The sequence below is a fragment of the Anabrus simplex genome, chromosome 1 (assembly GCF_040414725.1).
Source record: "Anabrus simplex isolate iqAnaSimp1 chromosome 1, ASM4041472v1, whole genome shotgun sequence".
NCBI classification, from domain to species: domain Eukaryota; kingdom Metazoa; phylum Arthropoda; class Insecta; order Orthoptera; family Tettigoniidae; genus Anabrus; species Anabrus simplex.
Window position 1 is genome coordinate 689,136,266 of NC_090265.1, and position 255,618 is coordinate 689,391,883.

Genomic DNA, 255,618 nt, shown 5'->3' on the forward strand with positions numbered 1-255,618 from the left:
TTAATTCATGCTTTTTTGGAGTAATGCTCCTACGGTTCCATTGCAGTATGCGCATCATCCTGTACGAAAGCTGACTTACTTTGTTAAAGAGGATATTTAATAAATGAGTCCATTGAGGATGTTCACCCAGAACGTCTGCTAAGCTCTTGAAGTCTTGCAGTATTTCTGCTTGAACATTCTTTGTTAATCGCGGGAGTGTAGGGCGATCAGATGAAGTCTGAGGGCATTCTGAAGGGGAAGCTGTGCTAGTTGACTGTTCCACTTGCACCTTTGGCTATTGAGTCTGTGAAATAGATACCCGTGGAGCATGCTCCAAGATAGGATTGCGTAAGATCGCGTGATAGCCTGCTCTATCAAAGCTGTGATAGTACATATATCACACCCCCGAATTATATGTAGAAGTTTGAGATATTATTGTCAGTATTCGATTTATTATTATTATTATTATTATTATTATTATTATTATTAGTATTTCATTTGTATATTTTGTCATTTATATTGGTAAGCTGGAAAATATCCACATATCTAGGTATGAGTAATTTGTTATGCATGAGTGGGAAAACATTGCTTTAATAACTCTGGTAATTTGAATGAGTCATATGGCTGCCCCAGTGTCTATTGTGATGTACTTGTGTCAGGAAATTCCATTTGTCATGTATATATCCCAGCCTGATGAGATGAGCTTGTTGTTGTACCAGGGAAATTTGATGATTCATGTAAAACTCCCCAGAGTTTGTTATTGTCTTGGGAGGAAGAAGTAGTTCAGGGCTTGGTCTTGACTAGAGATCACTCATGATTGGTGGGCAAGCACCAATCCAGACGTATCATCTGAGAGGAGGGGGATGTTGATGTCTATAAAAGTTGATCATACGGCGGCAACCAGGAGATTGTAAAAAACATTGTGAGAGTGATTGTAAAGGAACGAGAAGGAACTACTACAACTACAAGAAGTAACACTGTATGAAGGAACGAGAAGGAAGACAACTACAACTACAACTGACGCACTGTACGGGAAGGAAGTGGTGCTGATACACGGTACTGGAGTGACACGGCAGCAATGGACTGGACTTCAAACGTTCGTGGAGCGTAGTCTAGTTATGTTTGTGGAAAGTGGCTGATTGTGGAGAGTGCTTGCACATTAAGTATTGTAGCACTTGTGGCGGCCTAGCATTATATGTTGGTGAAAGCTATCTCAGACTTTCCATAAATTTATATGTTGAGGATCGACAGACGTGTGTATATATCTTTACAACAAGTGTTAAAATATGTGAACACAGTGGTACAAGGTACAGTATCTGTGTGATGTGATAACTGCCGATTATGAGAATCGGTAAGTCGAATTGATACAGAGACAGTGAAGGGTATTTATCTTCATACATGTACATTGTTCATCGGACTATTTACAAATGGTAACATAGTTCTCGCTTTCGTTTTCCCACGATTTTCATTATTTTTGTTGTTGTTGTAAATATGGAGTCTTCCAGCAATATTTTATGTGTGTATTATATGTATAATGTTGTATGTTGATGAGGTGCTCATGCACGGAATTTGTTAAGAATATAGTTAGCTATTTAGAATCAGTGTTATTGATGAACCTAGGTGCAGTTCCTACCTAATTAGTCGTTTTCAGGAGGTTAGGTAAGGCCTGCAGCAGATGTACCAGTACGCAGCAATATGTACACGCCCTGGGATATAAAGTTTATCATGCTCTTATCTAAATTCGAGGGATCCATTCTGGTGAACTCTGGCGCCCATACTACGGACATTTCGGTTAATTATGCTTATTAATTTTATTAAGTTATTGAGTAATTTTATTAATTATATTTTATTCATGATTTTATTTATCAGTAGTCATCAACATATTACAAAGCCTGGCAGGGGAGCTGGTCAAATTGGTCTTTGAATCACTTCAGTGAATTTCTGTTTACGAGGAGTCTCATGTGGAGATATCGAATTGCTTGTACTAGGCTGTGGAAATAGATGTGGGAAGCTAAGGGGGGAAATCCTGTCGGATGGAGTTTTTCTTGTGCTTCCAGGAAGGAAATATTGTCCACACACATCATGCGTTTGATTGCGATTTGTTGCTGATGAACTTCACATCTATCGGATCCTACACTGTGATTCAGCCCACAATGTTGCCATTTACACATTAAATCAGAAATGTGTGAGTTTCATGAGATTTAGAGCAGTTTCCGGATCTCGGGTATTTTGTTCTGCAGTTTTTGGCTGTATGCGCATATCATTGACACTTCCCGCAGATAATAGGGCGAAAAATGAATGCCTGAACCACTAGTATTACGTGAAATATAGTAACAAATTCTGGTAAAGTTTGGCATTTGCAGGTTAATTTTATCGTTCCCGTAGGAACAAAGTTAGCTTGCCCATCAACTGACACACGTTTGTTGAGCCGTTGGGCTTTAACTATAGGAACGGTGGATTCAGTGTACTGGATAATGTCCTCCTCAGTTAATTTCTTATCGCCTCCCCGAATTAATCCAATGCGATACAAGCTGGATTCCGGAATGAGAGCTTTAAGTTTATGAGAAGTCAAAATGGGGTGTTTGAGAAAAATGTTGGCATTGTCAGCTGAGTCAAAGAGACTTTGAATGCGCTTTGCACCTTTCGGTTTGATAGATATATGATACCTACAATTTTACTATCGTAGAAGAGCCTACCAAGCGTCATGGGATGAATATATCCAGTGTTTTTCTCATCAGCTGACTCAACATAGATTACGTACGCACCGCGGTGTCCTGAATAGTAGTAAATCGGATTAGTTATAATAATCTTGTCAGATTGTATATTGGACGAAGAGTTTTCACCACCGAGAGCTGGTGTGATGTCACTATTATTGGTTGACCGCACTGTTTCTTCATGATCAATATTACTAGAAATGTCCATGTCCGGTGAACGGTTAGCACCCCCACCCTCACTAACGAAGAGAGCCATACATATACCGTAATGCTTGCACTATGGAATACTGCACATGTCGCACACGACACAATTAGGAAAGTAGAACCACACACTACCACTCTTCGAACCGAACTGAGAATGGGATAATTACAATGAGGATAGAAATGATTATCTTCATCTACTTCTTGACTATTTTGGGCTTTAGTTCAACACCTTACCCAAAACTACAACTTTTCTTCTTGATATTTGGTTAAGCTTGATATTTGACTAACACACAGTTCCAATACTTTTGAGAATGATACACTTCACAACACTCTTAACCACTATTTATGTAATTAATAAAAACTTTATCTCACAATTTCTATATATGGAAAATTTGTAAACCTCTTGGTTAGTACCGTATAGGGATCGCACATTAATATGTGGGATTCATGCAACTATTCAGAAAGTACTTTATCTAGCAGGAGTGAAAATCTATATAGTATGGATATGGATATAAGGGTGATTAGCACGTGGACACAAGGTGCTAGTCCTTTACGCCAAAGTTATCCATCTTGGCGTCTTGCTACAATTACGCAAATGACCGGATCTACAATTGTGAAGAACATAGAATATAAGTCAACTACTATAGGAGATAGTATTGAGGAGGGGAGAACACAAATCAGAGGGTTGAGATGTAGGTATTGCTCAAGGAATATGTGAAAAGTACCAGTAACGTGTGTTATTACGAACGACGTGATACCTTAATCCAAATACAGTAGAGACAATACGCGACACTGAGCGAGATATCGGGGGACAGTTATTGGAGCTGTCTCTAGCGAGTAGACCTGACAATTACTTATTCTGTCATAAGAGCACGTGTATTTGTGTGTGAAGTTTTTGGTGTTATTTATGCGTTTTCATTGAGTTGACATAATTAAATACTAGCGTGTGTCATTCCTTGATACCTAGTCTCAACATGAGGGGAAAGGTATGTGCTGTGTTTGGCTGCACTATCTATGAAGTAGAGAAGAATGCGCGATCATCCTTTCGCTTCGCTCGTGACAAGAAAATGTAATATTGTGTTTGTATATATATTCTTCCAGTGACAAAGAGATTTTTATAGTACTTCATAATTTTCTGACCCACTTGACCCATATTTTAACTGGCTTAAAATGTAATACGCATATTTTATTGTATAGTGCAGCAGTTAACCTCCAATACCGATGTGTTGTTGTAGGTGTGATCTGTGGGTTTTGAAATGTCACAGAAGTGATTTGGATAATGTGTACGTTACGCTTATATAAGAATTATAAGATCAGTTCAGATAATTTCCAGGCCAGCGACTTTAGAAATCCTCGACTATACAGCCAAGTGTATGTTACATTTTTGCTTTAATTGTACGTAAATATTCCTTAAAGCATCACATCGACAACATTTTCATACTTATCTCTCTTTTATCCCTCTTGTCAGATTAAAGCCGTGATTTTATAGATTTTCTTCCTGTTAGTAGGCTTCATGTTAAGAGGAAAATTGTCCAGCTATTAAATGTTAATTCATTGCATCATATGTGTAAGGAATGTGCCGATATTTTTATTGACAAGTGCCTTAATGTGATGATAACCATGTTTTTTAAATGAGAAAAAAGACTAATCTAACCGTAAAAGTTCAGGCAGGAATGCTAAAGCAAAAAAGAATGCATAAATGAAAGATCAAGCCATTTCACAGCAGTCCATTTCAGATCTTGTTTATATGTCTAATTTCAGTCTTTAAATAATAACCTTTTAAATAATTCTTAATTCATTTATGCAGAATTGCTTTAGCAACTTCGAAGTTAATATCTCAATAACACTTTCTTTCTAGACGTAATTTCTTTATCCATATTCGTCTATGCATTTCCATTGATATTTGAATTTAGCGCGATTTTTTTCAGGTCAAGTCACTAGGAGCGCCACCGTCGAATTTTCTCCCATTTTAGCAAGGCCAAATCCGTAAGTGTCGTGTATTCTCTAGTGTATTTGTTTAATCCTTACCTAAAGAATTTTGGTCAGGCTAAGGGAAGAACAACGCAGCAGTACATGTGTGATAGAAACGTCAAATGACAGTAGCAGTGCGAACAAGGGTCTCAGGAGCTGCTGTAGCTATATATCAAATACAAGAACCGAAACAACTCTCGAATAGGCAGAGAAGAGAAATGAGTAATATTTTGTTAATGACACAACTATTAATGAAAAAGTTAACCTGTTGCAATTATAGTATGATTTTCGTATCATTCAGAAATCTGTTTAATATGTATATTATCTCTGGGCTCGGGTTATAAACAATACAATAAACACTTGTTGGAAGAGGGAGTCGTAAACGTATTAGGCTTGTAAGTAACTGTGTTCGAGCCTGATTATATAACGGGCATTGTAAAATTAGATTATTTGAATCCGCCTCATTTGAACCACATTGACATATTGGCTGGTTGACAATATTGAAGCGATCCTTATACAGGGGTGTAAGAGCATGTTTGAAACGTAGCCTAATAATATTGATTATATGACGTTGTGTGTATGTTGTTCGTTGATACCAGTGTTTAGTAGGCAGAGAGGGTTGGATTCTATGATAGAATTTCCCTTTTATACTAGCGGTTTCATTCCAGAACTGTTGCCATAATGATATATAATGGCCATGAAAGACTGTTAGCTAAATTAGAGAGAGCAGGAGTTCGTGGCGTTGCTTTGAAGTGGTTTGATAATTATCTGTCTGATAGAAAACAGTATGTAGTGCTGAATAACTGTAGGAGCTCAGCAATTAGGGTAACCCATGGCGTTCCATAGGGGTCGGTATTAGGGCCGATACTCTTTCTAGTCTACATTAACGACATTGCAACTTGCCGTTTGAAGGGACGTATCACACTATATGCCAACGACACAAACCTGTTCTATACTGGTTGCAATATAGACTCCATTGTTAAAGATATGCAGGAAGACCTCAATACTCTGTGCTTTAGGTTTCAAGCAAATAAATTAACAATTAATGTGCAAAAGACTAATTATAAGATAATGACAAAACAAGGACAGAATGAAATACCACATAGTAAAATATACATGCAAAATACTGAAATAAAGTCCGACTCGTTGGCTGAACGGTCAGCGCACTGGCCTTCGGTTCAGAGGGTCCCGGGTTCGATTCCCGGCCGGGTCGGGGATTTTAACCTTATTTGGTTTATTCCAATGGCACGGGGGCTGGGTGTGTGTGTTGTCTTCATCATCATTTCATCCTCATCACGACGCGCAAGTCGCCTAAGGGAGTCATCTCGAAAGACCTGCACCTGGCGAGCCGGACGTGTCTTCCGACACTCCCGGCACTAAAAGCCATACGCCATTTCATTTTACTGAAATAAAACTAGTTAGTACTGTCAAATATCTTGGGTTGGTGATTGATAGGGACTTGAACTGGACAGAACATGTTGAATACATTACTAAAAAGTTCACACCTGTTGCAGGAATTTTAATGAAACTTTATTTTCTTATCCCTCAACGTCTTCTAAAACAGATCTACTACTCTTTAATCCATAGTCACCTACAATATTTGAATGTAATCTGGATGCGCTGTAGGAAGTCTGACTTGAATGAGCTAATGGTAGTACAAAATAGAGCTGTTATAAATATACTTAATCATACCTACTTAAGGCCAATAAAATATCTATACCTAAGTGCTAAAATACCACCTCCTAAGCATGAGTACAGAATTCAATACAGCTGTACTCATGTATAAAATAAAACATAAATTTTTACACCACAGCACTACATATTTACTCTGAATTCTGACAACCATCCATATAGTACTAGGCAGGAAAAAACTTTGCCTTATACAATGTTCACTCTTATAAATATGGTATAAACACCTCGAAGTTCTCTGCGAACCAAAACAGGAGGTAAAAACAGCACCAACTTTGGCAAAATTCAAACAAAGAGTCAAGCATTATTTCTGGGAAAGGTACAGTGAAGTCATTCTCCCAAAAAATCTTGCAAACTGTCCGGAATTATTCTTGTACCTCTGCAACTTTTATGTTATGTAAATGTCAGTCAGAAATAATTATCTGTAATCCGCATATTGATGATGTACATATTTTATATATTGTATGTGTTTATATGCTCAACCATTTACTAATAATCTTATACACACAAACTATATTTTGATGTGTAAATGCCCGCCTGTATGTAGTGTCCTGTACAATTCCTATGTATGAGCCTGCAGGCTCGTTGGAATTAATTGAAATAAATGAATGAATGAATGGATGAATGAATGAATGAATGAATGAATGAATGAATGAATCAATCAATCAATCAATCAATCAATCAATCAATCAATCAATCAATGTTTGATGTTTCTTTAGTATTGGAATTACATCAGTTACTGGAGTCATAAATGTCATTGGAGGGGTGTGAGCAGTGAAGCTTCTTTGGCAACTTTATCCGCTTTTTCGTTAGCTGGAATGTTTTATGCACCGGAATCCATAGATCGTAATCTGTATACCATAATTATGTAAGGCATATAGTAGCTGCTTAACATTATAAACTTACCAATATTAAGCGTGAATTTAGTGGACTGGATAGATTGTAACGCTGAAAGTGATTCTGTGAAAATATTGGCATTTGGAATCGATTCGTTCTATATATACAGTAGTGTTTGTCTTATGAGTTCTGCTATGAATATAGAGAAATATGGGTGAAGTTTATATAGTCCAATGTACTGATTTCGTTCATAATAAAAAGCAGCACCTACTCCACAGGCATTCCTAGAGCCATCAGTATAAAATTTATGACCAATATTGGAATATGATAATGGAAGTTTTTTAGAGGTTGGTGAAAACGTAGATATCCTAAAGTGTAGCAAAGCAAAACTAGCAAGGGTAGCTTTTATACTTGCTGGGTAGTATTGGATTACGAAATACGATTCTGTTTAATGGGGGAGGTTTGTACTCCTCATGAGATTTGTTTGTAGGGCCGATATTTGTTGAAATACACTTATTAGAGCAGGGGTTCTATTATCTCTCATATGATCAGAATTGTATCGTTCATACAGTAGTTGCAGTTTCGGGACAATAGGATTAGAAACTTTTAATAAATGTCGTAGTAGGTACTTGGAAGCAAGGTATTGTCTGCGAATATGGAGGGGTGTTTCTCCCGTTTCCACTTTCAAAGCATTCGTCGGTGTAGATTGTAATGCACCAAAGCAAGTACGTAATGCTTGGTGTTGTATAGTATTTAGCTAATTCAGTGTTGAGGGATTGGCAGTATCAATGATATGTGCTCAATAATATAATCGTGAACGCATTGTAGTGCAGTACACTGACTTGGCGGTTGTATGATCATCCCCCCCCCCATGATCGTCGCGTAATAGCTTTGACCAGTTTTATATAATTAGCAGCCGTATTTCTGCGATAATGGGCATGTCTAGAGAAATTTACTTTGTTATCTAGGATGATACCTAGATATTTATAATGTGTATTTATCGGTATCTCATATGAAGCCTTTTTTAGAGTTTCGGCGTTGTTGATCCGTTTATGCGTAAAAATGAGTGCTGCACACTTAGATGGAGATTGTGATAAACAATGGGCACACAGCCAGTTCTGTACTCCAAGCATTATTTTAGTAATAGAATTACGTGCACTATCAATATCGCTCTCTGATATGTAAATGACTATATCATCAGCATATAGTAGGATACGGGCGTACAAGTTGTTCTAGGTCGGAGAGATAAAATGCAAATAATATGTCACTAAAATATCACACTGTGAAATTTCATCCGTAGCCTAACGTGAAAGAGCTGGAGAATAAGGGTGTTTTATTATGAGTGTTCTATATGTAAGCAGGTTTCGTGGTAGTTTGAGATTTTTTTTTGCAAGTTGCTTTACGTCGCACTGACATAGACAGGTCTTATGGCGACGATGGGGCAGGAAGGGGCTAGGACTGGAAAGGAAGCGGCCGTGGCTTTAATTAAGGTACAGCCCCAGCATTTGCCTGGTATGAAAATGGGAAACCACGGAAAACCATCATCGGGGCTGACGACAGTGGGGTTCGAACCCACGTGGTAGTTCGAAAAAAGAAGAAGGAATGCCTTTGCATGATAAGGAGGCCCATAACATATGTAACGGGACTGAATCAAATGCCCCACGTATATCAAGGAAAATGGCAACGGTGTGGTATTTGCGTGTTTTAGCAATCAATATGCCAGTTATTAGGATAGTAATGCCATCATGTGAACTGCGACCTTTGAAATATGCATATTGGTGTTTGGAAACTAATGCATGGTATTCTAAGTACCATAAAAACGTTGTAGCATTATTTAAAAAAATGTTTTGTGTACACAAGATGCTAATACTATTCCTCTAATATTGTTGGGATCATTCAACGATAGATTGGTGTGGGAATAGGTACTAAGAAAAAATCATTAAAGTCGTTTGGAGGGGTGGAGATTTGTAGGACGTGGTTGTAGTATTTATCAAGTTCTTGTAATGCCTCAATTGGGAGGGCTTTTATCAGCTTGTAATTAATGTAATCTGGACCACGTGTGGATGTTGTACATTTTTGTAAAGTAGCTGTGAGTTCACGCAGGGTGATGGGCCGTACCAATACCGAAGATGATCGTGCAGAAGCGTTGCTTTCTGGTATAAACTGTGGAACAACCGTATTCGGAGTTATGAGTTAAGGAATTGTTCCAATATATCGAGCAGAATTAAAGGTCGAGGAATTTGTGTGGAGACACGCGTCAGAGCTCTGACCGCGTTCCACAAACTTGCTACTGATAGATGTTTATTAAAGGAATTGATGAATGTTTGCCATGCTTTGCGTCTTTTTTTGGTGTAATATGTGACGGAGTGTAGCATTATGATGTTTCAGCCGAATGTAATTCGCAAAGGTTAATGTTTTTCGATAGATTTTAAAAAGTCTTTTCTGTATAAGAATTAATTGGTGACATTCATCATCCCACCATCAATTAATCAATACTGATCTGCATTTAGGGCAGTCGCCCAGGTGGCAGATTCCCTATCTGTTGCTTTCCTAGCCTTTTCCGAAATGATTTCAAAGAAATTGGAAATTTATTGAACATCTCCCTTGGTAAGTTATTCCAATCCCTAACTCCCCTTCCTATAAATGAATATTTGCCCCAGTTTGTCCTCTTGAATTCCAACTTTATCTTCATATTGTGATCTTTCCTACTTTTATAGACGCCATTCAAACCTATTCGTCTACTAATGTCATTCCATGCCATCTCTCCGCAGACAGCTTGGAACATACCACTTAGTCGAGCAGCTCTTCTTCTTTCTCTCAATTCTTCCCAACCCAAACATTGTAACATTTTTGTAACGCTACTCTTTTGTCGGAAATCACCCAGAACAAATCGAGCTGCTTTTCTTTGCATTTTTTCCAGGTCTTGAATCAGATAATCCTGGTGAGGGTCCCATACACTGGAACCATACTCTAGTTGGGGTCTTACCAGAGACTTATATGCACTCTCATTTACATCCTTACTACAACCCCTAAACACCCTCATAACCATGTGCAGAGATCGGTACCCTTTATTTACAATCCCATTTATGTGATTACCCCAGTGAAGATCTTTCCTTATATTAACATCTAGACACTTACAATGATTAACAAAAGGAACTTTCACCCCATCAACGCAGTAATTAAAACTGAGAGGACTTTTCCTATTTGTGAAACTCACAACCTGACTTTTAGCCCCGTTTATCAACATACCATTGCCTGCTGTCCATCTCACAATATTTTCGAGGTCACGTTGCAGTTGCTCACAATCTTGTAACTTATTTATCACTCTATAGAGAATAACATCATCCGCAAAAAGCCTTACCTCCGATTCCACTCCGTTACTCATATCATTTATATATATAAGAAAACATAAAGGTCCGATAACACTGCCCTGAGGAACTCCCCTCTCAACTATTACAGGGTCAGACAAAGCTTCACCTACTCTAACTCTCTGAGATCTATTTTCTAGAAATATAGCAACCCATTCAGTCACTCTTTTGTCTAGTCCAATTGCACTCATTTTTGCCAGTAGTCTCCCATGATCCACCCTATCAAATGCTTTAGACATGTCAATATAGACAGGTCCATTTGACCTCCAGAATCAAAGATATCTGCTATATCTTGCTGGAATCCTACAAGTTGAACTTCAGTGGAATAACCTTTCCTAAAACCGAACTGCCTTCTATCGAACCAGTTATTAATTTCACAAACATGTCTAATATAATCAGAAAGAATGCCTTCCCAAAGCTTACATACAATGCATGTCAAACTTACTGGCCTGTAATTTTCAGCTTTATGTCTATCACCCTTTCCTTTATACACAGGGGCTACTATAGCAACTCTCCATTCACCTGGTATCTAGCTAAAGATGACAGCACGGTGCTCTCTTGATTAAAGATGGCGGATGACAGCTAACAGATCTTTTCAAATTGCCCGCTGCTACAGAGTGCAGCACGGTGCTCTGTGGATTAAAGATGGCGGATAACAGCTGACGAAATTGCCCGCATGATAGCAGCACAGTGCTCTATTGATTAAAGATGGCGGATGACAGCTGTCAGAAAAGCACGTGGCTTTGTTTCCAAACAAGAGCACATAGAATTTTTCAAATTGCCGCCACCACATTTCAAAGGTATCTAGCAAAACAGTGCAGCACTGAGATTTGTGATGCAAGATGGTGGATGACAGCTGTCAGAAAAAAGCGCGAGAGTTTGTAAAGCACGTGGAATTTGCCACCGCCACAAAGAGGGCAGCACGGTGCTCTCTTGATTAATGATGGCTGCTGTCACGTGGAATTGCCTGCCACCACAGGTATTTGGCTAAAGAGGGCAGCACGGTGCTCAAAGATGGCTGCTGTCAAAAAGCATTTTTCAAATTATCCGCCACCACATTTCAGCTAAAGAGAGCAGCACTGTGCTCTATAGATTAAAGATGGCGGATGGCAGCTGTCAAATAAGTATGTGGCATTGTTTCCAAACAAGAGCACGTGGAATTTTTCAAATTGCCACCACCACATTTCAACTAGAGATTGCAGCACGGTGCTCTCTTGATTAAACATGGCGGATGGTAGCTGTCAAATGAGCATGTAGCATTTTTCCAAACAAGAGCGTGTGAAATTTGCCGCCACCACATATAGTGCAGCCCTGTGCTCTCTTGATTAAAGATGGCTGATGTCACGTGGAATTGTCTGTCACCAGAGTGCAGCACGGTGCTCAAAGATGGCTGCTATCAAAAAGCTTTTTTCAAATTATCCGCCACCACATTTCAAAGGTAAGTAGCTAAAGAATGCAGCACTGTGCTCTGTTGATAAAAGATGGCGGATGTCAGCTGTCAAAAAGCACGTGGATTTGTTTATCTCGCGCTAGTTAGGTTAAGTTGGTACCACTAAGGTTTAGGTCCGTCAAGATGGCTGCACTGAGGTTTGCGATACGTTATTGTCTGTCAAAAAGCACGTGGTTGTCAAAAAGCACGTGGCTTTGTTTATCTCGCGCTAGTTAGGTTAAGTTGGTACTACTGAGGTTTAGGCCCGTCAAGATGGCAGTACTGAGGTTAGCGATGCGTTGTTGTCTGTCAAAAAACACGTGGCTTTGTTTACCTATTCAAATCTCGCGCTAGTTAGGTTAAGTTGGTACCACTGAGGTTTAGGCCCGTCAAGATGGCAGCATTGAGGTTAGCGATGCGTTGTTGTCGATGACAGCTGTCAAAAAGCACGTGGCTTTGTTTACCAATTCAAATTTACTGCGGGAGTCGGAGGTGGCCTCTGGTATGGCCCCTCGGTTGGCGGAGGCGGAGGAGGCCTCTTTGAGGGCCCCCCGTGTGGCGGAGGCGGAGGTGGCCTCTGGGAGGGCCTCCCGTGAGGCGGAGGCGGAGGGGCCCCTGGGAGCCCGGAGGAGGAGGCGGCGGTAGAACTGTCCTATTATACTACTTATGAATACCTGTAGATTGTGCGAGGCAAGAAATGTACTCTGCAAAAATTTGATAGCATGCATAGCAGATTGAAAGGTGATCTGAATTCTGTTTTTTCCTTTGGGTTGAATAGAGTGTACATGAAAATTACGTTCATGTAGAAGTCTGCCGAGGGCCATTTGATGTAAGTTGCCAATGTTATTCGTGTTTTTGGCTGACGCAAATACAATGTATGGACCTTGGTGATTAGTTGGGTAGCTATAGGAGTCACACTTATTGATATTGGTTTAGTAGGTGAATTATTAGCGTTATTAGGTGCAGGATTATTTGACACAGAGTTATTCTTAAGGGTATTTGATGAATTTTGATCTTAAATATAACGGATTTCTCCATCAGTGTTTGCACTTGTTGAGAGGTGGCTTCCAAGGTAAGGAAAATGGTTTATGTTCTGCAGAGATTGGTCATTGATTGAAATAGCCGGAGTTCCGTTATTGGGATTTGGTACCGGTTGGTAAATGATCTTAGTCTTATTAATATTAATTTCCAGTCCAATATTCTCATATGCTTGATTAAAAGCATTTAGGATTGATTGCAAATCTTATTCTGTGTTCGCTAAAATAACATTGTCGTCTGCGTATTGAAGCTCTATAACAGATACCGAGGGCACCTTGGTCTTAGCTCGCAGTCTGTTCATATTAATCTGTTTTCGGCCAGTTACATACACAAGTCCTACACCTGATGGAAGTTTGTGATCTACAAGGAGTAGTTTAGTTCCAAATATGCCGAGAACATTGTTGGAGCAATCACGCAACCTTGCTTGCTTCCAGTAGAAATATGGAAAGGGTCTCCTGGTCTTGTATTGGAATGAACAGTAGCAAACATGCCGTCGTGCAGTAGTCTATGTTTGGACATCTAGTCAGAGCTAGAATTCACCATAGAGATTCTCGAATATCAGAATCAAAGGCCTTGACAAGATCTATAAAAGCCATATACAAGGATTGGTTCTGCTCTCTAGACTTTTCCTGCATTTGTCTTGCACTGAAAATCATATCAAGTGTACTTCTGTTTGGTCTGGAACCACACTGTGTTTCTGGTAGACACATGTCAGTCAATGACAGTAGACGATTGGACAATAGCCTAGCAAGAAATTTTCCCGTAATAGAGGGTAATAATATTTCTCGATAATATTGTTATACAGAGTCTTGTCCCCTTTCTTGAAGTTAGTGATGATGGAAGCTTCTCGTAGATCAGGAGGGATTGTTCCAGTGTTTCATATTTTCACAATCAGCATGTGTGTATGCTGAATTCGTAAAGGACCATTCTCCTTGAAGAGCTCGACTGGAATTCCAACTTGTCCGGGTGCCTTTTTATAATTCAGTTGTTGAATGGCTTTCTCGATTCCTTGATTAGAAGGGACTTCATCTAAGTGATCTGGAATTGGCTCTTGTGGAATATCAGCAAACACATCTTCGACATGCGAGTTTGGCCGGCCGCAAAATGAGACGCAGGTCCGTGACGTGACGCAGAGTGACTCACGGTGAGTTTCTTCGAACCACAGAACTGACTGGACTCACGCATGTTACGGCGCAGGGTGACGTGACGCAGTTGCTGCGCGTGGTGATCCTGCGGACCGCAGTCTCTCTTCCTCAGTTTCCTGCAAGACTCACGGTGATTTTGGTTGTTCATAGTGTTGATAAACCATTTTACTGACTCAGGAATTCTTTTTGAAATATCGTATTAAATGTATTTTTGTCTAAACTACCATAAACTATATACTGTGTTTTGAAGAAGAATTAATGTACAATATAAAGCAACAGAATACCAATTTATTGCAGTTAAATGTTTTATCTATTGATGAATGCAAAAATAATTGTTTTGAAATGAGAAATTCAAAAAATAAACTCATGTGACAAATACAAATTATTTGTAATGGCTAAACTGGGATATACAAAATAAAAACAACTAATTTCCATACACAAAAAGTGTGTTTTAGTGAGAAAAACAAGTAACAAATAATGTAATGAAGTCATGACGAGGAGGTATGAGAGAAAGAAGTAATTATGAGAATTTTTTTTCTTTTTACAAATTGCCTTACGTCGCACCGACACAGATAGGTCATAAACTGCGTACTGAAATTTCGATCCATCTTGCGACGATTGTCGCCGTGACTCACTCTGCCGTGAAGAATTCGACGTGAGTCACCCTGCGTCACCTCACGGACCTGCGTCTCATTTTGCGGCCGGCCTTTATATTCAAGATGTCTTGAAAATTTTCTTTCCAATGGGAAGCTATAGAGTCAGGATCGTCATTACAGTCCTTGGATTTTAGACAATTAATACCGATGCTGGAGGGGCCATAAATAGCTTTGGTAGCCCTGAAAGAGGCACTAGTGTTGTTGGAGGAAGTTATTTTGTTAGTTGCTTTACGTCGCGCCGACACAGGTAGGTATTATGGCAACGGTGGGATAGGAAAGGCATAGGAGTTGGAAGGAAACGGCCGTGGCCTTAATCAATGGTAAGTAAGTAAGTAAGTAAGTAAGTAAGTAAGTAAGTAAGTAAGTAAGTAAGTAAGTAAGTCAGTCAGTCAGTCAGTCTTCATTTTTTCCCGATCTTACAGTTACACAAACTAATCGACCTTGCGGAGGAAAACGGCAATTCTCCATTGAAAAAACAACCATGCAAAACTAAGAAAGTAAGAAACTAAGCAAAAAGAAAAAACAATGAAACCTAGATTACATAGACAATGCAGTATAAAGATGCAATGATACCCCACGCTGGTGGGCATAATAACACTAAACACAAAAAAACAAGGGAAAAGTTAGTCCGCTGGCCTCTCGGTCAGCTGGCCTTAATCAATATCAATCAATACTGTGTAGTGTAGTAGATTTATTTCTCCAGATTGTACAGTTTTTCAACCAAATAAATCTTTACGGAGAAAATAAAAGAGAGAACAAACCCAAAAAGTAAACATTTAAAATACCGTCGTGACACTGGTATTTTCACGACGTGAAGTGTTGTTAATTCAGGTTGCTCCCCGAGGGGTTTGGGAGATTAACCTGGTAAGGTAAGGTAAGGGTTATTCTGCCCGAAGGCAGGTCCGAACCTCCGCAGAGGTGTTCCTGAGCCGGAGTTTACGTGCGGTAGGGTGGCCAGATCCTTTCCGCTCCTCCATTCCCTTACCCCCACCAACAGCACGTGGCAACCCATCCAACTCCTGACCACGCCCAATGTTGCTTAACTTCGGAGATCTCACGGGATCCGGTGTTTCAACACGGCTACGGCCGTTGGCGAGATTAACCTATGGCCTGGGAAATGCCGCTACTTGTGAATAGATTGAAACAAATACAGTAGAGACAATACGCGACACTTACGGATTTAGCCTTGTTAAAATGGGAGACAATTCGACGGTGGCGTTCCTAGTGACTTGACCTAAAAGTGGCGCTATTCAAATAACAATGGAAATGCATATACGAAAATGGATAAATAAATTACGTCTAGAAAGAAAGTATTATTGAGATATTAACTTCGAAGTTGCTAAAGCAATTATGGATAAATTAATGAAAAATTATTTAAAAGATTATTATTTAAAGACTGCAATTAGACATATAAACAAGATGTGAAATGGACTGCTGTGAAATCGGTTGATCTTTCTTATATGCATTATTTTCTTTGCTTTAAAAATTCCTGCCTGAACTTTTACGGTTAGATTTGTCATTTTTCTCATTTAAGAACATTGTATCATCACATTAAGACACTTGTCAATAAAAATATCGGCACGTTCCTTGCACACATGATGCAATGAATTAACAATTTCCCTCTTAACATGAAGCCTACTAACAGAAAGAAAATCTATAAAATCCCGGCTTTAATCTGAGAAGAGGAAAAAAAGTACCGTATGAAAATGTCGATAGTGATGCTTTGTGGAATATTTACGTACAGTTGGAGTAAAAATGTAACATACCATTGGCTGTATAGTGGAGGATTTTGAAAGTCGCTGGCCTGGAATGATCTGAACAGATCTTATAATTCTTATAATTTTTGTACACCTTATCCAGATCACTTCTGTGACATTTCAAAACCCACAGATCAAACCTACAACAACACATCGGCATTGCAGGTTAACTGCTGCACTATACAATAAAATATGCGTATTATATTTTAAGCCAGTTAAAATATGGGTCGAGAAAGTCAGAAGAATTAAGAAGTACTATAAAAATCTCTTTGTCACTGGAAGAATATATATGCAAACACAATATTGCTTACATTTTCTTCTCAGGAGGGTAGGAAAGGAAGGTCGTGCAATCTTCTCTACTTCATAGTTACTGCAGCCAAACACAGCACATACCTTTCTCCTCATGTTGAAAAGAGATATCAAGGAATGACACACGATACTATTTAATTATGTCAACTCACAGAAAACTCATAAATAACACCAAAAACTTCACACACAAATATATGTGCTTTTTTGGCAGAATCAGTAGTTCTCAGGTCTACCCGCTAGAGAGAGCTCGAACAGCTGTCCCTCGATATCTCGCTGAGTGTCGCGTATTGTGTCTACTGTATTATTTGATTGAAGACCACAGCTTCCCTTATACCACGTTTAATATCAGCGTTGATAATATATACTGTATTTACAAGTGCCTCCACAACCTCCAATGAGATGTTTATCGAAGAGTTGGCGTGGTCGACTCTCAGTAGTATATCATTCTGAGTCCAACCTCGAAGTGCTAGACATTATTATTATTATTATTATTATTATTATTATTATTATTATTATTATTATTATTATTATTATTATTATTATTATTATTATTATTATTATTATTATTACTATTATTATTATTTGAAAACCTCAAAGCGCTGACTTGGTTTTATATCTACTTCTCGTCACTCCCGTATTTCTGGAAAGAATCGAAGTTCTCCACCCTGTGGAAACTGAATTCAGCCAATCAGAACGAAAACTCCCATTTTCGTTCAACGTGTTTTCGTCTTTTCTAGAAGCAAATCTACGTACTTGGGAGGGTGCGGTTTCCTGCATTCGTGACTAACCACTGCTCGACCAAGCCATTTATTCTAGTTGCGCAACTATGATGCCTTTCTACACTCAGTATTCTTTCATGTTTGAAGACCCTTATGTTTCTTATTTTACATTCAATCTCTCCTCTAATATTATTCATATTATTTTGGCATCACTGCCATTACGCAGGTATAAATATATCCTCATATTCTCCCCTTTAACATCTGCTCATGTCTCAGTGACACCATCCTCCAACGTTCCCGATCACAGGTTCGATCCTCGGAAGAGTGGTTGTCCTGACCTCAAGACTGGGGCGGACACGACGATACAAACTACAATACAATCAAGACAAGATGTACATAATGGAAAACCCGATTGAATAATGTATTTCGGCAACATGGCAAACAAAGCAAAAACACACAAGAAATAGCTAAGTATAGCAGTCCACTAAAATGGGTGTGTGCCTGAGCGGGTGTACCCTTGGTCAGCCGTCCGAGTCTTCCAGTAGAGTCAGGAAGCTGAGCACTGACCTAGAACGCCGCTCGTGCACACCCGATATCTCCCCCACCCCCACTCTGCTAACCAGCAGCGTGAGGATCTTAATTTTCTGCTGCTTATCTTATCGCTCCGTGCTGACCTATCTCCTCTGCAACACAATCGCTACGACAGGAAGAACAATATATACATCTATCTCACTACAATCTACTAACTTCAGCTTCCTTTAATCTCTTTATGCAGCGTTTTTTGATAGCGTCTAAAAACTTGTTTAAGTTCCCAGGTTCTTTCCACTCTCTAGCTACCCAGTTAATAATCTTCCGGTCATTGTCCGACAATTTCATGGCTTCCAAGTGTCCTTCACTCATGAATTTCTCTCTCTCTTTGCACGAGTTCCGTTGCATGCTATCAACAAGTGGAACTCCCCTCTTGTTTCCACACACAGTAAACAAATCGAGTTGTCGCTCATTCTTGTCCATCCTTTATTTTTGTAAGCACCCAACATCCACCATATTATTGCTCTTCTCTCTAATCTACTCACCTTATCTATTCTTACATTTACTATTTGTTTGATTCTAATAAACAGGTTTATGGACGCCCTTTTACCGCACTCAGTCTCCAGTTCCTGTAAGTGAATATCTTTAATCCTTTTTAACGTGTTCCTCTAACAAACTGCGTTCCTTCTCTCCCAATCCCTTCCCCAATAAATTCCTAAACACAATCTCTCAATGATATTGTTCACCTTGTCAATCCAATAGTCTCCAAGAAAACTCTTCATTTGGTGCTGGTAGACCGTTTGCAAGAGTAGGCTGCCCCCTCCCGTTAACAATTTTTTCCAGTACCCCAAAACTCTCTTCATGATATCAACCTCTAAGCACATATTACACATGACTCTGACCGCTGCGTTAGCCGTACAATTTGGGAGGTCCATTACAATTTTGCCAAATCTACTAACAATCCGTTTTAATATAAAACAATCCTTTTCAACCCCCCATATTTCTGCTCCATATAACACCCTACTTGGAACCACTGCATTAAATACCATTTTCTGTATTCTGTAATCGACAACTGGGAATTTAATTTCCAGTATTCTTATAACTGAAAGTGCTGCTAGGCCCTTCCACTTGGTTTGATTAATTTGTTCGGACCATTTGCCATTCCTAATTATACAAACACTCAGATACTCTATCTTATTTGTCTCCTCTATTACCTCCCCATGTATCACCCAATGCTTCTTTGTCTTCCAATTTCTGCTTTTCCTACATACCATTACCTTTGTCTTCGTACTATTTACTCTCAACGACTACTTCCTGGCGTACTCCGAAAATGTATTAAAACTTCTCTGTATTCCTCCTCCTCACGTCAGCGTCATCAATAATACATCGTCTGCAAATATCAGACCAGGGATCTCTATATCACCTAACACAGGGCTCGCCCACTCCTTCCCACGCCCTTCCAATATATCATTGATAATATTTTAAAAAAATAGGATATAATTTACAGCCTCATATATGGCCTCAATAGCATGTCTCACCTTTTTGGAAATTCCCACCCTACACAGTCTCTCAAGCAGCGCCTGCCTACTCACTGTGTCGAAGGCCTTTTCAAAATCAACCGCTGCTATATACAACTTGCTTCTTTCCTTCCTCACATACTTATCAATTATTGTCTTCACTCTCATCACGTTATCCATTGTTCTACGTCCCTTCCTGAACCCACTCTGGTAGATCGATAAAATAGAAGACTCTTCCGCCCATTTTCTCAATTTATTCTCTAATACACCCGTGTACACCTTACTCAATGCATCTAATAGAGTTACGCCCCTGTAGTTACTGGGATTGTTCCTCGGTCCTTTCTTTTCATAGATAGTGCATATGATCCCTTTTGCCAAACTTTCGGGAAATTGGCACCTTCGAACACCTTATTAAATCACTATACACTCCCTCATCATAATATTCTTTATCGCTTCTTTCCAAAATATATTTGTCATTCCGTTCCCACCCCCAGCTGTCCTATTTTTGGATTTGCCTAGCATTTCCAATACCTCTTACCCTGATATTTCTTTATCCAACTCATAATTCCCTACTGCCAGTCCCCTCCCCATCGCCTCCATCCCTCTCTCCCTCATCCATCTATCCTTCCCTCCTAACAGTTTACAGAAATATTCCATCCATATTTCGTAATCAATTTTAGGTTTACTATCCCCCCTCTGACCCCTATTAATTTTGATATTTCTCTCCCATACCTTTTCACGTTCTTTACTTTTGCATTCCCTATTGATCGCCTCCACTTGTTCCTTTTTTCCATAAGTTTTCTTTTCAATTATCTTAGCTTGTATTCCCTCCTCAGTCTACAGAACCTTTCCCTTTCTTCTCCCCTCCGTGCTTCCTAAAGTGTTTCAGTGCCCTTAGAATTACTCTCCTCAATCCATAACACTCACTATCTAACCACCGCACTTGGTCTTCTACCCTTTTCCCCCTATGACGTATCATCCCTGCTGCCCTCTTAATGGGGTATTCTACTAGCTCTAACCACATTATTACATCTCAAGGCTACTTTGCACCATATATTAATAATTTGGAATTAATATTGTAAACACTCATCAAGTCTTGTTTTAGTCACCTCTGTCCATTTATATTTAATGAGACTCATGCCCTTTTCTCTATCACTCGTTCCTTTTCCCAACCTATCACCTTGTTCCCCTCTCCTCAGGTTTATAGATATCGGGGCATGATGTGATTCAGCTCAGTTAATCACTTCCAATTTATTTATGTTCGCCAACATTTCCTCCGAGCTGATTACCAAGTCAATAACACTCCCTCCTTGCTTTGTAATATATGTCAACTCCCCCTCGTTATCCCCAGTCCACCATCCATTCAGAATGTATAAATTACTTGTCGAACATAATTCAAGCAGTTTCTGCCGATACCCATTTATTCCACTAACTTTACTCCTTCTTTCATTCCTCCTGATTCCCTTCTCATCTTTATTATATAATGGGTTTATGTTCGCTATTCTCGCATTCCAGTCGCCCATCAATATCATCCCCGCTTCTTCGTATTTGTCCTTTATCCCACTAATTTTCACTATCAGCTCTTCAAAGAAACTATCAGTTGCATACACAGAACCACTGGGGTGGTTTGTATAAAAAGGCCAGGCATACCTCTTAAAGCTCGCCCCACCTAGGTTAACCTTCAACCAAATAACCCCTTCCATCTGATTTTCTAAAACTTCGATCATGTCGCAAATTTCTTCTCTTATTAGTAATGCTATTCCAACCTAGATTTCGTCCCCTCCTTCTATAGTCCCGGGCGTGTAAGGACGTACACTAAGGGTGCAACCTTACCCTTTCTCCCCTGTAATATTAAGGTATTGATTTATAGGTACTTTTCTTGCTGTTGGGTCTTTTTCAGTGTCGGTAACCATACAGTTTAGGGACCCTACTTGCCGATACGACGTCTTACTGTTACCGTTAATCTGGCACGTTGGCAACGTTCAGTCACTGTTCTAGCGTGAATTGCGTGTTGCCACCGCATTGTCTCTAAAGTCACTAGCGATACATTTGCGAGAATATTTAAAGCATATTTTCTTTTTCTGTGGGATTGTAAATCTATTTGGCTAATACCAGGTAAGTAGAATTGTGGCATGTTCGGATAATGCATTTAATAACATAGTTTGTGTGAAATGATGAGCACATCATTTTATTAATTACGTTCCTATTTCGTCCCATACCTATACGAACAGAATTCGATTGGGATGTCTAAGAAGGAAGAAAAATCTGCAAAAACTCCTCCGAAAAGGAAACCAAGGTTACGTCCTTTACAAGCTTCAGGTCAAGAAATGCTTGTACATTGCTACGAGCAATTGAAACAGGAAGACGACGAAGAAGGTATCAGTCGTAGTGATACGAAGCTAATGGCAAGAGTTGCATTATTAAATGGGGTAAGTGTTCGTTTTTATCTTGTTTCTATGATAAGTTTCTGGCATAATGACAATCAGTTGAAATGGAGCAGTATTTCATTCTGAACCTAACCTAACCTAACCTGATCATGTAGGCCTAGGCCTATACCATGTCTTGTGTCGACTTCGATACGGTTTGTAGACTTAACCTTTGTGTATTCATGTTGACTTACGGTATATGTATATGTAATATATTTCTGTGTGTGTATTCTTACAGTGTAGTTTCGGTTTAGTCCGAAAAGTAATAGGAAATTTCAAGAAGGGAGTTGAATTTTCTACACCAGGTAAACGCCGAAAGCGTGAACATCCAGTGACCGGCATAGACAGTTTTTCTAAGGAAGCGATAGCAAGGTTTATTTATGATAAATTACATAAAGGTAAGGTGATTTCATAAGGAATCTATTGCAACATTATTTATAGAAATTGGCACGCAGGTGAGATAAGCTCCCAGAAATGTTTTGTGCATGTATTGTCATACAGCTCTTTTGAGTCCCTTGTAACTCTCTTTTTTCTTCCCACAGGAGAAGTCGTAACTGTAAGAAAGTGCGGCCAGTATCCAGTATTCGGGAGATAGTAGGTTCGAACCCCACTGTAGGCAGCCCGGGGGCTGTACCTTAATTAAGGCCACGGCCGCTTCCTTCCCAGTCCTAGCCCTTTCCTGTCCCATCGTCGCCATAAGACCTATCTGTGTCGGTGCGACGTAAAGCCAATAGCAAATGAGCTGAGCTCGAGAGTCCATTATAGCATACGATTTTTTCAGTGTACCATGACTCTGTATGTATTGCTTCAGAGGAAGTTCGGCTCCCGCCAATGTCCAGTGTACCGATATTGAACCGTGTGTGTGTTGTGTCTCACTGATCCATGACTGCGTACGATTCTTTCAGTGTGCCATGATTCACTGTGGCTCGCTGCAGCGAAAGCTCGACTCCCCGCCAGTGTCCAGTGTGCCTATAAGGAGCCGTGTGTGTCGTGTGGCTCACTGAGCCGTGATTGTGCATGATTTGTGTGCCGTGAGCTTGCCGTTCCTGTGAATCGATTCACTCGGACACTTGAATGAATCGAAACACTGCTTCGAATCATGCACTCAGTAGCCTACACTAGTAGAGGTACATAGTACATTACCATTAAGATAGATAGCATTGCAAAGTAATTCGTCTTTACCATAATAATAATAATAATAATAATAATCGTACGGCCTCAGCTACCATGTGCAGACATTTCAAGTTGACGCCATCTGGCTGTCTGCTCGTCAGTTTTGACGTTCCGTTATACTCTAGGCCCACTAGATGGCAGACCGAGTAAACTGAAACTCTCTTGGGCGCCTGTGGCTGAGATTTAATGAATTTTGTCGGGTAAACACCAAATGTGTCACCAGAGATCTTTTACATGCCGACATCGTACGACATGAAGTGTCGAATGGACTTTTTTCTGCCCTTCAAAAATCCGACTACCTCTGCCGGGTTTGAACCCGTTATCTTGGGATTCGGAGGCCGTCACTCTACCACTGATCCACAGAGGCAGCTGTCTTTACCATGAAATACATCGTCGTCGTACATGACTGAATTACTATCAATATATTTTAGAGAAACTGTAATGTACATGAAACCGAATTTGAGTTTAATTTCCACGATACATTCTTCCTATATAAAGGAGACCATGTAGCTTATCCACCTTCATTTCAGCCACATAAATATTCAGCAAAAATTGCAAAATCACATTAAAGGACAAATACAATTTTTTAAGTAGAAATAGTCTGGAACATAGATTAGTGAGGTTGGACATCCTGCCCGTCATCATTCAGGAGTCGCTGTTGAATATACTGTACTTGTCAAAACTAGTAAGTTTCTATTTTACACAATAATAGTGAAATTTGATGAAGACGACATACACCCAGCCCCCGTGCCACAGAAATTAACCAACGGTGGTTCAAATTCCCCACCCTGTCGAGAATCAAACCCACACCCTGTGACCAAAGGCCAGCACGCTAACCATTTAGCCATGGGGCCAGACAATAATAGTGAAAAAGCATGTTCACTGCAGCTATTGTTGACAGGATATTTCTTTTCTTTAAAGAACAGTGAGTACCACGAATTAATATCCTGTTTTGTTGATTCCTGTAAACTTTGTATGTACGGTTTTGGTTCGCCAGTTCCTAGCGTATCTACTGAATGAAAACTTTGTAGACCAATGGATTCAGTTTTATGTTTATTGCCTTCAGTCGTCACGACAGTTTTTTCAATGACAACAGTCGCTCAATTACAAATCCTGTCGAACCTCACCTTACCCTGCGACAATCAGTGGTTTTCGATGGATCACTACCTAACCAGGCATTATCATTTGTATTCGGTGGATCACAACCAAACCTGTCCCTATCAGTGGTTTTCGGAAGAATACAGTGGTTTTGTCACAAGTCAATACAGACTCTTGAATCAATGTGTGAAAATGGGAAAGTGTAGAAAACCCTCTTCAGGAATGCCAATCTCTAAGTTCATAGTCTTTCTAGCATTGTCACACAGCTGAAATTCACTTTAGAAGTAATTGTAAAAAGTCGTATATAGGCTCTACAGATACATAGTACATTACCAATTCCATCTCGATTGCTATGATACGCACACTGCATAGCGGTTTTGCTCTATAGATAAATCATATTATAGTGAAACAAAAATTGTTAAAAAAAATATCTGTCTGGTATGAAGGTCCAGAAGGAAAATACTTTCATTGGAATTCTTATTTATGTGCTCACCACCCTAGTAGGTTTAAATAAACCTTATAAATACGTTGTAAGACCCATTCTCGAATATGGATCTCCATGTTGGTTTAATAAATTCCCTAGAGAAAGTTCAAAGAAGAGCGATGCGTTTCGTAACTGGGAATAGAAGGAATACCATTAATTGGGAAAGTCTTGAATCTAGAAGAACTAAAGTTCGCTTGTGTGGTCTTTATAAGAGCTATACGGGAAGGGCTGCTTGGAGTTGTATTAGGAATAGGTTATAACCTCCCTCATACTTATCGAGAAATTATCATAAGCATAAAATTAGGGCCAGAAACCAGCATACGGATGTGGGCAAGTTTTCCTTCGTCAACAGGACCATAAGAGATTGGAATAAATTACCTGCGGCAGTCTTTGATAGATTCCCTTCTGGTATCAAGTCATTTAAGAAGACCATTTGTGTAAAATGAAAAGTAAAAGTTGTAAATTACGGGCACTGAATTTGTGATTTTCTGCTTGGTTTCGATTTTGAAACTGGGAGGCTTTTTCTTGTGGTATTCTCTTTCCAGGGAAGTGCTTGCTGTACTCATGTTTTTGTAATTGTTGTTGTTCTTGGTTAATTAACAATGTTTTTAACTTTATTTTATCATCACTTGTAACGTTAAGCTAGTAAAAAGCTCAATCTGTAATTTTGTAAGCCACAGTGGCAAGTATTGGAAATAATTGTGTATGAAACTGTACATGATGCTGGATTTAGAATGACTAGTAGTATTTCTTGTAATATTTTTTTCCATGGAATTCCTTTTTGTACTTGAGTTGTTGTAGTTGTTGGGTAGTATGATTTAACTTTATTATCACTTGTAGTGTTAAGCTAGTAGTAAGTTCAATCTATAGTATTGTAATTTGTAGTGTTAAGTACTGGAAATACTTAAGTTGTGTGTGAATATGTATATAATGACACTGGATTTAGAAAGTTAAATTAGTAGTATTTCTTGCTTGTTGTAATGTTGTTGTTGTTGTAGGGTAATTACGGTTTAACTTCACTTTATTATCACTTATAATGTTAAGCTAGTAGTAAGGTCAACCTATAATATTGTAAGCCAAATTGTTAAGCACTGTAAATACTTAAGTTGTGTGTGAATTTGTATATGATGTTGCTCGATTTAGAATATTAAACTAGCAGTAATTCTTGTTATATTTTCCTTCCATATATCTGCTTCTTGTACTCTTGTTGTTTGTTTGTTTGTTTGTTGTAGTTGGGTAATTATGTTAACTTTATTATCACATTACTGTAAGTGACCGTTGCCACCGGGGTATTTCCCATTTGCAATTTATTATTATTATTATTAATAATAATAATAATAATAATAATAATAATAATAATAATAATGAGCGACAGAGGTTTAACGTAATTTGGAAGGAATGTTTTGCGTATGATAAATGAGTACCAGTTAACTATTGGGGGCAAAGGCGGTCATGCGTTGAGCTAACCACTCCACCCCACCCCACCAAGTGCTAACGTCATGGATAGTGGAAGCCTTCACCTTCCCCCCTTCCAATGGCTTTCATGGTTTGTACGGAGATGACTTTGCTTTTTGCTTTTTAATATTAGTATTCATGTTTATTATGTTTGTTTATTCATACCCCTGCTTTGTAATTCAGTGACCATGGAATGGCTCTAAATGTTGTAAATTATACTTATATTTACTTGTATTTATTTCCTTTTTCCTTATTGCACACGTTTGTTGTTGTTATTATTATTACTACTACATATCGCTTAACATGTAAATAAACTAATATTTAATGCAGTAAATAATGCTTATCTCTTCGGATTCATTTCTTCGTTGCATATTCGTTTTGCTATGACAACATGACTTCTTTATGATATAAATAAATATAAAATAAAAGTATTTCTTCCCAAACATATTTGTTATACGTGCACCAATCAGAGAACCAACTAGGGAAGTACCTCTTACTAAGGTGCATAATGTTTTTGCATACATGTATAATTGAAGAATTGAAGATCCATATACAGGTAAGTGGGTCGCCCATGTGGTAGGCCTATTACGCGTCATAGGAAACTGAGTGAACTGGCTGTGCAGTTTGATCACATTGCTGTGAGCTTGGTTTCAGGAGATGGTGATGTATTCGAACCCCACAGTTGGCAGGTCTGAAGTTTTCTTTGCCCGTCATTTTCATTTCAGGCTAGTGCTGTGTCTGTACGCTTATTTACATTTTAAATCCTAGCCCTCTTTCCTATCCAATTCTTGCATCACAACCTGTCTTCATGTGATTTAAGCCAATATATATGTAAAAATCTGGTAATGTTGTTTGACTCATAGTGCTCCTGTACATTGGTTTCCGTAATGTTGAAAGCTTGAGATACACCAACTTGTAAGCTGAAAATATGTTTAAAATGCCAAATGCCGAAAACCGTAAAAGTTCTTAGTGGGATGTAAAGCTGTTAGCATTATTATTAAAAGGAAGGACATATGTCTTATGTGGTAAGTCCTTGAACTTGCAGAAATCGCAATGAATTATTCAATCTATATTCCCTCCGCCCTTCCTTTAAGAATGCCGTTATAGTAATGCATACATCAGAATTAGAATAAAGGCAGGAAATGTTTAACATTATTTTAAGCGAGTGAAGGAGAGAATGTATGACTAGCTCAGGTTGGCGGATTCGAGTTCGGCGGTATTTGAAAGTGCTCAAATACTCCAGCCTCATGTCTAGATCTACTGGTACATAAAGAACTCTTGCGGGACGAAATACTGGCACCTCGGTGTATGTGAAAACGATAGAAGTAGATAGTAGAACTAATATTCAATTCTGCAGTGAGCTTGAAAGCTGACCTAATTTCCGTTCACGTAGCTTGGCACATTAGTATTCCTATATGTTTCCTGATAACCGTGAAGATATAACCAGCCTGCAGGCTGAAAATATGCCCAATCTCTCTCCTTAGGCTACTGGTTACCGGTATTGAAGAGAGAAGGAAATGTTCGCGCAAAAGAAAGGGAAGTCATTGGACTTTCGAAAATCACACTGCAAAGACTTATTAAACAAATTGCATCGTTTAACACGCCCCTATTTTCAAGAATATGGTTATAGTACGCCTACTGCATATCAAAATAAAGACAGATATATGTAACATTAATTTGAGTGAGAAAGGGTGTTTATTTCCTAAATTTCTCATTGAGCGTGGAAACCGACTTAATTATGAATATCTTGATTTATTTCATCTTAACTTTTATCATTTACTAGGGTAGGGAAACATTTATTATCGGTGTTTACATTGAGGTTAGTTTGTTATGGTTATGTCTGCTGATTTTAATATGTAACCAGGCAGGTTGGCAGCAGTGATCAGCCATTACAAAAAAGAGAAAAGGAGAGCATCGGGCGGCGATATTTACTTTCTGGGGTATTTCGTTACGTGGCGATTACTATAAGTTTTTCTTCGTCACGTTCCTTACCACATACCCTTTCCATTTCAAACTCCTTCCTTCCCTTAACCATGTCTCCAAAAGGGCAACAATTTCAAAGCTCTCCACTACTTTTATCACTCCCCCGTTTCCCAATTTACTTAATTCACTCTCAATATTTACAAATCCTATTTTCCAATAAAATTATTTATTCCCCTCTCCATATTTTTTCCCTTCCTCCCGTAAATTTACTTCCTTCTGTTGTGTTGATCATTCTACTCGTTAAACGAGCTCTTTCTCTTTCAGGTACGCTTTCCTTTTTCTTCATTTTGGCACTCTCCTTACTGGCCTTGTCATCCTGACCTTTTTTATTTTTCTTACTCCACAAGTCTTTTAAGCTTAGATTTCTTCCCCTACCCATACCTTCACGGCTTCTTATTTCTTCTCCTTCCCCAGTTCCACTTGCTTGTGACAGCACCAGACTCTCCTCACTCGGTGATCTGCCCGTTGCTCCTTCCTCCTCCGGGGACTGGACTTCTGTCACTTCGTCATAGTTAATCACTACTGCGTCAGCACACTCGGCACTTGCTTCGACTTTCCTTTCACCTTCACCCGGTACTTGTTCGCTAACCTGCTGATGTCTGTCATCCATTTCCTGAAGCTTATTCACTCCCCACACGCGTGACCACCAGCCGTTTCCAACTACCAACTGTCGATCTCTAATATATGCTCTCAAACCTTGTTTTCTCGCTACCCAAAGATGTTTCCTCAGAATTCTAAACTCTTTCATTGATTCAGTGCCAATATCACTCTTCAACCATACTTCCTCCCCTATTCAATTTCCTGAGTTCCTTAGCACAATTTCCGCCATCAGGGTGGATAATAGCGACACTTTAATGGGCCTATTGCCCTTCTTTCTACCCACGCTGTAAACATCATCAATGCCAACCACGCTGAAGTTGATCTTCATTTTGTTTTGCACCAAATCCACCTCCTTGTAAACTAAGTGCACTTTATTTTCCCTGGCACTTTCTTGAATTCCATATATAAAATATTTTCCTTCTTCTTTCCTGATCACCATTAAATCTTTCCATCTTCACATTTACCAGCTACTCCTCCAAGTTTTGACCATCTCCGCTGTATTTCTACCTCTTCTCCGTTGTCCTCCACCTTTCCCTTTAGATGTTTTATCTCCTCCTTGATATATTGCTTAATATCCTCAGCCTGCTTCGTTATCAGATCCCGTACTTGGACTGCCTGACATGCCTCCTTCACCAGCTCCTTTTTTGCCTCGATTCCTTCCCATCCCAGAACGCCCACATTGCCTGTACCTGGTCCTGGTTTTGTCTCCACTTCCCCTATCATTAGCAACACTGCCACCACCGCTGCTACAAGCATCGCTGCCATTATCCCCTCTTTCGTAAACTTTGTCTTCTTGTCCTTTAAATCATTACCCTTCCATCTGCTCTGTCAACTTCCTATCGCAGCTCTATATTGTTGCACGGTGTTCCGCATTCCGCAGCACTCACTCAGCACATCCGTTCCGTTCACTTGCTTATTCAAGACTGAAATAAATACTGATGTGCATTTAGGGCAGTCGCCCAGGTGGCACATTCCCTATATGTTGTTTCCTAGCATTTCCTTAAATGATTTCAAAGGAACTGGAAATTTATTGAACATCTCCTTGGTAAGTTATTCCAATTCCTAACTCCCCTTCCTCCAAATTAATATTTGCCCAAGTTTGTCTTCTTGAATTCCAAATTTATCTTCATATTGTGATCTTTCCTACTTTTATAAACGCCACTCAAACTTATTCGTCTACTAATATCATTCCACGCCACCTCTCCGCTGACAGCGTGGAATATACCACTTTGTCGAGCAACTCATCTTGTTTCTGCCAATTCTTCCCAGTCCAAAATTTGCTACATTTTTGTAACGCTACTGTTTTGTCGGAAATCACCCAGAACAAATTGGGCTGCTTTTCTTTGGATTCTTTTCCAGTTCTTGAATCAGGTAATCCTGGTGAGGGTCCCATACACTGGAACCATTCTCTAGTTTGGGTCTTGCGAGAGACGTATATGCCCTCTCCTTTACATCCTTACTACCACCCCTAAACGCCCTCATAACCATGTGCAGAGATCTATACCCTTTATTTACTCGTACAATCCCATTTATGTTTTTATCCTAATGAAGATCTTTCCTTATATTAACACCCCGATACTTACAATGATCCTCAAAAGGAACTTTCATCCCATCAACGCAGTAATTAAAAGTGGGAAGGCTTTTCCTATTTTTGAGACTCTCAACCTGTCTTTTAACCCCGTTTATCATCATACCATTGAGTCCTGTCCATCTCACACCATTATCGATGTCACGTTGCAGTTGTTCACAATCTTGTAACTTATTTATTACGGTATACAGAATAACATCATCCGCAAAAAGCATTACCTCTGATTCCACGTCTTTACTCATATAATTTATATAAGAAAACATACAGGTCCAATAATGCTGCTTTGAGGAATTCCCCTCTTAATTATTACAGGGTCAGATAAAGCTTCGCCTACTCTAATTCTCTGAGATCTATTTTTTAGAAATATAGCAACTCATACAGTCACTCATTGTTCTAGTCCAATTGCACTCATTTTTGCCAGTAGTCTCCCATGATCAACCCTATCAAATGCTTTAGACAGATCAATAGCGATACAGTTCATTTGACCTCCTGAATCCAAGTGATCTGCTATATCTTGTCGGAATGCTACAAGTTGAGCTTCAGTAGAATAACCTGTCCTAAAACCGAACTGCCTTCTATCGAACCAGTTATTAATTTCGCAAACATGTCTAATATAATCGGAAAGAATGCTTTCCCAAAGCTTACATATAATACACGTCAAACTTACTGGCCTGTAATTTTCAGCTTTATGTCTATCACCCTTTCCTTTATACACAGGGGCTACTATAGCAACTCTCCATTCATCTGGTATAGCCCCTTCGACCCAACAATAATCAAATAAGTACTTGAGTGAATTGAGTGAAGCATTCGTAGACGTAGACAAAAGAGCACCACTTGTCCTAGCATGAGACTTCAACTCTAGAGTTGATGAAGTAGACGACAAGTCAAAAGTCTTATTAAATAATATAGAAGAAGAAAGTCTCACCCTAATCAACAATACCACAAAATGGACATATATCTGCCACAATGGATACAGCGTTATAGATCTGGCCTTCACCAACATGCCAGTAGCCAGTCACAACGTACAGAAGTACATGCCATAAGAAAACACCTGCTAGTTGAAACAGTATTCTACACCAACAACCAGACTCCATGACCCAATCATCAACAGCCTAGAGTTTCCAAGAGATTGAACATTGAATATTTACGAGGAAAGACAGAAGAAAGAAAAGCTATTATCGCACACAAACACCAGTGTGTCCAGAGGAATTTCTAACGTAAATAGAGGCAGTCCTTCATGAAGCTGGAGAATCATTCAAGATCAACACGAAAAAAGCAAAATTGTGTTTTAATAAGACATGCTACGAAGCCAGAAGATGTGCACTAGCTGCCCTGCCCAGAAATTTACGTTTGAATACTGAAGACTCAAGGGAAGATTACCTAATAAAGTAAAAATATACAGAGAAACTCTGAAGTGTGTAAAGGAGACGTTTCGCGGGCAAAAGCGACCGATATGGTCGAACAAGCCAGAAAAGAACCATACAGAGCGCTCCAACAGAATAAACCCACGTTATTGAGGCACATATCGATGAATAGTGTGACCATGCACTTCAAATCCATACTCCAAAAAAAGAATACATGCTCTGTTATCGGAAGGATCAAAAGATGGAGCAATTACAGACCGCTTCACTGTTACAGAAGTAGTTAATGCAATCAATGAAATGAAGAATGGGAAAGCCTATGGGATTGAGGGCATCTTCTATGAGCATCTGGAACAGAGCAGCTCATTCCTTGCAGAGGCTTGGACGACATTCGTCAACCAATGCCTTATAAAACATCAGTGCCAGAAAAGTGGAGATACGCCATCGTAAAAGTACTATACAAGGGAAGAGGCCAGACAGAAGACCCAAACACCTACCGATGCTCAGCGCTAGAAAACACAGGTCTAAAGCTTCTTACGTCCTTACTGATGAAGAGGCCAATGGCCATAATAGATCCAGTGATTACCAGAAGAACAATTAGTCTTCCGGAAAGGACGGTCCACAGAGCATGCCATACAATGCCTAATGGAGACATTAAAGAAGCTCTTCGCCTTCAAAGATGCAAACTGCATGTAGTGTGCATAGACTACACCAAGGCATTCGACTCGATCGATCGAGCCACACTGATTGACAAGTTAGGATCCATCACAGGTCCAGAGCAATACTTATATAAAATGTCAACCAGCCTGCTGTCAAGAAATTACCTGCATTTAGACGATAACCTCTCAAGATCAGAAGCAATACAACAGACTGTAGGGGTCCTTCAAGGAGGCCCGTTAATGTTCAGTTTTGCATCGGCGGACGTAATTCCAGTGACAGCAACAGCAGAGACAACAGACTACATTGCGTTGGTGTCGAAATCACAACACAAATTGCAAGAAGCTTGCTATAAGCCCGTAAGCTGGACACACGCCAATAACATGACACTGAACCCAAGGAAGACGGTACACATGATATTCAGAAAAGGCGGAATAATTCCATCGTCAACCATGATCATGTCCAAGAACGAAGCACTAACCAGAGTAAACACATTCAAACACCTGGGGTTGACATTACAAACGCCTGGCACAAGCTTTGCATCTCACATCGATGACAGGACAACTGCGGCGATCGTGGCTATGAACGAGATTTAGGTCTTAAGGCCTGTCTCCACTGATTCACATTTTACACCGACATGTTAAATATAACATGTTACAATTGACATGTATAGAGTGATTGTGTCTTCGAATTGACTTTGCATATTAACTCGGAATGTTGAGGTTAACACTTTTAACATGTTGGCGTGTTTTCCGCTCCAAGTGAAAAACATGCAGAGTCAATTCGTTGTTCGTGATATGTCGGCACAGCTTCGGCAAATTCCGTGTTGTTTCCATTCCAACAGGTAACCTAAACGACGCTAACGACGTACTTCTCGTGAAGTAGGATTATAGTTACAACACTATAGAAAACTCATTTTTTTTATAAGCTACAAATACAGTACGCGCATCTATGTCGTTCTCTCTGCACTAAACCGGCACTAAAATTTATAGTCAGAAACGGAGTGGAGCAAGGAGATTACTCTGGACTTAATTAATGATTTAATAGAAATGCCTTGTTTGTGGGATGTCTCATCAAAGGAATGCAGAGATAAAGCGAAGAAAGCCGACTGTTTCCAAGAACTCTAAATTATCTATTATTGTTCCCGCTAGTGCACCGAAAAAAACCTTCGTCCCTCCGCTCCCAGCACAGTCGGGAATTGTAAAAAGTTCAGAAAAGTCGGAAGTCGGGGGGGGGGGGGTTACGGACGAAGTTTATACTTCAAAGTGGTTTGCTTTTGAAGCAATGAGCAAGATGAGGGGATGAAATATACCTAATAAAACTGCATTTGTAAATCATAACAAGAAGCAACACTGGCAATAACAAACGCCAAATCCTCTTCATTTTTTTTCTTTTTGCTAGTGGCTTTACGTCGCACGGACACACATAAGTCTTATGGCGACAATGGGGTAGGAAATTCCTAGGATTTGGAAGGAAACGACCGTGGCCTTAATTGAGGTACATCCCCAGCATTTGCCTGGTGTGAAAATGGGAAACCACTGAAAACCATCTTCAGGGCTGCCGACAGTGTGATTCGAACCTACTATTTCCCGGATGCAAGTTCACAGCCACGTATCCCTAACCGCACAGCCAACTCGCCCGGTAATCCTTTTCATCTGAGTCCATTGTCCTTGTTTCAACACACTAGACAGCACCTAAATATATTACCACAATTTGATATAATAAACTACCTGTATATAGAAAAAGGAAGTCAAGTTTAACATGTTTATTAAGTGTGGACACAATTTTAAATGAAACATTATTCAACATTTGACATGTTGATTGTGTCACAGTTAACATTTAAGACTTTTAACATTTAACATGTTGTCGTTAAATGTTAATCAGTGGAGACCGGCCTTTTGCGACAACTTTCCATAACGACAGCAATGTACTTACTTCATATCAAGAATACACCTATCATTGCATACCCAATACATGTCATATGGGAGCAGGGACGTCGCGTGGTATGTAGGCGCCCAAGGCAAGGCTTAACTCGTGGCCCCACCCCCGGTAAAACTCTTAATTTTGTTCGTTTCAGTTTTGGTTCGGGGGAATAATACCCTAGCTCTTTAGAGCCACTCCATGATCCACCACCTATGAACCCGTCGTGTTCCGGACTGGAGAAAATGGCAGCTGTTATAAATAACAGCATCACGGACCACCCACCCTCCACTACATATTTTACATTTGATTTGATTTATTTACATACAAAATACAGTATTTGATTTTTTCATTATTTGTTCTTTGGTGCTCTTCTTTGTCGTCTATATACAAACTTCAAACCTTGAAAGGCACTCACCTGTTGTCAGAATGTCTCTAAAGACTATGTTTCTTGCAGTGTCATATTCTATTGCTAGAATGGCGAGTGAGTTCTGCCTTTCCTGTGCCATTGTAGAGCGTAAATAAGTTTTAATAAGCTTAAGCTTGCTAAAGCATCGTTCGGTACTAGCAACTGTCACGGGTATTGTTAGTAACACTCTTAATGCGACCCACAAGTTTATAAACAAATCTTTGCTGTTTGTGTTTTTGATTATACACAAGACATATTTTGGTGTGACTTTGTTCTTTCCATGGTCCAAAATCGAACTTATATGTAAAAGTTCAAGATACAGGTCATTGCCGTTGATATCAGACACTTTGGTTGTTTTGCCAATGTCCAACCAACTTTGTTTTAGATCTTTTTTTCCTGGAAGTTGAACAACATTACCCAAAAACTCCCCACACTTATTGGTGTTCTTTCAATGCAGTTGACCTCTTCTTAAGTGAGTTCAAAACTTGATCTACTAATGGATAAAAATAGATAAAATAATTCTCTCATAAAGGTTTCTTCAGGTGACGATTGCACTTCCCTAGAAGACTAACACAAAAAACACGCTTTCCTTTTCTCGGGGAAAACAGGTTCGATATCAAGTTCAGCAGCTATTTCTTTGGCGGAGATTACTGCGTCCACATATCCATTTTATCTAAATCTGTTTAAAAACCCCAAACACTTATTGAACTTTTCAGAACAGTCGCTGATGTCTTTCTCTTTCCCTTGAATGCTTTTACTGATCATATTAACTTCAAAAAGAATGTCATTCCATAAGATCAAAGTTACTGATTAGTCAAAGATTGAGCTTCAGAAGCTGTTTGGGGGTCATCAATTTTTTCGTCTAACTCAACTGATGCTTCCCTAACTTCCGCGTATTGGCATCTAACAGCCTGAACAGCACTTATGCGTGATTCCCAACGCGTTTCACACACTTGCTTTAAAGTATGTGCTTTAGTACGGTCGCTTATTGCACCCCAGCGCTTCGTTGAACTAGAGAAGATGGTAAAGATGCGTTGTAAAATACCAAATGAAGATGTAGACTTAACTGATGATTTTGCTCCATCAGCAGTTACTAGGTTTAGGCTCTGTAATCTGTTCTTGTACCTCTGCAACTCTGTTTTATGTATATGTTCTGTAAATACTCTGTAATCAATTCTTGTACGTCTGCAACTTTTATGTTATGTAATTGTAAATAATCTGAAATCTATTCTTGTACTTCTGCAACTCTTGCTGTTGTTTGTCCAACCCTTGCCCCGTTTCCCTAAGGGGTCTTGTATGAGGTGAGATGAATCTGTCGTGGCGGGTTTTTATGACCGGATGCACTTCTGCAACTCTTATGTTATGTAAATGAATGTACTCTGTAATCTATTCTTGTACCTTTGCATCTTTCATGTTATGTAAATATAAATACAGTCAGAAATAATTCTCTGTAATCCTCATATTGATGATGTACATATTTTATATATTGTATGTGTTTATATGCTCAACCATTTACTAATTATCTTATATACACAAACTATATTTTGATGTGTAAGTGCCCGCCAGTATGTAATTTCCTGTACAATTCCCTGCAGGCTCGTTTGAATTAATTGAAATGAATGAATGAATGAATGAATGAATGAATGAATGAATGAATGAATGAATGAATACAGCCAAAGTGAAGTCGGCCAGTACACCGACAGTTTGTCATGTTCAAACCACACTCTTCAATTTCTTTGAACAGCAAGTCAGCAAGAGCTTCACCAGTGGTTTCTTTGCGAACTCAATAGGCTATAAAGCTTTCTTCCTCTTTGATCTTCCCATCATCATCTTCAGTGACGTAGCGGATCGTTAATGAAACTTGCTCCTTGCCGCTAAGTATGTCCTCAAACATTTTACTGTCACCCGGTCTCAGCTTATCCCCAAGCTACGACTTTTACATTCTTATTATTCTTCCAAATCTCCCCGTGGAAACCGTGTCCCTGCTTTATATACCGCATTTCGTTCTCTTATACCAAGAGAATTTGAGCTCCTCCGTTTACCCACATTGCCTTTATACTCTATCCCTTATGACAGTCAGTCCTTTTATCCTCAAGTAATTATATCTTCTTCTGAATCATTTTCTTGTCTAACACATTCTACTCCTCTTTCCCCTCTTGCAACTATACCGCATTTCGTTCTCTTATACCAAGAGAATTTGAGCTCCTCCGTTTACCCACATTGCCTTTATACTCTATCCCTTATGACAGTCAGTCCTTTTATCCTCAAGTAATTATATCTTCTTCTGAATCATTTTCTTGTCTAACACATTCTACTCCTCTTTCCCCTCTTGCAACTAAACGTATTCACTTGAGTCTAGGGAATGTCGAAGGAGCAGCCATCATCGGCTTTGCTCGTGACTGCTCGAGAAACCTCGGCGTTTAGCACCTCCTACCTATCATGGCGATTTCGCGCCACGTGTGGAGCAGGAGAAGAAGAAGAAGCTTTGTTTTGCTGTCAGGCATTGTCGAGCGCGTGGAGCCGCTCCCACGTTTTAAAGTATGAATTTCTTTCATTCTTGAGCAATAGTACAAATAAAATCTGTCCCTCCAGACGCCGTACATGTTTGTATAACTTTAAAGCCTAGAGTTTTAAGTACGGTACTTAACTATATTTTTAAAGCGTTTTCAAGTCCCTAAAAAATAATCAGGCGGCAAGATTGAACAAGGAACGTTACCGGTACGTGTTTAAAATTGATAAAGTAAATAATGATTTTTGCTTCTTTCTATTACAATAGTTGAATGTTAATACTGATAGTAATACTAATAAAACTCAATAAGGATTTCACTTTGTTCGAATCCTTGGCTGTGACCGTCATTTCAGAAGGTCCCGGATTTGTTTTCCATCCGGATCGAAGATTTTAATCACGCCTAATTACTTCTGGCTCATAGACTGGGTGTTAGTGTTTGTTCCACCACTTTTCTCTTAATATTCCGACAACACACTGAGCCTCCCTGTCACAGACGGCATCCCGTCGGCCTCTCACCGCTGGAAAACGTGGTTCAAATCCCGGTCACCCCATGAGGGATTTGTGCTGGACAAAGCAGAGGCAGGACAGGTTTTTCTCCGGGTACTTACGCTTTTTTCCTGTCATCTTTCATTCCAGCAACACTCTCCATTCTCATTTCATAGTATCTATAAGTCATTAATAAATCACCTTGGGAGTGGCGATCCCATCGTACTAATAGCCTAAATATGCTTAATTCATTTCATCCTTGATCCGGTCAAGGAAAACAGAAGGTAGCTTTTTAAATTCAGACAACACACACTGCACTCCCAACCACCACAGAAACTGCAATAGTGATTACTAGACTTCGGATATTTAGGTGTTAAAAGGTCATTTTAGCTACCTAAAAGACTGTCAAGTAGTTTCTAAAATACTTTTAGGCAGCTTCAATTGTACGTATTTTGATAGACATTAAGTTAATTAAAATGCCATACTTATTTTGCTAAATTGATAATCACTACTGATCTGCATTTAGAGCAGTCATCCAGGTGGCAGATTCCCTACCTGTTGATTTCCTAGCCTTTTCTTAAAGGATTGCAAAGAAATTGGAAATTTATTGAACATCTCCCTTGGTAAGTTATTCCAATCCCTAACTCCCCTTCCTATAAACAAATTTTTGCCCCAATTTGTCCTCTTGAATTCCAACTTTATCTTCATATTGTGATCTTCCCTACTTTTAAAGACAAGACACCACTCAAACGTATTCGTCTATTGACGTCCTCCCACGCCATCTCTCCCCTGACAGCTCGGGACATACCATTTAGTCGAGCAGCTCGTCCGTCTCCTTTCTCCCAAGTCTTCCCAGCTCAAATTTTGCAACATTCTTGCAACGCTACTCTTTTGTTGGAAATTGCCCAGAACAGATCGAGCTGTTTTTCTTTGGATTCTTGCCAGTTCTTGAATCAAGTAATCCTGTCGAGAGTCCCATACACTGGAACCATACTCTAGTTGCAGCCTTAACAGAGACTTCGTGGGCTGAATGGTCAGCGTAATGGCCTTCGGTTCAGAGGGCCCTGGGTTCGATTCCCGGCCGGGCTGGGGATTTTAACATTCACTGGTTAATTTCAATGGCCCAGGGACTGGGTGTTTGTGCTGTCCCCAACATCCCTGCAAATCACACATAACACTATCCTCCGCCATAACAACACGCAGTCACCTACACATGGCAGATGCCGCCCACGCACATCGGAGGGTCTGCCTTTCATGGGCTGCACTCGGCTAGAAATAGCAAACACGAAATTTAAAAAAACAGAGACTTATATGCCCTCTCCTTTTACATCCTTACAACAACCCCTAAATACCTTCATAACCAAGTGGAGAGATGGGTACCCTTTAGTTACAATCATATTTATGTGATTACCCTAATGAAGATCTTTCCTTAATTTAAGACCTAGGTATTTACAATGATCCCCAATGGGAACTTTCATCCCAACAACCCAGTAATTGAAAATGAGGACTTTTCCTATTTTTGAAAGTCACAACCTGGCTTTTAACCCCATTTATCATCATACCATTGCCTACTGTCCATCTCACAACATTATCGAGGTCATTTTGCAGTTGCCCACAATCTTGTAACTTATTTATTACTCTGTACAGAATAACATCACCTGCAAAAAGCCTCATCTTTGATTCCACTTCTTTACACATATCATATAAGAAACCGTAAAAGTCTAATAATACTGCCTTGAGGAATTCCCCTCTTAATTATTACAGAGACAGATAAAGCTCCGTCTACTGTAATTCTCTGAGTCCTATTTTCTAGAAACAGAGCCACCCATTCAGTCACTCTTTTCTCAAGTCCAATTGCACTCATTTTTGCCAGTAGTCTCCCATGATCCACCCTATCAAATGCCCACCATAGGTCAATCGTGATACAGTCCAACTGGCCTCCTGAATCCAGGATATCTGCTATATTTTGCTGGAATCCTACAAGCTGAGCTTCAGTGGAACAACCTTTCCTAAACCCAAACTGCCTTCTATCAAACCAGTTATTAATTTTTCAAACATGTCTTTTATAATTAGAAACATTGCTTTCCCAACGTTTACATGCAATGCATGTCAAACTGAATGGACTGTAATTTTTAGCTTTATGTCTATCACCCTTTCCTTTATACACAGGGGCTACTATAGCGACTCTCCATTCATTTGGTATAGCTCCTAAATGCAAACAATAATCAAATAAGTACTTCAGACATGGTACTATATCCAACCCATTGTCTTTAGCATATCCACTGAAACCTTATGAATTCTAGCTGCTTTTCTAGTTTTCAACTTTTGTATCTTACTGTAAATGTCATTCTTGTCCTAGGTAAATTTTAACACTTCTTTAGTATCACTTACCTCCTCTGTCTGCACATTATCCTTGGAACCAACAATCTTTACATACTGCTGACAGAATACTTCTGCCTTTTGAAGATCCTCGCATACACACTCTCCTTGTTCATTAATGATTCCTGGAACCTGTTTCTGCCTTAAAGTACCTATACATACTCTTCCATTCTTCACTAAAATTGTATGGCTGTCAATTATGCTGACTTCTTTGCTAGATTCAATTTCCTAATAAGTTCCTTCAATTTCTCCTTACTTCCAGAGCCATTTCTAACTCAATCTCTTTCCAACTTGCATCTCCTTCCTAGTCTCTTTACTTCTTTGTTATACCGTAATATAGTGGATCTTTACCATTCCTTACCACTTTTAAAGGTACAAACCTATTTTCACATTCCTCAACAATTGCTTTAAACCCATCCCAGAGTCTGTTTACATTTTTATTTACCGTTTCCCACCAATCATAGTTACTTATTAAAAACTCCCTCATGCCTGTTTTATCAGCCATATGGTACTGCTTAATAGTCCTAATTTTTATATCTTCCTTTCTTACACATTTATTTTTAACTAGCTGACCCGACAAATGTTGTTCTGTCAAAAATAAATTACAATGGAAGGAACTCGAATTCAGTCTGTACTGCACGCAAAAATCAGAATAATGCAAATGATTACGTTATCAACATCGAATGAGTTAATTTTCTACTGCTACCAAAAGTTAATAACAAACTACTGGAAAAATGTATTTTCATTACCTGCAATATGAATATCTTGATTGTGAATAAGGAAATGCTGAAATAGGTCACAGCATATCACTACCTAGAAATTACCCTGATAGACTAACATAGATGTGAACTGTTCAGCAGGTCTATATTTTTTGGATATTTGTAAGGAAATATATGGAATCTGTTCTTGTTCCTGAAACTAATGAGTACAATGGATCTGGTGGTGGAATCAATGGCACTAATTTCATTTTGCCATTTGCGCAACACAATCCAGCGGCTTCATTTTTGTATTTCATTGCCTTACAATATTGGCACACTGAGTTCATAGATACAATAGCAACGCACTGGTAGGCACTGTAGTCAATCGAAACATCGTAACTGAAAGCAGCTCGATTCAAAGTTGCAAGATTATTAGCTGAACGACGCGCTGCACAGGTTTGTAATATCCCAATCCTTTCAGTTTCATTTCACTCTTCACGTTGTTGTGCAGTTCGATTAAACTGAAAATTAGCTTGGCTTGTAGTATGTGGAGTTCTTCGACCAAAGTTGCTCCGCCCGCGTCTAATAGGCGGCATGAGTCTTGAAATGAGTATACTGTACATGGAAGCACACACAAAATAAACCACTCAACCGAAGAAATAGATGAACTTGTTTGTTGAGAATCAAATATTTAAAAACAATCAGGATAGACAAAGGTCTCCAACTATAACAAAACACAGCACTGCATGCGACTATCTGGAGAGCGTATGTTTGGGAGATCCGTACCAGCAGTCGAGCCAGCCAGCGGATAATATAGTGGATCTTTACCATTCCTTACTACCTTTAAAGGTACAAACCTATTTTTACATTCCTCAACAATTGTTTTATATATATTAAATTGGCACCGTTGGCGACGGGGGCCGGGCTCGCTACTGCGGGCACCGCTGACGTTGGCCCGGCTGGCGACGGGCTGCGCTAACGTTAGCCTTGCTCGCAGACGGATTTCAGTTGTACTATAAGGTAGGGGAAATTGGGCAGAGTTAAAAGGTCACTTCTAGAAAGCTTTCTTGCATAATTTAGAGAGTATTAATACCCCGCGTAGGTATATAAGGACATCAGACTCTCCTCAGCTTCATTATGTCTGCATTAACACCACCTTTGAGCTGGTTCGTTCAAAGTGCCGAGTTGGCGGAGCTGCCGATTGACTGATGTGAAAATGGGAAACTACGGAAAACCATCTTCACGGCTGCTGACAGTGGGGTTCAAACCCACTATCTCCCGGATGCGAGCTCACAGCTGCGCGCTCCTAACCGCATGGCCAACTCGCCCGTTAATAAGTTAATTAATATAGGCTACTACTATACTACTTATTTGTGTGATTTTTTAAATTCCTACAACACCCTAACAGGATGAAAATTGCTGGTTATTACTGCAAACAGAATAACGCACAAGAATTAAACAATTCTTAACTGCAGTTAATAACTCGTTACGGGGAAATAAACAACTTTATTCACCTCTTTGCTGCAAACGTCACAGGAGCAACTCCTGTAACCACTTTTTAATTAAAGACGAGTTGTAACCTGACACTTTCAGCATAATTCATACACTGAACAAACGGAAACACCAAAATATTCTCACAGAATGAAATGCAGTTCTTTTCCCCAGAAGTCAACGGATACTGTGTCATCTTCTGCCTTGTGACAAACTACGGGAGTGTTCACTGCAGGAGGTTCTTAAGGCATTTCGGAGAGAGTGGTTTATAGCTTCCCGATTTTAAAATTTTCGTAAAGACTGAACATAAGCCAGCAAATATTTTATTTTCTCGAAATATACTGAAAGGCATTTTTAACCGATTTAGGGATAAAAATAAGAATTATATAGGTTTTAACGTCAATTCAGACATTTTTAAGCACAATAGGAGTACAGTTTCTAACTTAATAAATACATGAAACGTGTATATACAACTTCATTTTTAGTCATTTCTTCAAGAACAAAATACGTCTTTCCCTAAAATCTGAGGGCTGGTGATTACATCCCTCCACAGAGTTGGCGCCATGAAGCGAGACATGTCACACCCCCGAATCCACATATATGGGAAAAGCAGTAAGAGGAGAAGAAGAAGAATATTTTTTGTTTTATATATTTTATTTTAAATTTTTCATCAAATAATATATAAACATAAATTTCTTCATTTTCACAAAAAACAGGAAATGTATAACTAATCAGTAGCTAACAAACAATTTAACCACCTAAAACAAAAAATCAAGGACAACTTACATAAAGGCAATACTACTGTACAGTAATTGTGGATAAAACTGAAGACAGCATTTTTTCAGAGATGATAAATTCAATATTGTCAAGAAAGACCGCACTAATACCATCCAAAAGAATCTCAAATAAATACTCAAAAATCCTCAGTTCTTGTTAAATGAACAGCAGACACTGCAATTGATTAACATGAACCCCAAAATACCAACTACAAGAGCACTCCTTAAAATACACAATATAAACAGGGCCAATGACTTTCGATGTGACGCCTCTTTAAACAACAAGCATCATCCTCATCATCAAAATAAACATACCGGACTTGTGTCTAGGAGCAGCCATAATCGGCTTTAATAGACTTCTGCAGTGTTTTGGGGGTCCACTTCATGAAATAGTGAATTAGTTATGTGAATTAACTGCTTTATTGCACATTGCAGTGAACTTTTTATGCTTGCACAATGGACAATCTCGTATGTAGTGAGTGTAATAAATTTTTCAATTATAGGAAAACTTTAAATCATCACGTAAGAACAAAGCACACTAACAAAAATCCTAAATTTTCGTGCGATTTGTGTAGTTTTACCTCTCACACAAAATGCAATTTAGAACGACATAAAAATTCACAACATAAGACTGCGAAGTGTGAACAACCTCAAGTAAAATGTCCGCTTTGTGTAGAAGAATGTGCTACAAAATCCGATATGGTGGCACATTTTATTAATTTTCATGAGATTCGTATCGCAAAGGAAAGTTTAAAATTTGCGAATGAAGAGGATTTCCTTAAGTGGAAACGTGAAAAAGAAAATTAGCAAGTGTGTGAATTTGTTGTATGTCGCTCCAAGTACGAATGTAAAGATGGTTCCTCTAAAATGAAATACAGGTGCCACAGGGATGGGACCTTTAACTCAAGGGGTAATCATGAGCGTCACCTGAAAGTACTTGGAAGCAACAAGATAAGTGGTCATTGTCCAGCAAATATTGATGTTACTTTTCAGTCTGGAGAAGTGCATGTTTCATTTTGTGCAACTCATGTAGGCCACCAAGAAGAGTTAGGTCGCATGGGATTATCGCTGTCGGAAAGAAATGACTTAGCGAGGAAGATTGCGATGAAAATTCCTTTCGATAGAATCCTTGATGAGGTTAGAGATTCTATTGGTGAAACTGACATTGAACGCATTCATTTTCTGACCAGAAAAGATCTATTTAACATTGAGCAAGAGTACAATTTAAAATCTGAAGCTGTGCGGCATGAGAATGATTGTACGAGTGTCGAAGCATGGATTCGTGAAATGGACGAACATGGAGGAATAGTACGCTTTTACAAGGGTCAAGACATGTCTTCTATGCTGTACCCTCAATTAAAACCAGAGGGCTTCGTTCTAATTATAATGCATGAGGCGCAGCAAGAAACGTTACTACGATACGGCGACAAGTTCACTTGTATTGACAGCACACATGGTTTAAATAAGTACGAATTTGAACTAACTACCCTCCTAGTCGTAGATGGCAAGTTCCAAGGATTTCCATGCGCGTTCATGCTATCAAATAGGACGGATGCATTTGTGATGGAAGTGTTTTACAGAGTTATTAAAGAGGCTCTGCAAGTGACACTACAGCCAAAAGTGTTCATGTCAGACATGGCAGAAACATTTTACAGTGCCTGGCTATGCGTAATGATGCCTGCCAAATTCCGCCTGTTCTGTTCGTGGCATGTTGACCGTGCTTGGAGGAAAAACCTTTCTAAAGTTAAAGGCCGAGAGAAACAGGTGGAGGTGTACAAGGAGCTCAGAGTATTGTTGGAGGAAAGAGACGAGGCTGCTTTTTCGAGAATGCTCTATCAAGAAATAAATAAATTAAAAAGTGACCCTGACACAAGAGATTTTGGTATTTATTTCGAGGCCAATTATGAACACTCTGCAAGTAGCTGGGCTTATTTTAAACGTCTCAATGCCGGCCTTAACACTAACATGCATCTAGAGCGCATGCATGGAGTAATTAAACACATATACATGGAGGGTAAGAAGCCTAAGAGACTGGACATCGCAATCCATATCCTCATGCGATTTGTGAGAGATAAACTTTATGACCGCCTTATTTACATGAATAAAGGCAAACACAAATAAACTCTCACAAATAAGACTAAGGCATGCCAATTCATTATCGTTACAACCAGGAGAAATTATTTGCAGTGAGGATGTATGGACTGTTCCATCCACGAAGAAAAGTGAACTGTACGAGGTCAGAAGAACGGGTGAAATGAATTGCGGCTGTGACCTGAAGTGTACAGAGTCCAATACCTGCATTCATTCGTACGTTTGTACATGCCACGACTCTTCCATTAAATTTAATATGTGCAAACATATACACCTAGCGGCTAAATATATTGGTGGTGCTAATGAACACTATTTAGAATCAGATACAAATTTAGTCATTCAGGAAGCACTTTCAAACGAAGAAAAGGACATTATTCTGAAGGAATTGCATAATCCCATGAAAAGAAGGCTAAGTGAGGACATAGAAGAGCACAAGGCCAAGCTTCGAGAAAAATTTGAAAGCATTCTCGCAACAATAGAATCACCAAAACATGTAGATATAATTGAGAAACAGCTCCAACCAATAATCCCAACTATACATGCCCATAGCACAAAAGCGATGATCAGCACACCACCTTCTACTTCAAGGGGGATAAAGTGTGAAACACAGTGACGATTATTTTCCACAAAAAAAGTCCCATAAGAAAACTTCTTCTTCCTTGTAAAGGCCTACTGGCCTACAGGCAATTGCTGCAAATTTGTTACTCCACTAAGAAAAATGTGTTATAGGCCCTACTTCAGTACAATTGTTGGCTGCACTTGAGCAGTACTGGTGGAGATGTTCCATTTTTTCTTCTTCTTCTACTTCTCTCTCCCTCTTGTGTGGACTCCCTCTTTTTCTTGATCCCAAAGCGCCCTTCATGCTGCTGCTGGGAAGATTCTGTGTTGGCACAGAATTGGGTTTTAGCCTAAAAAAAGTTTATTGAAACTAAGTTAATATTCATATTAATTATACACATTGCTTTTTGAATAAGCCCATGCTATAGTACTATGAAATGCAAAACTGTAGGCTATAATAATACAGCATATAAATTACAAGAATATGATGAACTGTTATGAAATACCAATCAATTTCATAGTAGTTGTGTAACAGCCCAAGATGTATTATTATTATATTATTATTTCTTGTGGTCCATGGTGTGGGTTACTGCAGTCACCGCCTAGTTCGAGAACCACAGGCAACGGCTGAGTTGCCTATAACATGGTCCTCAGACTCGAGATACCCTAACATATTCCAAGTCATGGCCTGCTTTGTGCTCAGGTGGCTAGGACCCGTCAGGGGAGAGGTCGTCACTAGGACTATAAGTAAGGTAGCATCCTGCTTCACAGAATCGACCTACCTTGGAACATTTCAAGTAAGCCTCGGACCTATGGAAGTAACGGAGTCCAGGATACAGGCATACAATAGAGAAAGAATGGGTGGCATACAGTGACGCAGCAGTAAAAGCAGGAAGGAAATGCCTAGGAACAACCCTCTCTAAAGGTAGTGAAAAGCAAAATATTGTCGGAATGACAGAGTGAAGGCAGTTTTCAGCGTTCAGTTACCACGGGCCAAGTCCTCAGTGTATCTGTGCTCCATGCGGTGGAGCTTGTCATAGGTATCGCACACTTATCTCTCCTCAGAGAAAATAATTGCTGACATGTCTCTGCTGCAACTAATATTTACTCCCCGTTGTTAGTAGTGAAATGTTGTTTGGTGCCTTTATTATATAATAATAATAATAATAATAATAATAATAATAATAATAATAATAATAATAATAATAATAATAATAATAATAATAATAAATTGCAAGATACTATGCTGTAATGTGCAAAATATTCATGTTCAAATTATGCTCATGTTTTTCTAGTGTAACTTAAAGGATTTATGAACTGTAATTTAATCTTATGACCATTGACTGCAATAAAATACTAAGTTATTATTATTATTATTTAACTCACAGAGGCTTGCAGACTGAACGCTGAAGGGCTTAACTGCCTGTAGCTATGTATGTATGTAATATTCATTTTCTCTATTTCAAGCAATAAAGGGAAGTTAAGTTTTATACACAAGAACTATTTAACTTAATAAAGCATAAAATTACAGGCCAGTCAGTTTGACATGCATTGCATGTACGCTTTGGGAAAGCATTCTTTCTGATTATATTAGACATGTTTGCAAAATTAATAACTGGTTTCATAGAGGGCAGTTTGAGTTTAGGAAATGTTATTCTACTGAAGCTCAACTTGTAGGATTCCAACAAGATATAGCAGATATCCTGGATTCAGGAGGTCAAATGGACTTTATTGCGATTGACCTATGTAAAGCATTTGATAGGGTAGATCATGGGAGACTACTGGAAAAAATGAGTGCAATTGGACTAGAAAAAAAAGAGTGACTGAATGGGTGGCTTTTGTTACAAGCCCAAGTCAAGGCTTGGAGTGGAGGCCTCGCCCACACATGCTAGAGAGGCATCCTTGGTTCCTCCACCTGGGTGATACGGTGGTTCAGGTGAAGTGGGGCTGGTGACTGAGGTGAAGGCTCACTGCGGGGCGCTGGAACCAACACATCACTTTGCTCTACGTAGCCTGGCCCGAACTCAGTCATGATAATGCCAAGTGGAGACCACGTGAGTAGGCCTACTGAAGGGGGAACAAACCTGGCTAGGTTCGGGCCAGGGGCGGACCGCTGGATGGACGACTGAGGGGCGTGGTCTCTGCTACGGAGAGCCTAAGTTGTGGGAGGACAATGTATGGCTGTATGGCTCACCACGGATGATAAGAACGACGCTCAGGACCCTAGAAGGGCCAAAAAACCTATGATTGATTGAAATATGTTTGCTTAAAAAGAGCCAATTTCAAAAATTTCGATATCAAGGGAAGCCATGGAAGCTCCAATAGAGCATATCCAGGAGCAAGCCCAAGATGAAGAAATGGAGACAGAAGTCCCAATTGGACAGGCTGTCGCTGACTCAAAACAAGAAATGGCAACAGAAGCTCCAGTAGAGCAGACTGCTACTACAAGCAAAGCAGAACGTCCATAGAAACAGAACTGAAGATTTCTGCCTCGAAAATCAACAGATTTCATATCGACAGACCACCTCGCAACAGTGCATATTACAAGGAAAGGAAGGGAGCGAGGAAGGAGGCCAAAATAGCGACTGGAACTTGGACGGAGAAGAAGCCAAGGAACAGGGATCGGCGAGAGGCTATCCCTCCGACAATGCCCAAAAGGCTGAGGCCAGGGGATAGTATGCCATCAAGTTCGGCTACAAAATCGCCCGCCAAAAACCAGAAAGAAGAGACGGTCATGTCCTTTTCGGAAAGACTAACTTCAATCAAGGTAGCAATAATACCTTAAACCTCTCCAGATGGGAAACTGAAGGAGGATGACGTGAAGGAACTTACATTTGCTCTGATAGCGCAAATGAAACCGCTGTCAGATGGATGCCTTTCAGGCTTCCTCGAATCTCCGAGGCTGGAAAGTGGAGCAGTGGTACTGATCTGTGTAAATCCAGAAACTAAAAGCTGGCTGGAACAGACAGTGGCCAATTGCTACCCTTGGAAAGGGGAGAATTTGGAGGTGGCAGAAGTCAAGAAGGTGCTGAATACTACAAAGGTCAATATAAATGGTCCGTTATTGGACATTATAAATTTTCCAGCTAACTCATTCTTGGTTGCCAGCGTTTCGCCCTCGTGTGCTAGGGTGGGCTCATCAGTTGGTACCTAGCACACCTACCAATACGCTGGCTAGTGCATACCATGGAGGCCACTGCGTAGGCTAACTAGAGCCACCGGCAGTGCCAATGCACTAAGAGACTTTGTCTCATTATCAAAAATTGATGCCTGCTTGGCCATCAGATGATATACTTGTTGATTCCCATACGGAATCTGAAATATTTGTCCTGAATGAGCAAATTTATAATACCAATATAAATGGTCCGTTAATGGACATTATAAATTTTCCAGCTAACTCATTCTTGGTTGCGAGCGTTTCGCCCTCGTGTGCTAGGGTGGGCTCATCAGTTGGTACCTAGCACACCTACCAATACGCTGGCTAGTGCATACCGTGGAGGCCACTGCGTAGGCTAACTAGAGCCACCGGCAGTGCCAATGCACTAAGAGACTTTGTCTCATTATCAAAAATTGATGCCTGCTTGGCCATCAGATGATATAGATGTTGATTCCCATACGGAATCTGAAATATTTGCCGGTGGGTCTAGTTAGCCTACGCAGTGGCCTCCACGGTATGCACTAGCCAGCGTATTGGTAGGTGTGCTAGGTACCAACTGATGAGCCCACCCTAGCACACGAGGGCGAAACGCTGGCAACCAAGAATGAGTTAGCTGGAAAATTTATAATGTCTAATAACGGACCATTTATATTGGTATTATAAATTTGCTCATTCAGGACAAATATTTCAGATTCCGTATGGGAATCAACATCTATATCATCTGATGGCCAAGCAGGCATCAATTTTTTATAATGAGACAAAGTCTCTTAGTGCATTGGCACTGCCGGTGGCTCTAGTTAGCCTACGCAGTGGCCTCCACGGTATGCACTAGCCAGCGTATTGGTAGGTGTGCTAGGTACCAACTGATGAGCCCACCCTAGCACACGAGGGCGAAACGCTAGCAACCAAGAATGAGTTAGCTGGAAAATTTATAATGTCCAATAACGGACCATTTATATTGGTATTATAAATTTGCTCATTCAGGACAAATATTTCAGATTCCGTATGGGAATCAACATCTATATCATCTGATGGCCAAGCAGGCATCAATTTTTGATAATGAGACAAAGTCTCTTAGTGCATTGGCACTGCCGGTGGCTCTAGTTAGCCTACGCAGTGACCTCCACGGTATGCACTAGCCAGCGTATTGGTAGGTGTGCTAGGTACCAACTGATGAGCCCACCCTAGCACACGAGGGCGAAACGCTAGCAACCAAGAATGAGTTAGCTGGAAAATTTATAATGTCCAATACCTGACCATTTATATTGGTATTATAAATTTGCTCATTCAGGACAAATATTTCAGATTCCGTATGGGAATCAACAAGTATATCATCTGATGGCCAAGCAGGCATCAATTTTTGATAATGAGACAAAGTCTCTTAGTGCATTGGCACTGCCGGTGGCTCTAGTTAGCCTACGCAGTGGCCTCCACGGTATGCACTAGCCAGCGTATTGGTAGGTGTGCTAGGTACCAACTGATGAGCCCACCCTAGCACACGAGGGTGGCAACCAAGAATGAGTTAGCTGAAAAATTTATAATGTCCAATAACGGACCATTTATATTGGTATTATAAATTTGCTCATTCAGGACAAATATTTCAGATTCCGTATGGGAATCAACATCTATATCATCTGATGGCCAAGCAGGTATCAATTTTTGATAATGAGACAAAGTCTCTTAGTGCATTGGCACTGCCGGTGGCTCTAGTTAGCCTACGCAGTGGCCTCCACGGTATGCACTATACTGCTATTAATAAGAGTTGGCGTGTGACATTTCTTAGAGGGAGGTCCGTTTACTGCCTGCCGAGGGGGGATAAAGGGAGTGGCTGTGTGGTTGCCGTGGAAACGAGGGTGGGGCGACTGCGGTTGCCATGGAGATAAAACTTCAGGGCAGCTCGTCTTGCTGGGAGTTGCCAAACCTGTCACTGTCACTGATAAGAACCTGATTGTTTGTATAAGAGTGATCGCAAATGGGACGACACCGGCTGGCCAGGTAGTCTACAGCAGATCACAGCGGTCAGAATGAAGGAAGGAACAAGTGAGCCGGATGCGAGGGGTAAGAGCATGTAGAAAAGAATGCTGGAATGTGGCAACATCGTGAAATGGCACGTGCAATGCTCCTCCCTCTAACCTTACCTGTCAGACGCCAACTTTAGTTAAGTCTAGTATAGCTAGCGTATTGGTAGGTGTGCTAGGTACCAACTGATGAGCCCACCCTAGCACACGAGGGCGAAACGCTGGCAACCAAGAATGAGTTAGCTGGAAAATTTATAATGTCCAATAACGGACCATTTATATTGGTATTATAAATTTGCTCATTCAGGACAAATATTTCAGATTCCGTATGGGAATCAACATCTATATCATACTACAAAGGTCATCGCCAAGTTTCCTCCTCCATATGACAAGATGAAGGTTGATGATGTGCCTTTCAGGATACATGAGCATGACACCAAATTTCCGACGAAAGAGTGGAGAGTGCTGAATGCAACAACTACTGGCCCTTAATGAAAGAGCTTTTGAAGAGCTCAAGAAGAGAGGCCTTAAGGCCAAGCTTGGACTTGGGCAGATCAACTTTCAAGTAATCAAGGGAAAAACAAAACCTAGCGTTGGCAAGGATGGTACTGAAAGTTCTACAGGCCAACCTACAACATAAAAAGTCAGCTGTTGCCAATTTCGTCAGGAAGTTCAAGTCCGAGGCTATCGATGTGGCTTTTATACACAAGCAACGGGTAGTTAAGGCAGAATAGCAGGACTCACGGAATCTGGAGGTAAGTTAATGTACGATACTACATCGAATATGCCTAGAACATGTTTACTTGTGAGCAGAAGACTACAATGCCTTCTGATGCAGGAACATTGTTCCAATGACTTATTGGCAGCCAAGATAAAAGATAAAACTTGGAAATTGGGAAGCTCCCAGAGATATAACCATAGGCTCTGCATACCTCCCATATGACTCAACTAATCTGTCCCCACCAGAAGAAGTTGAGAACCTAATTTGCAACGCAAAGAGGAAAGGCGAACACTAAGTCCTTCGAGCAGATGCAAATTCACATCACACGGCATGGGGCAGCAATGCAAGAGGTGAGTCCTTACTAGAGTTTATTATTGGAACTCTTGACGACACTAAAACCAAGAAACAAGCCTACGTTTATAAATAAAAATCGTCGGGAGGTAATAGACATTACACTCAGCACTACGCATATTGCAAGAAGGTACTGGAGAATCCATGATTGGCAGACCACCAGCACATCCAATTTGCAATAGATACGAGACTATGTGGGATTGACATGTACAGAGTAAAAAAAGAACTAACTGGGATAGATACAGAGAAGTTCTAGGGAAGGCTGTACAAGAAATTCAAACTAATGTGAGAGGACAGAAAGAATTGGATGGGCACTGAAAGTATTAGAAGAGGCCATAATAGACTCATTCCATGACAACTGTCCTCTCAAAGAAAAGAAACACACCAAAAAGTAAGGTGGTGGAACAACAAACTAGCCAAAATGAAAAAAGAGGTTAGGATGTTGTATAGAATATCATCTAGAAATGGTATGTGGGACGTATATCATAGGAAACTCACTGAGTATAACCTAGAGATATGGAAAGCAAAAAGAAAATCTTGGAGACCGTTCTGTGAGAAAGTGGAAGCACACAATGAAACAGCAAGGCTCCAGAAGATTCTGAAATCAACCCATATAAATCACATGTCTTGAAGAACATCTGAAAATGAACTATAGGAATAAGAACATTTTCATTTTAACGGACAGCCAAGCGGCCATTAAGGCACTAGAGGCAGTCCGGATAGTAGTATAATTGGACAGTTCGGCCGCCTCCTCCTCCTCCCGCCGCCTCCTCCGCCTCCTCCTCCGCCTCCTCCTCCGCCTCCTCCTCCGCCGCCTCCGCCGCCGCCCGCGGGAAATTTGAATTTTGGCGGGAGATTTGAATTTGTAAACAAAGCCACGTGCTTTTTGACAGCTGTCATCGACAACAACGCATCGCTAACCTCACTGCTGCCATCTTGACGGGCCTAAACCTCACTAGTGCCAACTTAACCTAACTAGCGAGAGGTAAACAAACCCACGTGTTTTTTGACAGCCACGTGCTTTTTGACAGACAACAACGCATCGCTAACCTCAGTACTGCCATCTTGACGGGCCTAAACCTCAGTAGTGCCAACTTAACCTAACTAGCGCGAGGTAAACAAAGCCACGTGCTTTTTGACAGCCACGTGCTTTTTGACAGATTTGTAAACAAAGCCACGTGATTTTTGACAGACAATAACGCATCGCAAACCTCAGTACTACCATCTTGACGGGCCTAAACCTTAGTGGTACCAACTTAACCTAACTAGCATGAGGTAAACAAAGCCACGTGCTTTTTGACAGCCACGTGCTTTTTGACAGATTTGTAAACAAAGCCACGTGCTTTTTGACAGACAACAACGCATCGCTAACCTCAGTACTGCCATCTTGACGGGCCTAAACCTTAGTGGTACCAACTTAACCTAACTAGCGCGTGGTAAACAAAGCCACGTGGTTTTTGACAGCCACGTGCTTTTTTGACAGCTGTCATCCGCTATCTTTAAACCACAAAGCACTGTGCTGCCCTCTATATCGCAGTAGCCGTAAAATTCGTCACCTGTCATCAGCAGTGCTGCCATCTTGACTGGTCTAAACCTTAGTGCTACCAACTTAACCTAACTAGCGCGAGGTAAACAAAGCCACGTGCAGATGTCATCTGCTATCTTTAATCCAGAGAGCATCGTGCAGTCCTCTTTAGCTACTTACCTTTGAAATGTGGTACGTCACAGCTGTCATCCGCCATCTTGCATCGCAAACCTCAGTGCTGCCCGGTGGCGGCAAATTCCACATGCTCTTGTTTGGAAACAAAGCTACGTGCAGCTGTCATCCGCCATCTTTAATCACCGTGCTGCCCTCTTTAGCTACTTACCTTTGAAATGTGGTACGTCACAGCTGTCATCCGCCATCTTGCATCGCAAACCTCAGTGCTGCACTCTATGTAGTGGCGGTAAATTCCACGTGCTCTTGTTTGGAAACAAAGCCACGTGCAGCTGTCATCCGCCATCTATAATCCAGAGAGCACCGTGCTGCCCTCTTTAGCTACTTACCTTTGAAATGTGGTACGTCACAGCTGTCATCCGCCATCTTGCATCGCAAACCTCAGTGCTGCCCGGTGGCGGCAAATTCCACGTGCTCTTGTTTGGAAACAAACCTATGCGCTTTTTTGTCAGCTATCATCCGCCATCTTTAATCTAGAGAGCACCGTGCTGCCCTCTATGTGGTGGTGGTAAATTCTACACGCTTTACAAACCTATGTGCTTTTCTGACAGCTGTCAACCGCCAGAGAGCACCGTGCTGCCCTCTTTATGCCGGTGGCAAATTCTACATGCTTTTTGACAGCTGTCACCCGCAAGAGAGCACCGTGCTGCCATCTTTAGCTAGATACCTGTGGTAGCGGTAAATTCCACGTGCTCTTGTTTAGTAAACAAAGCTACATGCTTTTTTGACAGCTGTCGTCCGCTATCTTTAATCAATAGAGCACTGTGCTGCGGGTAATTTCATCAGCTGTCATCCGCCATCTTTAATCTACACAACACCATGCTGCTCTCTGTAGTAGCGGGCAATTTGAAAAGTTCTGTTAGCTATCATCCGCCATCTTTAATCAAGAGAGCACCGTGCTGCCATCTATGTGGTGGCGGCAAATTCCACGTGCTCTTGTTTAGTAAACAAAGCCACGTGCAGCTGTCATCCGCCATCTTTGAGCACCGTGCTGCGGGCAATTTCGTCAGCTGTCATCCGCCATCTTTAATCTACAGAACACCGTGCTGCCCTCTGTAGTAGCGGGCAATTTGAAAAGTTCTGTTAGCTATCATCCGCCATCTTCGAGCACCGTGCTGCCCTCTATGTGGTGGCGGCAAATTCCACGTGCTTTACCAACTCACGTGCTTTTTTGACAGCTACCATCCGCCCTGCTCTCTGTAGTAGCGGGTAATTTGAAAAGTTCTGTTAGCTGTCATCCGCCATCTTTGAGCACCGTGCTGCCCGGTGGCGGTAAATTCCACGTGCTTTACAAACTCACGCGCAGCTGTCATCCGCCATCTTACATCGCAAACCTCAGTGGTACACTCTTTAGTTGAAAAATGGTGGCGGATCATTTAAAAAAGAAAAATTCTACAGCGGCCATCTCTCGACGCTAATTGCACAAGATGGTGGCTATACATGACTCCTTAAAGGTGCTTATGCGAGATGATCGCTATACATAGACGCCCTTGGGATGCTTGCGCAAGATGGCGGTTATACATGGCTCCTTATGAGGGATGCTTGCGCGAGATGGTGGTTGCTCTTATGAGGCGGCTTAAGGATCCTTGGCTAGAGCCTCCCTAAGGATGCTTGCGCAAGATGGCGCATGCAAGATGGTGGCTATACATAGCTCCTTATGAGACAGCCAGTACAACATGTGATCAGAACATTGATTGATGTGTTCAGAACACAAAATAAGTAGAATCGAACACTGTACTCGATACAACATGTGATTAAAACATTGTTTGGTGTGTTCAGAACACTAATCGAACGCTGTACAACATGTTAGGGGATACCTTTGTTTAGATTGAAACATAACAAGACTAGAATTGAACACTGCACATTGATTGATGTGTTCAGAACACAAAATAAGTAGAATCGAACACTGTACTCGATACAACATGTGATTAAAACATTGTTTGGTGTGTTCAGAACACTAATCGAACGCTGTACAACATGTTAGGGGATACCTTTGTTTAGATTGAAACATAACAAGACTAGAATTGAACACTGCACATTGATTGATGTGTTCAGAACACAAAATAAGTAGAATCGAACACTGTACTCGATACAACATGTGATTAAAACATTGTTTGGTGTGTTCAGAACACTAATCGAACGCTGTACAACATGTTAGGGGATACCTTTGTTTAGATTGAAACATAACAAGACTAGAATTGAACACTGCACATTGATTGATGTGTTCAGAACACAAAATAAGTAGAATCGAACACTGTACTCGATACAACATGTGATTAAAACATTGTTTGGTGTGTTCAGAACACTAATCGAACGCTGTACAACATGTTAGGGGATACCTTTGTTTAGATTGAAACATAACAAGACTAGAATTGAACACTGCACTCGATGACGTTACATGTGTTCAGAACAATGATTGATGTGTTCAGATCACTAAACAAGTAGAATCGAACGCTGTACAACATGTTAGGGGATACCTTTGTTTAGATTGAAACATAACAAGACTAGAATCGAACACTGCACTCGATGTCGTTAACCTTAACATGTGATCCGATACAACATGTTAGGGGATACCTTTGTCCTAAGAACCGAACACTGTACAACATGTTAGGGGATACCTTTGTTTAGATTGAAACTAACAAGACTAGAATCGAACACTGCACTCGATGTCGTTACACGTGATCCGATACAACATGTTAGGGGATACCTTTGTTCTAAGAAAATTAGATTGAAACATAGCAAGCCTAGAATCGAACATTGTTTGATGTTTTCAGTACAACTCAATGATTAACACACACACACTGTGCACATATCGCATAGCTATCTCGCCTAGTGTGAAAATCAAAAAACACACTGTGCACATATCGCATAGCTAACACTTCAAATGATTTGCTTAGTACGAAAAAAAATCTATACCGCGTAGCTAACTCGTTCATCACACTGCTCAGACGCTTAGTAATTGTGAATACACTCATACGAAAATCAAGAAAGCACACTGCGTAGCCAACTCGCTCGGCTCACTCGCTTAGTAATTACAACACTGATACACACACGGATAAGAATGTTCCGAGATACTACATACTTACATGTTTTTTAAGGGGGGTGAAAGATCATAAATTATATGTACACATGTTGTCTCCTCCAAGTTGTAAGATGAAATAGACGCAGTACTGCGAGTTTCCGCTCTAGCTGGCGAACGGAAGTAGCATGATATCTCAGCAAAAAATAAAAATACGCGTGAGCTTGCAAGTCAGACACAATGATGGATACCGCGATTCAAATCCTGGTAACTTATGCCGTCGGGAAGGGCATCTAGCTAGATCATGTAATGACGATCGCGCAGGCCCCTCGCCTAGCATTTACAGCTTCTAGTTCGAACCCGCTATCTTCCGAAGTAGTGTGAATGATTGAAGAGTGTTGAGGGTGATTCATTCGTCGGATGGAGGCGTTAAGCTGGCTTCTTCGGTAGGAGTAGGCTATGTCGGGACATCGATTTAAAATCTTAGTCAGGAAGGGCATCCAGCAGTAAAACAATAGTTCGTGATTTAAAACCTAAGAAGAGCATCTAGCTGTAAAACCCCCCGATTCTCGACAGATTCTTAATCCGAGTTCTTTGACGTCAGGAAGGGCAACCGGTTGGAAACAATTATCGGACACGCATCGCGAAGGCAAGAGTGTGCAGCGATATGCATGTTTAGACTTGCAGATTACGAAAGAAATATAAGAAGACTTGAGTCTTAAAACAAAATTCTTGCGATTTAAAATCTTAGTCAGGAAGGGCATCCGGTAGTAAAACAATAGTTCGTGATTTAAAATCTAGCAGTAAAACCCCCGATTCTCGACAGATTCTTAATCCGAGTTCTTTGACGTCAGGAAGGGCAACCGGTTGAAAACAATTATCGAACACTCATCGCGAAGGCAAGAGTGTGCAGCGATATGCTTGTTTAGACTTGCAGATTACGAAAGAAACATAACAAGACTTGAGTCTTAAAACGAATTCTTGCGATTTAAAATCTTAGTCAGGAAGGGCAACCGGCAGTAGTGATACAGCGATTTAAAATCTAAGAAGAGCATCTAGCTGTAAAACCCCCGATTCTCGACAGATTCTTAATCCGAGTTCTTTGACGTCAGGAAGGGTAACCGGTTGAAAACAATAGCGTATGATGTAAGAGCTTAGATACATCCAGTTTTGCGTCAGGAAGGATAACTAGTCTTAAAACAAAACAGATTCTTAATCCGAGTTGTCAGGAAGGGCAACCGGTTGAAAACTATAGTGTGAGAGGTTAGATACTGCTAGTTTTGCATCAGGAAGGACAACTCAACACATTCTTGCGATTTAAACACATTTTTATTCCCAAGAGAATCGAACCCGTGACTACCGGGTGAGAGGCATGCATACTGTAGGCTATGGGTTTGTTCTACAGTCCTTGAAGTTGTATCAGAGCGAGCCGCGGAATGCGTGTGTTAGCTGAAATTGTACACGTATCTTCCTGCTGTAGTAGTAACCTTGAACGAGGACACTGATAAGCGGCTTGTAACTCGCGAAGGTCTTCTTAGCTGAGTACCATTCAAGCTCTTAAAACACAGTACTAATTAAGGTTGTAAAATATTCTGAAATAGTCCTCCTCTGTGGTGTAGTAGTTAGCTGCTACCCTCGGAGGTCCGAGTTCGATTCCCGGCTCTGCTACGGGATGTGTAGCATTTAGCCTATGTAAGTTCCTAACGTAATCTATTATGATTGTACGGAGAGGTTAAAACACATCAACAGCCCTTACTTAATGCTGGCTTTCTTGCACACCCCGCCTCACACCATAGTTTTACGACCGGCTGCCCTTCCTGACTAGGATTTTAAATCGCAGTATACGCGATAAATTTGTTGTAGCGGGTTTTATAACTAGATATCCCGGTACCGACACATAGCCTACTCCCGCTGAAGAAGCCTGCACAAGGCTTATTGCCTCCATCCGACAAATGAATCACCGTCAAGTCTTGTACTCAAAAAATCATTTTCGAAGGAGTCAGCGCAAGGTTTAACGCCCCCATCAACAGCCCTTACTTAATGCTGGCTTTCTTGCACACCCCGCCTCACACCATAGTTTTATACGACCGGTTACCCCTCCTGACTAGGATTTTAAATCGATGTCCCGACATAGCCTACTCCTACCGAAGAAGCCAGCTTAACGCCTCCATCCGACGAATGAATCACCCTCAACACTCTTCAATCATTCACACTACTTCGGAAGATAGCGGGTTCGAACTAGAAGCTGTAAATGCTAGGCGAGGGGCCTGCGCGATCGTCATTACATGATCTAGCTAGATGCCCTTCCCGACGGCATAAGTTACCAGGATTTGAATCGCGGTATCCATCATTGTGTCTGACTTGCAAGCTCACGCGTATTTTTATTTTTTGCTGAGATATCATGCTACTTCCGTTCGCCAGCTAGAGCGGAAACTCGCAGTACTGCGTCTATTTCATCTTACAACTTGGAGGAGACAATATGTGTACATATAATTTATGATCTTTCACCCCCCTTAAAAAAACATGTAAGTATGTAGTATCTCGGAACATTCTTATCCGTGTGTGTATCAGTGTTGTAATTACTAAGCGAGTGAGCCGAGCGAGTTGGCTACGCAGTGTGCTTTCTTGATTTTCGTATGAGTGTATTCACAATTACTAAGCGTCTGAGCAGTGTGATGAACGAGTTAGCTACGCGGTATAGATTTTTTTTCGTACTAAGCAAATCATTTGAAGTGTTAGCTATGCGATATGTGCACAGTGTGTTTTTTGATTTTCACACTAGGCGAGATAGCTATGCGATATGTGCACAGTGTGTGTGTGTTAATCATTGAAGTTGTACTGAAAACATCAAACAATGTTCGATTCTAGGCTTGCTATGTTTCAATCTAATTTTCTTAGAACAAAGGTATCCCCTAACATGTTGTATCGGATCACATGTAACGACATCGAGTGCAGTGTTCGATTCTAGTCTTGTTAGTTTCAATCTAAACAAAGGTATCCCCTAACATGTTGTACAGTGTTCGGTTCTTAGGACAAAGGTATCCCCTAACATGTTGTATCGGATCACATGTTAAGGTTAACGACATCGAGTGCAGTGTTCGATTCTAGTCTTGTTATGTTTCAATCTAAACAAAGGTATCCCCTAACATGTTGTACAGCGTTCGATTCTACTTGTTTAGTGATCTGAACACATCAATCATTGTTCTGAACACATGTAACGTCATCGAGTGCAGTGTTCAATTCTAGTCTTGTTATGTTTCAATCTAAACAAAGGTATCCCCTAACATGTTGTACAGCGTTCGATTAGTGTTCTGAACACACCAAACAATGTTTTAATCACATGTTGTATCGAGTACAGTGTTCGATTCTACTTATTTTGTGTTCTGATCACATCAATCAATGTGCAGTGTTCAATTCTAGTCTTGTTATGTTTCAATCTAAACAAAGGTATCCCCTAACATGTTGTACAGCGTTCGATTAGTGTTCTGAACACACCAAACAATGTTTTAATCACATGTTGTATCGAGTACAGTGTTCGATTCTACTTATTTTGTGTTCTGAACACATCAATCAATGTGCAGTGTTCAATTCTAGTCTTGTTATGTTTCAATCTAAACAAAGGTATCCCCTAACATGTTGTACAGCGTTCGATTAGTGTTCTGAACACACCAAACAATGTTTTAATCACATGTTGTATCGAGTACAGTGTTCGATTCTACTTATTTTGTGTTCTGAACACATCAATCAATGTTCTGATCACATGTTGTACTGGCTGTCTCATAAGGAGCTATGTATAGCCACCATCTTGCATGCGCCATCTTGCGCAAGCATCCTTAGGGAGGCTCTAGCCAAGGATCCTTAAGCCGCCTCATAAGAGCAACCACCATCTCGCGCAAGCATCCCTCATAAGGAGCCATGTATAACCGCCATCTTGCGCAAGCATCCCAAGGGCGTCTATGTATAGCGATCATCTCGCATAAGCACCTTTAAGGAGTCATGTATAGCCACCATCTTGTGCAATTAGCGTCGAGAGATGGCCGCTGTAGAATTTTTCTTTTTTAAATGATCCGCCACCATTTTTCAACTAAAGAGTGTACCACTGAGGTTTGCGATGTAAGATGGCGGATGACAGCTGCGCGTGAGTTTGTAAAGCACGTGGAATTTACCGCCACCGGGCAGCACGGTGCTCAAAGATGGCGGATGACAGCTAACAGAACTTTTCAAATTACCCGCTACTACAGAGAGCAGGGCGGATGGTAGCTGTCAAAAAAGCACGTGAGTTGGTAAAGCACGTGGAATTTGCCGCCACCACATAGAGGGCAGCACGGTGCTCGAAGATGGCGGATGATAGCTAACAGAACTTTTCAAATTGCCCGCTACTACAGAGGGCAGCACGGTGTTCTGTAGATTAAAGATGGCGGATGACAGCTGACGAAATTGCCCGCAGCACGGTGCTCAAAGATGGCGGATGACAGCTGCACGTGGCTTTGTTTACTAAACAAGAGCACGTGGAATTTGCCGCCACCACATAGATGGCAGCACGGTGCTCTCTTGATTAAAGATGGCGGATGATAGCTAACAGAACTTTTCAAATTGCCCGCTACTACAGAGAGCAGCATGGTGTTGTGTAGATTAAAGATGGCGGATGACAGCTGATGAAATTACCCGCAGCACAGTGCTCTATTGATTAAAGATAGCGGACGACAGCTGTCAAAAAAGCATGTAGCTTTGTTTACTAAACAAGAGCACGTGGAATTTACCGCTACCACAGGTATCTAGCTAAAGATGGCAGCACGGTGCTCTCTTGCGGGTGACAGCTGTCAAAAAGCATGTAGAATTTGCCACCGGCATAAAGAGGGCAGCACGGTGCTCTCTGGCGGTTGACAGCTGTCAGAAAAGCACATAGGTTTGTAAAGCGTGTAGAATTTACCACCACCACATAGAGGGCAGCACGGTGCTCTCTAGATTAAAGATGGCGGATGATAGCTGACAAAAAAGCGCATAGGTTTGTTTCCAAACAAGAGCACGTGGAATTTGCCGCCACCGGGCAGCACTGAGGTTTGCGATGCAAGATGGCGGATGACAGCTGTGACGTACCACATTTCAAAGGTAAGTAGCTAAAGAGGGCAGCACGGTGCTCTCTGGATTATAGATGGCGGATGACAGCTGCACGTGGCTTTGTTTCCAAACAAGAGCACGTGGAATTTACCGCCACTACATAGAGTGCAGCACTGAGGTTTGCGATGCAAGATGGCGGATGACAGCTGTGACGTACCACATTTCAAAGGTAAGTAGCTAAAGAGGGCAGCACGGTGATTAAAGATGGCGGATGACAGCTGCACGTAGCTTTGTTTCCAAACAAGAGCATGTGGAATTTGCCGCCACCGGGCAGCACTGAGGTTTGCGATGCAAGATGGCGGATGACAGCTGTGACGTACCACATTTCAAAGGTAAGTAGCTAAAGAGGACTGCACGATGCTCTCTGGATTAAAGATAGCAGATGACATCTGCACGTGGCTTTGTTTACCTCGCGCTAGTTAGGTTAAGTTGGTAGCACTAAGGTTTAGACCAGTCAAGATGGCAGCACTGCTGATGACAGGTGACGAATTTTACGGCTACTGCGATATAGAGGGCAGCACAGTGCTTTGTGGTTTAAAGATAGCGGATGACAGCTGTCAAAAAAGCACGTGGCTGTCAAAAACCACGTGGCTTTGTTTACCACGCGCTAGTTAGGTTAAGTTGGTACCACTAAGGTTTAGGCCCGTCAAGATGGCAGTACTGAGGTTAGCGATGCGTTGTTGTCTGTCAAAAAGCACGTGGCTTTGTTTACAAATCTGTCAAAAAGCACGTGGCTGTCAAAAAGCACGTGGCTTTGTTTACCTCATGCTAGTTAGGTTAAGTTGGTACCACTAAGGTTTAGGCCCGTCAAGATGGTAGTACTGAGGTTTGCGATGCGTTGTTGTCTGTCAAAAATCACGTGGCTTTGTTTACAAATCTGTCAAAAAGCACGTGGCTGTCAAAAAGCACGTGGCTTTGTTTACCTCGCGCTAGTTAGGTTAAGTTGGCACTACTGAGGTTTAGGCCCGTCAAGATGGCAGTACTGAGGTTAGCGATGCGTTGTTGTCTGTCAAAAAGCACGTGGCTGTCAAAAAACACGTGGGTTTGTTTACCTCTCGCTAGTTAGGTTAAGTTGGCACTAGTGAGGTTTAGGCCCGTCAAGATGGCAGCAGTGAGGTTAGCGATGCGTTGTTGTCGATGACAGCTGTCAAAAAGCACGTGGCTTTGTTTACAAATTCAAATCTCCCGCCAAAATTCAAATTTCCCGCCAAAATTCAAATTTCCCGCGGGCGGCGGCGGAGGAGGCGGCGGAGGAGGAGGCGGCGGGAGGAGGAGGAGGCGGCCGAACTGTCCAATTATACTACTCCGGATAATATCCAGAATTGTCTGGTATTGCCACTCATTTCTTCTGAAGCTCTCAAAGTACAACATTGTCAAAATAACATGAGTACCAGGCATAAATGTATAGAAGGAAATGAAAAGGCAGATAAACTGGCCAGGAAAGTGGCAGAAACACATTTTGTAGGCCCGGAACCTGTATGCGGGATTTCCTATGGACAAGCCCGACACTACATAGGAAAATGGGTACAAAAGAGACAAATGGAGAACTGGAAAATTACTCCAGGATGCAGGCTTGCAAAGGAACTGAAAAAGGATTAAACAAGAAGCATACTAAAGAGTTGTTGAAACTCAACAGAGGAAATTTAAGATGGGTAGTAGACCTGTTGACAGGATACTGCCATCTGAAAAAAAAAACCTACATAGAATTGGAGTAATAAGAGACAACATATGTAGGAAATACAATGAAGCAGAGGAATCAGCCTAACACATACTTTTCGAATGTGAGGCGTTGGGTAGAATCAGACTCTCTACTCTAGGACTACCAGGTGAAGTGAGAGGACAAATCCAAGAAGACCCAATAAGAACAACCTGCTGCTTTGTGAAGGGAGCAGGTATATCTAGGTGGGAATGAAGGAAAAACATGGTAGCAAAAGATCTTATAGGTCGACACTAATTAGGAACTAATATTTAGAGGCCCCATGAAGAAAACAAGAATGGGTGGCTATATTTCTAGAAAATAGAACTCAGAGAATTAGAGTAGGCAAAGCTTTTTCTGACCCTGTAAAAATCAAGGGGGGAATTCCTCAGGGCAGTATTATTGGACCTTTATATTTTCTTATATATATAAATGATATGTGTAAAGAAGTGGAATCAAAGATAAGGCTGTTTGCTGATGATGTTATTCTGTACAGAGTAATCAATAAGTTACAAGATTGTGAGCAACTGCAAAATGACCTCGATAATGTTGTAAGATGGACAGTAGGCAATGGTACGATGATAAACGGGGTTAAAAGTCAGGCTGTCAGTTTCACAAATAGGAAAAGTCCTCTAAGCTTTAATTACTGCGTTGATAGGGTGAAAGATCCTTTTGGGGATCATTGTAAGTATCTAGGTGTTAATATAAGGAAAGATCTTCATTGAGATAAACACATAAATATGATTGTAACTAAAGGGTACAGATCTCTGCACATGGTTATGAGGGTATTTAGGGGTTGTAGTAAGGATGTAAAGGAGAGGGCATATAAGTCTCTGGTAAGACCTAAACTAGAGTATGGATCCAGCGTATGGGACCCTCACCAGGATAACTTGATTCTCCAGAACCGGAAAAAATCCAAAGAAAAGCAGCTCGATTTGTTCTGGGTGATTTCCAACAAAAGAGTAGCGTTACAAAAATAATGCAAAGTTTGGGCTGGGAAAATTTCGGAGAAAGGAGACGAGCTGCTCGACTAAGTGGTATGTTACAAGTGATAAAAATCATGTTGGGTCCATACTGAATCTCAGTTATGTTCCGAGCTGTCAGTGGAGAGATGGCATGGCATGACATTAGTAGACGAATAAGTTTGACTGGTGTCTTTAAAAGTAGGAAAGATCACAATATGAAGATAAAGCTGGAATTCAAGAGGACAAATTGGGACAAATATTCATTTATAGGAAGGGGAGTTAGTGATTGGAATAACTTACCAAGGGAGATGTTCAAGAAATTTCCAATTTCTTTGCAATCATTTAAGAAAAGGCTAGGAAAAAAAACAATAGGGAATGTTCCACCTGGCCGACTGCCCTAAATGCAGATTAAGAGACTGAGTGATTGATTCATGACTTACCCCTGACTAAAGTGCCGAGGATTCCTAAAATCTGTGGATTGGAAGTGATCTCAACATATCTTGTATGTATGTAGGTAGGTCCCTTCCATTGATCACACCTAAAACATAAAAAAAAGCCAAATTAAAGTCAAACCTATGAGTGCAATCTCTGCACCGCCACTAATATTTCACAATATTGGAATTTACTTACACTGGTTTGCCTTGAGGAAAGCAGAAGAAAGAGTTTATTCTACTGACGGAGGGCCTATAACACATTTTTCTTACTGGAGTAACAAATTTGCAGCAATTGCCTGCTGTTCACTCTCGGTAGGCCTTGACAAGAACGAAGAAGTTTTCTTATGGGGCTTTTTTGTGGAAAATAATCGTCGCTGTGTTTCAAACTTTATCCCCTTTGAAGTTGAAGGTGCTGTGCTGATCATTGCTTTTGTGCTATGGGCATGTATAGTTGGGATTATTGGTTGGAGCTGTTTCTCAATTATATCTACATGTTTTGGTGATTCTATTGTTGCGAGAATGCTTTCAAATTTTTCTCGAAGCTTGGCCTTGTGCTCTTCTATGTCCTCACTTAGCCTTCTTTTCATGGGATTATGCAATTCCTTCAGAATAATGTCCTTTTCTTCGTTTGAAAGTGCTTCCTGAATGACTAAATTTGTATCTGATTCTAAATAGTGTTCATTAGCACCACCAATATATTTAGCCGCTAGGTGTATATGTTTGCACATATTAAATTTAATTGAAGAGTCGTGGCATGTACAAACGTACGAATGAATGCAGGTATTGCACTCTGTACACTTCAGGTCACAGCCGCAATTCATTTCACCCGTTCTTCTGACCTCGTACAGTTCACTTTTCTTCGTGGATGGAACAGTCCATACATCCTCACCGCAAATAATTTCTCCTGGTTGTAACGATAATGAATTGGCATGCCTTAGTCTTATTTGTGAGAGTTTATTTGTAAGTTTGCCTTTATTCATGTAAATAAGGCGGTCATATTATCTCTCACAAATCGCATGAGGATATGGATTGCGATGTCCAGTCTCTTAGGCTTCTTACCCTCCATGTATATGTGTTTAATTACTCCATGCATGCGCTCTAGATGCATGTTAGTGTTAAGGCCGGCATTGAGACGTTTACAATAAGCCCAGCTACTTGCAGAGTGTTCATAATTGGCCTCGAAATAAATACCAAAATCTCTTGTGTCAGGGTCACTTTTTAATTTATTTATTTCTTGATAGAGCATTCTCGAAAAAGCAGCCTCGTCTCTTTCCTCCAACAATACTCTGAGCTCCTTGTACACCTCCACCTGTTTCTCTCGGCCTTTAACTTTAGAAAGGTTTTTCCTCCAAGCACGGTCAACATGCCACGAACAGAACAGGCGGAATTTGGCAGGCATCATTACGCATAGCCAGGCACTGTAAAATGTTTCTGCCATGTCTGACATGAACACTTTTGGCTGTAGTGTCACTTGCAGAGCCTCTTTAATAACTCTGTAAAACACTTCCATCACAAATGCATCCGTCATATTTGATAGCATGAACACACACGGAAATCCTTGGAACTTGTCATCTACGACTAGGAGGGTAGTTAGTTCAAATCCGTACTTATTTAAACCATGTGTGCTGTCAATACAAATGAACTTGTCGCCGTATCGTAGTAACATTCCTTGCTGCGCCTCATTCATTATAATTAGAACGAAGTCCTCTGGTTTTAATTGAGGGTACAGCATAGAAGACATGTCTTGACCCTTGTAAAAGCGTACTATTCCTCCACGTTCGTCCATTTCACGAATCCATGCTTCGACACTCGTACAATCATTCTCATGCCGCACAGCTTCAGATTTTAAATTGTACTCTTGCTCAATGTTAAATAGATCTTTTCTGGTCAGAAAATGAATGCGTTCAATGTCAGTTTCACCAATAGAATCTCTAACCTCATCAAGGATTCTATCGAAAGGAATTTTCATCGCAATCTTCCTCGCTAAGTCATTTCTTTCCGACAGCGATAACCTCATGCGACCTAACTCTTCTTGGTGGCCTACATGTGTTGCACAAAATGAAACATGCACTTCTCCAGACTGAAAAGTAACATCAATATTTGCTGGACAATGACCACTTATCTTGTTGCTTCCAAGTACTTTCTGGTGACGCTCATGATTACCCCTTGAGTTAAAGGTCCCATCCCTGTGACACCTGTATTTCATTTTAGAAGAACCATCTTTACATTCGTACTTGGAGCGACATACAACAAATTCACACACTTGCTGACTTTCTTTTTCACGTTTCCACTTAAGGAAATCCTCTTCATTCGCAAATTTTAAACTTTCCTTTGCGATACGAATCTCATGAAAATTAATAAAATGTGCCACCATATCGGATTTTGTAGCACATTCTTCTACACAAAGCGGACATTTTACTTGAGGTTGTTCACACTTCGCAGTCTTATGTTGTGAATTTTTATGTCGTTTTAAATTGTATTTTGTGTGAGAGGTAAAACTACACAAATCACACGAAAATTTAGGGTTTTTGTTAGTGTGCTTTGTTCTTACGTGATGATTTAAATTTTTCCTGTAATTGAAAAATTGATTACACTCACTACATACGAAATTGTCCATTGTGCAAGCACAAAAAGTTCACTACAATGCGCAATAAACCACTTAATGCACGTAACTAATTCACTGTTTCATGAAGTGGACCTCCAAATACTGCAGAAGTCTATTAACACAGTCTGAACACAGCAGCACGATTTAAAAGAACACAGCAGCACGATTTAAAAGCAATAGTGGCTTCGCGAAAAGCTGCAACCAACAACAAACAAAACAGAGCTTCTTCTTCTCCTTGCCCCACACGTGGCGCTATAGCTAGGTAGGCGGTACTAAACGCCGAGGTTTCTCGAGCAGTCACGAGCAAAGCCGATGATGGCTGCTCTTTCGACATTCCCTAGACTCAAGTAACGTATTCGACTTTCCCTCTACATAAGGGAAGTAAGCATTTTTACTGACGGATCAAAATCAGCACACGGCGTTGGAGCAGCCTTTTATATCCCCCAACCGTATACTCTCTCTGAGTTTTCCCTCCCTTCTGCCTTTTCTGTTTTTACCGCCGAATTATTTGCTATTAGACAAGCCCTCATTACCATCAGGTCACATGCTTATGATAAGGTTACGATTTTCACGGATGCACAAAATGTTCTGCATGCCTTATGCTCGCCTCTCTCTTCCCCTAATTGGTACTTATATAGCGTTAAGTATCTCTTACTCGTTCTGGTGTTTATATAACTCTAGTTTGGGTTCCCAGTCACTCTGGTATCATGGGGAATGAGACTGCTGATCAGGCAGCTAAACGAGCATCACAACAATCCCCCCCTCTTTTTCTTGCGATCCCCCCTTCTGATCTCATTCATGAAGTGCGGGATATAGCATATCGACATTGGCAGTCCGATTGGAATGAAACGTCACGAGAAAAGGGATGTTTTTATCATCAATTATAACCTGTTATTCCTCTTAAACCGTGGTTTTATTATGGTAAGTACTCTCGGCACCATATCACATCTATTATACGTCTACGTTTTAATCATGCCCTTACTCCCCAATATAAAAATCGTTTTCATCTTCCTCCCCCAACTTCCTGTGCTTGTGGCTTGTCTGATACTGACAGTAATCACCTTCTGTTACAATGTCCTGCTTTTGATGTTCCCCGCCAGCGCTTCCTATCCTCTTTGCTTAACATAGGCATCCCCTTCCCTACAAGTATTTCGTGTTTATTATCCTCTCTAACTCCTACTCTTGTGAACAGCATAAATCAGTTTCTTGATGATGCACATATTATATTATAATCCTCTGACAGTCTCTTTATGCTCACTCTTCCATTGCAAAATGTTTATCATAATTTTGGTAGGATATAAATCTCTTTACCCTCTGTCTATATGTTATCATCGTCTCTTGTGTGACTCCTATGGTATGTTTTTTCTATCAGTTACATTGTAAAGTACAATACGAGTGATACATGTGTCAGTGTTTAAGTAATTAATGTTTTTCGTGACTGGACGATAACACATGAGTCCAACCACACCTTTGAAGAAGAAGATGTCTGGAGTCCAATCAAGGATAACGGAAAAATGTCTGCCTTCCTTTGTTTTCGTCAAGATACTGATTGACCTAGTATAGTTATTAACTCATTCTTTACTGACGCACTTAATAAATGAAATTGTGTTTCTTTGTTAGTTATACGTATTAAGTGTTTCATGATTATACTATCAAATTTTCCTAAAAGTTGCTTAAGTCCAAGAAAGTTTCCATCATTTTTTGTGAAAACTTTGAAGATAACCCACGAAAAGCCATATTGTGCCCTACTAGATATAAAGTAATTTCCACTAACCGTCGCAATACTTCTTCTGAATGTTGACCCTCAGTTTCAATTTACTTCGTGATGTGCTGGTTGGTAGATGTGTCTCCTTTAATTCTTTTTTCTGATTCAAACCATGTATCCATATTTTTGATATGGCCTGGTGACAACTTATGGGATTTTAAACGGTCTGGCAAATTTTTCCAGTTGTTAAAACCCATTGCTTGACCTAAATGTGACTTTGATGAAAGATTAAACAATCTACAACCGAAACAGTAGACAGAATCTGATTTTTCTGAATAAATCAAATATCGCCTTGAAATTTTTTCTCCATTTTCCAAAACCCGACGCCGAAATTGCTTTGAAAAGTGCCTGTTTTCCTAAGTGTTAGGGTAATCATGATCTTCTTTAGAATATTCGGTCGGCCCTTTCAAAACAAACTAATCACTCTGAATGTGTATAATATGCGCTGGCCATGTTGCAGGATCTAAAGTAATCACCGGCACTTGCTCCGATTTGGAAATAAATTCAATTTCATTTTCAGTGTTTCAGTGTCTTTTGACAGTTCTATCACTCTTTTATTGCCATTATCACTATCACGATCACTGTGGTCACGAAAACTTGTAACGGTATCATTAGTAGGGGAAGGTACAGGTACTAACGTCTTTGGCCTCTTGACTGCTACTTTGTTTGGAAGAACTACAGGTAGGTGCTGATGTAGTCCTACTGGTCTCAGCCGCGGCAACATTTTGTGTTGTATTAGTTTTAAAGAAACCAGTTTCCTCTCTTTTCTTAATAAAGACTCATTCGATAACTCACTTTTCTTGTGTAACTTTCTCCTTTTTTCCCCTGATAACTTTTCGACATAATGCGTGAGTTTTCCACTAATCACTATCAACTATCACTATACACTTCACAACAAGATCGTTCAGTATTCATAAAGCTCCTAACACACGGAAGAATGAACTATTAGCAATTGGCGTAAACAGCGACGGCGTGTCTATGTCAATGTCACTATAGAACCAAGTCAGCAAGACAAGTGTAAACTGTGTTCCACGCGCAGTGCTCAGTATACACAGTTACTACAGTTCATTATGCATAGAGAAAATTTGTGTGCACTCAGCTATGCATCCATTGTATTAGGAATTGGTTATACAGGAAATGGAAGGAAAACCCAAGTGACAGTAGATGATGGAAGTACACACTGGCTAGGAACAAACTCAGATCATTAATCCGTGATGCCTACAGTGCATATATCCACAGCCTTAGTTCCAATAGTAAAGAGATATGGGCTTTCATCAGAAGCAAAAGCGGCAACAATGCTCCATCCGTCTTCAAGTACAACGGACTAACACTTTTATCTCCCCAAGAAAAAGCAGACACATTTAACAGTAAATTTAAAATTAACTTCACCACTGCTGAAAAGGATGGAGACATGTTCACCACAAGGACAATCCGTCCATTTCCGCCCCTAGCTAGCTTGTACTTCGCTGCTAACGAGGTCGCAACACGTCCTCGGAGAACTAGACCTCATGCTGCGAATTTCCAGATAACGTGCCGGCCGGAATTCTCCATCGCTGTGCGGAAGCATTAGCACTTTCTCTTTGTGCAATATTTAACATTTCAATAACAGTGGGACTGTGCCAGAAGAATGGAAGGAAACAAATGTCGTTCCCGTATTCAAAGACGGTGACAGGGAAAATGTGGACAACTATCGCCAGTCTCTATTACGTCTGGCTTATAAATGCATGGAACGCATAAAATATATGTTTTAACCCACGGCGGTGAACCCCACCTCCCACCACCGATCGCGCGCATAGCAAAGACTGCACTATCAAGATTAACATATGAGATCACGAGAGAACATTTTTATATCGAGGAGATAAGAGCAAAAATGTGCTTACCATCTACACGCCCCAAATCAGAGCGTACTCCGAGTACTAGGAGGGAAGAAGACAGATATCAGGGGAGACTTTTATCTAGCAGATGCAATGACGACATTCGAGTGGAAAAGCCAAGGTACGAACTGAGACACGCCATAACACGATTCGCAATCCATGGATTCCATTATAAACTATGCCATAAGAAATATTTCCATGATCCCGACCAAAGCTGCATATGTACACAGTGTGATCGTTAGCATGCGAAAGATTCCAAAAGAAGGAGAGTAACATTGACCGAACTCTGTACTTAATAACACGTAACTTTATCTGTGCACACTGTGCGAAATACATATCCATTATTAATTGACATTGCGTTGGCAAGATCACAAAATATTATCCGCGCAGTGTATCACTCCAAGCCTTCGTCCAGGAAAATCTTTCAATTGTGACATGAAGAGGTCGATCACATATTCGTAGAGTTAATATTACCGATTTTTAATGTTCCTGATGTCATTTACGAGCTTCGTTGAACACATTACTATACTGCATAGTGTATTTTAGGCTGTCGTGATAACAATGACTTAGATAAAAGATTAGATGTGTGGCTTTTCAGGCGTTTGCTCTATTAACCAGCGTTTCGTCTTAGGTCTGACACTAGACTCATCAGAGTGGGGTGTGTCAGACCCTACCCACTGACGCTAGGGTGTATGCAGGTGAACTTATGGGAACTTGGAATTTTTCATTAACAATGCCTTAAGAACTGTGTGCGTATGTACCTGACATCTAGCGGAGAATTTTTGTGGCGGCCCATTCGCGAAAAAGCCTAGCATAGAGGAGGCAGTGTAGGAAATGAGAAGATCGAGACGGCAGTGAGAGGATGTGGACTTGTTGAATCTTGTTCCTGGCGCAGGGCGCACTGTTTGTTTGTGTGTTTTCGGACTGGCTACTTGGGCTACTTGTGTTTGTCACTTTGAGTGTTTTATTGCTGTATCACTGCTTTCATTTTGTCGTCACAAGTGGATCACTGAATGTGAGTATATTTGTATCAAATGCTATGTGCATTTTATGGAAGATAGTCTCTATTTCTTTTGAAAGATGGGACGAAACAATCTTGCAGATACTTGTTATTTCTTTGTTGCTTAATGGTTCAAGTCCAAAAGGGTGGTCACAAGTATAGTACGCGAACCCTTTCTTGATCTCTGAGCTCCATAGTGCAGAATGGGATCTTTGGATCAAGAAAAGGTTCGCGTACTTATTAATATAGTCACAAGCACAAGGGGATGTTTCCTTGACCGTGCAACGGGCGCGTGGTGAGATTCTCTCTCGTCCATGAAATGAATTAAGAAAATCATCTTCGCTGATTTAGAGACTCTGAAAGGACTGTCGGGCTGTTTTCCGCAGTAAATTTCCATGTGTGATGTATACCGAGTTCTTGCATCTCACGAGTGTTAGAATCTTGATCCCATATTTGGCTGGTTCTCGGTAAACACTAAACTGCTCTGATCAGAGCTAATTTATCCAGTTCTCTACGTTGCGCACGATCATTTACGTCGTCAGACCTTAAGCAGACCCTACACGTTCAATAAAACTGTCAGTACCGAAAAATATTGACAATAATACTGATCGTGTGTTCACTGAAATGATGGAATGACTATCACTAAGTTCACAATCATTTCACTCACCATCATCTGACTCCTGAAAATTTGAATCGCCTCGTGATTCTTCAGTTTTTTCTTCAAGCATTCTCCTTATACGCTGTTGCTTCTTTTCGGAAGACATGGCAAGGTAAACAAAGCTTCCATACAGAACTGGCTGTATAATCTAAAAACTACTTTGCCAACAAATGTATTACAAAAGTTGTTAGGTGGGGTGTATACAGCACCCCAGTGTCGATAAAAGTTTATAGCATAGTGTTTATGGCTGACAATGAGCTGCTTTCAAGTGACAGTGTTTGGTATGGAGGTACTGAGCACGCCACCAGCATAGCCAACGTAGTAACTGTACAACATAGCAAATAGAAATGCTCGGGTGTTGTGAGCACCCCACATAACGACTGCAGGGTTAGCAGTGTCAGAAATAGTAATGTAACAAGGCGCAAGGTGAGGGAAAATCTCACTGAAGTGCAAGGATTATAACAATGCACCACATACGAAAACAATGAACCATCACCAACAAGCAACAGTTTCAGACTTACGCAGAAAACAATGAACTTGGAGTACCTAGAAGGAGAGACTTGTGTGCGCAACTCGATTGCACAATGGGATATGACGAAATCAAGGAGTGATATATTCCCTTAGCACATGCCTGTTGCTGGGTTAACTATGGCAAGTCATTGAAGCGAAGACAGTAGTCTATGAACATTCTTCATCACAACTCACAACTGGTCAGTAGCAACGCAGAAAATTGTAGCTTTTCGCAGATACACACAGTCTCGCTTTTAATTCTGTATAAGTAAGAAGACTTTTTGGGGGGCGGGCTCGTAAGTCCATATCAAGCATAAAGGAATGATCTCTCCTCTCTGCGACCTCGGGTATCGTTTAACTAAACTTTTCTAAGCTTTCTTTCCTTCTTCCCAAACTTGCGGGAAGGGTATGAAAGCGCCACCAGCCTTCGTTACATATTCGCTGCTTATGCTTTTCAGTAGCATATTCAATTCAAATAAGGTATTTGCTCTTATTTCTTCAGAACATGTTTGGAAAAGCTCAGCTTGTTTCTTTACTAGTACCAGTATTCTTTGTTTATTCAACTCTTAGCCAAATTAACTTAATCATTAGGGTTGTAACAAAGACTTGACTTTTGTGATCAGATCATGCTCCAGTAATTGGACAGTTGGCTATCTGAAGTAGTGCCGGGAGAATAATTTTCTGTAAGCAGATCTTTACAGTAGTGCGGGTAGTTAATTTGGTAATTGGCACAGTAATAGCATTGATGTCACGCACTGCCTCCAGTCCTTCACCCAGTCCTATGGCATGGAGCATTGGCAGGTCTGACAATGACTGCCAATACTACCTGCGCGGGTTATAAGCTGTCCTAATTGCACTCTAACCTAATCCTATCACTGACAGTGCTTTCATGTAAACCAGAACCTAACCAGTCCTTTTCAGTAATTTTTTCACAAACTCTTATCTAACGCTACTTACCAATAATTTGACAGTGTCTGTAATAAGAGTAAGGTTGCTGCATGACCTAACCAAACTCTAGCTTAACCTTGTTACTAACAGTGGTTTCCAGCAAACCAGAATCTAACCTGTCACTAATGTAACCATCGGGGTTTATTATGGGGTCTTATGACCCCCTGGGAGGCATTATGACTAATGACTGGATCTTTATGCACTAAGAACGATTAAAATATGCATGCAGTTATGCACTAAAAATGTAGAAAATATGCATAAAAATGGAAAAATTTTCATTTAAGAACAATTCTATTCACTGGAAGCTTTGGATTTACTTACATGCGTAAGAAGTAGTTTTAGTGTGTTGTTCTTTTTTTGCTCTTTTGCTGAAATATGTGCAATCGTTTTTGCATGTTCAAGTTGAAATTTCTTTTTACATTTCACTTCCTTTGAGCATACTTGATGATAGATGGTAACATCATCAGTTGAATAATCAATATTACCTGACACCTACTGATTTAATAAATACTTTTTGCTGCTCTTCTTAGGATTTTGGATTTTCAATAAAAGTTATGCAGATTAAGAATAAATTAACACATTAACTGAAGAAACTCCTCAAAACTAACCCCAGGCTGCTGGCTGCCCAGGTGGTGAAAGGAATGTCCCACCCCATCTCTTTCTTGAAATAGCCAGGCAACATGCTGTACTATTATCTCGTGACTGTTACTCAGAAAATTGCTTGCAAGAGATGTCAAACACTCAGGCTAAACCAGTTTTGTTAGAGATGTTTTAAATTATACTTAATTTCAAATGAACTAGCTGAAATATGCTGTTGTAGTTAGATTATGCAATAAATCCAACAAACCCGCAAAATATGCACTTGCATATGCATTTTTTAAAAATCCGGTCCCTTGTTATGACGAACAGTAATATATGTTCACTCTGTGGTTAGTGCATTATGATTTTTTATTTTGGTAACCATCAGAATGCTAGTCACAGAGTGAGTTGGCCGTGTGGTTAGGGGCACGCAGCTGTGAGCTTTCATTAAGATGGTAGTGGGTTCAAACTCCACTGCCGGCAGCCCTGAAGATGGTTTCCTGTGGTTTCAAGTTTTCACACCAGGCAAATGCTAGGGCTGTACCGTAATTAAGGCCACGGGCGCTTCCTTCCCACTCCTAGCACTTTTCTATCCTGTTGTTGCCATAAGACCTATTATTAAAAACAAACATGCTAGTCAGAGAGTAGTGGAAGTAGAAGAGTGAGAGGGAAGATGGTGTGTTGTCAATGTTGTTACAAGAAATGCCTTTTTTAACCTGCGAGGGGTCGCATGCCGAGTGTAACGTCAGGAGTTTAAATAATAAACGTCAAACGCTTACTTAATATGCTATTTGTTACAATAATGTAAGGAAATACTATTTATACACAGACACTTTTTAACATAATTATAATAATGAGATTGCCTTTTGCTGTTGAAATTGAGAAAAAAAAAGTTCTGTTTATGGAAAATACTTTTAAAATTATGTTTATTTTCATTTAACACACATCTAGACAAGGCTCCTTCTCCCTCTACTCAACAGTGAATGATAACGGTGCACTTTCCGCATGATAAATAAGTCTACGCGTTGAGTCGTGTGTGGTTGAATAGACTGGAGACAGGTAACTAATGTGAGGAGTTGCGTGTGAACGAAACGACCGGATAACCAGCTTGTCACTTACTGAAGTAGTGGAGAGGGATAACATTGGTGTGACAGAAGTGTGCACAAGTCCATTGAAAGATACTGAGGTGGAGGAAGTAATAAACAGTGTTCGCAGAAGGGTTGGTCAAAATAAACAGAAATGGTTGAAACGACCGGATGATATCCCTCACGGGTTAATTTAACATTCATTTGTCTCCATTTTTCCCTTTATTCCTCTTAAAATGCAAGGAGTTGCATATTTGTGTATATTTTTGTTACACATCTAGACAATACAGTTTTTTGTAATTTCCATGAGATCATTAAAACACTGTTGACATCTGTGGTGTAGATATAGGTGGTTTGTAGTATTGGAAACACAAATGTAGTTACTAATTTGCATGAGAAAATTGTGATGATGACTAGGTCTAGAGGGTATATTTTGGCATATTTGCATGTTTTGTTTCAAGATATAATATGCCCATAAGAAATAAAGGTGATTCATAACATTTGAAATCCAATGGCTAAGTTATATAGTGCATATAAACACATATATATGGATTACACACATGTTCTTGACATATGAGCATATAAATGCATAATTGCAGTTTTAATTATTATTTTGTATAAAACAACGCCTTTACAGACATGTAAACAATTCCATTCGTCGCCAGAAGCATTTATACAATGCATTGTTGACATTCACAATATTAACACATACCTACCAACTTTCCCGATTGAGGCGGGAGACTCCCGATTTTCAACCGTTTTTCCCGCCTCCCGATTATTCTATTATATCTCCCAATTTTAGCGTATTTTTTGGTGAACTTCAAAAATGTGTATTCAAATACCGCCATTTCAGCCGCTTTCAAATGCAATATCGACGTTTATTAATGCGTAAAATGTCCGCGAATGTGCTATGATTATTGAAACCTGTATCAGTCCCTGGGGTTTGTAACTCGCATAGAACTCGCCCATACGTGGAGGCCACTGCGTAGGCTACTTGCAGGCACCAGCAGTGCTAATGCACTATGAGAGACTTTGTCTCATTATCAAAAATAGATGCCTGCCTGGCCATCAGATGATATTAATGATGAATTAAACACACTGTGTACTTTTAACAAATAGTGGTTATAAGGTCCCTTGAAAGTTATCATCGTTTGCATAGAAGTTCAGGGAATTTATCCTCTCCTTACAATCGATCAAGTGGTACTGAGGGCAATACAAGCCGCAGAGTGTACAGGAACACTGGGTTGAAGCATGATGGTAACCTCGTTGGTGACAAATTCTGTGATGAAAGCCATGCGCTGCAGTCCGCGTGAAGACATGTCGGAGTTCAAAGTTGGACTCTTTCCATACATCTGTGTTCATTGCTGGAGTTTCATAGAAGTCTGGATCTATTGCTGCAAGCTTTTGCTGTCTTTGCTCGATGTGGGCTTCATATGCTGGGGTGGATTCTAGATTATTGCTTATCATTATCTCCCTTATGAAAAAGTCCGTGTCTACCAGTTTGTACACTAACCATGTCCGAACTGTTCTGTGTAGTCGTAGTGCTCTTTTCAAGTAGGTGGCTTTCACAGCTTCCAGTCTCCCCAGGTTGGCCATAGTGAGGTGCTTCCATATTTTGCTGATGGCATAGCAGGCTATTGGAGCTATCTTAATATTAAAGAGAATGAGGGCGGATCTTACTGATAGTTTCTCAATGCTTTTTATTTCAAATACGGATTTGATCGCTGCGGTGCAACGTTCCTCTATGTGTTTAGTAAACGTCTTCCCAGTTACTTGCAAAGTTAAGCCTAGATAACGGTACGAGTTTACCAGCTCTATTTTGTTATTGCCGCACTCAAAGACATCTTCTGTGGAGGTATTTCCTCCTCGCCTAAATTTCATAACTTTTGTTTTGCTGGTATTTGTCTCTAGATCATTTCTCAGTGACCATTCGTTTAGCTTATTGAGTCCTTGCTGCAGGGATTTTCTGTTTTTTGATAGCAATATCATGTCATCAGCGTACATGACCATTGCAATATCTTCCGAGGCCACCTCACTGATGACATCGTGAGTCAACAGATTAAAAAGCATTGGGCTGAGAGGGTCTCCCTGGAGTACACCATTAGTCTGGGCTATAAGTCCAGACCGGCCTACTTTATCACTAACCGTAAGCCAGTTAGAACTTAGTATATCTTCCAATAAGTGCAATAGTGGATTCCCTGGTCCTAAGATAAAAGATAGTTTCGTAAGTAGAATGGTTCTGTTAACTCCATCGAACGCTTTAGTGTAGTCCACAAAGATAGCGTAGACGAAGCCTCCAGTTATGCTTGTAGCATCCCATATGATGCTAAGTACCCTCTCAATTGCTTGGATTGTTGATCTAACGGCAGTAAATCCATACTGTTCTTCTGTTATGTACATCATGGCTTGTGGTAGGATGCGGTCTAATATTAACTTGGTAAATACTTTAAAAGGAGCACATTCGAGGGCTATCCCACGATAGGAATCCGGAGAGTCCTTTGGCCATTTTCCTTTATATAGCACCTGGATAGTAGATTCCCTTCACCCAGTCCTATGGCATGGAGCATTGGCAGGTCTGACAATGACTGCCAATACTACCTGCGTGGGTTATAAGCTGTCCTAATTGCACTCTAACCTAATCCTATCACTGACAGTGCTTTCATGTAAACCAGAACCTAACCAGTCCTTTTCAGTAATTTTTTCACAAACTCTTATCTAACGCTACTTACCAATAATTTGACAGTGTCTGTAATAAGAGTAAGGTTGCTGCATGACCTAACCAAACTCTAGCTTAACCTTGTTACTAACAGTGGTTTCCAGCAAACCAGAATCTAACCTGTCACTAATGTAACCATCGGGGTTTCTATACGGTTTTGATTCTGCTGCTGCTATTGTCTCCAGCTTTTGCTTTAAAATGAATGATGAATGATATAGATGTTGATTCCCATAGGGAAACCGAACGGTGGCAACCAGGGCCCTGTTTCATAAAACATAGACTACTGTCTTCGCTTCAATGACTTGCCATAGTTAACCCAGCAACAGGCATGTGCTAAGGGAATATATCACTCCTTGATTTCGTCATATCCCATTGTGCAATCGAGTTGCGCACACAAGTCTCTCCTTCTAGGTACTCCAAGTTCATTGTTTTCTGCGTAAGTCTGAAACTGTTGCTTGTTGGTGATGGTTCATTGTTTTCGTATGTGGTGCATTGTTATAATCCTTGCACTTCAGTGAGATTTTCCCTCACCTTGCGCCTTGTTACATTACTATTTCTGACACTGTTAACCCTGCAGTCGTTATGTGGGGTGCTCACAACACCCGAGCATTTCTATTTGCTATGTTGTACCTCCTAGGGATTTTCCTCTGTACGATGCATTCATTGAATATTGCTGTCCATATAACTACAGTTAGGGGAACTGATTCTTTTAGAAGCTCATTTGTGAGGTTGTCCGGACCTGGCGCTTTTCCTTATTTACATCTTTGAAATGCATTCCATACTTATTCCACTGTGATTGGCATGATTGGATCCTGCTGCGTGGTTCGAGTCTGTGTGATGGCCATTTGGGTCCTTTGATATATACTTGAAAAATGGTCCTCCCATATTTTCATCGGTATAGTGGGATTCACTTTCGTTCTGTGGGGTTCTAGTATTCTATACGGTTTTGATTCTGCTGCTGCTATTGTCTCCAGCTTTTGCTTTAAAATGAATGATGAATGATATAGATGTTGATTCCCATAGGGAAACCGAACGGTGGCAACCAGGGCCCTGTTTCATAAAACATCTTTCTCTAAAATTATTAGTAAGAAACCAATAATATTTACTAATAATAACTAATAATATTAGTATTATGTTTCATAGAGTTTTTAGCTAATAATATTAGTAATTAGTTTATCAGTCAAAATTATTAGTAGATATTCCTAATAATATTAGTAAATTGTTTCATAGACAGCATGACTTATAAAAGTTACTCATAATATTGGGATTAATTTCCATGAGTGTATTTTGATTCATAATCCATATTATTAGTGAAACCAAAGTGAGCGGTATTTTAATATTTTGGCATAAAGTCTTGAAAATCAGTGAAATGGTCGACTCTGATTTAAATCGTGATGAGGAACGAGTGTAGGTATTCACAGTTCAATAAATGTTAGGCCAAAAATAGCCTGTACTGGTATGTGGCAAACATATGAATAGAATGAGAGATTTAGGTTAGATTACAGAACTTTTGAGTATTTGCTTGATAGGATTGGTGATAGAATGTTCCACTGCAAGAAATGAAGCATAACCTCAAAACAGCAGCTTCACATTGCACTCCACGAGTTGATAGTGATACAGTATTGTGTTTCCCTAGTGCAGTTCTTCTCGGAGACTCCAGCTATCTTTTAAAATCTTGTCTTATACCACCAGGAAACCAAGATGGTGGTGGTGATGATGATTATTGTTTTAAGAGGAAGTACAACTAGGCAACCATCCTGTATATAACACTAATCAGTTAGAAAAATGGAAGGGATCAAACACTTTGAAAATTGAAGGTATTGGCCAGAGAAAGAGAAGGGCCATATAGGGCGTGAAAATGAAAGACCTCTCTAGGTCCCGCAACCTAATACCGTCGGGGTCGGAAAAGAACAAGAGTTGAACAAGGGAGGTTGGATAAGATAGATGAAAGCGAGGAGCCTGGCACAAGTAAGTGGAAACAATACCAGGACTCAGCTCAGGGCCCCATGGTCGTCAACCCACGCTCCCAAATTGTGAGTCCCTGGGGCCCCTTTTAGTTGCCTCTAACGTCAGGCAGGGGATACCGTGGGTGTTATTCTACCATCTCCACCCACAGTAGTAAACCAAGATTTTGCTAGTCCATCTCAAAAAAATTGAAGAGCACATAAAATAAAAAAGTTAAAAAAAGGACGGTTATAGTGTGCACAAGGCTGCGAATAGTTGACGCTTTATCTCAGTCACTTGTTGCGAAGTAACTTTCTTCTCTCACATTATTTTCACTTTTTTTTTTCCACTCTCATATGTATCAAAGTCACAACAACGAAAATATCAAGTGAGCCTATCGAACATACGGATTAATAACCAGTTGTATTCAAGTAATAGCCTACTGCTAGGAACAAACACAAACCAAGAACATATGCAACAGACCACAAAGATACGTTATTTATAAGGTTCAACCTTTTCACCTTTGAACCTTATGAATAACTTATCTCTGTGATCTCAGTTCAATACAGAAACAATAATGAAGCTTATGTCTTTGAATATTGAACAGACCAATTCTAACCTCCATTTGTATCAGCTGACTAATTAACTAATATTATTATGAATGAATATATTTTATTGGTCATGTGTAAATCTTTATGAAACTGAATTTGGCTAACTAATAATTATTTTAATGAGTTCTATATTATTAGTTAGTTTTATGAATCAGGGTCCAGGAATGAGTTAGCAGGAAAATTTATAATGTCCAATAATGGACCATTATATTGGTATTATAAATTTACTCATTCAGGACAAATATTTCAGGTTCCCTATGGGAATCAGCATCTGTATCACATGATGGCCAGGCAGGCATCAATTTTTGATAATGAGACAAAGTCTCTCATAGTGTATTGGCACTGCCAGTGGCTGCAAGTAGCCTACGCAGTGGCCTCCATGGTATGTGCTAGCCATGCATCTTGGTGGGTGTGCTATTTACCAACTGATGAGCCCAACTTAGCACACGGGGGCAAAACGTTGGCAACCAGGAATGAGTTAGTTGGAAAATTTATAATGTCCAATAACGGACCATTTATATTGGTATTATAGATTTACTCATTCGGGACAAATATTCTGGTTTCCCTATGGGAATCAACATCTATATCAACCATAGTACTTTTCGTTAAAAGTGAGAAAAAGTGCTGTTTTTCATTTTATAGAATATTTCATATGACAGCATTACTTTTAATCATGACATTCATAATGATGTCATTGTTATGACCTATAGTGACTTCAGTTGGGAAAACTATAAGGACATTCTTTCTGAGAATTCCATAGTGAAGCACGGGTACAACAGCTAGTTATATGATACAAATAGCACTGAGCTTCACATAATCGCGTGCAATATAGTAATCTATGCTTTTGCTAAGTAATGGTATCTAAGTACATGACTGATTCACACGTGTGGAACACGAGTTCATACTATTTTCGGAAGGCTTATCACAGACCGATCATCTCACACATGTACTTCCTGTGAGGTAATAGAGATGTGTAATTTTTAGCCTTGTACTCTCATACAGCAGCAGTCAGGCTTTGAGACAATCAGTGTTACAAATATATCATAGTACTGTATTGCACAAGACATGCAGAATATAGTGTTGACTACTGAATGCAAGATTCGAAGCAGTGTATCGATTCATTCAAGTGTCCGAGTGAATCGATTCACAGGAACGGCGAGCTCACGGCACACGATTCAGCTTACTCCCAGCGGACAGTGCTGAGTGGCGCACTCACTGGACTTCGACGGGGAGCCGAGCTTCGGCTGCAGGGAGACAGTGAATCATGGCACACCGAAAGAATCGTGAACGAGCGCGGCTCAGTGAGACACATGATACACACGGCTCCTTATCAGCTCACTGGACACGCGGAGAGCCGAGCTTCCGCTGCAGCGAGACAGTGAATCATGGCACATCGAAGGAATCGTGAACGAGCGCGGCTCAGTGAGACACATGATACACATGGCTCCTTATCGGCTCACTGGACACGCGGAGAGCCGAGCTTCCGCTGCAGCGAGACAGTGGCTCATAGCACACCGAAAGAATCGTGAACGAGCCGGCTCAGTGATACACAAGATACACACGGCTCCTTATTATGCTATAATGGACTCTCGAGCTCAGTTCATTTGAAAATAATACCCATTCGCATTCACTGTCCTCTTCGTACAGGGAGGTTTAAATAATAGATGGATTTATTTGCAGAGTTAAAAGGGTAGTCACAACATAATGCTGAAGTAGCTAGTAAGTAGGTAGCTAGACTATTAGGTTATACTATTTATTAGTTTAATGAATCTTAGTATTAAAACTTAGTTGACTTTTGACAATTAAACTCGAGTCTAGCCTGTCCTATGACTATGAGTCATGCTCATGACCACTCAAAAGTACCTGTTTTATATTGGGAAGAACGGCTCAGTATTCTCTCAGTTCATATGTCACATCATTGCACAAGACTTCAATCATATGTGGACAGACGCACTAACAGTATGTTGAATCAGAAAATCAGCGGGCTACTGTACATCTCGGGTAACCTATACAAAATATGACGATTTAAAAAAATCCTCAGCTGATAGAAAAATACATATTTTCAAAAATGAATGAGCGAGTTGTCGTGCGGTTAATATCGCATGGCTATGCGCTTGCATTCGGGGGATGGTGGGTTCGAATCCCACCGTCGGCAGCCGTTAAGATGGTTTTCCGTAGTTTCCCCATTTTCACACCAGGAAATGCTGGGACTGTACCTTAATTCAGGCCATGGCTGCTACCTTCCTAATCCTAACCTTTCCCACCCTGCGTCGCCGGAAATCTTCGATGTATTAGAGTAACTAGCATTTTTTCTAAGAAAGGAGTTCATAGTATGAAGACCAGATGGCAGCTACGAGCACTGAATGCTGTTGCTGCTGTCTTACCAGCACATACTACACAGATGCAGTAGGAGCGGTGACCAATGAGCCGTGAATCGGATCACTGTATCGATTCAGTAACGTGAACGGAATCAAATGAATCGATTCAGTAAAATGAATCGAATGTCCCATCACTAGCAGAATAAGCAGTTTTGACCAATTGTTTCTTCTGATTTTCCTGATTTTCATATCAAAAACTCCTGATTTTTAGTTTTGTAAAGTTGGCAGGTATGTTAACGAGAGCTTGACAGTAGGTAGTGTTTCTTTCTTTTTTTTTTTTTTTTGTGGTGGCGTTTCAGTATGCGGTTTGGATATTGTAATCATAGAAAAATAATGTGGAGAGGAGAGGTCCTTCCTCGATGCTTGCCAGGGACCAACCTGCCTGTCCCCACCAAAAAAGTATTCTTATATATATAAAAGAATTAAAACAGACAGAGCCTGAAACTAAATAATGCCACCATTTTCCTTGTTCCTGTGGTCTTACTGGGCGAGTTGGCTATGCGTTTAGGGGCGCACAGCTGTGAGCTTGCATCCAGGAGATAGTGGGTTCGAATCCCACTGTTGGTAGCCCTGAAGATGGTTTTCTGTGGTTTCCTGTTTTCACACAAGGCAAATGCTGGGGCTGTACCTTAATGTCACGGCTGCTTCCTTCCAGATCCTAGACTTTTCCCATCCCATGGATATCATAAGATCTATATTGTCGGTGCGACGTAGAGCAAATCGTAAAAGATGCTGTGGTCTTGTCAGTAGCAGGACCTAACCAATTCAGACCACTGGTCGTGTCCAGACCAATAATTTGTAGCTCCAACCTATCTTTCATCTTTGCTGTTCACTGTGGATAATGCACCGACGTTGGCAAGCCTGTTCATTGCATAGCAAGCTCGATGGAGCCACCGCTATGTTGCGTTTATAACCTATACTTTCATTTCTTCATTGTATGAAGACAAGCAACCACTAGAAATCATGTCAGAAGAAAAGCAGATACAAGTATTCTACTTTAGCAGTAGATATTTGGAGAACCAACTTTATACATGTTGGAAAAAACAAGTAATCTGCATAGTATGCAGTAGTGCATAAAGTTTTTTTTTAGTGCATAGATGCATGCATATTTTGCTGTTTTTAGTGTATAAGAATCTGCCGTATAGTGAGGACTTATTTTGAGGTGATAAAACAGCAGAATTGTATGTAGAAGTTTGGAATGTAATTTGAATCAAAAGATTAATCTAGTTACCCCATGTTGTTCATATCCAGAATCTCTGTTACTTCTTACGTGGGCTACACTTTGTACATATTTGATTGTTGACCTTTTGGTTAATAGTTTTGAGTCAGAATCGGCAGGATTTTATTTCAACAGTAGGACTTCAGCTGAATTTGGGAACTGAGGATATTGTTTTCAAGGGAAAAAATAAAATCACTAACATCTTATCCATCATAGTTATCTTCATTTTTCCTCTTCGAAATACAGTTAAGTTGGGGGCATATGTGGTTCTTCCAATTACTTATAAACCAATAATGCTACTAATTTTGATTGTCCTATGCTATTCTTAGACCATGTCATAGAGACTTCTCTTGTTTTGACATTTTTTCTTCTTATATTTGATACACTCCACCCTATTTTTCTTTACGTTATCACATTATGTTTTCTCCTTTTATTTATACAATTTTTCCTCCTTGTTTGTTTTAACATACTTATCAATTTCACCTTTTCTTTTTGCATTTTTTTGTATGGGAATATGACAATTCTGAAAAAAATTATTTGACCTGCTCTGAAGTTGTGTTCTGCAGATTTTCATACCAAAGATTAGGTTTCTAATACTTTTTTCTTCCCAATTCTCAGCCATCTCATTTCTTCTTGTTGTGTTTGGTGTATGTCCAACATGTAATATACCGTAATAGCTTGAATCATTTATTTGATCTAGTCTGAAGTCTTATTGTGCTAATTTTCATACCCATTCTTGAAATTTTGGCAAAACTATAGTAAAGGGGCCTCAAGGATTAGTAACACGAGTCACCACTAGGCACATGTGAGTTTGACAGTTGTACTAGTAGCGCGGGGAGGGAGCGCCCAGAGGAACAACAATGCTGCCAACTGTTGCTTGGGGACCCTTTCTATCCTACAGTATTTCTTGCATTTTACAACTACTAAATGGCCGTTTTTCTTGCTGTGCGGACAGTCTGCGCCGTTGCGATAGAAACAAGCACTTTGAAGGGAGTGTGGCCCCAAAGGGGCCACTGTTCTCATGACAGATTGGTCTGGATGTGCAAAAATACCTAAAAGCTAATAAAGACCTTTTATTCTTGCCGTGCGGACTGTATTCGCCGTGGCGATAGAAAAGAGCCTCTCGAAGGGAGTCCTGAAGGGGCCACTGTTCTCATGACAGAGATTGGCCTGGATGTGCAAAAATGCATAAATTATAATAAATGACCTTTATTCATAATTTTTTTCTTCTGCAATGGTTGGTAACAAAATCTCGATCTCATTCTAGGTGTCAGTGAAGTCATCCTCATCCATACGTGAACCAGTCACCGTTATAAGCAATGGAGTATGGCGTCTAAAACAGGATTTTTGTTATAAATTTGTTATAAAAGTAAATGTACTTCTAGGGGCGGATGGGTTGGAACACATCTCTCATCCACGATCATTTTAAGGTGAAAATAGCAGCATTTAAAGTAATATTATATGTAATAATCCTTGAGGCCCCTTTACTATATTTCTACCCTTCCTTTAACCAATCGAAAAATGGCATCTTGGTATCTCTCTGCATTTACTGTTTCAAAAAAAATTTGCCCAGTTATTTGTCTTGCACTAAAGCACACCAATGTGGATATTCACAGTGATCATTAGACCACTGATGACCTATGCAGCAATCATTTGGTGGATGTAAGAAAGTAAAGGAAAAGTCAGTAGGCCTAGCAAACTTATTAGACTTCAGAGAATGGCATGCATAGCCATAACTGTGGCAATGAAAATTACGCCGACAGAAGCCTTGAACACACTACTGTATCTCTCTCCATTAAGTAACTTTATAGAGGGACAGGCTAGAATGAGCTCTTAATGATTTGAGCAAAATGGATGCTGAAAGGCTCTAAGGTTCAATCTTGGTCACTGTAAAATTAACAGAGTAATAACAGGGGAAGTTTTACACATGCCAGTTGATTATATTATTCCAAAGTATATCTTTGAGGAACCATTTGAGACCCAAATAACTAAAAAGGAAGACTGGGACTAACAGATGGAAAGCTGATAGGGAAGATATGTGGTGAACAGATGACTCAAGGACTGAGAAGGCAAAACGAGGAGGGATCATCGGGGAAAGACCTGAGAGATCAATCCAAATGAGCCTGGGCAGACAATACAGTTTTACAAGCTGATGTGATAATCATTACATGCCTTGAGGAAAAGAGGAAAACCTGAAAACGAACTTCAGAGATAAGAGCATTTCATCGTGCAGATAGCCAAGCAGCCATTAAACCTTTCGCACTCAGCCTATATGCAGGGGTTTGCTCGAAGAAGCTGAAACTAATTTCTTTTTTTCTTCTTTTTTTTTCCCAACCAAATTACGAAAAATCAATACTTAAACAGTTTAACACATATTAAAATAAAATAAATCACACTAAAACCGGAAACGAAGGAGCATTTCAGAAATGAATATACCTTGGTTGTATTATTATTGGTAAAGGCAAGACAAATATTAAACTATAAAAAAAAAAATTTAAGAAAATAAATAATGGTTTTCAATGACAGAATGATCAGACATTTTTGCCTTTTTCTTCCTTACTCTCACATCTGAAAGAAAGAACATTTAATTCTGAATAATTTGATATCAGTATGATGTGTGTGCTGCAGTTCTCATGAAGCATGGTACAAAGTTATTCACTGTACGCGTAACTGTCTTCGATGTCAGGTCCTCACGGTCCGATGCACGGTAAGCAGCTGTGAATGTGTCACTTCCCACATAACAGGAATCTCTTTCGGCAAAAGGAGGTCATTATTACTGTCTAAATCATCTGAAAATTCGAGGATATTGGCCTTGAATATGGCCTAGCCATAATGATAAAAAGATGACTCGAGCACATGCAACAATGGAGCAATAAGAAGGTGTAAAATTATAGTTTGTGAAGTACAGCGAACATATGATATACCAAAGAAACTAAATAAACTCTAAACTAAACTGATAGCAAGATCAAATTGTTGTATTCATAAGCCAACCAAAACAGATCCACGCAATAACAACTTCAAATAACCACAACATAAACATCCATGGTCAACAGATTTCATTTGTCGAAAATAAAAATATTTTGTAGGGCTGGTGGATATATCTGTAGAGTAAAACGCAAATTCAATGCTTTAAGTTACTGTCACGATCAACTGTTACCATTTAACAGCCACGCAAATTACCTAAATCCCTAAATAGGACAGAGCTGATGTATAGGCGCTGTGAGCTTTCTCGCCATAACCTCTTGCGCCGATAGATTGGCGCGCTGAGTGCGAAAGGGTTAAGGCACTTGAAGCTGTCCAGGTTACATCCAAAATTGTTTGGTATTGTCATACACTTCTCCTGAAGCTCTCAGAGTACAATGTTGTTAAAATAATATGGGTACCTGTGCATGCAGGCATAGCAGGTAATGAAAAAGCAGATAAACTGGCAAGGAAAGGGTCAGAAACACCTTTTGTGGGCCCAGAACCAGTATGTGGGATCTCTTATAGTCAAGCCTGCTACTACAGACATAAATGGGTACAAAAGAAACAAATGGAAAACTGAAAAAAATCTCCAGGATTCAGGCTTACAAAAGAACTAATGAAGAGCCCAAACAAGAAACATACTAAGGAACTTCTGGAACTCGGCAGGAGCTGCAGTCGCTTAAGTGTGGTCAGTATCTGGTATTACACGTTATAATTATAATTCTCATATTTTGGTCCGTATTGAATTGTACATTAAAGTCAAATAAATATTGTTTATTTAATTCCACCTATTCAATACATAGTGATTTTAATTAAGAAATAAATCTTATGAAGTAAATTATAGGGACCCCACTGTCACCAGCCCTGAAGATGTTTTTCCGTGGTTTCCGATTTTCACACCAGGCTGCACCTTAATTAAGGCCATGGCCGCTTCCTTCTGACTCCTAGTCCTTTCCTGTCCCATCGTCGCCATAAGACCTATCTGTGTCGGTGCGACGTAAAACAATTTGTAAAAACCTCAGCAGAGAAAATATAAGATGGATAGCAGGACTGCTGACTGGACACTGCCATCTTAAAAAACACCTAGTGTACATAGAATTGGAGTAATAAGAGACAATGTATGTAGGAAATGCAACTATGCAGAAGGATCAGCTGAACACATACACTTTGAATGTGAGGTGCTGGGAAGAATTAGAATCTCCACACTGGAATAATCTGGTGAAGAGAAGAAACATCCAAGACCCAATTTGAGGACCTGCAACGTTTTGAAGCGATCGGGTATACCTAAGTGGGAATGAAAAACACATGGTAGCAAAAGATCTTGGAGGTTGATGCTGAAAGGAACTTTTAAAGAGACTCCATGAATAAAAGAAGAACAAGAAGTGAAAAGATCAAGGAGATCAAGACACTGGATGGTATTTCATACCAGGAAGTGCACCGTAAGTTTAATTCTTTGAATGTACCTGCCAAGCATCTAGACTTAAGGGTTAGTGCACAGAGTCTACCAGGTTCATAGTTTCTTCCAATAACACCTGTGAAGATTGTTGCGCACTAGGCAGCAGTTGCTCCTGTGAACAAAACCGCAAAGAGTAAAAGCTCGAAGGTGGGCACAACCCATCCTTCAACCATGCAGAAGCCTGTGTCAGCTAAGAAACCTAAACCGGCACAGCAAGGGAGACTTCCGGGAGCCCTTCCCAGGTGCTCACTCACCCTTCTGTAAAAGGCGAAACATGCCCTCCATCTGGAGGGTTTTAGTAAGCGCCAGCATATTTACCTCTTGTAAAACCTACACGCTTTCCTTGTAGAGGGACTGCTCATTGCCGAAAAGTGTGGAAGTAGCACTTGGCATCCATCACCTCGTCTGGTGAAGGACTTCGAGCATTTATCCCCATCCTCAGATGAAGGTTTTAGGTTAGGAAGAGTCTCACCGCTTACAACTTAGAACCTTTTTAAGTTCACACTGTCACACTATTATGTTGGAATTGTAACAGTTATGACAGGCATCTTACTTAGCTGCAGCCGCTAATCAGTCAGTTTGTGAGTATAGTCTGTATAAAAAAAATCTAAAGAACGGGATTATGCCAACCAGATGTCCGGTGGTGTTGGTACTTGCACATGTTCTGACACCTACAGTGAAACACTTCCACTAAGAACCTAGCTGGAGGCAGTAGCGGTACATGTTCTGTTGCCTATCATACAGTTTGTAATGATTATTTTAAACCAGGCCAGCCAGCCTCTGTATATCAGAGATATAAATGACTTTATAGATCAGCTCCCACCTCCTTTCCTCTTATTAGGTGATTTTAATGCCTATTATGGGGCTCTGAAATGCCTTGCCGTAGAGGAAAGGGGTTGGAGAAGTTGATACGAGAGGAGAATTTATGCATTTTGAATATTAGGGAAAGAAACTTGTTCCTCGACCAAGACATTTTATGTGTGCGTTAGTTGAGGAATTTCCAAAGTCACCCTAGTCTACAGTTCGTTTAAGAATGCATACATGGGTTGTGATAAGATCTGCTTACTTTTAGCATGTACTAATCATTGTACCACTGCGAGCTGTGCCACAAAACCTGGTGCGACCACAACTCTTCAAATTACACCATTTGGTTAAACCCACTGCCATAATCTTGCCCACGCTGTTGCCAAGAGGTGGGATCTTGTTTCATAATTGCTTTTTTGTTTGTTTACTTCAGTTCAGGTGTTGTTTATTGGCACAACCTTACTGATAGGAACAGACATCATAGTACAGGAACTATTTATGGAAGAATAAGTACAGTATTCAAGAAAAAAGAAGAAAACAAGAGCACTATATAAATGTTTAGGAAACAGATAGCAAGTTGCCTTTTAAGACAACGTTGACAGAATACATCTAATAGACACACTATTATTCATCAGGGGTGGGGACCAAGGCCATGATATTTTTGAGAATAGATAAGAAAATAAAATGAGAAAATGATCACTACACTGTCTGCACATGGTTATTTGTCCATTTTGTCCAACTCTCTTGTCATGATAAAACATAAATTTATCTAGCCAGGCTCTGCTTGCTTTGAGGAACAGATCTCTACCAAGCTTGTTGTCCATATCAGTGGCTTTTGCAATTATTAGTCTCGAAAGGTTACAACTACTGATGCTTTACAGTGCCCAACTGAGCTTTCTTCATAAGTTTCACAGTTTTGCGAGCTTGCACATTACTGTCTGTGGTTTAAATTTTCGAAACATGTCTTTCGGTTTCATTTGCTTCACGTCTGATATCATCAACCATCGTTCACTCCATACTGTAAATCAGTGGAATACTTGTAGCATTTTCACCTTTCCTTAAACGGACGTTCATTAATTTCTATTTTCTAGGATAATGTCGACACTACTTTCTGAGCCATTTTAGCAGCTTGGGTCAAATTGGTGACAGCATTGTTAAATAAGAAAAGGAAAAAAGCAGGAATGTGATGCAAACCATACGTATGTTGAGGAGGGAAGGAAGTGACATGGTTTTAGCAATGTGATGGTTAACGGAAACTGGCAGTTGAAAAGGCGGTGACACATCACAGAAATCCATAATTTTTGATTTGAACATTCATTGGGGGAGAGTAGAGAATAGTAGTGTCTATTCTTAAAGCCTCCATATGCTACAGAATATAGGAAAGGAACGGGGAAGAGAACGGAACAAAGTATAATTATTTGATCATGAGGCCTAGTGCGTCCTTGGACCTGAATATTAGCTTTTGTCCTATTTCAGATACACTAGGACAAGGTGGGGGAGAAGGATAGTCATAAATGTTGAAACTACCTCAAACGTTGATTGTCATATCTGAATGTAAGCCTGTATAAGGATTGGAAGAACACTCTTAAGGCGGAAACACACTACTGTCACTTCGTGTGAACCTGCACCGAGCTGAGTCGGTGTGGATGGGAGGTTTTGATGATGTCACTGCATGTGGCGTGAAGACAGTAAACGCACTCTCCTCATGTTCACAGATCACAGTATACTTCGTCCGATGGCAAGCTACGATAGTACATCCAGTTCTTCGGATTCTGATGATCTTTTAATTGCCTGTGATGTTTCTGTTGCCATGAGTACTATCTATTACAAATGACTGTTGGTACATGAAAGTAAATGCGGTGAATACCACAACTTAGTAAGGAAGATAAATGGGCATCCAGAAAAATTTCAGATTTACTTCAGGCTGAACAAAGATGTAAATAAACTACTTTCATAATCTCATCAAAGAAATTGTTGGCCGAAGTACATTCTGCATTTAAAACTAATTCGGAGGAATCCTACACAGGCTTTTCAGATATCAGAAAATTTCAAAAAATTACTTCATCTCGCTTGAAGGCTCTGTGCCATGGGTATTATCAACAGTTTGTCGTGAAGAATAAATTGAACAAAGAAGAAAAGAACTGTGCGGTAGTGAATGGATCATACAATAAATATCTATTCACTGATCTCTAATTGAACAGGGTAATTTTTATTTGTAAGTTGTGTAGTATTTAATTTATTATGTCCAGCTTTGTGGCTAAGTGGTAAGCGTGATGGCCTTTGGTCACAGGGGTCCCGGGTTTGATTCCCGTCAGGGTCAGGAATTTTAACCATCATTGGTTAATTTCGCTGGCACGGGGGCTGGGTGTATGTGTCGTCTTTATCATAATTTCATACTCATCACAGCGCGCTGGTCGCTTACGGGCCTCAAATAAAAAACCTGCACCTGGCGAGCCGAACTTGTCCTCGGACACTCCCGACACTAAAAAAGCCATACGCCATTTCAATTATTATTATTATTATCATTATATTGGGATAAAATAATCATAAGTACAACTGTGGACTGTTTTCAACAACTGAATGCGTATTAAAATTAGTACGTGTGATCTTTTAATTTCTTTCCTATTTTGTACCATGCCTTGTGCCATATTTACTGATTTCTATAGTTAATCGAACCTATGTCATACAGATTCTCATGCACATGCACCTATTCAATTAACGTTTCTTCCATATCGCTAAAAGAAACTGCTTCTATTCACACTTCACGTCGCCAGATATGTGCTAGAGCAGAAAAATGTGCTTCGCGCGAAGAGCGCTGTCACCAGATTCTACGTCACAATGACGTCAGCCGACGTCAACAGCCATGACATGAGTGCAGTGTGATCACTCTACATTTCATACAGTGTGGAAAAGGCATAGCACATCTTTCTTGACAGGTTCGATTGCATCACGATACGCGCAAACTCACGTGAAGTGACAGTAATGTGTTTCCGCCTTTAGGCATTTTTAAGGTACTACAATGACTGTCTACATTGATGTTTGATAATATTAGCTTTGGTGCCATTGGATAGGATATAGTATAATTTGGTGATATGGTGAGACAACAGATCTACCGTACTTATTGGAATAATGTTTTTTGAAGAGTTATCCTTCTGTTACAGTGCAGCCATGGACCGAAGTGACAGCGGTATGAGCCAGAATTCTCTCCTTTCTGAAGGAACATTGAGGGAAGTGGTAGATTATGTGGGGTGAGTTTCAAAATTCATGTTAAATTCTAATGGTTTAGGGTGTGTGATGATTGTTATTGATCTTAATCCTACCAGTTGGAATTTCCCTTATTGTTTTGTGAGCATCTCATGAAAAAAAATTATTTCTGAGGCTTTTGATTGGTTTTAAAATTACAGCAAACTCCCATTTATCCGTTTTGCATGTTATCTGTGCACCCATGAAGTTTATCGTATTATCATTTCCTTTATTTTTGTCATGGCATTTTGAATATGTGTGAACTGCGTGCTCATGCTGATGGCATGCTTTGTTTGAGAACTAAACATTAAACTATGTACTGTTTAGCAGTTCTTTGTTGGTGTTTTGTGATAGCAGTCATAGCTATGAAGTAAAAGAAAGTGCATTTAATTTAAAAAAAAAAGGGCTTGAATTAATTCAAAAGTCTGAGAAAGGAGAAACAGTAAAGATATTAGTGAATGATTACGGTATTGATGCACATGTGTGACATGTTTCAACATTGGAAAGTGAAAAGTGTTGAAACTCTCGTATGCTATGTTGAAGAGGGAGATTTTAATTGGCCTATAGTAATGTTGTTGCACTTTCGAACATTCGTACTATTATTCGAAAGAACATTACTGATCATTTTTTGCCAAACAACAAAAACTTATCTTGTATCATTTTTGTACAGTGAATTAAAATTCTTTCAAGGTTCACCTATTCAATACAATGACATTTTATTGTGATTGAATCACATGTCAAATGGTACTAGTTTCAGCATCTATGTGCCATCATCAGCCGTAAGTACAAATAAAACAATTGTATATGTATGCCTAAAACATCTAAAGCACATTTTAACACATTCTGTATATAAAAAAACAGCAGCACAAATTCACTTATCCCGGATGTACACAGACTGGACTATATAACGAATTGCCAGAATTTTATAGTACAGCAATCAACTGTAACATAATTTTAACTTATCTCATGTATCATTACAGAAATGTTTTTTAGATGTTTTAGGCATATGTATATAATTGTTTAATTTGTACTTACGGCTGATGAAGGCAAATAGATGCTGAAACTAGTACCATTTGACATGTTATTCAATCACAATAAAATGTCATTGTATTGAATAGGTGGACCTTGAAAGAATTTTAATTCACTGTAATCCCACTTCAATACGGAACCCAATGAAATTCATAACTATAAGTCATTTTTGTACCTATGAGTGTTTTGCCAACAATAGACACAAGTCAATTTTATTTTAGCCTACTTGATTGGTATACGTGGCTATTGAATGTATTCATTGTTTGAAATTATTGCATTTTCAAACAGTATTGTACGTTCTGTATTATTTAAAGTTTCGTTGTGAATTAAAATGCATAAAGTCGTATTATCTGTGTTTTAAGTTATCCGTGCAAATTTGTCCAGTGATTAGCCCGGATAATTGAATGTTTGCTGTAATTTAATTGCTTCCTAATTTACCTACAGTATATTGGTTGCCTTTATCACAGCGAATACTATGCAAGTTTAGCCTGTAGTATTATACTTAAATTTACCTAAAAAAAATTTAACATTCACATCAAGGTTGTTTCATAGTAATAATAATAATAATAATAATAATAATAATAATAATAATAATATCCCCAAATAATTATGTCATTTAGTGGTCGTGAAAGTCTAGGAATTAAGATAATAATAATAATCATCATCATCATGATTATTTCTTCGCTCCAGCAAGCCAGGTGTGGTTGTGTATGAGCCTCCTCCAGTTTGTTCTATCCATCCGCAGATGCTGCTCATATATGCGACACCAGTTCACATATCTAATTTCAAGGTCCTTCATTATCTGTTTTTCCCAAACATCACAAAGTCTTCCTCTTGGTCTCTTCCCAGGAACATTGTGGTCAAAGTATGTTCGAGGAGTCCTGTGAGGGTTCTTTCTTTTCATGTGACCATACCTTGCAATCTCTTCACTTCTAGAGTCTCCAGCAAGCTTCTTACCAATCCAAGTTGTCAGATATCCACATTCCTTTTTTTATCCATTTTTGTTTTTTTGTAGACAAGAATGGAGGAACTTCATTTCTGTTGCCTGAAGATGACTCTTTGTTGGTCCAGTAAGTGTTGCTGCTTCCAGGCCATACGTCAATATAGGTACTAGATATATTTTGTACAAGCTGATCTTGGAAACTAACGGAAATGTTTTGTCCCAAATTATTTGATGTACAGCGTGATAGAATTTGGAAGCTTTCTGTATTCTGTTATTAATCTCTTGATGTATGGTATTGTCTGATGACAGAACACTACGTAAATACTGGAAGTTGTCTACAATATCCATCTCCTCGTCTCACTAAGCCAACTGTCTTCGTTTTTCTGATTTTGAGACCTAAGGTTTAAAAGCTTCATGCCAGAGATCTAGTCTAGTTCGTACTTCTGCTTCTGTCTCACCCCATACCATTACATCATCAGCAAAAACCAGAGCATTAGTTGTTGGATCCTTTCTCTTAACTGCTTTTAAAACTTCATCCATTATGATTATGAAGAAAAGTGGTGAAAGACAACTTCCTTGCTGGACTCCACTCTTCGTTTCAAACCAACCTGACCTTCCGTCCTGGACCTGGACACATCATTTGGTTTCATCATATAATCGTTGTACTTGTGCTATGATGTCATTGGGCACTTTCTTATGTCTCAAACATTCCCATATGTGCCTGCGAGGTACGTGGTCATATGCTTTCTCGATGTCCAGAAAAACAGTTATAAGTGTTTTACCTTTCTCCCAATACTTCTCAAAGAGCATTCTGGTGGCTAAAATGAGGTCTATAGTTGATCTATGAGGTCTAAATCCATGTTGTTCCTCCTCAAGTGTAGGTTCAACATATTTTCTAATCCTGTTCTCAAGGATATAGCATATAGCCTCTGGAGTTGCCTGGTGCTGACTTTTTGTAGTTGACTTGCCTATAGGCGACCTGTACGTCTGTGAGGATTGGGACCTACCTGCGATGATTTCTAATGATTAAGGCGACACACACACACACCCAGTCCCCGTGCCAGACGAAGTAACCAATTAAGGATAAAAATCCCCGAACTGTTTGGGAATTTAACCCGGATCCCCCTGGACAAAAGAAACTTCTGGTAAAGAAAGTGTTACCGACATAGAAATAACTTGCGTATATTTTTGTTTATAACTAATAGTATTATCTTGCGATGATCCTATACTGTTAAGATAGAATCTCTTTTGCTATTAAATTGATTGTTTTAACAGATCTGCCATTGTAAAGTGAAATAGAATGTACTTTCATGGAATTTTCCGTTTGTTGTCAGCTTGCGAAGTTCCTAGACATGTGCATGGACACGGGGCATAATAAGGATGTCTTGTAAAGTATAGGTTGTTTGGGTGTCAAGAAAACCTCTTGTAAAGCTTCTGAAGAGGGCTAAGTTAGTTACGGGAGTGTTTAACAACAATTAGTCGTAATGTGTTCAGCATGTTGAAGGATTTAAGTTGCATGTTCCTAAAGTTCATGTATGTACAGTATTTAGTATTCACATATAATTAATATATATGTAGAGTTGTTACTGTACTGAATTTTAATGAATTAGTACATGTTCTGCCATCAGTGAAGTGTTGTAATATGCCGTGATTTGCTGCCAATTTTCTCCCGATTTTTTTCACTTTTGAAAGTTGGCATGTTTGAAATTATTATTATTATTATTATTATTATTATTATTATTATTATTATTACTGCATGGCATCGAATTTATAGTAACTGAGACCAGTACAGGTAAACAAAACAATATCTAAGATCCATAGTTAGATTTTCTCTGTATTCTTTATACACTGACTGACAGAGCAAATGCAACACCAAGAAGGAGTGGTCAGATCTTTATGCCAATTGCAGGGTAGACTGACGTCACTGAGGTATGCTCATGATGTGAAATGCGCCGCTGTGCTGCACACGTAGCGAACGATAAATGGGACACGGCGTTGGCGAATGGCCCACTTCGTACCGTGATTTCTCAGCCGACAGTCATTGTAGAACGTGTTGTCGTGTGCCACAGGACACTTGTATAGCTAAGAATGCCAGGCCGCCGTCAACAGAGGCATTTCCAGCAGACGACTTTACGAGGGGTATGGTGATCGGGCTGAGAAGGGCAGGTTGGTCGCTTCGTCAAATTGCAGCCGATACCCATAGGGATGTGTCCACGGTGCAGCGCCTGTGGCGAAGTTGGTTGGCGCAGGGACATGTGGCACGTGCGAGGGGTCCAGGCGCAGCCCAAGTGACGTCAGCACGCGAGGATCGGCGCATCCGCCGCCAAGCGGTGGCAGCCCCTCACGCCACGTCAACCGCCATTCTTCAGCATGTGCAAGACACCCTGGCTGTTCCAATATCGACCAGAACAATTTCCCGTCGATTGGTTGAAGGAGGCCTGCACTCCCGGCGTCCGCTCAGAAGAATACCATTGACTCCACAGCATAGACGTGCACGCCTGGCATGGTGCCGGGCTAGAGCGACTTGGATGAGGGAATGGCGGAACGTCGTGTTCTCCGATGAGTCACGCTTCTGTTCTGTCAGTGATAGTCACCGCAGACGAGTGTGGCATCGGCGTGGAGAAAGGTCAAATCCGGCAGTAACTGTGGAGCGCCCTACCGCTAGACAACGCGGCATCAGGGTTTGGGGCGCTATTGCGTATGATTCCACGTCACCTCTAGTGCGTATTCAAGGCACGTTAAATGCCCACTGCTACGTGCAGCATGTGCTGCGGCCGGTGGCACTCCCGTACCTTCAGGGGCTGCCCAATGCTCTGTTTCAGCAGGATAATGCCCGCCCACACACTGCTCGCATCTCCCAATAGGCTCTACGAGGTGTACAGATGCTTCCGTGGCCAGCGTACTCTCTGGATCTCTCACCAATCGAACACGTGTGGGATCTTATTGGACGCCGTTTGCAAACTCTGCCCCAGCCTCGTACGGACGACCAACTGTGGCAAATGGTTGACAGAGAATGGAGAACCATCCCTCAGGACACCATCCGCACTCTTATTGACTCTGTACCTCGACGTGTTTCTGCGTGCATCGCCGCTTGCGGTGGTCCTACATCCTACTGAGTCGATGCCGTGCGCATTGTGTAACCTGCATATCGGTTTGAAATAAACATCATTTATTCGTCCGTGCCGTCTCTGTTTTTTCCCCAACTTTCATCCCTTTTGAACCACTCCTTCTTGGTGTTTCATTTGCTCTGTCAGTCAGTGTAAATACCAATGACTTTGATTAGTTTTATATTTATTACTTTCCTTATTTAATTTTTTAGCTTTTTAATAAATTGCCATAATAAATACAATTCATGACCCAGATTCTCTGGAGATAAATGCTGGAGGTCTTGTTATATTAATGCAGACTACTGGAGCCGTCCTGCTCCGCAGCATTATTTTTGAATAGGTCAGGTAATGTGTCTTGATATGTAATTGGATCCATGTGCTGCTCAGGTACTTTTTGAATGTCTACTTTTAGGATTTGTTTTACCTGTTAGTTATGTGTCTAGTAATTTTTTGTATATTTCTTTATTTTGATGATTGATATTTTACAAACCCTTTTGTAGTTTGAGTTATTGTTGTGTGTTTAGTTAAAAGTTTTAGTTTGAGATTATTTTATTTTGCGTGGAGCTTTGTCCTTTTTGTAGCTCATATATTCTGGGAAGTAGCTGATCCCTTCAAATACAGTAGATAACAAAAATAAGTGAATACTGTCTGTATTTACGTACCACCCTTTTGATATGATGTACACCATTGGAACGGTCACCAATCAGCGTATCGAACACGAAAACTGTCTCGTCCCCAAAAATGTGGATTTGACACTAACATTGGTGGTTTTCAATTATTTTTAAGTTGCCCCGTCCTAACCTCCGCCGTAGGGGTGCTATTGGTGTATAAACCTCATAGCACTTTTCTCCAGATAGTAAGTTGTATGTGTTTGTATGTGTACCATGTTTGGATGACTGCTGTGCTGTAACATACATAATCTTGGTCATTTTGGACGATTTCATTTTCACCCCGTCTTCCCCCTTATGGCGACAATAGCTGAACATGGACGTAAATGTTGTCGGGATTGTCACTATTCATCTTGGTGATTCTGAAAACTATGGATTCGACACTAATACAGGTTGTTTTTGTTATCTTCACATGTTAATCTCTCCCTACTCCACCCTTAGGGGTGCTGAGCGTGTCTTACACCCACAGTATCTCTCTCCAGATAATGTTAGGTTATATGTGGACCAAGTTTGGTTGAAATTGCAGGTTTGCCAACAGTCACTGTTATTTATAATAGAGTGGCGAACTACTCTGCAACCTGACAGCTGATGGCTGATCTGTTCAGGATGCAACATGCCTTTGGCCTGAGGACTAAACAGATATATGTGGAATTTTTTAAAATTTTATAATATAGTTTCATAATTTATTATTTTTTGCTCTGAAATAATTTTAGTTTTTTTTTCTTTTTTCTCCTCAGGGACAACAACATTGAAGATGTATTGAAGGATGTGGATGTAAGTGAACATGCTTTAAACATATTTTCCTGAACTAAAAGTTGAAATGGATTTTAATAAACTGAGGACAGTCTGATATTCCATTTGTTGTTGCTGATTTTGTTTTATGTAATAGTTTTGAGACATTGTATTCAACAGCTGGATATACTGACAAACAGTTATGGAGTTATCAATGAGAATATCAACTAAACTTTCAGCTTAGAATGATAATGGTTCCAAGGCACTATATGCAAGTTATTAAGTTTCAAAACTGCCCATAACTCCCAATACAGTGATCAGAAGTGGGGCGCATCTATAATGTGTACAATCGACAAAGGAATGGAAGATTTACAATATCAGTTCACATCTCAGAACTCAAAAGTTACCTATTCGAGAATCTTCTGGATATTTATTACATGTAAAATCTTCTGGAAGCCGTTCACTGTCATGTACGAGATGTTCCTTACTATCGGAACCCCACATTTATATTGTTAGACAATTCAATTATTTACTATTTTAAGTCTGCTCAACAATAGACCATTTTAACGTGATTTTAACACAACTCCTGTACTACCACTAACAATGGAATTTCAGGAAAGTTTTTAGTGTGTCGCAGCATATAACAGAGCACTGTACAATATTAGATTTCATCACAGTGTTATCAGATACACAGCCACTCAAATGTTTTTAATGTGACTTGAACACAACTCACGTACCATTATTAGTCAAGTTGAATAAAAAATGTTTTTTAGTGTGTTTATATTATCATGTTTTGGTAAATTAGTAATCTCATGCATCACAAATTGTATTGAAAGGGCCATTCTAACATCTTTCAGTACATGAATAGTTAGTGTCAATACAGAACTTAACATGAAGTCTTTGGAAATCTTGCAGAAGGAAAAAAAAAAAAATTGCAGTCTATGGGTATGGGCCAGATTTTCTGCATGCAAGTATACATGGAAGATTAAATTATTTTTTTATGTGAATCACTTTGCCAGTTACAACTGTATGTTCTTTAACAAGAATGAAATGATTCTACACTACCTGTTCAAAAGTATGGAGACACCTATGTAATGCAGAATTTAACCCTAGATGTCATGAGATTTAGACCCGCCAGTTGTTAGTAGTGAAACAGTAACAGCAGAATGGGTCAGTCAGAAGAGCTGAATGACTTCGAATGTGGACTAGTCATTGGATGTCACCTTAGTAACAGATCCATCGGGGACATTTCAACCCTTCTATAGTTGTGAAATGGAAATGCAAAGGAACAACCACATCTAACCAAGGCCAAGCAGACAGCAGTCCAGCCAGCAAAATGACTGTGTGTTTGGAGTTAAAAAATAATGGGGTACAGTGGTAGAGCTGCTGCTCATAAGCCAATCATTTCTGTAGTCAATGCTAAGCGACTCTTGAGATGGTGTAAAGAATGATGCCACTGCACAGTGGATGACTGAAAATGAGCGATTTGGAGTGATGAATCACACTATACTCTGTGGCAAGGCTTTGGGATCGGCGAATGCCTGGAGAATGTTACCTGCAATCATGTGTAGTGCCAACAGTGAAGTGTGGAGGAGATGGTGTTATGGTATGGGGGTGTTCTTAGTAGTTAGGGTGTGGTCCCCTTATTGTGCTTAAGAACACTCTAAATGGGGAAGGATATGAACACATTTTAAACCATTGTGTACTGCGTACAGTAGAGGACCAGTTCAGAGACGATTGTTTGTATCAACATGACAATGCACCCTTTCATAAAGCTGCATTTGTCAGGTAATGTTTTGTGGACAATAACCTTCCTGAAATGGACTGGCCTGCCCAGAGTCCCGATCTGAACCCAATGGAACACCTTTGGCATAAGGTAGAATGTCGAATTTGCTCCAGAGCCAGCGTCCAACATCACTACCTTCTCTGTTTTCAGCTCAATGGGCTGCTATTCTTTCACACCTCATTGAAAGTGTCCCCAGCAGAGTTAAATCAGTCATAAAGGCGAAGGGTGACCCACCTATACTAATGTCCTATAATAGGGAACGTGACACGGGTAAAGTCTAAGTGCGGTTGCAGATAGTTGTCCAGATACTTTTGATCAGGTGTACCTATTATACATAATGCTAACTAAAATGGTATGCAGTTCCTTGTTGATGTAAAACTACTGTACATGTTGGCAGATATTCTCACCTCATTCCGAGTTGGAATTTTCTCGCCCAATGATGATACCAAATTTGCCAGAAGACAGCGCTGTATCAACACTACAAAGTCTGCCAGAGGTCAGCCGTGTACCTGGACCATCACCAACCTGCAAAGTGCCATGCTTGAATGAATATTCAGGGCCATATGATTTTCAGTTTGAAGTAAGGAACGAGTCATCGGACCGGACAAAATGGCAGGTAAGAAGTTACATAACCAGTGTGTCCTTGCTCTTACCCTTCTGCTGGGTGACCAAGTGGGCACACTATGAACTATGGGATTGTATTTCGTGATTTATTATTAGTCGTAGTGGTTTACTTTTACTTGTATTTCTTAACTCATTGATGACAGACTACGTGAATTTACATACATAGTTTGATAACGATGTGTTGATGGCTGGCTATGTAAATTTACAGTTTTTTAACTTCACTTAATTTTACTCAGTCTTCCTCCATTTTGGTGGTCGCTAATCTGGGGTGATGACCCAACGTACATAACTGTCCACAGAAAGCTGTCTCTCGTTGTAAACAGCGGCCTGTGACTACATTGGGAAGGGGTTTGAACTTCATTCAGTCCATCATTGATTCTCATTTAGGGCTGTCACTCAGGTGGCAGATTTCCTATAAGTTGTTTAGCTATTTAGATTGTCGCTTTCACGGCCCATAATTATAGCACAATAATATAGCTTTTGGGCTTTTGCCCTGTCCACAAAACAAAGTGGAATTCGTTACGTTTTGCCAAGAACTTTGATCCACGTCTTCAGAAGAATATCTTGTCTGTTCATGAGGAAGAATTCTCTAATAATGACTTTGAATTTAAGAATACTTTGCCATTGGTCTATTGTAAATGGAACTCTCGTTCATCACCAGTTGTCTAACTATGCTAGCCTTCTGGGAGGGTCTCCACTGACAGCTTGGAACATTACATAAAATCAGCTTCATGGTCCGTATCGCACTTCAATAGATTCACAATTAAGTATTTAATTTATTTTCCACCTAGTCGATACAATGATTGCTTAAGGCAATTTTTAATGGTCAAAAGTGGTACATGTTTCGTATATTATCAACATCTTCAGCCACATAACACTGTTTAGATGAAAAATATATAAAATTGACAAAGTAATGCTTTAGAGGAAGTGTCCTTAAAATTAACATAAGATTGACAAGATTAAAACAAACAAATAACTCAAGAGAAAATATATAAATTATTTCTACAATAGAAAGCAGTCGTCAAGGAAACACTTGTACAATATTCCATAGAGAAATTGTCCTAATAAATATTCTTTTCTTAATAATTCATGAAAAAAGATCAATTTATAAATTATAAATTATACAATTTATAAGTAATTATCGAAACGAAGAAATCCTGATATCACAGTGCGGCTCTTATTATTAATGTAGATGAAAATATAACTAATTCCTAGTTGTCAAATCTTATTAAGCCTGCTTTCCTTTGGAACAGTAACTCCTGTCATTCTTTCACAGTTTGCGCCGGGTGTAATATTGATGATGCAATCTTCCTTGCTCTTGCACCTGAGGAGGTGGAGGAGCGGGGGATATAGGTGTGTCAAGAACTTCCTTGCTGTCACCTATAGCTTCAACTGAGGAGGAACAAGTTGTAGGGCTATCTGTAGGTGGAGAAATTCCAATTCTTTTTTCGTGATCCTTCTCAAGCATTTTCAAATATACTAGAATTTGATAATATAATGGATTCTTATATTCTACAGCCTCATTAAGGTTATCATTTTTCTTTACAAGTTGGTCTAGATGAATGTACAGGTCTTCATATGTGTTCATTAAGCTGCCCTTTTTTAACTTTTTTATGATGGTCAGGTCTTGTTCTATGTTGGTAAATTTATGACCTGTGGCAGTCATGTGTGATCCCATTGCTGAGAATCTTCTATGTTTTTCAGCATTCACATGTTCCTCCTCAGTTGAAGCTATAGGTGACAGCAAGGAAGTTCTTGACACACCTATATCCCCCGCTCCTCCACCTCCTCAGGTGCAAGAGCAAGGAAGATTGCATCATCAATATTACACCCGGCGCAAACTGTGAAAGAATGACAGGAGTTACTGTTCCAAAGGAAAGCAGGCTTAATAAGATTTGACAACTAGGAATTAGTTATATTTTCATCTACATTAATAATAAGAGCCGCACTGTGATATCAGGATTTCTTCGTTTCGATAATTACTTATAAATTGTATAATTTATAATTTATAAATTGATCTTTTTTCATGAATTATTAAGAAAAGAATATTTATTAGGACAATTTCTCTATGGAATATTGTACAAGTGTTTCCTTGACGACTGCTTTCTATTGTAGAAATAATTTATATATTTTCTCTTGAGTTATTTGTTTGTTTTAATCTTGTCAATCTTATGTTAATTTTAAGGACACTTCCTCTAAAGCATTACTTTGTCAATTTTATATATTTTTCATCTAAACAGTGTTATGTGGCTGAAGATGTTGATAATATACGAAACATGTACCACTTTTGCCCATTAAAAATTGCCTTAAGCAATCATTGTATCGACTAGGTGGAAAATAAATTAAATACTTAATTGTGAAGCTTGGAACATATCGCTTACAATACCAATATAAATGGTCCATTGGTGGACATTATAAATTTTCCAGCTAACTCATTCCTGGTTGCCAGCGTTTTGCCCCCGTGTGCTAGGTTGGGCTCATCAGTTGGTACTTAGGACATCTACCAAGATGCATGGCTAGTGCACACCGTAGAGGGCACTGCGTAGGCTACATGAAGCCACCGGCAGTGTCAATGCACTATGAGAGACTGTCTCATTACCAAAAATTGGTGCCTGCTTGGCCATCAGATGATATAGATGTTGATTCCCATAGGGAATCTGAAATATTTGTCCCGAATGAATAAATTTATAATACCAATATAAATGGTCCGCTTAGTAGAGCAGCTAGTCTCCTTACTTCCAAGCCTTGGAGAATACCAAAGAGGATTTCATTCTTACAGAAGCTGCCCAGACCAAATTCCCAGCCTAAAACTAATAATGGAATTATACAAATTCAGAAATAAACAGCTCTTTATCTCATTCATAGATTTTAAAAAGCATATTTTACAACTTGGTTTTTACAGGGCTCCGACACACACAGGTCTTATGGCGACAATGGGGTAGGAAAGGCCGAGGAGTGGGAATCAAGCATCCGTGATGTTAATCAAAGTACAGCCGGGCTGAGACGGTTGAGGTGCTAGCCATCTGACCCCAACTTGGCAGGTTCGATCCTGGCTGAGTTTGGTGGTATTTGAAGCTGCTCAAATACTTCAGCCTCATGTTGCTAGATTACTGGCACGTAAAAGAACTCCTGCACGACTACATTTTGGCACCTCGGTGTCTCTGAAAACCGTAAAAGTAGTTAGTGGAACGTAAAGGCAATGACATTAAAGTACAGTCCCAGCATTTGCCTAGTGTGAAAATGGGAAACCACGAAAAACCATATTCAGGGCTGCTGACAGTGGGGTTTGAACCCACTATATCCCGGATGCAAGCTCATAGCTGCACGCCCCTAATCGCACGGCCAACTTACCCAGTAAAAGCATGTGTTATGAACCATAGACCCCACACTTTAGAAAATCCTCAGATCATATGGTCTTCACCCCAGATTAATAAAAATGATCAAACTAACTTTAACCAACACAATATATCAAGGAAAATTTCAAACGAGAAGTGTCGGAAGCTTTGCAATAAAAACCAGCCTCAGACAAGGTGGCAGATCATCCCTACCGCGTTTTAGTATGACTTACATAAAATCAGCTTCATGGTCCGTATCGCACTTCAATAGATTCACAATTAAGTATTTATTTATTTATCGACTAGGTGGAAAATAAATAAATACTTAATTGTGAATTTTAGTATGGCTCTCGATTACATCATGAAACTTTGGTAGAAGGGAAACCCACTTAAAATCAAGATTACGGTAAAACTCTCAATAAGAACAAACTGCGTGGGATTTCCGATCGATTTAGCCTTCTTTGCCCTTGACATGGAAGGAGTTCGTTCTCAGATCATCATTCTAGAAAATACAGTGAAACTCTGTTAAGAAGTTTTTCAAGGGACTACAAAATGAAAACTTCTTAAGCAGGAAATTTCTTGAAAGGGGTAATGCCCAAAAACTTATTCTGTACTTTGAAATACATGTGAAACACACAGCCAACAGATTTCCTTGTTTGTGAACAATACCGAAATAGGCCGATATATAAAAGCTCCTAACAGAAAGCCACAATATAAACATTTGATTGTCATGACAATATTTTTAGAGATAAACTAAAATAATTGAACATATCGTATTATAAATATATTTTACTTAATTTTACCCCGTGGCAAGATCTCCCTTCAAAACTAGACATATCCGGAATAAGCTGGTAAAAAAGTGTGAATTCATCGAGATTAAGAACGTTGCAAGGTTTGCTTATTTTAGCAGGCAGAACCATTTCCTTCCACGCTTCCCTTTCCTCCACACACACACTCTCTGCTTCGCCGCAAATTTTTTTGTAAACGATGCCGGCTCGATTTTTAAAGTGGTCCAGCCACCCGCTTGATGCGTTACAAGGTTACCCTTAATTTGTATGCAATTTTTCGGCTTTCTCCTTCACAGTAGTCCCAATGAAAGGTATGTTTAAACTTCGCGGCTGTTTAAACCATATTAGCAGAGCTTGTTCTATTTCATCGTACTTTTCAGATTTAACTTCCTTGCAATTTGCTAAAGTATTCCCTGCAGAAGCAAAGATCTCTTCTTTCTTCGCTACAATGCCGTTCAAAGTAGAGAGCGGCATCCCCAGCTCCTTTGCCAAAGCAACACGGGAAAGTGTAGATGACTCCACTTTCCTTATAATCTCCACCTTGTCTTTTATTGTTAGTACCTTTCGCTTGGTATCTTTCCTCGTGAGTTCCGCTCATTTTCACTTAAAACGTTTGTACGTTGATATTACAAGCGCAACTAACTTCGCGACTCCTATTCATACTAATTACGACGCTACACTATGCGTGGCAATCCGTAGCTTAGGCATACAACACGCAAAAACAAGACGTGTACTACAGTTTAACACGTGCTTTCTATCTTCCTCACGCCCCTGACACCTGCTTCAAGGATAACGGCAGCAAATGGGAAATCTGGCAACTTATTCTTAGAGATACTTAGAACCTAGGCCTAAATTGCTCCTGCATTCCTACTGGTTGTCACGACAACGGGCGTAGTTTCTGGCTGTTTCGCAAGTACCGCATGGCCAAGCCAGTATTGTGTTTATTTTCCCCGCTTCAATCCTCTTCATGCTATAGGTAATGAAGAAAAGAAACACAGGTTCGAAGTTGCAGAAATAAGTGCATGGAAAAGTATCTGGGGTATTACATGGGAGTGATAAAGGCGTAGTAGCAACGCTAGCACACCTGAACGTAAACAGTTTCTTTCCCCACGAGAATTTTATTTCATATCTTCTAATCCTTGAGCTACGTTCTAATAATGCGATGTAATAATTACGAGTGACACGATATTACACTGTTTAGCTCGTATAAAGGTAAAATTGAAAATAACTTTCAATTTTATGCCAACACGTGGTATTGCAATGCCTCCGTGTGCCTCCCACCAACACCCATTAGGCTGTCAACATTCGTTCAACTTCGTAGACGATCGGGATCCTTCGGCCGGATGTTTGGTGGCATGTGTATCGGCTGGCTGCTGGCGTTGGCTGTTTCCTGCATAGAGTCGCGAAGTTGTTTTTGTTCACCTCACTAATAATGAACACAGAAAATCTTATCAGTTTAGTTCAAAAATGTAATTTCCTCTACGACAAGATCCATGAGTGTTATTGCATCAACGTAAGAGAGAATGCCTGGAAGGAAATAAGCAAGGAAATGAAAAATCAAACAGGTTAGAATATTCAATTTTGTGGTAGATTAACAGTAATGTTGTGGACAAATACACTTTACGATTTTTAATTAATGTTTAGGCCACCTCAATTAACGACTTCACCCTGTCGCGGCCTGCAAATTACTGCATTAAAGTTTTATCAAACCATCCATTGCATGCTTTGTTTCCCACGTAGAATCCCGTTCGATTCTATTCCACTAGATGGAATGGTGGAGTGAAAATTTCGACTGATGGGTTCGATTTGATTCCACAAGGTGAGAGTGAGCATCTGGTGTCCGTGTTGTCATAGCATGACGTTGTATGGACCTTCTTTCACTGATTGAAGCAATTCCTGTTGGATTTAGAAGTGGTTTTGATTCACAAGCTGTGAAACTAGTCTCCGATGCCTGTGTCAGCATCTTCTGACCACAATGCTGACGTGGTGTTTTGTGGCGTCGTGTATTATACCACTGCTTGTAGACACGTTGAACAGTCCGCTGCAAAATACCAACAAATCTAGCGACTTTTCCCACCGAAAATAACATTGAGTTACAGAAGATTAGCTCCTCCTGTGGATCAGTGGTAGCGTCGGCCTCTGGATCCCAAGATAGTGGCTTCAAACATGGCAGAGGTAGTCTGCTTTTTGAAGGGCAGAAAAAATTGCATTTGACACTCCCTGGTGTACAAGGTCAGCTTGAAAAGGATCTCTAGTAATACTCTTGGTGTTTATCTGACAAAATTAATTAAAATTCCCCACCACATTGCGAAGAGAGATTTGGTTTACTCTGCCATCTAGTAGGCCTCGGGTAAAATGAAACTTCAAAATTGACAACCAAGCAGCCAGATGCCATCAAATTAAAATGCTTGCACATGGTATCCGAGACCATACAATTATTATTTATTACAGAAGATTTTTCAACATCACATTACATAAGAAAAAGACTTAACCAGGTTCAACTGTATATGCATATACACTATTCTACCTTCATGAAAACTATTACCAGGCGAGTTGGCCGTGCGGTTTGGGGCGCGCAGCTTTGAGTTTGCATCTGGGACATAGTGTGTTCAAACCCTACTGTCGGCGGCCCTGAAGATGGTTTCCTGTGATTTCCCATTTTCACCTCAGGGAAATGCTGGGGCTGTACCTTAATTAAGGCTTTGGCCACTTCCTTGCCACTCTTGGGCCTTTCCTATCCCATCGTCGCCATAAGACCTATCTGTGTCTGTATGACAAAACTATCCTAGTCATTAATGAACAGTATGTTTCATTCCAACAGTTCTCGACACTTCTGAATAAGCTGTTTGTAAATATGTTCACCAAGATATCAGTGAATTTCAAGTGGATTTGGCAAGAACCAGACCTTTTCATTCGTGCATTACCAGTGTACACAAATCAAGAGTATTTGGAGCATCCTGTGCTGAGATGTCCTCGTCATTCTTCACCTGTGGAATCTTCAAATAAAGGTATTTACTATCTTTCTAATGTTTTAACTTTATTCAAAAGATGGTTCTGATTGAACAGTGTTGGCCAATGAAACTGGAATTGTAATAGTATCATCTGAATGCATATTGCATTTCCAATTTTCTGTAGTACCTCACTGAATTCCTCTTCTTCCTTAAATTTGTTGTGAGAAAAAACTCCACCGTAGAAGGGATTTCCTCACAGAAGGTTACACTCCTCCCATCTCCTAGAGCTGTTGTGTCTGTCGGAAGTTTCCTACGATAGCATCTGGTGTTACATGTGATAAAATTCAGTTTTGGACCGTATTGAAAGTATTTGTATTAAATAACACTAGTATCATCAGCCATTTTTTTTACCTTAGGAATAGATCAGGTACCTGATTGGGAATGACTTATGAATACTGTTAAAAACTGTGTCTTGTAAAATGGATTGGAGATCGTTAAACAACTATTACAAAATAAAATGTGGTATACTCTTACTTAACAATATTGTGTTAATATTCGAGTCTAAACATGACAATTATTTGAAGATTACAACATAGGTGGTTGGTTCTTGATATTAAGATATTACAATAAAGATAAAAGTCAGAAAGACATTCCATTTGTCAAATGGTGTGTTGTTAAAAACTTGAGGAAAGTTGCGCATTGGTAACGGTCGTTGATTCTTGAAGTTAAAGTAAGTATTGATTTTCATTTATATGCTTATAAATTTTGAAGAATTTTCATATGGCCTGGTTCTTTTTAAGATAGTATTAGTTGGAATGCTGGTGCCGTAGGCTATATTGAAGTTTGTGTAGACGTCATTAGGCCATCTTTGATGTCGTATTTGTAGGAAGAGTAGTGATAGGTGTGGCTCTTTGTTGTAGAACGTATTGAGGTGAGCATACTAGTCGAAAGGGAGCGTTGTTGTCAATCGGTGGGTAGCCAAGTGTGTGATGAAATTCCACATTCCCTTTGACCGCTGAGATGTTAACTTATGTTGGGGACTTTAGATCAACTGGCAAGAACCAGACTTGTTCATTCGTGCATGGTTTTGACTTGCTACCACTGGCAGGGCGTCCCACAAACCATGCCATTTAGACTCTGACAAGCGATGAACCAACAGCGTGGGACACAAATCCAGCTGTGAGCTTTATAACCGCAACATCTGTAATGTACGCTATTGGAGCTGGAATGACCGCGGCTGCTGTTGCCAGACTTGCCCTCCAATGGATACTCGTTAAAGGATTTAAAGTGTACTCATTCCCATTACAGGGCCTTGCGTGAGTCCCGTATGGTTATTTTTAGTCACTACCTCTCCGTGCTGGGAGTGGGTAATTTGCACGCCTTCTGCCTTCCTTTGGATATGGTAGCCGTTTTTCAGGCTCCCTCTCCGGAATTGAACCCTGGGTACCCGTTACAACCCTGGTAAGCACAGTACCTATCATCGACGGTTGATAAGGCAGACATTTGAAAGATGCGTCGCCGGTGTGTGGATCGTGCGATCAGCCCAAAGTTATTCAGAGCCGCCAAGGCAAACGGACCAGACGAGCCAGTCGATTGATTTTGATCTAATAAAAGCGTCCCTTCCATTTCTGGTCGAGACTCTGCATGTATCAGCTCTAGAATTACCACAGTTAATAAGTAAAGTGGTATGATGTAGGGACCATACCTGATTTGATGTGCCATTCTCAGTTTCAGGTTAATTTGGCTTGCACTGAGGCATGCATAGCTTAATCTTTGAGACAAGCATAGGACTACTGGCAGGATCAAAACAAAGAGCTGGCTGGCTTGAGAGCCGAAACCAAACGTTGTATCCTGCCGTCTCCGAGTGCAGTCTGCGGGACACACACTTGCTTTGCTCCATTTTAGAATGTGCCTACTCTATGCATTACATAGCCATATCACCGAAGTCTGGCCTCATCCATCTTATCTACAAAGGGGGCAACTGCTATGATTTTTCGGACATCTATGTTGGTGACGTTATCTAGCTGGGTCAGGCCAGGCAAAGAATGTGCATTCCATGACATGAAGTGCTTATTCGTGCTTGACAGTTGCCGGCCAGGGGCCTATTCCACAAAAGTATGGTCTTGTACATTACAAGTTACTAGTGTGGATTCTTGTAATGTATGGAGTTGTACATTTCTCTTCCACAAAAGATTGAAAGTCTCTTGTATATTACCAGTGAATTGTTACAAGTTTTACAAGTGACGATATATCAATAAACATACTACATCATAGCATGAATCAGCTTTTTTTTATTTTCGTATTCCATTCGTTGAATTAGGTTATGCTTGCCTCATTTATCGTAATATTGTATTTTAAGGTAACTTATGCAGCAAATATTCAAAGAAATAATATTCCTGTGAATTTCTTAATGCTACGATGTTATTTTTCAGTTTATTTCTTTGATGATAAGAAATTACTTAGTAATTATCTCCCATTCTGTTCTTCCGCAAATGTTCCACGATAGTCTGACATACCTTTGTCTGTCATTAAGAATCAATTACCGCTATTAACGATATTCGGCTGCCAAACGTAATTGTTACGAAATTGCAAACTCTGCGTGAATTGTTAAAATGATGTCAAGAGAAACAAAGTTATTCATTTTGATGGAAATAGAAAGAAGGAAAGATCTTTGTTTCAGTGCATTCAGCGAGACTCAGAAAAAACAAGACAAAATAAATGGTTGGATGGAATTATTTGACTTGGGAAAAGCTCATGGAGCTTTTAAGGGGAAAAGTTGGACTTATGTAAGAGATATTCTGCTCATTAATGATTCTAGGAATGTCCTTCTTGGAACATGTTTGTTCAGTATTTTCAGGCCAAGGAACAATTTGAGGAAATTTTATATCACTTATTGCAGCTATCACAGAATGTATTGACCTACAGACCAGAGATTTTACCCTCCCATGCATATCTGCAATACCATGGTACTGACCCTCATTTCCTAGCCAATGTAGTGTTTTTAGTAACTGTTGTTTAGCAGAGAGAGAGTTATTTCTATTCGTTGGATGTTTTAACCTATGCCCAATATCTATCAAAAGTTCTTCCACTTGTATTGTGCTTAACCTAAAACATTCGTTGTTTTGAAATACAGTGTTAAATTGGAAGTTTATTCTTTCCTTGTACAGATGGTAGTTTTAATTTTCATCACTATCACTACAGCTAGACCACATATTTAACAAAATGTTTCTGAAATAAGCATATTTAAATAGCACTAGTACATTTACATATTATTGTCCTTTCACTGGTAGAGAATACTTCGCAATTCACTAGTGCCTTCGTGGAACACACCCATAAAAATTCACTGGTAATTTGTAAGTATGGAGTAGTAAAGTACAACTGTAGAAAATTCTTTTGTGGAACAGAAAATCTGTTATTTATACTAGTTACTAGAGAATTTACTTACAAGACCTTACTTTTGTGGAATAGGCCCCAGCAGTTAGAGCCATACAGAGAGACTGGGCAAACAGTCCTGTAAACCTTGGACTTGGTATCCGAGGATCATAGCGAACACCATTAGTTTGCCGCCACTGGAAACAGACCGTGGATATTCATTTTTCATTTCTTACATAGTATTCCCCACCCGACTACTCATTTCTGCAACCCGGCTGACAAAAATTTCTGGGGAGATCACTGCTCCATTTTCTTGGTATGTAGTCAAAGTTAATTTGCTGTTAGTCTTTCATTCCACTTCTGAACCTTCTCTTGAATTGGTGATGCTGCTCAGCAGCCTGTAGTACCTAGTCAGCGTACTGGAATGAATATGGGGGGTGATGACTGGATACCGAAGGTAATTGTGTCTATATACAATATGAAAAGAAGTGTTAAAAGGCCAATCCCTGGTGGACACCAACACAAATGGATTATAATAATAATAGTTATTATTATTATTATTAATGTGTGGACTATACGTATGATAATGTTCCTTACATTTATATGTTGGGCAGTAATAGAGCCCACCTGGTGGCCATGATCATTAAGGCATCAAGTCTATATTATCTGACACCATAGTTTCTCGGTTTGAGGTCCAATGGTCAAACAAAATTTCACCATCAGAAGGTTGGCTAGCAGGGTAGGAGAGGTGGTGGTACACAATTTATATCACTAGATTGTGTGCCAATGGCCGTGGATTCAATTCTAGATTTCTCTGCAGTGGTCACATGGAGTAAGGACATGTGCTGCCACTGTTGGGGGTGGTTCGTATGTTGGACGGAGATGTGAAGCCTTCAGCAGATGTCTTGGTGTTATTCAACAGGAGTAGGCTATGTGCCGGCATCTGGTTTCACTCTCTTCCAGATATCGTATATCATTCGTTTCATGTCATTAATTCCTTTGAGGAGGTTGACATCAGGATGGGCATCTAGTCGTAAAAATGTGCTACGAAGATTTATCTCACTTCATACCCGACCTCATAGAGAAAAGGGGCAACATATACATATTTTAGAAAGTAATGTACATAGGAAGAAATTACACTGCCATGAGCACTTGCACTACAAAGATTGTTAAGGCAACGGTGGTACAGAAATTCATGCTTGGTTGGATGAGGTGTATAGTCCAGACATGGTTCAGCGATGATGTCCGCAATTTTGTGACTAATATGAAAATGTAGCAGACTAGCAGTAGCCTAGTGTCGAACTTGTGGATGCCACGATTCGTGCCGATTAGCGGGTCACTGTGGGTGATGTTGCCTGGCATCGAAGATCAGGTCTGCTTGAGCACACCAGTTAGTGGTGACATCCTGGAATACTTTAAATTGGTAGCATGGTAGATGCTTAGTCATTCATGATGCCTCAGCGAATGGACATCAGTCTGTAGAGTCTACTTGTATGCATGTTGACGTGATCTGGTGAGGATTTCTAAAATTCTTTCAACGCCTTGATACCTCTTATGGCTTGTAGTTACAGTTTGAACAAAAGTGAAGAAATCAAGTTGGAATAAATCAGGCGATAACAGAAATGTAACAATAACATAAGGAATACCGAGCTCGATAGCTGCAGTCGCTTAAGTGCGGCCAGTATCCAGTAATCGGAAGATAGTGGGTTCGAGCCCCACTGTCGGCAGCCCTGAAGATGGTTTTCCGTGGTTTCCCATTTTCACACCAGGCAAATGCCAGGGCTGTACCTTAACCCCTCAGTGCCGCAGCCGTTTAAAGAGCTTCCTACCCCGCGGCCGGATGAGATTTCAACTACGCGCGACTGAAATACATTGATTCACTTAAAACGTTACTACTAGTATAAGAGTAGCCGATATTCACGAAATTTGGAATTCCTTATGGTAGAACTATGTACATGAAGATAATTACATAATTGTTTCACATTTCCTTTGTAATTTAGTTCCGTGTGATAGAGTTCGAAGCACTCTTCGAGACAGAGACCCAAGGCACACTCCTGGCAGCAGTACACCGATGTCTTCTTTTCACCGTGTTTTGAACACGCGATACAACGTCTCTGAGGTTTGGATTTCTCACTCTTGGGTGCTAATTTCCTGATAAAACGTATTTCCTGCAACCTTGGAACTGTATTATCTGATGCGCGCCGGCCTTGAATATTTCGTTTCCCGCCCGAGAAGTGTATTTTGTACTACGTAAACAAACCTTCCATCAGCTGAAACTGATAAGATAACTGCTCAATGTGTGTCCCTGTGACTTGTCTAAATGTTATTGGAGAATCTAGGAATCATAATTCACTGTTAAAAACTTCCCTTTGACCTCTATGCGTATCTATAGTCTCCTACACGAAATTTCCAAGTACTGGTTCCTCCTCATCGTCACTCTCATCATTTACCACTGCATCGGCCACAGCCACATCATCTATTTCATTATCACTACTGCTAATACTGCCACTACTACTTCCGACTAAACTTTCATTTGAATTATACAATATTTCAAGCACGTTACTCTCAGCAGGAGCTAGTCATTGAGCGCGGTGCGTCACACAAGCTGATGAAGCTGAAGCGGGACCGAAAGCGGCGGGACGAAACTGAATGAGGGGAATAACATTTATGACGAATCAAACCAACTCGATACATATTTCAGATTAAAAGTTCGATATATCGTCTTTCAAATGAGATATATACCATGCACAACTGCTTCTCGTGCCGTATGACAGAAAGCAGCACTAACGGATGCCTACACAGAGCACTCGTGGAGAGTTACGAAAAGACTACAAGCTGAGAAATAAAGACAAATATAATAAATAAACCGCACTCTTAATACAAAATTAGAGAAAAGAACATCACACGAAAAGACAAACTTCTCAGATCATCATATCTTTATTTTATTCTATGGGAAAGAATGAAGAAAACGGACTATTAAAAAAGCAGGGATTGGTGCTCAGACATAATTGACAAATACTTATCCTTGCAAAAGCAACTACACTTTAACGATTTTCAATTCTTATTTAGAACACTGATAAACCCAAAAATGTCTTCTTGGAAACAAAACAATTTGCATATCCATAACACCAAAACTCTTCGCGCTATAGCCGTAAATGCGAAACCCTGTATGGGTCTATACCACGTATAGAGGTCGGCGGCTACGGAAGGAAAGGGTGTCTATACCACGTATAGAGGTCAGCGCTGAGGGGTTAAGGCCACGGCCGCTTCCTTCCACTTCCTAGGCCTTTCCTCTCCCATCGCCACCATAAGATATATCTGTGTCGGTGCGACGTAAAACAAAATAGAAAAAACATAAGGAATGAGAGTGCATTGTTTGTAAGACCAAGTAATGGACGACAAAATACACTGAAATAAATGCCCTCTTTCTCACGTACTAATGGTCCCATTAACCTGGGATTTGTGCTAAATGAATATTTGAACTGTTATTTCCAGTTCTGCTAAAAGTTTCTGAGGCAGCAAACTAATTTTCACTGTATTCTGAAACCACCCGTGCAAATACAAGAACACCACTTTCATTTAATATAAAATATGGAAGTTCTCTTCTCCATTAGTAAACTTATAAGGTAAAAGATAAATATATATATATATATAAAGTTAATAAATGTGAAATACATTCTGTAGAGTCTCTACTGTAAATGCTTGAAAATAATTAGAGCTAAAATGTTGTAACAGTGAATTTTTAATTAGACTGCTGCAATTTCTTAGTGCTCTATCTTAATCACCCCAGTCCACAGGGTAAGGCGGCACTTAGATGGTTCCGAATCACTGAGGGATTAAGGCCAGACCATGACTGCTACTTTCCCAATCCTGGCCCTTTCCCATCTACGCTTTGCCAAAATCTTTTGATGTGTTACATTATGAAACCACTAGCAAGTATTATAATAATAATAATAATAATAATAATAATGCAGTGAAACCTCGTTAGTACGATCCTCATTAACATGTTTTCCCGCTTAGCACTTTAAAAATTCAAAGTCCCGATTCTCGTATTAAATCTATATAAAAATACCTCACTTATTGCGTCATGAATTTTCTCTATCACCACTTAGTACGATCACCTTTTTCCCAGCCCTGAAAAAGTTATTTCTCATCCCTTGTGAAACAAATGTGATCTCCATCTTGCGTAAGATCTGTTGCCACAGTTGCGTGATTATGGAAAATGGCCTTAAATTTCTGAACTTCAGGGTAAGTTGCATGTTTGGGGAGCAAGCAGTTAGCCTCAGGAATGTTCAATTTTGCTTGCCGATTAGCAGCAAGATTGCTGAATAACACAGAGTCTATTTGTCTTGTATTCTGTATTCCATTCAGAAGTTAGAAATTTATTTTGTGTTGAGTGGTAGGGTGAAGTGTAGTGAATATTTGCTGCGTGATATGGTAGCCTATATCTGGATTAGGAACATATAAACATGCATATCACATCACAAATTTTTGCTATTACAGCTTACTACGAGTACGATCACATTTTTCCTAGCTCAGAAAATGTTATTTGTCATCCCTTGTGAAAGAAATGTGCAGCACTTCCAAGTGGCATGGCGCTGAAGTACAGCCTGTTATAGTTTTGTCGTATATCACGTTCACCCCCGGGGTCAAAGTCATTCGTCCTGGTTCCTCCCGGTCACACATGGTTGAGTGTAACCTCAGTTCATTGTCTAAGAGTGTGACCAGAAAATAATCTTTAATAAACACACTGTTCCAAAATAAAAAGCTTCTACTAACATTTGTTTTAGAAAGAGTGTGGTCTGCAATGGATATTTTCATTGGCCACTGTGCATATGTTCATATTTGTTTGGTGTTCTTCACACATCTCATTACACTTATTTTATAAGTCCCAATAGAAAAGGAAAAGGTTTTCATATTTGTTCTTTTGTATTTTTTTACACCTTTTAGTACTTAACTCTCATCTTTAGAAATGGTAGATTTCACTGTACCCGCGGATACACCACTTCAAATGCCCTCATGTCGGAAAAAGTCTTATCTAGTGTTTCCATATCCCTGTTGGATAGTTTTTATTCGTATATATCAGTATTACATTTTCTCGCTTAACACGTTCATTTTTGTTATCTCCTGCAGAAACGTCTTAACGATGTTTTACTGAAATGATACTGATGACATCAAACCAAAATGTTGCATATGTAAGTGGGGTCATATTCTTTTTGCTTGCAGGATTCCAGCACTTGCTCCATATCATCCGATCAGATCATGAACTCACACAGTATCATGAAGATCCAGAGAGCCATCGGCTAAGTATAGTAGTGCCAGTTGGTGGTCCATCTCCTGGTACTGACTATGCAAGAGTGGATTTCACATTCACATGCAAGAACAGTTGTCCTGTTGGTATGAATCGTCGCTCCACTGCCATAATTTTCACATTGGAAAGAAGCAAGTAAGTATAAGTAACTTCTGTCTTTATTTCAAAAACTATATATGAATCTGATAGGTAGGAATTTGAAATAGAAGGTGAACAGCCAACAAAAGAACAAATTAAGACATGACATCTCTCTCAGAGAGAGAGGGGAGGTTGGTGGTGGTGGTGGTGGTGATAAGAAAGGAAACATATAATAGGATTAATCGAATGCGTGGTCAGTGTGGGAAGAGGGAGTAACAGAAATAAGAGATGAGGACAAACATGGAAGCACAAAAGGACCTGCTATTTTTTAGTGATCCTACTTACCAGTCATTGCCTGCTGCTGCGTTAAACCTGCTACTCGCCGCTTTGTTACATGTTTTGCACATCCAAACTTGCGTGAAGTGAACAACTAATGCACCACTTAGGAACCTTGCCTTCCACTTATGGCACTGAAAAATGTTCTGCATTCTTGAGCTCCTTGTGTGCATGTGTTGCCTCATTTCCACTCCGCTGCAACGATTGTATATTGAGTTATGCTCCTTCAAAAGTTTGAGTTTCAGTCCCTTTGGTGTGTTGCGGTCGAGGTGGGGGACTCAGTTTTACATTGAGCTGGTCTTCCCACTATCACTTCTGCATGTATTTTAGGATAAGAGGACAGAAAGAACCTTTAAAATCTCCACGACGAATCGCTTGGTGAACTACATCCGAATACATGACTTTCACTTAACGTTGACCTAATACGTTTCAAAGAGAAATCATTATGCAGTGCAGTAAGGAAGAAGTAGTATGCCTATTTTTGTTTTCGTTTTCTAAAACTCATTTTTATTCCAAAAAAACTGACCATCCCACTTCTTGTCCAGAAAGAAAAAGAAAAAAAAAAAGAAAACTGGATATAAAATCTTACTGTGAATGCATTTCAAAACTTAAACCTTACAGTGAAACAATTTTTCCGTTGCAACCTTTCCAGGGTTTTAAATTATCCTTGGGTAAACATCAATTTGCCCCACCACTGTGCAGTTAGGAATTTAAAGTATTTTGTGCACATTTCTCAATCAAATGGGAAGTACATTTCTCCCCCTTTCAGTAATTATGAAGAACTTTAACACGTTGAGTGCCAGACCGAAATTCATAGGATTGCCATGTAGTGCCTGAGCTAATAAGATCAAGTTACTCCCTGGTGCCAAAACGTTCACAGGCTTAACCAAGCAAATGATCGCTGAAATGAGGATATATTTGTGATATATTAAGTCAACTTATTATGTATATTAGGTAAAATATTACAGGGGGTCGTATTGGTCATTATGAATTGTACACGTACACGCGCCCCAATATGGGGTCGCACTTTTACACGAGTTACTGTCCCTACGCTCGGTCGTACTTACCTTTCCCTTTGCAGGGACGCGTTATATGCAGTTGATTATGAGAGATGTGTTAGCTTGTTCATACTGGAGCCGTAAAAATGTACGATCTACGGTTTTAGGTCAGGAAATGTTTGTAAATTACGATCTTCTGTTTTGAAGTTACGAAATCTTCGTATAAAATGTTGTTATATAAAGTGGTGAAAATCATGTGAATTTGGTAAATTAGGATGTAAGAGAATAATATTATAAGAAGAATTAGTTGTTATGGAATATTGAGTAAGTATATAATTTTGTTTGTATAACTTTTTGTTTCGGTAAGAGAACGTAGCAGCGATGGTTGTGCAACATGGGAACCAGTGACTGCAGTATATCGTTGAAGATGATCATAATTGTTGCAGCAGCTGGCTTGGAAACCCGGAGTACAGTGGGTTGTATGCTGAAGATTGTAATTCATCAGTGTGGATGAATGTGCGAGATTGCCATTTGCTCTGTACTGGGTTCAAAATCACTGTAATTATGTACTTTGTCTATATCACCATTGTCTGACTTGTTCTGTATATCGTCCCGACTATCTGCACTAAGTCTTTTACTGCTCGATTTACTCATAGCGACTTAAAAAATACAAGGAAACTCACAGCACTGCGCACTCACGTAAACAATCCGTGCGCGAGATAGACAATGATTTTGTCACCCTACAAAGCACTCTTGACGTACCCATATGGGGTTGCGCCAAAACAGGAATTGACGAATGAAAGGTGGACTATGCACGTGCTTAAATAGACAACCAACAGATGGCAGGAAGAGACTTTATACAGTTTCGAAGCACATAGTTACTATGCAACGAAATGGGTTTGCACAGTTCCCGATTTAGAACGTACGATCCCATATGGGGACGTGAAGCTCAAAAACTTGACTTCTCTCACGTACCCAAATGGGGTTGCTTGGCACTTGACGTATTAATATTGTAATCCACTGTGAAATAATTTAGTGCTAATTCTTTTTTTTAGCTTTTGATAGAGTATCTCCAAGTGTTCTTGTATCTAGTTTTCACTGATGGGATTCCTTTAATATTTTCTCTTTACCCTATCTCTTAGATTTTGGTTGTAGGAATGATCCCTGTTTTACTGGATGCACATACCGTATTTACTCGTGTAATACGTGGTTTTTCGCAATGAAGAAAATGGTAATCAATGTAATAATAATAAAATAAATTCACGACTATATCCTAGAACATGAATAAATCCCAGAATATAATCTCGCATACAGGACCCCCAACGTAATTCGTCAGAGAGGAACAATTCTGTGGGTACAGGGCTTACTGCAGCTCTGATAACATCACAGAAATTTGTGAATAGTTTCGTCCTTATGACCCGCGCAATGAAAACGCTTTGGAAGTCTTGCTGTACATCTGTGTTTCGTAATTAAGAAATGTCCGCCTACGTAGCGTAGGCCTACTGCAGCTCTGATGACGTTCCACAAATAGGTGAATAATTTCATGTCCGACCTGCGCATTGCAAGCATGCATCTGTTATATATATGTCTGTGTTTTGTAGTTAAGAATGTTCACCGGCGTAATAGTTAGCACAATTAGCTGCAGTTCTTGTGAGCCTGAGTTCGATTCCCGGTTCCGTATTGCCAGAGATTTACAAGTGGCAGGAAGACTGATATGCGATAAAAATGGTAAATGCAACTCCTTTCCACTGGGGGATGTCTAAAAAGTGCTGCACCACCTCGGGATGACGAAACGCGTTTACTTTAAGAAATATTCACGGTTGTTTCTATTAATATAGCAGGCAAGATCATTAACTCTTTATGCTCGTGTGTCGAAACAGGTCGAGAGACGCAGTTCAGCGCCAACGCTCGTGTGTTGACCAGAGCTCGACACACGGTTTTGCTTCGCATAACTACAGTAGAAGTCCGCTATAACGAGTAACGCATATCACAAGACCCCCGTTATAACACCAATTTGTTTCTGTCCCTTCAAAATTTATATATTAAACAGTGTATTATCCTTCGGTTACAGCGAGTCCTATCACGGACTCATCCGTTATTACGAGCGCTTAAGCACGCGCGATTTTTCCCGTTACCAATAATTATACACCCCAGCGATTATGTTGCATGCAATCGATTGATTACCTTCAGTATCGTTTCCTCGCTATTTCCACTAGCGTGTTCTCTCGTCGACATTTGAAGGCAATGTCGGGGTCGATTAGTAACACTCGTCGACTGCTGTTCCGTAAAGCAAATTTGAAATGAAAGAGGACATTTTCGTAATAAATGCGTAAATAACGTGTCCGATAACTTGTTAACTCATTAAAAATAAAGGCTGACTAAACGATAGCTTAATTTTAATGCTAAATACTGCAATTTTAAGTGAGAATGGAATAACCTCGAGATATGGCAGAGTGCATAATTGGTTTCAGAGGTTACTTTATATTTTCTCGCATCTGTTCAAATTACGGAAAGGCTGTTATGTATATTTATAGCGAGAAGGTTGTAATTTTTCTACTGGCGCTTGAAGCGTGTTTTCATCATACGTATTGTACGGTTAGGTTAGGATAGGTGACGCTGTTTGAATCAGAAAACTCAAACCTTTGCCACAAAATGTGATCAGTCATCTTTGGTACGGTACAGTTTTCTCATTATGTGCATTTGCGAGCTCACTTGTCGAAATTCGAAGGAGATGTTGGAGTCTATTAGTAATACCCGTCGACTGTTGTAATCTAAAGAAAATTCGAAATGAAAGGGGATAACGCGTTTTCGTAATGAATGCGTAAATATCGTGGCCGATAGCAGTTGTTGACTCGTTAAAAATAAAGGCTGTAGTTAAGTAAGAATGTGATACACCTCAAGATATGACAGAGTACATAACTGATTTCAGAGGATAGTTCATATTTTCTCGCGTCTAGTTACATTTCGGAAAGGCTATTCACATGTAATATTTTTAGCGAGGAGGTTATCATTTCTCTACATGCATTACAAATATGTTTTCATGATACATGTACGGTTAGGTTAGGCAACGCAGTTTGAAAAAGAAATCTGAAATGTTTGCCACAGAAGCCTATGAGTGATACCGTATTTCTCCGAATCCAAGACGATGTTTTCTTTTCTCAGAATTTCATGCGAAAAAATCAAGGGTTGTCATGCATTCCCGGACTAACAGTAACGAATACCACTGGCAACTGCTGTGGTAACCACGCTGCTTCTTTTCACTCCCGCGCGTGCATGTATATTCCGGTATACCACTGATCTCTATATCTCTGTATAGAGATCAGTGATATATACACAACACTCGTTGACAATAAACTTCATTATCAGATACCACGAGCACACTAACGCAATAAAATACAACAGGTTTTCAGCCATCGGCCAACACATGCAAGATTATAACCATAATTTCACCAATATTGAACAAGACATGGATATCCTCGTATTAGCAAACAAGGGCCCTTTACTCAACATAATGGAAAATTACTACATACACCTAGACCAATACTTTAATGCCAGTCACAATCTCAATGAAATCTCAGAGAAACCCAACATACTCTTCGATCTATTTATCACTTTCCTCAGAAACAATAATGCAGCCAACCTAAACTCAATCCTAAATTTAATCAAAGGTACTTTTCCAAGACAATTACACTTTCTCCCGCACCCTTCAGCCCCACCTTAAGCCCTCTTCCTAAGCCATATTTCATTTCAATACAAGAGCTTATTGATTTCCATGATTATAATTTTTACAACACCCCATTTATACTTTATTCTTTGTTAAAAACCTCTTAGTATGTATATTCCTTGTATTATTAACTATTACCATAATAACATCTCATTTCACTTGTTATTCTTTAAAATAACATTTTCTTAGGATTTCGCCAAAAATGATCTTTGCTCCAATACGGCTGATGATGACCCCTAGATGGGTCGAAACTAGCACCGTGTAATTTATAATTTTGTGAATATATTTTAGTATTGAAAAGGTGGAAACGTTTACGTTGTTATTATTATTACTTATATATTATTCTTTATTATACACCGCTAGCCGCATCAACCGGTTGTACAGTGCTTGTGTGTAACGTCGCTGGTTCTTGGGAAATAGTGAAGAGAGAACGATGTTCTATTAGCCTCTACAAAAACGTTTCTCAGATCTGCAGAATGGCATCAAAACATGTGAGCTTTCGAATTAGAAACGCTACGGCTTATCAGTGGCAGAGTTATAACGCGTCTACTGTACCTGGCGCTTAGTAAAATTAAGTTGTATAGACAGCAGGAACATTTTCGTGATGGATAGTCGTTTTGTAAAGATACGCGGAAGAGGTATTGCCGGCAAATTGACAACGGGTTCTCATCGGTATTATGATGCCAATTTTAAGTTAATGGTTATTAAACATTCGGAAATGTAGAATAATTGTCCATAGGCCTAACTAAAGCCAATATTTGACGTTTGCATGAAGACAAAGATAGCTTCAAAAATGCGTACTGTACAAAAAGTGCGACAAGGGCGCTTTAAAGAAGTCGAAGATGAAATTGTGAGGTATGTGCACAAAAAAATCAAGGGCAGAATTGTCATACCGTGGCGCATTAAAATCTTTCCTTGACCTTCAATTTAGTCCTATACGTCGCTAGCCGCTGAAGTTGCCGAACCCGGCAAGCGAGACGTGCGTGTAGGGTTGCCGGTTATATCTGACGCCGAGTAAAGTAACAGTTTTATAGGCAGCAAGAATATTTTCCTGATGTATCGTCGTATTGTAGAGACGCATGGAATAGTTATTGCCGGCAAATTTTCAACGGGTTCTCTTCGGTATTATGATGCCAATTTTAAGTTAAAGGTCAATAAACCCGCATAAATAAAGAATAATTGTGCAGCCGCAAAAAAATACGGCATAACGAAAGCATACCTGCCAACTTTCCCGATTTAGGCGGGAGACTCCCGATTTTCGAGAGTTTCTCCCGCCTCCCGATTATTCTATTATTTCTCCCGATTTTAGCTTATTTTTTGGTGAACTTCAAACATTTGTTTTCACATCCTGCCATTTCAGCTTATTTACGCCAGTGACCGGAAGTCCTTCACTCATTGGCTGCTTTCAAATGAAATATCGACGTTTATTAATGCGCGAATGTGCGATGTTTATTGAAACCTGTATATCGATTGTCAATCTCTCGTTTTCGCGTACTATGTTCGTGTTCGTTCGCAACGCATCAGTCTAGTCGATTCCATTCTCTTTGGTCAATTCCAGAGACTATATAGTCGCTAGATATTGAGTCTTACCAAATACAGTCTTGCTTAGTAATTTAGTGACAGAATTTCAATGATGGAACGACTACTGAGTTTCTTAGAGATTTTAGGAGCCATTTGAAGACAATTTTGACTAATTTTAATTTATCTCAATATAAATAAAATAAGAGTTTTGTCTGTACATTGCTCAGAATTTTAAAATATTTCCGTACCGGTCGCGACCATAGTAACAAGGGGAAATGCACGTTTTAATTTTCCGTAATTTCTGTCTGCCTGTATATTATATGTACGTACGTACGCACGCTCATCACGAGAAAACGGCTGAAGAGAATTTAATGAAACTCGGTATATAACGTCGCGGAATAAGTCGCTACAATCTAGGCCATAAAGAATTTTATTCACACAGTGAAATGGTAGTTTAGGGAAAGGCCTAAAATTTATTTCTCAAATATGTATGTTGTTATTGGCCATATCGATAATGCTGCATAATTAAAGTTATATATTATTAAATTTCCTATCAATTATGTCTTATACATTTTTACCGTACTGGCTATGGAGAGATATTCATGAATTTGGATTTTTTTTTTGCTAAGTCCATATCAGCGCCGAGGTACGAGAAAATGTGTAAACAGAATTTTATGAAAAGTCGGGGAATATGGAACTACAGTCTATACTATAAATAATTTTATTCACTCTATTTGAAATGGTAGTTTAGGGGAAGGTGCCAAAAATTTAATTTTTAATTACCTGTCTTACTGGTCATATTGAAAAGTAGGTACTACATAACAAAAGTTATAGAGAATACAATTTCCGATTATTTATGTCTTATTCAGGTTTGCAAGAGACAGTTGTCATGATTGATCTGTATTGAAACTGACTTAAGCAGATTATCACAAAAATAATTTATTCCGTTATCACCACCTATTCAGTACAAGCCACGTGCTTCATGGATGAAATTCCATAATACTGTATACACTTCTCAGGGATATGTTTCGCCCCTTGTTAAGGGCATCGGCCGGTAGGTAACCTTAAGGTCAAATGTCTGAAACATATATTCATACATGGATTACAATGAAAAATATGTTACATATTAATGAGAAAAAAGTCGTGAAGGAACGATCGCTTAAATAATAACACAAGAGGGAGTCATGAAAGACGACTCACTTTACATTCGATCCTCTAAAATCACAAATTCGGAAGAAAACTAAATGTAAAGGCCTCCAATATAGAAGGCTCATAAAATTGATCAACAAGAACATTACATTGACCATTGTTTGTTGTGATGTGTTTATTCTGCTGCCATTTATCTCCGATAGATGGGATTACTGCTGTGTATCGAGTATAACAGCCTGCCTGAATATTGGCAGGAAGTAGCTGGGGAGTGGGGAGTTAGATCTCTCTCTTCTTTAGCATGCCATTCCTCCAGTTCATAAATTTTCTGATACTGCTGGTACGTAAAACACTGGATCATCATAGTATTCCAGCTATTTGATCCCTACTGTGCGGCAGTGATTAGAATGAGCAGTGTGCACACTTAAATGAAATAATTACACAGGAGTGTTCGCGACTGTCTGCAGCCTGGTCATTCAAGCTTTAAAACTTTGAACTGTTAGATCGACACCGTAGTACTTTACATGTAATAAATATCATTTTTGGTCCGTATTGATGATATTTGATTGAAATAATAACATTAAGTGGTCAAATAAATAACTTAATGTTATTATTTCAACCGTAGTACTTTTCGCTAAAAGTGAGAAAATGTGCTGTTTTCATTTGATCGAATATTTCATATGACAGCATTGCTTTTAATCGTGACATTCATACTGGTGGCATTGTAATGATCTATGTTGACTTCAGTTGAAGGGCAGTCTTTCTGAGAATTCCATGGCAAAACATAGGGTACATCAGCTAGATATTTGATACAAACAGCATTGCGCTTCGCATAATCGCACGGGTGCTTGATGCAATATATTAATCTATGCATTTGCTAAGTGATGGCATGTAAGTGCATGAGTTCATACTGTTTTTGGTAGGCTTATCAGAGACCAATCATCTCACTCACATACTTCCTGTGAGGGAATAGAGATGTGTAATTTGTAGCCTTGTATAGCAACAGTCGGGCTTTGAGACAATATTATAAATATATCTTAGTACTGTATTGCGCAAGACATGTAGAATCAGCAGTTTTGACCAATTGTATCTCCTGATTTTTCCTGATTTTCATATCAAAATCTCCTGATTTTTGGTTTTGTAAAGTTGGCAGGTATGCGAAAGCCAGTGTTCGGCGTCTAAAATGCGTACTATAAAACAAAGGCATGCATATGATTTTACAAAGCACTTTTTGAGCCTTATTTACATTTTTGAAGGAAAAAGTGGGGTTCGTCTTGGATTCGGAGAAATACGGTATTATAATTCTTTTCAGAATGAAATTAAACTCACACTTTCACGAAAAAAACAAGTAAGCTGTAGTGTGAATACCATCCACGGAAACGCAAGTTGTGAACAAACTGATTGCCTTTTCATACCGATTTTAATATGCTTGGGGTTTCTTCTGACTTTTATACAAAAATCGGGTGTAATGACAATCAGCTATAGCGAGTAAATTTTTCACTGTTATGAATTCTCGCTATAACAGACTTCTACTGTACTCTTGTGGAGTACATTACGATTTCTATTTATTATTAAATGAGTGCTGCTATCATATCATCTGGGCACTCCTGAAAACAAATATCAGACAACTTCTTTTAGAATGCAAAGGCAATATTACTCTGTTTCCTTGGTTATGTGTATGGTCAATGGAAAGCGATTGCGGGGAAAATGGTGGTGCCTGGCTTGATGGAGGATTAAATATTGTTGACAATTTCGACTGAATTTATGGGTAATGACCATGAAAGTGATGGACTTTTCGAGACAAGTGATGAAAATGTTTCAGAAAGTGATCTGAGTGATAATAATGACATCGATGCGTTTAATGTTGTGGGAGGTGATAATTTGTTGCCGTGACCCAAACCCATTGCATGTACAAAATTCTAATACTGCTTGGAGATCGTGGACTACAGGTGATGTAGGCCTGCCTAATTTCCCTTTTAGGCCAGTAAGTGGATTTGTAAGCCATGGCAATAGGCCTGTTACAGAATTACTGTACCGGTACTGACAATTATTTTTTACGGACCGGCTACTAACCTCCATTACGATTGAGACTAACAAATACGTGAAACTAAACATTCAGAGAAACACTCCGCTTCAGAAGCGGTCTATATGGTGTTCATGGAAGGAAGTCACAGTAGGACTGCAAGGCTTCAGTAGGAAAGTTGAGCTGGGGAGGTGAGAAACGGTTTACTTCTGCAAAAGCCTGTGAGAAGCAACTAGGACTTCACCTAGAACTGTGCTTCGAAAAGTTTCAAACCCTCCAGTAATTCCAATGAGAATGTCGGGAAAAAACAGATCTCTGTCTTTCTTATGTCTTTGTGTACAATATTTTTGCATTTTGAACCTGTACAATTGTAAATATACAAGTGTTTCATAATAAATCTCCCAGTATGACAAAAACTACCTGAAATAATTACAAGTTGGGAGATATTATGGTTAGGAAAATATTCATGGGCAAAGGGTTAACAAAGTGAGTTTAATATCTCGTAACTCAGGTCAATATAGGTTTTTTTTGGGAGAGGAGTAGGTTTAGAATGTGATAAAAACAATCCGATCATAACAATGGTTTTACTCGCCAATGTACCTCACGAAGAATAATAATAATATTTTACGTTTTTGTAGACGCCAAACAAAACTTACTGTGTGTTAATAAAAAAATTGAGACAACCATCATACGAAATTAACCATTGTTGTGGTAAAATGCAATACCGCCACACCTGTAGATATCTACAAATGCAGCAAACTTTCCTGTAATTTATTTTTAATCCTGCCGTTGTGGGACTTCTGACCGTATGCAGGCTCTTGATACCATGCCTAAACTAAACAATGTGGTCTCTCTTATGTCATTTACAGCTGTTTGGGTGAATCGTGGTGTGATAAATGTAGGGAACAGAATGTACAGAAGTTCGACAGCAAAACTTACTTTCTCACACTCACAATGCACTTACAGATCTCAGGTTCACAATCATCACTTTGGTCTTATTGTTGATTTCTAGGTCATATTCTCTGCTTTGCTCGTTTAACCCCTGCATGATGGTTTCTAGTTCATGATCATCTGTTGCAAGTATCACAGCGTCATCCGCATATCTGAGTTTGTTAATTTTCCTGGCACCAACTGTGATGCCGTCACCCCAATCTTTAAGATTCTCCCTCGTAATGTACTCATTGTGTACAATAAATAGGAGGTGGGGGAGAGAATGTAACCTTGTCGCACTCTAGCAGTAGTAGAAAAGGTGTCTGAGAATCTGCTATTAGCTCTCACTGTTGCAGTGCTCGAAGGGTACAGTTGTTGAATCAGGTACACTAAATGTCTCGGCATCCCCATCTCAGTGTCCACAGCCCAGAGCTAGGACCATTTCACCTTGTTGAAGGCTTTCTTGTCGTCCGCGAAGCACAGGAACATCTTGATATTGTACTCCCTTGTCTTCTCTACGAGCTGCTGGATGTTTAGGATCTGCTCACAAGTTTGTTTCCTGGGAAAAAGCTGGTTTGTTCCTCTGATATTTGTGGAAGTAAGGTCTTCAGCCTCTCCGTCAGCACTGTGAGCATGATTTTACTGGCATGGGAGATGAGGGCTATCATTCGATAGTCTGCTCTGAACAGTGGTACAAAGATGGAGTGGCACCACTGGTCCGGCTAATTACCAGATGTTCATATCTTCTGACATATCTTGTGGAGGATGTCGACATCGTGGTCACCCATGCTCTTTAGGATTTCAGCAGTGTTTCCATCTTGGTCTGGTGCTTTCCGGTTCCTGAGCATTTTTATTGCACGTTCCGCTTCTTCTGTAAGGATGGTTATTTCCGTGTCTGTTGGGATTTGATGACCTTGTATTGGTTGTGGGTCATCAGGCAACAGCTTGATGCAGTATTCTCTCCATACTTGGTGATGCCCACTGCCATCACCCTCTAGTATACATCAGCCTCCCCACTTTAAGAATACATGCGAACATCAAGAAGTCCTCACTTTCTCCACCGGAGCGCTGCAAGCGTGGCCAGTCAAAACGAGCAGCACGCAGTTCCCCACAGCTGTTAGGCCTACATTCTGATGATTTTCCTGTTGATCGGCTTACTGTTTAAGTATTTCACCCTCTCAAAATGTCCAATCACTTCATCTCCAATGTTTTTTAAGATACTCGGGATAAGAGTTTTGCAGATTACCTGACCTAATTTCTCAGCATGATTAGAACTGTCATTTGAGTCGCACTTTCAAACCTCCGAACTCTTCAAAACAGGCAGAACTACGGTAGTTAAAGTCCTACAAGCTCCTGTATTAACAAATTTTGCAGCTTCACGCACAAAATCATGAACAATGTTTATAATCCACACCAACCGTTCTGATGGATAGAAGACGACATTACACCGATCTTGCTTAAAAATTATGTCTATTAGTGGAGAACTGCATTTTTCTTGTTGAGTTAGGCAACGGCATGATTCACAAGTTACTTCTTTTCTTATTTCCTTCACAACGAAACCACTGAGGAAAGCAAGCGATGCAAGTTTAATAGACACTACCTCCAGACTTGTAAAAGAAATAAGGGTATTGAGTATACTGCATAATAACAGTATGGTTATCATATAGAATACTATTATCTAATAACCAACAGTAAATAAATTTTGTAAAAGTGAGTATACGTACAATGCGGCTTGTGAAGATTTTGCAGGATTTTGGTCACTGTTCCTGGAATGTTAGGGATCACTTCCGATGGGACTGATTGAGATGACTTGACACAGCTAATGACATTCATCTCACGAATATGTTAATTTTGCCGTTTCAAAGGAATTCCAATATTCAAAATTTTGTTGAGGGCAAGTACTACAGCCCTTAAATCCAGCATGTCATTGTTGCCTGAAGTTCTCCTCAAAATGCTAAAGAACATTTCTAGGGAATCACTGTTAAATACTCTAGTTAGCACAAAATGAAAGCCAGATGACAATAAGTATCGGATACAGAGAACTGTAGAACACGTAGTTATTACATGTTATAAACCTCATTTTAGGTCCGTATTGAAAATTTTTTAACAGTTCAACAATAATAAAGGTGTTTTAATTTATTCCACCTATTCAATACTTATATTTTCACTTATAGTTGTTACATAATTAAATTCTTGGTTACATGGGACATGTTTCGCCCTCAATTAAGGGCATCTTCAGCCTAAATACAATAATCAAAAATACAACTAAATTAAAAGTGGAAGTTAAAATACAATCATCAAAAATACAACTAAAATAAAAAGTGGAAGTTAAAAGTTTAGTCTGTTATTAAAATTCGGAACAATAAAAATGTGAAAAATGATAAAATAAAAAGATGCTAATGGAAAACTGTCTTATGATTAAACTATAATCTTGTCGGAGACTAAAACTTATATTAAAATTCTAATTAAAACAGTTCATATAAAATATTGGAAAATCAAAGTGGTAGTAATAAAATGCCAACGACATGAGGGCGTGTACACAAGCATAAACTTGATTGTCATGAATACAATCTTTTCAAGGCCGCTGAAGCCTGTCATCATATGTGTTGAAAAAATGGACCTTGTCAGGGCAAAACTTAGCGTTGTTGTGACTGCTAACATCATGGACATTGAACCATTTCTGAATCATTTCCATGAAGAATATAGTCGCTGTGCAGTCTTGGAACAAGTGGGCTTTTGGATGTCCAGAATTTTTTTTGGAGATATTCCAGAGCTGTTATTACTGGTGTAAAAAATATGTCCTTCACATTCATTTTGGGCTTACATGTTTTCGAGTCAGAAAGCGAACAGGTTTTACCACTTGACTTGCTTGCAATTCATATAAATTCTTCACGTGAGAGCCACTTATTGTGTCTTCTCCGTCAAACATGGTCTTCTCTAAAAATGTGTTTTTTACGTTCTTTAAAATGTGACATTGGTCAAATGGAAGAAATAAGGGTTGGTTCGTGTCATTTGGGTGAGTAATTTGTGGCTTAACAATCTTGCTATTGGAAAGTCGTCTCATCATATTAACATTGATCTTATGATTATCGGAAACTAGTCATATTACAAGAAATCCAAAAGCCTCAAGCTCTCTGATAACAGATGGTGTCAAATTATAAAGTTCCTTGCCTGAGATTCGTTTGGTAAAGAAGTACGCAGCTGGAAGTCTGTACTTAGTGCATAACCCCGCTATCATAAAACAAAGTAAATTATTGGCGAGAATTTCAGATTCTCTCACATTCTTGACGTTCTTAATTTCGAATATAGTAGTATCTGGAATAGATGTGGTTTTGTGACCAAAGAAAGTATGTAGCTTTTTGTCATATTGCAGTTGTTTTATTGCCATTTCATTCACTATTAAGGAACATACTCTTCTTTCAGCCTCATTCAAACGTTCAGATTCTAAGGTTAATCTCTCTTTCACAAGGTTCGTAACTCCTGTGTCGCATGAAGTATCACCCAAATACCTGGACAATGTGCTCTTAGAAGGCAACTTTAGTATATTTTTTCTAGCATACCTATAACCTTTGGGCGATATGCATTCCCAAGCTATACTGTTTTACCGTGGATTCTGTCCATCTCGGAGAGCATTTCTCAAAATTCGCTATTTGCTCAAGAAGGAATGAAGACTTGGCATTTGAGGGATCATGCTTGGCTGTTTTAATTATTCGTGACAAGGCTTTATGATAATTATTCTTACAAATCTCCAACTCCTGATTAGTTTTATTCAGTTCGTTTTCAAGACGTGAAAGTTTAGCCCGCGCTCTCCACAGTTTTAGTCGCAATTTATTTGTTTATATTTTGAGTAGCTTCTTGTCTAAAATGTCGCACTGGACATCAACGGAACGATGAAAGTCATGATTTGTGGGACACTCGTGCAGGGAAGCACCTGAAGTATTACTTTCGTCACAGCTTGGCTCAGTTGATTCATATTTCCGTTTCTTACCTTTGGCAATGACTGAATGTTTTATAATAGGTCTACGTTCTGCTTTGATCTGTTGGACTTCGTAAGATGGATAAGAAGGGAAACAGAGGGAACAGCAGCATCCTGCAGTTTCTTAATTTTCAATCCAGGTCGATAGACTCACGAAAATGAAGGCTACATACCACAGGAGATCTAAAATTTAAATTGGGCCTGAAGTCTGCTCTTGATATAGCTTTAAGCCATTGTTCTCTGAGGTCAATTCGGTTGGGAAATTCGTGAAATGATACTCCTTCCACTTTACTACTCCAGCTTGTGCAGCAAGGCACGCAGCAATACACTATTGCTATTTATAGATAGAAACCTGCAATAGGACATTAATATGCCAAGTTAATGTAGCCTATGGCAAGATCGTAAATAATAACTAATTAAAGCAAATATGTTACGATAGCCTTCAGTGAAGTAAGAGATTAGATTAAAGGGTTATGAGAAACTCGAACGGTGCACGAGATTTAAGCATGCCTTGTAATTACTTCTTTTAATACATTACTACTATTACATACCTTCTTCTGATGAAATAAATAGTCTGTACTTCCACTAATATCAAAACTCGACACATTGTTTACTCCCTTTTTCTTACTGTTCCTAACGTGCCTTCAGCGCGGGTCTCGTCCACGCTTCTAGCGCCACAGCGGCCAAAGTAGTCCCTACGTGATGATCGCAAAGAAGCACGCAAACCGAGCGAAGTGGGAAGGGTAAGAGGTATACTAGAGGGCTATGTCACTGCATTTGTGATGATATTCCCTTGGTCTTCTTTAATAATCTGAGCCTTAGGCACCTTGTCGTATAGTTCTGCTCTGTGATTTTTGGTCGCATGTGCCTCTAGTTCTTCACACAGTTTCTTAATATGTTCATTCTCATTTCTTCTACAGTTGTTTGATATCATTGTTCATTTTTTCCATTAGTCGTCCTTGTTGTTCTGGATCTGTAACTGTGAGCCGGGTGTTAAGTCACATTTCAACCAGTGCCTGAGTTTCGTCCGTCATCAATGTTGTCGCTTCACTATGGTGTTCATCTTTGGGACCTTGCTCGCTTCATCTGTGATCCATTCTTCAATTCTCTTCCAAGCCGTGTCACAATTTCCTTTTGGGTCAGGTGGTCCAGTGCTTTGAAGTGTTTCTTGGAAAGTAATTGGCTCAGGAGCCGTTACCTTTTTTGACATTATTTTGACCTTTGGCTTGCTCAGTTTGATTCTAAGGTAGTCTCAGAGTAGACGATGATCCAATCCGCATTCGGCACTAGGGTTTGTTTTCACATTACGGAAGGAGGTTCTCCATCTTTTATCGACAGGGATGTAATCAATTTGGATCTTAAAATGCTCATTCGAGGAGGTCCACGTACGATGTGTGTGGTGTTTAAACATGGTATTCATAATGGAAAGACCGTTTCAGTTGCAAACTGTATCAACCGATTGCCTCGCTCATTACGTGCACCCAGGCCGCACTGTCCTACAGTTTCTCGCAAGTGGTTGTCCATCAAGGTGGTTCCTACTTTTGCATTGAAGCCTCCCAATATGATGGTAATACCTCTTGGTTTAAGTGATACTATAGTATCTTCCATGTTTGCATAGAAGTCTTTGATTTCTTGGTCGTCTGCAGCAACGGTGGGTAGGTATACCTGGATCAGATGTAGTTTGTATGGTTTCGTGTTGAGGGTGAGGGGTCAGTATTCTTTCATTGATAGGTCTGTATTCCTCAACATACAGTAACATCTCATTTACATGTTTCTGCAGTGGACAAGGAAAAATAACGTGTTAAGCGAGAAAACGTACTACTGAATACACAAAAAACTCTCAACCAGAGGTATGGAAACACTAGATACGATTTTTCCAGCATAATGGGATTTTACGTTGCATATTGGCATGTTCGCGAGTACAGTGAAAACTCTATGAGAAGAGTATTAAAAGGTGTGAAAAACACAATAAAACAAATATGAAAACTTATTCCACTGAGGCTTTTAGAATAATAGTCCATTGAAAAGTGTTAAAAATACCAAACAACAGATTTGAACACATTTGAACAGGTCTCATTAAAACATTGAAGTATTATTGTAGATCACACTCTTTCGAAACAAATGTTAGTGGAAGACTTTTGTTTCAGACCAGTGGGTTATGAAACATTATTTTTCTGGTCGCACACTTAGACAATGAATTGGAGTTGGAGGTTATACACGACCATGTGTGACTGCAACAGAATGGCTTCGGTCGCCATTTTGACCGTCCAAGACTAATTTGAGTGATCGGGTCGAAACTGGAAGGTACGAGTTTCAACATTCACACCAATTTTGCCCGCTTAAAGATGTGTGCCACTGGACTTGCTGACAGACTTTAATTTTGTCTTCAGTAGTAAGGAATTGCACGACTTTTTCCTTATCCATAATTAGGCTATCACAAGACAAATATGCACCATGCTGTTCAACTTTACACGATTATGATCCAGATGTAGTCTATCACGGGACAAATATTCGCTGTACAACTAAACACGAAATACATTTCTAACTTCTGAATGGAATGCGAAATACAAGCACAAACAGGCTCATTGTGTTATTCTGCAGTTTCACTGCTAATCGGCAAGCAAAACTGAGCATTTCTGAGGCTATTGGCAGTTTATCCTGTGAAATTCAAGAATTCAAGGCCTTTTCCCATTATCTCGAAACTGGGGTGAGGGCTCTTACCTGTGGAAATCACGTTCCTTCCAAGAGGGGTGACAAATAGCATTTTCAGGGCCAGGAAAAACATGATCGTACTAAGCGGTAGTAGTGAAAATTCGTGATGTGATAAGTGAGATAGATTTAATACAAGGAGAATTGAGACTTCGAATTTACGACATGCTACGCGGGATAACATGTTAATGGGAAACGCACTAACAAGGTTTCACTGAATTGTCATATCCACTTATAAACATGAAATGTGACTCCATTCTGACCGGCATCATTTGCCCTTGCAAGTAATCAGCTTCATTTTCCGTATCAAACAACGGAACACACACACCATTATTATACAAGATGCAAAACAGCTTCAAACGTAGCTCCCCCCCAGGGTCATGGTAGAATTGGAGATTAACAACAGTAAGGTATAGAACCATTTTATACATTAAGTTATCATGTAAAGACCATTTTTCATTATAAAAACAAATCCCTATTTTCCTCATTTCATTTCAGAAATTGAGACGAAGCTCCCTTCTCAAAATGTGAACGGCAATCAGCTTCATAGTTCCGCATTAGACTCAATTTAGGGCACAATTAGCAAGCTCAAAATAAATAACAGCCAACCTGGAAGAAGTGAAAGAAATTAACAATCAAGAATAATTATAAGTGTCGAGAAGTCAGTCATTAAAAAAAAAAAAAAAAAGAACCTTTTAACTGGAAGACAGATATTTTTAGTGCAACAGAGTTGAAACTTTTAACATCTATTCCAATGAATAGATATAGTTTTTTAAGTAGGCTATCTATGTATTCATCCTGTCTCATTTTATCAACCCATTAACCCCCACATTGTTTTAACATCGTTTTAATTTGATTTGTATTCAAATAGTTTAAGAGAAACAATGTACCTGAAAATAATATACTCAGAAACTTAGAGATTCACCCAAGCTTAACAACTGCTGAAGATGTTCTCAAGTGAGAACGAAACATGTACTGTTTATAATTAATTAATTTACTAAAAAAGCAAATAAAAAGTATCAAAAAGGCGGAAGATTTTCAATTACTGTAAGTCTGTGATCATTTGCCCTGGCGATGTACATTACATGGTCATCTGTTTCAAAATGCCCACATCCTTTCCAGTGAGTTTCTGACAGTCCACAAATGTCGATTTGATGTTTCTTTAGTTCTTTTTCTACAATGTGAAGTTTTCCCGTCTGAAGTAACCCTCTCACATTTCATGTAGCTATTGTTTTACCTTTGCGAAGTTGGTCCGCATTTTGTCGATCAGTATCAGATTTACCGTGCGAGGCCTTATTACTCACCTCTGCATGTCCGGTCACACATTTCACATAAGTTCGGTCCGGACCCTAAAAGGGCACCTATCGCTATTCGGATCTCGCATTATACGAATATTCATTTTTTAATTCTGTATGATGATCTCATAGGATGATAATCAGGTGGTAAAGTCTTCGTTTCACTCTTTAATTTATTCTCCCCTTTCTCTCTGATTGTATCTTCTTACTCGTCTTTCGATTTGTAGTAAACTATAAAACTTCGGGACCTATTGCTTCCAGCCCACCTATTTTCAGGTTGGGTTTTGACGTAGCCTACATAGATTAAAAAAAAAAAAAAACTTATAACTTCCTGCTATGTCCGCTTCTGCTATTTGTGCAACTGTCTCTGTTGAGTTCATTTCCCTATTTGCACGTTTAAGAGAAAATGAACCTTAAAACACATTATACTGTAGGAGTGGGTAAATATGTTGTGCAAACATACATTCCTACAGTATGGTACAGCAAGGTTCATTTTCCTCTACAGACGTTTGATGAACTCAACAAAAATTGTTCTGATGGACTGCATATCAATACATGGCTGGGAGGCATATTAATAGTTAGGAGGAGCACTGTCACTTTCGCAGTTTTGGCACAGCAGCGATGATATGTTTGCTCCTTTGCTTACCGTATTTACCCAAGTAATCCCCGCACCCTAATTTTAGGAAGGCTCATTTTGGAAAAAATTTAAATAAACTAAAATTCCTTCCATCAAAAGAGTAACGTAGGCATAAACAAACATTTCATATCACTCTGTGAGGTCCACGTGGTCTTCACGCAAAAATGAACATGTAAATTTACGGATATAGGTACTATGTCTGAGATGAAAAAAACACCTTATCACTGATCTGAAATATATTTGCCATGAAAATTAGCTAGTAGGTTTACTTACGTGACAGATATTTAATTAATCTGAACTTGCAATAGGCTCAATTCCCTGTAGATTGGAAGATTCGTTGTCTCTTGCATCACTAGAATCTTCTCCTAAATGACTTACAATTTTGTCAGATTCGATGTCCAAAACACTTCTCACACGTTGTCTCTTTTACTTGGATAGTAACACGACTGGTAGTGGATAATTATTTTCGTGCAATGTAAACACTTGAAACAGACGCCCACCGGCGAATTCGGATGTTAGTTTTGCGATAAAATAAAATCTCCTTAACTCAAAGTCTTACGAACGCAGAAATCAGGTTTTGAATTGCGTGATTTCGAATTAACCGCCAACTTGTAATTCAGAAATGCCAACCCTTGCTACGTCACAAAATATTCTAATACCCATTACTGCATGCAATTAACATTGATTCACAGTTTAAAACTTTCAAATGCCATGAAAAAGACAATTTCCAACATGTATCCAACAAGGTGCATATACAGTATTCATATAATGTATGTATATTCAGTCCGTCAGCGATGCCGCTGGTGGGATCCTGAATTTTACTTCATGAAGTGTTGATATTTCTACATACACCCTTTTGACTGTGAATAATGTCTTATATTTCTTATGAATGTTTAGAATTGTTTGATTTAGTCCTTTTGCCCTGTTCTCTTAATCGGCTGATGATGACACTCTAAATGTATCGAAACCGGTTCCAAAGTTAAGATGTTGTAAGTTAATGTTGGTACAACTTAATAACATTGTATTGAAAAGGTGGAACCTCTATACTTTCTTTTTAGTACTGTGATTCTCAGTTCAATACGGAACAATTATGAAGTTGGTTAACTATGAATCTTTGAAGCTAAGCAACGACAGCTCATATTTCGGGGTGTTTCTTTTGAATGTTTTGTGGAAATTTCTGGTATTGCTCTTCTTGAAGTCTTGTTCGATGGATTCAAGGGTATCAATCAATCAATACTGATCTGCATTTAGGGCAATCGCCCAGGTGGCAGATTCCCTATTTGTTGTTTTCCTAGCCTTTTCCTAAATGATTTCAAAGAAATTAGAAATTTATTGAACATCTCTCTTGGTAAGTTATTCCAATCCCTAACTCCCCTTCCTATAAATGAATATTTGCCCCAGTTTGTCCTCTTGAATTCCAACTTTATCTTCATATTGTGATCTTTCCTACTTTTATAAACGCCATTCAAACTCATTCGTCTACTAATGTCATTCCACGCCATCTCTCCGCTGACCGCCCGGAACATACTACTTATTATTACATGTAATAAATATCATTTTGGTCCGTATTGATGATATTTGATTGAAATAATAACATGAAGTGTTGATATTTCTACATACATAACATAAATAACTTAATGTTATTATTTCAAACATACTACTTAGTCGAGCAGCTCTTCTTCTTTCTCTCAATTCTTCCCAACCCAAACATTGCAACATTTTTGTAACGCTACTCTTTTGTCGGAAATCGCCCAGAACAAATCAAACTGCTTTTCTTTGGATTTTTTCCAGTTCTTGAATCAGGTAATCCTGGTGAGGGTCCCATACACTGGAACCATACTCTAGTTGGGGTCTTACCAGAGACTTATATGCCCTCTCCTTTACATCCTTACTACAACCCCTAAACACCCTCATAACCATGTGCAGAGATCTGTACCCTTTATTTACAATCCCATTTATGTGATTACCCCAATGAAGATCTTTCCTTATATTAACACCTAGATACTTACAATGATCCCCAAAAGGAACTTTCACCCCATCAACGCAGTAATTAAAACTGAGAGGACTTTTCCTACTTGTAAAACTCACAACCTGACTTTTAACCCCGTTTATCAACATACCATTGCCTGCTGTCCATCTCACAACATTTTCGAGGTCACGTTGCAGTTGCTCACAATCTTGTAACTTATTTATCACTCTATAGAGAATAACATCATCCGCAAAAAGCCTTACCTCCGATTCCACTCCTTTACTCATATCATTTATATATATAAGAAAACATAAAGGTCCGATAATACTGCCTTGAGGAATTCCCCTCTTAATTATTACAGGGTCGGATAAAGCTTCACCTACTCTAATTCTCTGAGAACTATTTTCTAGAAATATAGCAACCCATTCAGTCACTCTTTTGTCTAGTCCAATTGCACTCATTTTTGCCAGTAGTCTCCCATGATCCACCCTATCAAATGCTTTAGACAGGTCAATCATGATACAGTCCATTTGACCTCCTGAATCCAAGATATCTGCTATATCTTGCTGGAATCCTACAAGTTGAGCTTCAGTGGAATAACCTTTCCTAAAACCGAATTGCCTTCTATTTTTATCAAAGGTCCTTTTCGTCTTTTGGATGACTTTTATAATTTGCTTTCTTATTTCAAGGAAGTAGAGTCGACTTTTAGTTTTGTTCCACCTTTCCCACGCTTCTTATCTCCCTTTTATGGCGTCCTTGTGTTCTGGGTTCCACCACGGATGTTTATATTTCTTCTTAAGAGGGATTGTTTCCTATGTGGTTGAGATTACTGCTTCTTTCAGCAGTTCCCAGGTTTCAGGAGGTGAATTTCTGATGCATTGGCTAAGTGTTTTTTGAAAGTTGTGTGGTCTTTGACTTTTACTATATAATATTTTGGGATGCGTTTCTGTGCTTTCCTCTGGTTAATTTTATGACTTCTGGGGATAAAGTTTAGTTTCACTTTGGAGATCAGAGTCCACTATGACATTCCTGAGTACCTTTACATTCCAAATCTCTCTTGAGATATGTATGAAATGGCTACGTGACTAATTCGGTATTCTTCTAAACGTGAACCTTGCGGCTTCCACGTCTTCTGTTTCCTTGGAAGGTGTTTGAACCATATGGACTTCATTGTCAGAAAACATTCTGCAAGTATCTGACTCTTACCATTGAGTTTAATTTTCTTATAGGCCGGGTACTGGCCAACTTATCAGAATACTTCTTTTGTCTACCTATTTGTGTGTTGAAATCACCAATTAAAATGAGAGTATGGTATAAGGGAATTCTATGAATTGTTCCAGAGATTCAGGATTTCTGCAATTATCTCGATTTACTTTAGCATGGGGATTGATGATAGTGCAGATGTGACTGGTCGCCCAATTTGAGCAGGAGACTCCAGATTTTTCATCGTTCCTCCCGATCACCGGGACCAATCTGCCGATTTTCAGAGCAGTATCAGTTATTTTCTTATTTTAAACTCCCACGGATTTCTTCGTTCTGTCGATATATGGCTGAGTATGGCTGGTTGATAGTAGTTCTGATAATGATACCAGATGGCAGTATAGGGCACGGTGGCCAGTCGTGCTCCTCTTTGGTCTATAATACAGTCATTCTCTTTGCAAGCGAGTCAAGCGTGTAACTTAACCTCAGAAATAGCACGCCATGGCTGTATCTTAATTAAGGCCACGGCCCTACCTTCACATTCATCACACCAAAAACCTCTGATGAGTTAGTGTGATGTTAAAAAGAGTCAGGAGGGGGGGATGTGTGAGATATATGAGACAAACTCGACAACCGTAATTAAACGACTTTCATATGTACTTTCGATATTGATTATCCTGCAATGTACTCGAAGGGTGAAGCACTGGTTGTAACCATTCTTTAAATTAAAAGAAGAGGAAAACATTACAAAAATAATAGTCCAGTACATTACTACTGTTAGTTACTTACAGTGTTGGCAGAGAACGTGCGTCATGTTGTGTTGCCTGTAGCATGCCAAGGGAAGTCACTTGCATTAACTGCTGTGACATTGTTTCTGGCTTGGCCCGGCCCGGCGTAGACCCAGTTACACGATATCCGTTCATAAACAGTCTGCCAGCACATTGCAGAACACAAAGGTCTCGTACACACCCACTATTCGCACTTACACTTCAGTTGTGTGCGTTAAGATTGTTACTAAGGACTGACAGTTGCTCTAGCGTCATCAGATGCAGGCGTGGTTGCTCATTTGCTGTCTTAGTGGTGTATGGTTGTACAAAAACACTAGTGAATTGTACTATATCTTGGTTCGTTTATTTTTCTTATTGCCTCTTTGCTTTATAATCAGAAAAGACTCAACGTGTGTAAACTTCAACCTGGATATCCACGGTTCCTTTTATCAGAATCAGTTATCAAAATTTCTGCAAGATTTTAAAAGGAGTTATTGTTTAGTGCTTGGTTTGTAGAATGTAACGCCTTATGAAATTATTTTCTTTACAGTGGTGAAGTCATTGGTCGTCAGGTGATGCAGCTTCGCATTTGTAGCTGCCCAAAGCGAGACAAGGAGAAAGAAGAGGCAGATTTCCGTAGCAGAGTAGAAAAGCATCTACCAAGTAATAGAGAGTTCGAAATAAATGAAACTCCGTCAGAAAGATCAGTAACTGACAGACCGGGCAACCCTCGAATTTGGGAAAATCCAGATGGTGAAACCTATTCGGTAAGTGTCAGTTGCTTTTTAGTTCCCTTGTTTGTTCCTATATGATCATTTTCATTGCTTGTAAGGAATGGAAAGTATCAACATTGGTCCCTTCTGCGCGAAGCACATAGGGCAACAAGTTCTACCAACGAGTCTTGTTCGAAGCTGTGTACCCGATATTGTCCCACCTGATGTCAAATATTTGTGGTCTTCTCTGAATATTTGGTGCCACATTTTGCATGATCTCCCTGGTTTCTGCTTGTCTTCTAGTGGCTCCCATTGCATAGCATTCTCATACCTGTCAACCTTCTTTTTGAAATCCATGCCAGAAAATGCTTCTGCAGGCAGCCAGTACGTGCTGTCTGACCAGCAGAGGTGCCAACTATTACGGATTGTCCGTAATGATTACGGATTTCACTTCGCAATTACGGCATTACGGTCGAAGGGGAAATTATTACGGAAAAGCAACCTTGTCACAATAAAAATTAATTTCTGCGGGAAAAAGGAAAGAAGTAAAAAATGTTCAATCTCTTAGAGCATTACTGGTCAACCCGCCTCGTTTCAATGCTTGTACGTTGGCTACCAAACATATTTGGCAGTTATTTGGTCGTCACTTCCATTTGTTTCCTGCGAGCGTTGTGAAATCACGGCCAGCTACATAGATATACGCTGCTCTCTTAGCTAGAATGACGCGGGAATGACGTATCAAATCGGCCGTGAGGTAGGCCCTACTCCTTGCTACTCGCTACTCCTTGCCTTGCTGTTCTCCAGTGCGCACATTCGGCTCTCTGTTGTGTTCGTAGAAAGAATGTTACAGTAGAAGTCCGATATAGCGAGTACGCCATATAACGAGAACTCCGTTACAGCGACGACTTTTTTCTGTCCCTTCAAAATTCCTATATTAAACTGTGTATCGTCCTTCGGTTACAGCGAGCACACTGTCACTGGCGTATCCGTTATTACGAGCGATTAAGCGCGCGCGATTTTTCCGTTGCCGATATTTATGCACCCCAGCGATGATACTGCATGCGATCGATTACCTTCGGCATCGTTTCCTCGCTATGTGCACCAGCGATTTCTCTCGTCGACATTCGAAGGCGATGTCGGAGTCGATTAGTAATATCCGTCGACAACTGTTCTGTAAAGAAAATTCGAAAACATATTTTCGTAATAAATCCGTAAATAACGTGTCTGATAACGGTTATTAACTCGTTAAAAATTAAGGCTGACTAAATGACCGCTTAATTTTGAGGCGACATACGCAAATTAAGTAAGAATGGGATACACGTCGAGATATGGCAGAGTGCTTAATTGATTTCAGAGGTTAGTTTATATTTTGTCGCGCCTGGTTAAATTACGGAAAGGCTGTTATGAACATTTATAGCGAGAAGGGTATAATTTTTCTACTGGCGCTTGAAGTGTGTTTTCATCGTACGTATGGTACGGTTAAGTTAGGATACGTAACGCTGTTTGAATAAGAAAACTGAAACGTTTACAACAAAATGCGATCGATCATCTTCCGTACGGTATAGTTTTCTCACTTTGAGCATTTGCGAGCTCTCTCGTTGACATCCGAGACGATGTTGGAGTTGATTAGTAATACCCAACGACTGCTGTTCTCTAAAGAAAATTCGAAATGAAAGAGGATAACACGTTTTCGTAATAAATGCGCAAATAACGTGGCCGATAGCAGTTGTTAACTCGTTAAAAATAAAGACTGAAGTAAACGATATGTTAATTTTAATGTTATATGCGGAAATTAAGTAAGAATGTGATACACCTCAAGATATGGCAGAGTACATCATTGATTTCAGAGGATATTTAATGTCTTCTCGCGTCTAGTTATGGCTGTTTACTTGCGTTTCAATTATGTTTTCATGATAGGCTACATATACGGTTAGGTTAGGTGACGCTGTTTGAAGAAGAAAGCTGAGGTGTTTGCCACAGAAATCTCTGGAGTGATGCCGTATTTCTCCGAATCCAAGACTTTTTTTTCTCAGAATCTCATGCGAAAACTCAAGGGTTGTTGCATTCGCGGCCTAACATGGATCCCACTGGCAACTACCGTGGTAACCACGCTGCTTCTTTTCACACGTGCACAGAACTCGTTGACAATAAACAACCGCCTCGTTACTACACATCGCTAGCCGCGACAACCGTTGTACAGTGCCTGTGTGTTTCTCAAATCTGTAGAATGGTATCAAGACATGCGACCCTTCGAATTCTTAGAAAAGCCATGGCTACTCAGTGGCAGAGTCATAACGCGTCTATTGTACTTTACGCTTAGTAAAATTAAGGTTTATAGACAGCAGGAATATTTTCGTGATGGATAGTCGTATTGTAAATATACGTGAAAAGATATTGCCGGCAAATTTTCAACGGGTTCTAGTCGATATTATGATGCTAATTTTAAGTTAATGTTTATTAAACACTCGGAAATGTAGAATAATTGTGCAGCCGCAAGAAAATACGGCATAGGCCTAACTAAAGCCAATATTTGGCGTTAGCGTGAAGACAAATAGCTAAAACAATGCGTACTATACAAAAAAAATCCATTCAGTGGTCCGCAACAAGGACGCTTTTAAAGAAGTCGAAGATGAAATTGTGAGGTATGTGCACGAAAGACGCAAGGGCTGAATGCCCATAATGTGGCGCAATAAACTCGTTCGTTGACTTTCAGCGTACCCGATTAGGCCTATACATCGCTAGCCGCTGAATTTGGCCGAACCCGACAAGCGAAACGTGCGTGTAGCGGTAGCCGGTTTTATCTGACGCTGCGTAAAAGTAACAGTTTTATAGACAGCAAGAATAATTTCCTGATGGATCGTTGTATTATAGAGGCGGATGGAATAGATATTGCCGGAAAATTTTCAACGAGTTCTCTTCGGTATTATGATGCCAATGTTAAGTTAATGGTCCTGAAACCCGCGGAAATAACGAATAATTGTGCAGCCGCAAAAAAGAAATACGACATGACGAAAGTCAATGCTCGGCGTCTAAAAACAGTCGAAAATGCGTTAGGCCTATTGTACAACAATGCATTCATATGATTTTACAAACTTCTTTTTGAGCCTGATTTAAATTTTTTGAAGGAAAAAGTGGGGTTCATCTTGGATTCGGAGAAATACGGTATTATATTTTTTTCAGATGAAATTAAACATACACTTTCACGTAGTATCGAATTACGAAAAATAACAAACAAGTAAGCCGTAGTGTGGATATCATCTGCGGAAACACAAGTTTTGAACAAACTGATTGCCGTTTCATACCGATTTCAAAGTGCATGAAGGGTTTTCCGACTTTTATACAAAAATCGGATATAACGACAATCCGCTATAGCGAGTAAATTTTTTGCTGTTATGAATTCTCGCTGTAACGGACTTCTACTGTATATATTTAGCGCATTTCAATTCTAATTATCCTAGACGTTGATTCCAAAAGTAGTGATTGGTTTTGTGAAATGAAGCGGAGCAATTGTCAAATTGTATCTTCTTCTAAGAAGACAGCAGTGTTACAGAAACATCGAGACGGTTACACAAAGGAATGGCCATGCTTGCTTGCCTCACGTGTTAGTGAAAACCACGTGTTCTGTAGTGTGTGTTCGTGTGATTTCTCTGTGGCTCACGGTGGACGATATGATTGCAGAAGACACATAGAATCCAAAAAACATCACACATACGGTGAATCAAAATTACGAAACCAGTCTGTTCCATCGTTCTTCGTAAAAAGTAATGAAACTGCGGTGACAAATGCCGAATTATTGTTCACATAATTTCTTTTGGAGCATAATATTCCGTTATCAGTTTCAGACCACGCTGGAAATTTGTTTAGATCAATGTTCCCTGACTCAAAAATATCTCAGAAATATGGTTGTGCAAGAACTAAAACCTCTGTTTATTTCAATACACGGCATCTGAGGCAAAACAGGAATTAAGTGAACTTTTGCAAATAACGCCTTTTTCCTTGACTACTGATGGTAGTACGGATTCAAATGCAGTTGAACTTTATCCTATAGTTGTCTCTTTCTTTAATGCTCAGAGAGGTCAAATATCAACTCTTCTATTGTCATTGTTAGAGAGTCCTCACAATACTGGTGAGGGAATTTTCTCTGTAATAAATAGTGAATTGTCTTCTTTAGCCATTCCATGGGAAAATTGCATATCTTTTTCATCGGACAATGCATACACAATGATAGGGGCAAATAAAGGTGTTGCCAAATTTGTGAAGGACAGGCATTCTTCTGTTTATGTCCCGGGTTGTTCATGTCATCTCATACACATCTGTGCACAAAAAGCAGCAGCCCAATTGCCAGTCAATGTAGAGAACTTTTTGGTTCAATTATATTACTATCTTGACAAGAGTTCTAAAAGACAAAACACATTGAAAGTTTATCAGGCTATTTGTGGCACAGAGGGTCACAAAATTTTGAAATATGTTAGTACCCGTTGGCTCTCGCTTCTTCAATCTATTGATAGAGTTCTTGAGCAGTGGGAAGCTTTGACACTCATGTTTTGTAGTGAGACCCACCATAAAAGTGAGACCACCAAGGAGTTTGAAACTGTGAAATCTTTCATACAAGACCCACACACAACTGTTTTGCTACTTTCTTCAGAGTACACTTCCTGTTTTTAACTCTGTGAATATATTTCTGCAACAAGATGCTCCAGCCATACATCTTCTTAGGAGCAAACTTACTGGTCTTTTAACTGACCTATTGGTCAGATTTGTTCAGCCATGTTCTCTTCAGTCAGAATCTACCTCCCTTTTGAGTGTTGAATTCAAGAGGAGGAAATACCAGAAAGCCAATGAGGACTTGGTAATTGGAGCAAAAGCTAGGGCATACTTGAAAGATAATGACTGTGATGAAGAGATGTTTTATAATTCTGTAAGAGAGTTTTATATGGCAGCTTGCAGTTACATTACCAGGAAATTTCCCCTTGATGATGAATTTCTTCATCATGCCGAAGTTGTAGACATCTCTCTCAGAACGAAGATTTCCTATTCATCTCTTGAATACTTTGTTCGAAGATTCCCAACTTTGGTCAAAGAAAGTGAACATGACAAACTTGAAGAGGAATTTGCAGTTTACCAGTGTGATACTTTCCCGGAGTATATTATACATGGACCTAACATTGATGTGAATTGGGGCAAGATTGCAGAGCTTAAAAATGAAAGTGGACAAATTAAGTATAAAACCTTAAGTAATGTTGTATTTGCAGTACTAAGTGTACCTCATAGTAACTCTCCCATAGAAAGAGTTTTCAGTGTTGTTAGGAAAAATCAGACAGAATTCAGGCCTACACTAAGTACATCTACACTGGAATCGCTTATGGTTCTGAAGACGAAAATGTCATCTCAGGGGGAAGTATGTTACAAGAAAACCTACACCGAAAAGCAGCTGCTGGGTGTGAAAAAAGCTACAAAGAAGGAGTGGTTCGAAAGGGATGAAAGTTGGGGAAAAAACAGAGACGGCACGGACGAATAATTGATGTTTATTTCAAACCGATATGCAGGTTACACAATGAGCACGGCATCGACTCAGTAGTATGTAGGTCCACCGCGAGCGGCGATGCCCCCAGAAACACGTCGAGGTACAGAGTCAATAAGAGTGCGGATGGTGTCCTGAGGGATGGTTCTCCATTCTCTGTCAACCATTTGCCACAGTTGGTCGTCCGTACGAGGCTGGGGCAGAGTTTGCAAACGGCGTCCAATGAGATCCCACACGTGTTCGATTGGTGAGAGATCCGGAGAGTACGCTGGCCACGGAAGCATCTGTACACCTCGTAGAGCCTGTTGGGAGATGCGAGCAGTGTGTGGGCGGGCATTATCCTGCTGAAACAGAGCATTGGGCAGCCCCTGAAGGTACGGGAGTGCCACCGGCCGCAGCACATGCTGCACGTAGCGGTGGGCATTTAACGTGCCTTGAATACGCACTAGAGGTGACGTGGAATCATACGCAATAGCGCCCCAAACCATGATGCCGCGTTGTCTAGCGGTAGGGCGCTCCACAGTTACTGCCGGATTTGACCTTTCTCCACGCCGACGCCACACTCGTCTGCGGTGACTATCACTGACAGAACAGAAGCGTGACTCATCGGAGAACACGACGTTCCGCCATTCCCTCACCCAAGTCGCTCTAGCCCGGCACTATGCCAGGCGTGCACGTCTATGCTGTGGAGTCAATGGTAGTCTTCTGAGCGGACGCCGGGAGTGCAGGCCTCCTTCAACCAATCGACGGGAAATTGTTCTGGTCTATATTGGAATACGAGTTGCGTCCTGAATCCTAGTTGTGATACGAATTTGTTTGTGTTGAAAGAGACCTTACTCTTGGATAACTGTTCGCTTGTTCTTTAATGCAGTGATTTGTTCAATAACTGTTATTGTCCTGTATAGGAAATAGTTCTTTTGTTCTTTACCACGAATTACAAAGCATAGGTCATGTTGTAGTAAATATAACATAAAAACTGGCAACACAGCATTCCACACGCTCTTCCCGTTCTTCCCCTTCTCTTTCTGCAATCTGTGTGCTATGCCCAATACTTTCCATTTGCCTCTCTGTGACCACAGTCCTGAAATCGTGTTTGGTGACAACAGACGTAGCATCGGCAGTCTAGATAAGTACAGAAGTTATTTCATTATGTTAATACTTGTAAACTCATTATTTTTCATATTATCACTAAACTCTCTATCATTGACGAGTTTACACTACGTAAGCAATACTGTACATATATACACATGGTTTAAGTGATTTGATAGAATGTGAGAACGAAACATGTCTTAAGTTGTGTTGACAGACTGGAAAGTTTTTATGTTTTATGTTACTTTTAACTAGGTCAACACTGGAAAGTATGACTCATTCTTAACAAATCATGTTATAGTTATGGAATAACATGTGAATTGTTTGTCGCTTACTTTGCTTCATATTTATTGTAACGTGAATTGTGTTCGTTGCGTATTTTGTCGTATGTTCGTGTTGTTTTTCCTTATTTTTTTGCATTGGTTGAACCTGCCATCTAATTAACTTGGCTGTTCAAAAAGTTGCTGCAGCTTTACCACTTTGAATTGATATGATTCTTCTTGATATTTCCTATTTGTTGGAGAAGAGTGCCAAAAGAAAATTGTCTTCAGAAATTTCAAGGTATGCATGGGAAAGAAACAAATATGTTCCATGTGTGCACAAGATGGTTATCCCTAGCCAGGTGTCTAGACAGATTATTAGATCAGTGGGATCCACTTCTTTCAATTTTTAATAATCGTGAGGTAGTGTATGCTCCAGATATTTCTGCCAGTTTTTTTTTTACTGTTCCCAAAGCAGGACACTGTAGATCTGATAAAAAATGAAGAGCATTTGTGGTTATTTTTCCTCCTCCTCGTCATATTCTGTCAAAAGGATGGTGTGTTCTTCCAAACTTGATTCACCTGTTTTCAGAAATGGGAATCCCACTACATCTTGTGGAGAAAAACTGTTTCCCTCGTCTGACCTAAAGAAGGCATTTTGTGCAATGTGATTATCCCATCAGTTGATATATCCATGTACTTTCTGTATTAATAATGCATCTACTGAAACAGATGATCACTAAGTTTGTCAAGCCAAGTGTAGGCAAACGGTCTTCATTTCTTGATGTCCAGTATCACCCAATCCAGAATCAGAAGGATGATGATGAATTGGTTATTGGCATTCAGACATCAAACTTGGTTAAAGATGCTACAAGATAAAGACAAATCTGTTTTTCTCATCAGTCAGAAATTATTTCTGTGGGGCCTGTGACTAGATGGTTATCAAGTTCCCTTTCAAGAATAATGTGCTAAAACGTGCACAGGTTGCTAAAATTGATACCATTGAAGGAGTCTTCCATTAATTTCTGTTTGTGAAGTTTCATGTTACTTTGTGTAAAAGGGAAAAGGAAACAAAACGATGTTGAGTATGAAGTCCAAAGCCAGTTTGCGGCTCTTCACATAGAAGACTTACCTAGTGCTGTAAGTAACCAAGCTACAATGATTCAAAATTGGAAGTTGCTGAATATCCGTGGAGCTGAGGAACATAATAAATATGGTGGGATCTCCAGATTCATGCTGTCTGTTCTTCCATTTTGAAGACCAGAAATTCTGAAGCGTGTTATACAAACACTTACTCTATTGACTTTGTGAAGAAAGCAGAGCAAGCTACAACTTTATCTGTTAAATCAGTGTGAAAGATGTGGGTGTGATGGTGTAAATAATGTAAATAATTTGTTTATATAATTATGTGTAACAACATACTCTGTACTTCAAAGTTTTAAGTAGTCATGCGCATGAAGTACCGTATTTACTTGCGTATTAGACCAATTTTTTTCCCACTTTTACAGCCAAAAATAGTAAAGCGATAACCTCAAAATTTTGCACAGCGAACATGACTTCTAGGCTATAAAGAGCTATAAATTGTACGTGTAAACATTCTGTTCTATTATTTAACAAACTTAGAATGTATTTAAGTTAAACTGGCTATTTTCGTCGGAAGGCAGTATTTCTAAACATAAAAAGACAATAAATGGTGAACATGACTTTTAGGCCTACGGTACATATAACAGTCTGTTTTAGTTACTCATATCAGGTCATTCGTTGCATCTCATTAATTCCTCTGGTGAGGTTGATGTCACGAACGGCATACGGCCGTAAAAACTTCCTACAAAGATTCGTCTCACTTCATACTCGACCCTGTAGAGAACAGGGATAAGGGTATCATTTTATCATATAATTAAATACTGATAGAAAAGAAATGGCCAGTCATTTGTCGCTGTCAGTTCAGCAGTAGGCCTACCACACAGTAAACCCGATCATTGGTTTCATTTGATTTATCGCCTTGCGCCGCCAACTTCCCTGCTCTGTTACTGGCGTGTTGGCATACCAAGTGATGTCATCTTCACTGCCATCTTGTCAGTCATGTCATTCTCTTTGAGCCATGCACTGCAATTTAGAGCATACGAGGTCCCGTCTGAACCTTTTAACACTTTCTACACTATGCCCGTACGGGATACGGGCGCGCTGCTTTCCTGCTTCTGGACGGCGCCTGTATGTGATACGGGCGTGATTTTCTCGTGTGTTTATATCCAGCTGCACGTATCACGTACGGTTCCCGTCCCTTGGTTGGAGGTAATAGTTCATCTAGTAACCAATAGAATGCAGCAGTTATCGGGAATTTCGAACTGAAATGATAAACAGGGTATTTTCTCCTTGCCGTGACCTCTACCGAAGCTCTCTGTGTGCCGTGTGCTGCGCGTGCCAAATGTGTCACGCTGTCAGCTGTGTTACTGTGTAAACATGTCTTCACGCCGGCTCAATGATAGTGATATTTTGGATATTTTATCGGGAGAAGCGGGTTCAGAGATGAATGAAAGTGACAACAGCCCTGCTTACGAACCGGATAACGTATCAAGTGATAGTTCAGGTGAGATTTTTATTTATTACGTCGCTTTGGAACGTAAGTGTTTAGCTGTATTATTTTACTCCGAATACAAACGATAGAAATACTTCACCTACAGAAATCTAGGTTTATTTTTTTTTCGTTTAGACGAAGAGACGCAGGCTGCTGATTCACCTGTGCCGGGAACATCTGCTAGATCATCTAAACCTGATGATGAATGGTCAGAAACAGATGACCAACCACAGGTACCTGTCTTCCAGTCGGCATCTGGTTCTACTCAGTTTTGCGCGGGGAGTGACGAAATGGATTGTTTCAGTAATTTGTTTAGTGACGATGTGATCAAAAATATAAAAGCAGAAACTAACAGATATGCAGGTACGACAATTGCTGCAATGAAACGTCAGGGCAAACTGAAGGAAAATTCCATGTGGCACCGGTGGTCTGCAGTAAAACTTCACGAAATTTATTGTTTTTTGCAACAATTTTGCATATGTGTGTGGTGAAGCTACCCAAACTTAGTGATTATTGGTCTACTGAAAGTGGTAAGCGCGTCAGAAAAGAGAGTAGATGGTGGTGCAAGGAGTGCAAAGTAGGACTGTGTATAGTCCAATGTTTTCAGGACTACCATACAAAAACAAACTATTCCTAAATAGGTAAATATTTTATTCCACTACATTTGTGTTTATTTGTGGCCTAAGTAGTCGCATTAAATGATTATTTTTTATTGTTTGAGCAAACTTATTGGTATAACCTCAATGTAAAAAAAATTCTGTAGTATTTTTTTCCATGTTTTTAATAAGACTAGTATAATTAAATTACTTCAGATATTCACTTGTTGATTAACATCTTCATTTTGGATGGTTGACACCTTCGTACGGTACAAAAATCAGGCATCTAATATGTTCCGCTGCTCCATAATAACGTGTTAAAAATTAGCAGAAAGACCCAGTTCACAGCCAGGATCCATGTTAAAATATGATAGTGTTGAAAGTGTTAAAAATAGTTTTTTTCCCGACTATAGAGTCCAAACATTGTGAATCTATTCCCAAATGGTTTCTGGAGATTGTCTCTGATATTACCAGTTGGTGTATATGTAGCAGAAGCCACTCCTTACGAATAAAGCCGAGCTGTAGAAGGCATACCAAACCATCAGCTGATAACTAGCGTATGTTATGAGTTGTACTTCTGAATGTAATACATTGTAACTGGAAACATTCTTTTGATAACTGCGGCTGGAAGGGCCGTAAAAAGAAAATTTGACGCCCAACGTGGACGCGGCTGTTGAAACACAGACCCTTATTTTTTACATTTCATGCTTGTTCAATGTTCAAACTCTGGATATAATTCAGACTCTCTGATAATTCTTCTCTGATTGGGAACCAACAAAATCAGAGAAGAATTATCAGAGAAATTAAGTAGGAAGTCTGAACAAATTGTTTTGAATATTTACAGTAGCCTACGGGATGAGAATCCGCTGTGGACTATTGAAGAAGTGGTGAAAAAAAACACACAGCTGACCAGCGTTTCTATGTACAGTGTTTATAAGGCTCGGGTGTAATTTAAAGGAATTTGTATGTTTTCTTGTAGTACTGTTTCGTATATGCTGTCCTGTGGTTGTTTATATATGTCGTGAGTGTTTCTGATGACACGTGTACCTAAAGTCGCCGAAAATTTAGTTTTAAGAAAGTGTCTGAATTATGGAAACAAGCAATCAAGGCGATAAGGAACGTGAAACAAAACGTAACTCAACTAAGCTGCATGCCAGATTTATGTGGCAGAAAACGTTTGTTCGTTCGGCTGTTCGTCAGTAGGCCTATGTGTCAGCTCAGTTCGAACTATACACTCGCCGTAAGTAAAACAGGAAGGGTCGTACAAGATATGGGTATAGAATCCTTAGCGTACTCGAAATAAATAAATAAATAAATAATAGTAATAAAAATAAATAATTTGTACTTAACTTTATATTCGTAACTGTTCTCTACCTGTAAAAAATGTCGTGGGGTTCATTAGTTTGTTTTTACCTTCCGAATGACGAGGCTAAAATATTTACAACATTCCTAGGAACACTGCATTTTGCAATCCCACTCAAGATTGGTTTTTAGCTTGATGAACTGTGAGAAACTGGCAGTGACAGTCGTGGCACGGGAGCGGAATCGTATACTTATGTCGCCATACTTTTCGTTGTAAGTCTCCATGTACCTCACACAAATTGCATTATGAAATGAAAATAAACATTGCTTCTCTTGCTTCGGTATTCTTCGGTAATCTGTAGGTTTTACACGATAATGAATGAATAAATAGGCACTGTAGGTAATCAAAGTACAACGATGTGAAAAGAAATAATTTCTTTCGATGCTACGCTATTTGAAAATGGAGTATTTGTCAGATGCTCAAATTTAATAATAAGCTGGTTGTGGCAGAGAAGGAGAATCAAGACAGGAAGGGGAAACGGGACATGCTCACACGCGGAAGGATACTTTTCCTCAGCTCTTGAGTTGACTTTCAGTATAGTGGCAGAATTCGAGAGAGCAAGACTTGTAGTGCAGGCACTGACGGAGACAAAATGGAAAGGGCAAGGGGTGGATACAATGGTGAACGATCGTGTACTCATTTATAGTGGAGTTAGCAATAGACTAAGGGCCAAATCAGGTGTAGCACTACTGGTCCACAAGAACTTAAGAAACAAGATTCAAGAATGGAAATCCCACGCGAATAGTATTCTTATGGTCAGCATATGATTAGATCCTCAGATAGAGCTAATGTTGTTTATTGTGGTTTATGGAGTGAACGACGATGTAAGAAAGGAGGAGAAGGATAGGTTCCATGAAGAGCTCTAGAATGTGGTGGACGATACTCGAACACACATGGTGAACACGTGGTTAACGACAATGGTGAGAGGATTGTTGATTTCTGCGTTGCCAATAATCTCGTCACAGTGAACACCATGTTCCCACATAAGATGATACATATGTACACCCAGCCAAGATGAGAACTCCATCATAGATTGTGTTAGTGAAGAGAGATTACCTCTAGAAGGTGACAGATTGTTGAGCTTACCGTGGCTACGAAATATGAAGTGACCATTTTCTCTTGACAACAACAGTGGAATCTACAGCAAAGGTTAACAGGAAACAACCTAAGAACAAGCAAGAAAAGATTAAGGTGTACAGAGACATGCCAACTTTTAAAGGTAAAAAAAAAAAATCAGGAGAAATTTGGCAGCAAATCGCAATGTATTACGACACATTGGCAGAACATGTACTAATTCATTATAATTCAATACATTAACAATTCTATTTGGCCTACATACAGTAGAACCTCGATAATTCGAAATCGGTTAATTCAAAATCCCGCCTAATTCGAAGAAGCTCTCGTTCCCGGAAACATGAGATACAGTTTTGCATGTTATTTCAATTGTTTAATTCGAAATGCGGATAATTCATAATTCGAAGTATAATGTCGGCCCCATTACCGAAATTCAGACTTTTAATTTGAAAATGCCTTTACATTTTAAAACAATAGTATGTTACAGAGTAATTTCAACTCGAAATTTATCTGCTCCGCGTCTTAGAACGCGCGTTCCGGAACTCACTTCGATGGGTCTACAACCAAAGAAAACTGGAATTGGAAAATTTTACATATTAAAAGATTTTATGAAACCAAAAGGAAAAGGGAACTGCCTCTAAACAAAAATGATATGACTAGCCGCAAGTTCTAAGTCATGTGAAATTAAATTTGGCGACTGAGAGAAAAACGGGTAAGCTCCGGAGTGAAAGAAAATTAAATTGAACACTACAATTGGAAATTACTACTTGAAATAAGAAATAGACAGTGCTTACCTTATAGGGGGGGCCAACAGACCCATCACCTGGAGGAGGCAACCTCTCCCGTCGCTGGTTAAACAAGTAATGCGGCCGGAATGAGCTTGGCTCTGGCCAAGAGCTCCGCGGCCGCAAATGGTGAAATTGCGAAACAACCAATGAGCGCAACGCATTTCTCGCATTCGCCATAGCAAATAGTTTTATTATGGCCAATGAGGGCCCAGAGAAAAAAAATCTGCTGACAAAATACCGCGCTTAGCTTGGAGAAATTTCGAAACTGATGTAGCCGGAAATTCCTCGAAGCATCCTACCAGAACTGGCATGTGCACCACACCGTGCCCCACAAATTTGTTATCTTACCTTCAGATGTTCATAAGACCTAATATAATTTTTCACAGTAATAACCCTAGATAACTTTACATATGGAAAACATTTTTAAAAAAATGTTCCCTATTAAATATTACACACCCAGTCACTTTCTTTTTTAGAGTCCAACAAGTAAACATATGAACATACAAGATCACACTATCATTCTACATCCAATTTTCCAAGGTCAGATAAATATTTTACAATCACTACAATAATCATTTTTAAAAAACTGGTAAAATATGCACAATCTGCATGAGAAATCAATGGTTATGTTAATGTAATATTTATATGTACACATCAGCTTCTGTTACTGTTAACATTCTTAGCTGTTCTTAGGACAATCTATTAAAATAAGATTTATTGATCTCTGGTTGGACTATCTCGAGATATCGTTGGAATATCCCACTATAAGCATCCGGAAAAGCGATAAGTTTCTTATTTGCTAGCAAAAGTTTGCTTGTGATCAATTAAAGCTACTATATACTGTAATCCAAATTCATGTCTTATATTAACATCCCTTTACAACACACAATAATCGTAGAGTATAACACGGTTTTCAGATCCTTAAGTGTGCTTAAATATCAATGTGACCTCGCGCAAATCAAATCAGATATCTAGGGAACATCAATTTCAAAGGCATTGTGCAATATCAATTCTGTTACACCTCTACACAAAGTAGCAATAACCATCCATATCAATCTTAAGTATGCCATAATTGACCTTTCCACTGCAGAGTTTTGACGACCAGGCGAGCCCTCTGGGCCGGGCTTTTTTAAATTTTTTAAAATTATTATTATAAGAAAGAAGCACTTTCACAGATACATGTTTACTGATAGAATTAATGGAATGCACATCATCTTTTTAGCGCCGAAGTCTAATACGGGGTCGGGGATGAAGTGAGATTATATTTTACATCATATTTTTACGGCCAGAAGCCCTTCCCGATGCAAATCACGGTTGAGAAGATAATGAATATGAAATGAATGAAGGTGAATGAAACTGGGTAAGGAAAGATGAAAGAATCGGCTGTGGTTTATGAATAGGAACTGTCCTGACATTTGCTTGGGAGTGCAGAAGGGAAACCACGAAAAAATCTTTCTCAGGACAGCTGACGTTGGGGTCTGAACCCACTCGCCTGCCGAGTGCAGAGCTTAGCCGTAGCATGTCAATACGTGCGGCTACTCCGCTTGGTGATACTATCACTGAAATATAATATAAAATTGTTGATCCAGAAACTGGTATTATCAAAATCATTTACATTTGGGGGAAAAAAATTATTTTAGGAAGGGGTGACAATTCCGCATGTGATTCATCATTTCTACTTTGTCTCCCACTTTCTTGTAGTTCAGTATTGCCACTTAGATATTCTCCATCTTCATTATTAAAATATAGCACTCCAGAATCACTATTTATGAGGAAACATTCAATTTCTTCATCAACAAGAGATGAATGTATACTTCAAGACGCCATGATGGCTACACGTAAGTGGGAAAGATGTTCCACTCCAACGAAGTGCAAATAACACCAGATCGCTTTCAAAACACACGAAATGGAGTGGTATATCTGCCGTACAGAACTTCCTTTAGCATTACCATGGAATCTCAAAGCAAAGCATGACAGTATATCGCGTATATTTGTAAGATCGATGAAGTACACATTGCACCAAAACGTATATATACGGGTTTGGCGGACGAGGCACGGCGTCCAATAACGTATATATACGGGTTTGGCAGTGAATGGGTTAAAGAGAATGCGATTTTCAGTGGAAATTCTAAGTTAAAAACTGTCCAAGTGAATGAATACTCAATCTTACAGGATTTTTTAAAATGATTTTATCCTATCATAATATTCAATGAAAATCAAAACACATCATCGTTATCATTATATATGGATTTTCGACAAAGTATAATGTGATTAAATCGTGAACATCTGTGATCTTAATTTGAGTCAATCACCCCATCTCTCTCTTCATATAATCCCTTTCCATCTATTATTTCATCGTAGCAACACATTCTTTCAGTTCATCTTTTATTTCTTTCATATAACTTTACATCTTCTTCATTACTCATTTCAAATCATATCCCTTCTTCTTATTCCACATATTTCACGTATTTACCTTTCTTTACACACAAATAACCTTTTCTTGATATATATTCATATCATTGGATCACTATCTTCTTAAATAATGTCAACATTTCTTCAGTCTTCTGTCTTTTCCATATCTAGTGCGATTCTAACTCATTATGGTAACATATCACCTATATACACATTAACATATTACTTGGTATACTATTAAAATCTTAACATATTCTCCTCATAAGAATTTAAAATATGACATGGCATAATATGTTTGGATTCTTTGCTTTCACTGAAATACTATTATCGCATTAATATATCGCACTTCCTGACTTGGGTTAATTATGTTTCTTTAGAAGACTACCTAATCCCTTCCATTCCTGTTATATCTATATAATGCTTGCGAGAATCTAACCCAGGTTATTTTGGAGACAGTAATGGTAAAACATATCAAGTTTTGACTATAACTCGTCAATTCATGTTAATATGTACCAATCTATATACATTTTATTTAAGAAACTTCTCTCATTTTCCTTCACTTCTGGAATGAAATTATTGTTCGTTCATCCTCCGCAATCATGGGCGACGTTCATCTTGCGTTTCTGGTCATCTAGGTGTCATCCGAGGTGTTGGTCCAGCTCAGGTTTATCCAGGTAGTCTGTCTCATTTCTTCTTAGAGAACCATATGGATCTTGAATTGAAGACATGCCCGGAAAAACAGGTTAACCCTCAAAATTAAAATATTTGAGTTATGCGCTGCCATCTATTGTTGGATACGAGAGCTATCATTTGTGATATAGGGCTATCCTCCAGGGATCATATTAGATTAAGTACAAAAGGCGAATGTTCTTGCGTTTCTCGATTTTCTCTATCTGTAATGTCAAGAACGGGGTAACCCACTGCTACAACTGACATCTTCGGTATATGCAGTGGGCGAATGTCTCGAGTAATTAAACAGAAAAACATAGGTTTTCCTCAGGTAAGCTTGCATGTTTTATTATGTACCACTAGGTAAAGCAGTAAACTCACAGTAATGGAAATTTTGCAGTGTTTTACAATACAACCCAATTTTTAAAATTAAATACCACATTTTACTTATTAAAGGTGGACAAAAGAGGATGTCGCAGCAATCGCCCAAGTAAATACAGCGATGAAAACCTGGAATTTGTTCAAGCTCTCACCAACAGTTTTCTTGCTCAGTCCAGTCATTATTTGGTACCCGGACATACATTTTTACCATCTGATATTTTTAGAATTTGTTTTACGTCACACAGACACAGATAGGTCTTATGGGAACAATGGGATAGGAAAGGGCTAGGAGTGGCAAGGAAGCGGCCGTGGCCTTAATTAAGGTACAGCCCCAGAATTTGTTTGGTGTAAAAATGGGAAACCCCAGGGAACCATCTTCAGGGCTGCCGACAGTGCGGTTCGTACCCACTATCTCCCGGGTGCAAGCTCACAGCTGCGCGTCCCTAACCGCACAGCCAACTTGCCCGGTTTTACCATGTGACCAGGACTTCGGTCTTATTGAGAAAAAAGAGGCAAGTGTCTTATAATTATGTTCCTGATCAATGGTTTGAGCTAGATAAGAAAACTTGAGTTAAAAATATTTTCAGTGTTGTCTTCTCGATAAAGTCCAGTTAAAAATAGTGTCAGAATCTGGTCAAATGGTACTGCTGAGCAAGATTACTTGTTTGAAAGTAACTAAAAACCAGCCTTTTAAGCTCTTTTTTTAAGTATAGTTATGGTGAAATTGAGAGTTATTATTGTGTGGACATTAGAAAAAAACATAACCTGGTGGACCTTCACTTAGTTGCGAGACATTTCACCACAAATATCGTGGTCCAAGAGCTATAAATCCTGAAAAACTTAAAGATTCAAAGGAACTGATGGAATATATTCCACCAGTTTATAATGAATACTACCAAAACCTTAAATCTGTTCCAGAATTTGAGACTATTCCTGATGAACCATTTTTTGACCATAGTACTGATCTCTGTTAAATAACACCTTTAACCATAAATTTCCGGGATAAGATACTGTTATACTATTTTGTAAATGCAATAAACGAAGTGTAACATGTTAAAAAGAGGGTTAATGAAAGATGTAATGATTACTTTCGAGATATTAAAAAAATATATCTATTTTCATTACCATCTGTGATAGGTGTGTAAAGGATGGAAGAAGTTTAATGTAAAGTTCCTCTTTGTTTATTGATAATGTCTTATGTTGGGTGGTAAAATATTACAAATTAAACTGTCTGCTTGGACCTTATGTTTACAAAAATGAATGAAGATAATGTCTTATATTTTTTTCAGCCTCATTCACAAACCTCAAATTTTCTCCATTTCAAATAAGTGAGGGTTAACCCGTTTTTCCGGGCATGTCTTCAGTTGCTCAATTACAAAGATAAAATACATTGATGAAATCAGCTGTAGCATATGAATGATATCAAAGCCTTCTAAGATACTGTAACAATTAGATTTTGTTTACCGGGCGAGTTGGCCATGCGGTTAGGGGCACGCGGCTGTGAGCTTGCATCCGGGAGATAGTAGGTTCGAATCCTGCTGTCGGCAGCACAGAAGATGGTTTTCCGTGGTTTCCCATTTCACACCAGGCAAATGCTGGGGCTGTACCTTAATTAAGGCCACGGCCGCTTCCTTCCAACTCCTAAGTCTTTCCTATCCCATCGTTGCCATAAGACCTATCTGTGTCGGTGCGACGTAAAGCCACTAGCAAAAAGAAAAAAAAGTTTAAGATTGCTTTGCATAATTCTAATTTCTATCAGACCTCCAAGATGTCTGCAATTATCTCAATTTATGTGTCGTTTAGAATTACTACATGAATGCCACAATGATATTGCATTGTATGAACTGCTTGTTTCTCTGGTCAAAGCCTTTTTCTTTCCTTCTATAGTAGTATCTTCAGGTTTATCGCATACTTACTTAATTTCAGTGTACAACATTAAAATTAAGTGATCGTTTAATTAGCCTTTATTTCTAATGAGTTCACAACTGCTATCGACCACATTATTGACGTATTTATTATGAAAACATGTTTTCTTTCATTTCTAATTTTCTTCATGGAACAGCAGTTCAAGGGTATTACTCATCGTCTCCAACATCGCCTTCAAATGTCGACGAGAGAGCTCTTAAGTGCACATAGTGAGAATGCGATACCGAAGGTCCCATATTAAGGCAAAAGCTTCAGTTTTTTAATTCAAAGTGTCACGTAACCTAATTCAACCTTATATGTACCATGAAAATGTGTATCAAGCGCCAGTGGAAAAGTGATAACCTTCTCGCTATAAATTTACATGGGAATAGCCTTTGTGAAATTTAACCAGTCCCGAGAAAATATAATCAAACCTCCTAAATCAGCAATGCGCTTCTCCGGATCTTAAGGTGTATCGCATACTTGCTCAATTTCAGTGTATAGTATTAAAAATAAGCGATACTGAGTCTTTATATCTAACGAGTTGACAAATGCTCTCGACCATTTAATTTACGCATTTATTACGGAAATGTTTTCCTCTTTCATTTTGATTTTGCTTTACGGAACAGCAGTCGACTTGTATTACTAATTATAGTGCACATAGCAAGAAAATGATACTGTACCGAAGATGATCGAATTTTGTGGCAAATGTTTCAATTTTCTTATTCAAACTGTGTCAGCTAACCTAAATTAACCGTACTATATGTATGATGAAAACATACTTCAAGCGCCAGTAGAGAAATTATAACCTTCTCACTATAAATTTACATGATAATAGCCTTTCTGAAATCTAACCAGTCGCAAGAAAATATAAACTAACCTCTGAAGTCAATGATGCACTCTGCCATATCTTGACGTGTATCCCATTCTTAATTGCAGTAATTTAGCATTAAAATTAAGCGATCGTTTATTCAGTCTTTATTTTTAATGAGTGAACAACTGCCATTGGAGAAGTTATTTATGCATGTATTATGAAAACATGTTCTCCTCTTTCATTTTGAATTTTCTGTACGCAACGGCAGTTGATGAGTATTACTGATTGACTCCAACATCGCCTTCAAATGTCGACGAAAGAGCTTGCTAATGGACATACAGAAGAAACCATACCGAAGATTATCGATCACATGCAACATAATCGCTGGAGTGCACAAATATCGGTAAAAATCGCGCACAGTTAATCGCTCGTAATAACGGATGCGTCAGTGATGGGGCTTTTGCTGTAACCGAAGGATAATACACAGTTTAATATAGGAATTTTGAAAGGACAGACAAAAACTGTAGTTATAACGGGGTTCTCATATGCCATTCTTGCTGTAGCGGACCTGTACTGTACTTGTTCTTCCGTATTATACCAAATAACTGATAGGGACCAAACAAGTGTACACTTATTCAGTGAAGCTGGGAAGTTATAGTGTGTGTTGCAGACACCCACATACGGATTTGGAACAATACTGATTTGCAGTAAAACTTAAGTTTCAAGGAATATTGTAGTTTCAAGTGGTAATAATAAGATTATAAGCCCCACAATTTTAATTGGTGTAAAATCTTTTTTGATAAGTCTCCTATGTTTTTCATATACTTCCCTTACTTACATGGAAAGGTATGTGTAAATTATTGCACAAAACAGGTCTCTATCTTTTGGACCTCATTTAGATAGTTTTACACTGATTTGCTTAGGAAAGTCCTTGGTCTGTAATTGTAAGTATTAGTTACATAGAGTTTTAACATAAATGGTTTTACACTTCTTAATAATATTAATTCATAAGTTATATATGATTTGACAGAATCTAATAATCTTTCAAGAATGAAAAGTTGCATTCTGTTTTAATAATCTTGTTTCTTTTTCTGATATAATTTGTTATTACTGTATTTCTCCGAATCCAAGATGACTTTTCCTTCAAAAGTGCTTTGTGAAATCATATCAGTAAAAAATTTCAAATTTAATTTGAGAAATACACACAAAAGTATTGTGTAAATCCTACCTGCTTTCCCTAATCATTTTCATTACAGGTACTGCCTTTGAAAGTTCAGGGAATTCCTCTTTGTGAGCCCGCATTTATATTGCATTTCCTTATGTCCATTCCGACCTTGTGTTTTTCGCGCACATACCTCACAATTTCTTGTTAGACTTCTTCAAAGCGTCCTTGTTTCGGGCCACTGAATGCCTTTCTTGTACGTTACGCATTTTTCACTACCTCTGTCTTCATGCCAACGCCAAACATTGTCTTTAGTTATGCCGTATTTTCTTGCAGCTGCACAATTATTCTTCATTTCTCCATGTTTAATAGCCATTAACTTAAAATTGGCATAATATTGAAGCCATTGAAAATTTCCTGGCAATACCCGTCCCATGTGTGTTTACGAGACAATCCATTGCTAAAATTCTGTCGTCTATAAAATGGTTACTTTTACTAAACATCGGGTACAGCAGACGCGTTAGAATTCTATCTCTGAGTAACCGAGGGCATTCTAAGGATTTGAAGGGTTGTATCCTTGCTATTCCAATTCGAACGACATTTCCTGCGCAGCTAGGCCTCGGAAGTGCATTACAGTCGAGTTTGCAATTAGCTCAAGGGAGTAGGCCTAATGTTTTGATGCCATTCTTCATATTTCAGAAACATTTTACTAGAGGCTAATAGAATGTCATTTTATCTTCACTATTTTCCGAAAATCGGTGACATTACGCAGAGGCACTATAAAATCGACTGCCGTGACTAGCGATGAATAGTAAAGACACGGACGTTGTAGGTTGAGTTTTGAGTGCGGAGGGAGGGAAGCAGCATGGTTACTGTTGTAGCTCCCAGTGGTGTTCAGTACTGTTATGTTATGAATGCAAGATGACCCTTAGCTTTTCAGGTGAAATTCTCAGAAAAAAACGTCAACTTGGATTCAGGAAATACGGTAATGTTTTCTTTTTTCACGTATTTTCTAAACTTGATTTTAGTTTTGACAGCCTGAAGAACCTAAGTTATAAATTTCCATTTAGTAATGCGACTGGTTTCCCGGGGGCCTTGGAGGGCTTGTTACTGATAAGGGAAGCTATAGTGGAACCTCAATTCTCCAGGTAAACGGTAAATTCGAGAATGAATGAAAACCATCAAGTTTGGCTTAACATCACAAAAATGAAATATCTATAATTATAATCTTATAAACACTCGTAAACCAAACCAAACTACAGTTCCAATGTCCTTTGCCTGCCAAGCGACCACTCCTCAGCCCGAAGGCCTGCAGATTACTAGGTGATGCATGGTCAGTGTGACTAATCCTCTTAGCCGTTATTCCTGGCTCTCTAAACCGGGGTCACCATCTCATCATTAAATAACTCCTCAATTAAAGATAATCACTTCGGTTGAGTGGACCTTTGAACTAGCCCTTATGTTAAGGGAAAAATGCCAGACCCTGGCCGGGAATTGAAACGGGGCCCTCCGGGTGAGAGGCAGGCAAGTTAGACCATGGCACTGACTTCAAACATTAATTACTGGTATGAGGGTTGAAAATCTCGATACTTTATATTCATTTTACCTGGGAAACTTTGTTACTTTTCCGTGAAAACTTCTTTCAGTTCTGCAACTTTCATCAGCCAAACACTTCGAATAACGCCAAGCCAAACAATTGACCACAAGTAGTTTTTCTAATCTAATAAAATAAAGCACATTAGATACAAAAGCGCCCAACATAATGGCAAAATCCCTCCCCCCCCCCCCCCTTAATCCACCATTCTAATTTGGTTACCGGTGTACTGTTCATAGTCAGCTTCTGGAAATCTTGTACCGCACAAATTAGGCCTCATCAACATTGACAAGTTATGTTGAAATCAAGAATATGGTTTTGAATATAAATATCTATTCCCAAAAGTTTGTGAATGCATTATATTCAATTCTGCCAGTCACTAATCACTAATTGGAAAGAGGGAAAAATATCATCAAAATTACAGAAATTACGGATGTTCGTGACCTTGAGCTTGGCTGGAAAGAGCACTCGCTGCGAAGTCAGTACAAGTGGGAAATGATACAAACTTTTTAAATGTAACGTGCTCAAAATAAAATGACTTCGGTTTTTATGATATTTTAACACAAAAACGTAACATTTCCAGTAAAATCTTTCTTGATAAGTCTCCTATTTTCTCTTTCATTTTGAATTTTCTTTATCTAACAGCAGCCAACGAGTATTACTAATCGATTCCAACATCGCCTTCAATGTCTAGGAAATGGCTTGCTAGTGGACATACAGAGGTAACTATACCGAAGATGATCGATTGCATGCAACATAATCGCTGGAGTGCATAAATATCGGTAAAAATCGTACACGGTTAATTGCTCGTAATAATGGGTGTAGAATAAAATAAAATGTAAAATTCTGAGCCATTTGCATTGGCTATTGTCATGTCGACATGTTAGTTCAATTTATTCCAAACGAAGTTGTAGTCTTATTGTATTACTGTAATGGCATCTTGCCACTCCACTTTGTATGAGTTAAATAGTACCATGTGTGTATGAGAGATGGCGGACATCTCGGAGTTGGTCGCCGAAGGTCAAACTTCCTGCCACCTGGGAATCTATTATCTCCTTGACTTTGTTGGTTGTTATTTTTGGGGACAGTAAGAAAAATGGCTTCCCTGCATATTGGAGTAGCATTTCCGATTTATCAGGATGTTTTTAAATGCTTTAAGTGAATCTGCACTACCTTTCATTTTTCTGTTTGAGTCTTTGATAGCTCCAGGTATTAATTACTCCTTGAAAGCTCTTGTGTTAGTAGGTTATCTTATATTTAAATTTGGCTTTTTCTTATTTTCGATATGCAATGTTTACTCCGTTGTATGAACGGAATGTGTGCTTGTGATCTTGGTACTTGATTGATATGCTTTTTGCTTATGAGATGGTCCAGCATATACGGTATAATTGTCAGCTTTATCGCTTGCCATGAACCATCAGATTGTGATTGCCTTTCGTGTCATCGCGAGAACACTCTTGCCTTGTACGAATTGCGGTCGTGATGGGAATACTTTGGTGCGTTGGATTAAACTGTCTTGCTGCCGTATTCTTCGTGCACGCTCCTTACACATGTTCCTCTGCCCATCTGAGTGACCCTTGGGTGACCTTGAGGTCACGATATTTGTGATGTTATATTACTGTTGGATCTGTGTATCGTCTTGTGTTTGCTTATCAGTGCCGAAATGTATGGTGGTGTGGGTGAGTGCATGGGTGTTTTGGAGTACATGTATCATATCGATTACCCATTTGGATTTTTCATTTGCATTTTATCTTTAATGCTGATTCATGGCTTGTAATTTTGTACCAGTGTTGGCTTCTCACTATGTTATTTCTTTTTATTGCCAACTCGTTTAATTTAGTTGTTCCCATCATTTTTCGCACTGTTTTGACCTCATTTATTTTGCTTGGTCTTTTGATTAACAAGCTCGTTTACCCTTTTTTTTTAACTTCCTGGAGCTCTCGGAACATATATTACCTTTGCTTATTCCTTGATGGGGGCGGGGGCAGAAAAGGAAGGTGATAGATTGTTGAAAAAAAGATAAGATGTCTGCGGGTGGAGGGAATTGTTGAAAAAAAAAAAAATCTGCGGGTGGAGGGAATTGCATGTTTTCGAGGAATAGCATATGCCCAGGAAAGTGTGACCTTCGTGGCCCTGTTTTACAATTACTAGAAATTGTCTTTGAACATTCAAAAGAAAAAAAAAAGGTTTTACCCCTCAGTGCGATTGCGTTGAATATTTTCAAATTACGATGTGGAAACATGTTGGAATTTTAGTTTGTGAATGACCAGGATACTACCCCCACACCGGCGATTGTTCTACGTATGTATTTGTTTCAATCACTATTCTTGTTCATAATTTAATTCACCTTCTTTTAATTTGATTCACCTTGATTGAATAAACCTTGTTATTTGTTCATTCTCAACTCATTCAAGTAGCATTTGGACTCTTTATAACACTTAGATAAGAGCCCGATTTACAGCTCGGGGCCTTGGTTTGTCTGCTTTTCCCAGTCACGGTCCATGGTTTGTACTCGCGCTTTGTATTCCGCCGATATTGTTTTTATTATTTATCGGGGAGTTTCGTGCAGGTTGGGTGTGGTTCAATTCCCAGTAAAATATTCTTTGTAAGTCTCCTATGTTCTCTTTCATTTTGAATTTTCTTTATGCAACAGCATACTTCTTTAAAGCGTACTTATTGCAGGCCACTGAATTCAGTGTAATAGACAAGAAAAATGTTCCACCGATCAATACTATTTATTGTGAGTGAATTATTGCACTAGTACCGGTTTTGGCCTTTCTTGGCCATCATCAGCTAGCACACAATATTTACAGTCATTAGACAAAATTACAAAGATGTTACGTTAGAGCATCCGGATGTCTAATGAAAAATGGAAGTAAAATATATTGCAATATGTTGCATTAAAATATCTCTCATTAAAAGTGGTGATGGTTATAATAAACTAAAACCTATTGAGTGAGCACCCCTCCACCAACATCCCTCCACACAGCTAACATGAGCCCCAGACTTACTCGTAGCAGAACACAACTAATCTCCAAACATATCGGTACACAACATCCAGGCATTCCTTCATACGCACGCTATACTCATATTAGCTTTTCTTTACAGATAACAACCATATAACGTGCATAGACGAGAGAGGTGTCGCCACCAACTGCTCTAAAATCAAACCCTGTCTCGCTGTATATATAAATCTTACTGGACTACATCAACAGTTGAATTGCACAGTACTCAATTTTCAAATTTTAATGACAAGAGTTCTTATAACATACCAATAAAAAGTATATCAGCCATAGAACATTCTCGTTGATCACCTAATACAACTTAATCAACACAAGAACTACAAGAGGATTGAAGAATGAATGCTACGCAACATGAACTCAAATTTTAATAGACGTTTTTAAAATATACCATGTTTTAATGTATTTAATGTGCTATATTTTTAGTGTCTTATGATGTGGCATATAATGTGTTTATGTACTCATGTCCATGCTCACTCAATAGGTATTAGTTTATTATAACTGTACCGGGTGGTACACCTCCACGCCGCTAATTCAAATATTGCGCCAATTGAAACTTCTCTACTGGAGAAACTTGGAACTTTAACTACTGAACTAATTCCACGGTTATTCAGAAGATGTCATTGAGTGTTTTTTTTATTTGCCTTTGTTTTTCAACGATTAAGGAGTGTGGACAATCTCTAACAGATGTCTCTACCCAAAACTATGGTAACACACTCTGGTACAATGGAATGAACTTTCTTGAAGAACTATTGTATTCCTAAGTTTTGTTTTTACTAAATTTTGTTCTGTGGTTTGTGGGTTGGCAATATAAATCCTTTCTTTCCGCCTGTTTTGAATGTAACCAATCAGGAATTTATGTAATTAATTTTCCACCAATAAGGTGTTTCTTCCTCGTCTTGTGTATTAGTTTTTGCTGTTATCCAATAAAAGTTTGTGGGTGGGTTGTTATCATTCATGAAAGGCCTTGAACTTTCCACGAGGGTATAAAAACTGCTGATTTTCTTGTCTTAGGGCCACTTCAGTAACATCTTTCTTAGTGTGTGGATATGTAGCAGGGGGCGGGACGCACCTCTTTCTTCGTGCAACAGATCTCCAACAAGGTAATGGCCTGTTAACATCTTTATTTCTTGCTAGCTCAGCAGTTTAACTCTCGGAGAAGGTTCAAATCCTTTAATATGTAACCCATCTTTTAAAATGTAAATTCCTTTTCTGCCTATGTAAAATCTACAAATATCTTTTACTGTAAAGCGGGATAGAGTGTGCTTCACCCTCTCAAACTCCCCTTCATTTTGAAAAGGAGGTGACTACGTTTTCATAACCGTTCTTCTCTTCTTTAATGTAGTAAAGTTTTCTCACACGGGTCACCTCCCTACCTTGGGATTAGCCCCAGTGTTTCGGCATGTAGCCACTTAGGTTTTAAAAGTGTATTTAGGAGTGCAAGTTTACGCCTCCAATCCCTTCTCTACTTTGGGCCAGTAACTTAACCTGATATTTTGTTTTCTTCATGCGAAGGCCCGGTCGGTTGGGTATTAAATACCCCTGTTTTGTATGCCTTGATGGCAGTTTGGATAAGAGTCTGTTATTGACTTGATAGGCTTGAAAGATCGAGAGTGGGTCAGCTCTTTATGGTGTTGTGGTAAAAGTGCCTTAGAGAGGCTTGAGGTTAATAGCTGGGAGCAAGTGCTCCTTGTACTTAGGGGTTTTCTGCCCTTTAGCAATTGTGGTTGTGAGCTGAGAGCTCAGAAATTAAACTTAGGGCTCGAAGCCCAAATATTGTAATGAACTGTAATTTGTTAATTTGTTGATCTGCTACTTAGTACCTGTTATACTTTGTTATTTGTTGATTTTGAAAAGAAAATATAACCTTGTTAAAGTTTTAAATTAGCTTTAATTTTGTAGTTGAGACCTATTCCAGCCCGCACCTTCTTTCACCTCTACCACGGATATCTCCGTAACAATAACCGTCACCACTTTGCAACCACTCCGGGTTAAACATTCTTTGCCCGATACCTCCATTTTCTAACTCGTCGTTGGGCAGCCTAGTTTGACAAAATGGAGTCGCTCAGCGGATACCTCAGGGTTTACTTATGGCAAGTAAGACATGTAATCCTACTGTAGAATTCGCTTTACGTGAGTCCAAGAGAATTCCAACTCACGGGTGATACCTATCGTTACTCACGACATAATGATTATCATCGCCGACAACCTTATCAGAGTTTGACCTCGAGAGAACTTGCCATGGTTAAATGAACACTTAAATTACTCGGTACCTTCCTTCGCTATTAATTAAGTTACAATCTAGACAGTAATTAAAGAACTCATGACACCAGCAATTATAGAAAAATAACAAGATATTTATTAATAAAATATTAAATTACTAATTTCCAAATTATGTACGCATAATTCAAAATTGACTGGAAATTCGTATGGAGAAATGAGTCAGCGTTGGCTCGTATAATAAATAAAATAATATTCAGTATTTAAATTGTTAAAATGATCAGTTCCTTTGTGAAGTTGGAGTTCAATATTTGCTCATTTACAATAGATCACTGGACACATCTGTGGTCCACCTCGCACTTGAAGTGTAAGTATAACATCGACACAATTAACTCGTTCCGATAGTTCACTTTCTTTAGTCTTATTTAAACAGTCTCACTTGGATATAATATCCAGCCGAAATGCATCTCAAATATACTAATAAGTTAAAAGTGAATAAATTGGAGTACTTTTAAGCAGTTCTGAATGAATTATAGGAAATCGAAAATAAATCTGAATATTTTAAGTTATGTTTTAGTAAAATCCGAAGTCATGATTTTGTTGCAACGATCTCGTTGTGCATTGAAACTCCTTACGAACTAAGGCATTCTTTCCTAATGCCAGTTAAATACGGCTCCCACTCTAGCCTTTCCCTAGTTGAAGTTCGTTAAAGAAATGTACGTTCAAAAACGGAGAATATTAACCAATCTAGCTATCTATCTAACTTCAGCGTAATCTTTGGCTGTCTCACACATGCCCTTATAGGTTCAATGTCCCTTTTAATAGTTACGTTTCAATAACATTCAACCACAATGCAAGCTACTTTACTCTATTGGAATTAACATGGAAGCGCTAAGCTCCGAGGTTTGGAAAACATAATCTCATTTATATCGGTGTCGTAATGCTTCTGGTTAAGTACAGCTATTCAAAGTCGTAGTATTCTAATGATCATAATAAGTCATCTACACGGACATACAATTACGTCACGAGCATACATCTATACTAATAAATCCAGTTCGTACCTTGGCTTGTGTAGCTCCAGCGGTGTGGGCACTCTTACGCAAATAAATCATAAAATTAACTTGTAGTGTGGCACAACTTAACTTGCAGGTACACGATGGTCCTGCATCGCGTAAAACCTTCTCAAATCACTATTCATAACTCGAAACTTTCATCCAATTACCATATTCATAATCTCATTACAACATCAATCTAATATAAACTCCGTAGTCTCATAATAATATATCGCGTTTCCCAACTTGACGACTACGTTAAAATACCACACTGATTCTTAATAATATTTACAAGTCGCAGATTCTCATAACCTACAGACGAAGTTCAATGCCCTTTCTATGAACCAACAAATGCGTAATTCCATGTTTCTTTCTACACCGCGCACAACCATCCGTGACGTCAACTTTATGCATTACTTCAATGAAATCTCTATAATCTCCCAGTATGTCATTTCAATCAGCTGTTTCACATTTCTCTTCAAACCTCACGCTTCCTACAAGTATTCTGGTCGATATAGCATAAACTATTGCCATATTACTTAATCGTAACTTCGAACTTAATTATCTCACACTTCGTTGGTAATCATCACTTGCATTGCTATATTATTGGTCTACAATTAGCCATCAGCACATACCTAAGGTATATGTGTAAGCAAACCAAAAATTATGCAATAAAATGTTATGAATGACTTAGCTCGTTCATGGTTGTTCCTGGTCCAGCTGTTCCGTTCCCATTGGATGTAGATGGGTCTTCGGTTCGGTCACGGGTTAGACATCTGGAACGTCATCCGCTCCTTCGTTCTGGTAGTACTATCTGGTTACCCGTCGCCTTCCTTCGTCATGGCTCGGTCAGATGGTTACCCGTCGCCTTCCTCGTCATTTCCTGGTCGTATGGTAAGATGAATTGTTCCCAGGTCGGTCCATCATGTGAATTTAGCACATCATCTTGATCATCTTCTTGACAGTCTCAATGTTGAAGATAATATTGCAATATACTGCCATTTTACTATTCTTCTCTGACGTCGTTTATCCTTAATTTAATTTATTTTTCTTTTTCTTCGTAGCCCTTCGACGTATCCGCAATTTCTTACGTAACGACTTCAGTACGTTTATTTTCGTCTCAACTGATTTTGAATACTGGCGAAGACTTATACTTTATTCTTATTCAATCGTTGTATTCTTTCTTTTCTTATACGCGATCCTTTGCTCCTCCAAATGGAATATTCCGATGACGGTAATTGCGTCCGCTCTCGATGTCGTGAAAATTCAAGATGAAGAATATTTAATAATAATGTTTTTTCTATTTTTTTGAAAACAATACTGTAGACCGTCCACTGTCCGTTTTACTCGAATACATGACCATTCCATGAAGTATATGGCCCTCTGAGACATCATAGCAGGTGACTATTCCTTGCTTGGTTTAGATTTCAAGGCCCATACCTTCGGTCGGCGCCATTTTGTAATCTGTCGTGGACGTGCGAACGGGCACAACTTTTAATCAGAGATATTTTAACGCAACATATTGCAATATATTTTACTTCCATTTTTCATTAGACATCCGGATGCTCTAACATAACATCTTTGTAATTTTGTCTAATGACTGTAAATATTGTGTGCTAGCTGATGATGGCCAAGAAAGGCCGAAACCGGTACTAGTGCAATAATTCACTCACAATAAATATTATTGATCGGTGGAACATTTTTCTTGTGTATTACATTGAATTCAATCAATACGGAATATGAAACTTATAAATAATAATAAGGCCACTGAATTCTTCGGGAAAACTGTAAATTCAGGAATGAATGAAAACCAACAACCATCTGGCTTAACGTCACAAATATGAAATATGTATGGTTTTAATCTTAACAAACACTCGTAAACCATGTACTTTCCTTATTTACATTGAAAGGTAAGTAAAAGTGGAATGTAAAAATATAAATATGTAACCTGGACATAATGCGGACATTCTACAAGTACTAACATTTGACGAAACTCGTTCAGTCTTCAAGTAGAGCTGTCAAAATGTGCTCTGTCTCCTTCCAATTGTTGTGGCCACACTCTGCTTTATGATTTTTGATGATTCTCAAAACAGTACCACCCGAATGGTATGCTAAGATGGTCCCTCATGCAAGTTCACTGCTGATTGTTTAACCAGTACAGTACTTGCTCTAATTTTCGCAATGACGTGGCATTAACGCCAAGATCTGTAGGTATGCCATAGAAGTCCTTTCTGTTTCTGTCTACACAGGTACATTCCTTCCTCTTCAGCTTTACACCATTTTATGCCTCTTCCTTGCAGATCCTGTTTTATTTGAGATATCCATCTTGTACTTGGCCTGCCACTAGGTCACTTGCCATATTAATAACTAGCTGATGTATCACTGCTTCGCCACGGAATTCTGCATTGTATACATAATTCCAGATTAGGTAGTGTACACGTGAGCAAGATTGTATTAAATTGCATGGCTCTTTACGTTACCCTAGAAATGCGACGGGGAAGTCACCAAACGCATTTTCTCATAAAAAGTCTGGGTTAGGGAATTTTCATTGTAATGGTAGGCCCGTATGCCTACCATCAGCCACAGTCAGGTTGGTGAGTTTTCATTATAGTGGCAGACACTCTTTCCATCTGGCTATTTGCATCCTCAGAAAGACTGTCTTAGTAGTTTTCCCAACTGAAATGAACATAGGTCATTATAGTGATCTGTAGGAATGGCACAATGAAAAGCAATGCTTTCATGTGAAATACTCTTTCGAATGAAAAACCACACAAACAAACAAACAGTACTGTGCTGCCGATCTAACAATCCAAAGATCCAGAGCTGGAATAACCAAGCCGCAGACAGCCGTGGCACTCTGTTTTTTTTCGGCGGGGGGCTGGGGGGTCGAATAGTGGAGAGTCCCAGGGCAAAAACTATGCCCTTTTGCTAATCGGTTTCCTAGGAGTACCCGATGAGTCAGAAAATCTCAATTCACTACACTGGCAGCGGGGAAAAACTATCTGACTTGGAGACAAATTTTTCCTCCAAGGCAGAGGTGAAACCCCCTCTTCACTGCTCATTTAGAATAAAATGAACACAGAATTTAATAAAAGTGAAGAGGAAGAAGCTTTTCTTAAAAAAAAAGCTCTTTTCTGGGTTTAATTTTGAGTTATTTAGTGAATTGGGGTGCTATAATTCGGAATAGGCCTAAATTGTAATTCTAGACCAGTTCATACTACTACTGAGTGAGCTTCTGCATTAAATGTGCACACTGCTCATTCAAAACAGCATGTCAGAGTAGGGATCGAATAGCTGGAATACTATGCTAAAGAAGAAAGTTTTTAACTCCCCAGTTATTTCTCGTCAGTATTCAGCCAAGCTATTATACTCAGTACGCAGCAGTAATCCCATCTATTGGAGTTGAGTGGCAGCATCAGAGACAAATAAAATGGCAACAAACATTGGTCATTGTAATGTTATTTTTGCTCAATGTCGTGCGCTTTGGATATTGTAGACCTTCACAGTTTGTTTTCCTTTGATTCTGAAATACCACTCTTATCATAGACGGTACAGTAAAACTGAATAAAACATTAATGTTGGCACTAATGCTTTCATGGCCCGTATTTATAGACATGATACTGTATAGGCTTTTGGGGTTATGCCGTGTCAAGAAAATAAGGTGAAATTCGTAACGTTTCGCAGAAAACTGTGCTCTGCGTTCTCAGAAGAAATCTCGACTGACCACGAGAAAGGCTTCTTAAACAATGACACTTTGAAATTTGGACATTATAATAAAAGTGGAAGTGGTAATATGTGTGTGGTTAAGTGTAAGAAAGGGCCAAGAGCCCTAACTTCGCCACAGAAAATAAAGGCTTTATCTATCTATCTATCTATCTATCTACGTTCATTCGCCACCAGATGGCCCCCAGGTCGTGGCACAATGCTAGCTTTTGAAGCGGAAGCTGTTCTAACCATCACAATCAGACGAAGTTGTTCACATAAAGTGTTTGCGTAACATATGACTTAGACAGGTGTATGATATAGACACAAGCCTGGAATGAAACATCTGACGGCGAACGTTCGAATCTAGAAAACACCGAGACGAAATAACAATACCTACATAAATTCTTATTGGCTGGCAACCAGGTATTACTTAATTGATAGCTGGTGTCCCTGTTGAAATTGTTAGGATTTCTACGTATTTCCACACCTTCCCATATAATCCTGGATCTACCGAGCTCGATAGCTGCAGTCGCTTAAGTGCGGCCAGTATCCAGTATTCGGGAGGTAGTAGGTTCGAACCCCACTGTCGGCAGCCCTGAAAATGGTTTTCCGTGGTTTCCCATTTTCACACCAGGCAAATGCTGGGGCTGTACCTTAATTAGGGCCACGGCCGCTTCCTTCCCACTCCTAGCCCTTTCGTGTCCTATCGTCGCCGCAAGACCTATCTGTGTCGGTGCGACGTAAAACAACTAGCAAAAAAAAAAAAAAAAAAATCCTGGATCTGTAGTGTCTAGTGTGGGTAAGAGCTCGAGCATCTTGGAACATGACATTATGACCCGATGATTGAGCGTGCTCACCTATTGCCGATTTGTCTGGTTGGTTGAGACGAATATTACGTTCACGTTCTTTGATAGGGTACCAATGGACGGGCATGTTTGGCCGATGTATACCTTACCGCACGTACAGGGAATTTCGTATGATGTAAAGGGGCGGACAATTTGTCCTTGGTTTTACTCATGCTGTGAGCAATTTTAGTGGTGGTGCCAAACACGATTTTTCATGTTGTGTTTGCGGAGGACCTTGGCAATTCGATCTGTGGTGGTGTGGATGTAAGGCAAGTAGGCAGTTCTCTTCACTTCTTCCTTCTGTGAGATTTGCTTGGTCGTTTCTCTGGGATGTAGGACTCTATGAATCTGCAAATCGCTGTAACCATTATCAAATCATCAGAGAAATGAACTTGAAAAATTCTACTGTTACACATTAACTCAGTATCCTTTCGTGGAATAACTCTGGCCCATTTTAAAAATGTATTTCTATCCTTCGATGGTGAAAAGAACCGCATATCATCAACTACTCTACCGTAGCCTGACTTACTGCCAGGCACAAAACAGTACGGCATATTGAACTATTAATCAAGCCACATAAGATGCGTGCTTTAAGTACACAACACACAATGAACTGAGTTTAGGAACTGAAATCAAAGAAAATTCAACTTACTGACTGAAATATCTCGCACAGTAACGTCTCCCGCAATTTTCTATACCCGGCTTGCCGGAACTACTGGAGCACGTGTTGGACAGAACTGCTTGCAGTGGCGGGACCACAAACTACCATGCTATAATGGCTGAGTCATCACACTTGGTTCTTATATTTGTCATGGTAGTACTCTTACATAGAACCAGTAACATAGGTATTTAAAAATTACATAGGTGCCTTCCCCTAAACTACAATTTCATCCAGGATGAATAATGTTGTTTATAGCTTAGACTGTAGTTTCTTATTACCTGACACTATATACAGATTTTCATTACATTCTGTTAACCCATTTTCTTGTGGTTCGGCGTTGATATGGGACTCAGCAACAAAAAATGCAAATTCATGAATGTCTGTGTTATCATAACCAGAACGGTAAAAATGTATAAGGCATAAATAATTGAAAATTAATTCTATATAAATTTATTTATGTAGTATTTATAAGGACCACTAATAATACAAATATTTGAGAATTAAATTTCAGGCCTTCCCCTAAACTACCATTTCACTCAGCGTTGAATAAATGATTTATAGCCTAGATTGTAGTGGCTCATCCCCGGACTACATACCAATTTTTATTAAATTCTCTTCACAGATGTTTTCTCATCATGCGTGTACATACATATAGACAGACAGAAATTACGGAAAACTAAAAAGTGCATTTCCTTATTATTGTGGACATTACCGAAATGGAAATGCCATTCTTTTCAAATTATGAGCAGTGTACAGATAAAACTCTTTTTATATATATATATATAGATGTGAAATGTGTGTTGTGAAGAAAATGATTCACATTTGCTGGTTGTTATTAGTTTCTTCTGCTTTTACAGCCTCATTGGACCACTTCAGTCGATCATTTTCTGGTCATCTTCTTCGATATGTTTTCTTTCTGAATTGCCCAGTAGCTTTTCATTCGTTCTTTCTGATCTTTCCTGTCGTTACACCACTGTATTTTCATTGTATGCATTCATCTATTTTTGGTTTAAATCTTATTTTTATGTTTTTTAGTTTCTTTACATTCTCTGCTTTGTTTTGCGTATTGTTGATCAAATAGATGTTTATTCGAATGATGACTACTGTTTTATTTCTAGAATTAGACCAATCCAAAGTAGTTTGAATCTGTTATGTTTTTATTTGAGTATTTACTTTGTACTCATCTTTCACTGGTTGTGTAAATAGTTTATGGGTTGTCATTATTCATCATACGCCAAATAAATAAAATAAAATTTGAATATTTATATATTCATTGTGTGTCATAGCTGAAAAAACTGGCCTGAATATTTAATGTATCCTCTTTATCAGCTACTTTGGCAGTTGTTCTCTAACAGCTCGCCTTTTGTTGCAGATGGTATGGTCAAAGGACAGGGCTGCTGATTTAGCGAAATATGCTTATTTCCTGACTCTCCAGAAAGCTGGAGAAGAAAAGAGAAGTCTTTCCAAAAGTGAGAAAGACTCATTGGAATTTTATAAGAAAGTAATGTAAGTTTATTATTTAGTTAAGTGATGTTGGTTAAAGAAATTTGTTAGTGTTGTGAGTTGGCGAGCATGTTTAAGGTATTTGAAAATACTTAAAATGGATCCTCTTATTACCGTATTAGCTGGAATATGGCTGCATATTTTTGTTAAAATACACTTGTAAAAATTGTTAGTCTTATATGTGCAACCTAACATTTGAAGGGAATCTTTTTCTCTCTTGCCAACACTATTTCACAGTGCGTCTGCACATGTGTGCACCTGTGGTGATTTACACTCTGAAGCGTTTGGATGCTGCTGATCTACACACTATGGTTGTATTGGAAGTAATGCCAGACCTGTACATCAGATAATTTACAATAGAATAGATATGGCCTTGGCCTCTATAGCTCAATTGGTGGAGCATTCAACATAAAATTGGAAAGTTGTAAGTCCGTTTGCATTATTTGTTCAATGCTTAACCTTTTCAGTGTTCAATTTTTGGACAGGTTGGTGCGACCCCAGTGCTGGATTATTTCGGCCAACAACCTCAACATAGATTATCACCAGATTGAACATAAAATACAAGCACTAACTACAGAATAATATTTTAACCCTCGAAGCGGTAGCTGATGATACATCGGCAGGTGTGTGCCTATCTCAACCGCTGCTGACGATAGATCGTCAGGTCTACTTTACCAGTAGATACAGCTATAAGAAGTTATGAATATTTCTGTTAGCAACATTCATGAGCCATGTCTTTTCCTTGGAATGTGGAATGTTTTGGTGTTAAATACATCCGTTTACATGTGATATCTTTGAAACAAATGAAGGTAGGAATTCGTACAGCTTTGAAACACACGTTGATTTTGTTGTGACCTTTTTTATTGTTTACTGTGTGTCATGCACACACGATGGCTGCATTTTTGGATTTAAATGATGAAGATATTGTCATCATCATCATCATTTCCCTTTATCCAGCTGTAGCCGGGTAGGGGCAAATATGGTTTCTTTCCACCACTCCTCCTCCATCACTGTGTCCCAGTCCAGGTTTCTTTCTATAATGCTGCGTTGGATGGTATCCTTCCATCTCAATCGTGGTCGTTCACAGCCTCTCCTTTCTTGGATTTGAATTTCCATCACTTTTTTTTGGCATTCTTTCGTCGCTCATTCGCTTTATGTGCCCAAACCATCTTAGTCGGTTCTTCTCTATTCTATCATTCATTTTTTCCACTCCAATTTCTTCCCGGATTTTCTCATTCCTTATTTTGTCTCTTCTACTCTTCTGTATCATACTCCTCAAGAACTTCATTTCGGCTGCCTGTATTCGACTCTCATCCTTCTTTGTCATTGTCCAAGTTTCTGCTCTGTAAGTTGTTATGGGTACGTAATACATCTTGTACATAGTATCCTTTGCTTCCGTTGGCACATCTTTGTCCCATAACATGTTTCTTCCACTATGATAGAAACAACTTCCAGCTTGAATACTTTTACTAATCTCAGTATCCAGTCGAGCATTCTCCATTAATTCACTCCCCAGGTATTTAAACGTTTCTACTACTTCCAGGGGCTTGTCTGCAAGTCTAATCTGACCTTTCCCTTCTTTCTCCCCTCTAGTCATAACAAGAGTTTTGATCTTTTCTACACTTATTTTCAATCCACATTCTTCAATCTTCCCATTCACCACATTCAACTGTTCTTGAATCTTCCTGTCGTCTTCTCCCCAAATCACAATATCATCTGCAAATAACATCATGTTCATTTCTCTTCCTCCATATGCTGCTTTTGCTGTTCTTATGATGTCATCCATTACTATTGTAAACAGGATTGGTGATAGAACACTTCCCTGTCTCAGCCCACTAGTTATTTTGAATCAACTTGTGTTTGCACGCAACTACAACATTCCTTATACAATGCCATGATCATTTTTATTAATCCCTGTCTAATTCCTTTTTACACCAGACTGTCCCGAACTTTCGTCCTGGGGACACTGCCATATGCCTTTTCAATATCAATGAATGTCATTACCATATCATTCCCGTACTCCCAATGCTTTTCCGTTAGTTGTCTCATAATGAAAATGGGCTCTATTGTTGACCTTCCACTTCTGAAACCAAGCTGATTTTCCTGTATCTGATTCTCAACCGTCAACCTTATTCTACTTTCCAGTATCCTTTCCATTATCTTAGCAACATGGGATGTAGAGTAATTCCCCTGTAGTTTTTCAAAACTTTATCACCTTTCTTGAAAATTGGGATGATTATTCCTTTTTGCCAATCCTCAGGGACCTCCTTATTCTCCCAGACATTCCTGAGAACCCGATATGTCCACTGCAGGCCTACAGCTCCAGCTGCCTTTATCATCTCCACTGAAATTTCATCTATTCCAGCAGTTTTTCCATTCTTCATCTTTCTTACTGCCATTTCAATTTAATTCATTGTAATTTCTTTATCCATTTCTCCATCAACTAATTGCCTTTCCTGGTTGTCCATTGAATGACTGTCATCCGTTCTTATGTTCAGCAGCTTCTGAAAATACTCTCTCCATCTATTTCTTATTTCTTCTGGCTTTGTTAAAATTATGCCACCTTCATCCTTCACAAATCTGGTGTTTACTTGATCTCTCTTTTTGTTTCTTAAGATACCATACAGTAATTTCTTGCTGCCCTGCACATCATCTCTCAATTTCTGTGTGAATAAGGCCCAGCTTTTCCTCTTTTCTTCCTCCACTACTTTCTTGGCCAAATTTTTTGCCTCCGCATATTTTCTACAGTCTTAGATGTTTTCCATGTTTTCCATGCCATTTACTTTTCCTTCACTTTAATCTTTACCCTATCATTCCACCAGTGTGTTTCTTTGTCTTTCACATTTCCTGATGTTCTACCGCACACCTTTTCTGCAGATCCAACCAGTGCTTCCTTAAATCTTTTCCATTCCTCTTCAACATTCCCCACCTCTGTCCTGGATACCAAGGGTATTATTTCCCTTTGAAATTCTTCTTCTATGCTTTTCTCCTTCAACTTCCATACTTTAATTTTCTCTCTTCTTAATTGGGGTTTTTCAATCTTTCCAACTTTCAATTTTTCTATCACAACTCTATGATCTCCACTAAAGGCTTCTTCAGGCATGGCTGTTACATCTACAAGGTTCTTCCGGTGTTCTTTCTCTACGATTATATAATCAATCATGGTCTTTGTTCGTCTGTCTCCCCAACCATACCTTGTAATCTTCTGACTATTCTTCTTCCTAAACCAGGTGTTTCCAACAATCATTTGATTCCTCATGCAAAAATCCACCAACAACTTGCCTTCATCATCATCATCCTAAACCATCTCCAGTTTCCCGGGTGTGGTATTTGAGCCTCCTCCATCTCATCCTGTCCTTGTACCATTCTTCCTCCAGCAACTTGGTCCCAATCATGACCTCTCAGCAGTACATCGCTCTTAACTAAATCTATCCATTTCCTTCGTGGCCTTCCCGTGGGTCGTCTTCCTTCTACCTTTCTGTCAAATTCCTTCCTTGCAGTTCTGTTTACTGGCATCCTCTTCATGTGACCAAACCACTTCAATCTTGATATCTGAATCTTATTGAGGAGAGAATCATCTATTCCTACTTCTCTAATTTTCTCATTCCTAATCTTGTCTTTCCTGGTTTTCTGGATCATAGTGCGTAGGAATTTCATTTCAGCTGCCTGAAGTTTGGAATTATCTCTATTGGTCAGTGTTGTGGTTTCGAGACTGTATGTAAGGATTGGTGTATAATAGGACTTGTACAATGTCATTTTTGTTTTCATGGGTATTTGCTCATCCCACAGCAGGTGTCTTACCTGGTGGTAAAATTGTGCTGCCTTATTGATTCGATTGTTCACCTCATGTTTTGCTAGGTTGTCATTTGATATAACGCTACCCAAGTATTTGAAAACTGGAACGCTGTCCAGTTGAGCTTCATTTAACATGACTATTGGTTCTGCTCCTTCCCCATACACTTTTATCACCACCGTCTTGGTCTTGCTGATGTTTAAACCATATTTCTCATTCCAGCTTTGTATTCTCTCTTCCAATTCCTCTTCTGAGTCACTCCAGATCGCAACATCATCTGCAAATGAGAAGGCTTTGATATCTCCATGTTCTTTCCTTTTAATAGATTTCATTACTACATCCATTACAATAATAAATAGAAGTGGTGACAATGAGCTGCCCTGCTCCACTCCTCTCTTTGTTTCAAACCAGTCCGACAAACCACATCCTACTTGAATACAGCTTCTGTTCCCACTATACAATATTTTCACTTTGTCTATGAGGCTGTCTCGCACTAGAAGTTCTTTCATGGATTGCCAAATTCTTTCCCTTGGTACACTATCGTATGCTTTCTCAATGTCCAAAAATATTAGAAATAAAGGCCTGTTCTTCTCCCAGTATTTTTCCATTAGCATCCTAATTGCAAATATAAGGTCTGTAGTTGACCTTCCTGGTCTGAAACCATACTGCTCTTCTTCCAAAATTGGTTCAACAATATCTCTGATTCTGGTCTCTATTATTTTTTCCAATATTTTCAGGACATGAGACTAGTGTGATACCACGGTAATTCGTACATTTTCGTCGGCTTCCTTTCTTGAACAGAGGTACAATGGTGCCCATCTTCCAGTCCTCAGGAATAGTATTTTCCTCCCATATCTTGTTGAGCAGTCTATAGAGCCATTGGATTCCTGGAACTCCCGCTGCTTTCAGCATATCTGCACTTAGTTCATCTATGCCCACTGCCTTTCCTTTCTTCATGCTCTTGAGCGCATTTTCAACCTCAAGCCATGTAATTGGTGGTTCAGTTGTGGTTCCTCAACTTGGCTCTCCTCTATCCGTTGTTATGTTTTCTGTATCTCCATTCAGCAGCCTTTCGAAATAGATCTTGAGTTCTTGTTTAATTTCTCCCTCTTCTTGTGCCAGAGTTCAATCATCACGTTCTATTGCTTTTATGGTCTCTTGATCCCTTCGCTTGTTTTTCACTACTCTGTATAGCAATTTCATATTTCCTCTACTGTCGTCTTCCAGTTTGTCTGCAAACTCATTCCATTTCTTCTCTTTTTCTTCCCTTACAATGTTCTTTACAGCAAGTTTCTTGTTCCTGTATACTCCTTGAAGTCTTTGTATTTCTTGTTCATTTCGTTCTTGTCCCTGTTTTTGTTTTTCCTTGTCCAGTGCCTTATTTATTTGGTTTCTTTCTTTCACCGCTGTCTTCACTCTATCATTCCACCATGGTGTCTCCTTCTTTCTTTTGATAGAACTTGTAACTCCACATAGGTTTTTGGCTTCTCCCACAAAGGTGTCTTTGAAGGCCTTCCATTCTTCATTAACGCTGGTTACTTGCCTTCTGGCTTTACATTTCCATATCCAAAGGGCCCTACAACATCTTCCTTTCCTTGTCTTTCCATTCCAACTTGTGCATTTAGATCTCCCATCAATAGTACTTATCTTCTATCTGTCTCTCCACTTCCTCTAAGAAGTCCTCTAGATGTTCATTTATGCAACCAGTTTGTGGGGCATACAACTCAAATAGATCTTTCACGCCATTTTCAAACTCGAGTATCATCATCATCCTATCGCTGACGTACTTTATATATTCCACATATTCTTGGATTTCTTTTCTAAGTATGATGGCCACTCCATTTTTTGCTTCAGGTCCTCTGCTGTAATACAGCCTGTATCCTTCTCTCAGAGAAATCTCCCCTGTATCTCTCTTCTTGGTCTCACACAGTCCAAGTATGGCTATATCTTTTTCTATCACCGGGCGAGTTGGCCGTGCGCGTAGAGGGGCGCGGCTGTGAGCTTGCATCCGGGAGATAGTAGGATCGAATCCCACTATCGGCAGCCCTGAAGATGGTTTTCCGTGGTTTCCCATTTTCACACCAGGCAAATGCTGGGGCTGTACCTTAATTAAGGCCACGGCCGCTTCCTTCCAACTCCTAGGCCTTTCCTGTCCCATCATCGCCATAAGACCTATCTGTGTCGGTGCGACGTAAAGCCCCTAGCAAAAAAAATCTTTTTCTATCCTGAAGTCAACCAGTTCTTCTGTCTTTCCCGTCAATGTCAGTACATTTACTGTTGCAATTTTGATGTAGTTTGGTGCTGGTTGCCCATTTTTCACAGTTCCCCCAGCACCTGAAGAGCTGCGCGTTGCTTTTAGCAGGGGACGCCCTAACCTTTTCCGAGGCACCATATCTGCTTTGTCCATATAGGCTATTGTTACGCTGGGCTCGCCACACCCAAAGATATTTTAATAGAATTAAATGCATCTGTAAATTCAAGGCCCACTGCAGCAGAAAGGATGTGTTGTGCCACCTGAGGTAGGTTATGAACACCCATCGGTTAGAACTCCAATCAACTACTGTACTTTTTATTGAATAATTCCTAAAGTATTAACACTTATTCACCTAGAATTTGCATGCTTATCATCAGAATGAATTTCTGCAAAAGTTTCAGAAAAGGTGATTGGTCATTTATATTTCATGTGTAAGTAAAAAAGTATTGATTTTTTAAGGGGGCATTTAAAAGAGTGGAAAATTAAAAAAATATTACATTGACGGTAAATATAAACCACTTTTCAAATAGTAGAGTTCATGCTGAATGTTTTGGTGAACTATATGTGCATATTCTGTGAATAATACATCTGTCATAGTGACATACATCAGGTACTGCAAATGTGTGGTGGACACCCACCAGTTATAGAGCTATTTCAACTACTGGTTCGAGGGGTAAATCACCAGTGTGTTCACACCATATTGAAGACTGTTCATGTTTGTGATCCAGGGTCAGTGTTCACCCCAGAAATTTTCATCAGCCGGGTGGAGAGTAGGGCGTAAAAAAATTGTGATAAAATGTCAGTTTATTCCCTGCGGGGCATTCATGGTATTGGACAGGTAAATATTAACTGAACTATTTTAGTGTTATCACAAACAAGATATTACAGAGTATTGTGAAGTTCTAGTGTTCTACTGTTCGTTCACAATCATGTAAACGGGGGCTTACCATTTCGTTGAGGTGGAGTGCCGTACAGGTTTTTAACACGCTAATCCAGGCACCGCTCGCGCACGACACTATCTGGTAGTCGAGCTAATAATTTAAACTCCGATGTAATCAATGCAATTATTCTGACAATATTGTAGAGTTGCGGTGGACACCCAACCACCCGATAGAAGCAGTTTTAATTTAAATTTTAGAGCGCATAAGGACTCGAATATATGTAAATATTATGAAACTAGCACCTATCTAGGTTATGTTAGCCAGGCGGTCTATATAAAGGGAAAGGCGATCCGCCCATTAACACGTTCGCGGCCGATGACGACACGTGTCATGACTCCACTTTCACTCAGTGCCGACGACGACACGCGCGTCACATTCTGCGCTAAATATTAAAGCTCGTATTTCTGCCAATATGTATGTAAACAAACAGACCTCTTATCTGTGCATTGTTAAGGTGTTATTGAACATATGCTCCATCCGGGCATCAGAACAATTGTTAGTTACAATCTCTGTAGATATTACAAGTCGGCGTACATTTCCGCGATGTCAAGAGGGAACAGTGACGTTTCAGAACCTTCTCATCGGAAGAAACCCCTTCTTAGTGGGATAAACAGGCGATTTGCAATTAATGATGATAGTCTGGAAGCTCACGTGAACGCTAGTGACGGCATTAATAGCGACGACAGTGATGACAGTGTGAAAAGCGACTGTAGCCACCTGAGTGGGAATTTTAATCACGGATGTGTGTCTAGCGTCTACTCCCAATTCTCACATTACAGAAGATGAGGAAGACATAAAATACCTCATCTCAAAATCTTCCGCCAAATAACATAGGTAATATTTCAGGGGTCATTTCATGGAGTTCCGATTTGTCCTCAATGAAACAAACTTTATCGGTCGGCCGGGAGTGAAGGTTCCGCTGCCAAGTGACTCAAAGCCTATTGATTATTTTTGTTTGCTTGCAGAGGACAACTTGCTGAATAAAATTGTAACTGAATGTAGCGCATTTGCAGAAGAGTTATTTTTGCGAGGAAATGTCACTGTAAAGTAGCACACTGTATTGACTAGTTACATTGTACAGCTTATGGACTAATGTATTGTTCACACAGCAATAATGAGATTCTACTACACAGTATTTTTGTGTGAAATGTTCAAAAACTTATTTTTCTGTTGTAAAGAAGTTCTACAATAGAACAAAACATTTTTCTCGTTCCACTTCATTACCAGTCATGACGCACATGCAGCGTGTGCGTCATGGCTCGTATGTACATAAATAATATTGAAATAATTAAAATAAGAATCTAAAACGCATAAGGGCACAGAAATGAACTCCTTTAAACAAAAAAAGTATTACTGTACCACGGTAATGGTTGTCGATATCCGAGCGGCCGCCAACGTGTTAAGGAGGTTCTAAGGAGAAAACTGAGGGTTCATTTCCACATGAGGTGGTGAAAATTTAGTCCATTAGAAAGATGCTAAGAAATTTTAGTTTGCTGTTATGTGCAATACCAGTCACATAAACATGATTAAAAACAGGACATTCTTAAATCCACAATATTGATAAAAGTAGACTGGAATGCCTCATTCCAAAAAAATATATATTTCAACTAAATATAATATACTCTAATAATTTGCACTAATTTTTTACAAAAACAAAGATTAGCCCAGGTAAGTAGTACTTTTCAAAATAAGTACAGCACAAGGAGTAATACCCAAGGATGGATGCATCTTTGCATCTTTGGTTCAAACTAGTCATCCGACCACTTATGCAGTTCTATGTCAGTGTCATTTCTTCTTTTGTCTGGCAGCAAATCATCACCATTATCACTTCACCATTATCAAAATCCCCACCGGACTCTATCTCCTCTAAAAGTGCAAGATTTTCCTCTAGATGCACCTTACCTTTGTACACGGCAGCCATAATTCAAACTAATACACTAAGTGGTTTCAAGTGTGGCTAACAGATGGCAGAAGTGTGTAACAGAGTTATAAGACAGATCGAATATACTCGATTGCAGCACTGACTGTGCAATGTTCTGCTTGAATATACTCAAGCCATATATGCCATTTCAGGCAGCTCAAGTATACTCAATCACAGCAGTGAAGTGGTTAACATTATTCTGGCATGTACTACACCTGTACTAAACACAACCTAATTAACTCAAAGTTCATATTGTTGTGTTTGCATCCTTATTTCAAGTATTCTTTTCCATTGCATATGGTATTTTTGAAATGAAAAGTTGCATCCCTGTTGATTCAACTCCACATACAACTTGAGACTCTTGGTGATAAATCACAAGCTTGCTTTTTAAGTCCTCTTTGCATTATTGTAGCAAAATGGAACATACTAGGATGTCATTTTGTTACCTTGGCTGCCAGGTGGGAAGTGTCGATAGGAAGTTTTACCTAAGATAGCTGTAGGGAAGCAGGCCTTCAAAATGAAACAAGTCTTTCTGACATCTAAATCATTATCATTGGCTACAAGCAAACTAATTTCTCGGGGGAGCCTGTTAACCCCTAGAGGTGCGTCCCGGGTAGCGGATAGGAGGACCCTACAATTCAGTAGGGCTCTGGTTGAAATACTCAATACAACCCGTAAAATAACAGGCAGCCTAGTCTGTTCCTGTGAGTAATGGATCTTGTCGTCATCGATAGTAATCTTACCGCTGTGGGGTACATTGAGCAGATATTGCTACAGCATGTGTTGGTTGCTGCATACGGTTTTGGCCCTGAATTCGTACTCATGCACGACAATGCCAGACCTCATGTAGCGTGCATCACCAGAGCTGTCTTGTGAGAACTGGACACTCAAGAGATGGAATGGCCAGCAGTGAGTTCCAACCTTAATCCCATTGAGCATGTGTGAGATAGGCTTGACAGAAGTGTGGGCATCCTGTTCCACCACAGACTCTTCATGACCTCATACAGGCTCTCATTGAAGAATGGGACCTGATACCGCAATGTGTTCTCTGTAGACTTATACGGAGCATGCCACATAGGTGCCAAGCTGTGATAAAGGCTCATGGAGGACATACACCATACTGAAGCTATCCAACTGTCATAAAAATCCATCCTGGAGGACTGTTATCACTTTGTTTTTGTCCGTAATTGGAATTTCTGTTTGTGTTCTGAAAATGAATGCGAATCCATCGATGTTCTTCTGTATACTTCAACAGTAAGGAATAAAGGTTTAGTTGGTAATATACCTGGGTGTGAGGTAATGTTTTGTGGAGCACGGCATACGTTCAAAAACATGTTCCCCTATTTTTTTGAACTGTGTATTATTGTTTACTATGTTTTATTCTATTGACTCTGTTTTAGTTTGTGTTTGTATATTTTAGTGTGTTTATAAAAATATTAATTTGCCTGATATATTATTGCAGTTTAAGGCAATCTACCACCTATCATTTTACCAAAAATAAGGCATTACGAATTAGATCCACTGATTATTTTAAACCCACAATCATTGTACATCATCATTTGATACATTTAAAAATTTTAATTATCATACCATGTCGTCCACCTCATACCATTAGGCGCCGATGACCTAGATGTTGGGCCCCTTTAAACAACAAGCATCATCATCGTCTCCTTTCTTGAACACTTACTTCTTTATTTATTCTTTCCTGTACTCGCTTAGGCACTCTGTTTGCCTACTTTGCTCTCAAAAGCACAGTTTCATTTATCATTTTTGTTTCTATTCCAAAGTTCTTCATACAGTTGAGAGCAAACATTCCCTCCTAATTAGTCATCACTGACAAATCTGGCTATCGTTATTATGTACCCGACTTACAGATGTGCAGCCGAGGTTGTGATTCACAACATTCTGATGGTTCGGTCAGCTTCCGCTTCGAACGCTAGCGTTGTGCCACGTCCTGGGAGCCATCTGGTTGCGAATGAATGTACCATTTCCACTTCTATTACAACGTATAAATTTAAAGAGTCATTGTTTAAGAAGCCTGTCTCGTGGACAGTCGAGATTTCTTCTTAAGACGCAGAGCACAGTTCTCTGCAAAACGTAAAGAATTTCACCTTATTTTCTTCATATGGCATAAGCCTGTACGGTATCAAATCTCATAATTGTTCCACATTGACTTTACAGTAAAGGAAATATGAAATTTCGATAGTCCACCTTGTTCACTACAAAAATATTAACACGTAGAATGCCAGACCAGAATTCATAGGATTGTCGTCTAGTGCCGTGAGCTAATGACATCGAGTTACTCCGTGGTGCCAAAACTTTCACAAGCTTAACCAAGCAAGTGATCGCTGAAATGAGGATATATTTATGATATATTAGGATAACGTTATACGCATATTATGTGAAATATGGGGTCGCATTGGTCATTACTAGGGCTCGGATGTTTAAGACCTAAAGGTAGCCCAAATAAGCAAGCAAACATGACGTAAAAAAGTGACGAAATATGACGTAAAAATTACAAAATATGACCTGAAAAAAATTAATCTAAATGTGGCCATTTTAAAATAAGTTATAATTCGAAATGGCAATTCCTTTGATACATATACAGTATTTGTTAACAAAATTCTCTATTCTTACTTTCATATCAATTTTGTGAATATATATGTTTAGCAGTTATTCAGTCTATCGTCATCGATTCACTTATCAAACATTTGTGAATACATACCTATAAAGTATTTAGTAAGTTCGCTAAGATTATCTGATTACACAGCATTTTAAAAGGCAAAACATGTTTGCACCCTTCATTAGAGGTTTGAAATACGAGAAAACTAGAAATCAGTATATTTTAATTTTAAAATTATTTTGGAACGTTTAAGCTCAGATCAAATGAATACTACTCAAATGCGTTGTGCCCGTTCGCACGTCCACGACAGATTACAAAATGGCGCCGACCGAAGGTATGGGCCTTGTAATCTAAACCAAGCAAGGAATAGTCACCTGCTATGATGTCTCAGAGGGCCATATACTTCATGGAATGGTCATGTATTCGAGTAAAACGGACAGTGGACGGTCTAAGGATTGTTTTCAAAAAAATAGAAAAACATTATTATTAAATAATCTTCATCTTGAATTTTCACGACATCGAGAGCGGACGCAATTACCGTCATCGGAATATTTCTTTTGGTGAAGCAAAGGATCGTGTATAAGGAAAGAAAGAATACAACGATTGAATAAGAATAAAGTATAAGTATTCGCCAGAATGCAAAATCAGTTGAGACGAAAATAAACGTACTGAAGTCGTTACGTAAGAAATTGCGGATACGTCGAAGAGCTACGAAGAAAAATAAAAATAAATTAAATTAAGGATAAACGACGTCGGAGAAGAATATTAAAATGGCAGTATATTGCAATATTATCTTCAACATTGAGACTGTCAAGATGAACAAGATGATGTGCTAAATTCACATGATGGACTGACCTGGGAACAATTCATCTTACCATACGACCAGGAAATGACGAGGAAGGCGACGGGCAACCAACCGGCCGAGCCATGACGAAGGAAGGCGATGGGTAACCAGATAGTACTACCAGAACGAAGGAGCGGATGACGTTCCAGATGTCTAACCCGTGATCGAACCGAAGACCCATCTACATCCAATGGGAATGGAACAGCTGGACCAGGGACAACCATGAGCGAGCTAAGTCATTCATAACATTTTATTGCATAATTTTTGGTTTGCTTACACATATACCTTAGGTATGTGCTGATGGCTAATTGTAGACCGATAATATGGCAATGCAAGTGATGATTACCAACGAAGTGTGAGATAATTAAGTTCGAAGTTACGATTTAGTAATATGGCAATAGTATGTGCTATATCGACCAGAATACTTGTAGGAAGCGTGAGGTTTGAGGAGAAATGTGAAACAGCTGACTGAAATGACATACTGGGAGATTATAGAGATTTCATTGAAGTTATGCATGAAGTTGACGTCACGAATGGTTGTGCGCGGTGTAGAAAGAAACATGGAATTACGCATTTGTTTGGTTCATAGAAAGGGCATTGAACTTCGTCTGTAGGTTATGAGAATCTGCGACTTGTAAATATTATTAAGAATCAGTGTGGTATTTTATCGTAGTCGTCAAGTTGGGAAACGCGATATATTTTTATGGAGGCTACGGTGTTTATATAAGATTGATGTTGTAATGAGAATATGAATATGGTAATTGGATGAAAGTTTCGAGTTATGTATTGTGATTTGAGAAGGTTTTACGCGATGCAGGACCATCGTGTACCTGCAAGTTAAGTTGTGCCACACTACAAGTTTACTTTATGATTTATTTGCGTAAGAGTGCCCACACCGCGGGAGCTACATAAGCCAAGGTACGAACTGGATTTCTTAATATAGATGTATGCTCGTGACGTAATTGTATTTCAGTGTAGATGACTTATTATGAACATTAGAATACTACGACTTTGAATAGCTGTAGGTAACCAGAAGCATTACGACTCCGATATATATGAGATTATGTTTTCCAAACCTCGCAGCTTAGCGCTTCCATGTTAATTGCAAGAGAGTAAAGTAGCTTGCATTGTGGTTGAATGTTATTGAAAGATAACTATTAAAAGGGACATTGAACCTATAAGGGCATGTGTGAGACAGCCAAAGATTACGCTGAAGTTAGATAGATAGCTAGATTGGTTAATATTCTCCGTTTGAACGTACATTTCTTTAACGAACTTCAGCTAGGGAAAGGCTAGAGTAGGAGCCGTATTTAACTGGCATTAGGAAAGAATGCCTTAGTTCGTAAGGAGTTTCAATGCACAACGAGATCGTTGCAACAAAATCATGACTTCGGATTTTATTAAAACCTAACTTAATATACTCAGTTCTATTTTCGATTTCCTATAATTCACTCAGAATTACTTAAACGTATTCCAATTAATTCACACTTAATTTATTAGTGCATTTGAGATGCATTGCGGCTGGATATTGTATCCAAGTGAGACTGTTTAAATAAGACTAAAGAAAGTGAACTATCGGAACGAGTTAATTGTGTCGATGTTATACTTACATTTCAAATGCGAGGTGAACCTCAGATGTGTCCAGTGATCTGTTGTAAATGAGCAAATATTGAACTTCAACTTCACAAAGGAACTGATCATTTTGAATAATTTAAATACTGAATATTATTTCATTTTATTATACGAGCCAGCGCTGACTCATTCTTCATACAAATTTTTCCAGTCAATTTGAATTATGCGTACATAATTTGGAAATTAGTAATTTAATATTTTATTAATAAATATCTTGTTTTTCTATAATTGCTGGTGTCATGAGTTCTTTGATTAGTGTCTAGATTGTAAGTTAATTAATAGCTAAGAAAGGTTCCGTGAAATTAAGTGTTCATTTAACCATGGCAAGTTCTCTCGAGGTCAAACTCAGATAAGGTTGTCGGCGATGATTATCATTATGTCGTAAGTAACGATAGGTATCACCCGTGAGTTGGAATTCTCTTGGACTCACGTAAAGCGAATTCAACAGTAGGATTACATGTCTTACTTGCCATAAATAAACCCTGAGGTATCCGCTGAGCGACTCCATTTCGTCAAACTAGGCTGCCCAACGACGAGTTAGAAAATGGGGGTATCGGGCAAAGAATGTTTAACCCGGAGAGGTTTCAGCGTTAAAGTTTAAATTGAGCACCACGAAACGAATTAAGTAGATCACTTTCCATGCATTATGGTAGGGCGGCAGGGCAAATTGTGCAAACTCGCATAACTTTTTCATTCTTCTCCGCGGGTGGTATTGAAGTGTATGACAAGATTCATCTTCAAAGCGTCAGGCCCCGAAGATCTCGGATTATCACTTAACACATTCTTGAAAGAAAAGAATCTCCTTTCTACGTCACAGGACGTTATAGGTGCATATTTAAATATTAAATCACTGCTGTCGAATATGCACTCATCTTGAAATGCACTAGTACGTTCTCCTCTAAGAACTTCATTATTCTTGCACACACAGCAAAAACCGCCATTTCGGTTAAGCACGTTTTGAAGTTTTCACTGACACCAACTATTCCATGTGATCGTTGTACTGAAAGTTCAACACTTCTCACAATTTCAATATTTGCATGAATTTCTAAGCAAGCAGCTTCTAAACGAGCAATTGCACTCAATATAATTCAAAAGTTTGACTTAATATATGACAAACTGTTTGAAAACCATTCCTGCGCAATCTTGATAGAAGAGACAAGAGTATTCCACTTGTATTAAGTACAGATGTGATACAGAAAAGCAGTTTTGTGAATACTAGTTCTCATTCGGAAAGTTGACGGTGATTTTGCACAGCTACAGCTGTCGCCAAACCACCGAAATACAACGTTTCTACGAAAATAGTTCAAAATATGACCTTATGACAAAAAATAGACAAAATATGCATTTATATGATAAATAAAAATTACTTAATTGTAACATTAATCGTCTGAATTACACCAAAATACAATCAGTCATGAAAATAGAGACAAAGAAAAAATATGACTTTTCCTGAACATTCGAGCCCTAGACATTACGAATTGTACCCGTGCACACGCCCCCCTATGGGGTCCCACTTACACAATAGTTACTGTCCCGACGCTCAGCCATACTTACCTTTTCCTTTGCAGGGAAACGTTATATGCCATTGATTATGAGAGACATGTTAGCTTGTTCACACTGGAGCTGTACAAAAGTATGATCCCTGATTTTACATCAGGAAATGTTTGTAAATTACGATCTTCCAATTTTAGGTTAGGAAATTTTCTTATAAAATGTTATATAAAGTAGTGAATATCATGTGAGTTTGGTAAATTAGGATGTAATAGAGTAATATTATAAGAAGAATTTGTAGTTAGGGAATATTGATTATGTATATAATTTTTGTATAAAAGTCGGAAAACCCCCATACACATTAAAATTGGTACGAAACGGCAATCAGTTTGAACAAAAGTTGCGTTTCCGCGGATGATATCCACACTACAGCTTACTTGTTTTTTATTTTTCGAACTCCGATACTACGTGAAAGTGTGTATAATTTCATCCTGAAAAAATTTCAGTACCATACTTCTCCGAATCCAAGACAAACCCAACTTTTCCCTTCCAAAAATTTGTACAGTACGCATTTTTAGACACCGAATATTTTTTTGCGACTGCACAATTATTGTACAGCGTGCATTTTTAGACACCGAATATTTTTTTGCGGCTACACAATTATTGATTATTTCCACTGGTTTAATGACCATTATCTTAAAATTGGCGTCGTAATACCTAAGAGAAGTTACGTGTAATTAATCTCATAATAGAACCGTATTGAGGACAATATATTAAAATTATAAAATCCTTTTATTAACAACCACCTACTCAATACAATACATTACTCATTGAATTATAAAATAATCATGAGGTGTCTTATATAATGGAACATGTTTCGTTTGACATAGCGAACATCATCAGCCGTTAATTTACAAAGATTAGGTCAGGGCCCTGAGCTGAAATGATAAAAAAATGTTAAAAGAGTGAAAATGCCGTAATAGAAAGTAAAATGATAATATTAGACTTGAAATTGTAACAATATGTACAGATTAACAGCAAGTATTTGTAGTGGAATACATTGAATGATGGTAGCCTGTAAAGGTTGTTAAAGTAAAAAAAATAGGTATAGTGGACCTTAAAAATATATGTCAATGCGTGAAGCGTGGTTTAATTATTGACGATGGAGTTCTTTAAATTGAGCAAAAACAAAAGTTGAAATAGAGTTTATTGAATAGTACGAGTCAAACTGAACCAGTTAAAAGGCGCATGGCGACGAAACTAAGGTTGATATGACGTGAACTCCAGTAGTTAGGAATTCTGTAGGAGAGCCAAACACAATGCCAGAAGGAAACATTGTCACTCTTTTAACATTTTTTATCATTTCAGCTCAGGGCCCTGACCTAATCTTTGTAAATTAACGGCTGATGATGTTCGCTATGTCGAACGAAACATGTTCCATTATTTAAGACACCTCATGATTTTTTTTATAATTCAAATGAGTAATGTATTGTATTGAGTAGGTGGTTGTTTATAAAAGGATTTTATAATTTTAATATACCTAAGAGAACCCGTCGAAAATTTGCTGGCAATACCTACTCCATGCGTCTCTACAATACGGCGATCCATCAGGAAAATATTCTTGCTGTCTTCAAAAGTATTACGATACTTTTATTCAGTGTCAGATATAACTGACTACCGCTACACGCACATCTCGTTTGCCGGGTTCAGCCAACTTCGTCGACTAGAGATGTTTTGGCCTAATCGCGGACGTTGAAGGTCAACGAACGAGTTTATTGCACCACGGTATGGCCATTCCGCCCTTGCATTTTTCGTGCACATACCTCACAATTTCATTTTTGACTTCTTTAAAGCATCCTTGGTGCGGACCACTGAATGTTTTTTTTTGTAAAGTACACATTTTTTTGAGCTATCTTTGTCTTCACGCTGACACCAAATATTGGCTTTAGTTAGGCCTATACCATATTTTCATGCAGCTGCACAATTATTCTGCATTTCCGAGTGTTTAATAACCATTAACTTAAAATTGGTATCATATCAGAACCCATTGAAAATTTCCTGGTAATACCTGTTCCACGTATCTTTACGACTATCCGTCACGAAAATATTCCTGCTGTCTATAAAACTTAACTTTACTAAGAGTCAGGTACAGTAGACGTGTTATAACTCTGCCACCGAGTAACCATGGCTTTTCTAAGAATTCGAAGGCTCGCATGTTTTAATGTCATTCTCTCTCCACTATTTTCCAAAATCCAGTGACATTACACATAGGCACCGTATAACCTGTTGTCCCGGCTAGCGATGTATAATAGAGGCAGTCGTTTATTGTCAACGAATTTTGTGTGTGTGAGCATGCGAGAGTGAAAAGCAGCAGTGTAGTTACCGCGGTAGTTGCCAGTGGTATTCATTAGTTAGGCTGTGAATGCAAGACAACCCTTGATTTTTCGCATGAGATTCTGAGGGAAAAAATGTCTTGGGTTCTGAGAAATACGGTATCACTCTTGAGTTTCCTTTTTCAAATGGTGTCACCTAACCTAATCGTATATGTGTCATTACATATTCAAAACGCATGTAGAGAAATGAGTTATCCTCGCTAAAAATTTACATGTGTATAGACTTTCTGAAATTTAACTACACGCAAGATAATATGAACTATACTCTGAAATCAGTGATGTACTCTGCCATATCTTGAGGTATATGCCATTAAAATTAAGAATAATTTACTTCAGCCATTATTTTTAACTAGTTAACTGCTATCAGCCTTGTTATTTACGCATTTATTACGAAAATTTGTTATCCTCTTTCATTTCAATTTTTTTTTTTTTTTTTTTTTTTTTTTTTTTTTTAACAGCAGTCCTTAGGTATTACTAATCGACTCCAACATCGCCTTCGAATGTCGACGAAAGAGCTCGCAAATACACATGAGAAAACTATACCTTACCAAAGATGATTGATCGCATCATGTGGCGAATGTTTGTTTCCTTATTCAAACAGCATCGCCTATCCTAACTTAACCTTATTACACACATGATAAAAACATACTTCAAGTGCCAGTAGAGAAATTATAACCTTCTCGCTATAAATTTACATGATGATAACCTTTCTGTAATTTAACTAAATGCGAGAAAATATAAACTAACCTCTGAAATCAATTATGCAGTCTGCCATATCTCGAGGTGTATAACATTTTTACTTAATTGCAGTATTTAGCATTAAAATTAAGCGATCGTTTCGTCAGCCTGTATTTTTAATGAGTTAAGAACTGTTATCAGACACATTATTTACGCATTTACTACGAAAACATGTTCTCTTAAAATTAAAATATTCTTTACGGAACAGCAATAGACAGGTACTACTAATCAACTCCGACATCGCGTTCGAATGTCGATGAGAGAAAGCTCGCTAATGGGCATAGCGAGGAAATGATACTGAAGATAATCGATTGCATGCAACATAATAGCTGGGGTGCATAAATGTCGGTAATGGAAAAATTCGCGTGCGCTTAATCGCTCGTAATAACGGATGCGTCAGTGACAGGGCTGTCACTGTAACCTAAGGATAATACACAGTTTAATATAGGAATTTTGAAGAGACAGCAAAACATTGTCAGTATAACGGGATTCTCGTTATATGCCGTACTCACTATAGCAGACTTCTACTGTACATCATCATTGTCCGATTTGTTCAGTATATCGTCCAGACTATCTGCACTAAATCTTTTATTACTCAATTTACTCATAGTGACTTGAAGGAAAAGGAAATTTTCAACACTGCACACTCACACAAACAATCCGTGCATGAGATAGACAATAATTTTGTCATCCTACAAAGCACCAAAGTTCAATACTTGACTACTCTGACATACCCACATAGGGTCGCTTGGCACTCAATGTGTTAAAAACACAATTATACATGTTTTGGCCTACTTCACTCTTGAAAAAGAATATTAAGTTTGTAGAATTGTTCTAGAAAAAAACTCTACTAAGAAGAAATTGATCTTCAAGGCTTTCAACTTGTCATAACGTAAAATACACAAACATAACGAAAAATCATACAGAATATATAAATATCACTTGTTCTGTAAGTCTTCTCGATAGGTATCACTCACATCAGAAATAAGGTTTATGGAATTCCCTTCAACTTAGTGTAGGAAATGGCATCTCTTTTTTTAACCCTTTGCCCTCGAATATTTTCTTAGACATAATGTCTCCCAACTTGCAATTATTTCAGTCAGTTTTTGCCATACTGGGAGATGTATTATTAAACGCTTATTTACATATATACAATAACTTTGTACAGGTTCAAAATGCAAAAATATGGTACACAAAGGTATAAGAAAGGCACAGATAGGCTTTTTCCCTATATTTTCATCTGAATTTCTGGTGGGTGAGATAATTTTCTAACTGGTAGGTAAAAAATAATGGCCTGTACTGTAATTCTGTAATAGGCCTAATAGCATGGCTTACAAATCCACTTATTGGCCCAAAAGGGAATTTAGGCAGGTGTACATTATCTGTAGTCCACAATCTCCAACCAGTATTGGAATTTTGTACATACCGGTGACGTCCGGGTCGTGGCAACACATTATCACCTCTCCCAACATTAAATGCATCGCTGTCATTATCATCACTCAGATCACTTTCTGAAACATCACTTTCATCGCTTGCCTTGAAAAGTTCATCACTTTCATGGTCATTATCCAGTTGATAGGAGTGGAATCGTGGTTGAAAGAAGGGGTGGGTAATAGAGAAGTATTTCCAGAAGGGTACACAGTCTATCGTAGAGACTGAGGAGATAAAAAGGGAGGGGGGTGTTTATTCTGGTGAAGGAAACTTACTGTTTACATGAATGGTTTACCGATGAAAGGGATGAAATATTAGGGATAAAATTAGTTTGTGATAATATGAAGGAGGTGGGAATTACAGGAACATACAGGCCTGGAAGAGAGGAAAGAGACATGGAAATCTTTGAAAAAATAATAGATTATACTCGTAAAAACAATAATAATGATATGGTAATAATTGGGGGAGATCTAAATTTGCCTGAAGTTGAATGGAAAGGAGCTGCAAGTGAAGCCCATGAACAGAAACTGCCAAATAAGTTAATTTGGGAGGGAGGATTTAGAAAAGTAGTACAAGAACCGACTCGTCTCAATAACTTACTAGATGTATTCTTGGTTAAACCATGGGAAATTGTTGATAAAACTGAGGTAATTGAAGGAATAGGAGACCATAAGGCTGTAATAATGGATGTAGGACTCGTACCAAAAAGGCTTAATAAGAGGGTTACACAAGACAAGAAATTGTACAGAAAAACTTAAAGTTGATGAATTTGGGACCTACCTTAAATCACAATTCAGTTGTTGGATAAGTGAAGGGAGTAACGTGGATACACTCTGGGCTAAATTTAAAGGAATTATTTGGGAAGGAGAGAAGAGATTTGTACCTGTTAAGAACGGTAAAATGACCTCAGACCCTGTTTATTATACAAGGGAAATAAGAAAATTAAAAAGAAAATGTAGAATAGTAAACAGGAAAATCAAAGAGGGTAGGGAGAGTAGAGAAACTAGAAAACAACTAATGAGGGAACTGAATAGAGTGAAAAAGGAAGCAAAAGAGAATTATATGAATGGCATACTTCAAGAGGGTAATGACCACAAAGGGAGATGGAAAAAGCTGTATTCATATATCAGGAATCAAAAAGGAAAAGGAATCCAAATTCCTACAATGGTGGGAGAAGGGGGTGAACACTATTTATTTATTTATTTATTTATTTATTTATTTATTTATTTATTATTTATTTATTTATTTATTTATTTATTATTTATTTATTTATTTATTTATTTATTTATTTATTTATTTATTTATTTATTTATTTATTTATTTATTTATTTATTTATTTATTTATTTATTCACGAAGCACAAGATACAGCTACACTGAGCAAATTTCACTTGCACTGTCAACAGACTATTTAACAAACGTAAAATTTCATAATAAAACATAAGAAACATAACAAAATATAACAAGATCAGGTACACAACCTACTAATAACTGTCCAAATCGAAAACCGTGAGAATGTCCATGTTCATAGCCAACTCGCCGTGGGTCAAGATGGCGGTATAATCCCTTCCATCAACTTATCTTTAAGATATTATTTATACACCTCTTGAATACACTTTTATTTGATGCTAGATCAAGCTCTTGTCTCTTATTAATATTGTTAAAGAGTGTTGGGAGGCGGAATAGGAAAGATCGTTGAAGTATTGAGTGCTGAGTGTGGGGAATGTGGAGAAGGTCTTTGGTTCTGGTGGAGCGGGAAGGAACACGGAGAGAGAAGAGTGAGACAAGATGTTCCGAGCGGTAATGTCCATTTAAGATCCCGTGAAGGAATCTCAGGTCAGCTACCTGTCGCCTGATGTGCAGCGGTGACATATTAATCGCCATTAATACCTGCTGCGTAGACAGATTTCTGAGCTTGGGGTTTCTGTTCCTTACAATTGCAGCAAAGAAGGACACTGCTCTGTCTAACTGCTTGGTATTGGAGGGGGAGGCTGTTGTCCAAATCGGAGAGCAGTGGTTTAAGAGAGGTTGAATGATCAGGAGGAAGAAGTGACGAAGAGCAATGGGGTCAGAAATTTCTGTGAAGCGATAGAGAATGCCTAGTAATTTCATAGCCTTGGTTGTATATGTTTCTATATGGGTCTTAAATTGTAATTTTGTATCGAATATTACACCTAGGTCACGCTGTTGCGTAACCACGGTGATGGGCTTGTCGAGTAGGTAATATGATGTCGGTAGAGGAGATTTACGTAGTGTTATGGTCATGTGGCTGCATTTTTGTGGATTGGGGATAAGTTTCCAAGTACGGCACCAGTTCGAGAGGGCGTTAAGTGAGGACTGTAGCAGAGCTGCATCTGCTGGATTCCTGATCTCCCTAAATATCTTGCAGTCGTCAGCAAAGAGTAGGGTATTCGCTGTTTCGTTAAGTTCGGACGGCAGATCGTCCATAAACAAAGAAAACAGCAAGGGGCCAAGAATACTGCCTTGTGGAACACCGGAGGTGACTGGTAACCATGAGGATGAAGTGCCTGATATTACCACACTCTGCCAACGGTTATGTAGGAAGCCAGCAAGAAGGGTCAGAAGACTGCCATGTATATTAAATCGTTCGGAGATTTTATGGAGCAACAGAGTATGGTCTACAGAATCGAAAGCCTTCGAAATGTCTACGTAGCAGATATCCAGCTGTGATTTAGCTGCAATGGCGTGTGAAGCAAAGCTATGCAGAGTGGCCAGGTTTGTTAGACAAGAGCCACCTGGTAGAAAACCATGCTGCTTGGTTGAGATATACGGCAAAGTGAATGCGAGGAGACGCTGGTGTATAATTTTTTCAAAGATAAAGGATAGTGTGGGGAGAATAGAAATTGGTCGGCAAGATGAAACATTAAATTTGTTGCCTGATTTGAGAAGTGGGACAATATTTGCCTGTTTCCAGGTAATAGGAAAATAGCCCGCGGCGAAACATCTGCTAAATAATTTAGAGAGAGGGACGCAAAGAGTGCTGGCAGTATTTTTTAGGAAAAGAGGACCTATAGTGTCGGCACCGGTAGCTTTGTTGGTGCGAAGAGTTTGAAGAATACTGAGAAAGCAAATCAAATTACTGGGGAGGTATTAAAGACAATGGGGTGGTACATAGTGCCTTATTTAAAATTTCTCTTTGACTATGTCATAAATAATAGTGTAATACCAAAGGAATGGAAGGAATCTATAATAATACCAATTTATAAAGGAAAGGGTGATAAAAGGAAACCAGAGAACTACAGACCAATCAGCCTGACCAGTATAGTTTGTAAAATTCTGGAGAGTTTAATATCGAAGTACATCAGAGGGATATGTGATGATAAAAATTGGTTCATGAGGAGCCAGTATGGATTTAGAAAGAAATTTTCTTGTGAGGCACAACTGGTGGGATTTCAGCAGGACATATCAGATCAGTTGGATTCAGGAGGTCAGTTAGATTGCATAGCCATAGATCTTTCCAAAGCCTTTGATAGAGTGGAACATGGAATATTATTAAAGAAATTGGAGGGAATAGGATTGGACATAAGGGTTACACGTTGGATAAAAGCATTTCTAAATTCAAGGGTCCAGAAAGTCAAAGTAGGAAATAATGTATCTCAGGAAGAGAAAGTTTGGAAGGGAATTGCACAGGGTAGTATAATCGGTCCGTTACTTTTCTTAATATACGCAAATACTTTTCACTCAGATGCCATACGAGTAACACGCGTGAGTTTAAGCTCGTGGAATTTAAGTGTTTTGGCAGGTGTAAACAATTGCGACAGTGCTGTAATTTGCCACAGTGCATCTATTTGTATCGTGGAATCAAGTACTATCAACAATTAGTTCGTTCTTTATTCGAGTGCCGTGCAATTAGTGTAATAGTGAAATGGCGCCAGGAACGAAGAAGAATCAACAGCAGGCCGAGTGCAGGAGTGCCAACCCAACAGAAGACACCGTGAGGAAAATAATAGAAGAGACACTTCAGTCTAAGGTATTCGTGGAATTAATTGTGAGTACCATAGTGGACAAAATTACGGAGTGTGTGTTAAAGAGACTAGAGGAATCTGTTCAGTTCAATATAAATGCATGTGAGGACCTAAAGAATCAGATTGCCAAGAGAGACAAGGAACTCGCAGAACTTAAAGCGGAAGTGAAGTCAAATTATGATAATTTGGAACAATATCAGCGTAGAAATAACCTCCGCATATTTGGCATTCCGGAAGAGTCGAATGAGGACACGGACAATTTAGTATTAAATGTTGCACGTGACATTGGTGCCGACATAAAATTGACTGATATCGACAGGAGCCACAGAGTCGGGCTTAAAATCGGTAATAAACCCCGGCCTATTATCGTGAAGATGACAAGTTATCGCAGCAGGAAGGAGATATTCGCAAAGAAAAGGCATTTAAAAGGATCTCGTGTCACGATCCGGGAGGACCTTACGTCTGCCAGACTGACGGTTCTGAAGGCGGCTATCTCCAAGTTCGGCGTCAGAAATGTCTGGACCAGTGATGGAGTTACCCTGTTTAAGACCGCTGATGGCAGCATGCACCGCGCTACGCAGATGAGTGACATTCCATGAGCTTACTCATATCTAACCTGTGTTTAGTTTACTAACCCGTAAGTTGGTAACCCTTTGTATTAAGTTTTGTTTCCTCTTCTAGGACACATCTTCCTCTCGCTATCTCTCTCTCTCTCTCTCTCTCTCTCTCTCTCTCTCCCCTTCACTGCTCTTGCATTCCACCCTGCTTGGCTGAACGGCTATAGTCTACCTGCTTGACCTTCACTAGCTCGTTAATTACGGTTCTCCACTGGACACTGACCTTGTCCCAACCCTCTGTACAAACTCCGTACTTACAGTAACTTCCTTCTTAGTAATAACTAACAGCTGACTTTAACCTTTTCCTGTAAATAGTCAGAATAGATCTAGAAGATGATTATGTAACATACCAACCTCTTTCAGAGACGAGAAGGGGCATCAAAGATTGCACGAGTAGATTGCAGAAGCATACGGAAGGGAAAAGTACATTACAAATTTTTCATACTAATATTAGAAGCATAAGGAAAAATAAGAACATTTTAGACGTTGTTTTGAAAGCATATGATCATAGGTTTGATGTCGTAATTTTAACAGAAAGTTGGTCACTGAGTAATGTAAATATAAGCAACCATGCCTTGTATAAATCTTATTACAATGAGGGTTCAGTTAACAAATGTGATGGTGTTGTATTAATGGTAAAAAATGGTTTGGAGCACGAAATGGAAATTATTGAGTACGATGACTTTAAATTTCTCAGAGTAGTAATTAACTATTACAACAAGAAAGTAGCTATTACAGGAGTATATCGGTCACATGAATATCACAAACAGCGGTTTCTCAGTGCGTTAGATCATTATATCCAAGATAGATGCCATGTTGAAACCGAACTGATAATAGGGGACACAAATATAGACCTTTTAAATGAACACGACTGTGACGAATATCTCAACATGGTACAAGAAAGAAATTTTCAGTCCTTAATAAACAATCCTACTAGAGTATCTGGTACAAGTAAATCCTGTATTGATCATGCTTTGATTAAAAGTAGGTTGAGAAATGACGACATTCTGTCTATCATCTCTCAAAGTAAAATTTCAGATCATTATCCTATAATAGTAAGTCTCAACATTCAAAATGCCTCGGTCCCTAGTAATATACCAAATTTTCGACGTAACTGTTTTAAAATAGATCATTTTGAGCTTAAAAATCATTTAAGTAAAATAAATTGGGGAGACATCTTAAACAGCAGTGATTTAGATATCAAACTTGATAAATTCGTGAATACAATTAAAAGCTGCATGAGCCTGTCCACTGTTAAATTGAAATCAAAGGAAGTCAAAAGAACAGAATGGATTTCTTACGGTTTGGTAAAATCTATTCACACAAGAGACCGACTTTATCAACAATATTTAAAAAATAAGGATAACTTGGAAATTAAAGAACAGTACAGGAAATATAGGAACAAACTAAATGATCTAATTATGAAAACGAAAACTGAGTACTATAGGAATCTGATCAATCGCAATTCAAATAACCGGGGTAAGGTCTGGGGCATAGTCAATGAAATAACACAAAGGTCAGTTAGAAAAGAAGAGATCAAGGAAATCAGATATAAAGGTGAAATCTGGAAAGATGACATAAATATTTCTAATAAATTTAACAATTATTTCATAAACGAAACCACTGAGAAAGCAAAGCATCACAGACAGATTTCCGACTCCACATTAAATATCGCTCGCAACCCTCATACTTGCTTCCTTGCACCGGTAACAGAATACGATCTGAAGAGATGTTTGAGTGAAGTACATGAAAACAAAGCTGTAGGAATAGACAATATTTCGGCTCGAATTATTAAAGAAAATATAGAGTCATTAAAGGAACCGTTGCTGAATATTATCAATGATTCCTTCACCTTAGGTTACTTTCCAAAACAGCTTAAAACAACAATAGTAAAACCTCTTCACAAGTCTGGAAATATTTGTGACATTAGAAATTACAGACCCATTTCGATAACTACAACAATATCAAAAATATTCGAGAAATGCTTAAAGAACAATATTTACCAATTTTTAGAAAAACACCAAATACTTTCGCCCAGACAGTTTGGATTCATTAAAAATCTCGGAACGACTGATGCTATATCCGCCTTAACAAAGAGAATATACGAAAATCTTAATTCTTCTCTGCTCTCCACAGGGATATTTCTCGACCTTGAAAAGGCATTCGATAGTGTGTCACACCGCTTGCTCCTCCAGAAATTGGAAAAATACGGCTTTAGGGGTAATGTGCTGGATTTGCTTGAGAGTTACTTGACAGATCGAGTACAGTATGTCAAAATTAATCAACATCTAAGCACACCAATGAGGATAATAAAGGGTGTCCCACAAGGCACAGTATTAGGTCCTTTATTGTTTATTATATTTATTAATGATCTAGAGAAAACAATAGCAAATGCCGAACATACGCACGTCGTAACATATGCAGATGATACAGTCATTTATGTTGAGGGTGATAGCTGGAATCTCGTCAGACAGAGAGCAACTCGAGCACTGCTTAAAGTTCAAGCATGGTTAGATAATAATGAATTATTTCTAAACATTAAAAAGACAAAATTTATGAATTTTTCTGTAACAGATACACGAAACGATTTTAATGAATTAATTGTACACAACATCAACTGTAAATTTAATTGTAACTGCTACAAAATTTATAAAGTAAATAATGTTAAGTATTTGGGATTATTAATTGATTCGAACATGAAATGGAAAAGTCACATTACCGATTTAAGAAAGAAAATCAGAAGAACTGTTTATATATTTCATAACTTAAAATACATATCCAGTATAAAATTGTTAAGAGAGGTTTATTACGCTTTAGTTCAGTCTATTCTTAGCTACGGAATTTTGGCATGGGGAGGAGCCTACAAAAATGTAATCAATAAAATACAGGTTGTTCAAAACCTTATATTACGAATAATGTACCAGAAAGGAAGATTGTACCCAAGTAGTCAATTATATGCTGAGGCAAATATATTTAATGTAAAACAGCTCTATGCCCTTGAAATATACAAATATATTAACAAAAACAAAAATATAATTGAGAACATTAAACATGAATATTCAACACGCAGTAAGATGAACCACCGTTGTATGTTATACAAACCCAAACTTAGCATAACAAAGCGCAATTTCTTGTACTTCATTCCAAAATTCTTTAATGTCCTTCCCGGTTCCTTACAAACTACTTTATTAGGTCAGAAAATGAGTCTGAAGTGTCTTAAATCCTTTGTCAGGGATAATAAAACTGTTATGGAAGAAATAACTAAATGAGAATATCACGTCACCATATCCAATTTCTATTCAATGCTCCACCATGTGCTGTTGATCATATCCGTCATTCACTCATACCCATACTCGTATTTCAGGCATCATTTAAAATATATTTCTCACTATGTAATTAATATTCTAAATTACCACACACAAGGTTTCACCTTACGTGGTATTTTACTGATATCTACTCGACTCTGTTGAGGTTGGTGTGATTTTGTATAATAATAATAATAATAATAATAATAATAATAATAATAATAATAATAATAATAATAATAATATATTTAATGTGTGCAAGAGATAGTTAGAAGTTCAATTTATTTTAAGTATTAATATGTTGATAATAATACTACTACTTCTGTAATATATGTGGTTTAGTTATAAGATTAATATTTCTCAGTAATAATGTTATTAGAAGAGTTATGTATATATAAAACAGAGTCCTGTAAATATGTAAACGACTTGATGAATGAATAAATACTACTACTACTACTAAAATGATTTAGGGAACAATATAACATCAAAAATAAGATTGTATGCAGATGACATAATTGTTTATAGAGAAATCAACATTGAGGATTGTTCAGAATTACAAAGGGACCTTGAAAGTATCCAACAATGGGTTGAAGAAAATAATATGAAGGTTAATGGAGGCAAATCAACTGTTACAACTTTTACAAACAGGAGCTTGAAAACTGAATTTGAATATACTTTGGATGAGGTAGTTATCCCAAAAGATGGCAAGTGCAAATACTTAGGTGTGAGATTTGAAAGTAATTTGCACTGGAAGGGTCATATTGATGACATTGTTGGGAAAACATACAGATCATTACATGTCATAATGAGGCTACTTAAAGGATGCAACAAAGAATTAAAAGAAAAAAGTTACTTGAGTATGGTTCGTCCATTATTGGAATATGCAAACAGTGTTTGGGATCCTCACCAAGAATACCTAATAAAAGAAATAGATAGTGTGCAGAGGAAAGCAGCAAGATTTGTAACAGGGGATTTCAGGAGAAACAGTAGTGTATCAGAAATGTTACAGGAACTTGGGTGGGAAACTTTAAGTAAGAGAAGGGAGAAAACTAGACTTATAGGATTATATAGAGCCTATACAGGAGAAGCAGCATGGGGAGATATCTGTGAGAGGCTTCAGTTGGAAAATAATTATATCAGCAGGACTGACCACAAATATAAAATTAGAAGGAATTTTAGCAGAAGCGATTGGGGTAAATTTTCATTCATTGGGAAGGGTGTGAAGGAGTGGAACAGTTTACCAGGGGTAGTGTTTGATCCTTTTCCAAAATCTGTACAGATATTCAAGAAGAGAATAAACAGCAACAGAGAAAATAAATGAAGTGTTAGAGGGCATTCGACCAGTGCAGGTTATTGTAAATAAAAAAATGTGTGTGAATAAATTAATTCCAACCCCTGGTCTAAGGAGTTTGGACAGCCAAAGTAGGGGACTGCCTGTAGGGGTGAAGTACAGTGGGGACTTCGAGGGCCCTGGGACTGCTACGGTAGCTGTGAAGGCCCTTCAGGAACTCTGAAAAGTGGTGGCAAAAGGGGCTCTGGTTAAGACGCAGCAGGTCGTTATGCTACTTAGGATCCAGAACGGGTAAAAAAAAAAAAGTAAATAAATAAATGCAATGTAAATATTAATGTTATACCAGTTGTATAGTATCATTTGAAGTAATTCCACATACTGTATATCAGTTGACTATATTTGTAAGTAGTACAGGAGATATTATAAGTAGAATTTTGTAAACAATATAAATTTATTAAGGATGAGCTGTGTGTTTAATAGAAAACATTGTTAGCGTAAATTGTATAATATTGTATTATAGGAAAAATTTTCTTCTCTTGTTAATTTAATATTTAGTGCTTGACAATAATGTATTTTAGTGCACCATTTGCCACCGAGGTAGACACCTCATTTGCAAATAAAGAGATTTTGATTTGATTTGAAATTTTCACCAGTATTTCATCCTCCAGCAAGCCGGCGCCGCCATTTTCCTGTGATCGCTTTCCATTGAGCATGTACATCACCAAGGAAACAGAGTAATATTGTCTTCGCATTCTAAAAGAAGTTCCCTGAAATTCATGCTCACAGCGCCCAGAAGATAGCAGCACTCATCGAATAATAAGTAGAAAGTGCAATATTCTCTACAGAGTAGTTAAGGGACACAAAACCTTGTATTGACCAGAGCTCGACACACGAGTGTTAGCACTGAACGGCAGCTGTCGACCGTTTGTCGACACGCAAGCAGAAAGAGTTAGTGGTCTTGCCGAGATTACCTAACCAGTTCGTGTGAATGTCAGAATGAACGAGGTTAGGATTTTCAATTATTTAATTCTCATATTTTCTGATGTTTATATGCAACATTATGAAAAAGTACTGGGCAGACCACAAGAACCAAACAGTACAACCTTCAAAGAAGAAATGAACATGGAGCAACTCAAGTGGTCTGATCCAGTATAGGCAATAAAGTTAATAATATTATGTGGCGTATGTTTCCCATAGGTCATATTGTAAGAAAAGTTGTACATTCTTTCTTTTAAAGGACTTCATTTGTGTGTGTGTGTGTGTGTGTGTGTGTGTGTGTCTGTCTGTCTGTCTGTCTGTCTGTCTGTCTGTCTGCTCTGCATCCCATTTATTTCATACTGAGTATAATGGAGGATGCATGCATGCATTCATGCTTTATTTTGCATGTACAGGTGTGTTATGCTATGACCCTGTTTATTTATTTAAAATTAGTTTTGATTTCCTTTTTTTACAATGTGAAGAATAATATATTAATGCACTTTTTATTTCCCTTTCCAGAAACGTGTATGGGAAGGCAGGAGAAGGAGCGAAGTAACCGTAGGTTTTTCCTTCTCACTTTTGACTTTGTTATCCGTAACAGAGGTTTTACAGTCTATCAAATGTTTGTGATTAAATTTTTTTTTTCAGGTAGTTTCTAATTTTATTATTTCCCTCTGTGGATCACTGGTAGTGTCGGCCTCCAGATTCCAGCACAGGTAGTCGGATTTTTGAAGGGGGTTGCAACAAGTCCATTTGGTGTTCACCTGACAAAATTCATTAAAAATTCTGCCATAGATGTCCACCCCATCGTCGGCCGCTACTCCTTTTCAAGAATGTTTTTCTCCTGCAATTCTTCTGTTGCGTCACTGATGACTGATCGGCACTGAAGCCGCACAGGTCACATCTAAATGTGGGTGTAGGATACGCTTGGATCTGATGTAGTTTCCGCTTTTCATGGGTTTCAATTTCTTGCCTGCGACGTACCTGCTCAAACAGTGAGAAGACACCTTTTGCAGTAGCTTTGTGCCAAAGAATACTGTTTTGTGCAGTTGTTGCCCAGGTGTTAACATTGATGTTGCTGTTATTCATAGTCTTCTTAAACAGGTCTTTATAACGTTTCAAAGGAGCACCTTGGGGTCTTTTCCCATGACCAGTCATCACCGTAGAGAAGTTGTTTAGGCAGTCTGCTATCATGCTATGAAGGTTTCTATGCTGTTCATATGCGCCTTGTCAAGAACTGCCACATTGTTTATGTAGTCATCCCATTTGGTGTTCATGATGGATCTAAGTTTCTGCCAATGGAAGGATTCCAGTTTCTTTATGTCACAACTGTAAAGTGTTCATGTTTCACATCCATATAGTAATGTTATGACTACTCGGTACACCATTAGTTTGGTATACATTTTAATCCTTGTTCAAGAAATCTTGGTGCGAGAGGCGGCCTTAATTTGCGTGGGTAGAGCGTATTTTATTTTCCACATCCTTTTCAGAGTTGCAGCGTGTGGTTAGAATACTGCCAAGGTAGGTGAATTGGTCTACCTGTTCAAGAGGTGTTCCTGCTATGGTGATATTTAGTTCAGGGACGGTACCACCTGGTGCCAGCTGTGCAGGTACTTTAATCTTACGAGTGTTGGTCAGACCATATCATTCATAAGCTTCATTAAAACAGCTGATAGATGCTTGAAGCTCCTCAGGTAAATGGACAGGTGTTGCATTGTCGTCAGCATACTGAAGCTTCATTATGCGAGTATTATGAGTCAATCTCTGAGAACGGAGCCTCGTTTGGTTGAACATTCCACCATCATACCTAAACTTAATTTCCACATCAGCATGGCCTAAAGTAAAACAGAATGTCAAAATTGATTAGGAGACAGGCAGATGGCATCAAATTAAAAATTCCTGCCTGCGGTAGTTGAGGCCATACGATTATTCATTTTATTTACCCTACGAAGCGAGTTGCCTGTGCGGTTAGGGGCGCGCTGCTGTGAGCTTGCGTTCGGGAGATAGTGGGTTTGAAACCACTGTCAGCAGCCCTGAAGATGGTTTTCCAATGTTTCCCCCATTTTCACACCAGGCAAATGCTGGGATTGTACCTTATTTTAAGACCATGGCTGCTTGCTTCCAATTCCAGGCCCTTTCCAATCACATCGTCCCTATAAGACCTATCTGTGCCGGTGCAACGTAAAGCCAATTGTAAAATAAATAAAACAAAAATATGACCCTGAATTAGATTTTATAGACTGCAAAACCTTGGTTGTAGAGGACTGTACAATTTTCATAGTCCAGCTGTTCAGTAATCTGACGGGCATACTATCTTGGTTGTGATATTTTATCCTATGGCATTATTTTGTTGAGCTTTTGGATTTGTGCACTAATGGTTATGGCAAGTGTATCAGTCTATTGTGTTAAGTTTTATAATCAACTATTTCATATTTATATTTTATTTTTACTATTAATATTGTATTGGACCTTTAGAAGAATTAGTATATTCTCTTTTTATTTATTTTTTATAAGTAGTTTAATCCCAACTTTGTTCTTGATTTTAGGTTGGGGGTATCAACCCGAGCGATTACAGAGAGATCACAAGAAAAAGCCTTCAAAAACATCCTTTCTTAATTGAACATTTTCAACATTTCCCCTAATATAATTTATAATGTTATTTTTGTTCTTGTAGTTTGTAAGTGGTCTTAATTGAAGTGTTTGAGTTACCATATAATCCCGAGTACCACCCGCCACCGAATAAGAACTGCACCCTAAATTTGAGACAGCAAAATATGGGAAAAGTAAAAAATCAAATAACTGCATACCTATTTAATTTTCTTCAAATATAAATTCAACCAGCTTACAATTAATAAAATCACCACAAAGATTGTAAATAAAATCGGTCCAATACTCGGATCATTCACAAATCACAGTCATCATCTGAATTTTCACCATACAGTTCCCGTTTCTACCATCAAGGTAATTTGCCCCAGAAGTCAGCCGATCCCAGGCGTGCTCAGTCCAACTATGATAAAATAATGCCCTAAAGTACATACACCCTGGATTTTGATGGGGAACATATAATTAAATGCGGACATGGTGCGGACAATAAAAACTACAAATAAAGCAAGGTGAAGCATGACTTCAGTTTTGGAGGAAAATCTGTTTTATTAAAAATAAACAAGATAAATATTTTTTAAAAAATAGCAAAAGTATCTAATGATCCTGATTTTTCATGACTCAGATTTTTTTTTTTCCTCTCAGCTTGATAAAGTCCATCTTCAGAATCAGGATATATTACAAATTTACAGTGTATGCTGACACACATACTTAACCTTCTTGGAGCCAAGAGCCGATCTAATCCGCCGCTCCCCATCAGCTGGAAGAGGCCAGAGCTCCGCCTCCACTCTACTACTGTAAAGTGCCAGGCCGTTTTCAGTGGAAATACATGTATTTTAAAATTCGCGTATATCTACCGGTGTATAGCAAATACCGGCATGAAATTTTCTACATATCGACTACGCAGAATAAGAAACTGGTTTGGAGTGATATAAAGAGTCAAGAAAGTTTTATTGTTGATTTATAGTTGTCGAAAACGTTTATTTTTAGGAAGAGAAAAATATTTTCGCACTTTCTCTCTCAATATCTACTTTGAAAAAATAATTTACGATACAAAAGAATTTACCGGTACGTAATTATGTATAATGTATTTCTAAATACAATTCTATAGAATAGCTAATTTGAACGAGAAAAATAAAAACGTAAAAAATAAAAATTCAAACATATGTCACTAATAAAAACAAGACAATTTTACTCACCGATAAAATTCGCGTGTATGTATCGATGTTTGGCAAATACTGACAACAAATTTTCTACATGTGGACAACACAGTATTAAAATAATTCTGAATTATTAAATAAGTAAAAAATAGAAGTTGATGTTATAGTTTTTGTTTTCAGAAAAAGTAGTTTCTCGTTTTCGGTTGTAGTATATATTAGAAAAATAATTTTACAATACAACAGAATTTACGAAATTAAGAAATGTATGGCACTAAAGCCGTGATTTGCTTTGAACTACTAAGCGACCGCTGCTCAGTTCGGTACCTGCACTTTACAAGGTGAATCATGGTCAGTGAGACAGATCCTCTCAGTAATTATTCTTGGTTTTCCAAACTGGGGTCCCCTACCCTCAGATATCTCCTCAGTTGCAATCACCTAGGGTCACTTATATTGAGTGAACCTCGAACCAACCCTCAGGACCAGGCAAAAATTCTTGACCTGGGCGGGAATCGAACCCATGATCTCCGGGTGAGAGGCAGGCACGCTACACTTCGCCCGCGGAGTACGGCATTTAGGTAATGATTGAGGACTATATGTGACTATAAGGTTTAGCAGAGAGTAAGTGAAATGTAAATAGAAGTGTGATACGGGCGGAGAATCAGACGGTAGGGCATGTTTAGGTCCAAGAACTTTCTTGAAGGAGACAGGAGGTTGAGGAATGTTGTCGGGTTCATTGGGACAAATTTCCACAAAATGTTCTCCAGAGACATCATCATCATCATATTCGTTATCACTAGTTTCATCTACCACCATATTCAGAGCAGCTTTAGTGCTGTTAGACATAATTAAACGTCTCTCCTTTAGCTGCGGTGATTCCGCGGACGTGTCCGATATAATTTCGTCGCTACTCTCTGAACTAAATTCCCTATCGCTATCCGATAAATCATCAGCGTTAACTTCGCACTGTTATAAATACTGCATTAATTTATTGTCATCAATACCTGCTGAAAAATTATCACATGAATAACATGCCATTTTCCTGTCACAAAACCACTCACTGCAAGGAGCAATCTCTTACTGACCGGTTAGCGGTATTTGTAAACACAGGAAACGACTCTTGTGAAAGGTATAACACCCTCTTAGAACTGCCAAAGCAAGGCCAGGCACACAATGACGTGTAGCCCCTTTACTACAGGTTGTAACAAAAGTATGCACTTCACTATAGGTTGCCTCAAAATTACGTATATCACAGAATTTTAAGCCGGCCGATGTAATCGGTTCTGGCAACTTCCGACTGGATTCTTAACGGCCGACCAGATCGGCTCTGGCAATTTTAAGGGTGGATGCTCGCACTACCGCCTGGCACCAAGAGAGTTAACATATCAGATTAAATTTTGAAGTTTCATTAATTTTAACACATAGGCTTGCATGCCCGCACCACGCTCCTGGCTTTACTTTTTGTTAACACTTTTAACAGTAGATGAGTACGTTCCCCATTTATGGACACTTGACATTGCAGTGGGGTCCCTAATCTGAAGAAAAGACGCGATTTTATGCGCAAAAAGGGGGGACAAATAACTGTACAATATACGTGGTAAAATATCCTACGCACAAAATATATACATCTCGAGTCATGAGCAATCTCATGAGCGCAACAAACAATGTGGATTGGAACCACACAAAAATCAAAATCACATAAATGGCAAAAATATACATTCAAAGAAAAAAAAAACATGTCATGTTTTCCAGGGCTCACTAAGAAAAGCATGCAGGATTCACGCAACTCGCATCCACTAAAAGCCTCAATGGAAATATAAGGAAACATAATTACACTTTAAGCAGCACTTCCTATTCAACGCAAGTTCCTGAAAAACAATTACATGACACAAAATCAATCAACTGGTTGACTATACAATATCACACACTAATCAAGGTGGATTCCTGAAATGAAATTGCGTGACACATTCATAAAATATGACAGAGTAGGTTTTTACCTTTCATCACCTAATTAAACGTATCCTGAAAAAAATTACGACACAAAATATTCCTCCGCACGATTATATCATAAAAGGAGGTCCGAAACAAACGTCGCGATATAACTCTCTCATCAACTGCAACAACCGTAGAGTCATGAACAGAAACAATAAAAACACGAAGTATGGGCCACTCCAATAAAACTCTCCTTGGTAGAACACATATCACCCTCGCCAAAACACGGCGGAATGATTCAAAGTGGAGATTCACATCTCCCAAAATAAAGCAGCAAATATCAAAACCACAGGGTCCAGCCCTTTACATGCTGCTCAACAGTCTACCCGAGGCAAGTCACACAATCAAGAAAATGCAGGCCTTTCAGACGAAGAACTTGTCCTCTAACTCAAAATCACACTAAATAGCCCAAGTCCTAAAGTTGCATAAACCCGGAGAAATATGAAGGACGTCGTCTAACGAAAAGAAACAAGACCGCGCTGGTCTCACATCAAAGCACTCGCACTCTAAGTAAACATGAATAATAAAGTGGCCAACTCTGTAATAAATATGATAAACTGAAACTAAGAAAATGGCCACATTGACAATCGATCATGTCTGAAAATCGGAAAGTTACTGAAGTGTCTAATTCCCACATCGTGAGAACTCGTATTGATAATAATAAATTTTACAGAAATTTTATTCTAATATTCGGAACTCGAAATAGTAAACAGCGTTCGCAGAACTCGTGAATCAATTACTAATTTACAACCTAGATATACAAAATAGCCGTGAAGATGACGCTATAAAATTCATGGATCTACACTGCACCGTCTTACACACTCTCATTCACACATCATGCAATAAATCCCAGGAAATGTGACAGCATGTTTCCGTACACTTTGAGCTCCCATTAATAATACTTTTATCTAGTCCTTCCTGACTTTAATTTGAATTCTTATTTACAATTAGGCCGCAAAACGTACACTGCGTCTCAAATCTCAAAGCAAGAAGAAATCAAAATACACTGAAGAAAATGGAAATTGCAACACTCAGAAGGAGTGGTGCTACATAGCTGCAATTGAACATGCAGGACGAGTGTTTGGTTGTGATTCAATGATTATACTTTCAGGTCCCTCTCGCCGCAAGTTCGGACAACAATCAATACAGGATGTGCCCAACACGAGCTGCAATACATCGATGAATTCGTCATGGCATGGAGTCAATAAGGCCCTGGATCACTTCCTGAGGAATTGTGGCCCATGCTTGCTGCACTGCATGGGTCAGTTGTTCCAGAGTTGTGGGTGGCTGAGGACGGTTGGCCAGTTGTCGACCCATCATGTCCCACACATGCTTAATAGGACTGAGGTCCGGGATCTGGCGGGCCATTCTAAGGTTGTGATGTCGTGGAGAGCTTCTCTGGAGATGCATGCAGTCTGAACCCGGGCATTGTCCTGCTGAAATATCTCATTAGCAATGTTCGCCATCATAGAGCCAACCACTGGATTGAGTACCCTATCAACGTACTGTCAAGCAGTCATAGTGCTCTCAACAAGCACTAATTGTGATTTCACATTAAAGCCAATAGTTCCCCAGACTAGAATGCTTGGTGTTGGCCCTGTGTGCCTCTCGACAATAAGATCTGGGCGGCCCCTCTCCTCGGTACGTCGGCGCTCATGATTCCGGCGCTCACTGCGGGCAAGACAGAAGCGCGATTCATCATTAAAGACGACCCTATGCCATTCGTCGACCTACGTCGATCCTTCTCGACACCAGGCCAGCCTTACAAGTCGCTGTTGTAGGGTCAGGGACACGGGCTCGTAAGCCAGCTGCACGCAGGCGATTACCAACTGTTTGTTGTCTAACGTGGGGTGCCACAGTTGCTCGAATTTGCGTTGCTGTTGCATGGGGTTCCATCGGGGCCATCCTCTCTCACAGTTGCTGTCGCGCTGGGCCTGTGCCAGGTCTACGAGTGTGGGTACCTTCATTTGACCACTGCTGCCATACACGTTGTACCGTAGATGCCTGTCGGCCAACACGTGCAGAGACAGTCCTTAGCGATAATCCAGCCTCTCACAGCCCAATTATCCGAGCCCTCTCAAACGGCAACAGTTGTTGATAGCGTGCTCTTCTCTGTCGTCGAGGCATGTTTGATGGGGAACACTTCCCTGCACAGACTGAAAGTCAACTACGCTACACCAGAGTCCGTATACTGGAGTCGATTCCTCCTCGACCAATCACGTGGGGAGACCTGTGGCAACAATCCAATGGGTCTGAAACTTTGATCGTTTACATACCTACATGGCATCGTTCCATGTCTTGAAAATCAACACAAACGACCAGTGCCTTCATGGTGTTGCAATTTCCATTTTCTTAAGTGCATATATGAGGCTAAAATAGGAAATTGACTCGTAAAAGAAATGACGCTAACCACTCAGCTAAATAAATCAGAATAAAATGTGAGTAAGCAAGCTGCGACCTCATGCAAATGGTCCACATTTACACTACAATTATATTTATATTAACAAGCTTCCTATCATTTACTTTAAATAGGACGTAGTCCTTCCAAACGAAGCTACATCTACTGAAATTAAATATCAAACTAACCTGTCCCCTTTTGCAACATTAAGCACGTTCACACTCACATAATTACATTAAAAACTCAGTACTCATCTGTTTCGTTGACTTATCGCCGCCCGTCTTCGGGAAACAACCGACCCCATCTTGTTTTTAGCCAGCCATATCGATGATGTTGCCTTCAGAAAAGACTTGGATCAGTCCTTCTGTCTCCATCGAGGGGTAGAAAGGTGATGCATTTTCCGTTGCTGCTTCTGCTTCCGGATGTCGTCTAAAACATCCCCTCGTTCATAATGTAGAAAGTAGGTCAAGACCAACCTGCCGGTTACTAGAATACTATAGATGGGGGTAATTTCCACTTACCATGAAACGAGGTCCCATTCAGTCGCGGAACTGCTTCTCTTATCTACACCGGTAACTAGGTCAAATATTTCCCCTTTTATAAAAAGCTGGACTGGAAATTGTAAAGTTTATGCCCTCAGAAACTATTTACACAGGCAGGCTACTATGCATTTCGAAATGATTAAATGGAACTGTTCTCTCCCTTTGGTAATCGTAAGTTAAATGCCATTCTCCCAATATTAGAAAACTTGAATAGATTAAATGCAGACTGAGTGTTTTTCAGCAAAATTTTTCAAGTCCCCACACGATCGCTCGCATAAATAAAAACCTCTTCTTACGATGTTTCCTGCACAGAATCTCGCCAAATAATAGGGTAACTGATGTGGTCTTCGTTTTTATTAACTCGTCCTCAAAGACGCCGCCGTATCCTCAATTGGGGCCATCTCTCCCCTAGACCAATGCCTAGCCATATAAACGGTGGCTCTATTGTTTCATAGGCTGAACACATCGCTCAACACGTTTACTTCAAACATCTCTCGTAGGTGACGCTAGCCTCTCGCTGGGCATCCAAAATATTGTCCTTTGGAGTTCTGTTGTTTTCCTGTTCTGTTTTGTGTACGTCATGTCGAAATTCCACCTTCCAAACTTAGCTGGCGAGCAAACAAACCCGAGCTCCAAACTCCCTGCAGAAATTGCGACATGTGCTGCTGAATATAATGTTTCCTGACAGTTACTAGTACTTAAAAAAATGAAATATTCTCTGTATACTTGAATAAATTACTGATTAATTAAATAAGAGCTCAATACGAACTTTCGTCACTGGCATCTTTCCACAAATAGTCATCCTCACTACCGTCCACTGAATTTGAAATCACACATTTCTTAACCCTCTACTGCATGAATTATTTTTCGTTGTCGTTTGGTGAAGGAAATTTCAAGCTTCTATGTTCAACATACGTTCAGTGTTTTAGATGTACCAGCAATTCTTAACTGGGGCTAATAGCTTAACACTCGTATGTGATGTGGATTGCCATAGTGATATATATATATATATATACTATTTTTCACGATTTTACTCTAAGCTTTTAACATTCAAAGATCGAACAGTACTACCTACTGGCCATGGGTACGTACTGCGGTACAACTTGCACGACCATAGGTCGGTAATGTCTTTGAGGTTGAGCCAGAGGTACGGTTTTTGGTATGCGTGGATGATGACGGGGTGGAAGAAGTACCTTTGGTTGTAGAGCATTTTTGTCTTATGTTGTGGGAGAAAAAAAAAAAAAAAAAAAAAGCTTCACTGGGATATGTGTTTAATTGACTGTACAGTTGAAGGTGTGCCGTAAAACTACCTCTGTCTACTGTATTTATCCATTTATACATGTGAAATGTTATTTGTTGCCAAATGGCAACAGTATGTGGTAGAGGGTTAAAGCTTTTGGATACTGGATTGTTGGGAATGCGCATCCATGCGGTCTTGATCAAGTTGCATATTCGTCCCACTTCAGGCCTCTTCACTCATCCGGTTGGTATTTATTGCGCGATCACCATCAGACATCCATTCGGTATACAACTGTTTCATTGCAGTTTTGGTAGGCCGGTTCACACACACATCCAACGGCTATAGAATAGAAGCGAGCCCTGCGGGAGTTATCGCAAGATCGGTTTTTCCTTTCCTCATCATATCTTTTACGGCGTCAGTTGTATGTCCTTAGTAACTGTCCAACACAAGCATGTTTCATTTTTGTAACAAAGCTCCTGGGCGACATTGGCAAGTTCCTATCGGAAGGGTTTTCCTTTACAGAATCACATATGGAGAGAGTTTGGTTCCATCCGCTAATATGCACAACATTACCATGCATCATTGCTTTTTGTTACCACCTGTTCTGATGGTTGCACTTTTATAACCCTTCGTATCCACTATATTTTCCAACGACATTTCAAAATAGACAGGTATCTGGTCAGCATTCCCAATTTGCGACAGAAGAGTTTTGCTTCCTCAACTCAATGTGATGCCGAAAGCTGTTAATTTATAATCAAAACAGACTTTCAACCTATTAGGTCGTGTTAAGTACATTTAGTACGTGTTCAAGAGATGTTAAATACAGAACAAAAATGGCCAACCAGACACCAGTGAGATCTTTGTTCTGTTGGAAAGGATCTAAGCTACAGGTCTGGTACTACTACAATCACACTGTAGAGTGCGTTTAAGTTGCAACTTAAGAGCAACCGACGTGAAATCGGGAGGTTATGGGTTCGGATCCGACTGGTGTCTGGTTGTCCATTTTTGTTCTGTACTTAACATCTCTTCAACATGTACTAAATGTACGTAACACGACCTAATATGTTGAAAGTCGGTTTCGATTACAATGCGGTCGCGAAAATTCAATATTCACTGTTACTTTATCTTCATACGCCTCGGGGAGCGGTTATGAAATAGGTGTACGTCTCCGAATGCACAATCCCTTTCTCCGTTAAAAGTTTTGGATCCATCTGCGGCTTGCAGTAAAACCCTGTGTTTTGAGATCTCTAATGCTTTCAATTGACATATTTCACTGGAAACACCATATCCTAACTCACGTTTTTTTATCACAAATTTGTGGAGTCTTTCTTCAATTTCCGGAAACACTGCATTCCATCCATGGAACGCTTTGCGAACACCGTTACTTTCTAGAAGTTCTTCCTTCATCTTCCGTCAATCACGAATACATGATTCATCAATATCGTACTTTCTTTACATCAAAGAAAGGACAATAAGTTCCACCTTTTCAATACTATATATTGTGTGAAAGTTTTACATATCTGTTAAAACATCACCGGTTTCGACAGATTCTCTGTCATCAGCAGCCAAGAACAATTATACAAAGACAAGTTACATTGATCATGACTCTTATGTTAAGATTACAATAGTAGTTATATACATGATATAGTTAAAATAGTATTTACATATATAGACTGGAGGTCAGTAAGATAAAAAAGTCGTATTTCTATAGGTGTACACCTTAATATTTCTAATTAAAAGGATTAACTTGTTGATAGAAATTCTGTTCTTGTAATATAAAATTGTAGTAGAGTGTGATTATTGGCTTAAGTCTATAATATTTTAACTGATGACCGGCCGGTTCATTTTTGAAGGGATGTAGCCATGTTTGACACATTGAAAAAGTGAACACACATTTAGTCATGTGTTGTTCCACATAAAATATGCACAATAAAATTATATACAAATTTGAATGGGGCTTCAACTTGGACTTGAGAAAGAAGATTTATATTAAAATGTTCAATGCAAACAAAAACAGATGCATTAATTTGTCACTGCATGTTGATGTTGACAGTCAAATTGTCCATTGCAAGTTCTATATATCGGCTTGTACTTGGTGTGTTTGTTTATGTTATATTGAGAGATGGACTGAGCATAGTAACTTAGGTTCTTGTTAAAGTGGTACTTGAAGGTCTTATGATGCAAGTTGTAGATACATAAATTGATTTAGAAAAATCCTGAACCAAGCCGGAACCTATAAGAGACGAAACGCAATTTAGAATTATATGAAAATCGATAAATCAATAAATGAAAATCAATATTTTAATAAACGTATCAAACAAAATCGTAGGTTTTTCAGAGAGGTCATTGAGATTAAAATTTGGATTATGGTACTGATCGAGTGAAATGTAAAATTGTTCAGTTAAATCCAGTATAGGGCCTTTGTTTATTACTTCAATGATGTCTATATCATGGTCTATGCCATAAAATTTGTGTTTATAGTCGTGCATATGTTGACCTACTGCGGAGAATTTTCTGTATTTAATTGCATTTACATGTTCTGTGTATCTAATTTTGACTGATCTACTGGTCTGTCCAAGGTAAGTACTGAGACAGTAGTTACAATGAAATCTATAGACACCTGACTTTTCAAAAGGGTTGGAAGTGTTAATTGAGTTAGAGTTGTGTAAAATGTCTAGGTTTCTATTATTGGTTCTCAAGGAAATGTTAATGTTCTGCTTCTTAAATATGTTTGTAATTTTAACCATATCATGTATATAACTACTATTGTAATCTTAACATAAGAGTCATGATCAATGTAACTTGTCTTTGTATAATTGTTCTTGGCTGATGATGACAGAGAATCTGTCGAAACCGGTACCAAATATACAAAAATTGTGATGTTTTAACAGAAATGTAAAACTTTCACACAATATATAGTATTGAAAAGGTGGAACTTATCGTCCTTTCTTTGATGTAAATCTTGATTCAATGTGGAACCTAAATATGAAATTCTTAACGTTAAATGATATAGCCAACCGAGCAAAAACTAAAGCTCATTATTATGAGCCTAAGAATTAAAATAGGAAAATTAATCGAAGACATAGACTTTATTAAGAACTGCATTGCTCATAATCTGACTCCTAATTTTCTAAAGAACAACAATAAGAGACATGTCTTACCACATCAATATAAAGTCAGCCAAAAAATTAACAAATTATGGCTCAAAAATGAACTAAAATTTCTACATAAGAAAAAAATACTCTTAAACAACCGATTATATGAAACTCACCTCGAAGTTGCTACGTTGTTATCAGACTCACAATGGAATATTTTCCAAGAGAAAGTATACAGCAAACTATCCACTTTACTTGTCCAAAAACAATCCACCTTGAATAACAAGTTTCAAACCCTTCTAACAAATTTTCCACAACCAACAAACTATCGAATAACTCGACCAGTTCAACAATAATAAAGGTGTTTTAATTTATTCCACCTATTTAATACTTATATTTTCACTTATAGTTGTTACATAATTAAATTCTTAGTTACATGGGACATGTTTCGCCCTCAATTAAGGGCATCTTCAGCCTAAATACAATAATCAAAAATACAACTAAATTAAAAGTGGAATTTAAATACAATCATCAAAAATACAACTAAAATAAAAAGTGGAAGTTAAAAGTTTAGTCTGTTATTAAAATTCGGAACAATAAGAATGTGAAAAATGATAAAATAAAAAGATGCTAATGGAAAACTGTCTTATGATTAAACTATAATCTTGTCGGAGACTAAAACTTCTATTAAAATTCTAATTAAAACAGTTCATATAAAATATTGGAAAATCAAAGTGGTAGTAATAAAAAGCCAACGACATGAGGGCGTGTACACAAGCATAAACTTGATTGTCATGAATACAATCTTTTCAAGGCCGCTGATGAACTACCGCCTCTGCAGCACAGACTCAGACTCAGACCAGACTCAGAGCCAACAGACGGGCAGCAACCAACTCAACAGTAGTTAACAAATAACAACTTCCACTTACATAAAACTTATTTCTGCATCTGTTGACATTTTCTGGCAAGGATTCAGCCATTTTATTACCTACCGGTGCTAACGGCCTCTTACAATTTTCCAATAGACGCTTCTGCCTTACTTGCTACGAATTTCATCAGCGGCCTTGAAAAGATTGTATTCATGACAATCAAGTTTATGCTTGTGTACACGCCCTCATGTCGTTGGCTTTTTATTACTACCACTTTGATTTTCCAATATTTTATATGAACTGTTTTAATTAGAATTTTAATAGAAGTTTTAGTCTCCGACAAGATTATAGTTTAATCATAAGACAGTTTTCCATTAGCATCTTTTTATTTTATCATTTTTCACATTTTTATTGTTCCGAATTTTAATAACAGACTAAACTTTTAACTTCCACTTTTTATTTTAGTTGTATTTTTGATGATTGTATTTAACTTCCACTTTTAATTTAGTTGTATTTTTGATTATTGTATTTAGGCTGAAGATGCCCTTAATTGAGGGCAAAACATGTCCCATGTAACTAAGAATTTAATTATGTAACAACTATAAGTGAAAATATAAGTATTGAATAGGTGGAATAAATTAAAACACCTTTATTATTGTTGAACTGTTAAAAATTTTTCAATACGGACCTAAAATGAGGTTTATAACATGTAATAACTCGACCAGCTCGAACACTGTTAGTCACCCCTTAACCGAATTTCATCCTCCATTCATCAACTTATCTAACGCAACATTCGATGACGAAGAGATTGCTATTTTGTGTAAGGGCCCCAAACATAATTGGCCTAATTATAACCCATTAAATGTTGCTAAAAAATTAATAATAGAAACAGAAGCAGCGATCAAAAAGATGCCTAACGATATATAGGATGAATTTTCTACTGTTTCTACTGATGAAGTTTCTACTGCAGACAAAGGAAACACTACAGTCATTATGGATAAAGAGGAATATATAACAAAAACAAAAACCTGCTTTCAAGATGAAACTTTTCAAATTAAGACTAAAGATCCTACTAACAATATCCAAAAGAACTTAATAACTCTCCTAAAAAACATCAATTTTCTCTTGAACGAACAGGAAACTACAAAATTAATCACTATGAATCCAGGGATACCTACAGCTAAAGCTTACCCTAAAATCCATAAAGACAACATTCCCATGAGACCCATAATAAACTACAGGCCAAGCCCCATCTATAAATTTTCCAAATGCATACAAAAATTCCTCAAAAAACATATCTTTCAAGCAAATAAAACCATAAAAAACTCAATAGAATTTTGCAGCATTACTAAGAATATAAGAATAGAACATTTCTACAAGCTAGCAACATATGATATAACAAACATGTATCCTAATATACCCACACAAACTATTACTATCATAGAATCCAATCTTTATAACCATAGTAAGCTAAGCAAATTGGAAATAGATGAATTTATAAAACTATTACAATTTGCTATCAATAACAATTATTTCAAGTTCCATGACACTATCTATCAACAGAAAGGATTACCCATGGGATCACCAATATCAGGCATAATAGCTGATATATATATATGGACTATTTAGAACACCAAGAAATCAAAAAAATAGGAAATATCATCTATTGGTGCAGGTTTGTCGATGATGCATTCATAATCATGGACAATAGACATACTAATGAAAACATAATCTTAGAACAACTAAATAAAATAGATCCCCATATAAAATTTACCATGGACACTGAAAATAACAACACCATAAACTACTTGGATATATCCATAACCAGACATAACAACCACCTAACATATAACATATATAGAAAACGTACCCATACATCAAATACAATAAAGATAGACTCCACCCACCCACATACTTGCAAGAAAGCTGCATACTATAGTATGATTCACAGAGCATATAACATTCCACTTTGAAAGGAAAATCTAAATAAAGAATTAAACACAATCCATGAAATAGCAAAACAAAACGGATATAAAAGAGAAATGATAAACCGGATCATCAACAAAGTCAAAAACCAACCGAAAACCAAGGTAACCAGAATCACCAAAGATAAAAAAGAATATGCACTGTTTACTTACAACAATAACCATATACATCCCATAACCAATATCTTCAAAAAACAAGGTCTAAAAATAGCATACAAAACTACACGCAATAACACCAACATACTATACAATTCCAAATCAGTTAACAACATAAATACAACCACTCAGGAGTCTATCGCCTCAAATGCAACGACTGCCGAGCCAGCTATGTAGGGCTTACTGGTAGGAGTTTTTTAATACGATATAATGAACATGTAAATGCCGTCAAACACAGACACTTCTCAGCTATGGGTCAGCACATTGACGATCAGAAACACCATTTCACGGACATTAATAGTGACATGCAAATTCTCAATATGAATCCAAAAAGTCCCTTGCTCAGTATAGTAGAAGAATTTTACATAAATTTAGACAAATACGTCAATCCGAACTCCAACTTAAATGAAAACATAGACAGAAACAATATTCTTTTTCATGCAATAATTCCCTTACTAAAAGAATTAATAAACAAAAATCCATACGCTCAAATCAAGCACTCCAAGACCTCCTCCCCTCCAACCCCACTCTCGTTACTAACACTCCACCCATCCCCCCAAACCTCCCCTCTACCGTCACCAACTACAATCTCAGAGCAACACGCATTAGATCTCAACAGTCAGCTACACAGAGTGCACGGTTCCAACACCTAACGTAAGTGAAACGACATACGATTTACTATTACACTTTCATACCACACCATTTTCACACTCATTATTTCTACTTCTAGATACTTTGTTTTCACAACATATATGCTGCTACGATAAAATCAACGTGCACCCTACCAGGACGCATAACATTCAACGCGTTCTTACAAATGTCACCAACTCAACATATTACGGCACACGAAAAGAAGAACATGCTCTATCAATAATATTCAAGACTCTTAATAGCTCTAACAACAGTAGCTGCCCAAAATATCGCCAGACATTACAACCAAATATTACCTAAATTGCAAGCAGATTATACAAATACTTATCTAACCGCAATTATGTATATAGTTATATATTTTTACATTATATCGGAACATCATAACTAATCAAATACTGTTGTGAAAACTTCGTTAACCCTATTTTACTCCAAAGAATGTATATATAGCACCACATATTAATAATGTTAATGCAATGTATGTTTAACAAGGTATATATATACCACTGTTTTAGTTATGTGTCCAATTTAACAAGATTATCCAATGCCTATGCTCAACAAAACAAATAGTTCTCTAAAAGTTCAACCCTATTCCAAGACATAAAATAAGAATAATAGGCTTTATAAACTGATACTTTAGTATTTAAGATATATGCCAACAAGGTATTGCATACTAATATTTTAATCACAAGTGTCCAAACCAATAATTCTACATTTTCATATGACTGATCAATAATCAATTAATGTAATTTAAGAACCAATTTTTAATGTATATTACTGAACTTACTACTATTAATTTACACAAATGTATGTATATCTCATTCCACATTGTACAACCCAAATTAGATAGTGATAACATGAAAAATAGTATGTAATTTTATGGATGATGTATATTAGTTAACTACTTACCTTGACACTGTATGCTGGGAAACTTAGGACCGACACATACAATAGCTCAAATGTACCAAGACATACATACCAACATTTGGACTTAATTTAAGTTTGCATCCGGGAGATAGTAGGTTCGTATCCTACTATCGGCAGCCCTGAAGATGGTTTTCCGTGGTTTCCCATTTTCACACCAGGCAAATGCTGGGGCTGTACCTTAATTAAGGCCACGGCCGCTTCCTTCCAACTCCTAGGCCTTTCCCATCCCATTGTCGCCATAAGACCTATCTGTGTCGGTGCGACGTAAAGCCCCTAGCAAAAAAAAAAAGTTTTAATTATTATATGTGATGTTTTTGTAAAATATATCTTTTATGCATGTCAACTGAAGATGACCCCCTAGGGGTCGAAACCGGTCTTAACCATATTTACTAGCTGAATGTGAATAAATTTTGTATTGATAAGGTGGTGACTTATATTTATATTGTTTTTGTAAAGAAATATAGGATGAACTCGGACACGAAGCTAATAAACAATTAAAGTAGACCTTTATATCACCTATCCTGAATATAACTAAATCACAACTTGAAGATAGAAATAAAATCATTCAACTCAAAACTAAAATAAAAAATACTCAAACCATCGTTACGAAGGCAGATAAAGGAAATATCACTGTAATAATGAATCAAACAGAATACATATCCAAACCAAAAAAATTTTCACAGAGAGTACTTTTACAACAATTAACAGAGATCCAACCCAAGCTATCCAACGACAGCTCAAACAGACACTTAAAAATACATCCTTTCTCCTAACCGACAGTGAAAAAAATAAATTTATTAACATGAACCCAGGACTTCCCACTGTCAAAGCACAACCTAAAATACATAAGACTGTCCCAATACGCCCTATTGTAAACTATATACCTAGTCCTTTGTATAAAGCAGCACAATTCACTCAACAATTCCTTAAAAAACACTACACCTTTCAGTCTAAGAAACCTATAAAGAATACACTACAACTTATTAAACAACTAGATGACTTTACACTTCAACCATATCACTCTCTACACTCGTTTGACATCACTAATATGTACACTAGTATCAAACCAGAAAAACTCCTTCATATTATCCCTCAAAACCTACACAATCATTAGTCAACTTGAGATATCTGATTTTATGTCTATCTTGAAGCTTTTAATCAATAACAACTACTTCACATTTGATAAAATTATATACAAGCAGGACGGCCTAGCCATGGATTCACCAGCCTCCGGCATCTTAGCAGGAATATACATAGATTTTTTAGAACACACAAAAATAGACAATAATGCAACATTTAACAACATACATCTCTGGTCCAGGTACTACATCGACGATGTATTTATTATTATGGACCAACGTACTATAGATGCAGCTACCACTCTAACATATCTTAACACTATCGACACAGATATTAAATTCACACTAGAATCCGAAGTCAATAATACCATCAATTTTCTAGACCTCATTATCACCAGGCTTCCATCTTCCTTCAAATATAAAATTTATAGAAAACTGCCACAACAATAAAACAGGACTCCACTCATCCCCTTAACCATAAACGGGCCACCTACAATAGCCTAGTACACCGAGCATTCAATATTCCTATGTGGAAATCAGACCTTAATAAAGAATTAAACACTATACGCAATATTGCAGTTCATAATGGCTACAATAAGAATTTTATAGAAAATATAATTAGTAAATTCAGACATCGCCCAAAATCGAACCTAATTAAAGAAACTACTAAATCAAAAACTTTTTCAACTTTTACCTTTGACCGCAATATTCATAAAATTACAAACATATTTAAGAAGCAGAACATCAACATTTCCTTTAGAACCAATAATAGAAACCTAGACATTTTACACAACTCTAACTCAGTTAACACTTCCAACCCTTTTGAAAAGTCGGGCGTCTATAGATTTCATTGTAACGACTGTCTCAGTACTTACCTTGGACAGACTGGTAGATCAGTCAAAATCAGATACACAGAACACGTAAATGCAGTTAAATACAGAAAATTCTCCGCAGTAGGTCAACGTATGCACGACTATAAACACAAATTTTATAGCATAGACCACGATATAGACGTCATTGAAGTAATAAACAAAGGCCCTATACTTGATTTAACTGAACAGTTTTACATTTCACTCGATCAGTACCATAATCGAAATTTTAATCTCAATGACCTCTCTGAAAAACCTACGATTTTGTTTGATACGTTTATTAAAATATTGAATAATCTTAACATACCCAAAAATCGATCAATCTTCAAAACAATTCATAACACGCTTACATATTACCCCTACCGCCGTCCGCGCCCACCCGATCATAGTGCTGCCTCCACCGCTCTTCCCCCTCCCCCTACTTAGTAACTCCACCCCACCTTACTCCCTCCGAATGTCCGCCTCTCCACATTCAGTCTGTTAGTACTTCTCCGATATATCTACCACCAACTTGGCACCTGAGGTGAGTCTTTCATTTCGCTAATATTACCCCCTTTTGATGTAATAGACAAGAAAAATGTTCCACCGATCAATACATTTATTGTGAATGAATTAGTGCACTAGTACCGGTTTCGGCCCATCTTGGCCATCATCAGCTAGCACACAAATTTACAGTCATTAGACAAAATTACAAAGATGTTACGTTAGAGCATCCGGATGTCTAATGAAAAATGGAAGTAAAATCTATTGCAGTATGTTGCGTTAAAATATCTCTGATTAAAGGTGGTGATGGTTATAATAAACTAAAACCTATTGATTAAGCATGGACATGAGTACATAAACACATAAAAATATATATGCCACATCATAAGACACTAAAAAATATAGCACATTAAACATATTAAAACATGGTATATTTTAAAAACGTCTATTAAAATTTGAATTCATGTTGCGTTGCATTCATTCTTCAATCCTCTTGTAGTTCTTGTGTTGATTAAGTTGTATTAGGTGATCATCGAGAACGTTCTATGGCTGATATACTTTGTATTGGTATGTTATAAGAACTCTTGTCATTAAAATTTGAAAATTGAGTACTGTGCAATTCAACTGTTGATGTAGTCCAGTAAGATTTATATATACAGCGAGATAGGGTTTAATTTTAGAGCAGTTGGTGGTGACACCTCTCTCGTCTATGCACGTTATATGGTTGTTATCTGTAAAGAAAAGCTAATATGAGTATAGCGTATGTATGAAGGAATGCCTGGATGTATGTGTGAAATGAAAAGAGTACTCACTGTTGCTGCTGTGGAGGTTGTGTACCAATATGTTTGGTGATTTGTTGTGTTCTGCTACGAGTACGTCTGGGGCTCATGTTCGCTTTGTTGAGGGATGTTGGTGGAGGGGATGGAGGAGTGGCTATTGTGAAGGTAGGGGCGGGGTTAGGTTTGTGATTCGTCGGTTTGTTATGCGTGTGTTTACTGATTTGAGATAGTCATTTTTTATTGCAGGAATGACTTTGTCAAAGATGATACTGGTTTTCTCTGTAATGTCGTTAATGTTATGATTGGGGTTAGCGTATTGATCCAAAGAAATATAGAAATCTTCGGTTATGTTGAGCAGGGGGCCCTTAGAGTTTATGTTTAATATCATCATGTCATTATTGATGTCTGTGAAGTTGTGCTTAGATTCTTCTACAGGTTGGCCTATTGATGAGAAATGGTTGTGCTTTACTGCATTTATATGTTCATTATAATGGACGGTGAAGTTTCTGCCTGTACGTCCAATGTAGCTTGTGTCACAGTTGTTACATTTGATGCGGTAGACACCTGATTGGTTGTATTTATTATTATTATTGTATAGTGTTGGTGCTGTTGTGTGTGGTTTTGAATGCTATTTTCAGGTTGTGCTTCTTAACCCTTTGTTGCCCAAGGTTACAAATATTCAATATTTTATATTAATTCCTGTAAAATTCTCATCAAGGGAGCTCAAAAGAAGTAAGCTGATGTTTCGAAAATTTTACCTCAACAAATTGTGGAAAAATTTTGGATGGTACTTATAAGTACCGTCAAGCAATGAGGTAACTGAAGGTAATGGTGACCACAAACAAAATTTAAAATTTACAATATCTGGTATACACAAAGTATATTTGTATTATTAATTCGTATTTACACTGTGAGCTGTATAATAAAATAATAACCAAAATAACATAATAACAAATAATAAAATAATAAAAATTAATAATAAAAAATAAATACCAGATGGTAAAACTCAAAATTGTATCAGACCTGTAGTGTCATAAGAGCTATATTTTCTGATCAGAATCAGCACTCAATTATTTGGCATTCTCATTAACAATTACCAAATTATAAATCTACACAATTATATTCAGCAAAAGAGTTCTTCTCATTGCAGCAGAGAAAGATGCCACAAAAAGGACACTGAGAATTGATTGAATTTGTTTACTGGAACACACTTCGCATCTGCCTCATGTACTTCAATATTTGACCAAATGTGCTCCATGATTTGCAAGACAAATGCTTTGGCCACAGTAAAACTTGCTTTACGACGACGTTTGTTGTGAATAGGCTGCTGTTGTGGACTTGCCCTCTTCGGTATGTTTGACAGTCTCTTGGATGGTAGTATTTTCTTCATTTCCATTATTCCGCAAGCTACCGATCTCCTAAACTGTAACAATGTTATTTTCTCAAACAGTCCATTATAAATGATGTATGCATTGACAAACTGCACATCAAGCATGTTCCAAAATTACCGAAATACTCGACCAAATGCATTCACGCCAGGTCCAAATTCTTCACCATCGCTTTCAGTGTCTGTGTCTGTATCATTATCCAATGGAATATCCAGTAATTCTTTTATCTCTCTCTCATCTACATAAATATGCCTGTGAGCAGACATCGCAAGCTCTGAAAAATAACTTGTACACTTATAGCACGACCTAACAAATCAGATACTAAGTTATGATTGGACTATAGGCAAGTATACCTAGTTGCCCGTCGGTACTTATAAGTCCAAGATACAATTACGGTAATGTTACTAAATGTATATGTCTATCCACTCAAATTGCTACAGTAATCACAAAACACTTTCATAAAGCACATTTTAGGACCAATAATTAACCTTATTTGTTGTTTATAACAATCCAATGAGCACTACTATTGTCACACTTGAATGACTCAATCTGGAACACTGCATCGATAATAAACAGGTGAAATATGAAACACGCAAACAGTTTGATCAATAAGTGTTCCATGATCCTTAAACATGGAACTTAAACGTACCGTCGGTCAACTACGTATTTTGAAGTGAACTATATATTTTACATGCAATAATATAACTTGGTACTTAAAAGTACCGTCTGTCAACAAAGGGTTAAAGATATTAGTTATAGTATATATATTGGTGTTGTTGAAGGTAAATAGGACATAATCTTTTTTCGGTTTGGTTGTTTTGATTAATTTAGTTTTAGGTTGGGATTTTATTTTGTGAATGATTTTGTTGACCATTTCGTTGCTGTATCCATTGTATTTGGCTATATCGTGGATTAATTTTAATTCATTATTTCGATCTTCTATTGTCATTGGGATATTGAAAGCTCTATGCATCATAATATAATAGGCTGCTCTTTTATGTGTGTTAGGATGAACGGAGTCATTTTTTATGGTATTTAAAGTGTGTGTGGGTTTCCTATAGATCTTGTAAGATAAGTGAGTGTCGTGCCTGGTTATTGTTAAGTCCAAGTAATAAAGGTACGGTTATTTTCTGTTTCTTTAGTGAATTTAATTTGGGGGTCTAAATTGTTAAGTTTGTCTAGTATAGTATCTGCATCAGTGAATCTATTATCTATAATTACGAAGATATCGTCGACAAATCTACACCAAAAATATATATTTTCTATTTTATTAATTGACGTGTGTTCTAGGTAGTCGATATATATTTCTGCTAATATTCCGGAAGCAGGAGATCCCATAGGTAATCCTTGTTGCTGATATATGGTATCATGAAATCTGAAGTAGTTATTGTTTAAGGCGAATTGAAGCAGAATCACGAATTCTTCTGTTTCTAAGGTGCTCAAGTTACTATGGTTTTTTAGGTTAGATTCAATTATTTTGACTGTTTGTTTAATAGGGATGTTAGGGTACATGTTTGTTATATCAAATGAAGTAAGGGTATGATGTTTTTCGATCTTTAGTTCTTTGGTTCTGTTGTTGCAAAAATCTATTGAGTTTTGTATTGTTTTGTTTGCTAAAAATGAATAATGCTTTTTCAAAAATTTCTGAATGAATTGTGATAACTTATAGGTTGGACTGGCTTTATAGTCTATAATCGGTCTCATGGGTACATTTTCTTTGTGTATTTTAGGGTAGGCCCTTGCGGATGGTAATTGGGGGTTCATAGTTATAAGTTTAGCAGATTCTGTTTCGGTAAGAATAAAGTGTGTGTTCTTGATTAGATTTTTTAAATTCCTTTGTATATTATTGGTTGGATCTCGGCGTTTAATTGAAAAAGTGTTGTCCTGGAAACATTCTTTAGTCTCTGTTATGTATTCATTCTTATCCAAAATGACCGTTGTGTTGCCTTTGTCGGCTTTTGTTATTAGTAGATTGTTCTGTTTTATTTTGTTTTTGAGTTTGTTTAGGTTCGATTTATTGGTGGTATTCATGTTTAGGTTATTATTATGAACATTATTGATATATTGCAACAACAGTAAGTACTCTTTTCATTTCACACATACATCCTTCATACATACGCTATACTCATATTAGCTTTTCTTTACAGATAACAACCATATAACGTGCATAGACGGGAGAGGTGTCACCACCAACTGCTCTAAAATTTAACCCTATCTCGCTGTATATATAAATCTTACTGGACTACATCAACAGTTGAATTGCACAGTACTCAATTTTCAAATTTTAATGACAAGAGTTCTTATAACATACCAATACAAAGTATATCAGCCATAGAACATTCTCGATGATCACCTAATACAACTTAATCAACACAAGAACTACAAGAGGATTGAAGAATGAATGCAACGCAACATGAACTCAAATTTTAATAGACGTTTTTAAAATATACCATGTTTTAATATGTTAAATGTGCTATATTTTTTAGTGTCTTATGATGTGGCATATATATTTTAATGTGTTTATGTACTCATGTCCATGCTCAGTCAATAGGTTTTAGTTCATTATAACCATCACCACTTTTAATCAGAGATATTTTAACGCAACATACTGCAATATATTTTACTTCCATTTTTCATTAGACATCCGGGTGCTCTAAACATAACATCTTTGTAATTTTGTCTAATGACTGTAAATTTGTGTGCTAGCTGATGATGGCCAAGATGGGCCGAAACCGGTACTAGTGCAATAGTTCATTCACAATAAATGTATTGATCGGTGGAACATTTTTCTTGTCTATTACATTGAATCCAATCAATACGGAATATGAAACTTATAAATAATAAATTACCCCCTTTTATCGATTTTCATATAATTCTAAATTGCGTTTCATCTCTTATAGGTTCTGGCTTGGTTCAGGATCTTTCTTAATCAATTTATGTATCTACAACTTGCATCATAAGATCTTCAAGTACCACTTTAACAAGAACCTAAGTTACTATGTTCAGTCCATCTCTCAATATAACATAAACAAACACACCAAGTACAAGCCGATATATAGAACTTTCAATGGACAATTTGACTATCAACATCAACATGCAGTGACAAATTAATGCATCTATTTTTGTTTGCATAGAACATTTTAATATACAGTAAATCTTCTTTCTCAAGTCCAAGTTGAAGCCCCATTCAAATTTGTATATAATTTTATTGCGCATATTTTATGCGGAACAACACATGACTAAATGTTTGTTCACTTTTTCAATGTGTCAAACATGGCTACATCCCTTCAAAAATGAACCGGCCGATCATCAGTTAAAATATTATAGACCTAAGCCAATAATCACACTCTACTACAATTTTATATTACAAGAACAGAATTTCTATCAACAAGTTAATCCTTTTAATTAGAAATATTAAGGTGTACACCTATAGAAATACGACTTTTTTATCTTACTGACCTCCAGTCTATATATGTAAATACTATTTTAACCATATCATATATATAACTACTATTGTAATCTTAATATAAGAGTCATGATCAATGTAACTTGTCTTTGTATAATTGTTCTTGGCTGATGATGACAGAGAATCTGTCGAAACCGGTGATGTTTTAACAGAAATGTAAAACTTTCACACAATATATAGTATTGAAAAGGTGGAACTTATCGTCCTTTCTTTGATGTAAATCTTGATTCAATACAGAACCTAAATATGAAATTCTTAACATTAAATCATACTTTCTGCCAACAGTACGATTTCCTTATATTTCAGCTTCGCTTACAACTTTTAAGTTTCTCACGCACAGTAAATGACCGCAGACCCCTTTTTGAATCCATCGCTTACTATCGAGACAGCACTTTCACAGGACAGATACGGAACTCAAATGTGAGCGAGGTAGACTTCCGTAACAAACAGTCTCGACTCTCGCAAAGTACGATATCCCGTGAGATCAGGTATTTCTCGCACCCATCATACCAGCACACTTGTGAAACAAATGACGATCGAGCATCCGCAGCAGCGGCTTTCATATTTACCCATATTCTTTGATTTACTGTATTTCATTACCTTACATTTCGTGTTTCCATGCCACTGTAACCGTATTGAGAAGAATCAATCTTGTTTTCTAGAATGCAACTTAAACACAGTAAGTCCTAAATGCCCATTTACTTGTATATTGAGTACGGTATCAGTATTCATCTATTTCAATACTACATGTAAACGTAGTAAATATTTGCGAGAATGAGCAGCTCAAATACGACCCACACGCAAGATTTAGAACCAATATTTTTTGGGGGGAAAGTGCGAGTGGTATTTGGGATTATACGGTATTATACGGTATTACAAAAAAAAAATACTAGTATGTAGAGCTGCTAAAAATTCAAAAAAAAGAATTCTGTTTTTGCAGATAAATTTTGTACTGTGGCTTACTCGTAAGTTGTGTTTCTAATTCCGATACTATGTGAATGTGCATATTCAATTTCATTCTTTAAAAAATTGTAATATTGTAGTATTGCTTCATAAGTTTCTGTTGCAAAAGTTCCATTTTCCTTGTTGAAATAGCCACCTAACCCAACTTAACCATTTATGTATCCTTTCAAATGAACATTCAAATTCAAAACAAAATCAGAAAATGTTTTCATAATAAATACGTAAATATTGTGGCAGAAAGCAGTTTTTACTCAATAGAAATAAAGGCTGAAGTGAATGATAGCTTAATTTTAATACAGTCATTGGTACTGAAATTAAGTAAGGCCCCTGGGTTCGATTCGCTGTCGGGTCAGAAATTTTAACTTTAAATCCTCAACATTCCTGCAACTCTCACACAACACTATCCTCCACTACAATAACACGGCAGATGACACCTATCCTCGTCGGGGGGTCTGCCTTACAAGGGCTGTACCAGGCTAGAAATAGCCACACAAAATTATTACCTATTATTATTATTATTATTATTATTGTACCGGTTGGTACACCTATACGCCGCACATTTGAATTTTCTGCCTTAAAGTACTCCTCTACAGCTGAAACTCTGAACCTTGTAACTGAGTTAATTCAACCTTTTATCAGATGATGTCACTGTGTTAATTTCGAATTGTTTTTGTTTACTAATTATCAAGAAGTGTGGACATTCTCTCACAGATGTCTCTACCAAAAACTATGATCATGCACCCTGGTGCGAAGTGATGGAACTTTTCTTGAAGATATTTTATACTCATAAGTTTTCCTATAACTCAGTTTCGTTCTTTCATTTGTGGGTTGGCAATATAAATCTTTTCTTTCCGCCAGTTTTGAAGTTAGCCAATCAAATATTTCTGTCAATTTTCAGCCAATTGTGTCCTTCTTCCCCAATTTTTGATGTGTAAATTTTAGTTAGCCAATAAACGACTGTGGGTGTGTCTTAATAATTCATGAAAGGTCTCGGATCTTCCCCGAGAGTATAAAAACTGCTGATTTTCTTGTCTCTCGGCCACTCGTACAACATCTAGCTTAGTGTATGGAAGTATAGCAGGAGGTGGGAAGCGCCTCTTTCATCCGCCAGCAGCTCTTCTACAAGGTAATGGCCTTTTAACATCTTTATTTCGTGCTAGCTCAGCAGTTTAGCCCTTGGGGAAGGTCGGAAACTTTTTCAATGTAACCTACCTTTCTAAAAATGTAACTTAGTGCCGGCTTATGTAAAAGTTTCTTATTATTTAACTGTAAATCGGGGATAGAGAGTGCTTTACCCTCTTGAACTCCCCTTCATTTTGGGTTGAGGTGACTACGTTTTCATAACCGATTTTCTACTCTTAATGTATTAAAATTTTCTTATACGAGTCACCTCCCTAGTTTGGGAATAGTCCCTGTGTCATCGGCCTAGTGCCCCTTAGGTTTTATAAGGTTTCATGTAGGAGCGCAAGCAACGCCTCCATTCATATTGGTATTTTGGGCCATTTAATTATCCTATTATTTTTTCTTTTAAGGCCCTGTAGGCTGGGTACGAGTCTTGTAAGTTGCGCCTCAATGGCAAGTGATTGTAAAGCATTGTATTGCCTTTAATAGGCTTGAAAGTTTGAGTGTGGGTCAGCCCTTTCTTGTGTTTGAAAAGTGCCTCTGGGAGGCTTGAGGTTAAAAGTTGGGAGCAAGTGCTCCATGTAATGAGGGGTTTTCTGCCCTTTGGTAATTTGTGGTTGTGAGCTGAGGGCTCAGGGATTATAAACTTGGGGCTCAAAGCCCAGAATTTGTAAAGATCCCTTAACTTGTGCTTTCGTGTGTAAAGTTATAATTGTACCTGATTTTTCATTGTTATTTCACCTAGTGAAAATTTGTTAAATCTTGTCTATTGAAAATATAACCTTTATTGAAATTTTAATTCATCTTTCGGACTTGTAGTTAGACCCATTCCAGCCCGCACCTTCTTTCACCTCTGCATTCCACGGATAACTCCGTAACAATTATTATTATTATTCACATTTTGATATCTGGAAGGATATTTTTTCAAGTCTGAAAATTATCGCTCTCTATCACATGTTGGCCAAATGGTATTGAACGAATGTGCGAGTATCTTTGGTCCTGGTGTAAGCTATCCCATTTATGTTTAAGTGCCGTAAAATTCCCTGCAAATGCCTTTTTCGATTGCACTGTTTCTAAGTTTATTTAAAAGTTTCAACCCGTGGCTCGTGCCCTTGAAAAAATATGCTGTAACTGGTTTCACAACATTTTACAGAGTCGCATAATGACGTTATTCGGCCAGTGATTTGCTGCCTCTATGAATGCTGCTCTTTCTCAACCATCGCACCAAAATCTCACTTGCGCCGAATACTACGAGGGAAGCATTTGGTTTGGATTGGACAGATTTCGATGAAACTTCCATGAATTGTCAATCTACCTGTCTTAAATTTATTGCTGATATTCACTTTGTCCTAAAATCAACGACATTGTTATAATTAATTGCTAAAGAACAGCTGGGTGGTTTGCAGCTGTATTGACCTCGCGTATGCACTGTAGAAATGCACTGATAGTTCTATTTTAAAGTTACATTAAACAGTGCGCTATAGAGTGAAAATTAGATTTTGACAACATGAACAGAATGTCTTGCTCGTCAAACCCATTTTACTAAGATGCACAGGATATGAATATTTCAAAATATTAGGCTTTTAATACTTCTTTGTCGTTTACAATTGAAGCTAAAATATGTAATATGAAATCCTCGTCATCTATATATATAAAATAAGAGTTTTGTCTGTACATTGCTCAGAATTTGAAAATAATGGTATTTCTGTATCGGTCATGTCCACAGTAACAAGAAAAAGCACTTTTTACTTTTCCGTAATTTATTTCTGTCTGTCTGTATGTATGTACACGCATCACGAGAAAACGGTTGAAGAGAAGTTAATGAAAATCGGTATGTGAAGTCGGGGGATGAGCCTCTACCATCTAGGCTATAAATCATTTTGCTCACGCTGAGTGAAATGGTAGTTTAGGGGAAGGCCTAAAATTGAATTCTCAACTATTTATGTTATTAGTGGTCTAATGAAAATCGGTATGTGAAGTCGGGGGACGAGCCTCTACAATCTAGGCTATAAATCATTTTACTCACGCTGAGTGAAATGGTAGTTTAGGGGAAGGCCTAAAATTGAATTCTCAACTATTTATGTTATTAGTGGTCGTATTTTAAAGAAAATGGGTATGCAAAGTTGGGGAATAAGTTGCTACAATCTAAGCTATCAATAATTGTATTCACGCTGAGAAAAATGGTAGTTTAGGGGAAGGCCTAAAATTTAATTTGCAAGTATTGTTGTTATTAGTTGTCCTATCTTGATGAAAATCGGTATGCAAAGTCAGGAAATAAGTTGCTATAGTCTAGGCTGTAAATTATTTTATTCATGCTGAGTGAAATGGTAGTTTAGGGGAAGGCCTAAAATGTAATTCTCAAATATTTATTAGAGTTGTAATCGATGAATGCTACATAACTAAGGTTATATAGTATTAAATTTCCTATTATTCATGTCTTATACATTGTTACCGTAATGGCTATGATCACAAAGATATTCATGAATTTGGATTTTTGTTACTAAGTCCATATCAGCGCCGAGTAACGAGAAAATGGGTAAACAGTATTTAATGAAAACCGGTATGTAAAGTCGGAGAATAAGAAACTACAATTTATGGTATAAAATAATTTACAAATCACAGAGTCGAAAGAAAACTAAATGTGAAGGCCTACAATGTAGAAAGCTCATAACATTGATCAACAATAACATTACATTGACCATTGTTTGTAGTGATGTGCTTTGTGTCTTCTCTTGCCCCTCATCTCCGGTGGATAGGATTACTGCTGCGTACAGAGTATTTTTTTAAATTTGATTTACGTTGCACCGACATAGATAGGTTTTATGGCGACGATGGGATAGGAAAGGGCTAGGAGTGCCTTAGGCCTTAATTAAGATACAGGCCCAGCATTTGACTGATGTGAAAGTGGGAAACCACGGAATACCATCTTCAGCGCTGCCGACAATGGGGTTCGAATCCACTATCTCTCGGATGCAAGCTCACAGCTGCGCACCGCTAACCACATGGTCAACTCGCCCAGTCGTACAGAGTGTAACAGCCTGTCTGAATATTGATGGGTAGTAGCTGGGGAGTTAGATAACTTTCTTCTTTAGCATGCCATTCCCCTGGTTTATAAATTTTCTGATACTACTGGTACGTAACACACTGGATCATCATAGCATTCGGGCTATTCAATCCCTACTCTGAGGCACTGATTGGAATGAACAGTGTGCATATTTAGCGGAATAATGGCAGATGAGTGTTCATGGCAATCTGTGGCCTGGTCATCCCAACTCTGGAACTTTGGACTATTAGATTGGCACCGCAATCTAACCGCAGCACTGTTCGTTAAAAGTGATAAAACGTGCGGCTTTCCATTTGATAGAGTATTTTATATGATAGCATTGCTTTTAATCGCTACATTCATACTTACGTTTTTGTAATGACCTATGTTGATTTTAGGTTAGGAAAACCACAAAGTCAGTCTTTCTGAGAGTCCCATAGCGAAGCACGGGTACATCCGCTAGTTTGTATATAAATTTGCATGCTATAAATAGCCTTAAACTTTCGGATTCTTGTTGAGAGTGATTCATTTTGTCACACTGCGGGTAACCTATATAACGTAAATCATGCAGCGATGTTCTGATGTCTTAATTGATCATCCTACCATGTTTCATTGAAATCGCTGCCATCTACACACCACGTTCCATGTACAACTGGAGCAAAAATTTACTGTCAATAAATACCGGTACGAAAATGTTATTTTACGGCAGAACGGTTATCACCATTGAGTTCCGGATGTCTTAGCTCAGCATGTTACTAAGTTTCATTGCAATTCGTCTGGTCGAAATCAAACAACTCCCTTGTTAGTTATATTCGTTAATGAATATGGATAGCATTTTGTATTATTTCTATGTTTTGATAGTTTGAAATTTAGACAGTTTATGCAACAGTATATAGGTATTGGTTGTATATTATATACCAGGCGAGTTGGCCGTGTGGTTAGGGGCGCGCGGCTGTGGACTTACATCCGGGAGGTAGTGGGTTCAAGCCCCACTGTGGGGAACCCTGAACATCGTTTTCCGTGGTTTTCCATTTTCACACCAGGCAAATGCTGGGACTGTACCTTAAGGCCACGGTCGCTTCCATCCCACTCCTAAACCTGTCCCATCGTCGCCATAAGACCTATCTATGTCAGTGCGACGTAAAACAAATTGTAGAAGAAGTACATTATATGCAGAAACACCCCTAGCTATGCACAGGTATGATCAATAAACTCCCCATATTCGTGAAGAATGAAGTACAAAGCGTGTTTAAAAAGTGTTTGAATGACTTTCAATGACCGCAGAAAATTATGCATTTATATGTGGATCCTAAATGTGATGATAAATACAATGTAACTTCTTACACAATATCTTGAAGGAAACGTACAAGAAAAGAAACCTTAAATCAGTCGTTCCCAAGCTGGGGTTCAATTATACTAAGTGTACGAGCCACTACGTTTATGTAAGCCTAGAAAGAAGTGAAATAAGAACTAGTGATTACTGAATATTAATAGGTAGAATAGGCTCCCAAGTGAAACATAACTGATGAAGAAGAAAAGTCTGTCAAGAACTATTCTAAATGAAAAAAATATCGGCGGGTGTTCCATTTCGGTTGTACTTGTTTGTTCTGCTCTTTTCTCCCTTTCATGTAAAATGTTTTCAATTTGCCGTTGCAAAATCTGTTTTTGCACTGAAATGAGTTCTTCTGTTTTTTCGAGAACACACTGTCGCTTTTCAATCTTTTTCGCTTTTAAATCTAACACTTTCATCTGTTCCAACAAAACCACTCTTCGTAGCTCTCTGATTAATTCACTCGTCAGCTGACAGATACCAGAACCAGTGTGCGAGACTTGTCTCAAGCGGAAGGAGACAAGTCTCGTTAGCGAGAAACAAACTTTATTCATATACATGACGAGTTCTGTCTCGCAAGTGACTTCCGTCTCAATTCTCCTCTGAGACTTGTTTCCGAGTTACATCTCATTTTTATTCATATCACCCATTCTCACGTCTGGTTAAATTTATAGCGAAAGATTATTACTTTCCTGGGGCATTCTAATAGACTTTAGCTATGCCGTCGAGTGTTGATAGTAGATTTCGCTAGTGCATGCAGTGAAAAATCTATACTGAAGATGATAGATTGCATTCAATATAATCACTTTAGTGCATAAATTTTGACAGTGGAAAAAATTATACGTCTTAAATCGCTCGTAATAAGGGATCAATCAGTAAAGGGGTTCTCGTAACTAGGGCAACCAGATATTCAGACACAAAAAGCAGGACCTGATCGTAAATGTTGTCTAGTCACGAACTTGATCGCAGATTTTTCTCGTTCCTTTTAACACATTGGAGACGCCGCTCGTAGAAACTACAGGCGCGCAATATCATTGTTGCTGACAGAGTTCGCAGAATCTACGGGCACGTTTTCACTGTCGCTAGAAAATAGTAGCTGCCGTTTCAGTGAGCTGTGACTTCACTAGGATAAAGTTGAATGCTTCTATAGGCATAAAACGTACTAGCTCTGAACATAAGTTGGAAGCTCTTCTTTCAAGGCATTGATAACACAGCCATGTTCCTACATAACCTGGGACTACGTAGTCGTTGACTCTCAGCTGTGAAATGAGCGGGAAAGTACTTATGGTACATACGGACAGGAAGTGTGTGTTCGAGATTCAGGCTTGTTTGTGTAATTCTTGTGAATATTTAGCATGCCTAATTCAAGTGTATGAAATTTTGACAACAAATCCATAATGAATGTTCTTATGGAAGACACGAGTTCTGAAAATGAAGATAACAATTACACACTAAGTAAACATGATGACATTGACGCTTGAGGCAAGTAAATGTAGATAATGAGCTAATTTCAAATTGGCACGAACGTAGTTTTATACCGCTTACTGAAGTGGGTTCTGCAATACTGTTTTATACCGCTTGCTAAGAATGTGGGTGTTTCCCGTATACAGATGATACCCTGCAGCAACTCGATGCAACCCCGTTGTCAAATAACGAACAGTGGGAACGCAAAATACTGGTTGTAAACAAGGATACCGGTGCCGGTACCATCCAAATTTTAAAGCCATTATTTCAGGAGAGATAGTGACAGTTCTCACTGAACCTTCACAACACTTCTAATGCTGCTCAGTTAATTGGTACAATGACTGACTGGGCATACTTTCTCAACTTCATTATGAGACAGTGAACTCTGAACTGTGTGTCGGCGGTACTTTATTGCAGAAGATTGCTAGTTTAGATTCTTTTTTTTTTTTTTTTTTTTCTTTCTTACATTTATTATTGTATTTTTCACTGCTATTTTCTGTACTTACGTTTTGTAATGATTTATTAAACATAAAGGAAAAATCTTGTACATGTATTTCTTACATTGCTTATTCCATGTATCCCAATTTTCCTGCATTCCATTTTAGTAATATGATGGTAACTCATACTGATAGTGTTATGGCCTTGCTAGGCGAGGAAAAGAAATTTGTTAGTGAGGGAAGAGAGAGAAAAAATAAGCTTGGGAACGGGTCTATTTGGGCGGAGGGACTCCAATTAGTGTGTGAGAAAGACAGTAGAGAAGGAAGAGGGAATATTGGGGAGATAATTAGAAGTTGTGAAAAGCTTCAAATATTTGAGGAGTCTACTTGAAGATGGGAAAATACATGAAGGAATTGAAAAGAGAATCCAACAAGCCAATGGATTTTACCAGTGTGTAACCACGACATCCCAGGGAAATGCAAGAAAACACTGTATGGACATAAGACAAGAATGAAAGAGGACAGAGTTCCAAAGTATTTATGGAGATGATAATAGGAGGTAGACAATGGGGAAGGCCCAGAGAGAGGTGGGCAGATACGGTAAAGGAGAGTATACAGAAGAGAGAAGTAGAAGAAAGGGGGGCAAAGAGAGAGAACTGAAGAGATCCTTGATTCACAACCTGACCAAGAAGACTGAAAATGGGTAAGGTAGGTAAGGGTGTGTTCTGCCCGAAGGCAGGTGTGAACCTCCGCAGAGGTGTGCCTGAGCCGGAGTTTACGTGCATGTTGAGCCTCTTTGCGGACCATAGGATAGGGTGTTTAAAAATGAAGTATCCTATGAAAAGCAGGACATCTGGTCACCCTAGTTGTAACTCAAGGTTATTACATATTTTAATTGAATTTTCAAGGGACATAAGTACACTGGAAAATGGATAATAAGGGTTCATTATACGTCAGCAACAGTAGTGTGTGAAGAGAGTAAATTATACATAGAGACGAGAATTATAGGCACTAAAAACAGTTAAAATAGGCAGACACTTAGGCTCTTGAATTAGCCAAAATTGGCATTTATATAGGCATGAAAAAATTACTTATAATTTAATAACACACTCAATTACTATAAAAGGAATTTACAAAGCAACGTTTCAATGTTTTTCAGTAACAATATTGTTCTTCTCTCAGCATCACATGAAGTGATTGGACAAAAATTATATGAAGTCGCTTCATCTGGTTTTATTTCGCTGACGGGCTGCCTTCCCAGAGGTTCGGTCAAAACTTTCCCTGACTTCTTTCACAGTCCTAAACGACTCCAACTCTTCTCCAACTTGGTGATTGCTCCCAGCAGCTTGTTGAATTTTGAAGATGCTCCAGTTTATGCAGGGGGATATTAGCTCCCAACTTTTCAGTGCACAGGTCTGAAGAAAATGGTTGTTGGTCGCTGTCCAAAGTGGATTGGTAGAAAGGCTGCGTTGATACAGATTTCTGTACTATCAGATGCATTGCAGTATTTCTAAGTTTACTTATGTTATATTTTTCTCATATTTGATCTGAAAAATAATAAAATTTACAAAATTACATAGTCCCTATATCTTAAATTTCTACAGTTGGGCTAATTGCCAATATATGTCGTGCATTTGTTTCATATAAAAAGAGCCGATCCGAGATTGTTTCTAGAAGTACAAAACTTTAAAGTAGGAACAAGGGAATTAGTAATTTACATGGAAATACATCCTCAAGGATTTTCAGATATAATTTGGCAGATTAGTGTCGAGTTCACCGGGTGAAAAAATTAATTTAAAAAAAGACAAACTATACCGGGGTAGCGTAGAGGAGAGATCCGTCCATTTTGCTTGCCAAGGATCCACCAAACTGGCCCTAGCAGTATTCTTACTTATATAGAGGAATGAAAACGGAGGCAATATAAATCTCAGATTTGTGAACATTTTATTTGTTTCTATTCGCCGGCTTTGGTCATCTGTCGTGAAGACTATTTTCTGTTGCCTGCAATAGATCCTGCATCATGTGTGCCAACAAGGACGCCACCCCCGTTGAAAATTAAAAACCGCGTAATTTGAAATTGTCGTTACATGCGCCCATAGCCTTATTCTTGTCACAGTTTAGCAAGATTCTATAGAGGGGATGCTCGAGTTTACGCCCCTCACACTCTCTTTGTCCCCCCCCCCCCCAAAGCACAACGGTTACTAACCGGACCTCACCAATCCAGACCAACGGTCTTTTCGCTGACCCAGTCTTATAAAGATAGTCTTGGCAACCTTGTAAAACACGCTGTGACATTGTCCTATCTGGGCTACATTGGATCTGCAACCTGTGTTTCGCGAAGGCTTAGCGGTAGTGTAATAGAATTCACAAATTTTTAAAGGGAGTTTTAAAAATTGCAGGGGCTGCCTGGCCGAGGTGGTAAAGGCGTACTCTGTTCGCCTGGAAAGACGTGGGTTCGAATCCCCGCCAGGAAGTCGTAAAATTTAAGAAATGAGATTTCCACTTCCAGAGGTGCCTATGGCCCTGAGGTTCACTCAGCCTACACCAAAAATGAGTAGCAGGTTAATTCCTGGGGGCAAAGGCGGCCGGGCGTAGAGCTAACCACTCTACCCCATCACGTGCCGAGGTTACAAATAGTGGAAGCCTTTACCATCCACCACTCCAAGGGACTTCATGGCCTGTAAGGAAATTACTTTGCTTTAAAAATTGCATTTCAGGTGTAAATCTCAATTTTCACAGGAAATGAATCACAATTCAAAATACCGATTTAATTTTCATCCATTCTTTGACAAGACACCACCGGCGTTCTAACTCCTCATTCAGTAATTGAATGATTATTTACATTTTAACAATATAAATTATTGAAAGTTCAAAACTAATACAGCATTGCAGCAAAATAACTTGCCACAATACATAAATTAATAGGCCTGTATTGCACCCATAAGCGAATTTACGTAATTAATTTACAAATCAAAAGTTGAATATTTCGCATATGGGATACTACAGTAGGCTGGCAATCCAGCAGTCACAAAGGAACTTTCTGGCGCCAGTCAGGCGGCGAGTAGAATCCACAAAACTCTCCTTAGAGCACGTCCAACTTGTAAACCACCCTGAGTACTCCTTCCAATAAATTTTATGACACCGCCTAGGAGTGGCGACTTTCTGTTGGTTCTCACGAGAAAATCACGCGTCGAGGCCTGACCTACTTAGCTAGGACAAAAGGGACAACGGCAATAACCGCCAATCCTTGGGAGGAAATGGAAGTATCCACTTTACGAAGAGCGCGAAAGTCTCAGCCAATCAGAAAATTCTAAATTTGAATGAACTGTCATAAGCGGGAATCTATAATCAGTATTCCGCGATCTGAAGCCCGGTGTGGTGGTGAAAAACAGTGTCCTGATTTCTTTATAATATTTGGAAAATTATCAGTGCGAATCTGTGGTTAATTAGTGCCTAATTAATAAAATTTAACTTCACACGGAGGAGTAAGTGGGCCCAGCAGAATGAAGTGTCATGGCGGAATGGAGCCATTCACCGGAAGAAAATAACACCAGTGACGCGCGCCGTCGTGTGGATTATCCTGTGATCATTTCCCACGGCGCAATATTACATGTAAGTCAGACAAAATTTAGGGAGATTTGTACATAAATTTCAGAAACCTTAACCTACGGATGTACGATAAAGCGCTCCTGAGGGCTAGATCATTACGCCACATCCCTTCCACGGAACTATTTTCTAGGTGGGGGGAGAACTCTTTACAAAACCCAGCGACCAGGGGGTTGATTTCTCAGTATGTCTTGAGTTTTCGCAGTGGTTCTTGAGTATTCTCAGTGAAACTTCAGTTTGACAGTGCGAATCAGAGCGACAGTGTGACAGAGAGTGACAGCTAATTTAGTTAGTCAGCTTTACTTTCGGCTGGTAAGAAAGTGATTGGAGACACCTGTAGGCATTTTGAGAAAGCCTTGTATTATTTTACTTGGGAGAGTAACACTGCAGAAATGAACACTTTAACAAACTCTTATTATTTATGCAGAGATAACGGGCAGGAGCTACACCTTCAATACTTGGCTTAAATGAGCTCACATTACGAGTCGAGAGGAACAAATCCATGTTTTCAGCACAATTACATAAAGCCTTTTAACCCACGGGTAGTTTCACATTTTGTTATCAGCATAGATTTCTCCACAACATTGGAACTGTATTTAGCTTGCTTTTACCATTTAATAAACTGTTTGGCAAGCGAGATGTTTACGGGGAGAAACTTGTAAAGGCAGACAGGGAGGAGAATGACTCTTCTTTAATGAAGGCCGCAGTGGTAGACCTTGACAAACAGTTATGTCCCGTTGGGGTGAATGTACGGTAAGCTGCTGGGTAAACAAAACTGAGAGAACGGTGGCAGACCAACAGGTGATTTCCAGGCTGGTAGCGGGGACGACCGTCTAGCTTCACGACAGGAGTCTGCAGTGGAGTGCGAGAAATACGAGTGTTTTATGTCAACGTAAGCGTGTGTTACGCCATGGCAAATATGTGTCAAATTTGCGTGTGTAAAAATTTGGAATACCACATCAGCTTGAAGATGGAATTCTAAATTCACCATGACCGAGGCCGGAGGGTGAGCCAACATGCCGCCATCACACAGGTATGAGCATCAATAAATAATGTAAATAAATAATGTAGGACCGTGACTAATCGATGATCAATGTAGCTTAGAGTATTAGGTAGGATTGTAAATAGTTCACATCTTTTAAATAATCATAATTGTAACTATAATACTAATAACAACAATAATAATAATAATAATAATAATCGGGTTATTTGTGCACTTCGTTTAGGTAGATGTTGTTTGCATGTTCTGTAGTATGTCACTTTGACAGTTTAGGCAGCTATGATATTTGATCTATGAGTGTAATGCCGATTTATAAGTAATTTTTTTTATTATATTCATCATGTTATTATATCGATGGTTTTGAGTCATATTTTTGTTGGAGTTTGGATCTTGTAAACGCCGCCTCGATGATTTTAATGTTTATTTTTTTTGCTTTTATGCGCATTCAGCTTGTTTTATGTTGTGGGATCATCCTTCAGATGACCGTTTTCTGATTGTACTTATCCCATGTATTTTGCGACGATTTTGGTTGACGCGAGTGTTTATTTCTGTGTAGTTGCGGTTACACATCTTTCAACATCTGTGTTTTGAGAGGCAAGCTCGCCACTTTTTTTATATAGAAACAGTGAGTGCCAGGAAACCATTGATGAGTCAGCTCTAATTTTTTTTGTGAGATGCGAAGCAGAGAATGATCAAGAGATCGAGCTAGATGATTAATATCCCTGATGATCTACGTTGATAATGGAAATATGATATTTGGACCATGTCATGAACTGTCGTAAGAAGTCGTAATGTGCACGACAGATATTTTGCCCGCCGGATACGAGCGAGGCCGTATTGTGAGAATAATGAATAATAATGACGTCGAGAATTAATGAGCAAAGAGAGTTGTGAAATGAATAAATTTAACCAAGAGTGTTAAATGTGTTACGACATGGGTTATGATTGTAGGCAGAAGCCTGTATTTGTTTAAATAATTCCAGGGAAAGTAGATGCTCGGCAAATATGCTAGCCAATGTGAGCAGAGCGACGAGTCAATGTGTTTTTTTTTCAATAGTCATGTAAAGTCATGGATGACATGAAATAACAGTTATTGTCCACAAAGGTTAAATAGTATCACGGCCAGACATTTATCGTCTGAGGTTAGAGATTGCCATCAAATTCGCAATGTTTTGCTACTCGCAGCGGGGTATATTTGTATGGAGACTCCGAGATTATTTTGCGCATTCCATCCTTATTAATTTCCAGTAGGCCGCGATGGTGGGATCTAGTTTTGCATATTTTATTTCTTTCTGAGTGTACTTTATTACCGTTTATTTGTAGGATGTAAGCGTATGTGAATTATTTATATTTGATTTGATGTAAATAGATAGGTGTAGATAGGCTAGTTTTGATTTTTGTATTTTCTTTGTCGGAGCAGTGTTTCTCCATTTAACAGATTTAATGATGTAAATAAGATTTCAGATGTTAGGTTAATGGATCGTCGATTAAGTCATAGTCGAAACGATAGTAGTGGTATGCTCATACCAGGCATTTAAGTAATTACCAAATTTTTAAAATCCACTACATTTTATTTAGAAATGAAGCGATCTTTAATAAACCAATTGTATAAATTGCTGCAATGAATGAGGTAAACAAGATGGCATCTGCCTCCATCTAGCGGTGGTACCGCAAATAATGAGTTGATAATGAAATGCAGTTAGCGGCAAATTCAATAGAAAATTTAATGTACAAGGATCGCTGTCATTTGAAATGTTAACATCAGGCACTTGGCCTAATCTTTTGGATTATTTTTAAGAAGTCCAGTCTATCACAGCTATGCGAGTGAAGTTTAAAAATTAGATGAGTGGTTGTAACACTCAGATTGATGTTTCAGTAATTTATTTGTTTAATCATGAGGTGTTTGAATAAGACAATGGTTATGTAGGAAATGAAGGGTGATGTTCATGGCTGTTTTGTTTTCTTCGAATTATTCTTGATGTGATACACTTGACTAGTGCAGTCCATGATTATTTTAAAGTTGGGTATTTTTACCAAATGAGCCACATGGGATAAATATTTGATAACTCCTATGAGTCAGTGGATTTGATGACGTAACTAATTATTTTATTATGAGTCAACTATTTTAATTTATTTTGAGAGATATTTCGACGTAATAGAATTCTGTATTTCAAGAAGGTGGTCTTTCTGACCAGAGTTTTAAACTGAGTCATGTTATCAACATGAAGACAGTGTCAACATAGTCTGGAATATATTTTTAATTAACCCTCTTGGAGCCAGGAGCCGATCTGATCGGCCGCTCACTAGCAGCTGGAAGAGGCCAGAGCTCCGCCTGCACTCTACTACTGTAAAGTGCCAGGCCGTTTTTAGTAGAATTACGTGCATTTTAACATTCGCGTATATCTACCGGTGTATTTCAAATACCGGCAAGAAATTTTCTACACGTCGACTACATAAAATAAACAACTGATTTAGAGTGATATAAATAATTTAAAAGTATTATTGTTGATATTATGGTTGTCGATAACGTTTACTTTTAGGAAGAGAAAAACATTTTTGCACTTTCTCTCTCAATATCTACTTTGAAAATATCATCTACGATACAAAAGAATATACGACTAAATGCAGAATTTATTTCCAAATATAATTCTATAAAATAATTATTTTGAACGCGAAAAATTAAAATATAAAAAATTAAAATTCAAACGTATGTCCCTAATGAAAATAAGACAATTTTACTCACCGATAACATTCATGTATATATCGATGTATGGCAAACACTTAAGATAAATTTTATATATGTGGTGTAGATTGTATAAAAATAGTTCTGAGTTATTAAAAAGTAAAAAATTATAGTTGAGATTATAGTTTTTATTTTATCAGAAATCCCCTTTTCTAGTTTTCTGTTTCAGTATCTATTTTTAAAAACATCTTACAATACAGTACAATACAATATGCGTAATTAAAACATCTATGGCACTAAAGCCCTGATGGGCCTTGGTCTACTAAGCGACCGCTGTTCAGTCCGAAGACCTGCAGTTTACGAGGTGACGCATGGTCAGTGAGACGAATTCTCTCGTTCATTATTCATGGTAGCTCTCTTAGCCTAAGATCTCTCCTCGATTGTCATCACTTAGTTTGAGTGGACCTCGAACCAACACTCAGACCCAGGTAAAAACCGTTCACCTGTCCGGGAATCGAACCCATGACCTCCGAGTGAGAGGCAGGCACACTACACTTGACCCGTGGGGACCGGCATTTACGTAATGATAGAAAATTCATTTATGAACAGAATAATTGCTCTGAACGAGAAAAAGAAAAACAAAAAATGCAAACACAAATTTACTATGTCACTAGTAAAAAAGAAGGAAAATGACAAAATAAATTTACTCACCGAAAATTTTTGATAAGAAGACTCATCACCGCTATATAATGTTGTTCAAAGTTTGAGACCACTGTTGAAGCACTTAAGGTTATTTACACTAACACTAATCACTTATCACTAACACTAATCACTTATCACTAACACTAATAGGAACAATAGAAAGCGTAACGCAACGTCATATAAAATCTCTGTTTTTTGTTCAAGTAGAAGTTTAAATATATTTTGTTTATTTAGGGCATTTATGAAGAGCTGCACATTTAGTATGCAGGCCTTTATCGCACTTGATGCACACAGTTCGCGACCTCTTTCTCTGTTGCGGAGAGCTACATACAACGCACCGTCTTTCTAATGTACCTGACAAAAGTTTTACGCCACACACGGGAATATTCGTGATAATCTTTTGTCTATTCTCAAACCAGTCAGTACTCAGAGATTCAATTATACTGGAGTAGAACTGGAGCCTAGTCATTTTCTTTCCGTTACAGTTTTCTAAATACATCAAATAAGCATTTAAGACCATTCTCGAAATTATATTGAATGCAACTTTTTTCCAGAATTTCAAAGTTCTACGTTCATCTAAATAAAAATACACCATCATGTCATTTGTATCAATGCCACCCATATAACGATTATAGTCTAAGATCACGTTAGGTTTCTTCTTGGGTTGATTAATGTTTCTAGCAGTTGCAGGCACTTCTGTTTCTATTGCAGCTCCGCGTGTACTTATAAGCACCACCTGATTTTTCTGAGATTTTTTCTGTTTGGATCCCACTAGTAAAATTGGCCCCTGTCTGAAATATTTATTACAAACTAATTTAAATGGCTTTTTCACAGCATCTGGTAGTCCCTTCCTGTTTCTTCGTATAGTGCCGGTAATAAATGTTCCAAGTGAGTATAAATGTTTTGCAAGGGGGATTGACGTAAAATAATTATCTGCGTAAACGTGAAAACCTTTCATAAAATAATTCCCTAGGGACATGAGTTTGGTCACTACAGTGTAGGCCAGTCCATTAATTCTGATTTCGTTTCTGTCTTCAGTGGATCTTGCTCCTCGGTAGGTATAAAAACCAACACAATACTTACTAACTGCATCACACAACATCCAAAATTTTATCCCCCACTTGTGATGGTGCTTATTCGGCATGTATTGGAGTAGTTGTGTATGGCATTTAGTTCCAACTAAACTTTCGTCTATGGAAAGTTGCTGATGAGGAGTATAATGATGTCTAAATAGCCTATTAGCATGATCTACAAGAGGCTGGAATCGAGCACAGGGATCGTAGTTTGGAGAGCCAGGAGGAGAAAGCTTACTGTTGTCAACTAAATGAAAAAATTTCAAAATAAGCTGAAACCTATTCCTTGAGAACATTTCACCAAACCAAGGGGTAATGAAATGGTCTACAGTACTCCAGTACGAAACAATGGTAGGTTTCCTTATTAGTCCCATATTCATGATGACAGCTATGAACGCCCTTATTTCGTCAATTGTAGTGCGTCTCCAACATCGAGAGCGGGAATTAGGTGACAGTTCATTACAAGTAAGGAGTTGGTCAGCATAGCGATTGGTCTCGGTGACTATAAGGTTTAGCAGAGAAAAAGTGAAAAATAAATTGAAGTATGATATGGGCGGAGAATCAGGCGCAGGGGCATGTTTAGGTCCAGGAAGTTCCATGAACGAAACAGGAGACTGAGGGACGTTGTCAGGTTCATTGGGAGAAATTTCCACAAAATGTTCTCCAGAGACATCATCATCATCATCATCTTCGTCATCACTAGTTTCATCAACAACAGTATTCACAGTAGCCTTACTGCCATTAGAAACAAATAAACGCCTCTTCTTTAGCTGTGGTGATCCCGGGGGCGTGTCTGGTATAATTTCATCACTACTCTCTGAACTAAATTCACTATCGCTATCCGATAAATCATCCGCGTTCACTTCGCATTGTTCCAAATATTCCATTAATTTATCGTCATCAATACCTGCTGAAAATATATCACGTGAACTACTTGCCATTCTGCTGTCAAGAATCCACTCACTGCAAGGAGCAATCTTGTACTGACCGGTTAGCGGTATTTCTAAACACAGGAAACAACTCTTGTGAAAGCTAGAACACCCTCTTAGAAATTCCAAAGCAAGGTCAGGCACACAATATCTTGTAGCCCATTTACTACAGGTTGTCACAAAAGTATGCACGTCACTATAGACTGCCAAAAAAGTATGTATATCACACAATTTTCAGCCGGCCGATGTAATCGGCTCTGGCAACTTCCGCACGGATATTTAAAGGCCGATCTCATCGGCTCTGGCAATTTAAAGGGCGGACGCTCGCAGTACCGCCTGGCTCCAAGAGAGTTAAGGTGATTGACCTTCAGTCAGTTATTAGGCAGATAATGGTGTTTTGTAAGGCAGATCCTCAGTCTTTAATTTTCTTAGTCTCATTTATTTCATTCGTTTACATTTTTTCACCAGTCTAGTTCACTTACATTCCTTTTGGCATTTTGCATTTTATTCAATAAATCAGTCTTTTATTTAAATTTTAATTCAGTCTTTGGGTACCGTCATTTTAGTTAGTTTACCCCATCTTTTCATTTCCTCACTCCTTGATTCGACGGGTGGCCTCTCTTCGGGGATAGCGGACGGTCACGACTGAGGAAGAAGAGTCTACATGCAGCGGTGAGTATGATTTACATGTCATTTATTACAGGAGCAGCCGGCGCACAGAAGAAGGAAGAGTTCACCGCAGTTGTTGCCTTGAAAAGGGCACAGTATATGCTACGATGAAATGCGTTCATAGTTCTCAATCACAAAGAAGATAAAAGGAACAAATGAACATACCTCCTTACAGCAAGCTTGACAGATCTGTAGTGAAATTGGGATCCCCTGTGATCCACTGCTTCAGCCAGTAGGCCTTCGACGATTTTTCTTTGGATATTGCCGCAAATACACTTCTTATTCTTCTCCCACTTCACAATAAATCACAACACGTTCTGAACATAAAGCGTATTTGTACAACAGTTTGCATCGAGAGGGAGGTACAGGGCATATGGGTTGTGCAACATAGTTTGCCATCGACTGGTTCTCGTATATGTCTTAGGAGGTTGGAGGGGTTGAAGGCTTCGAGGTCAAATTGTTCCTTGTTTCTCTTGATGGAAATTTCCGTAGAACTATTTCTGGTGACTTATGAGAATTCCGATTTTTGTTGGTGGGGTAAACAAATATTGAGAAAAGGGAAGATACAGTAATTCAGTCGAGTACACTAGTTACAATATAATGCACTGGAAGAAAATCGGCTGTTTTAAAACAGTCAAAAGGCATCAAATAGGCAATTATACTCCAAATAGGCACAAACTCTTGAAATAGCCATTTATAGGCACAATAAAACCAATGAAATATAGTTAAAAAGACACTAAAACGGATTTGTATCTTAAAAGCCTACGTTTCTGAACACAGGAATCGAATAGGCAAATTTCTGTCTCTCATTATAAGTAATGAAAAGTCATATATATAGAATAATACGAATGTCAAAAGTATAAACACGACATGTCGGTGCCAATGGAGATATTGTGTACTCCACCACTTGCTGACTGACGGCACTGTTTGGGGCGAGCTCCACTTTTATAGAGTATGTAGGCTTGCGTCTACAGGCGACGGCACTTCCTGAGAGGGGCCGTCCGCCGAGTCTGCAGTGGAGGTGACTGACAGGGTGCAACGAGATGGACACACCCATCTCAGTTGCCTTTACTATAACAAATAGAAAGCTGGGATGATCTATTATTTACTCGAGTCAGAAGCATACAATAGAACTTTTTTGATTTGGTTTTACATTGCAATTAAGTAACAATATAACAGAAGGAATTTTACACATATATGCCAAAATGGTATTAAATAGTCTTTGCCCAGAAGCGAGCAACTGTGACTGCATTTCCTTGTGCCTTGAGCAAATCCTCCTCACTGCAAGAATCAGGGCAACACGAGCACTGACGCAGATGCTTGGTAGTCTGCACCTCTCCGCATTCACATAGTGGTGACACATACAGATATCCCCATTTCACTAAGTTGTCCTTAGACTTTCCAACACCTGTTCTTAACCTGTTCAGTGATCTCCATGTGATCCAGTCCAAGTTGTGTCCGGTTGGTAAGCATTCAGCTGGTTTTGTCCATGTTTGAAGATGACTTGTTCTGGCTGCACACAATTTTTCTCTGGCTTTCTTTGGAGATGTTGACTGTAGGAAGCTCCTCCTAGATTTCAATCTAGGCTTTGGTGGGGTATGTCTATGTGGTGGATATAGCTCATTTTCTTCAACTTTTTTTCTTTCGGCATTTGTGGCAACTTCCCGGCGTATATCAGGAGTAGCAATTCCTGCCATACAATACAGTTTGTCAACTGGAGTTGGCTTCATACATCCAGTAATTAGTCTCGCAGTTTCATTAAGTGCCACATCTACTTGCTTTGCATGGACGGATTTATACCACACTGGTATTTGGGTGTAAAACAGTGCTCCAATTAGGTGCCTTCCCAAGTCACTTTCATTTTTCTTCCTGCCTATCTGTTTCGAAGATGGAAAGCATTGACCTGAGTCTTTTGTGGGTTTGGCTTTAGGTGGTTCTTGTTGTAATAGTCAGAAAAGGTTTCTAGAGCTCCTGTAAGCATCTGTTCTGCTTCTTCAAAATCACTTGTCTGTACCATTAAAGCGAGGTCATCGGCATATATGGAACTTTTGGTTGCATGAGGTCTGGGCTGATCATTTGTATAAATGTTGAAGATTATTGGAGACCTCTTGGGGTAAACCATTCCTTTGGGTCCTCCAACGGCTCTGACTTCCTTGGAATTCAACGTAGAATCTTAGGTTATGCAATAAGGTGGCAATTATTCTCGTGAAACCAAAGTCCAGGGTCAAGCTGTAGATCTTGTGAAGCATTATGCGGTGTTGGACTGTATCATAAGCTGATGAGAGATCAATAAATGTCACTCCAGTGATCTGGCCCTTCTCAAACCCATCCTCTATGTGTTGTGTTAAGTGAGTTATTTGTGCTGTACAATTTCTCTGGAGTCTGAAGCCTGCCTGTTCAGGTATGAGTGGCACAAAGGGTCTTCATAGACCTACGTGTGGAGCTCTGCGAAGACAGGGCTCACCCATTTCTTATCTATCTATCAGGTATGAGTAAATTGTCAATCTTTGGTGACAGGCGGTTCAATAGCAGCCTTTCAAATATCTTATAAAGATGGCACAATAATGAGAATGGTCGGTAACTCTTGGGGTCAGAAGGTTCTTTCCCAGGTTTCAAGATAGCAATTATCTTAGTTTTCCTCCATATTTTCGGAATCTTGTTCTGCCTTAAGCAGTTATTAAAGAGTTCCACAAGCCATTTCAGTGTTGCTGGTCCAAATTTCTTTATTTGCTCTATTCATATATCATCTGATCCAGCTGCCTTGTTCTTACATTGTTGTATGGCCTTTTGCAACTCATTTTGTGAAAATGGCTTTGAGAGCTCATTAGTTTCCAGATGTTCTTGTCTTTGAATCTTGGGCCCTTTTCCTAGTTTGTCTGTTTTACCATTTTTCAAAAGCTGTTGACCTATTTGATTTGGAGAAATGTTTGCATGGGTTTTCTTTTGCATTGGATCATTACTTAGTTGACGTAGTAATCTCCATGCCATATAGCTGCTTTTGCTCATGTCTAGCCCTTCTATCGTGTCTATCCACCGAGTTTTCTTACCTTTCTCCACAGACTGAGTAAGTTTTATAGCAGTATCTGATGTTTGTTCGCTGAAAGGGTTTTCTTCGAAGAGTTTAATGTACTCTTCTAGCAAATAGATGTTATCTTTACTGAGTCCTAGAATGTAGTTGGTACGGCATTCACGTGGGATAGATTTACGAGATGACTCCTGAACGGCTGCTATAAAATCATCATATGCCGCAGGA

General features: G+C 38.8%; 1 protein-coding gene across 11 annotated transcripts; it reads left to right on the forward strand.

Moving 5' to 3' along the window:
• The first annotated feature begins 37,368 nt into the window (after nt 1-37,368).
• On the forward strand, nt 37,369-236,228 carry LOC136857337 (cellular tumor antigen p53). 11 transcript variants are annotated; one of them, XR_010858529.2, is made up of 11 exons: nt 72,324-72,457; nt 93,476-93,562; nt 100,042-100,078; nt 102,220-102,438; nt 109,391-109,577; nt 118,119-118,338; nt 142,063-142,279; nt 177,304-177,437; nt 177,672-177,858; nt 208,190-208,228; nt 232,026-232,098. XR_010858529.2 is itself a non-coding variant. In XM_068225144.1 (10 exons), the coding sequence occupies exons 2-10, from the start codon at nt 93,483-93,485 to the stop codon at nt 210,288-210,290; spliced, it is 1,170 nt and encodes a 389-aa protein (XP_068081245.1). In that variant the 5' UTR covers nt 37,369-37,732; nt 93,476-93,482; the 3' UTR covers nt 210,291-210,653. The 11 variants fall into 11 exon arrangements, 9 of the variants coding, with proteins under 9 accessions (XP_068081245.1, XP_066992044.1, XP_066992039.2 ...); XR_010858530.2 differs by lacking the exon at nt 232,026-232,098 and adding an exon at nt 210,217-210,285; XM_068225144.1 differs by lacking the exons at nt 72,324-72,457; nt 177,672-177,858; nt 232,026-232,098 and adding exons at nt 37,369-37,732; nt 210,217-210,653 and having other exon boundaries at nt 177,304-177,400.
• The last annotated feature ends 19,390 nt before the right edge of the window (nt 236,229-255,618 follow it).

Bases quoted from the DNA above. Each gene is read 5' to 3' on its own strand.
- LOC136857337 (XM_068225144.1), top strand. From the start codon at position 93,483: ATGGACCGAAGTGACAGCGGTATGAGCCAGAATTCTCTCCTTTCTGAA. The intron at 100,079-102,219 runs GTAAGTGAACAT...ACATGTTGGCAG, and splicing joins ATGTATTGAAGGATGTGGAT to ATATTCTCACCTCATTCCGA. The intron at 118,339-142,062 runs GTAAGTATAAGT...TTTTCTTTACAG, and splicing joins TTCACATTGGAAAGAAGCAA to TGGTGAAGTCATTGGTCGTC.